The sequence below is a fragment of the Heptranchias perlo genome, chromosome 3 (genome assembly GCF_035084215.1).
Source record: "Heptranchias perlo isolate sHepPer1 chromosome 3, sHepPer1.hap1, whole genome shotgun sequence".
Lineage (NCBI taxonomy): Eukaryota > Metazoa > Chordata > Chondrichthyes > Hexanchiformes > Hexanchidae > Heptranchias > Heptranchias perlo.
In genome coordinates, this window is record NC_090327.1 from 47,627,312 (window position 1) to 47,900,908 (window position 273,597).

At 42.8% G+C, this 273,597-nt stretch overlaps 2 protein-coding genes across 6 annotated transcripts; one reads left to right on the top strand and one right to left on the bottom strand.

The window, feature by feature from the left end:
- Positions 1-12,033: 12,033 nt before the first annotated feature.
- Positions 12,034-41,746, top strand: rmdn1 (regulator of microtubule dynamics 1). 2 transcript variants are annotated; one of them, XM_067979525.1, is made up of 10 exons: positions 12,034-12,181; positions 16,088-16,205; positions 27,659-27,746; positions 29,317-29,476; positions 29,560-29,649; positions 32,437-32,492; positions 33,092-33,179; positions 35,286-35,316; positions 36,419-36,552; positions 41,486-41,746. In XM_067979525.1, the coding sequence occupies exons 1-10, from the start codon at positions 12,062-12,064 to the stop codon at positions 41,534-41,536; spliced, it is 936 nt and encodes a 311-aa protein (XP_067835626.1). In that variant the 5' UTR covers positions 12,034-12,061; the 3' UTR covers positions 41,537-41,746. The 2 variants fall into 2 exon arrangements, with proteins under 2 accessions (XP_067835626.1, XP_067835627.1); XM_067979526.1 differs by lacking the exon at positions 29,560-29,649.
- On the bottom strand, positions 28,916-206,353 carry LOC137313417 (NEDD4-like E3 ubiquitin-protein ligase WWP1). Of its 4 annotated transcripts, none has more exons than XM_067979523.1 (24): positions 206,272-206,353; positions 140,945-141,023; positions 126,266-126,404; positions 125,207-125,331; positions 124,354-124,491; positions 124,164-124,230; positions 104,290-104,468; positions 98,065-98,488; positions 93,822-93,917; positions 93,560-93,734; positions 92,925-92,979; positions 92,209-92,293; positions 86,933-87,061; positions 84,106-84,178; positions 83,847-83,918; positions 79,732-79,820; positions 78,994-79,153; positions 75,877-76,010; positions 70,726-70,866; positions 66,307-66,427; positions 61,135-61,239; positions 49,511-49,607; positions 45,112-45,184; positions 28,916-29,219 (listed from the first exon to the last, which is right to left on the bottom strand). In XM_067979523.1, the coding sequence occupies exons 2-24, from the start codon at positions 141,000-141,002 to the stop codon at positions 29,201-29,203; spliced, it is 2,754 nt and encodes a 917-aa protein (XP_067835624.1). In that variant the 5' UTR covers positions 141,003-141,023; positions 206,272-206,353; the 3' UTR covers positions 28,916-29,200. The 4 variants fall into 4 exon arrangements, with proteins under 4 accessions (XP_067835624.1, XP_067835623.1, XP_067835622.1 ...); XM_067979522.1 differs by lacking the exon at positions 28,916-29,219 and adding an exon at positions 42,447-43,814 and having other exon boundaries at positions 124,164-124,227; XM_067979521.1 differs by lacking the exon at positions 28,916-29,219 and adding an exon at positions 42,447-43,814.
- Positions 206,354-273,597: the final 67,244 nt, after the last annotated feature.

Genomic DNA, 273,597 nt, shown 5'->3' on the forward strand with positions numbered 1-273,597 from the left:
TAATTTTATTTATTTAGTTTATTTTTCCTTGGTTCAGTCCTTCCCGCCTGCTTTCACCAGACATTAATTGGAAGCCCTGGGAAAGCTGCCCAGGTAATGTTAAAATCATTTTAAATGTCCAATACATGAAATATAAAGTACCTTAAGTACCTCAATGAGGTACATTTGCCCCTTTAATTATTGGCCCACCGGATTTAAGTGGGGCCGGGAGTTCCTGGTGACTGCTATACACACGCTCACAGATTTACCTGAGTCTCATTCAAAAATGGGCGGGTTCCAGCCGGGATGTCTGCCCGCTCCCAAAAACATCAATTTTGTTTGCTCCCCTGTCCCCAACCCACCCATTTTTCCCTTTTAAAATCCTGCCCCAGCACTCAGCAATGAGTGCTCTCGGACTGGCTTGGTTATGAGACTGACCATTAGGTGTCTGTTGATTATAGATGTCAGCATTGGATGCTGTCAGGCAGATTTTTGATTATAGCCTCGGAATCAGCATTGGATGCTCTCTCACTTATGACTGGATGTCTGTTGGTTTGAGTCAGACCACTAAATGTTTGTAGATTATAGCTGTTAGCACTGTGTGTTCTCAGACTGATTGTTGGGTGTTAGTAGGTTAAAATGTAGTTTACAAGTTTTGATAGAGTAAATAAGGAGAAACTGTTTCCAGTGGAAGATGGCGTGATAATTAGCAAAAGAACCAAAAAAAAGAGTTGAGGAGAATTTTTTTTTTCCGTAGCGAGTTATTGTGATCTGGAATGCACTGCCTGAAAGGATGGTGGAAGCAGATTCAATAATAGCTTTCAAAAGGGAATTGTATAAATTTTTGAAAGGGAAAAGTTTGCAGGGTTATGGGGAAAGGGCAGGAGGAGAGTGGGACTAATTGAATAGCTCTCTTAAGGAGCCAGCACAGGCACGTTGGGCGGAATGAGCTCCATCTGTGCTGTATCATTCTATGATTCTATATGTATCAGGAAGATTCCAGATCATCTATACCCGGATTGACTCCTCATATCGACAGCAGTGCATTTGGCGGATTTGCCTGCAACATTACATGTTGGGTCCGCATAAGTAATCCAAGATCCTCCTAGGACAAAACAGATATGTTATAGGAGGGTCAATACTGAATGGTCTCACACTGATCTCTGGATTCCTGCAGGTTACAGGAGTCAGGACTGAGTGTCTGTAGATTTTGTAAGAGTCAGAAATGAAGACTGACAGACTGATCCCTTGATGTTTGTAAGTCAGTAATGCCAAAAACCTTTATGTTTATGAGCTTCTTGGGCGTGTACTGTGAAGCTTGTGGGCCATATATAAAATTTAAATCAATGAATACTATTAATTGGCATATACCAATATGGTTGACTCTCAGCTGCCCTTTGAAGTGACCTAGAAACCATTCAGTTGTAACAAGCAGGGCACCTAGGGATGGGCAATAAATGCTGGCCTTGCAACAAGGACACACATTTTTTTTATTTGTTCATGGGATGTGGGCATCGCTGGCGAGGCCAGCATTTATTGCCCATCCCTAATTGCCCTTGAGAAGGTGGTGGTGGGCCGCCTACTTGAACCGCTGCAGTCCGTCTGGTGAAGGTTGTCCCACAGTACTGTTAGGAAGGGAATTCCAGGATTTTGACCCAGCGACGATGAAGGAACGGCGATATATTTCCAAGTTGGGATGGTGTGTGACTTGGAGGGGGACGTGCAGGTGGTGTTGTTCCCATGTGCCTGCTGCCCTTGTCCTTCTAGGTGGTAGAGGTTGCGGGTTTGGGAGGTGCTGTCGAAGTTGCTGCAGTGCATCCTGTGGATGGTACACACTGCAGCCACTGTGCGCCGATGGTGAAGGGAGTGAATGTTTAGGGTGGTGGATGGGGTGCCAATCAAGCGGGCTGCTTTGTCCTGGATGGTGTTGAGCTTCTTGAGTGTTGTTGGAGCTGCACTCATCCAGGCAAGTGGAGAGTATTCCATCACACTCCTGACTTGTGCCTTGTAGATGGTGGAAAGGCTTTGGGGAGTCAGGAGGTGAGTTACATCCCAAAAATGAATTTTAAAAATGTTAACAGACCTTTGTATTCTGATTTAGATTCATGCATTAGTAAGACAAGAGTGCTAAAATTAGCTCTTTGCAAACCTCCAAATTTCAAACAGGACGAATAATCAAGTAAGAAATATGAGTAATTTTCTGATATGCGCCCCCAGATTTCCAATGTGCACTCCTAGCATGGGATGTTCCCTGCTAGGGGTGCAAAGTCGGAAATTACCCACATAAGCGCAAATAGAACTGAATTGTCTTGGCTTTGTGGGCTGAATTACCAGGTTTGTGTGCCATATATGCTCCACTGGCCATAGTTTGGAGAGCTTTGCTGTAGTTTATAAAACTCAGCATTAGATGATATGAGATGACACCGGGTGCCTGTAGATTCATAAAATTGAAGTTTCTATGAAGAATACCAACCCTATTGTTTCCCACAGGTCTATTGTTCTGGGCTCAATCACATTTCCTGGAATACTGTTACAGGTGTTTGTCAGACTATGTGCAAAGAATATTTAGGTGTCAGCCTTGGCTCACTGGTAGCTAGTTTCACTTCTGAGTCAAAAGGACATGGGCTCTGATCTTCTATCTCTCTGAGTCAAAAGGACATGGGTTCTGATCTTCTATTTAGTTGCTTAAGTTTTAAGGTAACTTTGTCTAGCTTACAGCCCAACCCCACCGTTGCTGTTACCTACTGGTCCAACTAGTTTTTCAGCTTTATTCTGTTACAGTATGGTTCCTGACCAGAAATTCACTCTCCTGGGCTGAAGTCCATTTCTCTGCTGCTTTTGGATCTTATCGTGATCTTCAACTTCGCCACCCTTTTTCTGCTCCACAATCAATTCTGCAAACGTCCTGGCTCTTCATTACCACAGAAATACCTCCAGCAGTCCATCCTCCGATACTGTACCTTTCATATAGCTTCTGGACTCACTCGCCCTCCACACCTCTCTCTGAACCTGGCCATCAGTTCATCGATGCTGCAAGCTGACTCCATCCTATCTATGTCAACTTTATCCTCCACATGACCTCTGACTTTAACCTTGGACTCCCTCCTATTCTTTCCCCTCTATTCCCCATTTATTACCAGTACATATCTATCCCAATATTGCTATGTAACCACGCCAATGTAACTTGAGTTTCCCTGTGTCCATTCACTTGCACATTTTGGCTGCCACTTTGGACCCGAGCCCATCACTTCTATTTCCCTTTCTCCCTTTTTTTTTCTTCTTTTCTCTTTACCCCTCCTAGTCCCTCTCTCCCGTCATGCTTCCTTTCATTTCTCCCCTCTCGGGTACTCTGCACCCCCAAATCCCTACCCCAACCCTTCAGTACTCCTTGACCTTCCTACTCTCCTGCCGCCGTCCCAGGCTTGACTCTATGCCTCTCTTGGTAACTTCTGAAGGGCCTATCGAGGCACTCATTGCTGTCTCCTTACGGGCAGCAACCTCAACTGCCCCATCCTACTCTCTCACCGACCTTCCCGCCCAATGCATCCACTGGGGGCTAATCTTGCCAATCTCCTTCCCGTCCCATTTACCCCTCCCAGCGCTGACCCTGTGGACTCTGCAAGCGGATCAGCTATGACTGCCCTTCTCCGCATCTCCCTCCAGAATGTCTGTTCCTTGTGAACGAGGCCCTTGCCATCCATAAGCATGTTGTGGATGATTGCATCGATATCATGGCTTTGATGGAAACTTGGCTGATGAGCGATGACACCTTCCCCCTTACTGAAGCCTCCCCACCTGGCAATACCTTCACCACTTGCCCCGCCCAGACCGCTGCGGTGACCGTGTGGCCCTTATCACCAGATCACACCCAGGTCTGTCCCCCTACTCCTCTGACACCTTCTCCTCCTTTGAGCACCTCACCTTGTTCCAACTCCTTGACTCTCCTTTATTCTCATTCTCTACCGTCCACCCAAGTACCTCAACAAGTTTCTCACCGAGATATCTTCACTGCTTTCCTCCCTCAGCCTCTGCACCGAGCGATTTCTCATCCTCGGTTATTTCAACCTCCATCTCAAATCATCATACCCTCTCTCCTCTAAGTTCAATGCCCTCCTATCAGCCGTTAACCTCGCCCTCCATATAAACTCCCCCACCCATATTCACGGCCACTCCCTCAACCTTGCCATCTCTTGCGGCCTCTCTACTCCCATCATGTCAATAACAGATAAGGCCATCTCTGATCACTTCTTCTGTGTCAGCCCCTGGAAAGAAAACTATTCCCCCAAGTCACTTACAATGGCACTTTCAAATTCCCAACTGTCTATCATTTGGCCCTCCATTCACCATGACATTTCTGCAGCTACCGATTTGATCAATCATCCCCTCACATCCATTTTTGATGCCCTTGTCCTCGCTAAAACCATTACTCTCTCTCACCCTGCTCATTGCCCCTGGAACGGCCCTCATCTCCACTCCCTTAAGTCCAAGGGAAGCAGACTTGAATGTTTATGGTGGACAACTGGTTTAGCCATCCATTGCCAGATTTGGCTGGACCACATAAAGCACTTAGGGGTCCTGCTCTCCTCTGCTAAAACTGCTCACTATTCCGGGATCCCCCTGGAATGCAAAGATAAGCCCCGGCTTCTCTTCACTACAAACCATCTTCTTAAACCCCTCTCCCCTGCTTCTTCCACCCTCACGTCCAACAAGAAGTGTGAGGAGTTTATGGACTTCTTTCTCACTAAGATTGAGACCATCCGTTCAGCTGCCTCTTCCGCTTCCCTCCCTTCCCCAGCCCACCAAGCGCAACTCCAGGTTTCCACCCCGCCACAGTACTAAAACGGCCCTTATCAAAGTCACAAATGACACCCTATGTGACTGACCATGGTAAACTATCCCTCCTCATCCTTCTTGACCTGTCTGCAGCCTTTGACATGGTTGATCACACCATCCCCCTCTAACATCTCTCCTCTGTTGTCCACTGGGTGGGACTGCGCTCGCCTGGTTCCATTCCTATCTATCCAGCCGTAACCAGAGAATCACCTGCAATGGCTTCTCTTCTCACTCCTGCACCGTTACCTCTGGACTCCCCCAAGGATCTATCCTTGGCCCCCTCCTATTTCTCATCGACATGCTGTCCCTTGGCGACATCATCTGAAAACACAACGTCAGGTTCCACATGTACACTGATGACACCAAACTGTATCTCATCACCATGGGCTCGATTTTAGCACCCGCTATCGAGGGGGGGCTCTGAAAATCGGGGATTCCCGGGGCGGGTCGGGAGCCCGGCTCCAACCCGCCCACTTCCGGGTTCCCCACAGACGCGCTGACATGCGCGAGCAGCCCCCGCATGTGGGACTCCCGCAGGCAATTAAAGCCGGCGGGGTGCCACTTAAAGTATTTATTTAGGTATTTCAGGTCGTTTACAGACCTGATTAACGAGATATTTTACATGGGGTGGGATTTTACAAACAACTGGGACTGTTTCCCGTACTGGGGGAAACACTCCCAGTTCAAATGGACGTGTTGCAGCCATCAGCCTGTGGCAGCTGCAAAGGTCCATTTGACAGGTTGGGGGGGGGGGAGACCCTCACTCATTGCAGGAGGCCACTCTGTCACTTTGGACAAAGTTTGGCCTCCACCACCCTCCTCCTAACAAGAAAATTCACCAACTTGCACACTTACCCCGGTGTCCAGACACATGTACCTACCTTGCGGACCCCCTCAGATGTACATCTTCTGGATGGGGGCTGCCGTAGCTGCAGTCGTGACCTCCTCGGAGGGCGAACAGCATCACCGGCCACGCCGTCGACCTCTGACACGTGGAGCTCCACAACACAGTGCTGTGACACATCCACCTGCATGGCAGGAGGGAGGGCAACCGCAGAGAGAGATGCGTCGCAGAGGGCACTACCCTCGCCACAGGGTCCACAGACCGAGGCTCAGCTTCCTGGACCTCTTTGAGCAGCAGCGCACACGGAGGCTCAGAGTCACTCGACATGTAGTCGTGGACATCTGCAGCCTCCTTGATGCCGAGCTGCTCCCGGCTGGCCCGAGCATCATCTTCTTACCTGTCGCTGTCAAAGTCACCACTGCCCTCAACAACTTCTCCTCCACATCCTTCCAGGGTGCAACCGGGGACATCGCCGATGTCTCTCAGTCATCTGCACAAAACAGCCCTGCAAATACACCTACACCCACTCTGCAGTGACACAATGGGTGGCATCAGGTGTGGGTCTTCATTGTGGTCCTCAGGAAAGGGCATTATTGCACAAACCAGACAGGATTCGCAAAGACGTGGCAGTAGTGGTGCCAATATAATATGTGATGTGAGTTGGTCAGAAATTAAATATAAGTAAAAACCATGACAAACCCTCAAACACCCTTGTGCATCCCCTTCATGCTCACGACACGTTTGCCTTACGCTTCCTACTGCACATATGTGATGCATGCCCTGTGGCTGCAGCACAGGTAGTGGCAGGTTGGGTGAGGCTGACTGTGAAAGAAATGCACGAGAGGGTGAGTATGAGATAGAGCCATGAGATTGTATGAGGATTGGGTTGAGTGGTAGTGGCGGGATGAGTACTGGTGAGGTGAGTAAGTGCAGGTAAGACGAGGATGAGCTTTGAGTGGGTGTGAGGACTGATGTGACAGAGTAGTGTTGGCAGTGCAGAAGGAGATGTGGGGTGGGGGTGGTGATGTGTCAGACGGAGTGCAGGGGAATGAGTAAGTGTACTCACTTCAGCTGACCTACTTAGGTCATTGCAGCACCTCCTGCACTGTATGCAGGTGGGCGATATGTTGGTGGTGCAGGTGACCTCCTCTGCCACCTTGAGCCAGGCCTTCTTGGTGGCAGAGGCAGGCCGCTTCCTCCCGCCCGCCGGGGGGAAGATCTCTGTCCTCTTCCCCCCTCCTCACCCCATCCAATGGTACCTGGAGTGAGGCATCATTAAACCTGGGAGCAGCCTTCCCCCTGGGCTGCTCCATGCTGTAATTTTTCCTATTTCTTGCAGCACAGTCAGTGGAGGACTGCCCCTTTAAATAGAGCTCCTCCAGCTGACAGACCTTACTGTGCATGCGCAGTCAGCCCGACGCGCAGCTCATAAGAACATAAGAACATAAGAACATAAGAAATTGGAGCAGGAGTAGGCCAATCGGCCCCTCGAGCCTGCTCCGCCATTCAATAAGATCATGGCTGATCTGATCCCAACCACAAATCTAAAGAACACAAGAAGTCGGAGCAGGACCCGGCCACATAGCCCCTGGGCCCTCTCCGCCACCCACAGGGCATTGACCGATCCGAACTCAGCTTCATGTCCAAGCTCAGCAGCGGGGAACCCGGAATACCAGGTAAGTGGATCCAATCAGCCTGCGATTGCGCGCGGGGCAGACTAATTTCACTGGGCGCATTACCCACGCGCCCAATAGACCCCCCGCCACGAACCCGCCGCCTGGGTAATATCGAGTCCCATCTCTCTCAACCCCTCCATTGCTCTGATTTATTACGTTGCTTGTCCAACAACCAGTACTGGATGAGCAGAAATTTCTTCCAACTAAATACTGGGAAGACTGAAGCCATTGCCTTCAGTCCCCACCACAAACTCCATTCCCTACCCACCGACTCCATCCTTCTACCTGGCCACTGTCTGAGGCTGAACCAGAACATTCATAGCCGTGATATCCTATTTGATCCTGAGATGAGCCTTCGACCACATATCCGCTCCATCACCAAGACTGCCTACTTCCACCTCCATAACATCTACCGTCTCTGCCCCTGCCTCAGCTCATCAGCTGCTGAAACCCTCATCCATGCCTTTGTTACCTCTAGGCTTGACTATTCCAATGCTCTCCTGGCCGGCCTCCCATCTGCCACCCTCCATAAACTTAAGCGCATCCAAAACTCTGCTGCCCGTTTCCTAACTCGCACCAAGTCTCATTCATCCATCACCTCTGTGCTCGTTGACCTACATTGGGTCCCAGTCCGGCAACACCTCAATTTGAAATTCTCATCCTTGTTTTCAAATCCCTCCATGGCTTCTCCCTTCCCTATCTGTGTAACCTCCTCCAGCCCGACAACCCTCCAAGATCTCTGCGTTCCTCCAATTCTGGCCTCTTGCGCATCCCCGTTTTTAATCGCTCCACCATTTGGCGGCCATGCCTTCAGCTGCCTAGGACCTAAGCTCTGGAATTCCTTCCATAATCCCTTGGTATTTTATGAAGAAGAGCAGGGAATTCCCTTGGTTTTGGTGAATGTTTTTCCATCAACCAACACCACCATAAACAAATGATCTTGTCATTTATCCCATTGCTGTTTTTGGAACCTTGCTTTGTGCAAATTAACTGCTTCGTTTCCCTACATTACAACCCAGACTACACTTTCAAAACAATTCATTGGTTGTGAAGCACTTTGGGATGTACTGGGGTCATGAAAAGTGCTATATAAATGCAAGTTCTTTTCTTCCTTCCTTTTTCTTTTCTTCTTTCCTGTTCTAAACATTCTCTTCACAACCCTTTACCTGTTGTCCTTCTGCCTAGGCATATCTAACAGTATTGTTCTGGGTTATTTTTTCATTAAGTATCTTGTATAGCTTTATACAGTTCTTTCTGAGATATGTCTTTTCAAGGATGTAGTGCTCTAGTTTATCTAATCATTCCCTTTAGCTCATTCTTCTAACACTAGTGATCAGCTTTATTGCTCTGCTCTGCACTGCCTTGACAGCCCCTTATGTTGTGGCAACCAGAATTGTACAAAGTGCTCTATGTGCAATCAAACCATAGTGTTAACATAAGAACACAACAACATAAGAGATAGGAGCAGGAGTAGGCCATTTGGCCCTTCGAGCCTGCTCCGCCATTCAATGAGATCATGGCTGATCTGATTCTGGCCTCAACTCCACTTTCCCATATCCTTTGACTCCCTTGCTAATCAAAAATTTGTCTAACTCAGCCTTGAATACATTCAATGACTCAGTCTTCACTGCTCTTTAGGGCAAAGAATTCCAAAGGTTCACAACCCTCTGAGAGAAGAAATTTCTCCTCATCTCTGTCTTAAATGGGCGACCCCTTATTCTGAGATTATGTTCCCTAGTTCTAGATTCCCCTATGAGGGAAAACATCCTCTCAGCATTTACCCTCAAGTAAAACCCCCTCAGAATCTTATATGTTTCAATAAGATCTCTTCTCATTCTTCTAAATCTAGTGAGTATCGACCCAACCTGCTCAATCTTTCCTCATAAGAAAACGCTGCCATACCCGGAATCAACCTGTGAACCTTCTCTGAACTGCCTCCAATGCAAGTATATCCTTCCTTAAATAAGGGGACCAAAACTGTACGCAGTACTCTAGGTGTGGTCTCACCAGCACCCTGTACAGTTGTAGCGAGACTTCCCTGCTTTTGTAAACCATCCCCCTTGAAATAAAGGCCAATATTCCATTTGCCTTCCCAATTACCTGCTGCACCAGTATGTTGACTTTTTGTGTTTCATGTAGGAGGACACCCAAATCCCTCAGTATCGCAGCATTCTGTAGTCTTTCTCCATTTATATAATATTTTGCTTTTTTATTCTTCCTACCAAAGTGGATGACTTCACATTTTCCCATATTATACTCCACCTGCCAAATTTTTGCCCACTCGCTTAACCTATCTATATCCCTTTGCAGACACTTTGTGTCCTCCTCACAACTTACTTTTCCACCTACCTTTGTATCATCAGCAAATTTGGCCACTTTACACTTGCTTCCTTCATCCAAGTCATTGATATAGATTGTAAATAGTTTAGGCCCCAGCACTGATCCCTGCGGCACCCCACTAGTTACAGATTGCCATCCTGAAAATGACCCCTTTATCCTGACTCTCTGTTTTCTGTTCATTAGCCAGTCCTCCATCCATGCTAATTCATTACCCCAAACACCGTGAGCTCTTATCTTGTGCAGTAACCTTTTATGTGGCACCTTATCGAATGCCTTTTGGAAATCCTAATACACTACATCTACTGGTTCCCCTTTATCCATCCTGCCCATTACTTCCTCAAAGAACTCTAATAAATTTGTCAAACACGATTTCCCTTTCATAAAACCATGTTGATTCGCCTTGATTTTATTTTGAGCCTCTAAATGTCCTGCTACTACTTCCTTAATAATCGATTCTAGCATCTTCCCAATGACAGAAGTTAGGCTAACTGGTCTATAGTTAACCTGCTTTCTGTCTCCCTCCTTTCTTGAATAGGGGCGTTACATTTGCAGTTTTCCAATCCGCCAGGACCTTTACAGAATCTAGTGAATTTTGGAAGATTACAACCAATGCATCCACTATCTCTGTAGCCACTTCTTTTAAGACCCTCGGATGCAAGCCATCGTGTCCAGGGGACTTGTCAGCCTGCAGACCCATTAGTTTGCCTAGTACTTTTTCTCTAGTGATAGTGATTGTTTTTAGATCCTCCCTCCCCTTTGCCCCTTGATTATCTACTATTATTGGTATATTATTAGTGTCTTCTACTGTGAAGACAGATACAAAATATCGTTCAAGCCTCTGCTATTTCCTTGTTTTGCATTATTATTTCCCCAGTCTCATCCTCTAAGGGACCTATACTTACTTTAGTTACTCTCTTCCTTTTTATATACTTGTAAAAGCTCTTACTGTCAGTTTTTATATTTCTTGCTAGTTTACTCTCATAATCTATTTTCTCCCTCTTTATCATTTTTTTTAGTCCTCCTTTGCTGGTTTCTAAAGTGTTATATAGCTTTAATGTGACTTGTGGAGATTTGAATTCAATTTATTTGGCAATATAATCCAGCATCCAGTTCACTTTGTTTATTGCCACCTCACACTGCTTAGACAGTGTGAGTGATAAATCAACCAACGTCCCTATTTCCCCCTTGGCAAGTTCTATCCCACTTATAAAGTACATCTGCTTATTATTTTTATTTGCTACCTTGCATTTGTCTACAACTGAACTTCATTTACCACTGATCAGCTCGGGTACATTCCCTATCCAGCTCTCTTTGTAGGATTTTGGCTGCCTCCTTTGAGTCCATAGTCGTATTTACATTGATGCCATCTGCAAATTTAACTATTTTGCACCAAGAAGGTGAATGCATATCAGCAGTAGCAGGGGCTCCGTTAGCAAATGTAAACCCATCTCTTATCCTTGGTACCCACTTACCTTCATTTATCAAAAAGCTTTTGGAGGTCTAGTTACCATAAGTTGTTATCTTCTTAAAAAAAGTGTATGAGGTTGGTCAGGCAAGATCTACCTTGCTGAAGTTTTGTCGGCTGTGATTTACTAGGCTGTTTTCATATAAATAATCTTCCACTTTGGTTCTGATTATTGATTCTATTGGTTTTCAATTATTGAGGTTAGGGCCTGTAGTTGCCAGGCATTATAGGCGGATGAGGTTTGGTAGGAATCAGCATTGGGATCCCATCAGTTTGATTGTTGGAAGTCTGTAAGCTAAAGGAGACACGCTATCATATTAATTAATGAATATCTGTTGGTTATAAGACATCCCTGGCCAGCCTCAAAGTGATCACTGGTTTCAATGGATTATGGAAGTCTGTACTGAGAGTTCTTGGACTAATCACTGGGTTTCTGAGTTAAGGGAGTCGGCACTGGGTGCTCTCAAATGAATCCCTGGGTGTCTGTGGGTTAACTCAGTCATCACTGGATGCTCTCTGCCATTCCTGAGTGTCTGAGGATGAATTCACCCAGGGGTGCTTTCAGACTAACCCCACGGTGTCTGAGGATTAATTCAGTTGGTACTGGGTGCTGTCTAACTGCTCCCAGGGTGTCTGTGCGTTAATGCAGTCTGCACTGGGTGTCTGCGTGTTATTTTAATCTGTATTGCGTGCTCGCAGACTGATCTCTGGGTGCCTGGTGGTTAATGCAGATTGATCCCTCGGTCTCTGTGGGTTAACTCCGTCTGCTCTGGGTGCTGTCAGTCTGATCCCTGGGTTTAAGTCAGCACTGGGTGTTATTACATTGACCACTAGGTGTCTCCAGCGGGTGGGCTGACTGCTCGGATGGGGTTTAAATGCGCCCTCTGCGGGCGGGCGGTGGCGCTGTAGAGGGGGACGGTAAGGATGGCGGCTGCTGGCAGGGCCGCTCTTACTCGGTTCGTGTTAAAAGCTGCGATGATCGGGCGAAGCTGGAGCTGCAGAGCGAGGCCCTTCAGTTGTTCTGGGCCCGGGGTAGCGGTGGAGGTAGGTGCGGGGCCGGGGAGTGTTGGACCGGGGGTTTAACCGTCTCCCGTTCCGCTGGAACCTCCCGAAGCGGGAGTGAGTGCGCAGGCGCGGACCAGCCTGGGCCGTGGGTCCAATTTGCTCCATTCTCCAGATCTCACCGAGTTCCTCAGTTCCTGGACTGTCGGTGTTGTTGAAAAGGACATTTCAGGCTCAAGTTTAACCTTTGGTTTATTCATGGTGATATGTCTAGGGTTGCCAACTCTGGTTGGACCTATTCCTGGAGATTTCATCACATGATCATAAGATTACCTGCCTCCAAACCCCACTGCGCTCCCGCCGCGGGCCCCCGCTCCCCCCTTCCCGCCGCGGGCCCCCGCTCCCCCCTTCCCGCCGCGGGCCCCCGCTCCCCCCTTCCCGCCGCGGGCCCCCGCTCCCCCCTTCCCGCCACGGGCCCCCACGCTCCCTCCCCCTGGCCCCCGGCCCCCCGCTCCCCCGCCGCGGGCCCCCGGCCCTCCCCACGCTCCCGCCAAGGGCCCACGGCCCCTCCGCCGCCCCCCCCCCCTCCTAGTGCTCCCTACACTGCTTACAATGCTGCCTATCTTTGTGTCATCAGCAAACTTGGATATGTGGCTCTCTATCCCGTCATCTAAGTAGTTAATAAATACAGTGAATAGTTGAGACCCCATATAGATCCCTGTGGAACACCACTAGTCACATCCTGCCTATTTGAGTGCCTGCCCATTAGCCCTACTCTCTGTCTCCTGTCGCTCAGCTAATTACCTAACAAGGTCAATAATTTGCCCTCAATTCCATGAGCTTCAACTTTAGCTAACAGTCTCTTATGAGGAACTATTGAATGCCTTCTGGAAGTCCATATAAGCAACATCCACAGACATTCCCCCGCCCACTACTTTAGTTACTTCCTCAAAAAATTTAATCAGGTACGTTAGGCATGATCTACCCTTTACAAATCCATGCTGGCTCTCTCTGATCAGCTGAAAAATGTCAAGGTGTTTAGTCACTCTATCCTTGATTATAGACTCTGGTAATTTCCCGACAACAGATGTTAGGCTAACTGGTTTATAATTCCCTGATTTCCCTCTCCCGCCTTCCTTAAACGGCGGAGTGACATGTGCAATCTAAAGGAACAATTCCTGAATTGAGAAAACTTTAGAAGATTATAGTTAGGGCTTTGCAATGTTCTCACCTACTTCCTTTAAACCCTGGGATGGCAACCATCTGGTCCTGGGGAATTGTCACTCTTTGGTGCCATTATTTTCTTCATTACTGTTAATTTGCTTATGTTAATTATGATGAGCCCCCGTCCCTGATTCAAAATTAGTTTATATTGGGGTGTCGGGCATGCTAGCCTCTTCCTCTACTGTAAATATTGATTTACTCATTATTAAATCTAATATGGCCTGCCCCCTTGTTGGTCCTAGGACGTATTGTTGCAGAAAGCTGTCCTGAACACACTCAAAAAAAAAAAAATTCGCTACCTTTCTGATATGATCTCATCTTATCCCAATCTATATGAAAGTTAAAATCCCCCATTTAAACTACTCTACCTTTGTCACATGCTTGTCTGATCTCTGCATTTATACATTCTGCCACTTCACAGCTGCTACCGGGGGCCTATACACAACTTGCACTACAGTGTTAAAAATCCTTTTCTATTTCTTAATTCCACCCATAAAGTCTCCACTGCCTGCTTACCTCTCGTTATATCCTCTCTTCTCATTGAAGTAATTTCATCCTTAATCACTAAGGCTACTCCTTCCCCTGTACTAGTTTCCCTATCCTTCCTGTAAACCTTAAAACCTGGTATATTCAGTTCCCAGTCCTGACCGTCTTGCAGCCATGTCTCAGTAATGGCTATCATGTCGTACCCTCTGAGTTGAATTTGTGCCTGCAGTTCATTCAATTTGTTCCTTGTACTCCGTGCGTTTGTATAAAGAACGCTTATTTGGGTCACACACCCTAACCTGTCCTTTTGCTCTAATATTGTTTTTCTCACACTTTCCTTATTTTTCTCTCCTAATTTGATTATTTTATATCTTTTTTAGTTTTTCCTTTACCTGTAGTGCCTAAAGCAGAATTTCTGACTATCACTCTACTCTCTTCCTTTTCATTTGTTTTAGAATTATTATTTATAACTTTTCCACCTGAGGCATCCCCCATTTCCCATTTACTAGTTTAAAGTCCTGTGACCGCCCTATTTATCCTTTTTGCTAGGACCCTGGTCCCAGCCCCGTTCAGATGGAGCCCGTCCCAATGGTACAGTTCCTTCCTGTCCCAGTAGTGGTGCCAGTGTCCCTTGAAATGGCACCCCTCTTTCCCACACCACTCCTTCAGCCACCTGTTCTAATCTGCTTGTCCCTAAGCCAGTTTGCACATGGCTCAGGTAATAATCCAGAGATTATGACCCTTGAGGTCCTGTTTTTTAATTTAGCTCCTAGCACTCTCTGAACAGGACCTCTTGCCTACACTTTCCTATGTTGTTGGTCCCAACATGGACTAAAACAGCTGGATCCTCCCACTCCCTCTCCAATATCCTTTCAAGCCAGTTCGAGATGTCCCTCACCCTGGCACCAGGTAGGTAACATACCATGTGGAACTTTCGATCCTGCTAACAAAGGATGCTACCTGTCCCCCTAATTATTGAATCCTCTACAACTACCACATCACGCTTCTCCTCCTCCTCCCATTGAACAGCTTCCTGATCCAGGATGCGATGGTCAGCATTCTGGTTGTCCGTCCGACAGTCTTTATCCTTATCCTCACAGTTAGCAAGTACATTGTACCTGTTGGATAGGATCTGTTTCTGCAGATCCTCATTCTCTATCTCATTTGGGTTCTCCTTACTCTGTGCGTTATCAGTCACACCAACCCCGTTCCGATCCTGTACCTCTCTACGAGGTGTGACCGAGGTCTGGAGCAAACTGTCCAGATACTCCGCCCCCTCCCTTATGTGTTGGCATGTCTGCAACTCGCACTCCAGCTCAATGACTCTAATCTGGAGAGATTCGAGGCGGAGACGTCTACTGCAGATGCCTTCGCTCAGGACATTCTTGCTGTCCACAAACTCCGGACAAGATAGCATGGAGCTGAGCAATGATGGTGTTAGGAGAGATGACTGAAGGGACAGTTGAGAAGAAGGGTTTTGAGGAGATGTTTAAAGGCAGGGAGAGAAGGTGCAAGACAAAGAAGCTTAAAACAGATTAGCTGTGGCGGAACAGTAATGCTGGATGTCATCAGCACATATATACATATTGACATTTTACCTGTCAGATAATGTCTGATGTTTAAACTACTATAAAATATATTACTATAAAAATAATTACTGTAGATAGTAATAAATTTGACAAAAGACACACAAATCTTTGGTTGAAGAGAAATTTCCTTTACTATCATGCGACTTATGACGTGGAAGAAAAAGACATACATTATTGCCGTTTGGTACCTTTTAAAATGCTGGAAGGGACAGATCACATGCCCAATGTTAAGGATGTAAATGAAACAAGCTCACATGGAAGGAGAAGGAAGTACCATGTAAGTTAATGTTGCAACATGACTGCCAACTCAATTCAGTACTTACTGTAAGCAACTGGTGTTCTGGGTTGTTGGATTTGCTCTTGCAATTGCTGACACACCAAGTTTTTCATCCTTGGCAATACCATTGAGAGGAAATGCTAAGTAGAAACCAGATGTTTTCCCCAGTCTCTGGTCTTTCAGATGCTTTCAATAGCCAGCCAATAGATTATGCATTAGCTGTGGCCTGGGAGCAGGTTTTCTTGACCAGGGGAAACGTGTGTCCTAATGAGACTTAGGACAGAAAATAACATTTTAAAATGATATTTGCTGTTTACTGCAACTTTGGGATTTCCTTGTGTGAAACCATAACCGTTTCTTCTCCATGCCTAGGTTCTGGGAGGTGCTATTAATTTAGGAAGAGGACTTACTCTGACATTAGTGACCTTTCTGGGTTATGAGGCTTACAGAAACATTCCAGGATCTTTAATAGTTCATGCTATTCAAAAAGGTAAATTCAGTACAGACCTGGAGGTTTGCATTACAATTTTGTTGATGAAATGACTGCACTTTTGCAAATTAGAGAATTGTACTAGTGATGACGCAACTTAAAGACTGTTATTCTTCACTTATGGGTGGTCTGTTCTTGCGTGACTGGCATTCTGAGCATTTTATGATGTATCATATAAGGCCCATCTTGCTGAAAATGATGACCATATTTTATCATATACATTCTTAACCCCACAAAAATCACAGGTTAGCCTCAGATTTATCCCCTCTATGTTCAGACCTCTCAGACTATGGGGTAGATTTAAACCCCCAAGAAGGAGTGGGTTGGGGTCAGGTTGGGAGTAAAAATACTCCGTTTTCAGAGCGGGATTGCCTGGCGGCTCCAACATGCCTACTTCTGAGTTCAACCCAGGCAGGTTTGGCTGCATGTGGAGAGCAGACATCAGGAAGTCCTGCCCCTACTTAAAGCTGGCGGGCCCATACTTAAAAGGGCAATGTACCTCACTGAGATAGATGAGGTACTTAATAATAAAGAAGGGCTGGATCCATGCGATGAGTGCCTTTATTGCAGTGCTTCTGGGCCAGGAGGAGCAGGAGTGTTTCACCCAGGCCCAACAAGCTCACCAGGCCTAGAGAACCCCTGTGACCGGCCATCCGCCGCCCCCCCCCCCCCCCCCCGGCGATGATGGAATGCCACCACCCCCCCCCCCCCCCACCCCGGATTGGGGACCCCCACCTACCTCCGACCCTCCGACTGTTCACTGGAACTCCAGCGACCTCTGCTCTTTTTCCTGGGCCTCCCGATCTCTTCCAGGCTGAACACCGCCCCCCCCCCCCCCCTCCAGCCCGATCTCCTCCCCGGCCCATGATCCCTCCCTCCCTCCCTCCCGCCATTCCTCCCTCCCTCCCGCCATTCCTCCCTCCCTCCCTCCATTCCTCCCTCCATTCCTCCCTCCATTCCTCCCTCCATTCCTCCCTCCATTCCTCCCTCCATTCCTCCCTCCATTCCTCCCTCCCTCCCTCCCTCCCTCCCTCCCTCCCTCCCTCCCTCCATTCCTCCCTCCATTCCTCCCTCCATTCCTCCCTCCATTCCTCCCTCCATTCCTCCCTCCATTCCTCCCTCCATTCCTCCCTCCATTCCTCCCTCCATTCCTCCCTCCATTCCTCCCTCCATTCCTCCCTCCATTCCTCCCTCCATTCCTCCCTCCATTCCTCCCTCCATTCCTCCCTCCATTCCTCCCTCCATTCCTCCCTCCATTCCTCCCTCCATTCCTCCCTCCATTCCTCCCTCCATTCCTCCCTCCATTCCTCCCTCCATTCCTCCCTCCATTCCTCCCTCCATTCCTCCCTCCATTCCTCCCTCCATTCCTCCCTCCATTCCTCCCTCCATTCCTCCCTCCATTCCTCCCTCCATTCCTCCCTCCATTCCTCCCTCCATTCCTCCCTCCATTCCTCCCTCCATTCCTCCCTCCATTCCTCCCTCCATTCCTCCCTCCATTCCTCCCTCCATTCCTCCCTCCCTCCCTTCCCTGCCTGCGGCCTGCTGTAGCAGGCCTTCCTGCCCAACAGCCAGCCAGCCTGACAATCAGGCTGGCTGCTGGGCATGAAACCCGGAAGTGCAATTGATTGGCCTCGTTAAGGTTGCGATTACGACCCGCCCATTTACCTTCCGGGTTTCGCACCCGGAAATCTGCACCCCCGCCCCGCCGGCTCCCTTCCTGGCTTGCAGTTAATATTCACCCCTAATATCTCGAGGTCCTGATTTTATACGCAATACTGGTTCTACTACTGCTACCAGAACAGTCATACAAGGAATACAACTGATGAAACGGATGAAGTGCAATGATTCATCAGGAATCACTTCTCAAACCTAGATTCAAATGCATGTGCAAACTTAACTCAAACTGATAGACTGAAAGCCCCCCCAAGCCCCCTCTCTGTACCTGATGTACACGTCTGAAGTGAAATGTGGTTGGCAGTCTCACCTAGTTCCTTGTAAGCACAGGTCCACAGCATAAACTGCCTGTGGTTCACCACAAGTTAGCAGTCCTAATTATAGGAGCTGTATGGGTGTGTGGTAGTGAAAACGGAAAGATTTGCACTGATGCAGTGAGTAGGGGATGCTCTTCGCAGAGGAAACTTTACCCTGCATCTGGCTCATGGTGTATCTGACCTCGGAGGGTTTGAAGTTCCATTCCCCAACCCTGATATTCGCTCCTTGAGCAGCACAGAAATTTAACTAAAATCTCTGTGGGCAATTAGTACTATTTATTTATATTATTGTTTTTGATATACTGTCCTAATAACATTTATAAGGAGTTTTAATTCCCGCATTATTTTGGCACAGGAAGGAAGGGAGAAGATTTGATTTTAACTATTTACAGACTGCGAGTTAAGCAGTTTTTGATCTGTGAGAGGTGCTTGCAGCCATGATAATTTACATTTCAGTCAATTAAAATGACTTTGTATATGATAAAAGGAGGTCTTGATCTTAAATTATTTTCATTGTAATTACACATAAACACTCAAATATTTTGTGAGCCAGTTCGTACAGTGTGTTCCTTCACTCTGAAAACTGCTGGGACTCAACGACCTAATTCTACTCAGTCCACTGTTGTTATTTCTCTTCAAGTTCCCTAAATGCAGGGATAACCAAAATCAATGGAATTTCCATTTATGCGAAGAAGGGGACGATAGTATTGATTTCACTGATGAAAAGTAAATTTCAATTGGGGCTTGGTGCTGGACTATTTTAGGTTTTTTTATAGCAATTTTAGAACTAAAATCAGGAAATTGTTCTTCACACAAGAAAATGATCATTGTGTATGTCCAGATAAAGTTGTGGTATCAAAAACCCTGGAATAATTTAAGGAACAATTATATGGTACAATGGGGGGATCGTTTGATCTCTTGTTGGAGAAACTAAGAATAGTCTTCCTCATCTATAATTACCTCATGATCTTGTTTGTTTTCATGTCCTTTGTTATTGAAGTTGAACTGTTTTCGAGGGCCTCTTGATTGATACCTAGCTTAAAGGCTTTAGTTACCACTGTAGCTTAGAGAGCTGGGGCTTTTTACTCTAGAAAAAGTGTAGACTTCGATGAGATTTGATTGTGACCGTTAAAATAACTAAAGGATTAGATTTGGTCGATTTGTATAGGCTATCTGAGTTAGGTAGGTTAGCAAGGAGCAGGGGACATGAGTATAAGTTATGTAGGTATAGAACTAGATTATTTCTTTTCACAGAGTCGTCTATCTATGGAACAAGTTGCCGGCCCTGCAGTGAGTGCAGATTCGCTGTAATCATTCAAAAGGGAGCTGGACGAGTTCCTGAGAGTGGTCAACATAACTACGTATAGAAGGTAGGTTGGTACTGGGAGTTGTATCTCCAAGTGATGCAATGTGGTTGATTTTTAATTGCCCTCTGAAATGGCCTAGCAAGCCACTCAGTTGTAAAATCTCGCTTAAAAAAAGTCATCATAAGAATAAAACCGGACGGACCACCAAGCACCGGACCACTAGGCACCGGACACAACAAAGGCAAACCAAGCCCAGTCGACCCTGCAAAGTCCTCCTCACTAACGTCTGGGGACTTGTGCCAAAATTGGGAGAGCTGTCCCACAAACTGACATAGCCATACTCACAGAATCATACCTTTCAGCCAATGTCCCAGACTCTTCCATCACCATTCCTGGGTATGTCCTGTCCCACCTGCAGGACAGACCCACCAGAGGTGGCGGTACAGTGATATACAGTCAGGAGGGAGTGGCCCTGGGAGTCCTCAACATTGACTCCGGACCCCATGAAATCTCATGGCATCAGGTCAAACATGGGCAAGGAAACCTCCTGCTGATTACCACCTACTGCCCTCCCTCAGCTGATGAATCAGTCCTCCTCCATGTTGAGCACCACTTGGAGGAAGCACTGAGGGTAGCAAGGGCACAGAATGTACTCTGGGTGGGGGACTTCAATGTCCACCACCAAGAGTGGCTCAGTAGCACTACTACTGGCCGAGTCCTGAAGGACATAGCTGCCAGACTGGGCCTGCGGCAGTTGGTGAGCGAACCAAAACGAGGGAAAAACCTACTAGACGTCGTCTTCACCAATCTACCTGTCGCAGATGCATCTGTCCATGACAGTATTGGTAGTGGAGACGAAGTCCCGTCTTCGCACTGAGGACACCATCCAACGTGTTGTGTGGCACTACCACCGAACTAAATGGGATAGATTCAGAACAGATCTAGCGGCTCAAAACTGGGCATCCATGAGGCGCTGTGGGCCATCAGCAGCAGCAGAATTGTACTCTGGCACAATCTGTAACCTCATGGCCCGGCATATTCCTCACTCTACCATTACCAACAAGCCAGGGGATCAACCCTGGTTCAATGAGGAGTGTAGAAAAGCATGCCAGGAGCAGCACCAGGCATACCTAAAAATGAGGTGCCAACCTGGTGAAGCTACAACTCAGGACTACATGCATTCTAAACAGCGGAAGCAACATGCTACAGACAGCTAAGCGATTCCACAACCAATGGATTAGATCAAAGCTCTGCAGTCCTGCCACATCCAGTCGTGAATGGTGGTGGACAGTTAAACAATTAACATCCCCATCCTCAATGATGGCGGAGTCCAGCACGTGAGTGCAAAAGTCAAGGCTAAAGTGTTTGCAACCATCTTCAGCCAGAAGTGCCGAGTGGATGATCCATCTAGGCCTCCTCCTGATATCCGCACCATCACAGAAGCCAGTCTTCAGCCAGTTTGATTCAATCCACGTGATATCAAGAAACGGCTGAGTGCACTGGATACAGCAAGGGCTATGGGCCCTGACAACATCCCGGCTGTAGTGCTGAAGACTTGTGCTCCAGAACTAGCCATGCCTCTAGCCAAACTGTTCCAGTACAGCTACAACACTGGCATCTACCCGACAATGTGGAAAATTGCCCAGGTATGTCTTGTCCACAAAAAGCAGGACAAATCCAATCTGGCCAATTACCGCCCCGTCAGCAAAGTGATGGAAGGTGTCGTCGACAGTGCTATCAAGCGGCACTTACTCACCAATAACCTGCTCACCGATGTTAAGTTTGGGTTCCGCCAGGACCACTCAGCTCCAGACCTCATTACAGCCTTGGTCCAAACATGGACAAAAGAGCTGAATTCCAGAGGTGAGGTGAGAGTGACTACCGTTGACATCAAGTCAGCATTTGACCGAGTGTGGCACCAAGGAGCCCTAGTAAAATTGAAGTCAATGGGAATCAGGGGGAAAACTCTCCAGTGGCTGGAGTCATACCTGGCACAAAGGAAGATGGTAGTGGTTGTTGGAGGCCAATCATCTCAGCCCCAGGACATTGCTGCAGGAGTTCCTCAGGGCAGTGTCCTGGGCCCAACCATCTTCAGCTGCTTCATCAATGGCCTTCCCTCCATCATAAGGTCAGAAATGGGGATGTTCGCTGATGATTGCACAGTGTTCAGTTGCATTCGCAACCCCTCAGACAATGAAGCAGTCAGTGCCCGCATGCAGCAAGACCTGGACAACATCCAGCCTTGGGCTGAGAAGTGGCAAGTAACATTCGCGCCAGATAAGTGCCAGGCAATGACCATCTCCAACAAGAGAGAGTCTAACCACCTCCCCTTGACATTCAACGGCATTATCATCACCAAATCCCCCAACATCAACATTCTGGGGGTCACCATTGACCAGAAACTTAACTGGACCAGCCACATAAATACTGTGGCTGCAAGAGCAGGTCAGAGGCTGGGTATTCTGCGGCGAGTGACTCACCTCCTGACTCCCCAAAGCCTTTCCACCATCTGCAAGGCACAAGTCAGGAGTGTGATGGAATACTTACCACTTGGCTGGATGAGTGCAGCTCCAACAACACTCAAGAAGCTCGACACCATCCAGGACAAAGCAGCCCGCTTGATTGGCACCCCATCCACCACCCTAAACATTCACTCCCTCCACCACCAGCGCACTGTGGCTGCAGTTTGTACCATCCACAGGATGCACAGCAGCAACTCGCTAAGGCTTCTTCGACAGCACCTCCCAAACCCGTGACCTCTACCACCTAAAAGGACAAGGGCAGCAGGCACATGGGAACAACACCACCTGCACGTTCCCCTCCAAGTCACACACCATCCCGACTTGGAAGTATATCGCCGTTTTTTCATTGTCGCTGGGTCAAAATCCTGGAACTCCCTTCCTAACAGCACTGTGGGAGAATCTTCACCTCACGGACTGCAGCAGTTCAAGAAGGCGGCTCACCATCTCGAGGGCAATTAGGGATGGGCAATAAATGCCGGCCTTGCCAGCGACACCCACATCCCATGAACGAATTTTTAAAAAAGTGATCGTGGTGTCCTGGAGCATGTTTGATTGCCTTTATGGGATTTCTCCTTTTTTCCTAAATTAGCCCATGGTTTTTCTCTTATTTGGTCTCTCCCAGGAGATTGCATAGGTGGGAGTGAGGGAGGGTATGACTGGGGTGTATAGATTGCACCATGGCAATATAGGACAGGCTCGAAGGAGCAGCTGGTCTATCCTGCCTTTTGTTTTAATGGCCCGGATTTTGTGCTGAGTGGCGTCCGCTGCTTGTTAGATTTGAACTTACCCACAAACTATCCACCTGCTTTTGGGTGCCCATTTGCTGTAATGGGGAGCTGAAAAAAGTGCAGCGCCCTCTCCCGAGCATCTGTGAACTGTGTGAACAGGGCAAGGAACTGTGTATCCCCTTAACTAATCAGATTGAAGCATTTTAATTAGTAGCGCAGGCACAGAACCAGGAAGTGTCAGTTGGAATAGTAAATTAAATGTAAAATCATTTACAGAAAGTTAAATAGAGGGTAAGAAATATTGAATTAAAAGACAGATAAAAGAGACAAAGAAAAAGTAAAAAAAATATTAAAATTTGATTTAAAAAAAAAATGTCCAATCACAATTAAAATGTGTAGGAATGAGACTCCACACTTGTAAAAGTAAATTTTCAGTGCGAGGCAGGTTGTTTGTCGATCATTAAGACTTGCCACACTGTTAAAATTTTGGTTAGATCGCTTGGGTGACTGTGACGGTGGATTGGTGGGGAATGGGCCTCAAACCTTATCAACAGGTTCCTACCGGTTATGGAGAGAGAGCGCCCCCACCCACATACCAAGTTTCTGTTTGGCCTTGGCGACCCGCTGCTCCCAGTTCTTGGTGCAGGCCTGGGGCCCCCTATCCAGATCCCCAGCACTTTCAGGTAGTCGGACCTGACTGTGTAGGGGACAAAGGATCGGGTCTCCCACCTGCCAAAGAAAGTGGCCTCACTCTTTCTTCGGTTCACTCTGGCCCCTGAGGCCAGCTTGAAACGGTCGCAGATATCCATCAGTCTGCGTACCGATCGCTGATCAGACCAAAAGACGGTGACGTTGTCCATGTACAGGGAAGCCTTAACCTGAGCCTCCGCTGCCTGTCACCCCCGATATCTGCGTCCTTCCTGATGGACGCGGCAAAAGGCTCGATACAACATATGAACAAGACCTGACTGCAGATGTCTGTGTAGAGCAGTCTGATCCAATCATGGATTCCCTCCCCAAACCCCATTTTGGAAAGCACTTGTCTTCCACATTGTCAGGAGGTCCCAGATAGAATGCGTCCAAAGGGACACCATGTACAAGCCCCTAGACAAAGGGAGGAAGGGTGTCCCCAATGCCGCTCTGATCTTGATGGCCACCTTTGTGTGTGGCTGTCACAGGATCATAGCATATAGTAGGTGCAGCATAGGAGGAGGCCATGTGTAGAGCCCCAGTGTGCAAACACCAAGTGTCACTACGTGCTGAGTTTCGACTTGTCCACCACACTGAGAAGACTGGGTCTGGCCACGCTGGCTGAGCAGACGCAGGACGTCAGTCCAGCGGGACCATACCCCACCACCTGTCCCCAATGGAGAAGTTCCTGAGGAAGAACCCCTTCGACCACAAGGCTGTCAGACAGTGGTCGGCACGGAACGTTCTGAGAGTCCTGCAGGGAAAGAAGAGAGTGGATCCAATCAGGCAGTTCCCCTACCAGACGGTCAATGCCATTTGGCAGAACGTCTCGTCGACAGAACTGACCAACAGGCACCAGGATGTAGCCTGGATGGTGATCTCAGCACCACAGCAAGCTGCCCTCGAGGCTGCAGTGGGAATGAGACCCTCATCCACCTCCTGATGGACTGCCCCTTCACGCAGAAGGTGTGGAGAGAGATGCGTTGGTATCTGTCCCGGTTCATCCCCAACAGTTCAGTAACACAGGACACTGTGCTCTACGGACTGTTCCCTGGGACACCCACCGAGACAGATATCACCTGCTGCTGGAAGACCACCAACTCGGTGAAGGAGGCCCTTTGGTCCGCCCGAAACCTGCTGGTCTTCCAGCTGAAGGAGCTGTCCACGACCGAGTGTTGCCAACTGGCACACTCCAAGGTCCACGAGTATGTGCTGCGGGACACACTGAAGCAAGGTGTGGCCTACACAAAGGCTCTATGGGGAAAGGCCACTGTGTAAGGCCATCCCACCTTGTAGTGTACAGGATGTATTAGAAGATATGTACTGTGTTTTGAATTATAATAACGGGATCATAGTGTGTACGATCTGCATTGCATTGGCTTAAACTGTATTGCTTGGAATTGTGACCTTTTACATTGAACTGTGTGTATCTTTAAATTTTATGAAATAAAGTATATTTTGAAATACAAAAAAAGTTAAAATTTTGGTTAGGCTAAAAAAAACTGGATGTACCTATTTCTGATGAAAATAATTAGTTTCCAGTTGGCAGGAGAGCAACTTTGCGCCGTTGCATTCATTTCAACGGTGAGTCAGCTGGTAGAGGAACTGCCGGATTTCCGTGTTTAACTGCACGTATGAGGTCGCCAGAAGTTCCTCTACCATTTGCACTGAAGTAACGGTGAGCACTGTTCGGCTCGTTGTTATTTTTAGAGCAAATTCCGGGCCAATGTGTTTTCATTTTCAGATTAAAAACAGACACTTGACTGGCATTGCAATACCATCATCTATTGGTTGGAAATGGAACTACATGGACTAAAATCTGTTTTTAGACTGAATGGAGAATATAAATTAGAGCTGTTGGAAATATTTAGGTAGTGAGAAACTTCACTAAATAATTAGTTAGTTGTACCCCCTTTCTAAGCAAATATGAGGGGGAGGCAGGAGTTCATATTCTTCTTTAATAGTTGTGATGCAATTCCAGATTTGTTTGACTATTTTACCACAAAAATGAGAAGCAATTCGGTAGCTTGTCCCTGTAATTGATAAATACTTTGCACCCAATGTGTTGGATGTTTTTTGATCTCTTTCTGACTGAAAAGTCAGGAAATAACGCATAATGTCAGACACCTAAAAATCAGTCTAGCTTTTGCAATAGAAGCAGCAGCTAAGACAGAGAGGCTCCAGAAAAGGCAGGATCAGAAAGGCAGGATGCAGAGGATATACTCTGTTTGTGTCGAGCAAGTCAACCCACTGAAGTTGGGTAGCATAGCATATACGTTTTCATATTATTATGCGGAGATAAGTTGTATTGATTGAACTAAGTGAATCTGATCATAACTATGGCTCTGTCTGTTGACTTTACTGTGCAGCTTAATATTTTTCACCAAACCCCACCTCTCCAGTATTAACTTAGTCCACCTTCAGAGAGATTGAAGAAATGCATTTATCCAGTTTGGGTAATGGGGTTCTGTTGTTACATCCCTGGGTCCCTTCTATCATACAAGTAGATTTAGGGGAGTGTGAGTCAATTCTCATTAAAGTGAGATGCTCAGACCACTTGCTGGAGTGACTGACACTATTAGCCCAAGAAGGTATCAGCACAGGCCCCAATCCATAACAAGCTTCAATTTCTGCTGATGAGAATGGGGTAAACACCACCTCTCATAATATAAACCCCATTCTGTCTTGTCTGTTGAACTCTGGCTTCTTGTGCATCCCACACTTCCTTCGGCCCACCATTGGTGGTTGCGCCTTCTACTCCTAAGCTCTGGAGTTCCCTCCCTAAACTTTTCTACCTCTCCACCTGACTTCTCCTCCTTTAAGACGCTTTTCAAAACCTACCTCTTTGACCAAGCTTTTGGTTGCCTGTCCTAATATCTCCTTCTTTGGCTGGGTGTCAATTTTTGTCTGATTATGCTCCTTTGAAGCACCTTGGGACATTTTATGATGTTAACAGTGCTTTATAAATGTAAATTGTTGAATATAATTAATAGAAGTATGGATGGAACATTCTCTGTACATTAGGGTTTATTTTTACAATTATATTTTTAATTGCTACCTTATTCCAGTGTTGTGTTTTTATTTTTACTTTTTCTCCCTACATCCATCATGCCCAAGAGCATCCTATCAATACTCTCTTTAATATACCATCCTGTCTTTTATCTGAAATTATTTTATGGAACACGTACTTGACGAGATTATCGTCAGCTTTAGAAAATGGACCTTCGGGGAATTGAGAGCTTTGCTGTCTTGTGGTAAGATGGCAGCAATGTGACTTCATCAGCAATGAAGTCTGGGTTTATTTTTGTTTGTGGTTATATTGGTGAGCGCCAGCTATGTGGAACCTTTCAATAACTTTGGTGTTCATGTAAGAACATTTTATCCATATCAGAAAAAGTACAGGTATTGACTGTGAGTGGTACAAAAGGCCTGGCTATCCTCAATTCTGGAAAATTTGTAATACACAAGAAGTAATGGAACCATCCTAAATTAAATTGTTTTTTTTGGTAAAAAGTGACATTAACAGTTGTTTTGGAGAGCATTAAAATTGTTTTTCTAAGTTTCAAAATGAGTGTATTCACAAAAAATATACCTTTTTGAGGGGACGAGCATGTCTTAGAACTTGCAGTCTGGCGTTAAGATATTGCCAGACCTGTGACACAGAAGGAAATTATATTTTGAGTCCTTTAATCCAGCAGAGTGTGTTTCGATTGGGAAAACATTTCAGCTAGTTAACCCGAATCCAGAGAAATGACAATTGCCTTTCTCCTTAGTGTGCGTGCCATCTCCAAATACACAATTAAAAGTTGTTAGAGCTTAGTAAACATCTAATTTCAAGATACTTTCAAACTTTAAATAAAGAAGTCCAGAAGTATTTTTTTTAAATGTCAACAATTTGTATAGTGCTGCTCACATTAATAAAAGTCTAAGAGTACATAACATTTCCTTTATTATCATGTGACTTACAGTACGTAACACCATTCTATAACCCAGCTACACACACTCAATATCCTTAAAATGCCTTAAATACTTTACTAACCTATGGTATTGCTTCACTGTTTGATGTGTATCTCAGTCTTTGTGTTTTGATATTAAATTGCATGATACTACTGGAAAAATCTGCAGTTTTTAATTGTTACACACATGTGTATGACAATGTTTTATGTGGTTTTAGTTCATTATTCAGATTTGCTCTAATTTCTTTTGCATTTCCAGTGGAAGAAATTATAGACCAGGCTGACTATCTCTATGGCACTGGAGAGGTGGCTAAGCTTTATGACCTTCTTATCCAACACAAGAACAGGTATTATTATACACAAATTATACTGGAAATATTTAGAAGTGTTGTCAATCATGTAGATCATCTGGCACTCATTATTGGCCCTTGTGCATGTTTTTTTTGTACTGAGAATTGTGACCCTTGGAATGCCATGAATTCTCCCAAAACATAAATAGGAGTTGACGGATCACTTACTGTACATTCAGGCAGGAGCAAATGTAGTGTGCTTTTACAGTGTTTTTAGTAGCCCAAGGTTTGTTCAGCACGAATGAAACTTTAGTGCTCAAATGCGAACGTTGACCTCCAACCAAGTTAAATGCATACATTTGAGTTGATTATTGCCAGTGGGTTATTGGGGGAGGGAGTCTTTTGTGTTGACCTCTTTAGTGCAGAAGAGTGAATGCTTTTGAAGCATTAATTGAAAAAGTACTTTTTCACACTTGGAGTTGATGACTCTTGGTACAGATAGGGTACCAAGTACAATTCATACTGATTTACTTGAAGCTTTCAGAAAGGATAGGGATCAATTCATGATTCTGTAGGGATATGAAGAAAAATTAAAAATAGTCAGATCTGGTTCTGAAATGGGACCTGGCTTGTGCTAAATTGCTTATTCAAATTTATACATTCTTATGTTTTTAAGTCTAGTGTTAACTGTGCATTTATTGTGGATTTCGTATACTATTGGAAGCTGTTTGCACAGAATTATTCAAAGTGTAGCATTTATTCTGCAGTTACAAAAAAAAAACAGAAAGCACTTCAGAGCTGACAGTCTTTGTAAATGCCTGCTCGAGTTTTATTTGTAATGCGTTCGCCGAGATGCAGCTCGTTCTTTGTAGGTGTAGTTGTATCTCCACTGAGTTGTGCTGAACTGTGGAAGTCATTTGAATGTTCTTTTCAATGTTAAACCTTTCAGGGAGGATGCAATTGTTCTAAACCAGTTGTATTATACAGATTAGTATATGAAGTAATCATTTATTGATGTGAAAGATAAAAGATGATTTTACAGTAGCTGCTTTTAATTGGATAAACATAAGAATGTTCAAATTATTTAGAGAATAAGCCACTATTGATATCATTGTAAAAGGCATGATACTGTTTTCTCCTTCAGTTAAGACACTTTTTTTTCCCATGAAGACAGCTGTTTTATGCACGAGTTTAAAAGACAGCAAAGATTTACTGCAGACATCTCATGAAGATTGGAGCTTTTTATTAACTTTCAAAAAGAATAACCAGATACATTAAAACAGTTCAGTGCACTAATGCATTGTCATGTTGGATTTCTGCTGCACGTTCTTGATGATGAACACACCATGGTACGGGATCGGGATGTCAGGCAATGGCTAAGTGTTTCTTTAGGCAAAAAGAGTACAAGTTGTCGACCAACTCAGCTTGAGCCCATGCATCTCTGTAGTGTAGTCTGTTAAAGTATCACATTAGCATTGGCCTTAGAATGGTTGATTTGTTTGCCCACTTAGTCAGAAAATGGTGCTTGACCTAAAGATATAGGAAAATAAATATTGGAAGAAAGAAGTTTGTTTGAATGCAAAATTGAAGTTTACAATAGACAAGTTGCATCCTGTGTTTTATCTAGTACAAATGGTGAGCTTCTGTGGCGCCTAGCTCGTGCATCACGTGACTTGGCTCAACTGGAGAGCACCTCCACGGAGAAGAAGAAGCAGCTGACATATGAATCGTTGGAGTTTGCTGAAAAAGCACTGGAGAAAAACGAATTGAGCTTTGCAGCTCATAAGGTAATGCATATCATTTTGTCATGTCCTTTTTAAAATTTTCTGCCATATTTTGAGATCTTAATGTTTTTTTAAATCTTGTACAGTGGTACGCTATATGCATCAGTGATGTTGGAGACTACGAGGGCATCAAGGCTAAAATTTCAAATGCTTATGTCATTAAAGAGCATTTTCAGGTAAAGTAGCAGCCAATAAATATGAAATTTCCCAGTTGCACAATGTAACTGCATTTATTTTTTTTTGTGTGAAAAGTAGTCCTGCTTCTATTAATGGTAAGATTGAGAAGCCTAATTTAGAGAATTTGGAGGAGGGATTATGAATAAGTATAGTGAACCCACAAAGCAGTTTAAAATAGTAAGTGCAGGATGTGTCTTAGAGCAGTTAGGGGCATGGTTAAAAAGAATAATAAAGGAAATGAAAAAAAATAGAAAGGAAATGGTTATTGAGGGATCTGAATGAGTCAGGATTGCAGTGTTTATAGTGCAAATACATAAAACATTAGAATTCGGGAAATTAGAGGCACTAAGTGGAGTGATAAAATATATTCTTGATGGAAACTTGACTTCAGCTGAGATAGGACTGGGAGCTGATAATGAAGCAGGACAGGTAACAAACCTGAAGAGAAGAACATGTGGGAAATAATGACCATAACCTGATTTGGATCTTGAATATGGATAATGAAAAATAATATCCAACATAAAGGTGTTGGACTGTAAATTAGATCATTTCAGTGGGATGAAAGGGGAGCTAGCCCAAATTAATTGGTTGGAAAAAATAGCAGATCGAACAATGGACCGGCAATATTTAAGTATCAAAATGGATACGTTACAGGTATTCTAACTAGGAGTAAATGAAGTACAGCAAAGGTAGAGATTCTATGAATAAATGATAAATTCAAGGAAAAATTAGTTTTGGAAAAGAGGCATGTATTAATTGTGTGGTGAATAATACAGAATAAATTAGAGAAATATAAACAATTTAGAAGGGAATAAAAAAGGGAGTTTAGGGAGGCTTAAGAGGGAGTATGAAAAAGACTAGGGGTCAATATAAAGGAAAATAGAAAAGGCTTTTATAAATATAAGTAAATGGACACTCTCCAGTCTGCCACCTTCAATAGAACCCTAAAATACAATTTCTAGGATCCCCTCTATTTCTTCTCCTATTTTCCTCAGGATCCTTGAATGGTCTTGGCACTTTGTGCTTCTTTATCTTAACTAACATTTCTAATACTTTCCTTTCATTTATCATAAAATCTCTCATCTTGTTTTTTTAACCTGTTCAGGATTTACCTCCTTCCCCAAAGCCTTCTCTTTTGTAAACACTGAAGTAAAGTACTTGTTAAGTGGCCTCACCAATTTCCATTCATCCTCTACTAATTTGCTATCCCCTTCTTTTGGGTGGGGTGAGATCTCATCTCATCTCACATTTAACAATTCTGCTTGATGGTTTTGTACAGTTATTTCCCAGACTGCAATTTTTTTTTGCTTTTTGTTTTTCATTAATTAGTAGTGGATCTTCTGTGAAACAGTAAACTGGATGATGCACCGTTTTATAATGACGTGCATGTAATACACAATGTATTAATCTGCAGCTGAGGGGAAGCTGGTTTCAAGCTGTACCGATCCTTTAGGGCTATAAAGTCTAATTACTGTAATTAAACACAGCCTGAGGTCAGTTATAGTTCGATTACTTTTTGCAGACTGGAAGGTGCTTGTAAATTTCTGGCTCCAGATCAGCATGAAATGATTGCCATTCCTTCTCTTTATATATCTTTGAAATGTGATGTCAGAAGTCTTTTAAATAGATAGATGACTTAAATGTCCTGCTCGTACACTGGATAAATATCAAATGCAACAGGTCCAAATGTATTATCTGTTTCTAGAATGGGTATAAAATTTGTCTGTAGGGGTGATTTCCTCTGTGCATTAGTTGTAACAAAATTGTAAATGGTTTCTCTATAAATACGATTTTGTTATAAATAGCACCCAGAGGAAATCTCTCCCTTTCTCTGCCCATCCCACTTAGACAAAGGTTAAAAAATAATTTTAATTTCGAATAGGGCATATTTACTGGTAGTGATTTCAAATGTGGACTGATTGGCTTAATGGGACCATGACAGGAGCAGTTGTAGAGTAGTCCATGTTGGAGTTCGATTTGTTTGCCATTCCACAGACACCACAGAAAAGATCAAAAGTACTACAATTGGACAGTTTGTAAATGCAGCCTCTCTTGATCTCAAGACCAAACAAAAAAAATACATTGTATGCAAATGAAGGTGGACTGCTGCACACTATTAGCTCAGTATTTACACAGCCAGTGAGGAGACTAGATTGACATCTTCAGTCATATTATCGAATTCCTCCGTCTCAATGTTATTCTTGGGTGGCTTTTACATGGGGTATGTGGGTGGACCTGTTGCTGATATGTGCTGAGGGACATGCAGTACACACTAAGGGTAAGGCTTGAATGGTAGTTAAGAGCCCCCAGGTCAAATGGTTGTGCCATGTGGCTGTGTGTCTTGGAGATTGGATGGGGAAGGGATAAGACTTAGGTTTTCCTTTCACGTACTCTATGAGCAGAGAGTAGGCTGGCAGTTAATGAACTCTGCACTGTCTTCGCTCCCCACTTATTCTCCAAGGGAACTCTCTTTGCCTGATGTCAAAATCAAAACAGCAAAATGTTAAATGTACATGCTAGCTGTACATCATGAGTTTGAAACCTTGGCTGTTCTTTTGCATAACTATTTGAAGCCATACAAAAATAGCATTACAACCAAAAAAATCACTGTGAAAGACCATGTTAAATTGAGAGGCAGCTGTATATTAAAAATTAAGGCAACTTCCTCCCTGATGCCTTTCTGAAATTCAGCCATACAGATGGAAAAGCTCGTACAAACTGAGGAATGAAGAAAATTTATAAGATGATAGAGAAATTATTTGAAGAACTTTTCTTCTGTCTTTCAGAAAGCCATTGAGCTTAATCCCAAAGATGCAACATCAATTCATTTAATGGGATTATGGTAGGAACTTTATCATGTGTGGCAAATCATTAGTTCTATTTATTGAGTTTGCTTCTGTTGTTCTAACTAGCCCAGTAATACCAAGACAGTGATGACTACTGCAATTACATGTTCTACATGATATTGTTGGTGTAAAAATAAAAAGCAATTAATATTCATTATTGGTATTTGGTCTATCTGACATTTTTGCTCTTAAACATAATAGTACAACAAAATGTTGGTTTTTAAGAACACATGACTAAATTAAATGGTTTCACCTCCGGCTTTATTTGTAGTTACATTCGGTACACTCTCCAGTTAGAGATTAATAGATAAGCCTTCTGAACTAATGGATACCTCTGCTATTAAGGACAATCTGTGCCGCGTTCTGCAGTTTGGCGTGTGTGTGTGTGTTGAGAGGGGAGTAGTCAAAGCTGCTAATATTCTAACCCTGTGAATGGTGCAGACTGCTAAATCTATATCACAGTTGTTACATTTATTGGCATAATGCTGAATAACCAGCAAAATTAGGATTGTCTCTAACCCATTAGTTAGATGGTGTTAAACTCCCACTCATGCAGCTGAGTGTTTAATCCATTCATATTTATTTCTTTTTCTAGGTGTTTCACATTTGCAGAAATGCCCTGGGTCCAACAGAAAATAGCTGCTATGTTCTTTACCACACCGCCAAGCTCCACTTATGAAGAGGTCTTGTAAACCCAATAACTCAGTGCTGTCTTTTTGTAGATCAATTGCAAAAAAATGATTATGATGGTCTTTTACAACTTGCTGTCTTTTGACAATAGCTTCTATTTCCTTCCCATTTATGGTCTTCCTGGGCCACAAACGCAGTTGTTCCCAGGCCTGACTTAAGGGCATTAGGAGATGTGCAAGTGATCTGGTGACATCCTCCAGTGTTCTTTCTTCACAATGACATAGCTGAGATCAGGATTTCAGAAATGAGAAAGCACTGTGGACAAGACCCCCCCCCCCCCCCCACTCTATGTCACTGTGCATTGTGCTGTTTCTTGTAATAGCCTCGACTGGTTCATTAAGGCCAATATTTACATCCATCAAAGGGAAAATCATTCAGATAGCACTCTTTTTCAAGAGTCTTATACTCCTTAAAACCGTATTGATTATGTTGTGCCCTCTCAATTCCATCCCATCCACTGCTGTATAAAAGCCCTGCCCACAGATCAATCCTCAGTTCTTTTATCTTCAGTGTTATAGTTGCAGTTCTTCCAGTAAAAAAAAGTTCTTAAAGCTTTGTCATCTTGTTTTCCATTATCTTCAATATACTCCCTTGAGCCTATGTTATTCTGTGGCTTTAAATTTATTACAAACACGTCTGGTTAGTTTTGTCATTTTAAATCATTGAGCTTCAGCCTTTAGTGCTTTAGGTACTTTAATAACATTATAATCTCCTGAATTTTTTGCTTAAAATTGCCTCCAACTTCAAGCTACTGCAATGTTTTCCACCACCATGTTTGAGATCAAATGCAGATTTTATTGCATATATGTTTGAAAGCTTTGGGTAAATGTAGACAATTATTTCTTTTCTTGGTTGAATAGGATGCAGTTAAGTCCCATTAGCAGGCAGTAATGGTGGATGGGTTGTGGAACATTTTCTCAATGAAGCTACAGGTTGACTATAAGAAAAATGAATACTTGATCCATTCTCCTATAGGCATTTCATTGGGGAAATGTCCAGAGTCACCATAGACTTCACCTGTAATGTGGTCAAGGTGGAGTAATTGTCATACCTTAGATTTATCATCTGAGAATACTCTTTGGCATATTGGTCATGAAGGCAGGCCTTCACATTAAATATGCTGGTTACACCTCTCCCATTTTTTGGTATACCATGATATAATTCTAAAGTTTGTAGAGAATAAAGGAATTCAGAGAATATAAAATTAATGCTCTTCATTATGGATGTCCTCATTCAACGAGTTTATTTGTATACATTCCTCACTCTTTCTAATTTGGAGTTTTTGGATGTTAATTTTTAGCAAATTTTTCGCTTCATCTAACCATAACCTACACTGTAGAACAGCCTCTGTGGAAAAGAACAATGGGTGAATATTGTAGGTTTCAAGGATTATTTTTAATATCCCCAACTGGATCATGGCCCTAATTAAAGGACAAGCTACATTCAAAGAATAAATGTAACTATAGAAAAAATTATCATAATTATGTTGTGCCATCTCAATTCCATCCCATCCACTACAGTATAAAAGCCCTGCCCACAGATCAATCTTCAGTTCTTTTATCTTCTGGTGTCAGCAGCAGTGTTATAGTTGCAGTTCTCCCAGTAGAAAAAGTTCTTAAAGCTTTGTCATCTTGTTTTCCGTTCTCTTCAATGTACTCCCTCTGAGCCTACGCTATTCTGTGGCTTTAAATTTATTTCAGGTGGGGTTAGGGTTAGTAGGCACAATATTGTAGATGCAGTAGTGGTGTGCTAAAGCAAAAATGTTTATATTTCATGCTACAAAATATCAGCACTTGATGAGTAGTGTCTGGCTCAAAAATGGTCAGCTGTTGCACTTAGGAAGGGAAGGTATTAATGGGTTCTTCAACACATCTTTCCTGACCCATTCGAGGCTTAGCCAAGTAGCTGAATCACTTGTGTTTATAATTGTTTAAATGGTTCTAAAGAAGAGCTCTGTTGTTTCGATAAAAGTGAATGCTAGTTTGATGAATACAGGACTTTCAGCCTTGATCAGAAACACTGAAACCATTATTAACTTTTCATATCCTGCACTTCAATATTACAGTTGATATTAGAATTTGAAAATATTTTTGTTTCAGGCTCTCCAATATTTTAACAAAGCCGAGGAAGGTAAGAGATTAATAAATGTATTTCATTCAATTCGTTGTTGAAATATTAAATACTGCACATTATTTCAAAGGAATTCAACTCATCACTTTTTCAGCACATACTGGGATTTAAGTTTTAGGTCCAGTAAAAGTAGTACGTGGAGGATAATGTTGAAAGAATGAGAAGAACGAGTCAAGGCAGGCTTCATATTTTCATGTTCTTTTCTACATACTAATAGATTTTTTCTTAGTATTTTGTATATAGTGTTTAAATCTCTTGAGCAATTTAGTTGCAGACAAACTAAATACCCTCAATCAGCAATGTTTAGTAAATATGTGAGGATTGCTTCAAGTATTGGCCTTACAAATCTCATTGAAAACAACCTCATAAAAACGAGGCTAAAGATAGAATCAAATCCTCCCATTGGTGCAATTATTACTGTTCCTGCTAGGCAAAAAAATATACACTTGACTATCTGTTTAGTTTGTCATTATTTGGTGATTAAATTTTGTCAGAATGAGAAACAATTCCTTCTACTGTAGCTGAGATAGTGAATTAGTCTAAAGTGAGCTACATTTGTCACTTTTTGTAGTTCCAGATGATTGTTAAAATGAACAGATGTAAATGTTGCATTACCTACAGTGAAATAAGTTTCAAAACCAATTCTCCAGTTAATACACAAATTATTCAATACAATGTCAGATGAAAACAATAGTTGGAAAGGATCATTATGCAAATTGTCTGTCTTAAATAGTTGGAAAGGATGAGTACTTTTACGTATGACTCAAATGACTAGCTTTGGCAGAGTCTTTCACATTATCTATCTTGTAGAAAGTCTTCTGGCCATTTGTGAGTGACCCCGGACAGTGAATGTTGGCAGTCAGCTTAGGAACAGTTGAACCTGATCTTGTCCACAAGTGTAATTTTCAGAGGTGGTCAGTGAGTGGAGATCAGGAGCAAGAACCATGAATGTTTTTTCTTTCCTTCCTCCAAACCAAGACACTCTGGCTGGGATAAATTGCACTGTTCTCATTTCTGGTTTGTTTGTGCATTGAAGCAGAGAGCCACAAATCACTGTTTGATATGTAGCACATGCAAGTTTACTGTGTCTTTTATTTTGCAGCTGATCCGAATTTCTACAGTAAAAACTTATTAATGATGGGTAAAACCTTCATGAAATTAAAAAATGAGAAGCTGGCCCTGCTGTGGCTAACCAAAGCAAGAGACTACCCAGCACGTAATGAAGAAGACAAGCAGGTACAATTGTCCCGTTTCATTCAAGCAACAAGTTGCTGTAGTATAAATTTTACTTCACTTCCTGATATTTTAAGATTGATGTGCTTCACATTTCTTAACAAAACTTGATATTTTTTGTTGTTAGTGATAATGGGCACTATCAATTCAGCTTGATCCCAGACTAGCTGAAGGGAGTGGCTACAGTAAGCATCTGCCTATCGCTATCTCATGGTAATTTAAGAAACTGGTTCGAGGCTGCAGATCGGCGGAGGCTGAGGCATTATCCAGCTGGATTTGATAGAATTGCAGTGTTAGTACAAACCACTCCACTAAGGGATACCATTCATTTAAGCATGCTATACAGAAATAACCAAAAAAGAAGTGTTGCACTGTATTTACCCAGATTTCTATGTAAACATGAATAACAGACCCTCTGAATTCCAGAACCCAACACCGTTACTGCTAAATAAGGAAGTACATGCAACTATGTTCAATGAAAAAAATGATGCAAGCCCTATGTTTTCTTTCTCCATACCTCATAGCCCTGAAATTTGTGATGTTGGCATTCTTGAGGTTATAGCTTGCCTGTAGAGGGTGCACACGTGCCAGCAGTAGGGAGGGCTAAACTCTCCCACTAACTGTATTAGGTTCCAAAGCCTGGAAAATAGTGCCGGGAGTGGAGAAAAGTTGGTAAGGAATGTGCAAAAATGGCAGCATCTTCTACATCCAAATAATCTACTGCAGGGATAAAAATGAGAACTAAATATCTAAATCCACCAAAACCAGCAGAACTTTTCAATGTGCTTTCGGAACAGAATGGCTGCTTTAAGAATCCAATTTCAGCAGGCCTGGTCACAGACTTCAGAACTCACCCATTTTATATGGGTGCGGGGAGCACCAGGGGTAGAGCTCACCCAAACGAGGTAAATTTTACCATGTGACATCAACATAACCCTTCCTTCGCAAGGAGGCTGATGCTGGCTGAGAGAACAGCCTCTCTTTGTCACACTTTTTATCCTGCCATAGATTGCAGCATACGGCAACCTGGGCACACTGTTGTGTGACTGAAATTCCGACCTGTGCTCGCCCATGAGGCCCCATGCTGCTAATGGAGCTTTTGCAAGTTCAGGGCTTGTAAGTTTTTTTTTCTTTTGCCGTTGCTCAACCACAAAAGGGGTTAGTATTTCAAAAGGAAATACTTGTTTTGTTACAAAATGGATATATTTTTGGAATGCTTGCCCTCAAACATTGAATAGGATGAAAGGTTGACACATGGGGCTCGATATTAGGAGGGTGGGGGGTCGACTGGGCGCGTGGGTAACGTGCCCAGTGAATTCGGGGTGCTCCGCACGCGATCGCAGCCTAAACGAAGGCACTTACCTTGGCTTCCGGGTTTCGCACCGGAAAGCTGCGCAGCGGGCGGACCCGCATCATAGGTTGTCAGCTGGAGGAGCCCTATTTAAAGGGGCAGTCCTTCACTGACTGGTGCTGCAGAAAGGAGCCAAAATTACAGCATGGAGCAGCCCAGGAGGAAGGCTGCTCCCAGGTTTAATGATGCCTCACTCCAGGTCCTACTGGATGGGGTGAGAAAGAGGGGGAGGACAGAGATCTTCTCCCCGGCAGCCAGGAGGAAGTGGCCTGCCTCTGCCACCAAGAAGGCCTGACTCGAGGTGGCAGAGGAGGTCACCAGCCCCACCAACATGTCACGCACCTGCATACAATGCAGGAGGCACTTCAATGATCTAAGTAGGTCAGCCGAAGTGAGTACACTTACTCATTCCCCTGCACTCCATCTACCACATCACCGCCCCCACCCCACATCTCCTTCTGCACTGCCAACAGTACTCTATCACATCACTCCTCATACCCACTCAAAGCTCATCCTCATCTTACCTGCACTTACTCACCTCGCCAGTACTCATCCCACCACTACCACTCAACTCAATCCTCATACAATCTCATGGCTCTATCTCATACTCACCCTCTCGTGCATCTCTTTCACGGTCAGCCTCACCCAACCTGCCACTACCTGTGCTGCAGCCACAGGGCATGCATCACATATGTGTAGTCGGAAGCGGAAGGCAAACGTGTCGTGAGCATGAAGAGGATGCACAAGGGTGTTTGAGGGTTTGTTATGGTTTTTACTTGCATTTGATTTCTGATCAACTCACATCACATATTCTATTGTCACCACTACTGCCATGTCTTTGTGAATCTTGTCTGGTTTGTGCAATAATGCCCTTTCCTGAAGATCACCATGAAGACCCGCACCTGATGCCACCCATTGTGTCACTGCAGAGTGGGTGTAGGTGTATTTGCAGGGCTCTTTTGTGCAAATGACTGAGAGACGTTGGCGATGTGCCCGGTGGCACCCTGGAAGGATGCAGAGGAGAAGTTGTTGAGGGCAGTGGTGACTTTGACAGCGACAGGTAAGAAGATGGTGCTCGGGCCAGCCGGGAGCAGCTCGGCATCAAGGAGGCTGCAGATGTCCACGACTACATGTCGAGTGACTCTGAGCCTCCGTCTGCACTGCTGCTTAGAGGTCCAGGAAGCTGAGCCTCTGTCTGTGGATCCTGTGGCGAGGGTAGTGCCTTCGGCGACGCATCTCTCTCTGCCGTTGCCCTCCCTCCTGTTGTGCAGGTGGATGTGTCACAGCACTGTGTTGTGGAGCGCCATGTGTCTGAGGTGGACGGCGTGGCCGGTGATGCTGTTCGTCCTCCGAGGAGGTCATGACTGCAGCTTTGGCGGCCCCCATCCAGAAGATGTACGTTTGAGGGGGTCCGCAAGGTAGGTAAATGTGTCTGCATACTGGGGTTGAGGTTCCAGGTTGGTGAATTTTATTGTTAGGAGGAGGAGGATGGTGGAGGCCAAACTTTGTCCAAAGTGACAGAGTGGCCTCCTGCAAAGAGTGAGGGTCTCCCCCTCACCTACCTGTCAAATGGACCTTTGCAGCTGCCACAGGCTGGTGGCTGCAACACGTCCATTTGAACTGGGAGTGTTTCCCCCAGTACGGGAAACACGATCAGATGAGATGAAAATCCCATCCCTCCTAAAATATCCTACAAATCAGGTCTGCTAACGACCTGAACTATCACATTAATTGCCTTAAGTGGGATCCCACCAGCTTTAATTGCCGGTGGGAGTCCCGCATGCAGGGGCTGCGCGCGCATCTAAGCGCGTCACTGGGGAACCCAGAAGTGGGCGGGTTGGAGCTGGGCTCCGGACCCGCCCCGGGAATCCCCGATTTTCGGATCCACCCCGCCACGAATCCGCCGGCTCGGACGTCCAAAAATCGAGCCCATTAAGTATTTCCACTTCCTCACTAAATTAAATTAAAATTTGTTAATTTTCAGATAGAACAAAAAACAAAGGCAGACTTTGGAGCAGTCTTATAATGGCTAATAAAATGTTAAGAACCGTAAATTAAAAACAAAAACTCCAAAGTAGAGCAAAGAGTGGATTTAAGGTTCAGCTACTGATGAAAGTATGTAGATTTGGTACATTTCAAACTTAAAGCACAACCTCTTTAATCATTCATTAAAAAAATTAACTTGCCAGAGGGTAGCTCTATCCTCGCTCTAGATCCAATCTCCAGCATGGTTGATTCTCTGAGGGATCAGATAATAAAGTATAGTTGCACCAAGGATACTGCAGATGTGGCATATTCTGTTATCAGTAGTACTTAGTGCATCACTTGAATGATAATGCAGTGTCTAGACTTGCGCAAGAAGGTACTTGGATAATGTACCTGAGTTCAGTAGTTGCCCATTCAAGTATACCCTAGCAAGAGTTGCTGTCTCCCAAGGAGGGAGAAGAAAAACAGCTGTATCTCAACCACGGGATTAAGATTCATTGGTATAAGGAACACCCATTTGGTTCTAGAAAATCCAAATCTGCAGCCAGATTTGAAACTATGTGAAGGATGACAACAGCCAGTGATGTATCCTTATTTAATCCAACCAACTAATTTTACTAGTGGGTGGGGTACATTATGGAAATTGCCCCATACCCTGGCCTGAGACGGTGGTTTCTGGGAATATGACCTACCAGGGTAAAACAGATCCAAACTGTACTTCTAACGTATGGTCTTAATTTGGTACTGTGTATTCAAATACTCCCAAGGCCACAAATAATTCTAAGCTTTTCTGTACGACAGCAGCACTTGATTGCAGCTCTATATCTTAGAATCCTGAAGTGAACGATTAGAAGTGCTGCATCTATACTTTGTATTCTAGCCGTGTTTATCGTGTGTGTGTGTGTGTGTGTGTGTATATATATATATATATATATATATATAGATACACAAACACACACAATTATATATACACATACACACACACTTCAAAATAAGGGGTTCTGTAAAACTTGCATTTAGGTGCTGTGAAATCTGCCCTCTTTATATTACAGGCAGATTTTACATTACTAGTTGTTTAAAATGCCATGCTTCACTATTACTTTCTGGCTGCTGAATCTTCCCTGATGCTTGAAGAACTGTGCAGGCCAGCAGACTGCATTTTCAGCTTCCCTGTGGCTAGAAAGTACGGTGGCCTCCTGGGGTAGCAGTGAAAACCGCCTCTTAGATCGGTCGGAGGCAGTAGGCAGCGGAAGTGGCAAATTTTTCGCAGAACCTTATAGACCTTCTGAACCAGCAGCCTGTTGCTTTTCCTGATTGTATAATTATTATGGTAAAGTGGAATGCAAATTTATTTGCACAAGAAAGATGCAAAGTAAATATTCTTTCTATAAAGTGTTCTAAATAGCATCTAATTAGTCAACTTAATTTTGTAAAGTTCTTTCTGATATGCTCTACTGAAATATTACTTTTGAGTATGAAGCTTATCTTTAATTTATAGCAAATATCCTAACTATCCCTGTATTAAAGTGGTGCATGATCAACTGATAGGTTTTTTTTGTAGCAATTATGGACAGTCATATCTTTTTTTCCTATTTTTAGGTTCAAAAAGAAGCTACTGAATTACTGAAGTCGATCAGTGGACGGGGTTGAGCACCTGGCTCAAACCAATCTAGTGCAGGAAAACAGCCCACTTCCAATGAATCGTGTTACAGGGTTAATTTTGAAAAATAAGTTTATTGATTTCTTGGATCAATCAATTAAATGGATTTTTATTAAATGTTGGTAATCACAGAGGAATTCTACATGATGAAATTGTACAGGCCTGACACAGCATTAACCAAATATATATATATTGATGTATCTTGTGTGCTGTTGTACATTTGTAAAACACAAGTTGTGCAGTAGAAAACTCAACTAGCAAAAAAGGCAGTGAATCAGAATTGTAGAGCTATTCAGCTCTAGCATGTTGCCCCAATAGAAAAAATTTGCTAGGCTCAGTGCCATTGGTAACCTGACACTGTCCATCTGGCATTGTTCAAAAAAATCACATCACCCATTGCCTTGTGTGCAGAGATGTACTTTCAATGCTCAGGTTTCCAAAAAGAACAATTCCACACACAAAAAAATTCCAAAACTTCACATAAAATGAATCACCAGCAAGCCCAGTGACTGCCAATCCATTCCATCTTTATCAGTGGTTTTTCATTCTTCAGTACATTGTGTGGTCTAGAACCACACTTACGCAACAACTGGACAGAAAGGCTTCCATATAGGAAAAATAATCTTACAATAAAAGATAAATATATATCAAAATGGAAAATCAGGAACAATGTTGGCTATGACTGTTTATTAAGTGATTTCTCTATCTGCAATTACCAGCCAAGTTTGAAGGGGGAGTTTATCTTGAGTACCTGACAGAAGATAAATAAAAGTTTCAGTGGTAATCCTGACCCACCACCTATTTGGGTAATTATACCAACTGATCATTTCTGCATACAAGTATTTTTTGTGATTACAATAAAAAAAACTTGCAATGGGAAAAACTGACCAAACTCCAGCATTTACAAAACTTTTACAAATTAAAAACTTTAATGGAATTTACAATGTTTAAATTTAAAGCATTACAAATGTTACATTTCAAATGTCCACATTTCCCCATTCACTGCAAGGAAGCACGGTGTGTTAGAAGTTGCAGTTCCATATAATTCACAATTATTTTTAAATAGATTTTTGTTACATGTAATTAAGTAAATGCCCTCAATACTGGTGAAACTATTTTAAAATCAACTTTTTATTGTTTTTGAAACTTCTGCATTTAAGAAAAAATAAATCACTTGATATTTCTAGGAGGATGAAGGCCCATATTAGAAATTATATTTCAAAGCCAGAAAAAGAAAAGAAATCAAATCTATGCATAGAATGTCATTTACACAAAAGCCATTAAGAAAAACAGTATGTATAACATTGCAATGAGAAAACTAATTACACAACATTCCGTACAATGTGCAAAACTTATATATTTGATTTATATTTTTTATTCCTGATTGATAAATGTAACTCTTCTAAAAGGCTGAACATAAAAAGCAGCACAGAGGTAATATTTTGCATAATTACACTGTGAAAATTGTCCACATTAGCTTCTTGTATATAAAATTACATTAGTATGGGGTACTGCCCAGTACCTCTACTTTTGTTTTTTTTCAGTCTGCTATACACAAGACATACATAAACAGCAATAACACAACAAGGAAGTAAAAGAAAACCTCATGTCAGCATTTACACATTCTATGATCTCAACAAGCCAGCAGCATTAATTCTAGATATTTGACAGTGTTTGGCATAAGCCTTAAATACTTTAGTGACAGCCATGCAAGAAATAACCCTGGCAGAGTTGTTACATCAGTGGAAACTGATCCACAGGGCACATGTTTTCCTCTGGAAGATGCAACTTACTCTAAGGGGGCCGAACAGCACACCTACCAGATCTTCAAGTAAGCTCTATAAAACTAGAGCCAATGATATTCCAGCTGTTTCTGTTTTTTAAAAAAAAATTCTATGTTTCAGAAAGCAGCCAAACTTTTCCCCCGAGACACTCATTTTAAGGGAAAACGCAGGTATGTAAAATACTATGTATGGTTCAAGACATAATTTGCATAATGATTCTGGAAGAAAAGCAGGTCAGTTCTATAGAATTCCAGAAGTAAATTACCTCTCTAGGCAAATAGCTTATATACAACGGTAGACATCTGTGCAACTGTAGGTGGCTGGACATGAAACAAGACGAGTACATTGTGACACATCTGTTAGTGTCAAAAATATGTGCTGCATCTATTCCTGCCCAAATCCTTCAGTTTCTTCGATTGCAAAAAGCAGTTTCTCTTTTAATTGTTCATAGCTTTTGTAAGGTGGCAAGTCCAAGCGATTAAAACTGTTGAAAAACACACATACATCAATGAATATTTGGCTCAATTTAAACACCACCGTGTAGATGTTATGAGTAAATTTTAAAATCAGTGAAACTACAGATTTACCACAGAACCTGCTACAAAATTCCTGTTCTCTCAGGGTACTGGATGGCCCAGCATGGTTCTATATCTCCAGGACCACTGTTTACATTTCACATGCAACTGATACAATGAAAGTCGTCTTTCTTCTGGCTTAAGCAGTTCCCAGAGAAGCTGCAAAGATGTGTAAAATAGAAATCATACTAGTGGAGAGAGGCTTAGCTCTTCTGAGATTGGGGCTAAGAATCAGTGCAGAACAGATGGAGCTTTACCTTTGCTGTGCTGTATCTGACCTGAGTGTGTCTGACATAGAACAAAAGCAAAATATAAAGGGGTAGAGTTTCCGTCAGTTATATCAGGGCAATCCGGGCAGAATCGGCCAAACCAGCGCAAAAGATTGAGGAATTTTAAATGTAGGTGAATTATGCCCAAAACCATTTACGCTTATGTTTTCCGTGATCTTTTATATTGGTTCAAGATTCAATTCACAGAATCAGGCCCCACCCATAAAACTGGCCATACCTCCAGGTCAAAACTGCGCTGGTTCGGGAAGGCTCTTCAAATTGCACTCATTTTCTTAGGCGCATAGGCACTAGTAGGCACGTTTTAAAATGTTTTTCATATCAAAAAGTATTAAATTTACTAAGAAACTGACTAATGTAACCAATGAAACTATTAAATGGTTCAGTATATTTCATGAAATTTTAAATCATCCACAACTTGATTTCAGACAGCATAAGAAGGGTTTGAAATAGATGGTGGAAAGGTAGTGCTGGATACCATTGGCTGGCTGATCCTTTGCCTCTGGATTATGTCACAGAGGGACAGCAGGTAGATGAGGAGCCATGGGAACTTTGGGAGACTCTGGAGGTGATGGTTCGGGAGTGAGAAGAAAAACTATTGTCTGAAATGCGCTGGTTGCATTGATGACTGTACAGAGGGGAGGAAAGTTAGAAATAGGTGGTAGTTGGATAGAGGATATATGGGTCTTGGTCAGACTTACTGTAACATTACTGATAGCTTGCAGCTCCCAATCTGGGACATAGAGACAAAGGTTAAAAAAAGACAATTCCAGGGTAATTGGCGTTTCCCTGGACTAGCAGGCAGTCTAAATATTTAATGCTTTATGAGGACATCACATCAAAGCATAGTACAGATTTAAAACAATGGATATTCCTCCCACAAATAAAGACGGTAATTAATGTTCCGATCATTACTCACCAAGTATGACTTCTTGGTAGCCACGTTTCTTTACCAACCTTTTCAATGCAAAACTTCTGAGGACCATTACTCCCTGTTTGAAACATCAATAATCACTGGCTAATCAACCACACTGCTTCATCAAGACTGCCATGCAAGGTTAAACATTTCCTTTCTAGTCTTACAACAAAAAGGTTTTTGTACAAACTACAACAGAGAGTAACATAAGTGACCAAGTAAGTTCAGTTTATATATTTTAAGTAGAGTGCACAAATATTTCACAAGTACAGCACTTCCACATAGGTTATCTTGCCAAGTGGTTCTGCAAAAATAGCAGGCACTTCCTTTATTAATGATGAGTTTTCTATTAATTTTTTTATTCATTCTCGAGATGTGGGGATTGCTGGCAATGCTGGCATTAATTGCCCATCCTTGGTTGCCCTTGAGAAGGTGGTGGTGGGACAACTTTCTAAGCCACTTCAGAGGACAGTTAAGAGTCAACCACATTGCGCGCTAGATGCTTCAACCCCATGCCCGCCAAGACCAGAAGTGCTCACCAGTCACTACTGGTTACTCAGGGCTTTGATTCCCCACTTTACCCTGCTGCTCACCACACCCAGTCATTACTTCTCCCTCCCAATCTCCACTTCGTCCCTACCCCGGATCCATAGTCTTATCTTCACCAGTTTGCCAGAATGGAGTTGGGGGCTGGCAGTACCATTTGCCTTGACCATACAAAACTATTTGCTTCCAAATATCAGGTTCATTACTGGGAGGCACAGACTGAAGGGAAGGAAAACTGGGGAACAAATTATCCTTGGTCACTCTTATACACCTAATGGCTGATTATAGAGCAGCAAAGGTATAGGAACTGAACACACAGGCAACCTAATTAGGTGGAGATCATGTGTAATGCCAAAAAAAAGGAGAAAATAACAAATGTAAATAAATAAAAAAATAAACACTCTCAGGGTAGCAGAGGAGCATAACAATGTGCTAGGATATCAGAGTTCCCCACAATTAAAGCATCCGGTCTTAGTCGTGGCATCATAGAATGGTTAAAGCACAGAAGGAGGCCATTCGGCCCTTGCCGGCTCTTTGTAAGAGCAATCTAGTTAGTTCCATTCCCTCCGCTCTTTCCACGTAGCCCTGCAAATTTTTTCCCTTCAAGTATTTATCCAATTCCTTTTTGAAAGCCATAATTGAATCTGCTTCCACCACCCTTTCAGGCAGCACATTCCAGATTATAACTACATGCTGCGTAAAAAAGATTTTCCTCCTGTCGCCTTTGGTTCTTTTGCCAATCACCTTAAATCTGTGTGCTCTGGTTCTAGACCCTTCTGCCAATGGGAACAGTTTCTCTTTATTTACTTTATCTAAACCCTTCATGATTTTGAACACTTATAGAATCATAGAAAGGTTACAGCATGGAAGGAGACCATTCGGTCCATCGAGTCCACGCCAGCTCTATGCAAGAACATTCCAGCTAGTCCCACTCCCCAGCCCTATCCCCATAGCCTTGCAAATTTTTTCCTTTCAAGTACTTATCCAGTTCCCCATTGAAAGCCATGATTGCATCTGCCTCAAATCTATCAAATCTCCTCTCAAACCTCTCTGCTCAATCCACATAACTGAAGTCCCTCATCCCTGGAACCATTCTAGTAAATCTTTTCTGCACCTTCTCTAAGGCCTTCATATCCTTCCTAAAGTGCGGTGCCCAGAATTGGACACAATATTCCAGTTGTGGCCGAACCAGTGTTTTATAAAGGTTCATCATGACTTCCTTGCGTTTGTACTCTATGCCTTTATTTATAAAGCCCAGGAACCCATATGTTTTTTTAAAACCGCTTTCTCAACCTGTCCTGCCACCTTCAAAGATTTGTGCACATATACTCCCAGGTCTCTCTGTTGCTGCACCGCCCCCCCCCCCCCCCCCACCACCGCTTTAGAAATGTACCATTTAGTTTATATTGCTTCTCCTCGTTCTTCCTACCAAAATGTATCACTTTGCACTTTTCTGCGTTAAATTTAATCTGCCACGTGTCCACCCATTCCATCAACCTGTCCTCTTGAAGTCTATCACTATCCTTCTCACTGTTTATTACCCTTCCAAGTTTTGTATCATCTGCAAATTTTGAAATTGTGCCCTGTACACCCAAGTCCAAGTCATTAATATATATCAAAAAAAGCAGTGGTCCTAGTACCGACCCCTGGGGAACACCACTGTATACTTCCCTCCAGTCTGAAAAACAACCGTTCACCACTACTCCGTTTCCTGTTACTTTGCCAATTCTGTATCCAGGCTGCTACTGCCCCTTTTATTCCATGGGCTTCAATTTTGCTGACAAGTCTATTATGTGGCACTTTATCAAACGCCTTTTGAAAGTCCATATACACAACTCAACTGCATTGCCCTCATCAACCCTTCCTATTACCTCAACAAAAAACTCAATCAAATTAGTTAAACACGATTTGCCTTTAACAAATCCGTGCTGGCTTTCCTTTTTTAATCCACACTTGTCCAAGTGACTATTCATTTTCTCTCGGATTATTGTTTCTAAAAGCTTCCCCACCACTGAGGTTAAACTGACTGGCCTGCAGTTGCTGGGTTTATCCTTACTCCCTTTTTTGAACAAGGGTGTAACATTTGCAATTCTCCAGTCCTCTGGCACCAGCCCAATATCTAAGGAGAATTGGAAGATTATGGCCAGCACCTCTGCAATTTCATAAGAACATAAGAACATAAGAAATAGGAGCAGGAGTAGGCCAATCGGCCCCTCGAGCCTGCTCCACCATTCAATAAGATCATGGCTGATCTGATCCTAACCTCAAATCAAAATTCATGTCCAATTTCCTGCCCGCTCCCCGTAACCCCTAATTCCCTTTACTTCTAGGAAACTGTCTATTTCTGTTTTAAATTTATTTAATGATGTAGCTTCCACAGCTTCCTGGGGCAGCAAATTCCACAGACCTACTACCCTCTGAGTGAAGAAGTTTCTCCTCATCTCAGTTTTGAAAGAGCAGCCCCTTATTCTAAGATTATGCCCCCTAGTTCTAGTTTCACCCATCCTTGGGAACATCCTTACCACATCCACCCGATCAAGCCCTATATGTTTCAATAAGATCGCCTCTCATTCTTCTGAACTCCAATGAGTAGAGTCCCAATCTACTCAACCTCTCCTCATATGTCCGCCCCCTCATCCCCGGGATTAACCGAGTGAACCTTCTTTGTACTGACTCGAGAGCAAGTATGTCTTTTCTTAAGTATGGAGACCAAAACTGTATGCAGTATTCCAGGTGCGGTCTCACCAATACCTTATATAACTGCAGCAATACCTCCCTGTTTTTATATTCTATCCCCCGAGCAATAAAAGCCAATATTCCGTTGGCCTTCTTGATCACCTGCTGCACCTGCATACTAACCTTTTGATTTTCTTGCACTAGGACCCCCAGATCCCTTTGTACTGCAGTACTTTCCAGTTTCTCGCCATTAAGATAATAACTTGCTCTCTGATTTTTCCTGCCAAAGTGCATAACCTCACATTTTCCAATATTGTATTGCATCTGCCAAATCTCCGCCCACTCACCCAGCCTGTCTAAATCCCCTGTAGGTTTTTTATGTCCTCCTCACTCTCTACTTTCCCTCCCATCTTTGTATCATCTGCAAACTTTGATAAGTTACACTCGGTCCCCTCCTCCAAATCGTTAATATAGATTGTAAAGAGTTGGGGACCCAGCACCGACCCCTGCGGAACACCACTGGCTACTGGTTGCCAGTCCGAGAATGAACCATTTATCCCAACGTATTTCCACCCGTACTTCCCTCAGCATCTCATCCGGACCAGGTGACCCATCTACTTTAAGTACAGCCAGCCTTTCTAGAACCTCCTCTTTATCAATTTTTAGCCCATCCAGTATCTCAACTACCTCCTCTTTTACTGTGACTTTGGCAGCATCTTCTTCCTTGATAAATACAGATGCAAAGTACCCATTTAGTACCTCAGCCTTGCCCTCTGCCTCCATGTGTAGATCTCCTTTTTGGTCCCTAATCGGCTCCACCCCATCTCTTACTACCCATTAGCTTGTATGCTGCAAGAAATCTATCAGTTAGCCTGTATGCTAGAGGGAAGAAAAAATTTGCAGTTTTAAACATTAAATTAATACAAAATGTATAATGTACATTGCCCTTATGCTGTCGTGTAAATGGAAATTACAAGTTAAAAGTTTACATATAAAAAGTTGAAAGCATTTGTAATAATGTTCTAAGTCAAGTATTAAATTGTTTTGACTTGAATACACATCTGCATTATTTGTCTGTACCCACTTAATTCAGAGCTTTGGAAACTAGTTTAGACACTGAAGTGACATGGCTGCAGCCCAGGCACAGAAGCTACAATAATAGCTGAGCAGTGATACTTACCCAGAAGCTCAGCAAATCCTCCCAATGGTAAACGGCAGGTACCGGTGACAAACTGCATCAATCGTAAACGCACCTCATTGTCCATCTCCTTCACAAACTGGAAAAAAAAATTAAAATTCACTTGTGAGGCAGTACGATTCAAGCCTATAAAATCCTTTTTGGATGTTTGCGGTATAGTGGAATCTCAATATTCATAATAATGGAGGGGTTAACCCCCACTTCCCCCCACCAAATAAACTGCAGAATGAAATTGTAAATCAAGATGGGACAAACACAAAGCTGAAAGTTTAGTTCCAGAACACAAATTAATGAAAGCTTTGCATTAGTTGATCATGAGTACACTTAAGAGATCAAATTATATTTTTATCTGGGCTTTTAAATGGTTTACTGCACTTGTAAAAGTTATTTAAGTAAAATTGTCCAGCAAGTTTGTTAAAAGCTTTCATTGTAGGTGAGCTTACTGACTCCTGCTGATATCCCAAACCAGTACCCAGCAGACAACTACTCTCTCGATTTAGCCACAATACAGTCAAAAAATGTTTTTGAGGATGATTTGATTTGCAGATAATTCAGGTGTACTTTGGAATAATTGAATCAAAGATTTCTCAGAACATTTCAAGTAACGAAGGGTTTTTCAAATCTATATTAAAAAAATTGAATCCATCCATCTTTTGCTGAAGCCCCATTTTTGGGATTAGATTGGCCCATGGAAGTCATGTGGCGATTAACATCATATAGTTAGGACAGGCCAACAAGCTAGCACAACCTGACTGCAAGCTCCACTCCCAAAAGCCAGAAAAAGATGTGGGGGTGGGTCGATGGAGGAGGAAGAAAGACGAAAGATACCCTTGAGTGGGAGAATTGAGGAGGGTGAACGTGTTTTTTTTAAAATTACCCTTTAAAGTAACAATGTCTGTTGGCCAGAAAGAAGAAAGTGTGGTCACAACAGCAACTGGGTACAGGGTCAGATGTGTGAGGGAGGTGGGGGGGAAGGATGTGGTGCCATGGGCCCAGGCTGGAGACTTCAGGCAACATTGAGGCTTGTGGCCAGTCTGGCCAGGCCTCGGCATGTTGCTCACAGGGTGGTGAACGCAGAAGTAGCTGGAGTTACCATGGGTACTCGGCGGCTGGTCTCCCACAAAAAAAGTGCTTCCAGGATGAGCTGGGGGGCCTGATTTAAATCAGCAAAGCAAGAGAGAAAAGGACTCAATAGTTGGCTGGGGGAAGGGAGGAGAAAGATGCTGTTCGGGGGGTAGGACAAGAGACGGAGACAGTGTACCTTGCAGGAAGAATATAATCATAATTTTTACTTTTTTTCTCCTTTATCAGAATCACCGTATTTCTCAGTGAGAGAACGCTGGGGTCATGGCACACAGCTAGGCAGAGAACCAGGGTTAGGAGCATGGGTCAAAGGTGGAAGGAGGCTTCAGCCCAAATCTGGAACCAGATGAGACCTTGGAGCTGAGCAGCCTGGCCTAGAGACAGTGTGACCTGAGCAGAGGGAATGAGGGAGGAGTGTGGTCACAAGAACAGCAGAAGATGTTCCAGCCTGACCAATGGACACTACTTTTTATCTGCAAGTAACACTGTGGGACATCACCAGCTTAGAAAACAAGGGCAAAAGAACACATCATCCATGTAAAAAGGATAATGTAATCCTGGAATCCAGGAAAAAGTATTAGTTATTTCACATTGGTCTTTACTCAAGAAAAGGAAAGCAATATTGATTTGTGTCAGACATCAGATTTTCAGGAACAAGAGGAGCTACACATTATGCAAAAAACAAAGAATATATATATGGTTATAAAAGGGTTAAATGCTCTTAAAGTAGACAAGTACCTAGTTCAGATAACTTGTACCCATGATTCTTAAAGAAGATGGGGATTGAAAGCTTTGACTGGGCTCTCTTGTTAGTTCACTAAATTAATGAGACATTCCTGAGGATTGGAAAGTGAATTATATAACCTCACTATTCAAAAAAGGGTCAAGAGCCATAGCTGGAAATTATAGACCAGCAAATTTAATCTGTTATGGAAAGTCTTTGAAATGATTTTACGAGACCAAGAAGGTGAACATTTGGAAAAGCACAACTTGTTAAAGGACAATCAGCACTGATTCTGGAAAGGGAGGTCATGCTTAACTAATCTGTTACAGTTTTTCAAAGATACAACCAAGATAATGAATAGAGGAAATGCTGTTATTATATACTTGGATTTTCAGAAAGATTTTGACAAAGATTCTCATTGGTGATTATTGGCTAAGATATGGAAGTCAGAGAACAGGAGATGAAGTGTGGTGCTGGATAAAAAAAAGGTTTAAAATCAAGAAACAGGGGAGACAAAAATGGGACTTTTTAGGTTGGAAAGAAGTTGTCAGTGATGTACCCCAAACGTTAATCTTGGGAGTTGGAGGATAATGGGCCTTTGAGTCACATTATTGAATTCTGGGAAAAGCCAATGGGTTAATACTGGAATTGTAGGAAGCCAAGATCGTTGAGAACCTAGGAAAAAAGGACTTCTGCAGCAGACTAGTAGCATATGTTTCCAATGGCCTGGAGCCATGAAAGCTATTAACATGGTCACTCTAGATGAGTCAGAGGTGTTTGAAAACCTGGCTGTAAATAAACAAATAGAGCTTTTAAGGAGCCAATGTCATGGTTTATGTCATGATGTGGAGATGCCGGTGATGGACTGGGGTTGACAATTGTAAACAATTTTACAACACCAAGTTATAGTCCAGCAATTTTATTTTAAATTCACAAGCTTTCGGAGGCTTCCCCCTTCGTCAGGTGATTTCATTTCGAGGATTTCATTTCACATCGTTCACCTGACGAAGGGGGAAGCCTCCGAAAGCTTGTGAATTTAAAATAAAATTGCTGGACTATAACTTGGTGTTGTAAAATTGTTTACAATGGTTTATGTCCTTTGAGTTGTAGTTGATTGAGAAACGGGTCAGAGGTGAGAGCAGACCAGGAAGTCCTAGCTCTCGTCAAAACTAGTGAAAATTTGATTATCATAATTCGGACACATGCTTATCAAAATTGACTGACACATTAGAAGCAACTTACATGACCTAGTTAACCCCTTTTAACTGGGCATTGAGATTTGATCCCAGAAGAGGGTTTGTTTCAGTGAGATTAAAGATATAAAAATCTATGCTTTCTCCCTCCTCAAGCAGTCAAGCAATTCAGGAGTCAGATGTCGACAGTCAAGCAGGCAAGCCAGAGGAAAGGTAGAAGGATGAGATCACAGGGGGGTAAAACGGAAAGTTCAAGACCAGAAGGTTTTATGAAGTGCAAGAAGTTAGACAACTTCTTAAAAAAAAACCTCCAGCAGTTGAGTTGAAATTGTAAGGTTAATAGAGGTTCCATGTTTAAACAACAGAAGTAAACCTTGTAAAGTATATCACCGAAGTATTTAATCTCATGCCTCTGAGGACAGTGCGAGGTGTACTTGCAAGTTAGCGAAGGCAGGATGAGAAAACAAATACCAGATGGCGACATACCGCAAGCTTTCAGAATAAGATCAATAGACAAGACCAGTAAGTCAATCTACTGGAGATATGTAATCATAACTTCTCACAGACTTCAAATGTGAACTGCGGATTTAATTTTGTTAAGCTGCAAGGTAAGTTCAAATCAAACTTTGCTACACTGTAAGCAACAGAACCCAGTTACAGCTGAGTTAATACAATATGCTTAATGTGGCTAAATGCCTGTAATGAGTAATGCCCGGTTAATTAGTAACCTGTACCCAAGTATCGATTGTAACCTCAATAATTAGCCTGATAAAAATATTAGTTGTGTTAACTTAGATAAGATTAAAAAAAAACTGCAATTGCTGGAAATCTCAAATAAAAATAGAATATGCTGGAAATACACAGCAAGTCAAGTAAGTAAGTGTATCCTTCTTATCAAACATGATAACCTGTCTTTTCTCTCACCAAGTGCTGACCTGCTGTGTTAATTTAAGATGTCTGATCAAAATAGTTCTTTCAGCTGTGACTGGCTTCACCTTTGAGGACTCCAGAAAGAAGGTGTTAACTTATTCCATTCAAGTTGCACTGAAATTCTCTGTGGATTGGCTCGAAGTGTAGCTATTAAATTACTCTAGACTGGGTATGTAAGGTGGTTAAGGGGCAAGCTAAACAGGGGAAGGGGGGAGATGGGCAAGCAGGACTTTGTGCCAGATAGGATACTGGCAGTTTATGAAGGGCGGAGAATGGGGGGCCAATAGGGAGACCATTGGGGTGATCAAGTCTGGAAGTGATGAAGGCACATATGAGTGTTCAGTGGTCAATGGGGTAGAGGCACAGGCAGGTGATATTAGAGGTGATGTTTGTGATGGAGAGAATATGGGGTGAGAAACACTGCTTGGGGTTAAACAGGATGCCAAGGTTGAAAACAGTCTGGTTCCGCTTGAGAGAGTGGCAACTGAGCAGAGTTTGTGGTGGGGGCTAAAGACAATTACTTCAGTCTTCCCAATGTTTAATTGGAGGAAGTTAAGACTCATCCAAGACTGGATGTTGGACAAGCAATCTGGCAGCACAGATGCAGTGAAGGAGCCTAGAGGGGTGGTGGAGGGGTAGAGTTAGGTGTCATTAGCATACATGTGGAAGCTGACTCCACATCTGTAGATGACGTCGTCATGGGACAGCACGCAAATGAGAAACAGAATCAATGGGAGTCTCTGGAGGTGACTGTGTGGGGGTGGCTAGAGAGGCAATTTGTAGGGATGCTCTAGCTATAATCGAATATGTATAAGTGGAACCACGCAAGGGCACTCCCATGGAGCTGGATAATGGAAGAGAGTCATTGAAGGTGAATGGTGTGGTTGAACATGTCAAAGGCTGCAGTCACACTCATTATGCTTTTGCAGTTATTATATCAAAGTACTTTCCCATGAAGATATTGTTATTTTGAATTTCCATATCTAGTCTTACATGCATAATTATAACAAAATGCAATTAACTGATGCTCTGCTTTTGCTGTGACTAATGGTGCAATTGCAATCTTCACCACTAGGTGCCACCATTACTTAGATATAGTTTGTAAGGAATCTTACAACACCAGGTTATAGTCCAACAATTTTATTTTAAAATCACAAGCTTTCGGAGATTATCCCCTTCGTCAGGTGAGTGAGTGAATAAGAGAAAGGGTCTCTTTCTCTCTGTCTGTTTAATTTGACACAATGTGTATTCAGCATACTGGGACCTACTGTTTTCCGTGGCTAACCTGTCTGAACACCAACGACACCTTTTGATTGGTGTGATGGTGTCCCAGCCTAATATAAGATATGCGATTTGAGAACCTCTTATTCACTCACTCACCTGACAAAGGGGATAATCTCCAAAAGCTTGTGATTTTAAAATAAAATTGTTGGACTATAACCTGGTGTTGTAAGATTCCTTACATTTGTCCACCCCAGTCCATCACCGGCATCTCCATATCACAGATATAGTTTGTGGAATCGAATAGCAAAGAGATTATAAGCATGGTGGGGATAGAGTTTCCACTTTGGGTGCAATCGGAAAATTGTGCCCAAATGCACTTGAAATTGCGCTGGTTAGATTATGCTTCAAGTTTCCGCTAAAGTTAGTTTGCATAATCACAAAGGTAAAGTCCTCATTAAAAGCAAAATACTGCGGATACTGGAAATCTGAAATAAAAACAGAAAATGCTGGAAATACTCAGCAAGTCAGGCAGCATCTGTGGAGAAAGAAACAGAATAATGTTTCAGGACTGGAAGATGTTAAAGTTTTTAAGCATGTACAGAGCCAGGGAAAGGTGGGGGGGGGGGAAAGGAGGGGAGGGGAGGAAAGAACAAAAGGGAAGGTCTGTGATAGAAGTGGCAGGAGTGATTAAATGACAAAAGGGATGATGGTACAAGGCAAGGAGGGAGGTAATGGGACAAGAAACAAAAGATGGGTCTAGAGGAGCTGTAAATGGCAACAGCAGAACCATTACTAGCACCTGCTGTCCATAAAAATGGGAGCAGTAGTTATGACCTGAAGTTACTGAAATCAATGTTGAGTCCAGAAGGTTGTAAAGTGCCAAACTGAAAGATGAGGTGCTGTTCCTCGAGCTTACATTGAGCTTAATTGTACCAGCGTAAGAGGCAGAGGACAGAGAGGTCAGTGTGGGAGTGGAACAGGGAATTAAAAAGGCAAGCAACCGGCAGGTCAGGGTCACGCTTGCGGACTGAGCGGAGGTGGCACAGCAAAGCGATCACCTAATCTGCATTTGGTCTCCTCAATGTAGAAGACACCACACAGAGAGCAACAAATACAGTATACTAAATTGAAAGAAGTAGAAGTAAATCGCTGTTTCACCTGGAAGGAGTGTTTGAGGCTCTGGACGGTGGGAAGGGAGAGGGTGAAAGGGCAGGTTTTGTATCTCCTGAACTCGCACAGAAAGGTGCCGTGGAGAGGAGAGTGGATGTTGGAGATGATGGAAGAGTGGACCAGGGTGTCGCGGAGGGAGCGGGCCCGGAATGCTGAAAGGGGAGGGGAAAACGTGTTTGGTGATGGCATCATGCTGGAGGTGGCGGAAATGGCTGAGGATGATACGTTGAATGTGGAGGCTGAGTGGGTAGAAGGTGAAGATAAGGGAGATCCTATCGTGGTTCTGGGAGGGAGGGGTAGGGGTGAGGGCAGAAGTGCAGGAAATGAGACGGTAATGGTCGAGGGCCCTGTCAATTACAGTGGAGGGGAACCCTCGGTTGAGGAAAAAGGAAGACATATCGGAAACACTGGTATGGAAGGTGGCATCATCAGAACAGATGTGACGGAGACGGAGAAACTGGGAGAATGGAATGGAGTCCTTCTGTGAAGCGGAGTGGGAGGAAGTGTAATCAAGGTAGCTGTGGGAGACGGTGGGCTTATAGTAGATATTGGTTCACAGCCTATCCCTATAAATGGAGATAGAGAAGTCAAGAAAGGGAAGGGAAGAGGTGGAGATAGACCATGTGAAGGCAAGGGAAGGGTGGAAATTGGAAGCAAAGTTGATGAAATTTTCCAGTTCGGGGCAAGAGCAGGAAATGGCATTGATACAGTCATCAGTCATCAATGTAGTGGAAAAAGAGGTGAGGGAGGGGACCTGACTACGACTGGAACAAAGAATGTTCCACGTATCCCACAAAAAAGCAGGTTACAGCTAGGACCCATATCGGTTCCCATAGTGACACCTTTCATTTGGAGGATGTGCATGGAATCAAAGGAAAAGTTGTTCGACATAAGAACAAGTTCAGCCAGGCAGAGGAGGGTGGTGATGGATGGGGACTGGTTGGGCCTCCGTTCAGTGAAGAAGTGGAGGGCTGGAAGGCCGTCCTGGTGGGGGATGGAGGTGTAGAGGGACTGGATGTCCATGGTGAAAAGGAGACGGTTAGGGCCGGGGAACTGGAAACTGTTGAAGTGGCAGAGGGCCTCGAAAGAGTCATAGACATAGGTCGGAAGAGGAAAGAAAATAGAGTTGAGATAGGAAGAAATAAGTTACGCGGGCAAGAACAGGCTGAGACGACAGGTCTACCAGGGCAGTTCTGTTTGTGGATCTTGGGAAGGCAGAAGCGGGCTATGCAGGACTATGAGGTTGGAGGCCCTGGGGGGAAGAACTCCAGAGATGAGGTCAGTGACGGTCTGGAAAACAATGGCTTGATGTTCGGCGGTGGGGATATGGTTCAGGGGTAGTTAGGAGAAGGTGTCGGAGAGTTGGCATTCAGCCTCTTCAAGGTAGAGGTCTGATTGCCAAACAACAGCGGCACCCTTGTTAGCAGGTTCAATGACAACGTCAGGGTAAGACCTGAGAGAACGGAGTGCTGCAAGTTCAGGGGGAGGTAGGTTAGAGTGAGTGAGGGGAGTAGAGAAATTGAGATGGCCGATGTCACGCCAGCAGTTCGCAATGAAAAGATCAAGACAGGGTAAGAGGCCAGAGGGAGGGGTCCAGCTGGATCGAGAATTCTGAAGACGGGAGAAAGGATCCGCTGTGCGGGGGGAAGGCTCCTGGCCAAAGAAGTGGGCACTGAGGCGAAGGTGACGGAAGAAGAGCTCAGCATCGTGACTAGCGCAATTGGGTAGCATAATAGAATGTTTCTTTTCTTTCCATTAAAAAGTATTCCTTAATGTATTTATGAGCGGTCACCTGGTGCAGTTTTGCTAATACGGCTGAAAATGGGTTTATCACCAAAAATAACCATTTTTAATAAGGGTGTCTAATCCTCCACCTGTGAGTAACCGGATTTAAAATTACTGAAAACTATACTGAACCATTTAATAGTTTCATTGGTGTACACTAGTCAGTTTCTTGGTAAATTAAATATTTTTTGATCTGAAGAAACTTAAAACGTGTCTACTGGTGCCTGTGCGCCAAAGAAAATGAATGCAATTTGAAGAGCTTTCCCGAACCAGTGCAATCGACGGAATCTCGAATTTTGACCTGGGGGCATGGCACGTTTTGTGGGCGGGGCATGATTCGGGTGAATTGAATCTTGAAGTGGCGTAAAAGATTGCGGAAAACACGAGCATAAGTGGTTTTGGTTGTAACTCACGTTTTACGTTCCCTGATCTTTTGCGCTGGTTCGGCCGATTCCACTGGAACCTGGTGCAAAACTAGCAGAAACAAGTGGGAACTTCCCCCTCAGTGTCTTTACTGTTCAGAATTCCATAAGAGTTATACATGCATGAGAGATGCAGTAGCCTCATATCAACACAAAAATTCACACACCCATAAATATTGAGGGGGCTAATATACTGCACTTTGTACAGAACATTTTTAAAAATTCATTCATGGGATGTGGGCGTCGCTGGCGAGGCCGGCATTTATTTTCCATCCCGAATTGCCCTTGAGAAGGTGGTGGTGAGCCGCCTTCTTGAATCGCTGCAGTCCGTGTGGTGAAGGTTCTCCCACAGTGCTGTTAGGAAGGGAGTCGCAGGATTTTCACCCAGCGACGATAAAGGAACAGCGATATATTTCCAAGTCGGGATGGTGCGTGACTTGGAGGGGGAACGTGCAGGTGGTGTTGTTCCCATATACCCCCTGCCCTTGTCCTTCTAGATGGCAGAGGTCGTGGGCTTGGGAAGTGCTGTCAAAGAAGCCTTGGCGAGTTGTTGCAGTGCATCCTGTGGATGGTACACACTGCAGCCACAGTGCGCCGGTGGTGAAGGGAGTGAATGTTTAGTGTGGTGGATGGGGTGCCAATCAAGCGGGCTGCTTTGGCCTGGATGGTGTTGAGCTTCTTGAGTGTTGTTGGAGCTGCACTCATCCAGGCAAGTGGACAGTATTCCATCACACTCCTGACTTGTGCCTTGTAGATGGTGGAAAAGCTTTCGGGAGTCAGGAGGTGAGTCACTCGCCACAGAATACCCAGACTCTGACATGCACTTGTAGCCACAGTATTTATGTGGCTAGTCGAGTTAAGTTTCTGGTCAATGGTGACCCCCAGAATGTTGATGGTGGGGGATTCGGCGATGGTAATGCTGTTGAATGTCAAGGGGAGGTGGTTAGACTCTCTCTTGTTGGAGGTAGTCATTGCTGGCACTTGTCTGGCGCGAATGTTACTTGTCACTTATCAGCCCAAGGCAATATATTAATGCTGTCCTTTAGTGATAAGAAAATCAGTCTCTTTGCTCCAGATTTTCATTTATGACCCCAGTTTTGGGAAAAGTGAGGTTGGAGAATGAGGCCAATCAAATAGGTTACTCCACAAGATAGAAGTTTGCAACCATAAAAGGTAATCTCGTCACCTTAAAAAGAACAGAACAGAAGCCTGTGATGAAAGAAAAAGAACTTGGTATCATGGTTCATAACTCTCTAAAGGTTCATGACCAATGCAGAAAAACTAAAGCAAATAGGGTACTGGGCTGCATTCATAGGACTGTCCATTACAAAACAAAACTTACCATTTTGTCCTTGTACAAAACCTCAGTTAGGCCACATTTAGAATACTGTGTACAGTTCTGGTGCCCTCATGTGGTGGGTGATATTGAGGCTTTGGAAAAGTTTCAGGAGGCCCATAGGAATAATTTGAAGTTTAAAACACCATAGCTATGCAGATGGGCTTAAGGAGCTGGGTCTATATACTTGAGAAGTATAGACTGAGGGGCGATTTGATTGCGGTCTATAAAATAATGAAATGTCTAGATTGTGTGCACGCTGACAAATTATTCTTTTACGTATAAATTATGCAAGAGAATAGGTTTGATGTTAGGCAGTTCTTCTTCTCCCTGAGAATAGCAGGCCTGTGGACCTGGTTGCTGGCTTGTGTGGTAGGTGTTGATACACTGTGTACATTCAAGAGAGAGCTGGACCGGAAATCGCATCATACAAGGGGTTGGAACCAATTAATATGTCATGGTCAATGTAGTCTCTTGGAATTGATTCAGTTGCCTAGAGGAATTTTCCAGATTTTCTTTTCCTAATTGGCCATGCGTTTTTGATGTGGTTTAATGTCTTGCCCAGGAGAATACATGGCACCTAGGGGGTAGGGAGTTTCTTGATCTGATGCATAAGGCATCTCAACTGTGTGTGACAGGCTAGATGGACCAACTGGTCTTTTCCTGTCCGACATTTTTGTATGGTCGTATGTTAAATTACGTTAACAACAGCGTAATTATTTGATTAGGAAAACGGTCACTGGTCTCAGTTCCACTGGTTCAGAGGAGGATGGACTAAACCCAGAATCTGGACTGTAACCTTTCTATATTTGAATAGCACACTTTGCTACAAAATATAACTGGCTTTAAATTCACTCAGACATAAAATGCTCTTTTATAAATGTGATGAATGACTTTAAAAAGTAGTATAATCATCACCAAGAAGTCAAATGTATGTCAAAGTAGTAATATGCTCCAAATCATTTGTCCCTCCCAAGTGTACCATTGTTTAAAATCTTCAATTTAAATGTATGTTTATTCCTTTCTCAGGTTTATTCTCTCTCTTTACTCGCTCTCTCCTCTTCTGTCAAACAGCAAGGTGGGCAGCTTATTACCAGATCACTATACAGCATAGGTTCAAGAGCCACCTATTGGAGACTTCCAAAGTGATTGTTCTTTCTCCCCTATAGGGAGACCACCAAGCATCGATTTAGCATTGCAGCTGAGATCAGGAAATCAGTGAAGTGGGGGGGACTGAACCTGTGTTCCAGTACTTTGTAGTGCTGTGTGTGGTATTTTTTTCAAAACTATTTTTGGATGGCTATGGCAGCATATGACAAATCTAGTTTATCCTACTATCTCAGTCACAGTGACAGAAGGAACAGTGAATCCTAATCCCTGTACAGTATGGTCCCATGGAAATCCACATCAGATTGTCAAAAGAGGGAAACCGACACACAGTTCGTAATATTCCAAGATGTTGGATCTGACTGAGTTCCAGCAAATAATCCAACAATTCACAGTTTTTGTATGAGGATAGGGATTTTGAAGCTCTCCAATTAGAAATTCAGGTAACACTTCAAAAGCCCTACCAATGACAGAAAAGTGAAAATCTGTATATTAGCAATTTCACCACCAAGGAAATGTGGCATGCCATCCTCATTAACCACATACAAACAATTCATTTCATTTAGAGTTATTGCACAGCTAGCTAGTTCAAAACAGACGTCTATCATTTTGAAGAATTCTGTGATCCTTACCTGCCAGAACCACATGATTTGTTTGCTGTTTCTGGTGTAATGGCGGTAGACTGTATTCCTCTGCCAGTCAGTAAGATCTACTTCTTGCATGCCACAGAGCATAACCTGTAGAGATGGACAGTAAGGCTTTACTTCACAACTATATGCAGCACTGCGATAACAAGCAATCCTCAGTGTTACTTAATTCATTTAGAACTAGGATTAGATATTATGTTAGATTACAAACACAGCAAAACTTCAGGGTAATCAAGGACTGTAAACCTATTGGCAAATTAGCTATGATAGTCAGAGGGAGTCACATCGATGATCTCAATAGAAAAAAGGGGCATAAGTAATATTAAGATAGAAACAGAATCCATATGGATTGAGATAAAGGGTAAGAAGGGATCGATCACATTAATAGGTATATTCTACAGACCTCCTAATAGTGGAAGGGAAGTGGAGGATGAAATATGTAGGCAAATCGATGAATGAGTAAAAAACATTGAATAATAATCATGGGAGGTTTCAACTACCCCCAAATAAACTGGCAAGAAGAGGTAGGGAAAGGGAATGGGCATTTTACAGCGTGTACAGGACTCCTTTCTTACCCAGTATGTGAGAAGCCCAACAAGAGTGGAATCACTGCTGGATCTAGTAATGGGAAATGAACCAAAGCAGATAAGAGAAGTAAGCATAGGGGAACATCTAGGCAATAGCGATCACACATAATAAGGTTTAAAATAATGACTGAGAAAGACATAAGTAAGACGGAGACCAAAGTAATAGATTGGAAAAAAGCTAATTTTGAGGGGATGAAAATGGAACTAGGGAAGGTAAATTGGAAACAAATTTTGACAGACCAAGAGATAGAACAGCAGTGGAAAATATTTAGAACAGTGATCAAGAGAGTTCAGGAGAAATATATTCCTCTAAAAAGCAAGAAAAAACTAGCCAATAATGAAACACCATGGATGAATAAAGAGATAAGGGTAAAATTAAAACTAAAGAAAAAGGCAGACAATAAAGGAGAGGATGACAAAAGGGAACAGAGGTTAGGAAAGAAGGCAAAAAAAACAATTAAGAAAGCAAAGAGGAACTACGAAATTAAATTATCAAGGAATATAGAAAAATATAAAGTATTCTACAGACACATAAATAACAAAAGTAAATTCAGGTTAGGGATAGGGCCAGTAAGGAATGGACAAGATTAACCCACAGGTAATGACAGCAAATGGCAGAAATATTGAGTAGTTACTTTGCCTCAGTATTTACCAGGGTGACTAATAAGGTGGGCATGCCATTAGAACAAGAGATCAAAAAAGATATAAAGACATTAAGATAGAAAGAGGGGAGATAATTGATTAACTAATCAAACTTAGAGAGGATAAAACCTCTGGTCAGGATGGATTGCATTCCCGCATATTAAAAGAAGTTAGGGAAGAGATAGCAGAGGCACTATTACATATATATATATATATATATATATATATATATGAAAATTCATTAGAAAAGGGAATAGTGCCAGAATACTGGCAAACAGCTAATGTTATTCCTATATTTAAAAGGGGAGAAACAACAAGTCCAGGGAACTATAGACCAGTTAGCTTAACATCAGTTTGGATTTTCAAAAGGCCTTTGATAAGGCGTAGCATTGCATTGTAGACTCATGACTAAGATCAGAGCATGTGGGGTCAGGGGACAGGTAGCAGAATGGATAGCAAGCTGGTTACAAAGCAGAAAACAGAGTAGGGGTTAAGGGTAGCTACTCAGACTGGTAAAGGTGGGAAGTGGTGTTCCAGAGGGATCGGTGCTGGGACCACTGTTGTTCACAATTTACATTAACAATTTGGACTCAAGAATCAAAAGTGCAATTTCAAAATTTGCAGATGACACTAAATTGGGGGGGGTGTAGTTAACACAAAGGAAGAATGCGTCAAAATGCAAGAAGACATCAATAAACTTGCAGAATGGGTGCGTAATTGGCAAATTAATTTCAATATAGATAAGTGTGATATGGTGCAATTTTGGTAGGAAGAATAAGGAGGCCACATACTGTTTGGATAATAAGAGTCTAAATGGGATAGAGGAGCAAAGGGATCTCGGGGTACAGATACAGAAGTCACTAAAAGTAGCGACGCAGGTTAATAAGGCCATAAAAAGGGCAAACCAAGCACTGGAGTTCATTTCTAGAGGGATAGAATTGAAAAACAGAGAAGTTATGTTAAACTTGTATAGAACCTTGGTTAGATCACACTTGGAGTACTGTGCAGAGTTCTGGTCTCCTTATTAGAAAAAGGATATAGAGGCATTGGAGAAGGTGCAAAAAAGATTCACAAGGATGATACCAGAACTGAGAGGATATATTTATCAGGAAAGGCTGAACAAACCAGGGCTCTTTTCTCTAGAAAAGAGAAGGCTGAGGGGTGACCCAACAGAGTTCTTTAAGATAATGAAAGGGTTTGGTAGGGTAAACGTAGAGAAAATGTTTCCACTTGTGGGGGAGTCCAAAATTAGAGGTCATAAATATAAGATCATCACCAATAAATCTAATAGGGAATTCAGGAGTAACTTCTTTAACCAAAGAGTGGTAAGAATGTGGAACGCACTACCACAAGGAGTAGTTGAGGCAAATAGCATAGATGCATTTAAAGGGAAGCTAGATACGCACATAAGGGAGAAAGGAATAGAAGGGTATGCCGATAGGGTTAGTGACGTAGGGAGGGAGGAAGCTCGTGTGGAGCATAAATGCTGGCATAGATCAGTTGGGCCGAATGGCCTGTTGCTGTGCTGTAGATTCGATGTAACTCAATGATTACTCATGGGGATTCCCAATCTCAACTGGCTGAGTAGAGTGTGTTGCGAACAGAGGTGAGGAGCTTCCCTACAGGGAAGGAAAGCAGGGGAAAAAAAACTGGTAGTAAAGTCAATTTCACACCCACTGGTGATTAGGACACTTACATATCAAAGAATCATATTTCACATATTTCATTGAAACATATAAAATTCTTAGAGGGCTTGACAGGCTGTTTTCCCGGCTGGAGAGTCTAGAACCAGGGGGCATAGTCTCAAGATAAGAGGTCGGACATTTAGGACTGGAGATGAGGAGGAATTTCTTCACTCAGAGAGTGGTGAATCTTTGGAATTCTCTACCCCAGAGGGCTGTGGATGCTCAGTCATCGAGTATATTCAGGGCTAAGATCAATAGATTTTTTGACTCTAAGGGAATCAAGGGATAGAAACATAGAAAATAGGAGCAGGAATAGTCCATTCGGCCTGTCGAGCTTGCTGCTCCGCCATTCAATATGATCATGGCTGATCCTCTATCTCAACATCTATACCTGCTCTCTCCCCATACCCCTTGATGCCTTTTGTGTCTAGAAATCTATCTAGCTCCTTCTTAAATATATTCAGTGACTTGGCCTCCACAGCCTTCTGTGGTAGAGAATTCCACAGGTTCACCACCCTCTGAGGGAAGAAATTTCTCCTCGTCTCAGTCCTAAATATCCTACCCCATATCCTGAGACTGTGACCCCTCGTTCTGGACCCCCCAGCCAGGGGAAACATCCTCCCTGCATCTAGTCTGTCTAGCCCTGTCAGAATTTTATACGTTTCAATAATATCCCCTCTCATTCTTCCAAACTCGAGTGAATACAGGCAGAGTCGACCCAATCTCCCCTCATACGACAGTCCTGGCATCCCAGGAATCAGTCTGGTGAACCTTCGCTGCACTCCCTCTATGGCAAGTATATCCTTTCTTAGGTAAGGAGACCAAAAATGCACACAATACTCCAGGTGTGGCCTCACCAAGGCCCTGTATAACTGTAATAAGACATCCTTGCTCCTGTACTCAAATCCTTTTGCAATGAAGGCCAACATACCAATTGCCTTCCTAACTGCTTGCTGCACCTGCACATTTGCTTTCAGTGACTGGTGTACAAGGACACCCAGGTCCCTTTGTACATCAACATTTCCCAATTTATCACCATTTAAATAATACTGTGCCTTTCTGTTTTTCCTTCCGAAGTGGATAACGTCACATTTATCTACGTTATACTGCATCTGCCAATGATCAATATCTGTGGATAAGGGGATCGGGCGGGAAAGTGGAGTTGAGGTCGAAGATCAGCCTTGATCTTATTAAATAGCGGAGCAGGAATGAGGGGCTGTATGGCCTACTCCTGCTCCTATTTCTTATGTTCTTACATGTAAGACATGTTCCGCAAAGAGTGAAGAATCAGATGGGGCAGTGATAATCAATTACCATATTATTTTGAAAATATTTAATTCTCGAATTCCAAGACACTAAACCATACCTGTGTAATTTTACACTAGATCACAGCGTTTCCTGGGTTGCAACACCTTATGCTATTACACCTTTACCTTTAATATACAACGTACTTTCCCACTCCATGCATAGATAATGAGTTCTACTATTATCAAACTAATGGACTTATGGGTTCAAGTGCTATAACAGTACATGACCTAGTCCTGATTTAAAGTTAGTCTTTAATTCATTCCTACCTATTTTCCTACATTTAGATAACCATGTCACTTTTTTATTTTAGCTCCTAATAATGTAATATATTTGCTTCCCAATTTTATTTCCTGTTTCTGTTTAGTTGTGTTTTTACATTTTGCAATTGTTTTAATAAACCTGCTAAGAAACTTTATGTTAACCAGAGGGAGTTACATATATGATTCTGGACTAATGGGGAGAAAGGCACTGAAGTGAGAGAAGATGCTCTCATACAAAAGGTGGAAGTAAAAAAAGTTTTTTTTTAAAAAACAAGCACACTTGAGCCAGTCTTATACCCCTTCCAGATGGCAATCACAGAGAAGTACTGAAAAAGGTAGGTAACCTGCCTGCCCCTCTGTCTGGTATTCCAGAGGGGCAGATAATAAAAGCTAGGAGTTATAAAAATACCAGCTTTATATTTTGCGTACAATAGTGCATTCAACTTAATTGCTAGAATTCGTCCTCCAAATTGTACTTGATTTAAAATATTGAAATTTTACGCATGTATTGATGATAAATTAAAGCAAGTAATTAACCCCAACAAAATAATCGGCCCAGCAGGCAATGTGTGTGTGACAGAATTGCTAGCTATTTGGAAAGTTCTATTAGTTCAATCAACTAAGTTAGTTCATATAGTTTTATTGTTTGGAGAAATTCAATCGAAACAATCTCACCTCTAGCTCTTTTTCATCAAAATACTGGAGCCATTGTAGAGGTACTACCTCATTGAAGCCGTCTAAAAAAGCTCTGGTCTGTTCTTCCACCCCACGAGTAAATCGCCATTCTGCCATGAGACTGCAAGAGCAGAGGTCATGGTTTAAAGTAACTATGCAAAAAGAATACTGTTTAAACAATTACTGTAAAGTACAAAATACAGTAAAACTATATTTGCTGGATACTACAACAAAGGGCTATGCCACTACTATCAAATGAATAAGCATGTGAATTCTGATTGTATTAATTGCAGTAACTGAATAGCAATATCTGGCAGAGATTGTGAAAAGAACAGAAAAGCCAATTAAGGTAAGAAATAAAGGGGCTGGATGTAGTCAGATACTCAGTCAGATCCATATTTAACTTCTGCTCATCTCCCATTGACAGAGTTCTGATGAAAGGTCATTGATCGGAAATGTAAACTCTATTTCTCGCTCTACAGATGCTGCCTGACATGTTGAGTGTTTCCAGCATTTTCTGTTTTTATATCATGAACAGATTACTTTCTCTGTTACTGAGCTTGGCTGTATATGTGTGGTACTATGCTGCACATCTGAAGATAATTAAATAATACTATTTGATCTTTGATGGCTTTGCACATGGGAGATTCACATCAAGTGTAGTCTTCAGGAACAGCATGTTTAGAGGGCAAGGGGTAAATGAACCAACGTTAGCAGTCATAATTCAGTCGCCATTTTAAAATCATTTTTCCCATTTTAAAAACCTTATTTTTATATACTTTGATTTTATGATTATTTATAGTTAAATAGGAAAGCACATAGCAATTTGGGAAGCAGAGAAGTGGAATTAGAAGTAGAAGCAGAGCATAGGAATTTCAGGGCAGTAGTGGCTGAGGATCCGGGAGATGCAAAACTGAAGTGCTAAGTTCTGCTACTGGTGGAAGTATATAATTAAAATGTGACAAGTTTACGTGAACAGCTTTATTATAAACATGGAAATAGGAATTTATAATGGAAAAATTGACAGGAGCTGCATGCAGACATAAGGGGCTCTATTTTACCACCCGCTATCGGGTGCGTTTCCCGCGGGGGGGGGGGCTCCGAAAATCGGAGAATCCTGGCGCGGTACCGGAGCCCGCCCCGAACCCGCGCACTTCCGGGTTCCCCGCTGACGTGCCGGCGTGCGCGCAGCCCCCGCTGGTGGGAATCCCGCAGGCAATTAAAGCCAGCGGGATGCCACTTGACAATATTTATTTAGGTATTTCAGATCATTGACTGACCTGATTAAGGGACTATGTGGGATTTTAGAGCAAACTGGGACTGTTTCCCACACTGGGGGAAACACTCCCAGCTCGAATGGACGTGTTGCAGCCGTCAGCCTGTGGCAGCTGCAAAGGTCCATTTGACAGGTGTGGGGGGGGGGGGGGGGGGGGGAGACCCTCACCCATTGCAGGAGGCCACTCCGTCACTTGGGGCAAAGTTTGGCCTCCACCACCCCCCTCCTGACAGTCAAAGGCACCAACCTGCACACGTACCCCGGGGTCCGGAGACATGTACCTACCTTGCGGACCCCCTCGGATGTGCATCTTGCGGATGGGGGCCGCCGTAGCTGCAGTCATGACCTCCTCGGAGGGCGAACAGCATCACCAGCCTCACCAGCCTCGCCGTCCACCTCTGACACGTGGAGCTCCACAACAGAGTGCTGTGACACATCCACCTGCACAGCAGGAGGGAGGGCTACCGCAGAGAGAGATGCATCGCAGAGGGCACTACCCTCGCCACAGGGTCCACAGACCAAGGCTCAGCCTCCTGGACCTCTCTGAGCAGCAGTGCACACAGAGTCACTCGACATGTAGCCATGGACATCTGCAGCCTCTTTCATGCCGAGCTGCTCCTGGCTGGCCCGAGCACCATCTTCTTACCTGTCGCTGTCAAAGTCACCACTGCCCTCCACAACTTCTCCTCCGCATCCTTCCAGGGTGCGACCGGGGACATCGCCGATGTCTCTCAGTCGTCTGCGCAGAAGAGCCCTGCAAATACACCTACACCCACTCTGCAGTGACACAATGGGTGGCATCAGTGGTGGGTCCTCATTGTGATACCCAGGAGTGGGCATTATTGCACAAACCAGACAGGATTCGCGAAGACATGGCAGTAGTGGTGCCAATATAATGTGTGATGTGAGTTGTTCTGAAATTCAATATAAGTAACACCCATGACAAACCCTCAAACACCCTTGTGCATCCCCTTCATGCTCACGACACGTTTGCCTTACGCTGCCTACTGCACATATGTGATGCATGCCCTGTGGCTACAGCACAGGTTGTGGCAGGTTGAGTGAGGCTGGCCGTGAGAGAGATGCACGAGAGGGTGAGTATGGGATAGAGCCATGAGATTGTATGAGGATTGGGTTGCATGGTAGTGGCGGGATGCTCAGTTTGGGTTCCGCCAGGACCACTCGGCTCCAGACCTCATTACAGCCTTGGTCCAAACATGGACAAAAGAGCTGAATTCCAGAGGTGAGGTGAGAGTGACTGCCCTTGACACCAAGGCAGCATTTGACCGAGTGTGGCACCAAGGAGCCCTAGTAAAATTGAAGTCAATGAGAATCAGGGGGAAAACTCTCCAGTGGCTGGAGTCATACCTAGCACAAAGGAAGATGGTAGTGGTTGTTGGAGGCCAATCATCTCAGCCCCAGGGCATTGCTGCAGGAGTTCCTCAGGGCAGTGTCCTGGGCCCAACCATCTTCAGCTGCTTCATCAATGACCTTCCCTCCATCATAAGGTCAGAAATGGGGATGTTCGCTGATGACTGCACAGTGTTCAGTTCCATTCGCAACCCCTCAGATAATGAAGCAGTCCGAGCCTGCATGCAGCAAGACCTGGACAACATCCAGGCTTGGGCTGATAAGTGGCAAGTAACATTCGCGCCAGATAAGTGCCAGGCAATGACCATCTCCAACAAGAGAGAGTCTAACCACCTCCCCTTGACATTCAACGGCATTACCATCGCCGAATCCCCCACCATCAACATCCTGGGAGTCACCATTGACCAGAAACTTAACTGGACCAGCCATATAAATACTGTGGCTACGAGAGCAGGTCAGAGGCTGGGTATTCTGCGGCGAGTGACTCACCTCCTGACTCCCCAAAGCCTTTCCACCATCTACAAGGCACAAGTCAGGAGTGTGATGGAATACTCTCCACTTGCCTGGATGAGTGCAGCTCCAACAACACTCAAGAAGCTCGACACCATCCAAGATAAAGCAGCCCGCTTGATTGGCACCCCATCCACCACCCTAAACATTCACTCCCTTCACCACCGGCGCACTGTGGCTGCAGTGTGCACCATCCACAGGATGCACTGCAGCAACTCGCCAAGGCTTCTTCGACAGCACCTCCCAAACCCGCGACCTCTACCACCTAGAAGGACAAGGGCAGCAGGCGCATGGGAACAACACCACCTGCACGTTCCCCTCCAAGTCACACACCATCCCGACTTGGAAATATATCGCCGTTCCTTCATTGTCGCTGGGTCAAAATCCTGGAACTCCCTTCCTAACAGCACTGTGGGAGAACCGTCACCACACGGACTGCAGCGGTTCAAGAAGGCGGCTCACCACCACCTTCTCGAGGGCAATTAGGGATGGGCAATAAATGCCGGCCTTGCCAGCGACGCCCACATCCCGTGAACGAATAATTAAAAAAAAGTACTGGCGAGGTGAGTAGGTGCGGGTAAGATGAGGATGAGGTTTGAGTGGGTATGAGGGGTGATGTGAGAGTAGTGTTGGCAGTGCCGAAGGAGATGTGGGGTGGGGGCAGTGCTGTGGCAGACGGAGTGTAGGGGAAAGACTACGTGTACTCACTGTGGCTGACCTACTGAGGTCATTGGAGCGCCTCCTGCACTGTATGCAGGTGGGCGATATGTTGGTGGCGCAGGTGACCCCCTCTGCCACCTCGAGCCAGGCCTTCCTGGTGGCAGAGGCGGGCCGCTTCCTCCCGCCCGCCGGGTGGAAGATCTCTGTCCTCCCCCTCCTCCTCACCCCATGTATTGATTCCTGGGTTGAGGCATCACTAAACTGGGAGCAGCCTTCCCCCTGGGCTGCTCCATGCAGTCATCTTTGCTATTGGTTGCAGCATCTGTCAGTGGAGGACTGCCCCTTTAAATAGAGCGCCTCCAGCTGACAGATCTTACTGCGCATGCGCAGCCTGCCCGACGCGCAGATCAGCAGCGGAGAACCCGGAGGAGCAGGTAAGTGGATCCAATTTGTGGTTTGCCTGCTACAATCGCGCGGGAAACCCACTAATTTCACCGGGCGCGATAGCCCACCCGCCGAGAACCCGCAGCCCTGCTAACATCGGGCCCAAGATTTTTAACATGTTATAGATGGATGCCTTCTGTGTTAAAAAATAATTTTACCCAATGTATTCTTCTTTATTTTCCTCTGTTACTAAGATGTTTGATCCTCCTTGTTTCAGTTCATGGGAGGTAACTTTTCCTAAAATTTCCATGTCAACAGCAAAATACATTTCTAGGCCACATTCTTCGATGTTGTTATCCCTGTAAGAAATAATTTAGTAGGATTATGAAAAATCACAGCACGTATTTGCCAATCAACAATTAGCTACTATCATAAATTCAACCCAGTAAGATTCTGTTGGCTATCCTCCTTCAGTGGGTAAGTGCCCTACATCATACAGATCAGGACGGTTGAGATTGAATGCTTAAATCTGTGCTGAGTCAGCTGATTTCAGTGGTGGAGGAGCTACAATTGGCCTAAAACAAGAAATTAAACAGGCTTGTAACATATGCAGTTGGTGTACCCAACAGTCCTTCACTTGTATTGGAGGGGGGAGAAAAAGTTCATGAAAGCACCAAGGTGAAAATACAAAATATATTTCTAGGGGGTGTAGGAGTCAGAGAATGTTCCATTTCAAAATCTTCATTTTGATACTTTTTTGGTGTATATGTTATACATGAACCTGGTAAGTATTAAAAAAATTCTTCTTTGTTTTGCTCTGCTACTGTCATATAATGAACATATGCATCTGTAAAAAGACATTTGCTGAATTTTATTAAAAGCTATTCTCTAGTAGCCACTTGATATTTTAAAATGTCTTCGTCCCAGTAGCTGCAAATAAATCTTTACTGGGAGAACATTTTTTAATTAATTTTATTGACCATGGGATCATTCTAGACAGGGCTCCTGGTGGGAAATTTAGAAATGTGCACCATTACTGATTCGAGTCTGCCACGGATACCTTCTTGGGTTCAGTGGCGTCAGATGCTACCATTAGTGCTCTGAACGTCTTTTTTTTATGGCCGTTGACTCACACTGCCCTATATCTACTTTTACAAAAGTGTAATCCAAGGGTGTAACAATAGTACCCCCTTGTGATCTAAACCGGATATTCATGTCTTTCACACGTGCGCTTCTTCAAACTCTTTAGGCGGACCAAGCAAACACTTGGGCAACACATTTTTCACACTAAAGCGAACATACAGAAGAGCATTTATGATCAGATTCACTTAACTCATGATTGAGAGTAGGCTGATAGGACGGTCATTGGCAAGCCTCCTTTCGGTGCTTGCAAAGCAGTGGCAGATCACCAATTTCATTTTAATGAGACACAGCTATAAAAATGTCTGAGACCTCCAGTGAACTTCAAATTCGTTCAGCCAAAGCCTGCCCAACGAAAGGGGTCACATGAAAAATGGGACCATTGCTCTTCTCTCTCTCTCTCTCTCTCCATTTATATATATATAAATAAATATGATCTGGACTAGGATATAGGGTGTACAAATCAAAATTTGCAGATGACCCAAAATAGGGAACATGGTTAATAGTGAAGAAGACGAAGTAAATTCAGGAAAACAGATAGGTTAGTAAATTGGGCAGATAGCTATCAAATGAAGTTTAATGCACAGAAATGTGAGGTGATATTTTGGGGGGGGAAGAATATATAGTAAAATTTAAAAAGGAATAGAGGAGTGGAGAGATTCAGATACACAAACCTTAAAGGCAGCAGGACAAATTGATCAAGCTATAAAACAAGCAGGGATTTTAGGTTTTATAAGTAGGGATATAGAGTACAAAAGTAAAGAAGTAATGCTATACTTGCAAAGAGATGGTAGCCATGTTCAGTGAGCTTCATGCTTATACATTTAACAGCTTACTAGGGTCAGGGATTGTTCCCATGGTTTGGAGGGAGGCTCATTTTGTCCCAAATCATCAATTGAACCATCGTAGGAATAGTGTGTCAGGTTTTGGTCACCTTACTTTAAGAAGGATGTGAAGGCCATGAAGAGGGTTCAGAAGAGATTCACTAAGATGATTCCAATGATGAGGCCTTTAGTATAAGAGGTACTTAGAGAAATTGGGAGTCACGTCACTAGAAGGAAGAAGGTTAAGAGGAGATTTGACAGAGGTATTCAAAATTATGAGAGGTTTTGACAAGATAAATCAGGAAAATCTACTTCCATTGGTCGTGAGTTAGTAACTAGAGGGCATAAATTTAAGGCAATCACCAAAAGAAAAGGAGAGATTGCGGAAATTTTTTTATGCAGAGGATTGTTAGGTCATGGAAAGCTCTACCAAAAGTGGTGAAAGCAAATCAATATGGCTTCTAAAAAGGAAATGGAATATATGAAAAAGAAAAATTTAAAAGGGTATAGGGAAAGGGCAGGAGAATAGGACTAAGTGGATAACTCTTTCAGAAAGCAAAGGTGTGAGGTGCCAATTGGCCTCCTTCTGTACTGTAAAATTCTATGATTCTATTCTGCTTATATAAAATAATTAAATTGCAAAAATAACATGAACCGAGAACATTACTCTGAAGTGAATTAAGATTAATAGAGCTTGCGGACATAAATTTATATTAGTAAATTGCAAATTTAAAAACAAATCTTAGGAAAAATTTATTTACTCAAAAGATTGCACACATTTAGAATTATATACTCGGTAAAGTAGTGGAATCAAAGACATTGAGGAAGTTCAAGATGCAGTTGGATGCTCGGCTCGTTGAGTTAAAATGCTAGAGGTACAAGCTCAATGGGCCAAATGGCTTTTTCCTGTCTTTTACTTTCTCTTGGATTTTTAAAACTTTATTTGGTTTATTTTTATTGATTATGGATTTGATTACTGTCAACATAGATGCAGATATAATTCTGGAAAGCATAAGAAATCTCAAAACAGTTCAGGTTGCAGGTTCTGATGACATTACCTGAGGGTGATCAAAGAGATGGTAGCCATGTTCAGTGAACCCCATGCTTTTGCATTTAACAGCTTACTAGGGTCTGGGATTGTTCCCATGGATTGCAGGGAGGCTCATTTTGTCCCAGTATTCAAAAAGGACAAGTCAGAAGTGGGAAATTATAGGCCATTAGCTTGACTTCAGTTACAGGCAAATTGCTAGAAGGGATTATTAGAGTATGGCCACCTGGACAGAGATGGGGTTATTAGAGACTTCTGGAAAAGAAAGTAATTTCTTACCAACATCATTGAAATTTTGAGGAAGTTACACATTGGTGGATGAAGGCAGCCTGCTTGACATCTTATACTTGGATTTTCAAAAACCTTTTGATAAAGGTGCCATACAAGACGCTACTTCATAAGATAGAGTCCAGTGGGATTCGAGGACAGACCTTGAGTTGGATAAGAAATTAGCTACATTCTCATAGGCAGATAGTGGTTATTAATGGTAGTGTTTCTGCTTGAAGATCAATTATTAGTGAAGTCCCACTAGGCTCGGTATTAGGACCATTGCTCGTCACAATCGTTATTAATGATGTGGATGAAAGCGTTGGGGGAAACTGTTCGTAAACTTGCAGATTATGCAAAGATTTGTGTGAGTGTTGAGCTGGAAAGAGACCTAGATGTTATAGAATATGAATCCCTAAAGGTTCACTACCAGTGCCGTGAGGCTATAGCAAAAGCAAATAGAGTACTTGAATGTATTGTTAGGTAGATCCAATATAAAACAAAAAACACTATATTGTCCTCGTGTAAGGCCTCCTCTAACTACCGTGTTCAGTTCTGGTCCCGTCACATGGTGGGAGATAGAGGGGCTTCGGAAAAAGTTCAGAGGAGGGCTAGTACATAGATACCTAGCTGAAAAACCCTTTCTTTACACAAAGGGTCATCAACCTTTGGAACAAGTTGCCAGCATATTTAGTGAGTGTGGATTTGCTGCAAGCATTCAAAAGGTAGCTGATGAGTTTTTGACCATGGCAGATATTGCAGTATATAAAAAGTAGATGGGTTATTGAGCGATGAGTCTCAGGGCCTCCTGGAATTCATTTTGATCGCCTTCAGGATCGGAGAGGAACTGCGCAGAGTTATTTTTTTCCTAAGTTGGTCTCGGGTTTTCTTCAATCTGTTTAATTTAACCTTTCCTAGGAGATCACACAGCTGCTGGTGGATGGGGCATGATCCTCAATTGCACCATGACTGTATGAGACAGGATCGATGGATCAGCTGTTTTCTTCATATACAGAAAAAATTACTGGACTAACGAAGTACGCTCGATCATAGAAATACATAGAAGTTACAACATGGAAACAGGCCATTTGGCTCAAGCCAGTCCGCATCAGTGTTTACCCGCCACGCAAGCAAATCGTCCTAATCACATTTATCCGCCCGGTTACCATATCCCTTTATTCCCATTTCCTTCATCCACCTTTCCAATCCAATATTTACAAATGTTAATTTAGCTCTCTCTTTTGGGTTTAGTAACTCTTAAATAGTTCTAAAGATAATTCCATTAGCACTCAATATTTCAACAAAAAAATCACTAATACAAAAAAAACAAAAAGTCAAAAATAATTTTAATTGTAAATTATTTTAAGATACTGATTGCAAGACATTTAATGAAATAAAGATACAACCAAAAATACAAAAAAAGTGAAACCCTTTGGAGGTTTAAAATATATACAGATACACATAAACTATCTGTAAGTCATTGAGATCTCTAGTTTAGTGCCAATTATGTACAGTATAGGAATTGGGTTAAAACTGTCAAAAATCATTTCAGTGAAGACCTTTAATATTGAAAGATATTCATCCTATTAGTCTGAGCTGATTTCAAATCCTGGTGCAAAAGAGAAAGCAAACCTCCCACAACACTTCCAGTTTTATTTAATTGGAGTAGGTTACCCAGAATCATACGACCAGAAATCGCTCAGAGCGGCAAAATCATGAAGCAATCCGTGCCTGCAGGCAGTGAGACCAGGACAATATCCAGGCTTGGGCTGATAAGTGGCAAGTAACATTCGCGTCAGACAAGTGCCAGACAATTACCATCTCCAACAAGGGAGAGTCTAACCACCTCCCCTTGACATTCAACGACATTACCATCGCCAAATCTCCCACCATCAACTTCCTTGGAGTCACCATTGGCCAGAAACTTAACTGGACCAGCCACATAAATACTGTTGCTACAAGAGCAGGTCAGAGGCTGGGTATTCTGCGGCAAGTGACTCACCTCCTTACTCCCCAAAGCCTTTCCACCATCAACAAGGCACAAAATGTATTACAGTAAAATTACAATAATCCTACTTTGAAATACATACCTAATCCAGATAAGGGAATTGTAGAATTCAGGGTCTATAGATTCCAAATCCTTAATTGTGAGCTTCTTGTTCAGCATACGCTTGTAGAATGGTAGTGAGAATCCAGTGTCAATAAATTTTCCATGGAAAAGAGCCTACAAAAAATACAATTTTTCTTCAAGTAGCTTGATAAAGATCAAAAGTCTGACATATTATTCTGGAACAATTAAAATGCAGAATTGCAAATGATCATGCTAATCTGACTAGGTCAAGAAAATATCAGTCTAATGAATCAATAATTTCTTGATTAATTTCTCACTCCTTTTTTGAATATTGGGATAATATTTGTCAACAAGCCCTCAGGTGCAGATCCTATATTTCACTCCTCAGAGTATTAACCAAAGCTTTTGTCTGTTTCCTTGCTCATTTTCTTGAGGATTCTAAAATGGATCTCATCTGGTGTGGGGGAGGGGGGGGGGTTCAGATCCTGCACAGGCATTTAATTCCTGAGTTTCCCAATAACAAATGCTATAGTGATTCCTGCAAGCATTACAGTGGAACCAAAATGACACTCTCTGGAATCTGTCCAGAGTTTTCCTTCATTTATAAAGAATCCATTTAACATGCTCCCCTTTTCCTGATCCTCTACCCAACCTTTCCCACAAGGAACCTGTCAATAAGATTCATTTTTTTTTCGCAGATCAATTTCAACAGAAAATAGAAGCATCTAAACAAAACACCTTTTCTTCACAGTTGAAAGAAACTTGTAGGATTTTGGTTTTGATTATCTGTAAAATCTGTTTGCCAAGTATAAACTACAAATATATACAAATATGGTCAAACTTCAATTATCTGCCATGATGGAGGGTGGGGGTGGCGGGGGATTCAACCCTTGATTGATAACAGAAATTAACAGATAATAGAGAGCACTCAAATTATTGTTCACTGCTGCTTGCTCTACCTTTCTCCACCCAGCAGCACTCTTCTCTACAACTCCTGTTGGCAAGGTCAGTTAACACTACAGGGTAATCAATCAGCTGATCTGGCAGTTCCCAGCTTCCTCCATTTACTCACTCATGATGCTGCCACAGACAGGAAAGAGCCAACTAAAAATACTCCCTTGGTGTCAAGTACTGCGCCCCCCACCCCCCACCCCCCCCCCCCCTCCAACTACTACAGAAGTGAGTGCTAAAGCAAATGTTCCCTCACCTTCAGGGATTCTGTCAGTAGCTTCCACAACTGTGTTCATAGTGGAGCTACTGACTTTAAAATCAAAAGAAAGCCTGCCTGTTTAAATATGCTCGTGAAAAGTCGTCAGCACTTCTAAGATCAGTGCTGTGGACACTGCCAAAGAAATCCCTACAAGTGACAGCATAGAGCTTTACAGTGCTTACCTCTAGCTTGGGAGGAGGTGGGAGGAAGACAATTATTAGCATTAGGAAAGCATTTTAAAGAAAGATTTTGCATTAATACATCGCTTTTCCAAAGTATTTTGCAGCCAGTGAAATACTTTTGAAGCCGATTTGCGTGCAGCAAGGTCCCACAAACAGCAATGAGTTAAATGCCCCAATAATCTGTTTTAATAATGTTGGTTGAGGCAGAAATGTTGGCCAGGACACTGGGAGAACTCCCCTGCTCTTATTCGAATCGTGCCATAGGATCTTTTATGTCCACCTGACAGGGCAGATGGAGCCTCAGTTTAATGTCCCATCTGAAAGATGGCACCTCCAACAATGCAGTACACCTTCAATACTGCACTGAAGTGTCATCTTAGATTATGTGCTCAAATCTCTGGCATGGGGCTTAAACCCACGACCGTATGCAGTTCTGGCTCTCTCAGCTCTGTTGGCTGGATTCATGAGCAGGCGCATAGGGGAGCTATCAGCTGGACAATCATCTACTGTGGCTTCAGCTCATCATATGTGGAAGGAACATTTTCAAACAACAAAAAAACCTGCTGCTAGCTCCAACTCCCACTACAAAACTTCTCAAATAACCAAAGATGCCAATAAGGGGGTCTCAGATAATTGAAGGTCTGCTGTAAAAGAAATCTATCAATATTTAGCGTAAGTCAGCCTATTTTTATTAATTTAAATGATATATGTAAGAACTTCATGGGAATAAAATAGTAACAAATGCAGATATCAAGAAGCTCATTATTAGATATAAACAAATTACAAAGCCAAATAGGGAGAGTCAAGAATTTATTAATTGCAGTCTGGTACCCAATTTTGTGTATTGAATCAAGTTGCATTCGTTTTTACATCTTTTAAAAAATCTTATTTTTGTAAGTTACTTTTCACTGGAAGCAGTACAACAGTGCAGCATGTTGGAGCACCATATAATTGTGGAATACACACAAATCGACAAGTGGCAAGTTGCTGATTTTACCAGCATAACATGTGGTGGAACCAACCATTGTTCAGGCAAATCCCACAAAGAAGAAAGGAGGGAGAATTACTTGTGGGCTACCTTTATGCCCTCCCAGTGACTAGTTTCATAATGGTGCTGTTGAAACCTGGTCAACCCGCTGCCCTCTTAAATGGTTCATCTCTGGGAACACCTATTTGGGAAAGTGGAGAAAATAACTGAAGAGTGAATGTTCCCACTTCCTGAGCTATTAGGTTTTATATACCACATTCCAAGCAAATTGTTGCACAGGCATCCTACTATCATGCCTCTGTCGATACCACTCGAGTTAACCACTAGGTGATGTGCAAAACTGTTATTTATAGACTGGCCTTCAGGTTTTCTAAAAACATGACATGCCTCTGTTGACCAATTTCTGCAGATGGCCAACCTGAGATTAGAAACTCACTGCATAGGGAATCACATTCTACATTCTATCAGTGTGCAGTACAGCTTGCTAATATACCAATTTGTCAAACTAAATGGGCTACGATATCATTTCCTCATATAGTTTATTGGGAAAAAAGGTAAAGATTTGGATTCAGATTTTATTCATTTAATGGCAAAAAGTGCAGTATGAATTACAGTATTTAAAAACAGTATCTCATTTTAGATTTATTCCCATAGCAAAAAGAAAATTCCCAAAGATCTGAAGCAAGTGCATTACTCATAAACCCTTTTGAACATTACACTTTAACAGTTCAACTGATTAAGGAATTTTGTACTCACCATTGCAATAAATCGTCCAATGAAACAAAAATATGACAGGTGATCTGGATTTATTGTGGATGCTGGATTTATCTGCAAACAATAATTGCTCTTGCCAGCGTACTCAAAAAGACAGTACATTGGATTTAACACCTCGTGGGATAGCAGAAAGAACCATTCTCTGTATGAAGAAAATTAAACACCACTTTTAAAATGTAATATCTATCACTTGACAATTTAAAAAAACATATATTTTATTAATATTCCAATCCCATGTTTGCTGCTCATATGGAATCCCCCACTCCACAAGACTTCAGGGTGATAGATTGAACAATTCTCAAGTTGCAAGTTCAATAACAACCTGTTTCCTCTTTAAACATGTTTGGTGTATCTATTGCAATTAGAGCTACAACATAAACAAAACTACACGTTCATTCAAAATAAATGCTTTTGGTGATACCATTAAGTAAACTGGGAACGATTTGAACTAACCTCATGACATGAAAAAGCCAAATTTTTATAGTTTTTAGACTGGATGGGCAGATCATAAACCTGAGGTACTACTTTTAAAAAAAATCAACCATTTTTCATACAAGTAATAAATTAATTTTATTCTAAGTTTAGTACAAATATATATTCTAAATATAAGTTGGCATATTAGGATCTTCACATCATCTAAGGATTCTTACTAATTATTGCATTTTGCCAAATCTTACTGGAATTAGATTTTATTTGCAAATCATTGTGATAGTGTTTTACCTGGCCAATCCACCGTAATCCAGTCCCTCTTCTCCTCTAAATATTACATATAATCGCCTTCGAAGGTCATAAGGTTTTAAGGCCATGATCTGTTTAAAAAAAACATTAATTTTTATGAAGGTTCTCTTTTGCACACATCAGGAAAAGTAAGAATAGACAGCTTAAAATAGTACACTTGTATAGGGAACAACTGGTCAAGTTTAGTATAATAGAAATACTAGATCAGAAATTCCACAGCTCTTCCAGTGCACCCCATTGTAACTTTGGCAGGTCTGTGTTGGCAGGGCAAGAAAATAGGCTGGGACTTGGTTATGCCGGTAGAGTCAGCACAGGAGATCCCCGGCAGCATGCGATCCTAATATAATAGCCAGGATTGCTGCACTAGGATTTTTGGGGCCATAATTAATAACTGTAGATACCCATTGTTGATGGACATAGCAGATTTACAATTTAAATTCTTCTTAAATATATTGGATAGTTAACACCTTTGTAATTGATTATATAATACAAAACACCAGCCCTTCATGAATTACAGGCCTGTATTTTACAGTTATATCATACAAATCATTATACCTCTTCTGATGTCAACCGATACTATTTTAACTGTTGTTACATTAAATGGCTCACTTAAATGCAATCAAACCTGACAAGCCAGGAAACTCTCACTTTTTGCATCCAAACATGGCTATAAAATGCAAACATGACTAGTGTAACAATGTAAAAATACAGTGCCCTCATTTGCCATTTTATTAAGAAGTCTGCATCTCTCATTGTAAGCTGCTAAAAGTACAATTGCAATAATTTTATTACCAACATAGGAAAAAGGCCAAAAGACGATCTAGTTTGCTTTATACCATCCTGGTAGATACAGTCCTGGCATGATACACTGATAATGGAGTTGTTGACTAATCATAGCAATCAATCTCCATCAATTAGTTTACAACAGACCCAGACAAGACCCAGGGAAAAGCCCAGTGGTGGAGAGCTTTGGGAATCGCAACCTATTGTGGCATACTTTATTATACAGAGTTCTCAGAACAGTAACCTTTACGCACCAAAATACTACCACAGAAATTGCAGGATTCCACGGTTCTCTATGTTTGCAGTGATATGTTATATACATATACACACACATTCAGAGGGTATTCAAATATAAACTAGAAAAATTGTTGCGGTCAAGGCACACCAAACAGTACTTGATACTCTCCTAATAGAAAATTATAGAAAACAAGTTCCCTTAAAACAGTTTAGAAATCTCTCCACTCACAAAATCATCACCTTGCAGCTGTCCCATTGTCATCTTTATGACATTCTCCAATAGGACCTGCAGAGCAGGAATATTCAACACACCAACAACTTACACATTGCCATATGCATCAAATGTTGCAGTGTGTTCTACTGAAGAAGACAGATAAATTTGGCTGCATCAATGTTGCTAAATTTTCCCATTTATGTAATTATTGAACAGTAGGCACACATTCTTATATCAAAATAAGATAACAGGCATTCCAAAATGATGTTTGACTAAAGTATCGGTAGTCAGCTGTAATACCAATTTATGTGCTCTGGATGCAGACTTCTCTGACTTATTCCATTTCCATTGTATAAATAAACCAGATATAAATCCAATGTAAACAGATGTCAAATTTTCTAACATTCATAAATCATTCATTGAGGATGCTATCAGGCCTCTGGCTGAATTATAGCCTTCTAATTTCAACCAAACATCAATAATTTCAAATGCATACCTCATTAAATTGAAAGTATACATTGTCTGCAAAATTCACAAAAAGTACCTTCCTATGATGATTACCAACAGTTAACCAGCTTCAGTCTTTTTCATATCAGCAACTCTTAACCAGTAATGTCATACTAACATTCAATACTGTACTAGTTTCTATATACAATCTAACAAACCCCTTGTAAATTATTTAGTTTTCAAATTTTCTCTGTATTCATTTCCATAAAGCTCTTAATTATGATTGGGTTGCAGACAGACAAACAGTCGCTATTGAAGCTTTGCACCTCCTACTGGTGGAACCAGTGTTTGATGTAGTATGGTGCGAGAAACCTCTCCAATCAGGTTTCTGCCCCTGCCTCAGTCTTGAAACGGCCCTTATCAAAGTCACAAATGACGTCCTACGTGACTGTGACGGCGGTGCACTATCCCGCCTCATCTTCTCGACCTGTCTGCAACCTTTGACGTGGTTGACCACATCATCCTCCTCCAGGTTGTCCAGTTGGGTGGGACTTCCCTCGTCTGGTTCCATTCCTATCGCAGCCAGTGTATCACCTGCAATGGCTTCTCTTCCCGCTCCCACACTGTAACCTTTGGAGACCCCCAAGGATCTACCCTTGGCTCCCTCCTATTTCTCACACCTACATGCTGTCCCTTGGCGACATCATCTGAAAACACGACGTCAGATTCCATATGTACGCTGATGACACCCAGCTCTACTTCACCATAGCCCTCCACTGCCTCTGATTTGTCATGCTGCTCGTCAGATAGCAGAATTTTTCTCCAATTAAATATTGGGAAGACCGAAGAGATTGTCTTTGGTCCCCGCCACAAACTCCGTTTCCTAACCATTGACTCCATCCCCCTCCTGGGCCACTGTCTGAGGCTGAAAGAAACTTCCGACCCTATATCCTCTCCACCACCAAGATCACCTACTTCCACCTCCATAATATCACCCGTCTCCGCCCCTGCCTCAGCCTATTGGCTGCTGAAACCCTCATCCATGCCTTGTTACCTCCAGACTCCACTATTCAAATGCTCTAATGGCCAGCCTCCCACCTTTCACCCTATGTAAACTTCAGCTCATCCAAAACTCTGCTGCCTGTATCCTACCGCGCACCAAGTCCTGTTCACCCATCTGCCCTGTGCTCACTGATCTACATTAGCTCCTGGTCTGACAATGCCTCAAATTTAAAATTGTCATCCTTGTATTTAAATCCTTCCATGGGCTCGCCCCTCCCCATCTCTGTAACCTCCTTGAGCCCTACAACCCTCCAAGATCTCTGTGCTCCTTCAATTCTGGCCTCTTGCGCATCCCCAATTTCTGTCTCCCCACCAATGGCATCCGTGCCTTCAGCTGCCTAGGCCCTAAGTTCTGGAATTCCTCCCTAAACCTTTCCACCTCTCTACCTCCTTTAAGACACTCCTTGAAACCTACCTCTTGTCCTAACATCTCTACGTGGCTCGATGTCAAATTTTGTTTGAAAGCATGTGAAGCATCTTGAGACACTTTACTACATTAAAGGCACTATATAAATGCAAATTATTGTTATTGTTGTCCAAGCTGTGATCAAGAGGATGGTGGCAATGCACTCAAATGTGAGTTGTGCTGTTCACCATGCTGCTCATAAGGAGCTAATGGTATTTGGCGTCTGCCCAAAGAGGCGCAAAGCCACGTTTGGTACCAGTCTAATGGCCAACTAATGACTATCCTCTGTGGTAGGGTGGCAGAGAGAGATAAGTGGGTCTCCTTTGCTCCAAGATAGTACATCTGGCAATAGAAAAGAATGGAATTGAATCAAAACTCCATGGCAGATTTGGTCATTTGACATCCAAGCCAAGCAGGTTAGCAGTATTCCAGGATACTTTCGGTGATTGATCAGTCAGTATGGCTCATTAATGGCTCCTGGAGGGGTAGACCTGTTACTAGAGGCCGAGATTTTTCTCATTAGAGTAGACAAAGTTGGACAGCATGCCTTGGATCTTTCCATCCTCTCCCTAAACTGTTTCGATTTAGGCAAGTGAGATGTGCCCCAACACGGAGTGTGTGTGCACCCCCATATTGGGCAAACAGATACCGTGTGGAATGTTCAGTCACTTGGTTTTTGCCTCTCCAAGGTAGTGGAACAAGAGGATTTTTGGTGCACAGTAAGCAAATTAACTGAAGGACTTGGGCAAGTACATATGGATCTGACGGCCTTATCTCACCCTGGATACATAGACATAAATCTATATACCCTTAAGGGATTTTGTGTAAAATTGGTTGCATGCTTATAAACAGTGTACTCCATTTACTTTCATAACCTGTGATAATCTTAAACTTTTGTTTCAAATAAGTAAGCTATTTCAATTTCTACCACCAGAAAAAGCTACTTACTTGTTGAAAGGAGTCTTCAAATAAAGTCTGCCTAGAAACAGTGATCTTTACATGACTGGGCAACGCATTAGACTGAAAGAACAAAGTCAATCATATCAACCAACAGTACCTTGGTAAATATTTCAAACTGACACCTTAATCTTTCAGATGCAAAAATTTACATTAACTCCATTTTTGAATAGTCTAACTATAAAATATTGTTGTAAAGGTTTAGGATTAAGAACAAGTTAGAAGTGAAGGGAAAAAAATATTAGTTTACCTGACACAAATACCGGAAATGTGCTAACTTCCACCGAAAGCTACGTTCGTATGCAATTTGTGGGCCCTTTGCACTGTGAAAATAAGTTACATTTTACATTTAAGAAATAGCAGGAATTAAGTTGGTGATGGTGGAATTTTGCAACATTTTTTGAGATGCTTTTAAAAAAACAAAATACTTTTGTGTGGATTTTATATAGAGAAGCACTTATAAAGAACACTGAACCCTAAGAAAGAAGATACTACCCTCAGCCTGCAAGTAGCTCCAAGGAATCCTGTGCTTCATGGGCTGGTCACTTTAGATGATTTCAGCTAATACACCAAGGTGCAGAAACAAACCCTAATATTACACTAAACATGCTATTTATAGCGAGAAAATATATTTTACTAAAAATTTGAAAAGAAGTGTTTTTAGTTTTTAAAAATTACTTGTGCTCTTGGGCTTCCTATTTTCTTGCTTGAATTTAAGTTTTACTTTTACATTTTTAATTTTATCCCCATTTTCTCTCATGCTCCTTTCCTGAAGGCACTAGGGTGCAGTTTTGGGGCCTGTAGGCACCCTCTAGTAACTTGTCCAAATGGCCATTCTTTATGTGAAAGCCTAGACAGTAAGCAAGTTATTTGATTATAGGGGACACAAAAGATTAACTGTTTTATACCTAGAATCGCAATTGGAATAATTCTCTTCTAGTCAGCAACAAAAAGATGGTCTACCTCGTAAGGTTTTCATTCTTCGAATCAGCACTTGCCACATACTGCTGAAGTGGACTGATATTGGGTTTAAGATTAAATTATGTAAGGAACACATTCTCTTTGAAGATATTTTGTGATGTGGTGACATCACAATATCGGAAGTGCTCCCATGTGACTAACCCTGTTCCCAAGCAGAACAGGACCGATGGGCCAAATGGCCTCCTTCTGTGCCGTAACTTTCGATGATTCTAGGACCATTCCTTTCCTAGAAAATCATTTTGATTTTGCCTGAGTCTGAAAAGGAGAGGTAATATGACAAGGAAAGGCCTTGCAAGAAATTCAGACTCCAGCCATTAGATGGATCTGCCACAAGGTATTGTCAAAATGTAATGTTTGGTGAAAGCATATGAATTATTCTAGGTAGCTGCTTTGCATATGCCGTCAATTGAAACTGGTTTCAGAGCTGCCCACAAAGCATGGTCCTTCAACTCCATAGGTTCCTCCCAGATAGAAGCAATGGAGAATAACCTTCATTAGCCACTTGGCAAGCTATTGTTTAAAGACAGGCTTATGAAATACCATAGGGCCATAAAAAATGATTTGCTGATGTGATTGAGGGAGGGACTAACCATGATCTCAATAATATGCTCCATGGGTGTCTACACAAATGTACCTCTCCAACTCCAACTTGTGAGATGTAGGATAGATGGAAGGGATCACAATTTCGTAACCCAAACGAAATTGATACTACTAGTGGCAGAAAACCCAAATGTAATCAGAATGCCAGATCAGGAAAGCTGATCAACAACCAGTGGCTAGATCTCACTAACCTACTGTGAGGAACGAAAGCCACCAACAGTGGAGTTTTCTATGATAAGTATTTTAGATCACAGGGACCAAGAAGTTTGAAAGGAGGATTCTTCAATTTATGCAAGGCCAAACTCAAGTCCCAAGGAAGTCTGCCTGAAATAAAGATGTTCTCCTGCTGAAACTGATTCAGGGGTATCATAAAAGACCAAAACAGCATCTATGGAGCAGTTTCAGCCGCAATTTAAAAAAAAGTTTCATATATTCTAGAATAAATGAGACAGAAGATTAATACCCCTGCAGGAACACTACTGTACATTTTTTATTCCATTTCAGGCTAAAAGCCAAATTGGTTAATAATATTTGGGCAGCTAATAGTAAATGCACTATGGCCAGTATAGTGGCTTGGTCCAGTAGATATTCTCTCTTAACAGCCAAGCTTTCAAACTGAAATTGAAAGAGTGTGGACATAGGATCTGAACTGATAGTTGAGAGGCCTCTCATGCGTAGTAGTGAAATCAGGCAGGCAATGTTTAAAACCAGGATGTCCAAAAACCCCAATGTGCAAAGCTGACAAGAGTTCACCAGAATAACCTTCATTCCCTCTGGTCTGATCATGTATAATACCCTGCATATTAGGGAGAAATGACAGAAAACATATACATGGACATTTGTTTCAGGAAAAGACCAAACAGCACCCACAGTGAATTGCCAGTCTTCGAACAGGAATGCAAGAGTGAGTGACTGGGTAACCCAACTCCAGAATAGGATTTGGAGCACTACCAGCCAACAGTTGGACAGGGAAGAGGGTCAGAGATCAAATGATCAACTTCCAGCCCTGCTATAGGACAAAAGAAAATGTTCAAAGTCAGTTTGTAAGATCTGCTGAGAGGGGCGGTAAGGGCCTACTTAAGATGAATGTTGACCAAGCTCAGAGTAAATCTTGGCCCGCATCAGTGAAAGGGTTGACCAAAATAAAATGTTACTTCGCCCACTAACAGGGACAGTGTGGCATTTTAAATTTTTAAAATTATTTTCTTTGTTATGATTGAAAATTAAGTTAAAGAAAGTTGAGATTTGCTGTAATGGTTACTCTCTACATTCATTTGCTGACTGTAAAATAAAGCAGTAACACCTCTAAGAAATTATATTCAGCAGTGTATTTAAATATTAAATTGATTTAAGAAAAATAAATTTGGAAAAATCTAATTTATTTTGCTTAACACGCAAGGGTAAGAAAAAAAAGACTGTTAAAATGATAATTGGAGCATGGCTGCAATACACAAAGCTATTTAATTCCTTCCAGTTTGTTCAAGAACACAACTTACACTGATGATTTGCCCGTGCGAGGATCTTGAAAGGTGGTTGTTCGTGTGTTGTGATCAACAAAGTATCGGACACCTTCCCTCGTATATCGAATTTCCCAGCCTTCTGGAAGTGGATCTTCATTCTGCAAGCTGCACAGATGATGAAGCATGGAAATATGGAATTAAAATGACAATCCGAAAAGGTGTAGAATGGACAAGGTGGAAGTCTGCAATCATTCACAATATAAAATAAAAACACAAGCCAAACTGCACTTTATAAAAAAAACACAAAAGTGCAGTGAAAGACGTAGAAAACTGTTTTTTTTTTAAATATCATTTTGTAAATTGTATATGAAGCTGAAATTTCTTGGACAGCTCCTTTGGCCCACCTAAAGAAATCATAGGAAATCTAGAATGTGAAACACTCTAGAAACACTTATGTTGGACATAAGAATGAAGCTTCTGATCATTGATATGCAGTGCAGCAGGCTGGAAGGAATTCGGCATAGTTTTGCTATTACAGTTCTGTCTGAGTTTAATTTTAATCAAGAGCTAGCTTAAAAATCCTTAAAATAATTTCATTTAGAATTTTTGCTGAAGTTACTTACATTACCACTGATTTCAATAAAATTGTGAAATTATTTAGCTTTAGTAGTTATCCAGTGCCATCATTCATACCAACCAGCTATTTATCATAATAAGCTATTTCACAAGATAAACTTTAATTCCATTTTAGTTCATCCATCCAAAAAAGAAAAACCTACATTCCCTCCTCACATCACTTAATAAGTTCTTGAATGGCTAAGATTTTCACTACTCTTTCTAGAAGTCAATTCCAAATGTTGATCAGCCGTGTGAAGAAATTCTTGCTGGCATCAATACCAAATTTCTCTTCATAACTTTGAACATATGTCCCCATGATCCACAGTCATCATTTACTTTGAAATAACACTCTAAATTTCCCTTTTCTATACCATTTAATATCTAGGTCTCATTCAGGCATGTTCTTTTGAGGATGAAGAATTCCAGTTTCCATAATCTATTCTCATTAACTTAGCCTTCCGATCCTGAGCAGCCTCATGGTTTTAACTATACTACCTCCAGGGTTTGAAAGTTTCCCTTATGACTAGGTGAACAAAATTGAACAGTACTCAAGCTGTGGCTTGATCAGAACAATACAGTTTTAGCATAACCTCCTCTGATTTGTACCGATTGCCAATATAGTTCAGCATTTTGTTTACTTTATTATTTGCTGCTCCACTATACCTCAACATGCCAGCATGCCCAGATTTCTTTCAACCTCAACTTGAGCTATTTCTCCCTGTTCATATGTAATTATGTTGTCCATTTTTTCTTTTAATATGTAATACCCTACACCTGTATTAAATTTCATCTGCCAATAGTTCTGCCCATTTACAAATTTTACTGGAACTCTTTTTTGCAGGTCCCTTGTTTCTATACACCCATTTTCATCCTTCCACTAGTTTGGTATCATCTGCAAACTTATCCACTTTTCATCAAGTTTCTTGAGTCTCCTTCCCCACAGCACCCACTTATTAGTAGTCAATGCTTCCTTTCCACTATCAGCCACTTTCTTAAACCCATCTCCCCAGCCGCCTCCAACAAAAAGTATGAGCAACTCATGGGCTTCTTTGTCATTAAAATTGAGACCATCCATTCAGCTGCCTCTGATGCTTCCAGCCCTTTCCCTTGCTCATTAAGTGAAACCTCCCCTCAGGTTCATCCCTGCCCTAGCCCTGAACTCACAGCTTTCTCTAATTTTTCTCCAATCTTCACTCTTGCCCTCTCTGAGCTCACCTGTATCCATGAGACCCACCTCCTGTTCCTGGTGACCCCATTCCCAATAAACTGCTGACCAACTGGCCCCTATGCTGGCTGACATCGTAAATGGTTCCCACTCTTCAGGCACTGTCTCTCTCCCTTTCAAAACTGCAATCACCACCCTCTTCCTCCTCAGATAAACATCTTAGACCCCTCTGCCCTTGCAAATTACAATCCCACCTCCTACCTCCCTTTCCTCTCCAAAATTCTCCCAAATCTGTACCATCTTTCCTGCAACTCCATGTTTGAATTTATCCAATTATAGGAACAGGAGCAGGCCATTCAGCCCCTCGAGCCTGTTCCGCCATTCAATGAGATCATGACTGTTCTGTAACCTAACTCCATCCACCCGCCTTGGCTCCATATCCCTTAATACTCTTGGCTAGCAAAAATCTGTCTATTTCAGATTTAAAATTATTAATTGAGCTAGCATCTATTGCTTTTTGTGAGAGAGTGTTCCACACTTCTACCACCCTTTGCATGAAGAAGTGTTTCCTAACTTCTCTCCTGAGTGGCCTGGCTCTGATTTTAAAGTTATTAACGACTTTATTAACGACTTAGATGAAGGTATAGAAAGTCTCATATCTAAGTTTGCCAATGACACAAAGATTGGTGGCATTGTAAGCAGTGTAGATGAAAACATAAAATTACAAAGCGATATTGATAGATTAGGTGAATGGGCAAAACTGTGGCAAATGGAATTCAATGTAGGCAAATGTGAGGTCATCCACTTTGGATCAAAAAAGGATAGAACAGGGTACTTTCTAAATGGTAGAATCATAGAATGATAGAAGTTTATAACATGGAAACAGGCCCTTCGGCCCAACATGTCCATGTCGCCCAGTTTATACCACTAAGCTAGTCCCAATTGCCTGCACTTGGCCCATATCCCTCTCTTCCCATCTTATCCATGTAACTGTCCAAATGCTTTTTAAAAGACAAAATTGTACCCGCCTCTACTACTGCCTCTGGCAGCTCGTTCCAGACACTCACCACCCTTTGAGTGAAAAAATTGCCCCTCTGGACCCTTTTGTATCTCTCCCCTCTCACCTTAAATCTATGCCCCCTCGTTATAGACTCCCCTACCTTTGGGAAAAGATTTTGACTATCTACCTTATCTATGCCCCTCATTATTTTATAGACTTCTATGAGATCACCCCTTAACCTCCTACTCTCCAGGGAAAAAAGTCTCAGTCTATCCAACCTCTCCCTATAAGTCAAACCATCAAGTCCCGGTAGCATCCTAGTAAATCTTTTCTGCACTCTTTCTAGTTTAATAATATCCTTTCTATAATAGGGTGACCAGAACTGTACACAGTATTCCAAGTGTGGCCTTACTAATGTCTTGTACAACTTCAACAAGACATCCCAACTCCTGTATTCAATGTTCTGACCAATGAAACCAAGCATGCCGAATGCCTTCTTCACCACCCTATCTACCTGTGACTCCACTTTCAAGGAGCTATGAACCTGTACTCCCAGATCTCTTTGTTCTATAACTCTCCCCAACGCCCTACCATTAACGGAGTAGGTCCTGGCCCGAAGTTAAAAACAGTGGATGTCCAAAGGGACTTAGGGGTTCAGGTACATAGATCAGTGTCATGAACAGGTGCAGAAAATAATCAAGGCGGCTAATGGAATGCATGGCCTTTATATCTAGAGGACTACAGTACAAGGGGGCAGAAGTTATGCTGCAGCTATGCAAAACCCTGGTTACACCGCACCTGGAGTACTGTGAGCAGTTCTGGGCACCGCACCTTCGGAAGAAAATATTGGCCTCGGAGGGAGTGCAGTGTAGGTTTACTAGAATGATACCATGATACCCGGACTTCAAGGGTTAAGTTACGAGGAGAGATTACACAAATTGGGGTTGTATTCTCTAGAGTTTCGAAGGTTAAGGGGTGATCTGATCGAAGTTTATAAGATATTAAGGGGAACAGATAGGGTGGATAGAGCGAAACTATTTCCGCTGGTTGGGGATTTTAGGAGTAGGGGGCACAGTCTAAAAATTAGAGCCAGACCTTTCAGGAGTGAGATTAGAAAACATTTCTACACACAAAGGGTGGTAGAAGTTTGGAACTCTCTTCCGCAAATGGCAATTGATACTAACTCAATTGCTAAATTTAAATCTGAGATAGATAGCTTTTTGGCAACCAAAGGTATTAAGGGATATGGGCCAAAGGCAGGTATATGGAGTTAGATCACAGATCAGCCATGATCTTATCAAATGGCGGAGCAGGCACGAGGGGCTGAATGGCCTACTCCTGTTCCTATGTTCCTAGACTCCCTCACCAGCAGAAAAAGTTTCTCTCTACCTGCCCTATCAATTCCTTTCAAAATCCCAAAAACCTCAATCAAATCACCTCTTAAGCTTCTATATTCCAGGGAATACAAGCCTAGTTTATGTGACCTCGCCTCTTAATCTAACCCTTGGAGCCTTGATAACATTCTGGTGAATCTGCGCTGCACTCCTTCCAAGGTCAACAGTACTCCAGATGTGGTCTAACCGGAGCTTTGTATAGCTTTAGAAAAACTTCCCCCCCTTTATATTCTAGCCCTCTAGTTATAAAATTCCATAAACCTTTCAAATTGGTGTTCCTGTCCCACAAAGTGATACACAGAAGCAAAAGGAAAGAAAGAGAGAAGCAAGAAACATAAAGTGAGAGGTCACGCCCTCCTAATATCTCCTTCTTTGGCTTGGCATCTATTTATTTCTGATTCCATTGCTGTTGTTTCTTTCAGCCAATTTCTTTTCCATTTCCAGATTTCATCTTGAATTCCCACATAGCTTATATATAAAACTTTCATGAAAAAAGTTGCCAAAGACTTGTTGGAAGTCTAAATACTTCATGTGATAAGGTTTGCCATCGTCTATTTGATATGCCACCTCCTCAAAAATATCAATGAGGTTGGTCTGATAGAATCTCTCCCAAAGCTATGTCGACTGCTATTTATTAGGTTATCATACAGATTATCCTCAATTTGCTTCTAATAATGGTTTCCATTATTTATTTGTCATTGTTAACACAAATGAATCTGTGGTTTTCTAGATTTTGGTTTATTTCAGTGATTAGCATTGCTTATCACAATACAACAGTGAATTCACTTATCCACCCCCACAAATCATCTCTGAATGAACACCATGAGAAATCAGCTAGTTATCTACTGTTTTTGTCAACATAAGTTGGTTTTGTGTGATATAATAAGTCAGAAATTGACAAGCCACTGTAATTATTGGACATTCCGTACCATTTTAGATATTCACTCTAATAACACTTTAAAGTAAGAACACAACACATGCCTACTCCTCTTGAAAAATTCAGATGATGTGCCAAAAACCTCCATGCAGGCATACAGGGAATTATATAGCAATTTATTGAGTGCATTATTGCTTCAATTGGGCTATAGGGATCCACATATTTACTTGGCACTGGGTTTCCTTACTGAACACTTACCCTTGTGTTCTTGGATCCTCCCACTGTGTGGTCTTTGTATTATGATTCACAAAGTAAACTCTATCATTTGCATCTACCCTCCTTTCTGTTGCAGAGAGAAGACAAAGAATGGGTTAGATATTTTTTCATTTCTCACTTCAACATATCCTCCTTCAAGGTACACTGAGGTAGGGTGGGGGGAAAATGGTCCCAAAGTTGCATTCTGTACAATTTGACCAATTCTGTTGCTCTTAAATCTCTCCCTCTTCCACTAAACCAAGTATCACAATGGAGAACTTGTGAAATTTATCACGTGGTAACCAGATTAAAATCTTAAAAATGCATGGTTTAAGTCTGCTTTTCATGAACTCATCAACCTAAAGTTTACCAGGTGGCTATAAAATGTTTATGCGCATGCACTTCTTGTCAAATAATTTTGCATTAGTGTGTGAAAAGAGTGAGGTACATTAGTCAAGTCTGTCAAAACTGACTAGCAATTTTGTTATTTATCCAGTTAAACTTCAACATGGTATAAATACATCTTTATACCCAATATAAATGCACCATTACTAATTTTAGTGAAGTGCCATGTATAGTGTTTTTTTAAGCAAAGAAAGTGAGACAAATCATAGTTTCTCCAATTTAGGAGCAGTACTGATGCCCTGAATAATTTATTCAATGTATAGTATTTCTTAAACAGTGAGGCACGACGTCTACAAAAATGATGACAAACGTACCCCAGCCAGGTGGTAAAGGGCCAAGAGGATCATTTTCTGCTGACAACATCGAGGCCTGTTGAAAATAATATTGATTTTAGTACTTTGCTATCAAACAATGTACATTACAATGCGTAAGATGAAGCATCAGCATCACTAACCTCCTCCTGTTCAAGTGCCCCCTGTTTTTCAGCCTAGGTCAATGTTGCTCTGTAACCATCTACCATGATTGGCACAAAGGAAACCCACATTGAGTCACCCTCTAATTTTCTCTGCAGGGAAGCATGTTGCTTGTAATCACCTGGCTGTGTTGCAGAATTCATTGCCAGGGCAACAGCAGGTGTGAATCTGACTTCCACTAGTAAGCAGCACAGTGTACAAGACACTCTTTTGACAACTCCATTACATGTTGTAAATTTAAGCTTCTAACCGTAAAAAAAACTTGCTGCCAGTATTACTTATATTCTTTGGCACTGTAGGAAGGGAAGCAAACAATTCTGGCTATAGGACAGGAACAGTTATTAACCGAGAATATAGTTACCATAGACAATACTATAGAATATCAATTACTAGCAGGAAATATTTGTGTAAATGAATTTTTTTTTGCTGGCATGCTGTGTAGACTAAAGTGGGAAACAAAATGAAGCAATAACTACCGAATAGAGGTATCGTTGGTTGAATTGCTGCATAGCTCCCTGTAGCTGATTCCGTTGAGACTGCCATTGTTCAAAATTCCTGACTGATTCCATTGTTGGCCGTTGCCATGTTGTTGTCCTGGTGTTATGATCTACATAGTACACCCTGCCTCTATCATCCACCCGTCTTTCCCAACTAGGAGACAAAGCACGGTTTAAGAATATAACTCAGAACCTTTCACAAACAAGGACATATAAACAATTCAATTCCAATATCACTCACCCTGGTGGCAAAGGCTGTGGTCTCTCCCATGTTGTAGTTCTTGTGTTGTGATCAACATAATATGTTCTACCATGAGGATCCTTCCTCTGCTCCCACCTTCAGAAAGTGGAATTAATTTAAGAGTAGTTTTTATTCAAATAGTTTACAAAATCACAAACAGCACACAACTAGGAGATAAAAAGGGCAATGGAATGTGCGTCTTAGTGAACAGTAACAGGACTAAATGGATAGCTCTTTCAGACAGCTAAGCACAATAGATCAAATGGGCCCTTATATGCTATAAAATTCCATAACTGCAATTTGTACATTATATTTTTTATAAGGGGCAAAGAAGGGAGGAATTTTTGAAGTGTGTTCAGAAGAACTTTCTTGACCAGTACGTTTCCAGCCCGATGAGGAAAGAGGCATTGCTGAATTTGGTTTTGGGGAATGAGGCGGGCCAAGTGTCAGTGGGGGAACATTTAGAGAACAGCGATCACAGTATAAGGTTTAGAATAGCTATGGAAAAGGACATGGAGCACTCTCGAGTAAAAATACCCAATTGGAGGAGGGCCAATTTCAGTGGGTGAGAATAGATCTGGCCCGGGTAAATTGGAATCAAAGACTGGCAGGCAAAACTGTAATTGTACATTGAGCGGCCTTTAAGGAAGTGATGGTTCGGTACAGTCCAGGTACATTCCCATGAGGGGGAAAGCAGGGCAACTAAAGCCAGAGCTCCCTGGATGACAAAAGAGATAGAGAGCAAGGTGAAGCAGAAAAAAGTATGACAGACGTTAGGTTAATAACACAAGTGAAAACCAGACTGAATACAGAAAGTTCAGAGGGGGAGTGAAAAAGGAAATAAGAGGGGCAAAGAGAGATTATGAGAATAGACCAGAGGCCACAAGAAATGGAATCCAAAAGTCTTCTACAGGCATGTAAACAGTAAACGGGTAGTACGGGGAGGGGTGGGGCCAATTAGGGACCAAAAAGGAAATCTACTTATGAAGGCAGAGGCATGGCCGAGGTACTAAATTAATACTTTGCATCTGTCTTTTACCAAGGAAGAAGATGCTGAGATACTCGATGGGCTAAAAATTGATAAAGAGGAGGTACCGGAAAGGCTTGCTGTACTTAAAGTAGATAAGTCACCCGGTCCAGATGGGATGCATCTTAGGTTGCTGAGGGAAGTAAGGGTGGAAATTGCAGAGGTACTGGCCATAATCTTCCAAACATCCTTAGATACAAGGGTGGTGCCAGAGGACTGGAGAATTACGAATGTTACACACTTGTTCAAAAAAAGGTGTAAGGATAAACCCAGCAACTACAGGCCAGTCAGTTTAACCTCGGCGGTGGGTAAACTTTTAGAAACGGTAATCCGTGACAGAATAAGCATCACTTGGACAGTTGTGGATTGATTAGGGAAAGACAGCACAGATTTGTTAAAGGCAAATTGTGTTTAATTAACTTGGTGGAGTTTTATGCTGAGGTAACAGAGAGGGTACATGAGGGCAATGCAGTTGATGTGGTGTACATGGACTTTCAAAAGGCATTTGATAAAGTGCCACATAATTGGCTTGTCAACAAGGTTGAAGCCCATGGAATAAAAGGGGCAGTAGCAGCATGGATACAGAATTGGCAAAGTAACAGGAGACAGAGTAATGGTGAACGGTTGTTTTTCGGACTGGAGGGAGGTGTACAGTAGTGTTCCCCAGGGGTCGGTACTAGGACCCTGCTTTTCTTGATATATATTAATGACTTGGACTTGGGTGTACAGGCCACAATTTCAAAATTTGCAGATGACACAAAACTTGGAAATGTAGTGAACGTTGAGGAGGATAGTGATAGACTTCAAGAGCATATAGACAGGCTGGTGGCATGGACAGACACGTGGCAGATGAAATTTCACGCAGAAAAATGTGAGGTGATACATTTCGGTTGGAAGAATGAGGAGAAGCCATATAAACTAAAGAGCACAATTCTAAAAGGGGTACAGGAACAGAGAGATCAGGATGGTATATGTGCACAAATCGTTGAAGGTGGCAGAGCAGGTTGAGAAAGTGGTTAAAAAGGCATAGGGGATCCTGGCATTAGAGGCAATAGAGGCATTGAGTAGAAAAGCAAGGAAGTCATGATGAACCTTTATAAAACACTGGTTCGGCCACAACTGGAGTATTGTGTCCAGTTCTGGGCACTGGACTTTAGAAAAGATGCGAAGGCCTTAGAGAGGGTGCAGAAGAGATTTAATAGAATGCTTCCAGGGATGAGGGACTTTAGTTACGTGGATAGACTGGAGAAGCTGGGGTTGTTCTCCTTGGAATAGAGATGATTACGAGGAGATTTGATAGACGTATTCAAAATCATGAAGGGTCTAGACAGAGTAGATAGAAAGAAACCGTTCCCATTGCCAGAAGGGTCAAGAACCAGAGGACATAGATTTAAGGTGATTGGCAAAAGAACCAAAGCTGATATGAGGAAAAACTTTTTTTTACACAGCAAGTGGTTAGGATCTGGAATGCACTGCCAGAGGAGTTGGTTGAGGCAGATTCAATCGTGGCTTTCAAAAGGTAACTGGAGAAGTAATTGAAAGGAAAAAATTTGTAGGGCTCTGGGGATAGGGTGGGAGAGTGGGACTAGCTAGATTGCTCTTGCATAGAGCCGGCACGAATTCGATGGGCCAAATGGCCTCCTTCCGTGCTGTAACCTTTCTATGATTCTATATCTTCTCCCATCTCCCCGTTTTTAGGTCTCTTGCACTATTATTTTTCAGTCATTTAGCAGGTGACTTACTCCCAAGACTCTGCCAGTACTGATGTTCATTAAAGGGGCAAAAATAAAGCAGCTTATGTGGATTGTCCTTCAATTTCCTCCCTTTGTTTCTGGGAAAAAAAAAGCCTTCACTCAGTAATTCCCCAGTGACAAGCTTAAGATCAAGGATTTGGGCCCAAACTCACATCTTCCTTCAAAAATGTACCCCATCAACTTCATTGGAACAATTACAAAATGTATGTTACTTTAGATAACTTACCAGCTTTGTGTTCTTTAAAGCAGCAGTGCTGCAACAATACTGTTTCAGATTTCTACAAACCGTCATAAATTTACAATTCTCAATATTCATCTTTGATTTAACAGCAAACATTACTGGTACAAATTAAGTTTACAACAACAATTTACACTTATACAGTGCCTTTAACATAGTAAAATATTCCAAGGTGCATCATGGGGAGATGGAGGGAAATGGATACTGAGCAGAAGAGTTAGGGAAGGTGACCCATATATAAATTCTATATACTTATTTTAAAAATACAAAGGTCTACCAAAATTCAGCAGAACTTTCAATCCAGATTATCAAACCATACACATTACTAGTCTTCAACGTTGTACAAATTAAGATAAGTATACTGTGGCGATATTGGTACTGAATCAAAAACAAATTGGGAGCAGGTAAAAGTTTTTTATATGTAAGATATATGCATATTTATGGATATTGTTTTAAATAAACTATACCCAAACCTCAGATTATTGGTTAAATATAATCCTAAATCGAGTGAACCACACACCAAGCAGTTTCCAGGTTCACTTCCTGGTTCTTGCTGAGTTTGCCAAATTCAATCAAGTGGCAGTTCGAGTAGCACAACCGGCTACACGGGGAAACAAACACACAGAGGCAGGGTTCCTATATTTAATTGCTATCCAGTGAGCCCTACAGGAACTATACCTGTAGATACAAAATGTGCATGCTGAATACTCATTCTCCAGACTAACACATAAATACCATTCCAACCACCCTAGCACAAATCACCACCTTGAGAGGTGTTGTAAAAGGGGGGGGGGTGGTGGTGGAATCAGAGAAAATATAAAATACAAGAGCCCTTGTCACAGTACGCAAGCATCGGTTAGGAGTAAAGACACTCTGAACCAAGGATTACGGAGAAACTACACCTATTACAAATTGTAAAAATTTTGTACAAGTTTTAAAAAGTTCATGTATTCTGAGTTCAAACTATTTACGGCTCTGTGAATCTAATTCTGTTTTATAATTTCCTCCATCATAAATTTTATTTATTTTGGAAAATATGATCCACACATTTTGAAAGCAATGGATAATTCAGAAGTGTCAACTAGCTCATGTTACTGTTTAATAAAACTAATTTTAAGACAAAAGTATTAAATTTGGATAAGTTTGTTCCATTAGGCTCCAATCCTGTGACTATACTTCTAATGCTAATAGTCAAACAAAGTTAGTCAGTGTTCATGTACGTACCCAGCTGGCAATGGTTCTGTGCTAATGCTGTTTGGCTGCTGTCCAACAGCTCCAGCAGATGTATTTGAAGTTGAATGTCTAGGTTTTCCACTGTCTGCCCCTGTATTGCTTCTGGCAGCAGAGTCCGTAGCTGTGGCTGCTGAAGGAGCATCAGCAGTTGCACCAGTAGATGTGCTTGTTGCTGAAGTTGTGCTATTGGCTGCAGCAGCTGTAGTTGTTTCTGTTGAACTTGCTGCAGACATGGAAGGTAAAGTAGTACTAGTAGTAATAATAGTAGTAGTAGTGCAAACCATGGGGGTGGAAGTCTCTGTAGATTCTGTTATAACTCCACTGGCAGATGTCATAGTCACAGTTATCGTTGGTGAGGATGACGATGACGTTGATGGTGGTGGTGGTGGTGATGGTGGTGTTGGTTCTCCATTTACTAGAACAGAAATAAGTAAAATGTTTACAAATTAGACCACTACCTATGCATAATCCTGAATTAACTGTGTGCATTAAAGTTGGACTTTTCAATTTGTGTTTTGGAATCTGCCATAACCACCAATATTTGCGTTGTTTCTGCAAAGTGTTAAAAATGTTAACATTCATATATTTAAAAAAATGCATCTTGCCCACTCCTCCTATTTGTCAATTCCTGTGTCACAACATGTCACACTTGGGTAGCGATGCCTGCGTATAATATCTAGAATTACTTTTGATTGGATATTTCTGTACTTACCATTACTTCTTTCTATACACACAACTAATTACCTTTCAGGCATCCCAAAACTAGACGCTGCAGCTCCAAGGTTCATCTTCCTCATTTATTTTTCTAGATGACAGTTCAGGAAGGTACAAGGAGGTTCTATTTTTAAATTTTTCAAACTTCAATTTTTAACTTTTAAAACATACATTTTTGGGCATCTCCGACTGCTCCCCCCCATCTTCTGCCCCAGGTATCCTATCTCCTGCCACCAGGCCAGATGTACCCCTCTCCCAGGTCTGCAGCATTCCATCCCATTTCATCTCATAAGAACATAAGAAACGTAAGAAATAGGAGCAGGTGTAGGCCACACGGCCTGTCGAGCCTGCTCCGCCATTCAATAAGATCATGGCTGATCTACCTCAACTCCACTTTTCCGCTCTATCCCCATTCCCTCTCTCTCGCTGGTAGCCAAGCTGCTTTCTCCCTACCCCTCAGCCATTGCCCAATCTTCGCCAGTTTCATATGCACTTTACTTTTCAAACTTCACGCTGCATGGTCATAATCTTCGATGAGTTGACAAGCACTTCAGTTTTCAAAGCATTGTGAATGCTTCTAATATATTTGCCATAAATTATAAGCTCTTAAAGGGAAGAGTGACAATGTGAAAGAGCACAGGGATTAGGCAACAATGACGATGCACCGGATGTGGTCTGTGACCTTCAGTAACTCCCTTTACAAGCTCCAGCACAACACCCACAAACTCCCACCAAATCAAAAGGAGAAAAAATTTTAGACAAAAACACGAGAGAGTGAAGCAAGGAAGAGAAAGCAACCTGACGACGGCAAAGATGGGGAAGGGAGGCACCCATACCTTCCAACTTATCGCCACAGGAAATCCACAAGTTAAATATTTGCTGGGGTATGTATAAAAAGGCAATGCACAGAGAGATGTGGGTTGGTTGTACATTTGTATGAAATGAAACCCAGTAAAGATCTAATTGTTGTCGCCTCCCAAGTCCATACCTATTTTCCACAATTCCATATCTGAATCTTTCCAACCAGATATCCATCCCTGCTACAGCACCAAAATGGCCCTAATCAAAGTCACAAATTACATCCTCTGTAACTGCATGACTCCTCATCTCTTCAACTTCTCCGCAGTCTTTAACACGGTTGACCCCACCATCCTACTTCAACGCCTCTCCTCTGTTGTCTAGCTTAGTGGGATTGCCCTTGCTTGGTTCCACTGTTACCTATCTGATTGTTGCCACAGCATCTCCTGCGATGGCTTCCTTTCCCACACTGCACTATTACCTCAGGAGTCCCCCAAGGATCTGTCTTTGCTCCCCTCCTCTTCATCGTGCTTCCCCTTAGCGACATAATCCGATGACATAGCATCAGGTTGCATATGTACACTGACAATACAAAGCTCTACCTTTCCACCACCTCTCTTGACCCTGTCACTGCCTGTGTCGTTAGGGTTAGAGTGACTGAGCATTTGGACAAAGATGAGCTGATCAGAGAGAGCCAGCTTGAATTTGTAATGGGTAAGTCACTTCTAACAAACCTATTTGAATTTTTTGAGGAGTTAACTAATGTGGTGGATAAGGGAGTGTCCATGGATATTATTTATGTGGACTTCCAGAAGGCATTCGATAAGGTTCCACATAAGAGACTGTTAACAAAAATGAGAGTGCATGGAATTAGAGGCGACCTATTAGCTTGGATAGGGAATTGGCTAGGAGGTGAGAGATAAAGAGTAGGGATAATTGGTATGTACTCAAATTGGCAGGATGTGACTAGTGGTGTCCCCCAAGGATCTGTACTGGGGTCACAATGATCCACTATATTTATAAATGACTTGGATGAAGGAATAGAAAACCATGTATCTAAGTTTGCTGACGACACTAAGTTAGGTGGCACAGTAAATAGTGTAGTTAGGAGCAGAAAGTTACAATGGGACACTGATAGATTAAGTGAGTGGGCAAAACTGTGACAGATAAGAGTTCAATGTGGGAAAGTGTGAGGTCATCCGCTTTGGACCTAAGAAAGATAGATGAGAGTATTTTCTAAATGATGAGAAGCTAGGAACTGTGAATGAGCAGACAGATTTAGGGGTCCATGCACAGAAATCACTAAAAGCTAGTGGACAGGTACAAAAAATAATTTAAAAGGCTAATGGGAATGTTGGCCTTTATCTCAAGAAAGCTGGAATACAAAGGGGTGGAAATTATGTTACAGCTGTACCGAGCTCTGATGAGACCCCATCTGGAGTACTGTATTCAGTTTTGGGCACCTGTCCATCCAAAGGAGTTCCTGTATATCATTAACTGTGTCTTCAGCATCTGCGTTCAGTTCTGGGCACCGCACCTCAGGAAGGATATATTTGCCTTGGAGGGGGTGTGGCAGAGATTCACCAGGATGATACCGGGGCTAAAAGGATTAAATTATGAGGATATGTTGCATAGGCTAGGCTTGTACCGCCTTGAATATAGAAGATTAAATGGTGATCTAATTGAAGTTTTTAAGATGATCAAAGGATTTGATAGGGTAGATAGAGAGAAACTATTTCCCCTGGTGGGGGAATCCAGAACAAGGGGGCGTAACCTTAAAATTAGCACTAGGCCATTCAGGGTTGATGTCAGAAAACACTTCTTCACACAAATGGTAGTGGAAATCTAGAACTCCTCGCCCCCAAAAAGCTGTTGAGACTATGTCAATTGAAAATATCAAAACTGAGATTAATAGATTTTTGTTAGACAGGGTTACAGAACCAAGGCGGGTAGATGGGTTAATATACTGATCAGCCATGATCTAATTGAATGGCGGAACAGGCTCGAGGGGCTGAATGGCCTACTCATGTTCCTATGTTCTTTCCTACGTTGTCAGACTGCGTATCTGATATCCAGTCTTGGTTGAGCCGCAATTCCCTCCAGTTAAACCCGGATAAGGCTGAAGCCATTTGTCTTCGTCTCCTGCAACAAACTCTGTATCCTTGCCACTGATTCCATTCCCCTGCCTGACCATCGTATCAGACTGTAAGCAGTCTCAGCGTCCTAATGAACCCTGAGCTGAACTGCTGACCCCCCATCTGCTCTCTGTCACAAAGACCGTCTACTTTCACCTCCATAACAAATGCCTGCCTCCGCCCATCTGCCGCTGATACCCTCATCTACGCCTTTTGTCACCTCCAGACTCAACTATTCCAATGCTCTCCTGACCAGCCTCCCATTCTCCACCCACTGTAAACTTCAGCTCATTCAAAACTCTGCATTTCCTATCGCGCACCAGGCCCCCCTCACCTATCACCCCTGCCCTTGCTGACATAGATGAGTTTGCAGTTCCCAGCTTGCTGTTCCCCTACACTTCAACTTAAAATTCCCATCCTCATGTTTAAATCCCTTCATGGTCTCGCCCCTCCCTAAGATATCAGCCTTATTTCAGAGGTAGCACTCTCGCCTGCTCTTCTTTCAATCGTGCCATGAGATCTTTTACGTCCACCTGAGAGGACACACAAGACCTCGGTTTAACATTTCATTCGAAATACCGCACTTCTGACAGTGCAACATTCCCTTAGTACTGCACGGGAGCGTCAGCCGAGATTACGTATTCAAGTTTCTGGCGTGGAACTTGAACCCCTAACCTTCAGATTTGTATGAGAGGCGGTGGTGCTACCAACTGAGCCAAAGCTGACAAATATCGTTTGCTATGTCCAAGGATCGAAACTGGACCCAATAGGGTCAATTTTAACTCCCTTCACCTGTGGGATTGGGGTCGTAGCACCCCGAAGAGCCCAGACTACATTACTGCCTGCTGCCATTTTACCAAGGGCATCTGCCCGTTTCAGGCGAGAGTCTAATTCTATTATGCAAATAGGACCCTGACATAATTTTGCACGGGGCGTTGAACAACCTAACCAGTGGTCCTTAAAGGGACCGATGAAGGCTGCTCCAAAACCAATTAAGTTTCTAGTTTTTGAAAGATTATTAGTTGGGTCAGGATGTATAATGAATGCTTCTCCTGGCACCACCCCTCCCACCCCCTTCCACCACCTTGCAAATAAAACTACCAACTCAGCTCAGCGGAGATGCTGCCAGATTTTTTGACCGCCTCTATTAGCGAGCTGACTATGAGCACGCACAGCTCACTGAACAAGTGTAAATGGGGCCTGGCCCTCATGCCAATCACACCCCCTGCTACCTGCTCAGGGTTAAAATCGGCCCTGATACTCCAAGTGCAAATGTACCAAATCCTCCTACACTCTTAAGTATAGTGCTCGATGGTCCTAGTATTAAGAACCTAAAATCCATTTGCCTTCCTAAAAGCTACCTCACACTGCTTGTGCATCCTTAATGACTTATCAACTATTACCCTCATGTTTCTTTCTTGATCCATTACTTTTATAGCCTGCATGGTATAAACTGCCCCAGAGTTTCCCAACCCTAAATATATTACAATGCTCTTTTCCACATTGAAGGGCATTTGTTACACATGGGCCCATTCCCTGAGCTTATCTAAATCAGCCTGCAATCTATTGATTTGGACTGAATTACTAACTCCTGTGCACAATTTGTCATATGCAAATTTATGAAGTTACATTAATGTTCTCATCCAACTCGTGAATGAAAATTATGAATTGCAATGGTCCCTACGTGGGGCCTTGTGTACTAGGGGGAGTTATTTTGAATTTACAAGGAAGTTATCAAATTAAATAAATAATTACTTATATTTGGGGTCTTTCAATGGAGTTATCCTCCAAATAATATCGATCACCTCTTCTACATCTGGATCTGGTTGTGTTTTGGTTCCACAGTGTGTTTAGCATTCTGGATTTTAAACTTAAATTATGTGAACATAAAACACTTCAACTTGACCAAATGCTCACTTAAATGCATTGGGATCAAACTATTATGCGTCTTGCTGCATGCAAGAAGTAAGTTGAATGAAGAATTAAGGGTTGACACATAATCCACACTGGAGTAATAACATAAAACAAAGATTTCATAAATTAAATAGAGATTTTATAAATTACATACTTTATTAAGTTACAGTCATTCAGAGCATGCTAGATCTGCTAAGTATCAGCCTTGACACAGTGGTAACACTCTCTACTCAGTCAGAAGTTTGTGGGTGCATGTCCCACTCCAGAGACTTGAGCATAAAATCTAGGTTGACACTCCAGTGCAATAGTGAGGGAGTGCTGCACTGTCAAAGGTGCCATCTTTCAGCTATGACATTAAACCATCTGCCCTCTCAGGTGGATGTAAAAGATCCCATGCCACTATTTCAAAGAAGAGTTGGGGAGTTCTCCCTGGTGTCCTGGCCAATATTTATCCCTCAACTAACATCACTATAACAGATTATCTTTATCACATTGCTGTCTGTGGGACCTTGCTGTGGGCAGATTAGCTGCTGCATTTCCTACATTACAACAGTGATGACACTTCAAAAGTACTTAATTGGCTGGAAAGCGCTTTGGGGCGTCATAAATGAAAGTTTCTCTCTAGACACTCATGAAACCACCTACAAATTCTTACCAGTACTGCTGGCAGCTTGAGTAGCAGAGCTTTTTGGCACCGTTGTACTTTTAGGCCTGGCAGCTACATGACAGGGAGAACGACTGCTCTCTCCATTCATTACCGGAGAACTGGCTGCGGACTGCCGTGAAGAACTTGTTGATGGACTATCCGCACAGTTGGAAGTTTCTGTGTTGGATCTTTAAAAAAAAATATTTCAAGTTAACAAACTAGAAGCAGCCACAAATCTCACTGTTGCTCAATAAAACTCCTATTCAAATTATGCTTCAGACATCATTCTTCTTCAGTGAAGAGTAAAATCTCTTCCATTGTATACACTCGACTTTTATCTCCTCTGCCAATTTTCTCCCTTCCTGAAGATGTTACTCTGTGTACAGTTCCATTATATGTGATATCCACCCAAGGGAAGTGACCACAGCCAAGTCCAATCCTGTCCTCACCCAACATCCACACACATGCACTTCCAGCAGGGTGACTCAATACCGACCAACATTGGGAACTATTGCCAATTTTCCCCTTCCTGACACAGGAACCTGTAACCAATTATAGTGCCACCATGGCTGTGGTCAGCTAACTCAGCACATCCAGAGTGTGGATCATTCCTGCGACCTTCCTTGGTCTGCATGGATCACCAACTAGAGCCAGAGGCACCTCTATACATTCATTCAATATTCTCATATTGCCTGGAGAAATAGAATACATTATCCACGAACAGATATTGCATGGTGTTGCTCACTGTGAGCTGGTGGATACACTATTTTTTTTTAAGAACAGTAGCAGTGATTATGCCACGTAAAAGATAATGTCACGACCAACTGATTTACAGTGCCTGAATGTCAAATTCCATTTTTATTCAATCATATTTTTAGGATTTGTCCAGGTGCTTTGGGCATTGAATTACACAATTCTTGGAGAGAGCCTTTGGCTTAGTGGTAACATTCCAGCCTCTGTGCCAGAAGGTGCAGGGTTCGAACCCCGCTCCAGACCGCCCTGGCATCCAGCAGGATACTCATGTCCGGTTGGTTGTGGGAGCCAACCACCCTATCAGTTGGTATAAAGATGGTTACAGCCATAGAAGAAACATTCACGTCGCAGCCTGTCAGACTGTTAATCAGCCTATCACACTATTCTGCAAGGGAAGCACGTGAAGATATGAAAACAATCATGTAAATGTATTCCTTTATTTTTGTATTTTATTTTTATTCCATACCAATTTTAAAGCAGAGAATACACGGTAAGTAAAATGCACCAATTTGAGGTAGATAACTGGTATTTAGCAGTTCTGGGGAAGGGGAATAGGGCTTTGGTAGCACTGGGCACTGGTTCTGGGATTTGGCAGACTGGGATGGGGGTCTTGCATTTTGACAACATAGAACACAAAACAAAAGCTACAACAGGTGTGTAATAAGTCAATCGCTCACACACACACACACACACACCACCTCTGATATTTTTTAAAAAGTCAATATAAAATTTTGCCCTAATAAAACTTTTGAAATCTGTTCTCTAAATTATCTTCAAATAATTCTGAAAAACAACATGGCAGAAATTGCTAGAAGCTAACGAAAAATATTATAACAGCTCAACTACCGAATGATACCAATTCATCCCAGGACTTCAACTGCACAATCTGAATTCAGTTAACTAGGTTACAGGTCTTGGCAAAAATGTCAAATCCATGCCCAAGCTTTTGGGAGAGGCTAAAGCCTTCAATGAAAAACTGTAATGAAGTTATTAAAATATATGAAAGATGATTCATAAATTTAAATCAGGTTATTGTGAAATTATAATTTTTTGAATTTTTTAATGTTCCTTAAAACCTTATTTTGGACATTTGCAATTTCAGGGAAATGGCAGAATTTTTTTTTGCAACAAGCTTTTTGAAGGATTCGATGCTTTCATCAACAAACCATATTGGCAAAATATTTATATATGGTTTTCCTTTATAAAATGTAGACATGTTTAAAATAGGGTTTTCCCTTTATGAATGTTTATATAGGCAGTTTCGATTGCAAATGTTGACATATATATTGACATAAAAATCTTTACAGGAAGTAATGCTTGTGGTCAACCTTTTATAAAATATTATGCTGCATCATAAAATAAAAACGATAATGGATGGTTGTAAAGACATATGTGGTTCCTCATTTGTTTTAAAGAAGGTAAAAGAACAGTTGCTAATGTTCAAATTTAAAATATAATACCATAAATTCTCAATTAAAGGATCTGTATATAAAATCTACAGTCCTCTCCCTCCTTAGTCCCTCCAAGCTCAGTCCCACCATTTCTATTTCAAAAAACACCCACAGCCCACCTGGCGCTAGTCATGTCTGCCTTCCTCACTCACCTGTGCTTAGTTTTGCTCCAAAAGTCATCTGTCCTTAACCCATCTTATTGGGAAACTGGCAATCTGCTCTTAAAGCATAGGTTAGGGGCTTAAGCCGAGTAATAGCATGTTTAAAAGCAGAATGCCAGTTTCCTGGTGAAGACAGAACTGGCATGGGATAAGCTGAGATCCAATGATTTTTGAAGTGTGACTGAGAGCAGAGAGCTAAAATAGGGAGACAGGACTGGCAGTGGGCGGGCTGCAGATGATTTTTGGAATTGGAGTAAGACTAAACAAGAAAGGGAGACGGGTTTCCTTTGAGGCTTCTATGGGTGATAGGGTGGATCAGATGCGGGCAAGGAAGTGAAGCTTCTTGGTGAAGATAGGACTGGCACAGGGCAAGCTGCAAGTAGTTTTTGCAGTGGGACTGAGCATGGTTGGGTGAGGGAGGGAGGGAGGCTTTCCTCAGACTGTTGCAGGTGATAGGGTGGGTTAGGAGCAGGACTGGCCAGTGGTTGGCAAGGGAGCAAGGATATGTGGACGGTGATAGGCCTGAGGCTTTCATTTCAGACTGCTGTGGGTGATAGGATGGGTCAGCAAACTGGTCTTATAGGTACAATAGGTATGTGGGATAGGGTGCATATGATAGGGAAGGCTTAGATAAAGGAGACATCCTAGAAGCAATGTGGAAAATTAGAAGTGGGGGGAAATAGGGGGCTACAATGGGGTAGAAGCGAGTGAATAATCTGCAGGGGGTGACGGATATGTATGTGGGATTGAGGCACTGAGAATCACATGAGGTATTGGGGTGAGGGTTAGGTGGACTCAATTTTCCGTGGCATGTCATTGGAGGGGTAGGGAGGGTTAAAGTTCTTGGGTTAAACTGGGATATGCTGGGTGAAGGGCGTGGAGACAGTAGTGGGGGCAGCAGATACGGATGTGGGGAAAGGGGAGGTGATAAAAGATGGGAAGGAAGCTATGGTAGGTAATCATAGGGTAGGTGAGGTTAGGTAGCGTCTCGTTTCACACCCTTAGGGAGAATAACTGAGAAATTGGGACGGAAGACTCCGTCAGGTGATCAGGAAGCATCAGGGGAGCAAGGAATTCACCAGATAGTTCAAAGGGGTAGGGAAAGAATAAGTGGGTGGGAAGGGCTACTGGCAACGTGAAAGAGTACCAGACATGGTGGGTTCAAGGGAGAACAGGGAAGCAAGGCGATGCAAAGCAAGCAGCTGAGGGTTACAGGCAGAACTTCCCTTGCATCCAACTCTGGAAAATATGCTCTGCAGCCTTTAAGTGCTCCCTTTCACATCACTTATAAGAAAAGAAAAGCAGAGAAAGAAGCAGAAAGTACAGAGATAGAATCTAAAAAGAGTTATGAAGAGTGATGCAGAAGTGTAAGAAAGGGAAGTAGAAGAGATAAAAACAGCATCAGGAAGATGACAGAGATAAGTAAGAAAGAAACCATACAGGAAATCTGCTATTAATTTTTAAGTTTGTTCTTCCCGTTCTGCTCCCCAATTTATTAATTTATTGATCCATTGTTTCCCGCTGCTTTATTAATTTTAAAATTCATTCTCCGATTTGCATCATGCTCCTCAATTTATTGATTCACTGGTGCCTGCTGCCGTATTAATTTAACAATTTTCTCCCCATTTTTGCTTACGGCCCGCTTCCCAACTTTGTTTGTATTAAAACTTTTTTCTATGTGTGATTGCTTCATTTTCCATGTTCATTTGTTGTGTTCCTTATTTGATCTTAATGTATGCAAATATTGTTCTTTGAAATAGATAGGTGGTACTGTAGAACATTTGCTTCCTGATTTGCAGTATAAATAGAAGTGTGACAGTTTTTCAATAGTGTATTATTGTGGTGTGCTTATTACTGGTATGACAAGGGCTGATTGTTGGTGTGTGTTTTGGATAAGCTGTGCTGTAATAATCATCAGTAACCTTTCATTTTTGCAAGTGAGTGGTTTAGTTTTCTTATTGCAATTGCATAGTACCTAACAAAACCAATAACACATTTTACTATAATTTAAGGTCTCCAGTTTATTCTGTTAATTTTTAATCTCCAGGTCACTGTTTTAAGGATTGCTGTCATCACATTCTTTGGGAACAGCGAGAGAAGGCTTTACAGATATTGGGCCAGAACTTGCGCAGAACGGATTGGCAACGATCACTGCAGCTCCTGCAAAGTAAATTTACAAATGTACTTACTGCGGGCTCTGAGGCGTCGACTTGTGTGATTTTGAACTTTTAAAGAATTGTGCGCTATCAACTCAGCCCCTGAACAGAGTAAGTTGATGTGCATGGAAATGTCTGTGAGGATAGAAGACATGCCCACAAAATCTGTCAGACTTCATTCATGGTAAAAAAAAAATATTTTTTTTTAAAGAAGAAATAATTGAATTAAATTAGAGACAGAAGGGAAAAGTAAAAAATGTTTTTTTTAAATCCTTAAAATGTTTCTTTTAAATGACCAAAAACTATTAAAATAAGGAGTAATATGAGACTCCACATTAAAAAAATTTAATTTTTAGTTGTTTTAAAGTCAATAAGACTAACCACGCTTTAAAAACTTAGTTTGGACCTGGTACTTTTAAGCGTACCTTTTGGTGGCGTAATTAGTTACTTTCCAGCTGGGCAGATGAACAAATTTGTGATTTTTTAAATGATTTCAATGATTGTAGCATGCGATGGCCCTTTAATTCGCAGCTGTCAAATCGCCGGCGAACCAACAAGTTCATGACTTCTGCGTTTTAGTGCACATGTGCAAACGCAGGAACTTGCTCCTTCGATTCTCCATTTAAATACGGAGAGCGCTGTTGAGCTCCTCTGTTATTTCGGGAGCAATTTTTGGCCCCTTGACTCCCTGCTTGCAATGCAGCTGTTTACATCTAACTCAGGGCTGTATATATTTATTGCTTTGTTGGATTTTTGTTCTGTTCAAAAGAAAATATTCAGTAAAAATAGTTGTCACCAAAAGCAAATGACTGGTCCTGAGCATTCTTTAAAAAGGCCAAGTATGCAAAATGCAATCCTTATTGGCAGGCATACTTCATGAGAATTCTCCCTGCTTAACAAGAGTGCAGAATTACTGCAATCATTTCCCCTTGAATGATTTCTTCAGCACACTTACAGAGAAACTCTTCAACTAAAAGATTGTTAAAAGTTAAGGATGTAGAACAACATGGGTGCTAAGTACTTTACACTAATAATATTTTACACCATAGTTGTTTTCACTTTTAACCTACAGCCATGAATAAACATGATCATTTATGTACATACCAGCCTAAAAAAAATACTGCCAGTAATGCAATTTTGCAACAGCTGCCAGACTATGACCAATTTAACGGTCTAGGTTTTGCTGTCAAAGTAACGGTGAGGCTAATGGCACACGCCGTTATTTATGCACAAACGGTACAGCAATTTCAGGCAAGGGGCAGATGTGCGAAAACCATTGAAATAAATTGCTTGGCGTAATGTTGCTGCATTTGTGTGATAGATACGAACTAAACTTGCCACAGAAAGTTAAGTCTTGTTCATTCCGGTCTAAATACCCTTTTAACGACAAGAGTTAATTACCGCCAATCAACCTCTCTGGCACTGAAAATTAACTATTACACGTGTGGCGTCTCATTCCTTCAGGTTTTAATTGTTGGAGATTTTAAAAATGTAAAAAAAAATTAAAATTTTACTTTTCCTTTCTGTCTCTTCTTTTCTCTCTCTCTTAATCCAATCTTTCTTTCCCTCTCTTTATTTGTTTCGGTAACTGATTTGACATTGAATTCACCCACACTAATTTACACTTTTTTTCTCAGTCCTTGCGCTTTAATTTCACAATCCTTCAATCTGATTGGTTAAAGAGATACACAGTTGCTTGCCCTGTTCACTGAGGTCCCAGGTACCCGGTTTTCCTCGCTGCGACGTTATCAGCTCGCACTTTCAGCAACTTGCCACACAAAGAATTTAAAAACCTAAATGTGTAAGGGCAAGTCTAACTAACGGCAGACATCGTTAGACGCCCTGCCACAGCAAAATTTGGTCCAACAACGATAATCCTATACACAGTCTCAGCAACTTGAAAAACCATCATAGTGCATCCCTAAGATCATCTTCACCAATTCTGAAGTCTTGAGCGCAAAATGTCAGGGAAACTGAAATGCTTCAACCTTTTGCTCTTATTAATCAAAAAAGTTCTTATTAAGGAGATTTTTTACGTATAATTTTCAAAAATTTTGTAGTAAAAATTAGAACATTTCTCCCAGTGTATATTTGACAGGTAATGGCAGTGATTTCGGTCTATGCATCACTGTGCAACAACATAAAGCCTTTCCATCATCACTGCAGCTGCAATGTACAACAGCTAACAATACGTAGCATTCTATTGTTACAATAGGCATTCCAAATTTAAATGGCACATTTGATCATGCAACAGGCTACATCAAGTTTTTTTTGTTGCTCGATCCATGTACAAATTAAAATAAAGCTAATTGCACTTCACCTGACGAAGGAGAAAGCCTCCGAAAGCTTGTGATTATCAAATAAAACTGATAGACTATAACCTGGTGTTGTAAGATTCCTTACATTTGTCCACCCCAGTCCATCACCGGCATCTCCACATCACCTCTGTCCACAGCACAGGCTTTGCCAGTGTTCTAAATTACAGGGAGTGGTCCAGTTACAATGTTACTAAAATAATTTTTTCAAACTAGGGTACACAGATCCTTGGGAACCCTGAGATCACAAAACTTCTAATTTTTTTCTGTATATGTTGACTTACTAGCACATCATTTCCGTTGCTGCGTGATATCCGCAATGATAAGACTGTTTTCCTATGGGTAGCTGACACTGTCTTTTGGAAGTTAGAGGGAGTCTCTAGTGTTAGTATTTGCAAGGGGTCATACGTTTGAAAACCACTGTTTTTAAAATGAAACAAAAAAAGTGTCCCTCTTGCTGCTAGCACTGGAAAAAAATACTGAAGTTTAAGTAAAGGCCAATTACTGAGCTGTATTCTGTAGACTGTCCTTCTTATATGCTAGTTCTCAGCCTTGTTGCCATTCCCATGAAACTCATTCCACGATCTGCCTTGCTCTCACACCTGTTCCAGGTTGACGAAGAGTTGATTTCAAGCAACTGGAGGCAGAGTTTACCTAAATTCTTAACGAAGAGTGAAGCTACAGTTTACCTAAATTCTTAACGAAGAGTGAAGTTACAGTGTAAATTTCAATAAGCAACTCTCCTTTAACCTAAAGAAATAAATGATTAAATGGGAGCAGAAAAAGATTATCCGTGAGAAATAACTAAACAATGTCAGACGCAGAGTAATAAAGAAGCAAAGACAGACAGACACAAATCAACTGAAAGATGTTGAGGAAGATCAACGGCTCAATAAAAATTAACAGGAGGAAATAAAATAGATACACTTAAAAGGGAAATACAGAATTTTTTTAAAAATGGAGAAAAGCAACAGGCAAATAAATATGTTAAAGATACAAATAAAAAAATAAAAAGGAAACAAATCTATTACCCCAGTAACAAATCAATTTTTTTTTTAAAAAGGAGAAAGGAAGGGGAGAGAAATATTTGGCAGAAAACAAAATTATGAAAAATAAATAAAAAGACACATTGCTTATTGATAGTAGAAACTACCTCCTACCCCAAACACAAGCATCCGCTCAAATTTCTGACCTCCCACTCTGGTCTGCCACCCATGATGACATGGACACCTCTGGTGATTTTCTCTGCAACGGTTTCACTTCCACCTCGACATCTCATTTCCCCCTCAGATTATGGACAGTCTCCCACCTTCACTGCTCACCTGGTATAACAGCCACCTCTGTAGTCGTAAATCCACTGGCTGGAAGACCAAACACACAGGCTTTCAACTACCATATTTAGCTGAATTCAGAGTGGGAGGTCAGAAATTTGAGCGGATGCTTGTGTTTGGGGTAGGAGGTAGTTTCTACTATCAATAACCTAACTAGATCAGCCAAAGTGAGTAGTTATTGATTCTCCTACGTTCCGTCTTCCATATCACCGCCCCCACCCACCAACTCATTCTGCACTGCCAATACTACTCTATCACATCACTCCTCACACCCACTTAAGGCTCATCCTCAACTTACCTGCACTTCCTGAGCACTTCCTCACCTCCCCATTTGTGACCCCACCACTACCACTCAACCCAATCCTCATCCAATGTCATGGCTCTGTCTCATACTCACCGTCTGATGCATTTATTTCACGGTCAGCCTCACCCAAACCAATGCATTCATCGGTTGGCCACTTCCCCATCACTCACTCAAACGTCTGTTCTTTCTCCCCATCTAGGAGAAGAGAGTGCAAAATGCACAGGAGAGGGCGAGGACTGGAGGGGGGCCACAACAAATCGTCGTCCTCACAGAGACGGAGCAGGACGCGCTGGAGCCCAGCTGAACCCTCGAGTGCCTGTCTGTCCGGGACGCTGAGACCGGCACCTGACAAACGTCTGGTGACACAACTTTAACATTCGTAACACACAATACAAATTGATGTTAACATGCCTTGCCATCTTCAGCACAGTATGCTCATCGCAACATAACACATCTGTGATGATGCTTAATATTGCCTTCTGTTCTCTTACAGGGCCTTCAGCGATCGCTGTGATGGCAGAGAGCGATTCCTTAGAGGATCTGCTGGCCTCTGAAGGTACACCATCACATCTTAGCGAGCCATTCACCAGTGTAGATACTCACACCTTGGTGGGTCCTAGTCCTCAGTTAGTTGTGTTGGCACCTGGTGAGCTACCACACACGTGGGCACGAGCAGACACCGGTGGCAGGGGCAGCTGCGGAGAGTCCGCATCATTGGGAGCACGACTTTCCAGGCTCTGCTCAGCTGGACGCAGATGCGGAACCCTGGGGGCCATTTTTAAAATGAGAATGATCGAGGGACAGCAGCACATTTGTGAGGTACTGGAACAGGTGCCACGTGCACTCTCCACAATAGCGCGGAGGATGGAGGAGTCCAACTCCTGCATGAGTGGAATGGTGGCACAGGTACGGAAGGGAATCTCTGAGATAGTGCCATAGGGACCTGAGCAACTCTCAGATACTGTCTCGGGTAAGTGCAGGAATGTCTGCGATGGAGAGGTAAGCCTCCATTGAGCTTCAAGCACGGCTCACAACTGAGTCCATTCAGGCCCTGACAATGGCCGTTTGGACTCAGGATGAACAATATTCTGTCGCCTTAGACGGGCAGACAGATACACCAGCACTGGCCTTACAAAGCATCACACATGTACTCCAAACTGTTGTCCAGCAGAGTGGTAGGAGTGATGTGGCCCTGGCCCAGAGAAGGGATGATGGCAAAAAGGGACATGGAAGTGGGGAAACTACTCAAAGCGCTCCCATGTCTCACCCATTGCCCCCCTCTCAACCAGTACCCGCAATGCTGCCTCCTCTCCAGGTGGCCGAGTCTGCCCCTGCACAGGTGCAGGTGGAACAGTCTTTGGAGGGGCCCTCACGGGCTCCAAAACCCAGAGGGCGTAGGCCGAAAGCATCTAAGCAGTCAGGGCATGAACATGAGCAATCTGCTCCTACATCTGCTGCAGCCACAGGGGATGCACCACGTAGAAGTAGCCGCCAGAGAAAGGTGAAGGTTTTATAAGCACGAAGGGTATGCAGAAGGGTGTTTGAAAGATGCTCATGTTTCTCATTTATATTTGCTTTTTGTTAAAATCACATTAAATATTACAATTGTCACCGCTACTGCCACGTCTTGGCCATTCTGGACTGACTTTTGTGATACGCCCTTTCATGAGGTTCACCATGAACGGCGACACTTGATGCCACCCATTGGGTCACTTTATAGTGGGTGTATGTGTAGTTGCAGGACTGTTTTGTGCAGGGAGGGGTGGGCGGCCTGGTGTGGGCAGCCTGGTGTGGGCGCTGCTCTTTCCAGGTGGTCTGAGGACTGGACTTTTCACACTTTCTGATGTTAGGAGAACCGTTCACATATCAGTGACTCCCTGGCCTCATGAGCAGCCAGGTGAGCCGCTGCTCTGCCCATGAGTTCCTCCTGCTCCTTCTCCGCCTCCTCTTCAATGTGGATGGCAGATGTGGATGGGGCCTCCTCAAGCGGTACCCCTCTCTGTTGTGCCATGTTGTGCAGGGCACAACACACCAGTATAACATGTCTCACTCTGTCTGGTGCGCATTGAAGTGCTCCCCCAGAACGATCAAGGCACCTAAATCGCATCTTGAGCAGCCCTATAGCATGCTCAATTGTATACCTGGTTGTTGTGTGGTTGTCGCTATAGCAATGCTATTGCTTGATGATGGGGTTCCTCAGCGATGTCATAAGCCCCGCGTGCAGGGGGTACTCCTAGTCCCTGAGGAACCAGCCCTTAAGGGTATTCGGTGCATGGAAGAGGGGCGAGATGTTGGATTCCCTCAGGATGAAGGAATCGTGGCAGCTGCCAGGGAATCTGACGCAAACATGAAGGAATCTTTTGTGGTGGTCACAAATGAGCTGAGTGTTGATGGAGTGATGCCCCTTCCTGTTGATGAACAGTCCTAGCTCGTGTGGAGGTGCTCGGATTGCTGCATGGGTGCAATCGATTGCACCCTGCACCAGTGGGAATCCAGCCACACAGCGGAATCCCACGGCCCTCTCTGTCTGGCTGAGGTCGTCCATAGGGAAGTCCATGGGGCCCTGCGAAATAAGCCAGTGACCTGCCTTATGCACTTGTGTGCAGACGACTGAGAGATCCTGGCGACGTCCCCAGTGGCACCCTGGAATGATCCGGAGGCGAAGAAGTTGAGGGCAACGATGACTTTGACAGCGACAGGGGTAAGGAGATGCTGCTCAGCCCAGCCGGGAGCAGCACGGCATGAAGGAGGCTGCAGATGTCTGCGACTACCTGGCGACTCACTCTGAGCCTCCGTTTGCATTGCTCCTCAGAGGTCCAGGAAGCTGAGCCTCGGTCTGTAGCCCCTGTGGTGAGGGTAGAGCCTCCTGCGACGTCGCTCTCTCTGTTGTTGCCCTCTGTGCTCTTGTGCAGGTGCCTGTGGCGCAGCACTGCGTTGTGGATCTCCAAGTGGCGGAGGTGGACGCCATGCCTGGTGAGGCTGGGGATGTTGCTCATCCTCGGCTGTAGTGGTGAATGCAGCCATGGCACCCCCCACCCCCTATCCTGATGGTATGAGTTTGAGGGGGTCCGAAAAGTAGTTAATTATGTGTGAACAGAAGAATTGTGAGTGGAACGTAAGAATTTTAAGTGAAAACACAAAGATCTTGCAGTCAAAAGTTTGTCTGAACGAACTGAGTGTCCTGCTGCAAGAACTCACCTTTTCTCCCCACCTGTCAAACAAGCATTTGAAAGTGCAACTGGCTGTTGGCTGAAAAATGACTCCTAAAACATGGAGTGTTTCCCACAGCACGGGAAACACGCTGAGGATGCTTCAAAATCGGACCCCTGCCTCAATGTGGAGAAAATTAAGAACTTCAAGTACTTAAACTATCTAAACAACTGTGTAAAGTATCACCCTGCCGACTTTAATTGCCGGGGGAACTTCTGCATTTGGGAGGTGCGCGCGCACCCAGATGAGTCAGTGGGGAACCCGGAAGTCTGCAGGTTGGAGCCGGGTTCTGAACCCGATCGGGATTTCCCCAATTTTCAGAGCCCCTCCCGCCCCCAACTTCCCTACGAAATTGAGCCCCTAATCTCCAACCTTTCCTTTCTCTCTAAGTCCTGGAACGTGTCATTGTCCAGCAACTAAAATCCCGCCGCTCCTTATTGGTTTTTACCCCTCCCACAGCACTAAGATTACAATAGTCAAAGTTACTAACAATATCGTGTGAGACTGCAATCATGGCTCTCTGTCTCTATTCAACCTCCTCAACCTTTTGGCCGTCTCCAACACTGTCGGCCATTCCATTTCAGCTCAGACATTGGCATAACACGTGAATTGGACAGTGAGTTAGAGGAATCGGCATGTGGTGAAACATCGAGCATGTTGCTAGGCATAATAGAAAGGGGCTTTGAAAGAGTCACTCATCTTCTGCAGTCTGCTCTCCCGCAGATAGTGGAAGTTCTGAGACTCAGCCCGACGGGAGTGGCAGTGACTCGATGGGAGTGACATGTGCCAGCCTCTCCCAGAATGTCAGTATGGCTACTCTTTCGCCACCCCTCTGCCACACCCACCATAGTGCCAGCAAGTCAGCTGAGCCAGATTGCCCTGGCAGCACCCGAGGTGCAGCAGTCTGAAAACAATATGACAGTGCTCACAGTAACTTAAAGTTAATCAACAAGTTTTTCATGGTCTTCATGTAGTTTTTCTTATTCTGGTAACTTCCAAAGCCATGATTTGGCACACTGAATTCCTGGCCCCCTCCTTCACATTCCACAACATTGTATCAAGTGTATACTGAAACTGCAGCGACAGTGAAATAAAACCCTTTTCTAATTGATTACACTTGTCCAGACATCAAAGCCCCTATTTTTCTATATAGTCATAATATTGCCATGCTGAGTTCAGGTGATTTCAGGCATTTAGCAGTGTGAAAAAGCAGAAGAAACAGCAAAATTGTTTAATAGAAATTATTTCATTTAAAACTAATATACACAATTCTCACTGAAAGAAACACAATGGCATCACTCCTGTATGGCACCAGGTTTCACTGGCATCTCTGAAACTCAGCACAACCCAAGTTAATCGCATCGGGGTCTTAACTGCATAGTAGGACTCTGACTTCTGAATGTTTATGAGGCTCTCGCCCTCCTGTCTGCGGAGAACACCTCCGATGCCTCCTGAAACCCAGGAGAGTCGCACGAACACGGAGGTAAGGACACTGCCACAGTTTTAACCCCTGCACACTCCGTTCACGTTGGGTGTAGGGGGTTAATATCTGGGTTTATAAATTTGGTGTCCACTGTTTTGTCCTCCTTGATGCAAAGTGCTTCCTGCAGATGAAAATTACAGAAATGTAAGTACATAGTAGTTGTTGTAGAAAGCACAGCAACTATCTTCTGAATCATCAAGATATTAACTTTGATTGGGCGTTCCCCACCAAAGAAAGGTCATACACAGGGCTTCTGTATAGATAAGGGCAGTGCTGTGGACCTACACCTAAGCATTGTGCACTGTGAACTTTTGTGAGCTATATCCTTCACAGGCCAATTCAGAAATTGAGAGGTCTGCCTGTGTAGATTCTCAAACTAGGGTTTTTTCAGCATAGCAAATGTGCTGACACAGAACATATCTGTACAATATTTGGTAGGGTACGGTAGCATAGTGGTTATGTTACTTGACTGGTAATCCAGAGGCATGGACTAACAAGCCGGAGTCGTGAGTTCAAATCCTGCCATGGCAGCTGGGGAATTTAAATTCAATTAATTAAATAAAATCTGGAATTAAAATACTAGTATCAGTAATGGTGGCCACAAAACTACCGGATTGTCGTAAAAACCCATCTGGTCCACTAATGTCCTTAGGGAAGGAAACCTGCCGTCCTTACTCGGTCTGGCCTATATGTGACTCCAGACCTACAGCAATGATTCTGAAATGGCCTAGCAAGCCACACAGTTGTGAAATCCCGCTTAAAAAAAGTCCTAACAAGAATATAACCGGACACGACAAAGGCAAACCAAGCCCAGTCGACCCTGCAAAGTCTTCCTCACTAACATCTGGGGACTTGTGCCAAATTGGGAGAGCTGTCCCACAGACTAGTCAAGCAACAACCTGACATAGCCATACTCACAGAATCATACCTTTCAGCCAACATCCCTGACTCTTCCATCACAATCCCTGGGTATGTCCTGTCCCACGGGCAGGACAGACCCACCAGAGATGGCGGTATAGTGATATACAGTCAGGAGGGAGTGGCCCTGGGAGTCCTCAACATTGACTCCGGACCCCATGAAATCTCATGGCATGAGGTCAAACTTGGGCAAGGAAACCTCCTGCCGATTACCACCTACCGCCCTCCCTCAGCTGATGAATCAGTCCTCCTCCATGTTGAACATCACTTGGAGGAAGCACTGAGGGTAGCAAGGGCACAGAATAAACTCTGGGTGGGGGACTTCAATGTCCATCACCAAGAGTGGCTCGGTAGCACCACTACTGGCCGAGTCCTGAAGGACATAGCTGCCAGACTGGGCTTGCGGCAGGTGATGAGCGAACCAACTCGAGGGAAAAACGTACTTGACCTCGTCCTCACCAATCTACCTGTCGCAGATGCATCTGTCCATGACAGTATTGGTAGGAGTGACCACCGCACAGTCCTCGTGGAGATGAAGTCCCGTCTTCGCACTGAGGATACCATCCAACGTGTTGTGTGGCACTACCACCGTGCTAAATGGGATAGATTCAGAACAGATCTAGCAACTCAAAACTGGGCATCCATGAGGCGCTGTGGGCCATCAGCAGCAGCAAAATTGTATTCCAGCACAATCTGTAACCTCATGGCCCGGCATATTCCTCACTCTACCTTACCAACAAGCCAGGGGATCAACCCTGGTTCAATTAGGCACCAGGCGTACCTAAAAATGAGGTGCAACCTGGTGAAGCCACAACTCAGGACTACATGCATTCTAAACAGCGGAAGCAACATGCTATAGACAGAGCTAAGCGATTCCACAACCAACGGATCAGGTCAAAGCTCTGCAGTCCTGCCACATCCAGTTGTGAATGGTGGTGGACAATTAAACAACTAACAGGAGGAGGAGGCTCTGCAAACATCCCCATCCTCAATGATGGCGGAGTCCAGCACGTGAGTGCAAAAGACAAGGCTGAAGTGTTTGCAACCATCTTCAGCCAGAAGTGCCGAGTGGATGATCCATTTCGGCCTCCTCCCGATATCCCCACCATCACAGAAGCCAGTCTTCAGCCAATTCAATTCACTCCACGTGATATCAAGAAACGGCTGAGTGCACTGGATACAGCAAAGGCAATGGGCCCCGACAACATCCCAGCTGTAGTGCTGAAGACTTGTGCTCCAGAACTAGCTGCGCTTCTAGCCAAGCTGTTCCAGTACAACTACAACACTGGCATCTACCAGACAATGTGGAAAATTGCCCAGGTATGTCCTGTCCACAAAAAGCAGGACAAATCTGATCCGGCCAATTACCGCCCCATCAGTCTACTCTCAATCATCAGCAAAGTGATGGAAGGTGTCATCGACAGGGCTATCAAGCGGCACTTACTCACCAATAACCTGCTCACCGATCCTCAGTTTGGGTTCCGCCAGGACCACTTGGCTCCAGACCACATTACAGCCTTGGTCCAAACATGGACAAAAGAGCTGAATTCCAGAGGTGAGGTGAGAGTGACTGCCCTTGACATCAAGGCAGCATTTGACAGAGTGTGGCATCAAGGAGCCCTAGTAAAATTGAAGTCAATGGGAATCAGGGGGAAAACTCTCCAGTGGCAGGAGTCATACCTAGCACAAAGGAAGATGGTAGTGGTTATTGGAGGTCAATCTTCTCAGCCCCAGGACATTGCTGCAGGAGTTCCTCAGGGCAGTGTCCTTGGCCCAACCATCTTCAGCTGCTTTATCAATGACCTTCCCTCCATCATAAGGTCAGAAATGGGGATGTTCGCTGATGATTGCACAGTGTTCAGTTCCATGCGCAGCCCCTCAGATAATGAAGCAGTCCGAGCCCACATGCAGCAAGACCTGGACAACATCCAGGCTTGGGCTCATAAGTGGCAAGTAACATTCGCACCAGGCAAGTGCCAGTCAATGATCATCTCCAACAAGAGAGAGTCTAACCACCTCCCCTTGACATTCAACGACATTACCATCACCGAATCCCCCACAATCAACATCCTGGGGGTCACCATTGACCAGAAACTTAACTGGACCAGCCACATAAATACTGTGGCTACAATAGTAGGTCAGAGGCTGGGGATTCTGCGGCGAGTGACTCACCTCCTGACTCCCTAAAGCCTTTCCACCATCTACAAGGCACAAGTCAGGAGTGTGATGGAATACTCTCCACTTGCCTGGATGAGTGCAGCTCCAACAACACTCAAGAAGCTGACACTATCCAGGACAAGGCAACCCGCTTGATTGGCACTCCATCCACCACCCTAAACATTCACTCCCTTCACCACCGGCGCACAGTGGCTGCTGTGTATACCATCCACAGGATGCACTGCAGCAACTCGCCAAGGCTTCTTCGACAGCACCTCCCAAACCCATGACCTCTACCACCTAGAAGGACAAAAGCAGCAGGTACATGGGAACAACACCACCTGCACGTTCCCCTCCAAGTCACACACCATCCAGACTTGGAAATATATCGCCGTTCCTTCATCGTCGCTGTGTCAAAATCCTGGAACTCCCTACCTAACAGCACTGTGGGAGAGCCTTCACCACATGGACTGCAGCGGTTCAAGGCGGCGGCTCACCACCACCTTCTCAAGGGCAATTAGAGATGGGCAATAAATGCTGGCCTTGCCAGTGACGCCCACATCCCATGAATGAATAAAAAAAATATTAATTTCTGGGGGTGGAAGGAACAGAGAGTGCCAGCAAGGAGGTGACGGCAGCTTATGACTTTAATATCGCTAATTAAAGGCAGTCTAATAGGTTGACCTGAATATTAGATTCTTAGTTGAGAGGCTCCAAAAAACAACTTGCATGTATATAGCACATTTACCATAATAAAACTCCTCAAGGCACTTTACATAAGACAGTGTGGACACCAGGAAGATTCAAAAGGTTATGAGAGGCACTAAACGTAGAGTCAAAAAGATAGGTTTTGAGGAAGTTTTAAAAGGGGTAGAGAGAAGTAGCCATGTGATGAGGTTTGGGAAGAGAGCCCCTGAAAATTGGCTCTGTCACTAAAAGGCACTCTCAAAGAGAGTGGGAAAGGGGCTGCCAGGCCTGAGTCAGAGGACTGCGGAGCATTGCCTGGGATCTAGGGTTAAAGGAGCTTGTAGAACTATGGAGGGGCAAGGCTATGGAAGGATTTATAAAAGATTTTGAATTTAGTGCACTAGGGGACAGGGAGCCATCAGACATTTACAAGGGCAAGAACAACCAGCCAGTGGGAGGACCAAATGCAAGTTGTGGAGTTTTGGATGAGCTGAAGCTTGTTTAGTACAGCACTGGGAAGGCAGGCAAGGAAAGAACTGAAGAAGTTTAATCTTGAGGTAACTGCACTTCGGTTTCAAGAAGTGGCCCCGCAGGGAAAGTGGCTAAGAACTAGAGTCTTCCCCGCTAAGACAAAGGGAGAAAAATCTTCAAGGTCCATTTCCACAACTCTCCAGGGATCAGACTGCCCTGCCTTTCTCATCAAGGGGAATATGAGGAAAAGAAAATCGTTAAAAATTACAAAGTATAATTTTTTTCCCTAAAGGAAGCCTTAGTTGTGCTGAGTGTAATCAAAATGAGTTTTAAAAAACAAACAAACTGCAAGCTGGATTCAAAGGTAAGCAAACAGTCTTTCTGAATCATGCTGTTAGTACACACTGTAAGAAATATGATTTCTAGACCAAGTCATAGTCACGCAACCCATCCTGCAAAGCGAGGCCGTGGGCAGACCTTGCGTCTATGAGAATACAAAGGGAACCAGCATCCCACAGAAAATGATATGCCTGACATCAGGAAAAGCGATTGAGAATATTGCAAAGACAATAAAACTGTGAACAGACACGTTGAAGACCAAACTGTCAGAAACGGATAACAAAACATCCCAAGGCAGAATCAAAGGCTCAGGGCCTGGACACAGACTAATCCTGTTATGTTAATTGCAGGAGCTTTGTTTCAGTTAATTAAGTAACTTTCGTCATTGGCACATACAGGGTGAGACATCTTAAAAGTCTGCATCTGAACAATCAAAATACACAGAAAGATAAGGATATATCCTTCCCCCATAAGATAGATAGAATGGACAACAGTTAACACCATAGAATCGATATTGGAAAGGTGTCTGGGCATCCTGGGGGATGTTCGGGACAGATAACATCATGAGACTAATGTCATTAAGCTACTAGAAGCAACTATGCTTCAGAAAGAAATATAAACTGGGACACTGTCCCACTAAAAGTTAGAAGCAGCTTCTGGGGCGACAGAGGTCCACACACCCTACGATACCAGGCCTGATCAATCTGAAATTTCCTAGGGACAGGTTGTACCATCCTTGTTTATTTGATATATCTGTATTAGAAAGTTGTTATGTAAATACTTGTTGTTCTTGTGTCTATAATAAAGCTTGCATGTTCGGTCACACTCGAGTCCGAATCATTGTCGTAGTTATTATTAAGAAGGATTAACAAATATTGGTAGCATTAATAATAGCATATTTCCAACACACACCAAGGGGGTAATTTTGACTTTGAGTGATAATGCAAAATGGGCGCTTTCGATTCAGCCACCCATTATACATCTCTCTCGGTTTTTATTGGAGAGATGTATAACAGGAGGCTGAATCGATATCGCCCATTTTACACTATCACCCAACGTCAAAATTAGCCCCCCATGACTTCTATGTCCAGAGAGCACACACATTCCTAAATGCCCAATTGCAGAACTGTACTATTAATGGAGGTAAGTGAATTTGAATGTTGAGGTTACACTGGAATTAAGATATCCTCAGGTTCTTATCCAGCATTACGAATGTCTACACATTACAACTTGTAAACCAGAACTTCACAATTCTAGACAGGTTAAATCACAAAGCTGACCAGCACTCATATCCACTATTAAAACAGGCTACCGATGGAGAGTGGTCAATATAATTCTCCACCAAGCAACTGCCTTAAATATGATCATTTCAAGCAGTTCAAGCAGATTTAAAAATCACGTGTGAAATCAAATTTGTAAAACTGCACCCCTGAACTACCAAGGTCATTAGCTCTCATTGCATAACCTGCATACTGAGCAAATGATAACATTCCATCTCTTGCCTACACATTAAGCAATTTTACCCTATATTTTTCCATCCTCCCATAGTTCTCCAACCATATTTTGTCTATCCAGTTACTAAACAATTCTTGCAACAATTTAGTTTGACTTTAGGCAGTGGTGTTATTGCAAAATTCTAGTTTAATCTTGTTTACATTTTGACTATTTTTACATGAAATAGATAAACTCTTACCCACACACCTGCTCACAATTTAACTAAGTGAATAAATCATTTTTTAAAAATCATTTTAAAAAAATCTATTTCTCGCTTCGAGCCATGATATTGAAAGTTAACAGTAATCTTGAAGGCATTTCTTTCTAAATTTTTAAAGCTACCAGTCACAAACATTTGAGAAAAGTTATGTTTTTTAGAAAGTTGTGTAGTATGGATTGGCTTTCCTGTATATGGCACAAGATTCTAATCACTTGGTCCAAATAGCCATGGTTGTTTTCTGTGCATTTTCACAGTGACATCAGCCATTTCTTGTTTTCTGTTCAGTTACATTAAACAGTGCGTATATTTTATCCAGATTTCCTGACAGATGTTTCTGCAGTGATTTATTTTTACTGCCCTAAATCACATTTAAAAAGGTCATGTCTCATTCAGGAATTTATATGGCTACATTTCAAGCAAAGTCTTTACACACCTTGTTCTAGCCCTTGTAGAAGTTTCACCTCCATTTACGTGGATGGCGTCTCCATTCTGCTGAACTTCTGTGCAAAAGAATTTCAGTTAAATGGATATACTTTCAATAGACTCTAGAAAATTATTTTAAAATACAATTATACAATATGTTTATTCTAATCGCCATCAGGCTACATATGACATTTACTCACTGGTCGCTGATGCAGTGCCATTAGGTACAGATTCCTGATCCACTGTCATACCATCGAGGAAAACAATCAGCTCACCAGTTTGTACGACCCCATTCTTATTTTCCAATGTGAGCTTCAATGCTTCTTTAACATTCTCCACTATTGAAAAACAAAGTGGGGATATTACAATAACATTTTGGATGTTTATAAACCCACAGCAACAATAACTTCTGTAATCAGAATTCTAAAATGTTTTATTTCTTGTTGTAGAAAACTATGATGTTATAATGCACGATTCAAAATGTATCAGCTAAATTTTTTAAAGAACACTATCAATAGCTGATCATGTTAACAATAGCTTTCAGTTAAAAATAATCAAAATCAAAATCAAAACAATGACAAGGGGCATATTACTAATAATAACAACTTGCATCTATATAGTGCCTTTAACATATAAAAACACCACAAGGCACTTTAAAGAGAAGCAAGGAAGAAAAAGGACATTGAGCCAAAGAAGGATATATTAGAAGGAGTGACCAAAAGCTAAAGTCAGAGGGGTGGGTTTTAAGAAGGGCCTTAAAGGAGGAAAGGGAAGTGGAGAGGCAGAGGGGTTTGGGAAGGAATTCCTGAACAGGGGGCCTAGGCAGCTCAAAACACAGCCGCCAATGAAGGGTGAGGAAGGAGAATGCAGAAGGGGCCAGAGTCGGAGGAACAGAGTTGGAAGGAGGAGGAACTGTAGCTGATGCTGGACTGCTTACATTACAAGACTGCCTCCTACAATACTTTTGCTGCAGTAGGCAACCCTGCAAAGTAAATGGGTCTCAGTGGTGCAAGAGTAAGGAACTACAGTGCTTAAATTAATTCTAAAACTTACATTTTCTGTTGTGCAATTCCAAAGCTTCGCTGATGTCTAAAGTGGCTTTCCCTAGTAAAGCATCAGATTTTAATGTGTGATGGCTCCAGACTTTAAACTCCAATTTGGTGTGTGGTGTTACATTCCTGCATACAGAAAAAAGATGTTTTGTAACTTATATGTTTGTGTGACACAATTAAGTGAAATAATAGAAGTAATATACTCAATCATATCTTGGTTATTCTAAAAGATTATATGCATGCAATACGGCTGCATTAAACATTTTAAGATAACAAAATAAAAACTCCCGTAGTACCTAAAGGGCATTCTGTTGTTTGAAATTTTCTACGAAGATGTAGCTGGTGAAGACTACTTAACGGGACAGTTCAATACCTTTTGATCATTACAAACAAGTGAGGTTAAAAGTGAACTTATTTTGATACTTGATAACCCAGAGATTAAAATTCTTCTATTCAATGGCATTCCATTTATTGCAGAAAACAAAAAAAAGCATGCTGAAAACTAGGAAATCTGCATTAGAGCATAATGCTCGGAGTGAGTAAGGGGCATTCGGCCCATGAAGCTCACTCTATTGATTGGCCATATATGATTATCCTGTCATGGACTTCTTCCACCCTGTCTCGAGCCTGTACTGTGGTTTCCTGGGTTGGGTAGTTGAGGATTGGGTCAGCCCAGTTGAAGCTGTAATCTCTGCTGTTTTTAACAAAGCTGCTCAGGGAAACACCAGGATGCTCCCTGTCAGTGAAGTTACGAAGCAGCTTAGCAGCGAGAGAGAGAGACTCAACTCAATGCCAGCAAAAAAAAATTCCTCCTGGATTTTCTTTTCATTTAAGCATAATTTTTGTATTGTGCCTACGCACAATTCCAAAAAAACTCAATTTCACCGATTGTATATTAGCTTACTTAATGGTACTAAAATCCCTCCAAGACGGAGCAATTCATTGTGTAATTTTTGCACTGTACGATATGTTAGGAACATATCCTCAAGAAGGTATACATTAACATTTGTTATACATTGCAAAGAATGTCACAGAAGGTAAATTTTATAATTGTGCTTACATTATTAAGTGCTCATCCCATTTTGGATTGGAAGAACTATTTGATTTTGCAGATTTCTTTAGTTCTCCATCTGCTGATAATTCCACATAGATTCCAGTTCCAAACCAATTCTTTCTTCTTTTTAGTTTTGCAGAAGCAACTATTAAGTAAAATTGTGGTACAAATTTAAGTAAATGCATACGGTAAATCTTATAACCCCAGTAGATGGAATAGAATTTGTATTACACAAGTCCTACTTAAGACTGTATCATACTGATCTGTATTACCAAATATTCAGCAATGAAATGGTCTTTTTCTTAAAAAAACTTCATACTACAGTTAAAATCCAGTACAAAAAACTGTTCCCCATTTCATCTTAAAATATATATTTTTGCAAAGCCACTATTTTCTCCCCATTTACATTAATATCTTCTATTACAATTTATGTTTTAAAAATGTTAGATATACATGCTTCAAAATGAATAAGACTTTTCTAATAGCAATAAATGTAAATATTTAGAGAGAGATCATCAGTATTCCATTATGTCAGTTGAAAAGAATCTGGATTAGCATTCTTCTGTTTAAACATATTACAAAAGTTCTGATGATCTTGCATTGCGTGAGAAAACCAAATAAGTATATCATAGTGGCAACATAGTATGGTGCAGCATAGAAGGCGGCCATGCGGCCCATCATGCCTGTGCTGGCTCTTTGAAAGAGCTGTCCAATTTAATCTCAATCCCGTGCTCTTTCCCCATAGCCCTGTAAATTTTTTCCCCTTCAACTATTTATCCAATTCCCTTTTGAAAGTTACTACTGAACCTGTTTTCACCACCCTTTCAGGCAGTGCATTCCGGATCATAACAACTCGCTGTGTTAAAAAAAATGTTTTCTCACGTCGTCTCTGGTTCTTTTGCCAATCACCTTAAATCTGTGTGCTCTGGTCACCAACCCTTCTGCCACTGGAAACAGTTTTCCTTATTTACTCCATCAATACCGTTCACGATTTTGAACACCTCTAATAAATCTCCTCTTAACCTTCTCTGCTCTAAGGAAAACAACCCCAGCTTCTCCAGTCTCTCCACAAAACTGAAGTCCCTCATCCCTGGTACCATTCTATTAAATCTCTTCTGCAAACTCTCTAAAGCCTTGATATCCTTCCTAAAGTGCGGTGCCCAGAATTGAACACAATATTCCAGCTGAGGCCTAACCAGCGTTTTATATAGGTTTAGCATAACTTCCTTTCTTTTGTACTCTCTGGGCCCAATATTAGGAGGGAGGCAGGTTATTAGCGGGGGGTCGACTGGGCAACCTGCCCAGTAAAATCGGTGGGTTCCGCACGCGATCGTAAGTAAATTGAAGCCACTTACCTTGGCTTCCAGGTTTCGCGCTGGAAGCTGCGCAGCGGGCGGACTGCACACCCGCATCATAGGCTGTCAGCTGGAGGAGTCCTCCACTAACTGATGCTGCAGAAAGGAGCCAAAATGACAGCATGGAGCAGCCCAGGGGGAAGGCTGCTCCCAGGCTTAATGATGCCTCACTCCAGGTCTTACTGGATGGGGTGAGGAGCAGGGGGAGGACAGAGATCTTCTCTTCGGTGGACGGGAGGAAGTGGCCTGCCTCTGCCACCACGAAGGCCTGGCTTGACGTGGCTGAGGAGGTCACCAGCACCACCAACAGATCACGCACCTGCATACAGTGCAGGAGACGCTTCAATGACCTAACTAGGTCAGCCGAAGTGAGTACACTTACTCATTTCCCTACACTCCATCTGCCACATCACCGCACCCACCCCACATCTCCTTCTGCATTGCCAACACTACTCTATCACATCACTCCTCACACCCACTGAACCCTCATCCTCATCTTACCTGCACTTACTCACCTCACCAGTGCTCATCCCGCCACTACCACTCAACCCAATCCTCATACAATCTCATGGCTTTGTCTCATACTCACCCTCTCATGCATCTCTTTCATGGTCAGCCTCATCCCACCTGCCACTACCTCTGCTGCAGCCACAGGGCATGCATCACGTATGTGTAGTAGGAAGCGTAAGGCAAACATGTCGTGAGCATGAAGGGGATGTACAAGGGTGTTTGAGGGTTTGTCATGGTTTTTACTTATATTTGATTTCTGATCAACTCACATTACATATTATATTGTCACCACTACTGCCACGTCTTGGCCATTCTTGACCGGCTTGTGCAATAACACCCTTTAATGAGGTTCTCCATGAACACCCTTGATACCACCCACTGGGTCACCTTACAGTGGGTGTATGTATAGTTGCACAACTACTTTGTGCAGGTGCCTGTTGCGCAGCACTGTGCTGTGTAGCTCCACGTGGCGGAGGTGGACGGCATGCCTGGCAAGGCTGGTGATGTTGCTCGTCCTCTAATGGAGTGATGAATGCAGCAATGGACCACCCCCCCCACCCCGATCCTGATGGTGTGAGTGTGAGGGGGTCCACAAAGTAGGTAAATGTGTTTGGACAGCAGAGTTTAGGGTATGATTTAATAATTTGGAGTGTGGAGATAACGGTGTGGCAGGCAAAACTTTGTCTGAGGTGACAGAGTGGCCTGCTGCAATGAATGAGAGTTTACCCCGCACCTGTTAAATGGACCTTTACAGCTGCCACTGGCTGCTGGCTGCAACACGTCTGTTTAAACAGGGAGTGTTTCCCCCAGCATGCGAAACACGCTCTGGCTCGTCCAAAATCCGAATCCTCCTAAAATCTCCAACTAATGAGGTCTGTCAACGACCTCAAGTACCCAGATAATGATCTTAAGTGGGATCCCACCAGCTTTGATTGCCGGTGGGAGTCCCGCATGCGGGGGCTGCACGCGCACCAATTCGCATTATTGGGGTACCTGGAAGTGGGCGGGTTGGAGCCGGGCTCCGGACCCGCTCCGGAAATCCCCAATGTTAAGAGCACACTCCGCCACAAACGCACCCGCTCAGCCATCCGAAAATTGACCCCTATGTCTCTGTTAATAAAGCCAAGGATCCAATATGCTTTTTTAACAGCCTTCTCAACTTGTCCTGCCACCTGCAAAGATTTGTGTACATACACCCCCAGGTCTCTCTGTTCCTGCACTCCCTTTAAAATTATAAGAACACAAGAAAAAGCCATTTGGCTGACTGAAGCTCGTCCCTCTAGTCCCCTAAATCTCTCATTATGGTATTCAACTGTATTTTGAACACCACTAATGTTTTTGCTTCTAGTATCCTAACTGGCAGATTATTCCAATCATTTATCACTCAGTCTAAAACCGATTTTTACTGATTTTTTTTGTTGTTTACGTCCTCTTGTCCTACTTTCTTAGCTTACTTTGAAGTAATATTCTGGGTTTACCTTATCATTCAATATTTTATGCACTTTCTTTCCAGACTGTAGAATTTGAGTTTCTCCTCTTTCTTCATAGTTCAACCTCTTTACACTTAGAATCACTCTTGCTGCTCTTCTCTGTACCTTAGTGCATGTACAGAGACTACTATGTTCAGTTCCAGGCACCACACTACAAAACAAGTGTGGTCTGACCTATGCATTGTTAAACCTTAGCACAACTTCAATAGATTTGTATTCTGCTATTCTGGGTATGTAACCTAGCATTCTATTAGCTTTTTTAATTGCTTCGCCACATTGTATAGAAATTGAAAGTGATAAGCCTACTATTATAGTCAGACCCCTTTTCAATTCTCCTGCATTCATTTAAGGGATAATTTTGCAACGCAAGGCTCCTGGCAAAAGCATGGGTCAGGGATTAAACAACGGGACTAAGTGCAGCCTGTGCCCCATCTAGGGACGCTTCACACTAGGAGCGGGAACTTGTAAAATGAACCCCTTAATTCCATTTATTGTGTAATCATGACCGATCTTAAAATATTTTGCCACCTATTAGTCACCCATGGGATCAGCCTAATTGGTTACAATACACAGGTGGCCAATGCATAAAAATAGTGTCTGAAAAGCCAACCAAATTTTAATGAAATGCCAATCATGTTAACATTATTTTGCTCTATTAAAAAAGCAAGCATTAAGATAATCCTGTTAACATTAAAAGGCACAATGTTAAAATTAAAATGTAATTTTAATTTACTTAAAATGTAAAACATTCTTTAACAGTAAATATTATTATAATAGAATTAACATTAAAAGGACATCATAACTTGAATATTTCCAAAAGAAAAATAACTCTAGCACTGACTGATTTAGGTTTCTGGCTGCAAGCATACATAGATCAATTTGCTAGTGAACAGAGTTGAAAATTTCAAAATATTCCAACATTTCCATTTCACCCTTCTCAGTCATGAATTATTTCATTAACTGAATCACATTGCTTTAGTCTGCATAGGCAGCAGGTATCTGTCTGTTCACTAATTCACAACAGGTACCCATCCACTAATAGCACTGACAGCCTTCCTCCAATTCGTTGTTACTGCACTCTGCATCAACAGACCATGGACAAATCTATTGACATAGTGTGAATGACTGATAGCACTCTGGAAGTTTTGCTCACCAATTCCAAAACTTGTGATTGTCATCTGTTAAATCATGAAAGCACTTGATCATTGTCTCTAATTTGACGCAATCTCATGCTTGCTTAATACAATAGATGGCATTAGAGACAGTAATGCACTTCAGCACTTCTGAAGCACTGTTACTTGTGTCAATGTTGGAAAGCCATGACATCAATAGCAATTTTCTTTATAATCCCTTTGCCCAATAGCTGGAGTTTAGATTTATGCTAGCGTCTATTACAGTTGAATTTCCAAACTTTTGTTATCCTCAATAGTACATTCCTATCAATATTTGGGGATTACATAGAATATACAGCACAGAAATAGGCCTTTCGGCTCTACAGGTCTATGATGTGGAGATGCCGGTGATGGACTGGGGTTGACAATTGTAAACAATTTTACAACACCAAGTTATAGTCCAACAATTTTTATTTGAAATCTACAAGCTTTCGGAGGCTTCCTCCTTCCTCAGGTAAATGACATTTACCTGAGGAAGGAGGAAGCCTCCGAAAGCTTGTAGATTTCAAATAAAAATTGTTGGACTATAACTTGGTGTTGTAAAATTGTCTACAGGTCTATGCCGGTGTTTATGCTCTAGACGAGCCTACTCACTCTCTACTTCATCTAACCCTATCAGCATATCCTTCTATTCCTTTCTCCCTCATGTGTTTATCTACCTTCCTCTAAAAATCATCTATGCTAGGTACCTCAACTAAACCTTGTGGTAGCGAGTTCCACATTCTAACCACTCTCTGCGTGAAGAAGTTTCTCTTCTTCCCTATTGGATTTATTAGTGACTATTTTATATTTATCACCTCTTGTTCTGGTCTCCCCCCGCAAGTGGAAACATCTTGTCTGCATCTACCCTATTAAACCCTTTCATAATCTTGCAGACCTATCAGGTCACCCCTCAGTCTTCTCTTTTCTAGAGTAAAGAGCCCCAGCCTGCTTAATCCTTCCTGACAGGAATAACCTCTCAGTTCTTTGTTTAAAAATAAGGGATCTCCCATTTAAGACGGAGATGAGGAGAAATTTTCTCTCCCAGGGGGTCGTGAGTCTGTGGAACTCCCTTCCCCAGAGAGCGGTGGAGGCAGGGTCATTGAATATTTTTAAGGCTGAGTTAGCTAGATTCCTGATTAACAAGGGAGTCAAAGGTTATAGTAGGTAGACGGGAAAGTAGGGTTGAGGTCACAATCAGATCAGCCATGATCTTATCAAATGGTAGAGCAGGCTCGAGGAACCGAATGGCCTACTCCTGCTCTTAATTCATATGTTCATATGTTCTGATATCATCCTAGTAAATCTTTTTTCAACCTTCTTCAGTGCCTCTATATCCTTTTCATAATATGGAGACCAGAACTGTTCACAGTACTCCAATTGTGGTCTAACCAAGGATCTATACAAGTTTAAAATCACTTCTCTGCTTTTCATTTCTATCCCTCTAGAGATAAACCCCAATGCTTGGTTTGCTTTTTTTAATGGCCTTATTAACCTATGTGGCTACTTTTAGTGATTTGTGTATCTGTACCCCCAGATCTCTCTGCCCCTCTGCCCCATTTTGATTCTTATTATCCAAGCAGTATGTGGCCCCCTTATTCTTCCTACCAAAATGTATCACCTCACACTTATCAATATTGAAATTCATTTGCCAATTACACGCCCATTCTGCAAGTTTATTAATGTCTTCCTGTATTTTGTCGCAGTCCTCTTCGGTATTAACTATACCCCACAACTTGATGTCGTCTGCAAATTTTGAAACTGTATTTCCGATTCCAGAGTCCAAATTGTTTATGTAAATGGTGAACAACAGTGGGCTCAGCACTGATCCTTGTGGAACACCACTTCCCACCTTTTGCCAGTCTGAGTAACTACCTTTAACCCCTAGTCTCTGTTTTCTGTTTTGTAGCCAGCTTGCTATCCATTCTGCTACTTGTCCCCTGACTCCACATACTCTGATCTTAGTCAGGAGTCTACTATGCGGTACCTTATCGAAGGCCTTTTGAAAATCCAAATATAGGCCTTTTGAAAATCCAAATATATTACATCTACTGTATTACCCATGTCTACACTTTCTGTTACTTCTTCAAAGAATTTAGTAAGGTTGGTCAAGCATGACCTTCCCTTTTGAAATCCGTGCTGGCTATGCTTCATTATATTTTCAGCTTCTAGATGTTTCTCTATTATATCTTTGAGTAAGGATTCCATTATCTTTCCTACAACCGACATTAAGCTAATCGATCTATAGTTCTCTGGACTGGTACTATCTCCCTTTTTAAATATAGGAATCACATTAGCCGTCTGCCAGACCTCTGGTATATATATATATATATGCAATAGTGCTTTTGCTATGTCTTCCCTAACTTCTTTTAATATGCGGGGATGCAATCCATCCAGACCAGGGGTTTTATCCTTTCTAAGTTTGATTAGTTTATCAATTATCTCCCTCCTTTCTATCTTAAATGTCTATACCTTTTTTGATTTCTTCTTCTAAAGTCATGCCCACCATGTTAGTTTCCCTGGTAATACAGAGGCAAAGTAATTATTTAATATTTCTGCCATTTTGCTGTCATTACCTGTGAGTTTATCATGTGTATCCCTTAGTGGCCCTATCCCTATCCTAATTTTTCTTTTGTTATTTATGTGTCTGTAGAATACTTTATTGTTTCTTTTTATATTCCTTGATAATTTAATTTCATAGTTTCTCTTTGCCTTCCTAATTTTTTTTTAACTTCTTTCTTTTTAACTTCTTTAACCTTTTCATATTCCCTTTTGTCATCCTCTCCTTTGTTACCTATGTAGTATATGCCTTTTACTTTAGTTTCAATTTTTCCCTTATTTCTTTATTCATCCATGGTACATTATTACTGGCTGCTTTGACTTGCTTTTTATTTCTCCTGGACTCTATTGATCACCATTTTAAATGTTTCCCACTGCTGTTTCTTTTTTTTTTGTTTATCAGTAATTTTTTCCAGTTTATTTTCCCTAGTTCCATTCTCATCCCCTGAAAATCAGCTTTCTTCCAATTTATTACTTTGGTCTTTATCTTACATATGTCCTTCTTGTGATCGCTATTGGGTAGATGTTCCCCTACGCTTACTTCTCTTATCTGTTCTGGTTCATTTCCCGTTACTAGATCCCGCAATGCTTCCTCTCGTTGGGCTTTTTACATGCTGAGTAAGAAAAGAGTCCTGCACATACTGTAAAAACCCCATTCCATGTACCCCTTTACCTACCTCTTCTTGTCAGTTTATTTGCAGATAGTTAAAATCTCCCATGATTATTATTCTCTGTCCTTAACTCATTTCACAAACATGCTTACGTATTTCTTCCTCCACTTCCTTTCCACTATTAGGTGATCTGACGTATTCCCCATTAGTGTGATCGATCCCTGCTGATCTTTTATTTCAATCCATATGGATTCTGTTTCTAGCCTTCTGTTAGTTTCCCTTTTTTACACTGCCATTACGTTATCTTTAACTAGTACAGCTACTCCATCCCTCCCTTCTTCCTTCCTTACCATGTTATCGCCTGCAATATTTAATTGCCAGTCCTGTTCTTTATGTAGCCATGTTTCAGTTATTCCTACTTCATCTGGTTCCTCACTACGGATTATTGGCTTCAGTTCCCCAGTTTTATTTTGGACGCTGTGTACATTGCTGTACGAGCAGTTTAATTCATCTTTAATAGTTGTTTCTTTTACTTTATTTTTAACAGTCCTTTTATACTTCTGTTTTATAACTGTATTTGTTCCTTGTTTATGTTATCTTTATTCCTTACCCTTATCTGACCTTTACCCTCACCTCTTGGTTCTTATATCTTCAAGTTTTGTTATTGCTACCAGATCCCTCCCCGCATCTGGCTAGTTTAAAGCCTTATGCACTGCTCTCTTTATCCTTTCCGCTGGTCCCATTCCAGTTCAGATGGAGCCAGTCCCAGCATTACAACTCCTTCCCTGTCCCGGTACTCGTGTGGGTGTCCCATGAAATGGAACCCATCCTTCCCACACCACTCTTTCAGCCACGCATTCACCTTCCTGATCTGCCTATCCTTATGCCAGTTAGCACGTGGCTCAGGTAGTACTCCTGAGATTACAACCCGTGAGGTCCAGCTTTTCAAATTAGTTGTAGGGGATATCAACTTTAGTTTGGACACTTCTTCAAGATATTGCTATGGGGGCGCAGGGAGGGGGGTGTTTTGGTCTTTCTCCTATGACAGGAAAGCCCCAATGTAGGTTAAACTTGTAGCATACAAGGCATGAATCAAAACAGTGCCCTGGAGACCTACCTAGTTCTGGTACCGAATTTAAAAAATCGACTACAGAGGGCTGAATTACTCCAATTTTACTCCAAGTGCATAGTTTATTTCATGAAATATAATGGGAAGCATGCCTACAATTTCCTAATATGCACTCCTAGCGAGTGAGGCTCCATGCCAGGTGCATGTATTCGTAACATTTATCCCATGGTGTCCAATATCTAAATAGAATACTGCAAGCTCCTGCTTCATCTTTGAAAAAACACACACACAAACACACAATTTTTGTTCCCTCTACATCCACACTATTCTCCTTGATCAGGAATGAGGATATCGCCCAAGAGACCTCTGAGTAGTGCTCTTTGTTAAAAATGCGATGAGTAAACATTAATCAAGATACAAAAGGTATCTTTCCCTCCTTCATTCCCAAACAATACTGGACCAGGAAGAGGATATTGGCTTCTTAGGAAAAGGAGCCAAGTCTGGACTTCAAACTTTGATTGGTTAAAGCACAGGAGCAAAGACAAAGGGTCCATTATCCAACTCCATTACCCACTATGATATTAGGGAAATAAGAAACCTTAAGTTACAAAACAAAGTGGTATCATCCTAAAACACAGTACAGCTGTAACTGAAGTAGCAGCCTGGTCTTCAAGGACAAAGCTTAGAGAAGCAAAGTGGACACACAGAGTTGTGAGCTTGTTTCCGAAAAGTATGTGGGAGACTGTGGACAAAGGTAATAGATCATGAATTTGGGTAGAAAAAAAAATGAGCAGTGGTTTTAGGTCACAGGCGTAATGTATCAGAATTTGCAAATATGCATAGAAGGCTCCCAACATTCCTGTTTAAAAAGAGTATCTGATCACTTCAGTTTGATGGTGATCTGACTAAAATTTTCCAACATTATACAGGGAATACAGGTTATTGTTCACAAACAAACTAATATCGTACAGCACTATAAATCACTTTTAATGCACAGGAAAACCACAATTTAAGAAAGTTGCACATCAGTAAACTCAGCCCAGCTTTATGTTTTAGTAGGATAACATAGTGCAAATCAGCTTAAGATAAATGTGTCCCCTCCAGGCTCCCAAATCAAAAAAGAAAATATTACACTCACAGCTTTTCCCCTCATCCCCTCGCAAAGCACTGCCTCCAACTTCCCCCTCTTTCTGCACCCCTCCCATCCATTTTCTTCCCTTTTCATCCCCTCATTCATTTTCTTGTTACATTCCCTTTCAGCGGCATCCATTTTTGCATTAACATCTATTTCCCCCTTCTCTCTCCCTCCATTGCCATCCATTTGCTTCCTTCCCTCACTCCTTTATGCTGCTGTTAATGGAAGTTATTTTGGCCACTGCATATTGTAGACGGGAACTACTGTTATGACCAAAATTCCTGCCTACCGTATGCAGCACGCAGAATCAGTTCCATTCATAGCCTGACTCTCGTAGGAGCAACACTTGAGGGGATAGGAGCTCCATCTGTGCCGATTGTCATCAGTAAATGCTGACAAGTGAACCAGGCCCCCCAAAACACTGGCAATATCATACTGAGAACAATATTCAATAGAAGACACTTAGCTAACAAAAGAAATTAAGGTTAGTATTAGATCCAAAGAGGAGTCATATGAAATTGCCAGAAAAAGTAACAAGCCTAAGGATTGGGAGCAGCTTAGAATTCAGCAAAAAAGGACCAAGAGATTGATTAAGAGGGGAAAAACAGAGTATGAGAATAAACTAGCAGGGAACATAAAAACGGACTGTAAAAGCTTCTAAAAATATGTAAAAAGAAAAAGATTAGTGAAGACAAATGTAGGTCCCTTACAGTCAGAGACGGGTGAATTTATAATGGGGAACAAGGAAATGGCAGAGCAATTAAACAAATACTTTGGTTCTGTCTTCATGGAAGAGGACACAAATAACTTCCCAGAAATGCTAGGGAACCAAGGGTCTAGTGAGAAGGAGGAATTAAAGGAAATTAGTATTAGTAAAAAAAGTGCTGGAGAAATTAATGGGACTGAAAGCCGATAAATCCCCAGGGCCTGATAATCTGCATCCCAGAGTACTAAAAGAGGTAGCCATGGAAATAGTGGGTGCATTAGTTGTCATCTTCCAGAATTCTATAGATTATGGAACAGTTCCTGCAGATTGGAGGGTGGAAAATATAACCACACTATTTAAAAAAGGGAGAGAGAAAACAGGAAACTATAGACCGGTTAGCCTAACATCAGCAGTGGGAAAATGCTAGAGTCTATTATAAAGGATGTATTTGGATTTTCAGAAGGCCTTTGATAAAGTTCCACATAAGAGGTTAGTGTGCAAAATTAAAGCACATGGGATTGGGGGTAATATACTGGCATGGATTGAAAATTGGTTAGCAGACAGGAAACCGAAAGTAGGAATAAATGGGTCTTTATCGGGGTGGCAGGCGGTGACTAGTGGGATACCACAGGGATCAGTGCTTGGGCCCCAGCTATTCACAATATATATCAATGATTTGGATGAGGGAAACAAATGTAATATTTCCAAGTTTGCTGATGACACAAAACTAGGTGGGATTGTGAGTTGTAAGGAGGATGCAAAGAGGCTTCAAGGTGATTTGGACAAGTTGAGTGAGTGGGCAAATACATGGCAGATGCAGTATAATGTGGATAAATGTGAAGTTATCCACTTCGGAAGGAAAAATAGAAAGGAAGAGTATTATTTAAATGGTGATACATTGGGAAATGTTGATGTACAAAGGGACCTGGGTGTCCTAGTACACCAGTCACTGAAAGCAAACATGCAGGTGCAGCAAGCAGTTAGGAAGGCAAATGGTATATTGACATTCATTGCAAGAGGATTTGAGTACAGGAGCAAGGATGTCTTACTGCAGTTATACAGGGCCTTTGTGAGGCCACACCTGGAGTATTGTGTGCAGTTTTGGTCTGCTTACCTAAGAAAGGATATACTTGCCATAGAGGGAGTGCAGCGAAGGTTCACCAGACTGATTCCTATGATGGCAGGACTGTCGTACGAGGAGAGATTGGGTCGACTAGGCCTGTATTCACTAGTGTTTAGAAGAATGAGAGGGGATCTCTTTGAAATGTATAAAATTCTGACAGGGCTAGACAGACTGAATGTATCCTGGGACTGTTTCCCCTGGCTGGGGGGTCTAGAACGAGGGGTCACAGTCTCAGGATACGGGGTAGGACATTTAGGTCCGAGATGAGGAGCAATTTCTTCACTCAGAGGGTGGTGAACCTGTGGAATTCTCTACCACAGAAGGCTGTGGAGGCCAAGCCACTGAATATATTTAAGAAGGAGATAGATAAGATTTTTAGACACAAAAGGCATCAAGGGGTATGGGGAGAGAGCAGGAATATGGTATTGAGCTAGAGAATCAGCCATGATCATATTGAATGGCGGAGCAGGTTTGAAGCGCCGAATGGCCTATGCTTCTATGTTTGCAATATTAAGGGAAAAACACACACACTTCCGTAAAAGCTGCTAGCACTTTTATTCAGATTTTGATTACATAGCACACTTAAGTCTTCTTTAATCACAGAGTAGGCTAAAACAATTTTTAATTAGTGCAAAATCTGTCAAATTCATAGTCATTTACTACGGCAGTGCTTCAATTTTGTTTTACAGAAATCGTGGGAGCTACTCACTATCAACAGATCAGCATGTCATTTTAAGTATAGCAATGCAAAGCCAAAAGCTTAGAAGTGATCATGTTTAGACTCGTTTACAAAACAAAAACTATTCTATGATAGCATCGCAGAGACTAAAGTGCTTCTAGCTTTTGATATGGTAGATATCCAAGCAATGTTTATAATTGCTTTAATAACTAACACAAGATCAATTCTTTTTAGAGGGCGGGTAGTTAAAAAACATAACCTTCAGTGCATATTTACTCTCTTATTTTATGATTGTAATTAAGATAAAGTCTAGTAAGCCAGGAGAATGGGTAGCGCAGTGGGTGAGCACACATTCTTTTCATCCCTGAAACTCGGTTCAAATTCATGCCATCACGGGATGAAACGACCTGCTGTAAGAATGTTAAGCAAAATGAGAATGGGCAGTCTTAACCCAATTCCTAATGGGCAATGGCTATGTTTTGCTGTGGGATCACAGTTTAGTACAATTCGTAAGGGAACTAGAACATTTACGATAGTGAAGTAGGAATGCTCTTAAATTGGAATTAAGGCACATCACTAATGCAGAGAGCAGATTATTCTATGGCATTTGGCTGTGCTATACCTAACTTTGGAATGCTTGATGTTGAACTTAGAGCACAGAAGTTGCAGAGAAAATGTTCAAATCCCAGCAATGACATCCTCACTTTAATAAGCACACAAAAAAAAATCACCAATTTAAAAAACAAGGAAAATAAAAGGGGAAATCCCTGAAATTCACACCCATGCACAAGTCATTTACCAACATTTAAAGGATATAAAACATGCACTAAAGTGTGATTGTCCCATTGACCTTTTCCTGACATGAAAAACATCAAAAATAAATTTTTTAAAAGTTTATTCAAAGCTGACAGTAGTCTCATTACTTCTGTTCAATCGAATCCAGGCTGAATGCTTTGAAATAATACTGCCCATCAATTCCAAGTTGGGTATAGCATAATCCTGCAATAATTTTATAGTTAAGTATTACAGTAGTACCAACATGTGAGAGTATTCATTTACATAATTAAAAGTTTTGTGTATAGTAGGCATCTGCCATGTCATACGTCTGTTGAGCAAAACTTAGCAACTGGCTAAATTGAGGAGTGGGTAAGTAGGAAAAAAAAACTGAGCAAGCAAATCAGCTTTTTCCCCCCAAATTAAGCAGCACGTACCACAAAACAGATCAAAACTGCTCAAATAATATCTTCAGTTTTTATCTGCTACATTTCTTCTTCACTCAAGTGAGAATATATGGCTGAATATAACGTAACAAATAAAAAATTACATATTCTGAAAAATATTTTGCTAATATTGTCATTGATTAATTAATTAATGATAAAAAATCCTACAAAATGTTTCCCCCAAATAGGTGTGCCTTTCTGAGTGGAACTTGAGCTTGGAGATGAAAATTTCACCTGAGCCTGTTGATAAATTACATGTGTACACGTGAGTGATGCATCAGGCTTTTCAGACTGTTACTGTGGAACTACAATATCCACGGGATGCCAGGACAACCCATGTAATATGACAACCAGGTAGAAAGGAACAAAGAGTTCCAGCTGTGTGGGAAAATTCTAGAGAGAGAGATATATATATATATATATATATATATAATATATGTATGTATATAGAGAGAGAGGTAGAGAGAGAGGAGGGGAGAGCGAGAAAGAAAAAATAAGAGAGAAAGAGAAAAGAGAGATTTATTGCAGTGGGACTATAGAAACTATCAAAACTGCACAACAGGTCCCAGACTAAGCATGAATGTTGCCATGGGAGATCTATTAGGCTATATTTAAAAGTACATCTCACACTTCATTACAGATGCAAAGTACTTAAAATACTTTTTTTAAAAAAGGAAGCCAAACATTTCATGCCAAGTTTTTTTTCTCTGACCTTGTCCCAGATATTTAGAAACAGTTACAATTTTCCTCTTACTGACCCTAGGAAATTACAACAAATCACTATTACTTTATTTACCTATTTAGACCACTTCCCACAGGGAGTAAGTACATGGAACAGTGGTTTTCAAGGAACATGCCAGCTTAGCAATTAAACATTACAACTGTGCCCTAGATTCAAGACCATATGTGACCAGTGCCACAGTAGAAACTCTAGTATCAAACACTGTTACTAATCTAATTTTCTCAGGTTAAAACTTTAATTCACCAACACTTATGGGACTGTTTTTTTTTCCTTTTATAAAAAGTTCTTATGTAGTTTCAAGCAAAGTATCTTGGAAAGAAGAAAAAATAACATACCAGTTACTTTCAACTGTGATCTTCCATTGTGATTGTTACTTGAACAGGCTGTGGCCATGTCACAGGCTGCAATGTTAGCCTACAAAGAAGGAAAATTAAACATTACAAGTGGTCAAATATCCACATATTTATCTAAATTATCAATATGTATGGAGTCAATTATTGCCTTCCTCAGAGCATTTTTCCTTTCAGCCCACTCTCAAAAGCAACTTCTAATTTAAAACTGTTTATATAATGTTCATAAAGCATTAACCTCTTCCGCTCCCCCCGCCCCCACCGAAGTATTATCTGTGCACTTGTGAAATAACTGTAACCAGTTCCTGAGTCATGATGTAGTTATTTTGTTACAAGCCAACATTTTTGCTGAACCCAATATGTTGCATATAACCAGACCACAATCAAAGTACAAACTGACTGCAGATCAGTTGCTTCAAATAACCAGAAATTCACTATGTTTAACACTGCTTTACAATGATGGATTCTAAGTAGGTTAAATAAATTTGTTTCTGAAAGATTACTGGTAATATGGCTTATCCATTACAAATGTGTTACCGAATTCAGGGATCTAGATTGCTCAAGTTTAACTCTTAGCTTAGAGTAACTAAAGAGAAAGTTCAGGCCGCAGAAAAAATTGCATTAAATACACATTTTTCCAATATTTAATCCCTAGCAGCAATTCACTTTTAGAATTTTATTTGCACATATATTACCATTTGAGAGAGATTATTGACAGATTTTTATACTGGATAATGTCTGAATGGCACCCCCCCCAACACCCCACCCCCCACCCTCCCCCCAGAGTCTACTCCTCCTAATTCGAAGTTGCTTAAATCAAATGCTACTGCTTACATATTTAAAACTGGATAATTATTTTTTTTTTAAATGGAAGCTACTGTATTCCCCTGGATGACCATGAAATAAATCCTCCTAATCTGTAATGTGGCTTATAAGTGAAAGATTGAATCCCTGTTGCTGTCTGCCATTACACACCCACTAGCCAAAAAACTCTGAAGACATTTAAGTTTACCACATAGAAATATAATTTATTGCTATAATGCTACACATGGAGCTCTATTTTAGCACCCGCTATCGGGTGCGTTCCTGGCAGGGGGGATCCGAAAATCGGAGAATCCCGGCGCGGTACCGGAGCCCACCCCGAACCCGCGCACTTCCGGGTTCCCCGCTGACGCGCCGGCGTGCGCGCGCAGCCCCCGCTGGTGGGAATCCCGCAGGCAATTAAAGCCAGCGGGGTTCCACTTGAAGGTATTTATTTAGGTATTTCAGGTCATTAACTGACCTGATTAAGGGATTATGTGGGATTTTAGAGCAAACTGGGACTGTTTCCCACACTGGGGGAAACACTCCCAGGTCAAATGGACGTGTTGCAGCTGTCAGCCTGTGGCAGCTGCAAAGGTCCATTTGACAGGTGGGGGGGGGGGGGGGGGGGGGAGACCCTCACCCATTGCAGGAGGCCATTCTGTCACTTGGGACAAAGTTTGGCCTCCACCACCCTCCTCCTGACAGTCAAAGTCACCAACCTGCACACTTACCCCGGGGTCCAGAGACATGTACCTACCTTGCGGACCCCCTCAGATGCACATCTTCCGGATGGGGGCCGCCGTAGCTGCAGTCATGATCTCCTTGGAGGGCGAACAGCATCACCAGCCTCACCATCCACCTCTGACACGTGGAGCTCCACAACAGATTGCTGTGACACATCCACCTGTACAGCAGGAGGGAGGGCTACCGCAGAGAGAGATGCCTCGCAGAGGGCACTACCCTTGCCACAGGGTCCACAGACCAAGGCTCGGCTTCCTGGACCTCTCTGAGCAGCAGTGCACATGGAGGCTCAGAGTCACTCAACATGTAGTCGTGGACATCTGCAGCCTCTTTCATGCCGAGCTGCTCCTGGCTGGCCCGAGCACCATCTTCTTACCTGTCGCTGTCAAAGTCACCACTGCCCTCAACAACTTCTCCTCCGCATCCGTCCAGGGTGCAAGCGGGGACATCGCCGATGTCTCTTAGTCGTCTGCGCAAAAGAGCCCTGCAAATACACCTACACCCACTCTGCAGTGACACAATGGGTGGCATCAGTTGTGGCTCCTCATAGTGATCCTCAGGAGCGGGCACTATTGCACAAACCAGACAGGATTCGCGAAGACATGGCAGTAGTGGTGCCAATATAATATGTAATGTGAGTTGGTCAGAAATTCAATATAAGTAACACCCATGACAAACCCTCAAACACCCTTGTGCATCCCCTTCATGCTCACGACACGTTTGCCTTACGCTGCCTACTGCACATATGTGATGCATGCCCTGTGGCTGCAGCACAGGTAGTGGCAGGTTGAGTGAGGCTGGCCGTGAAAGAGATGCACAAGAGGGTGAGTATGAGATAGAGCCATGAGATTGTATGAGGATTGGGTTGCGTGGTAGTGGCGGGGTGAGTACTGGCGAGGTGAGTAGGTGCGGGTAAGATGAGGATGGGGTTTGAGTGGGTATGAGGGGTGATGTGACAGAGTTATGTTGGCAGTGCTGAAGGAGATGTGGGGTGGGGGCAGTGATGTGGCAGATGGAGTGTAGGGGAATGAGTAAGTGTACTCACTTTGGCTGACCTACTGAGGTCATTGGAGCGCCTCCTGCACTGTGTGCAGGTGGGCGATATGTTGGTGGCGCTGGTGACCTCCTCTGCCACCTCGAGCCAGGCCTTCCTGGTGGCAGAGGCAGGCCGCTTCCTCCCGCACGCCGGGAGGAAGATCTCTGTCCTCCCCCTCCTCCTCACCCCATGTATTGATACCTGGAGTGAGGCATCATTAAACTGGGAGCAGCCTTCCCCCTTGCCTGCGCCATGCTGTAATTTTTGCTATTTGTTGCAGCATCTGTCAGTGGAGGACTGCCCCTTTAAATAGAGCGCCTCCAGCTGACAGATCTTACTGCACATGCGCAGCCTGCCCGACGCGCAGATCAGTAGTGGGGAACCCGGAGGAGCAGGTAAGTGGCTCAAATTAGTGGATTGGATGCTACGATCGCGCGGGAAACTGACTAATTTCACCGGGCGCGTTACCCACGCGCCCGATAGCCCCCCCTCCCCCCCCCCCGAGAACCGGCAGCCCTGCTAACATCGGGCCCATTGTGTATCACTGTAGAATGTGTTCCACGGCAGTAACTCATATCTCTTAACATAGGTTACAGCATGGAAAGGGGCCATTCAACCCATCGAGTCCATGCCGGCTCTATGCAAGAGTAATCCAGCTAGTCCCACTCCCCCGCCCTATCTATCCCCTTAGCCTTGCAATTTTTTCTTTTCAGGTACTTATCCAGTTCCCTTTTGAAGACCATGATTGAATCTGCCACCACCACCCCCTCGGGCAGTGCATTCCAGATCCTAACACTGTGTAAAAAAGTTTTTCCTCATGTCACCTTTGGTTCTTTTGCCAATCACCTTAAATCTATGTCCTCTGGTTCTTGACCCTTCCGCCAATGGGAAAAGTTTCTCTCCATCTACTCTGTCTAGACCCTTCATGATTTTGAATACCTCTATCAAATTTCCTCACAACCGTCTCTGTTCCAAGGAGAACAACCCCAGCTTCTCCAGTCTAGCCACGTAACTAAAGCCCCTCATCCCTGGAATCATTCTAGTAAATCTCTTCTGCACCCTCTCTAAGGCCTTCACATCTTTCCTAAAGTGCTGTGCCCAAAACTGGACGCAATACTCCAGTTGTGGCCAAACCAGTGTTTTATAAAGGTTCATCAGGACTTCTATACTTTTGTACTCTATGCCTCTATTTATAAAGCCCAGGATCCCGTATGCTTTTTTAACCACTTTCTCAACCTGCCCTGCCATCTTCAATGATTTGTAGACGTATACCCCCAGATCTCTCTGCTCCTGTACCCCTTTTAAGAGTTGTGCCCTCTAGTTTATATTGCCTCTCCTTGTTCTTCCTACTGAAATGTATCACTTCACATTTTTCTGCATTAAATTTCATCCATGCCACCAGCCTGTCTATATCCTCTTGAAGTCTATCACTATCCTCGTCACTGTTTACTACACTTCCGAGTTTTGTGCCATCTGCAAATTTTGAAATTGTGGCCTGTACACCCAAGTCCAAATCATTAATATATATCAAGAAAAATAGTGGACCCAGCACTGACCCCAGGGGAACACCATTGTACACCTCCCTTCAGTCCGAAAAACAACCGTTCACCACTACTCTCTGTTTCCTGTCCCTTAGCCAATTCTGTATCCATGTTAACATAGGTAAGCTCTGAGAGCTTTATAATATAATGCAGAATCTAACAACACGGAATTTTCTTTTCCCAATGTTAAATCAGAAGTTATTTTTGAAACCTCCATATATAGATATATCTAATAGGCACACACACATATATATATATATAAATACACGCACACAAATTACATTCATATTTTTATTTTTGCTCTGTATTTCTGCCAAAAGCAAGCAACCCAATGTCTCTCAAGCAGTCAGTGCCTGCTACAGGATTATGTCAATGATGCTCAAACAGACTTTCAGTTCATAACCAAATCTACTTTTAAGTCCCTAAGGATTATACTAACATTTGAGTACATTACAAGGACTGAGAGTGGGCCATAATGTTTCAAATTTACTTTATTTACTGCATAAAGATGTTTACGGAAGCTTCTTGCTAAGTTTATAATGCACGAAATATGTACTTAAAGTACTGTTTGTTTCACACTTTGGTATTTATAGAAGAGCCAACAGAAAACACGGGTACAGCTTTTCCACGGATCCTGTGGAAACTGACAATCATCGTCCCTGCAGAATTCACAAACAGCTGTGAAAAGAATGTTAAAAACAAAGACAAGACCCACTGCAATAAATTACTGACTGCATTTACAACAGCTCCTGGTACACTGAAACTGCCCACATCCCCAATCACACTATGTCTGCCTGTAAAATTTAACAACTGTCAATCAACCAGTTTTGCTCCATTCAGTGTTATAAGTTAAAGGTGTTGGTGGCCTTTTGGACCAGTTTGCAAATTATCAGAGGATTTTTAAAAATTTGTTCTCGGGATATGGGCAACGCTAGTGAGGCCGCATTTACTGCTCAGCCCTAATTGCCCTGAGAAGGTGGTGGGTCTCCTCCTTGAACCACTGAGTCCCTGTAGTAATGGTGCTCCTAAAATGGCATTAGGTAGGTCATTCTGAGTTACTGGCCCAGCAACAATGACGGAACAGGGATATATGTACAAATCAAAATAGTGTGTGACTTGGAGGGGAACTTGTAGGTGATGGTGTTCCTATGACATGGTTGCTCTTGTCCTCAATGGTAGAGGTCACAGAGAGGGAGATGCTGTCGAGGTAACCTTGATTAGTTGCTGCAGTGCATCCTGTAGATCGTACATATTGCAGCCACAGTACTCCAGTGATGGGGGAAGGGGGCTGGATATCGAGTTCAGTGGGAGGAGTGCTGATCAATTAAACTATGAGATCCAGGATCTCATCGAGCTTCTTGAGCGTTGTAGCTGCACCCCTCCGGTCAAGTGGTGTACTCCATAAGACATGCTATTTTGTAATGATAGGAGGGTTATACCATCTAATGCACAATGTATCATGATTTGGTTGATCTCTTGTAGCATTGCTCACAACAAAAACAATTCTCTCTTCCTGTAACGGTCTCTAAATCATTCTCACATTTTTATTCTGTCCATTGTTCTTTTTCTCTTCTACCCTTCTCTCTGTCTGTATGGCTGTCCCATATTTTTAATATGTTGTGGCACTCTATCCAATTTTTTAATTGTTCCTTTCTCACTCTTTCTGAAAGTGTCTCCTCTCGTTTTTGTATGTCTCCAATATCTCTACACATTTCCTTACTAATGCGCTGATTATCTAGTCTCTAGTCTTATCTTTTTAAAAGGTGGAGCTTTGAGATGGAAGGCAACATACACTATGTTGGAAGCGAGGGTGGTGAGGTTTTTAAGAAAGGTGTTGCAATATTACTGTTTGGGAGTGAAATTTGACCAAGAATCAGCCAAGAGGGATGGCTGAGGAGATGTTTGCAGCCAGGAGGAAGCAAGGGTTTGAGGTTGGAGCATGGAAGGGAGCAAGTGTAGGAAGCCACACTGTTACAGGGGTCTGGGAACCCTTAGTGGAATTGTAGACTGGAAGTTGCTGGGCTGTGGCTGTGGCAGAACTCCATGTAGCAACCAGTGAATGAGATTCTTAACGTAAAGAGTGCAAATTTCACACAACAACAACTTGCATTTATTTTGTGGCTTTAAACATCCCAAGGTGCTTAACAGGAGCATTATCAGCCAAAATTTGGACACAATGCTGTTGACAGAATAGGTGGCCTAAAACAATCAATGTGTTTAGGAGCAGGGTGAGCTGTGAGGCCTGGGAGCACAGTGTGGGGGGTGGTGTGTGAAGAAGTACTCGAGGGGTGGGGTCACAGGAGGTCAGTGGTCTGAGACCGGTCAGGGAGGAGTTGGGGTGCTTGGATGTGCAAGTATTTGGGGTAGGCGAACTGAAGGAGCACTTGGTGAGGGAAAAGTGGGAAGCACTGAACAGGAAGATATGAACTAGAAGCACGTGAAGTAATCTAGAAGCGTGTGGGGGGGGGGGGGGGGCGGCGCGGAAAGAGTGGAAGATTGGTGCTAGGATCACTGTGGAGGGAAATCGGGGCTGGGAAGCATTAGAGTGTGGGGTTGGGAACAGTCCAGCACACAAGACAGCAAGACCAAAGAACACAGAGCACAGACACCAGGAGAAAAACAGAGGTGCTGTGCTGGAACATGGCAGACTTGTTGGTGAAAAGTGTTGGGCAGTAGATAAGGAACGGTGCAGAGAAGGCACAGCTGAAGAGGCCGTGAAAATGTTTAACCAGGTAGCAGATGGGCAAAATTAAAGTGCGGCTATTGTATCTCGAGAAGGGCCAGGGCAGGCACATCCGATTCTGGTGGAGTAAAATATTTTAACCACCTTTGCTTGTGGCGCACTCATACGTGTCCAACCTTAACAAATAAATAGCACCAAAAACTATCCAATTCAGCATTTTTTGGGCTGAGCCCCACCAAAATACTGTCAAGCCTCTCACAGAATCATAGAAAGGGTACTGCATGGAAGGAGGCCATTTGGCCCATCGAGTCCGTGCCAGCTCTATGCAAGAGCAATCCAGCTAGTCCCACTCCCCCACCCTTTCCCCGTAGCCCTCTCAATGCTCCTCCTGTTTTTTTTAGTATTTGTTCTTGGGATTTGGGCAACACTGTCGGAGCAATATTTCATGCCCATCCTTAGTTGCCCTGAGGACATTAAAAGGCAACCACATAGTGTTATTTGCAATTACATCACGGAAATCAATTGGCACTGAGCTCCTCGATGGCAGAGTTGTTAAATCCACTGTGTTGTGGCACTGAGTCACAGACCATGTTTAATTTTGACTGATTACACTTCTGTGAAGTGCTTTGGGATATTTTTCTATGTTAAAGTCACTATAGTGAAACCTGCATAAATGGACACTCCCAAAGAATGAACAACTCCCAAAGAATGGACAACTGCAAAAAACGGACACTAATTGAGAGACCCAAATTTTATTATTTTACATTGTAAAATATACGAGACAGTCTGAAAACACGGACACTCGCAAATTACGAACAGCCTCCAATGCGCCATGCCATTTTACACCTTAAAACTCGGGACACAGCCTGATGTCACACTTAAAAATATTCAAAGTACGTACTGTATCTGAGTATAAAGATCGTGATGGCCAATGGATTGTTACTGGATTCCTTTTGTCCATGTCGGTATCACGGTTTGAATCACTCCTGCAGCCGCTGTCCCTGCTTCCAAAAGCAACCTTGTTGATAAAGCACATCAGAAGATGCGCATGCCCCCGATCCCATGCGGACCCAGAAGACGCGCGCACAGCCCACCCCATGCAGTGCGGTTGTCCGTCATCCGAGACGGTCATTAGGAACAGGTTCCACTGTACAGATATTGTACTTGCAACATCATTTTTGTTGTAATATCTGCTTCCAAACTTAAGTTCTTAGCATTGTTGCAGCTGATTAGGTACTGATCATAATCTCAGCTGGTTCTTCACGATTGTTGGGGAAATTTTTACAGTACATACCCAATGACCATTTTGAAAATAAGGACACCTGCAAAAAAAGGACAGCTGTGCCAGTCCCTTAGGTGTCCATAATTTACAGATTTTCTGTATATAAATCTGTATATAAATAGTTGTTACGCAGTTAATTTGTTACGCAGTTAATTTGTTACGCAGTTAATTTGTTACGCAGTTAATTTACCTCACCCAGACCTTTGATGCAGGCACATTTGATCTCAATCTCTCCAGGTGAGCAAGGAGAGGAAAAAGGAGAGGAAAAAATACATCAGACAAGTTTACTGTTAGCTATCTGGAATCTTGCTTTAAGTGTACAATATGAGGTAAGAATCAAGCCTTGCTGGGATGCCATTTTTCATCACAACTTCTAATATATATTACAGCAATTAGTTCCCCATATATTATTTTTCTTTTTCAATGGTTTTGATACCTTTTGAGATGTTTGTTCAGTTAATGATACATACACAGGATCCTTCCGTTTATGAAACACAAAAAGAAAAAAAATGTTGTCTACTATTTGATCATGAGCTAGAAACGAATTGGGTGCATCATGTACATGTCTCAAGAAAAGAAAACTTAAAAAGTAGAATTCTTCACCCTTTTTTGGAATGGGCCTTTCGGCCCCATCAATAAGCAGCAATGCAGCAAATGCGCTGCCATTGTCTCCCATTGTCAAACTATCCCTTCCTCAAGCAGTCCAATATATCCGGACACATTTTGGCTCATTCCTAATGTAGAATATTTTATGGATCTGGATACATTAGTGATCGCTTCCATAACCCACCCAGCAGATTCTGCTGAAAAATTTGGAATCTAAATCAGATTTCCTTTTAATGAGTCAGCTGGTCCTCCAGATTACTGAACTAATACCTCCATACAGCATATTATATTTTACATATCCATAATGAGTTTTATTATAATACACTATGTTTTAATTCTAGTTTTGATTTCTTGAGATTTTTCAGCTTCTCCCAATCTAATTAAATGGGCAGAGGGGAGTTAAAATCTCTCAGTTTAGATCAAGTCAAAACCAGCAAATACCGCAGTAGGTAGGAGTCCCTGCACATCATCAAAAGGTATTTTATAACCTTCTGATGGGAAGAGAGTGGAAAAAAATTTTGGATTTCAGGTTAGCAGTGTGGGGCAAAATAAATTACCATTCCAGAATAAATAATTTCTGGATTCAAATAATGCATTACAATACACTTCAATGCTGGAAAACTCACCAAAAATAATTATCAAAAATCACAATTGCACTTTTTTGTACTTTAGATTTACCTGTATAATACAAATGATGGAATATAAGTGATATTTGCAGTTTAGGTCATAACAAGCTCATGTCTGCTACACTCCTATTGTAACTACATATTGTCGTATGTCTCTGCAGCAGAAGCAAACAGAACGTGATCCCAAAACTTATGTTGAAAAGCCTATAGATGGGTCATCAACCTCTTCCACATTTTCTAGGCTCGTCTACAGGTTCAATCCTACTACTACAGGGATATAATCCACTTGTCTGCAAAATCTCTCTTGCCTTCCCTGGCCCCGTTTTATCCTGAGGGGTCTAATACAAGGGTTAGCAATCATTTTATTCCATGTGTTTGGAAATTGACCTAGATTGCGTTGGAATATGATTGCGTAACTACTAGGTGACTGAGGTTACTGATAGGGTTGGATGGGAAAGATAATGGAATCCATTATTAAGGAAGTGGTAACAGGGCACTTAGAACATCATAATATGATTAGGCAGAGTCCACATGGTTTTATGAAAGTGAAATCGTGTTTTTTGAGGATGTAACTAGCAGGGTACATAAAGGGGAACCAGTGGATGTAGTATACTTAGATTTTCAAAAGGCATTTGATAAGGTGCCACATAAAAGGTTGTTACGCAAGATAAGGGCTCATGGAGTTGGGGGTAACATATTAGTATGGATAGAGGATTGGTTAACGGACAGAAAAGAGAGTAGGGATAAACAGGTCATTTTCAGGTTGGCAGGCTGTAAGTAATGGGGTGCCGCAAGGATCGGTGCTAGGGCCTCGGCTATTTACAATTTATATTAATGAAGGGACCGAGTAGAATGTATCCAAGTTTGCTGATGATACAAAGCTAGATGGGAAAGTAAGCTGTGAGGACACAAAGACTGCAAAGGGATATGGACAGGTTAAGTGAGTGGGCAAGAAGGTGCAGATGGAGTATAATGTGGAGAAATGTGAGGTTATTCACTTTGGTAGGAAGAATAGAAAAACGGAATATTTTTTAAATGGTGAGAAACTATCAAATGTTGGTGTTCAGAGGGATTTGGGTTTTCTTGCACAAGAAACACAAAAAGTTAGCATGCATGTACAGCAAGCAATTAGGAAGGCAAATAGCATGTTGGCCTTTATTGCAAGGGGATTGGAGTACAAGAGTAAGGAAGTCTTACTACAATTATACAATTGTAAACAATTTTACAACACCAAGTTATAGTCCAGCAATTTTATTTTAAATTCACAAGCTTTCGGAGGCTTCCTCCTTCCTCAGGTGAACGAAATGAAATCCTCGAAATCTCCACATTATTACAATTATACAGGGCTTTGATGAGACCTCACTGGAGTACTGTGTTAGTTTTGGTCTCCTTATCTAAGGAAGGATATACTTGCCTTGGAGGCGGTGCAACAAAGGTTCACTAGATTGATTCCTGGGATGAAAGGGTTGTCCTATGAGGAAAGATTTGTTAGAATGGGCCTATACTCTCTGGAGTTTAGAAAAATGAGAGGTGATCTCATTGAAATATATAAGTTTCTGAGGGGGCTTGGCAGGGTAGATGCTGAGAGATTGTTTCTCCTGGCTGGAGAGTCTAGAACTTGGTGACATAGTTGCAGGATAAGGGGTCGGCCATTTAAGACTGAGATGAGGAGGAATTTCTTCACACAGAGGGGTGTGAATTTTTAGAATTCTCTACCCCAGAGGGCTGTGGATGTTGAGTTGTTGAATATGTTCAAGATTCAGATAGATAAGACTTTTGGACTCTAGGGGAATCAAGGGATATGTGGATCGGGCAGGAAAGTGGAGTTGAGGTTGAAGATCAGCCATGATCTTACTGAATGGCAGAGCAGGCTCGAGGGGTCATATGACCTACTTCTGCTCCTATTTCTTATGTTCTTAAGATGGTGACAACATTTCACATCAGCTTAATGACTTTATGTGGACTTAACTGTGCTGTGCTTTTTTTGTGTTGATTATTGCGTTTTGAATTGAATTTTTTTAAAATAAAGTTTTGATAGCCTTCCATGTATACAAACTAGAAAAAGACCATTTGATAATAAAAAGCAACTAACTCTCTCCCTACAAGTCAAAGATTGAAAACCAATAAGATGAAAAATAAACAATTTCATTTTTTTCTCCTAAACTGTTGAGATGAAACAATGGACTAGTGTCACAAATTATACATTGAAGAAACGGTCAGTGTATTAAGGGCAAGTTGTTCACAGCCTGGAATTTTCCAAGATAATAAAACACTCAAATTTCATGAAGTAAAGAAAAAACATTTATATAGTGCCTTTCACGCCTCATGATGTCCCAAAGCGCCTCACAGTCAACAAAGTACTTTTGAAGTGTAGTTACTGTTGTGATTTAGAGAAACACAGCAGCTAATTTGCACACAGCAAAATCTCACAAACATTTATTCAGCACCTTTAATGTAGTAAAACGTGCCAAGGCGCTTCACAGGAGCGTTATCAAACAAAATTTGACACTGAGCCACGTAAGGAGATATTAGGATAGGTGACCTAGAGGTAGGTTTTAAGGAGTGTCTTAAAAGGATGAGAGAGAGGTAAAGAGGCAGAGAGTTTTAGGGAGGGAATTCCAGAGCTTAGGGCCTAGGCAGCTGAAGGCACAGTTGCCAATGGTGGAGTGATTAAAATCATGGATGTGCAAGAGGCCAGAATTTGTTTTAGTGATGTTGGATGAAGGATAAATGCTGAACAGGACACCAAGAGAACTCCCCTACTCTTCTTCGAATGGTGCCATGGGAACTTTTACATCCACCTAAGAGGACTTGGGTTTAACTTCTCATCCAAAAGACAGCGCCTCAGACAGCGCAATACTCCTTCTCTTTCAGTACTACACTGAAGTGTCAGCCTAGATTATGTGCTCAAGTCTCTGGAGCAGGGCCCACAACCTTCTGACTCAGAGGCGAGTGTGCTACCATTGAACCAAGGCTGACACCTTAAAGCAGCATTATCATGGTTGAAGCTTTCCAAATTTTCCATTTAAATAATCTTACAACCAGTAGCTACACACCAGTTATGTAAACACTAATATGTAACGAAGTAATTCTTTGTGGTGAGAACTGCAGTAGCACATTTGAATGGAATCATAACAAATTCCAGTTAATATTCATATAAGAAATATTACAGTCACATATAGTTGTGTAATATCCTCTTCAAACTTTCCTTCAACTTCCACTTGGAAGTGATTACAGTTACTGTAACATCTCAAACTATGTGATTTTGGATATTGCCAAACAAATTATTAGTAAGCAAACAGAACAAAAAGGATAGATTTGCTGAGTCAGAACAGAAATTATGGTTAACTTGAAATGGATAATTTACAACCGCATGATGTAGATTTACCTTTCATTACTCCACAGGATCCCTTAAGCAGCTACTTAACAAACTAAATATTTTTAACGTGTAGTAATTCATATTCACCATAGTGTTCTTACTGCTTAAACAAGGTGAGGTTTTATAAAAGAATTCTTAACTAACAGTTCAAAAAATATTTTTGCACTCAATTAAAATCCAAGAAGATATCTAGCTTCTTGGTTTCCAGCTTTTAATTCTGAAATTACATAAAATGATGATTTTTAAACAATTTAAATCCAAGTGAATATCTAGAGCGTTAAGGGAAATTCAGTGCTACAGGAAAAAACTTGGCACACTTACTCAATTATTTTAAAACTTGTCAACTCATCAAAGAAATGTTTAAAAATTGAAAATGAAATATCTGTGAAGATACCAAATCAAAAAAAGTGTATTTTTTTAAACTTGCAGCTTTAAAAAGCTGCCAAAGTTCTTTTGTAGCAGTCCGATATAAAAAGTGATGACACTGTACCTGTGATACACTGCATGGTGGGAAAGATCATGTGATACTACCCAACAGTCTGTTAAGAGATAGGTGGATGAGTTTTTAATCCAGTTCATTAAACGAACAATGAATAGTTTGCAGCGCATAAGTGCTCATCCGCCATGTATGGTCTTCTATTTGAATATAATGAATTTTCTATAAATGTAAATTGAAGTGTTATCTCCACATGATGTGTAAGTAATTACACAAAACTACATAGAAATGGCAACAAAGGAACAGCCCATTTGGCCCAACCAATCTCTATCTTTATCAAATCATCCTGTAATCTCCTCTGCCTTAATAAAAACAGCCCCATTTTTTCCAAGTCTTTCTTCGCATTTGTATTTTCTCACACCAGGCAGTATCTTAATAAATCTGCGCTGTACCCTCTCTATTGCCTCAACATCCTTCTTATAGTGTGGTGCCCAAAAGAAGTTGCTGAACAGTGATGAAATATGAAAATAGTAAGATCTGCAAGACTGATGTAATGTAAGCCAGTACAGCTTTTAGTATTTAAGTACTGGCTGTACCATAGCACACTCATGGAATAATACAGTATATTGCAGAGTGGCAGAAACCATATTCTCCCCGAAGTTCCTTTCCCAAAATGATGAGCTGAGATAGGGTATTTCAAATGAGAAGAGCTCAGTGGTGGACAGCAAAAGGTGCCAGTCTCTGTTGCTCCTGCTTATGTCTTTCTGGATGCATCAACAGTGGCATTGCCAAAGGCCTGGGAATTAGTTGCCTGCCTACTTAGGGAATGATCATCACATTGGGGATGGGGTGGATTGTAAGCAGCCAAAACACATTAACTGCAACTTTAGTATTAACAAAACAAACCATGGAAATCACTATATTCTAGTTTACAGTGGATTGACAATTCGTACTGACAAAACAATATTAATGAAATATCATAGAAGTAGAATTTCCACAATCTTTTTGGTGATTGATGGCCCTTGTAGCTGATAAAGTTTACATGTGGATGTTTTAGGATTTAACAAAATTATTCTGGTGAAAATCTAACAATGTAACAACAATACAACACTTACTGTATTGCTAAAAATACTAAGTTAAATTATATTTAAATAATTCTGTATTATTTTGGTACAGAAACATTATAAATTCCTCAGAGTTTCTCTGTGAATCAGAGTCCTTGGATTCAATTATAAAACAAAGCGAAAGCACAATTTATGAATACAACTTTTTGGTTCTTCGAAGTCCCTGTATCAGCAGGATTTATCAACCTTCCTACTGGACTCCAGAATTTAGGTCAAGAATTTAATACCATTGTAAATATTTGGCTCTGCGAATCCTGTAAAACAAAATTGCACAAACCCAGGTCTCGGGAAGCTACTGTAACAATCTACTACTCTTGTTACACAATAATCAATTTATGTTGCAACAAAATCCAACTCAATATTATCCTTCTCCATTCTCTTCAATAAGACCTAATACTTTATAATAATCTTAAGATACTGGGAAGAGAAGAAAAAGGGTAGACTGGTAAAAGGACAAATAGTTATGAATCAAACATGGCCTATAGCATCAAGTTACAGACGTAACACAAAGAGTAGACAAGGGTAATGCAGTGGATGTGATATATTTGGATTTTCAAAAGGCCTTCCATAAGGTACCGCATTGTAGACTCATGGCTAAGGTCAGAGCATATGGAATCAGAAGACAGGTAGCAGAATGGATAGCAAGTTGGCTCCAAAACAGAAAAGAGAGTAGGGGTTAAGGGTAGCTACTCAGATTAGCAAAAGGTGGGAAGTGATGTACTCCAGGGATCGGTGCTGGGACCACTGTTGTCCACAATTTACATTAACGATTTGGATTTGGGAATTGGAAGTACAATTTCAAAATTTGCAGACATCATCAAATTGGGGGGTGTAGTTGATAAAAAGGAAGAATGTGTCAACATTCAAGAGGACATTAATAAACTTGCAGAATGGGCGTGTAATTGGCAAATGTATTTCAATATAGATAAGTATGAGGTGGTGCATTTTGGTAAGAAGAATAAGGAGGCCACATACTGCTTGGATAATAACAGTCTAAACGGGATAGAGGAGCAAAGGGACCTAGGGGTACAAAGTAGTGACGCAGGTTAATAAGGCCAAAAAAAGGCAAATCAAGCACTAGGGTTCATTTCTAGAGGGACAGAATTGAAAAGCAAAGAAGTTATGTTAAACTTGTATCGAACTTTGGTTAGACCACACTTGGAGTGCTATGCACAGTTCTGGCTCCATATTATAGAAGGGATGTAGAGGCATTGGAGAGGATGCAAAAATGATTCACAAGGATGGTACCAGAACTGAGAGGATATCCTTATCAGGATAGACTGAATAGACTGGGGCTCTTTTCTCTAGAAAAGAGAAGGCTGAGGGGTGACCTAATAGAGGTCTTTAAGACAATAATGGGGTTTGATAAGTGGAAACATTTTCTCTACATCCACCCTGTGAGGGAGTCCAAAACTAGAGGTCATAAATATAAAATAGTGGCTAATAAATCCTATAGGGAATTCAGGAGAAACTTCTTTATCCAAATAATGGTAAGAATGTGGAACATGCTACCACAAGGAGTAGTTGAGGCCAAATAGCATAGATGCATTTAAGGGGAAACTAGATAAGCACATGGGAGAGAATGGAATAGAAGGGTATCCTGATAGGGTTAGATGAAGAAGGGAGGGAGGAGGCTCATGTGAAGCATGAATGCCAGTATAGACCAGTTGGACCGAATAGCCTAATTCTGTGCTGTCATTTCGATGCAATTCGATGTAAGCTCCAACCACAACAGTATCGCTTTCCTGTTGATTTATGTGGTCTATTTCCACACCAAGATTAATTTTTTCAACATTTAAAATCACAACACAAACTTAAGCCTGTACATAACTAACACATTCAGCTAAAAAAAAAACTATCTATATACTATGATTTCTGAATTAGTTATTTCTGTAAGCTCTCCATAATGTCAAGTGTTGTGTGGTTTATAAGTACATAACGAACACATTCAGCTAAAAAACCATCTATATACTATAAATGATTTCTGAAGTAGTTATTTCTGTAAGCTCTCCATAATGTCAAATGTTGCCTAGTTTATAAGCACACATGTGGTACTACCACCATGCAAAATGGGATAGATTAAGAACAGATCTACCAACTCAGAAGTGGGCATCCATGAGGCGCTGTGGGCCATCAGCAGCAGAATTGTATATCACCACAATCTGCAACCTCATGGCCTGGTATATCCCTCTTTCCTCCATCAGCATCAAGCCAGATGACCAACCCTGGTTCAATGAGGAGTGCATGCCAGGAGCAGCACCAGGCACACCTGAAAATAAAATGCCAACCTGATAAATTTACAACTCAAGACCACATGCACGCCAAACTGTGGAAGCAGTATGCTATAGACACAGCTAAGCAATGCTCAAAGATCAGCTCAAAGCTCTGCAGTACTACCACATCCAATCGCAAATGGTGGTGGATAATTAAGTAACTAACGGGAGAAGGGGGCTCCATGAATATCCCCATCCTTAATTATGGCGAAGCCCAGCATGTGAGTGCAAAAAAACATGGCTGACATGTTTGCAACCATCTTCAATTAGAACTGCTAAGTAGATGATCCTTCTCGGTCTCATTGGCAAAGTCGACGGGTCCAGACAATATATCTGCTGTAGCGCTGATAACCTGTGCTCCAGAACCAGCCGTGCCTTAGCTAAGCTGTTCTAGTACAGCTACAACTCTGACATCTAACCGATGCGGAAAATTGCCTAGATACGTCCTGTCCACAAAAAGCAGAACAAATTCAACCCAGTCAATTACTGCCTCTTCAGCCTACTCCCAATCATCAGCCAAGTGATGGAAGGAGTCGGTAACAGAGTTATCAAGCAGTACTAACTCACCTATATCCTGTTCACCGATGCTCAGTTTGGATCCACCAGAACCACTCTGCTCCAGACCTCATAACAGCCTTGGTACATGCATGAACACAAGAGCTGAATTCTAGAGTGAGGTGAGAATGATTGCCCTTGACATCAAGACAGCATTTGACTGACTGTGGCACCAAGGAGCCCTAGTAAAACTGAAGTCAATGAGGAACAGTGGTGGGAGTCATACCTGGCACAACAGAAGATGGTCGTGTTCACTGGAGGCCAATTATCTTAGCCCCAGGACTTCACTGCAGGAGTTCCTCAGGGCAGTGCCCTAGGCCCAATTATCTTCAGCTGCTTCATCAATGACCTTCCCTCCATTATAAGGTCAGAAGTGGAGTTATTTGCTGATGATTGCAGTGTTCAGCTCCATTCACAATTTCTCAGATAATGAAGCAGTCCATGCCCACATGCAGCAAGACTTGGACAACATCCAGACTAGGGCTGATAAGTGGCAAGTAACATTCGCACTTAGCAAGTGTCAGGAATGACCATCTCCACTGACCAGAAACTGAACTGGACCAGCCATATAAATGTTGTAGCTACTAGAGCAGTTAAGAGTATGGGCATTGTGCAGCCTGTGGCTCACCTCCTGACTCCTCAAAGTCTCTCTATCACCTAAAGGACACGAGTCAGGAGTGTGATAGAATACTCTCCACTTGCCTGGATGAGTGCAGCTGTAATAATACTCAAGACGTTCGACACTATCCAGGACAAAGCAGTCTGTTTGATCGCCACACTGTGGCTGCAGTGTGTACTACCTACAGGATGCAGTGCAGGAACTCGCCAAGGTTTCTTTGACAGTGCCTCCCAAATCTGCGACCTCCACCGGTGTGAAGGACAGGGGCAGCAGGTACATCATCACCTCCAAGTTCCCCTCCAAGTCACACACCATCCTGACATATTTCACCATTCCTTCATTGTCACTGGGTCAAAATCCAGGAACTCCCTACCTAACAGCATTGTGGAAGCACCTTCACCACACGGACTGCAGCAGTTCAAGAAGGTGACCCACCACCACCTTCTCAAGGGCAAATAGGAATGGGCAATAAATGCCAACCTTGCCAGTGACGCCCACATCCCGAGAATGAATTTTTAAAAAAGTGATTTGATAAGCTTCAGCAAGCCACAATGCCAACACTTAATTTGATAAGTTTATTTCTTCAGCTATTCCCTGGTAACTTAATTTTAGGAGTAACCTTTCAGTACAAGGACACGTTCCGCTTCTGTAAGCTATGGGGTAGAATTGCCAATATACTAATTCTGTTACTAATAATTTATAAGTACAAGAACTTACTATAAGCATAACCAGTTTGCAGTAATAAAAAGTGTACAGATATCAGGCCTGCCAGAAATGTAGAGTGACAGGCTCACAAACATTCCTTTAACAAAATAAGCTCTGTAAAGGATTCTAGAATGGGAGCAGCTATACTATTAAAAATACTACTTAAAAACTATGTGAATTCTGAGGAGCAATTACAATGCCTGTAAGTAAAATTTTACTTAAGCAGATAAGCTTCTAAGTAGAATGAGATTTTCTGCACATACTATCATCAGCTTGACTCAATAGGTAGCACTTTCGCCTCAAATGTCAGATGGCTATGCCTTTAAGCTCCACTGCAAAGTCTGAGCATCTAATCTAAGCTGACCCTCAAGCGCAGTACTGAGGGAATGCTGCAATGTTTAAAGAGTCATCCTTTGGATAAGATGTTAAACTGAGGCCCAACCGCCTGCTCTGGTTGAGGCGGTTACTCAAGATTCCAGGGCACTATTTTAAGATGATCAGGGATCATCTGATGTCCTGGCCAATGGTTTTTCCCTTAACTAACACTACAAAAAAACTTTAACTGGTCATTGATGTCACTGTTGTTTGTGTCTTATGGCTGTGTCAATAAACTTCAAAGTAACATTTCATGTGAAGTATTTTGAGAGATAGAATATATAAAGAACACAATAAATAGGAGCAGGATGGGGCCATACGGTCCCTTGGGCCTGCTCCGCCATTCAATCAGATCATGGCTGTTCTTCAACCTCAACTCCACTTTCCTGCCCGTTCCCCATCCCATATCCCTTGATTCCCCTGGAGTCCAAAAATCTATCTATTTCAGCCTTGAACATACTCAATGACTCAGCATTCACAGCCAAAGAGTCACAACTTTCTGAGCAGGGAAATTCCTCCTCATCTCAGTCTTAAATGGCCATCCCCTTATCCTGCAACTAAGCCCTCTAGTTCTGGTAAACAGAATTCTTTTTTTAAAACAACAGACTCACAGAGCCATTATACAACAGATGTTAGTCTGACATTGGTACGTGTTTAGACCGAAAAGGATTCAGCAACATGAGCTACACTGTGGGCTCTGAATTCTCTAGCCAGGAAAAACTGAGTTCTCTATAAGCATGCTTGCATAGATGCTCAGAGTTCTGCTCATTGGTATTTGGCACTAGTTGAGATAGACTGTAAAGCCCAAAGCAGTGCAAGACTACCTTTTTGCTTACATTTTATTTGGGCAATATACTGAAGAGTTTGCCACAACCACATTACCAGTGCAAACCATTGAGTAGCTTGACCGGCCTATAAGAGATGCTGCTTATTCGTAGTAGTAAAGCATACTACATCACCAGCCTGTCCTCCACAAATAAAACATACTGAAAGCAAAAAAACATATCTATTATGCTTAATTTAGTTTTTATTTTAGAGTTATTTCAATGTTTCCCCAGAGTATCTTCAGAAATAACTAACTCTTACTACCACACAGAATTTCTTTATTGCCTGATGCAATTATAACAAATAAAATTTTCCCTGCAAGATTTAGGGTCAGATAAAAAGTAAGAAATAAAAAAAACTTTATAGTGTCCCAACCAGGTATGTGCAATGCAGAGCAGCAATCAACAAAGCCAATAGGATGTTGAACTATAACAGCAGAATACAAGTCAGAAAGTCGTGATCAAACTGTACTGTGCTCTGGTTTGACTACCATCATCTTCAGTACTGTGTCCAGCTGTGGTCACCAAAAAACTAGAGAGACATTCAAGTGCTAGAACGTGTGCAAAGAAGAGCCACAAGGCTGATACCCAGTGTTAAGAATCTGTATGAGTTATGAGAAAGGGCCGGAGAAACTTGAACTTTTCATACTGGAAAGGTTATGTCTTGATGGGTGATCAAACAGTCAAGGGAATGGAAAATGTAAATCCAAAATATTAATTTAAATCGTGGGGTTAAAACAACAGGTTCAAACCGGTAAAAAGGTAAATTTATATCAATAAATTCTTCACACAAAGAATGATCAACACTTGGAATGGACATTCAGACAGAGTAGTAGACACAAAAACCTTGGAATCTTTTAACACAGGATACAATAGGGGATTTTAAGATCATTCTGAATGGATAAATAGTGCATGGATATCAAAATGGTACAGCACTATGCTAAGCATATAAAACTCACAATTAAACAGGGCTACCTACTCAAACAGAATGGATCATCCCTTCATTTCATCAGGGAGCCACATCACCACAGTTTGGGTTGAAAAGCTGGCAGGAGTCATTTCATTAGTTCTGTGCAAAGACATTTTGACATTTCAGATGTGTAGCCTTCATCAGAATAAGACTTGAAACATCATCAAAAGCAAAATACTGCAGATGCTGGAAATCTGAAATAAAAACAGAAAATGCTGGAGAAGCTCAGCAAGTCAGGCAGCATCTGTGGAGAAAGAAACAGACGTAACGTTTCAGGTCGAAGACCTTTCGTCAGAACTGGAAGATGTTAAAAGAGCAAAAGTTTTTAAGCAAGTACAGAGCCAGGGAAGCGGGGAGGGGAGGGGGGAGGAGTTCTGACGATGTCACCTTCCACATCAGTGCTTCCAATACGTCTTTCTTTTTCCTCAGCCAAGGATTCCCCTCCACTGTAGTTGACAGGGCCCTCGACCGTGTCCGTCCTATTTCCCACACTTCTGCTCTCACCTCTTCCCTCCCAGAACCATGATAGGGTCCCCCCTGTCCTCACCTTCCACTCCACCAGCCTCCACATTGAACATATCGTCCTCTGCCATCTCCAGTGCGATGCCACCACCAAACACATCTTCCCTTCCCCTCCCCTTTCAGCATTCCGAAGGGATCACTCCCTCCACGACACCCCGGTCCACTCTTCCATCATTCCCAACACCTGCTCTCCTCCCCACAGCATCTTCCCATGAGAGCGCAGGAGATGCAACACCTGCCCCTTCACCTCCTCCCTTCCCACGAGAGCGCAGGAGATGCAACACCTGCCCCTTCACCTCCTCCCTTCCCACCATCCAGAGCCCCAAATACGCCTTTCAGGTGAAACAGCAGTTTATTTGTACTTCTTTCAATTTAGTGTACTATATTCGCTGCACACAATGCATTCTCCCCTACACTGGGGAGACCAAACACAGAACTGGGTGATCGCTTTGCTGAACACCTCCACTCTGTCCGCAAGTGTGACCCTGACCTGCCGGTCGCTTGCCAATTTAATTCCCCGTCCCACTCCCACACTGACCTCTCTGTCCTCTGCCTCTTACACTGTTCCAATGAAGCTCAACGTAAGCTCGGGGAACAGCACTTCATCTTTCATTTAGGCACTTTACAACCTTCCGGACTCATTTCAATAACTTCAGATCATAACCACTGCTCCCATTTTTTTTTCGGACAGCCAGTGCTGGTAATGGTTCTGCTGCTGCCATTTACAGCCACTCCTGACCAATCTTTTGTTTCTTAACCTGTCCCATTACCACCTTCCTTGCCTTGCACCATCGTCCCTTTTGTCATTTAATCTCTCTTGCCCTCTACCCTATCACAGACCTTCCCGTTTGTTCTTTCCTCCCCTCCCTTTTCCTGGCTCTGTACTTGCTTAAAAATTTTGGGCGCTAAATTTGTCCAGTGGGACGTGTGGCGGATGCCATCTTGGTATAGGAGTTAGCACATGCGCAAATACCGAATGCCGGGAGCATGTAAAGTAAGGAGAAAATGGATACAATCAATGTGCAACGCTGATTTAAAGTGATAGACACCACTTTGGCACTTAATGCTCAACTCAACGTCTTAACCACGACCATCTGAACATGTCTTAGAGTGCCCGGAGGACCCCCCACCAGCCCTATTTAAAAGGACCATGCAGGATTTACAGGTTAGTGGCTGGATTATTGCTTCTGGCTGCAGATACATTTGTAACCGTTTTTGGAGGTCTCCTATACTTGAATACTAGGACACAGGGACATAGCCTAACATTTAGAGCCAGGATGTGCAGGAGTGAAGTTAGGAAACGCTTCTACATGCAAAGGGTGGGAGAAGTTTGGAACGCTCTTCTGCAAACGGCAGTTGATGCTAACACAATTGTGAATTCTAATTGATAGATCTCTGCAAACCAAGGGTATGAAGGGATATGGGACTAAGGCGGGTATATGGAGTTAGGTCACAGGTCCACATCAGTGGATGCGGCTAATGGTGCAGTTGGTAGGAGACGCCGCTTGACAGTTGACCTCACTCACCTTGACCACTCGTGTCAAAGCAATGAGCTTCTTCCTGTATTGCATCCAGGTTCGTGGTGATGTGTGCCTGGCACTGACTTCGTCCCCTGCTGCCTCTTGCCGCCGCCCCCCCGTGGATATAGGATGTCCCCTCCTTCTATCCACCTCTTGCACCAAAGCTCCAAAGCCTCTAGTGCATCTGCAGAGAACCTTGGTGTATGCACTCTCGCAGGCCTGGTACCAACTCAGATCGGCAGATTGATGAGGATGTGGGATTTAGTAGTGCGCAACCTTTATTCAATGTTTTAACATAACTCATCGGTGTGCGAACATAGGGACAGGACCTGCATCTGTGTTTTACGTGTGCAATGTCTGATCGCCGTTCAGACTCTGTGCTGTCGGCAGACTGTTATTTTTGGCAAACAACAGGCTACCTTTTTAAGAGATTTGAAGAGACATCCTCCCTTTAAGAGATTGGGGCTTCCCTCTGCTGGTGGAAAGCACAAATTGCATTGAATCGACGTGCAAGGCCTGGATTTCAACGCAGATTGACGGTGAGTACTGAGGCTGGACAAGTTCTCGTTCTGCCTGCACAGGGGTCATTGGGCACGGGTTAATAGCGGATCACGCTTCCTACGCCCAATCAAATTTTCCCCCTTTAACATCTTCCAGTTCTGACGAAAGGTCTTCGACCTGAAATGTTAACTGTTTCTTTCTCCTTAGATGCTGCCTCACTTGCTGAGCTTCTCCAGCATTTTCTGTTTTTATACTTGAAACATTATAACATGTCTTTTCTCTTCACAGATGCTGACTGACCAATCCATTGTGGAGTTCCAGCTTTTTTGTTTTCTATTTCAGATTTCCAAAATTTGTATTTTTTTCCTTTTTATCTGATCAGTGATTGTATTTTGGGGGAAATTCTATGAACAATTTAGCATAGAACCACAACTATGCATTACAAAAGGCACGTTCCTTTAGGAAGGGAGATAAAATATAGGAAAATTTATATAACACTTGTGGCAAACATACTGGTGATTTATGCTTCCATTGAAGCACTTCAGGAACTTTATTTCTCCAAACGGAATTGGTTTCGTTTTTCACACATTACTTGCTCAAAGTGCACTTGTGTTTCATTGTAAATCAAACGGTAGATACATGCAGTACTACTAGAAGATTTCAGGTCCGATCCCCTGTCCATGCGGAATTAGCAACGTCTACAGTGGTACAACTGGCTTCAGCGCTTCTGGACTAAGATAGGGAAGGAAAAAATAATAATTCAGCCAAGGTTTCTGCTCCTGATTGGTATCCAGTCACTCCTGATGGAAAGTATGCACGTATGGAGTTCAGGTGAGGAAAGAATTGGACACATTTATGATGCCGTCCATAGTCAAAACGGGCAGCTGGCACTCACTGTCTGGACTTGGGTTAAACATGGGGTCACTTTGGTGAACTAATGGAGGGTTGCTGATGCCTTTGGAAATGTACTCCCACAAAAGTCAGTCTTGACAAGAGAGAAATAAAAGATGACAAAAAAAAACTAGAGAAAAAATGTTTATATAATTCCCTGTTTTTTTACTGACTTTATGCCATCTAATTTTGTTGAAACCTTGGTCACTGGCCTGATCATTTTCAAAGCCACTGCCAATTATGAAGAAGCAAGTTTTTTTTCTGAAACAAACTAAAACATCTGGAGAAAATTACAAAAGCACAGAGAGAAAAAGAAATAAAACAAAACTGAAAAAAAAAGTTTATTCAAAAATTTAGAACAATTTTTTAAAATTGGGAATGCCTCCAGAAGAGAAAAAAGGCACATGAAAACAAGCCATTTTTAAAAAAAATCTGTCATTAAAAAAATTGCTATCAAAATAAGTGGTACAGTTACAAGAATTTTCTGGTCATCTTCCAAAAAACGATCATAGATTTCCATGCTTACTGGAATAAAGAAGAATTCTGTAAATGCTCCTCTTAAAGTGCACTTGAGTAGCTCCATAAGTGCTATAGCATAATAGGGAATTGTAGAAATCTAGCATATCCTGGGAAGAACCTGTTTATTCTCATAAATGAGACTGAGCATTTAATCAACTAAAAACATAACCATGTGATCCATCCAAAAATGTAACTATAAAATTCACAGTTCTAGCAATTCCTTCACCATGGTAATCATTACTGATGTTATTTCTAGAATTCCAATCAGAAGCTTAATTTCTATTTCAGCATGTAGGTGTGTTATACTGCCGACTGCACCCTACACTTAGCTCAGTTACAACAGAGATTTGTGCATGTATATTTGGATGCTTGCACGGAGCACCACTTCTGAGGTGGTTAATGTTGAATGTTACGAGACTGCACATCGGCTTTTCTCATAGTATTCAGAAAAGTCAAGTAAGTTAACAAAGTTTCCAGGAGCACTTTTAAAGTGTAGCTCTGCACCAAGTTGGAGCTATACTGTGCCTAGTGCAACGTCCAAACGCCACAGGACTAGCTACTACAAATCTCACAACTCATGCTTTAGTGTGCTCAAGAGTTACACTGCTAACCTGACTCCATTTATATAGCTCCCCTCTGTCAATGTGCACCTAAAACCACTTAGCATCAGCAAAAAGTGGTAGTATTACTGTAGTTTAAGTGACAAATATATTACAATGCTGAATGTGGCCAATCTAAATGAATCCCAACTGCTTACCATTTAATTATATTAAAATAGAGGTTAAGTAAGTACAAGATTTTTTGTTATAATTATGCAATCATCAGCAAACCATCTTACTGTGGCAATCACAGCCAAACCCAATCCTGTCCACATCCAGTGATATTTTTGGCTCAAATTGTATGATTATGTGCATATATGCATGAAAACTGTAAATTAGTGGCCTTGATTACTAAAAATTAGTTTAACAACTTAGTTCCTTTAATCTTTTGCTTTTTTCTTAAGCCCAAGGTACAAAGGAAGATGGTAAGAACTTCCCTTCCTGGCACCCATGTTAGCTGACAATGTAATTGGTTCCCTCTCCTCAGGCACTGTCCCCTGCTCTTTCAAAACTGTCATCATCACCCCATTCTTCAGAAAACCTATTCTCAACCCCTCAATCCTTGTAAACTACTGCCCATATCCAACCTCCCTTTATTCTCCAAAGTCCTTGAACACTTTGTCACTGCCTAAATTTGTACCCATCTCTCTTGCATTTCCCAATTTGAATCTCTTCAGTCAAGTGTCCACCCCCAAACAGCACTGAAATGGCCCTAACCAAAGTCACAAACAATGTTTGTAGTGACTTTGACCATGGTGCAGTACCCTTCCTCGACCTCTCTGCAGCTTTTGATCCAGTTAACCACAACATCCTCCCACACATCTCCTTTGTCCAGCCTGTGAGACTGCCCTCGCTTAACTCCGCTCATCTATCCAATCATTGTCAGAACATTTCCAGCAATGGCTTCTCTTCCACCCCTGCACCATTACTGCCAGTTCCCCAAGGAACTATGTTTGGCCCACTCCTGTTCCTCATCTACATGCTGTCCCTGGCAACACCATTCCACATGTATACTGATGACACCCAGCTCTACCTCTGCACTATCTCTCTCAACATCTTCACTATATCTGTGCTATCAGACTGCTTGTCTGACATCCAGTGTACCTCGAAAATGTGCTGCTGTCCCTTGATCATTCTCCTTTAAAAGGAGAATGATCAAGGGACAGCAGCACATTTTCGAGGTACAGGAACAGGTGCCACGCACACTCTCCACAATAGTCCAGAGGATGGAGGAGTCCAACTCCTGCATTAGTGGAATGGTGGGTAAGTGCGAGAATGTCTGCGATGGAGAGAAGGCTAGCCTCCATTGAGCTTCAAGGACGGCTCACAAACGAGACCATTCAGGTCCTGACAACGGCCGTTTGGACTCAGGGTGAACAACATTCTGCCACCTTAAAGAGGCAGATAGAAACTTTACAACTGGACTTCCAAGGTATCATACACGTTCTCCAAACTGTTCTCTAGCAGGGTGGTAGGAGAGATGTGGGCCTGGCCCAGGAGAGGGATGATGGCGAAAGGGGACATGGAAGTAGGGACGCCACTCAAAGCGCTCCCCGTCTCACCCGTTGCCCCCCTCTCAACCAGAACCCGCAATACCCTCCTCTCCGGTGCAGAGTCTGCCTCTGCACAGGTGCAGACGGAGCAGTCTTTGGAGCTGCCCTCACAGGCTCCAAACCCAGAAGGCGTAAGCCGAAAGCATCTAAGCAATCAGGGCATGAACATCAGCAAACTGCCACTGCCTCCGCTGCAGCCACAGGGGATGCATCACGTAGAAGCGGTAGGAAGAGAAAGGCTTAGGATTTGTGAGCACGAAGGGTATGCACAAGGGTGTCTGACAGACTGTCATGTTTTTCATTTATGTTTGGTTTGTTATAATCACATTAAATGTGATCATTCTCACCACTACTGCCACGTCTTGCCCATTCTTGACTGGCTTTTGTGATAGCGCCCTTTCAAGTGCTTCACCATGAACAACGACACTTGATGCCACTCAGTGGGTCACTTTACAGCAAATATATATGTAGTTGCAAGACTGTTTTATGCAGGGGAGGGGGCAAGGGGGGGGGGGGGGGGGGGAAAGAGTGCTGGTGTTGGCACTGGTCTTTCCAGGTGGTGTGAGGACTGGATTCTTCTCATTTTCTGATGTTAGGAGAATCACTCACATATCAGTGACTCCCTGGCCTCACGAGCAGCCAGGTGAGCTGCTGCTCTGCCCATGGGTTCCTCCTCCTCCTCCTCAATGTGGATGGCAGATGTGGATGGGGCCTCCTCAAGCAGTACCCCTCTCTGTTATGCCATGTTGTGCAGAACACAACACAATACTATAATGCGACCCACTCTCTCTGGTGCGTATTGAAGCGTTCCCCCAGAATGATCGAGGTACCGAAATCGCATGTTCAATTATAGACCTGGTGGCGATGTGGCTGTTGTTGTATCGATGCTGTTGCTCGGTGATGGGGTTCCTCAGAGGGGCCAGGAGCCAGGTGTGCAGGGGATGTTCCTTGTCCCCGAGGAGCCAGCCCTTAAGGGTGTTCGGTGCGTGGAAGAGCCCCGGGATGTTGGATTCCCTCAGAATGAAGGAATCGTGGCAGCTGCCAGGGAATCTGGCGTACACGTGAAGGAATCTTTTGCAGTGGTCACAAACGAGCTGAGCATTGATGGAATGATACCCCTTTCTGTTGATGAACAGTTCTGGCTTGTGTGGAGGTGCTTGTTTGCAATATGGGTGCAATCGATTGCACCCTGCACTGGTGGGAAGCCAGCCACAGAGTGGAATCCCGCTGCCCTCTTCGTCTGGCTGAGGTCATCCATGGGGAAGCTGACATATTGCGAGGCCCTGCGAAACAAGCCATCGGTGACCTGCCTTATGCACTTGTGTGCAGACGACAGAGACCCTGGCGATGTCCCCGATGGCACCCTGGAATGATCCGGAGGCGAAGAAGTTGAGGGCAGTTATGACTTTAACAGCGACAGGTAATGAGATGCCGCCAGGCCCAGCCAAGAACAGCTCGGCATGAAGGAGGCTGCAGATGTCTGTGACCACATGGCAATTCACACTCAGCCTCCGTTTGCATTACTCCTCAGAGAGGTCCAGGAAGCTGAGCCTCGGTCTCTGGAGCCTGTGGCGAGAGTAGGGCCTCCTGTGACAGTGCTCTCTCTGTTGTTGCCCTCCATGCTCTTGTGCAGGTGCCTGTGGTACAGCACTGTGTTGTGGAGCTGCAAGTGGCAGAAGTGCACGCCGTGCCTGGTGAGGATGGTCACGTTGCTCGTCCTCGGATGTAGTGGTGAATGCAGCCATCGCGCCCCCCCATCCTGATGGGGTCAGTTTGAAGGGGTCCAGAAAGTTGGTAAATATGCATAAACAGAACAATTCTGAGTATAAACCAAGAATTTTCAGTCTAAACACAAAGATCTCGGAGAGAACTAAGTGCCCTGCTGCAATAACTCACCTTTTATCCCTATCTGTCAAACAGGCATTTAAATGTCTAACTGGCTGCTAGCTGAAACACATCTCCTACAACATGGAGTGTTTCCCACAGCACAGGAAACATGCTGAGGCTGAATGAAAAGCGTTCCCCTGCCTCAATCGCCACAAAATTAAGTACTTCAACAAGATCAACAATCTTAATAATTGGTTTAAATATTGTCCCGCTGGCTTTAATTGCCGGCAGGAGTTCTGGATTCCTGAAGCATGCGCGTGCACACAGGTGCGTCTGTGTGCAACCCTGAAGTCAGCAGGTTGGAGCCGGCTTCCGTACCCACTCGGGATTTTCCCGATTTTTGCCGCTCCCCCCGCCCCTAACATACCCCCAATTCCATTTTTAAATCGGCCCCAATACGTCGAGGAACCAACTAGGGAACAGGTTATTTTAGATCCAGTATTATGTAATCAGACAGGGTTAATTAGTAATCTTATAGCAAAGGATCCTCTGGGGCAGAGTGATCATAATAGGATAGAATTTCATGTTGAGTTTGAGAGTGATGTAGTTAAGAAACTAGGGTCTTAAATTTAAACAAAGCCTTTTACGTAGGTATGAGGGGCGAGTTGCCTAAGGGAGATTGGGAAATTAGATTAAAAGATATGACAGTAGATAAACAATGGCGAACATTTAAAGAAATAATTCATAATTCTCAATGAATATACATTGAGGAATAAAAACTACATGGGAAAAGTAATCCAACCGTGGCTAACTAGAGAAGTTAAGGATAGTATTAGATTAAAAGAGGCTTACAATGTTGCCAAAAAAAAGTAGTAAGCCTGAGGATTGGGAGGGTTTTAGAAATCAGCAAAGGATGACCAAGAAATTGATAGAGGGAGAAAATCCAATATGAGAGTAAACTAGCAAGAAATATAAAAACAGGTTGTAAGAGCTTCTACATGTAAAAAGGAAGAGATTAGTGAAAGTAAATGTGGGTCCCTTAGAGGCTGAGACAGGAGAAATTATAATGGGGAATAAGGAAATGGCAGAGACATTAAACAAATATTTTGTATCTGTCTTCACAGTAGAAGACACAAAAAACATACCTGAAATAGTGGGGAACCAAGGGTCTAATGAGAGTGAGGAACTTAAAGTAATTAAGATTAGTAAAGAAAAAGTACTGAAGAAATTAATGGGACTTAAAGCTGACAAATGCCCTAACCTGATGGCCTACATCCTAGGGTTTTAAAAGAAGTGGCTGCAGAGGTAGTGGATGCATTGGTTTTGATCTTCCAGAATTCCCTAGATTCTAGAATGGTCCCCATGGAATGGAAGGTAGCAAAGGTAATCCCACAATTCAAGAAAGGAGGGAGAGAGAAAACAGGGAACTATAGACCACAGTTAGCCTGACATCAGTAGTAGGGAAAATGCTAGAATCTATTATTAAGGACGTAGTAACAGGGCACGTAGAAAATCATAACATGATTAGGCAGTCAACACGGTTTTATGAAAGGGAAATCATATTTGACAAATCTATTAGAGTTTTTTGAGGGTGTAACTAGCAGGGTAGATAAGAGGGAACCAATGGATATAGTATATTTGGATTTTCAAAAGGCATTCGATAAGGTGCTACACAAGAGATGGATTCCTGGAATGAGAGGGTTGTCCTATGAGGTTGAGTAGAATGGGCCTATATTCTCAGCAGTTTAGAAGAATGAGAGGTGGTCTCATTGAAACATATAAAATTCTTAAGAGGGCTTGACAGGGACGGGGTAGATGCTGAGAGGCTGTTTCCCCTGGGTGGAGAGTCTAGAACTAGGTGTCATAGTCTCAAGATAAGGGGTCGGCCATTTAGGGCCAAGATGAGAAAAAATGTCTTCACTCGGAGGATTGTGAATCTTTGAAATTCTCTACCCCAGTGGGCTATGGATGCTCAGTTGTTGAGTATATTTAAGACTGAGATCGATAGGTTTTTGGACACTAAGGGAATCAAGAGATATGGGGATAGGGTGGGAAAGTGGAGTTGTGGTAGAAGATCAGCCATGATCTTAATGAATGGCGGAGCAGGCTCGAGGGTCTTATGGCCTACTCCTACTCCTATTTCTTAGATTCTTATGTATCATTATAACAAATAAATGACCAGTTAATCTGTTTTGGTGGAGGTGGTTAATGGGTGAACGTGGGCCACGCTACCCGGAGAACTCCCTCCTCCTCTTCCAAAAATATCGTTTGCGGGGCCTAGGCTTAACATCTCATCCAAAAACAGCACCTCCGACAACGCAGCACTCCCTCAGTGCTGCATTGAATCATCAGCCTGGATTAAGTGCTCAAGTTCTAGAGCGGGGCTTTAAGTCACAACCTTTTGACTCAGAGGCAAGAATGCTACCACTGAACCAAGCTGACAGACATTTATGCATTTACAGTATTTGTTGGAGGTGGCATGCAAACGTCTGTACCCAAAGCATACATTGGCATCTCTCATCAGTTCACTAGATGGGTTCATCTCCAATTATCAACAGTCCACTGTTAAACATTCTTGTGTCAATGTAACAGATCAGTGTTAATTTCAAACCTTGACTAATAGAAAAGTTACCTAATCCTCTGGATTATAGCTGCACAAGACAGACAACCAGAAAAAAAATCTTTGCTGATTCGACTAACAAATGGCTTTTGGCTGCTACTCACACTTCTAAACAGTCTGATGATCCTCAGGCTTTTGATAAATATACCTTTCATTCAAAAATGCCACTCATTACTAAATACTTCTGGTTGCTTTAATAGAAATTGGTGGAAAAACCATTAGCAACAACTATTTGCATTTATATAGCAACTTTAACATCGTAAAACGTCCCAAGGCGCTTCACAAGCTGAAAGTGCAACTTGTACTTTATTCCCCTGTGACACACAAAGTAGCAAGTGTTTCAGTTTAATGAGCACTCACTCACTAGCAGCACAAATTCAGAAGGGAAGCTCATGCATTTAAGTGGAGAGGAAGACCTCATGGCACATTTCCAGAACTGACAGCAACTTAGAAAGTCTGGCTTGATGCCCGGTTCCGTTTGGCTAGGAAGAGCACCACAGTCAGCCAAAAGTCTACCAATACCAACATTTAATACTTGTTCTCACGAGCAGAGATCAGCAAAAATTTCAATTCTCAACTGAAGCTCATTTTTTGAACATTTGCAATATAATTAAAAATGAGTGCATTGCTAGTGTTTAAAATTCAATCAGTTTATCTTTGGTTATGCAGGAATAGAATTCTACAGTGAACATTTTAAAGCACAAAGTAGGTAGCTGAAAACATGTAGACTGGCAAGGAATGTGGTTCAAGAAAACGCTACAAACTCCCGAGAGATTGAAAACAAAATAAACAGAAAAAAGCTGTTATAAAATTAAACCAAAAAGTTTCTCTAATTACTCCTATGAACAGTTTGCAGAGTAAAAAGGAGAAAAATAAAGATAAGCAAAAACAATTTTTAAAAAGTGACAAGGCAGAGTGCGATGAAGAAAATAATTTAATATGGCTAAACTCTGACAGAGGTGGCAAGTACGCAACTACTAGCATCAACTCCATGGATCACTCCTAAAAAATATTAATTTATTTCACTCCTTTATGTTCACAGTAGATTTCACAACGAAAGTAGGCAGCTTCTTCAAATTTTCCCAGACATAAAAAAAATCAGTTAATTCAACTCCACCCAAAAAAACACATAGCCACATACCCCAGAACTAATACTTAAATAATAATCCAATGGAAAATATTACAAACCCATGTAAGTAGTTAATAACTCGTGGCTACGTGGTGACACAAGTGAAACTCAATTCCTGGAATATTGTTCCATGAATCTGAAGTAAATATTTTTGTTCCATGAATCTGAAGTAATTTTTTTTTTTAAAAACAGCCTATGGGATCACCTTCTTGCTTTATTAAGTTCCCAAAAAAAGTGTTGAACCTTGACGTTGTACTTTTGGTGCTACTACATATTTATTCATACAAACACAAGAAGGTGAAAGGATGTTCCCCCTGTTTATGTACAGAACCTGCTCGGACCATTTTCACCTTTTTTCAAAAAAAGAATCGTGGTTCGTTATCTACCTTCTAATTTTCAGGCACTACTCCCATTTCTAATGATTCCGTACATATTTCTTACAGAAGAGATTTACTAGAACGATTCCAGGGATGAGAGACTTTAGTTACGTGGATAGACTGGAGAAGCTGGGGTTGTTCTTATGACATGAATTTAGATTTGAGGTTAGGATCAGATCAGCCATGATCTTATTAAATGGCGGAGCAGGCTCGAAGGGCCGATTGGCCTACTCCTGCTCCTATTTCTTATGTTCTCCTTGGAACGGAGACAGTTACTAGGAGATTTGGTAGAGGTATTCAAAATCATGAAGGGTCTAGACAGAGTAGATAGAGAGAAACTGTTTCCATTGGCAGGAGGGTCAAGAATCAGAGGACATAGATTTAATGATTGGCAAAAGAACCAAAGGTGACATGAGGAAAAACTTTTTTACACAGCGAATGGTTAGGATCTGAAATGCACTGCCCGAGGGGGTGGTGGAGGCAGATTCAATCATGGCCTTCAAAAGGGAACTGGATAAGTACCTAAAAGGAAAAAAAATTGCAGGGCTACAGGGAAAGGGCAGGGGAGTGAGACTAGCTGGATTGCTCTTGCATAGAGCTGGCGCGGACTCGATAGGCCGAATGGCCTCCTTCCGCGCTGTAACCTTTCAATGATTCTATGATATTGTGGCAAAGTTGAGACCAATTTGATAGCTACTTCTTTAAGCGCCTTTGTATGTAATCCATTTGAGACTGCCGCATTTTCTTTCTTTAACTTCGAGAAAGCAACCCATGACCACTGCCTCAGGCAACTAGCAATGAGTAATGAATGCAGCCTTGCCAGTGCTGCCGATATCCCATCAATGCTACACCATTTTCTGATCTATTCACAGGCTGTGCCAATGCCATTCTAAATTGGCTGCTACGAGTTACACAGCAGAAATCAGCTCTCGTTTTTCCCCAATATAAAAGAACTACCTTATTTCCAATAGATACATAGATGAGGTTCATAAACTTACTGTTCAAGGAGCTGCAGGCGAAAGCAGTATAATTACCTACCTTAAGGGGCAGAAGATTACACAGCAGCTGGTGGATGGGGAGTTTTGGGGGTCATATTGTTTAGATGAAACACAGATGAATGGGTTTGACTCAAATGGATAAATCTGTGGGATAGTACTGGCTGGACAGGCAGCAGGATACATACCAGTGTTCAATGGTGGCAAGCTAAACAGCGTTAGCTGGTTAAATTCCATCAGTACCCTTGCATTCACTGGCAGCAGGGGGTCCTAAGCTTTGACTATTACCATCCCACATCTGAGCTCTATGGACTTACAAAAGTGCATTGTCCCCATACAGGTAAAGAGTGTGCTTTTCTTGTTAGGTAAAGAGAAACTCTGTGCATTTCTCGGTACCGTGGTTTGGAAATTCTTAAGTATTGTGATGTATTTCCACACAAGCAAGACACTATGCTGACCAAAAAAATATATATTAATTGATCCAGATCCTGCTGGGGACTATCAACCTCCTTTACACTAGTCTTCTGGTCACACTTCTTGGCCTCAACTACTAACACAAGAAGTACTATTATCATACATGAACAGTGTAAATAACAGAATAAACCCCTGCAGAACTCCACTAGTCACTGCTGCCTTCTCACTCCACAACAGAGCCTTTTCTATCACTACCATCTTCTGCTTTCTACAGCCAAGCCAATCTCAGTCAAAATATCTAATTCACCATTAATTGCAAAAATTTAAAATCTTCTTTAAAAGTCTCACAGGAGAAACTTTATCAAATGTTTATGTTAATTAAAACTTTTTAAAAGTAGCTGGAAGAATACCTGATTGAGAAAGGGATTGAGGGAATAAAGTCTATTCATAAATGATCAAATATTCTTTGTAACACTGTGGCTCCAGTCCTGTTGGGCAATGAGTATGTCATCCGTGAAATGAAATGATTTTGGACCAAGTCACATGGTCATATTCTGCTAATGTCCATTTCTCTACTAACAAAATTGTGAACAGATTTCACAGAGATCAGAAATTTTACCTGCAATCATTCAAATCCCTCTAGATTAAACATGAATTGGAAAGACTCATGTCAGTACATACTATCAGAGAAAGCAGGTTCATCAAGTTGATTGGCATTTCCTAGTGTTGACAGGAAAAGCCACCAGTTGTTTCAATGCACATAACTTGTGTAACTCTTGTACGTAAAAGAAAGCCAATTACATGTTCTGCTTACGTATATATGTAGATCTAGTTCTTGATGTTCAATTTGGCAATTATGAGGATCTTGCAATATGGTCAGAAACAGCAACTAGGGGCATCTGTGAGATTCTTACGGTGGTATTTTATCTTTTTAAATCAAGCTGTTATTGGTAATACATTGAGGAAAAATGTGTAATTCTATTTCAAAATTGAACCTTCTATCCAAGTAGGAGATTTATTACACTTCATGATCCTAATAATTTTTATTTATGTTTTCTTCCTAAAATAAGGTGACCATAAAAAACTCAATATATGGAAGGAAGAACAGCCTCAAATGCTGAAATATTTCTATACTGACTGAAAAATAAAATCTATTGTTTCAGATAATTTTGTGCCAACGCTTAATGGGTACTATTTGCATCCGCAATTTTAAACACATGCCATCAAAGGGGGATACAGAATGAGGGCCAAGTATCCCTCTCAGGCAAGTGGAACAGAGTGACAATCACCCTGGCCTGTTCTTGTGAACTACATAGTAGTCAGTTACAACAGCAGAAGCCTGGGACTACCTCGCCTCCCTGCCACATTGGATGTTGGATATTTTAATAAATTCAATATAGAGAATGGACTTCCAAACAGATTAGTGGAGACAAAAATCTTGGATTCAGAAAGGAACTCGAGGGTCTTTTTGCATGGATAAACTAAGATGGGTCAAATGACCTTCTTCATCTGTATTTATCTTGTGCCATCGTGTAAGGTGACTGGAAAAATGGTAAATGGGGGTATATCTTGCCAAAAAAAACTTGAATCAAATGCTACTGTTATTTGGTAATATCTTTACAAACATTTTAAAACTAAATTCATTTTGTCGTTTGTATGTCACAAAAAAACCTCTGAGCATCTTCATTCTCTATATTCTAAAGAGGTTTTTTTTATTCATTCATGGGATGTGGGCATCGCTGGCGAGGTCGGCATTTATTGCCTGTCCCTAATTGCCCTGGAGAAGGTGGTGGTGGTGAGCCGCCTTCTTGAACCGCTGCAGTCCGTGTGGTGAAGGTTCTCCCACAGTGCTGATAGGAAGGGAGATCCAGGATTTTGACCCAGCGACAATGAAGGAACGGCGATATATTTCCAAGTCGGGATGGTGTGTGACTTGGAGGGGAACGTGCAGGTGGTGTTGTTCCCATGTGCCTGTTGCTCTTGTCCTTCTAGGTGGTAGAGGTCACGGGTTTGGGAGGTGCTGTCGAAGAAGCCTTGGCGAGTTGTTGCAGTGCATCCTGTGGATGGTTCACACTGCAGCCACTGTGCGCCGGTGGTGAAGGGAGTGAATGTTTAGGGTGGTGGATGGGGTGCCAATCAAGTGGGCTGCTTTGTCCTGGATGATGTCGAGCTTCTTGAGTGTTGTTGGAGCTGCACTTATCCAGGCAAGTGAAGAGTGTCCCATCACACTCCTGACTTATGCCTTATAGATGGTGGAAAGGCTTTGTGGAGTCAGGAGGGGAGTCACTCGCCGCAGAATATCCAGCCTCTGACCTGCTCTTGTAGCCACAGTATTTATATGACTGGTCCAGTTAAGTTTCTGGTCAATGGTGACCCCCAGGATGTTGATGGTGGGGAATTTGGCGATGGTTATGCCGTTGAATGCCAAGGGGAGGTGGTTAGACTCTCCCTTGTTGGAGATGGTCATTGCCTGGCACTTGTCTAGTGCGAATGTTACTTGCCACATATCAGCCCAAGGCTGGATGTTGTCCAGGTCGTGCTGCATGCAGGCTCAGACTCTTTCATTATCTGAGGGGTTGTGAATGGAACTGAATGCTGTGCAATCATCAGCGAACATCCCCATTTCTGACCTTATGATGGAGGGAAGGTCATTGATGAAGCAGCTGAAGATGGTTGGGCCTAGGACACTGCCCTGAGGAATTCTTGCAGCAATGCCCTGGGGCTGAGATGACTGGCCTCCAACAACCACTACCATCTTCCTTTGTGCTAGGTATGACTCCAGCCACTGGAGAGTTTTCCCCCTGATTCCCATTGACTTCAATTTTACTAGGGCTCCTTGGTGCCACACTCTGTCAAATGCTGCCTTGATGTCAAGGGCGGTCACTCTCACCTCACCTCTGGAATTCAGCTCTTTTGTCCATGTTTGGACCAAGACTGTAATGAAGTCTGGAGCTGAGTGGTCCTGGCGGAACCCAAAGTGAGCATCAGTGAGCAAGTTATTGGTGAGTAAGTGCCGCTTGATAGCACTGTCGACGACACCTTCCATCACTTTGCTGATGATTGAGAGTAGGCTGATGGGGCGGTAATTGGCCGGATCAGATTTGTCCTGCTTTTTGTGGACAGGACATACCTGGGCAATTTTCCACATTGTCAAGTAGATGCCAGTGTTGTAGCTGTACTGGAACAGCTTGGCTAGAGGCACGGCTAGTTCTGGAGCCCATATTTCCTACGATACTTCCATATACAATGCAGTTTGTTCTGTCCTACAACTTTTCGGTATTTCAGATGCTCAATAAAGCTAAGACTTTGATTGGTGAAGTCAGGGTAAAAATATAAAGGATCCTTTTATATTTGCCAATTAATTTAACCCATAGCCAAGGAATAACTGTTTGTCGGGTCATTATCTATCAGGAAAACAAACTCTCTACAAAGGAAGGTGTAGTGCTACAAGATGTTACAGTTTTTTGTTATTTCAATGTGCATAATCCTGATCCCATTATCAAGAAAAATCCTCCACATTTTAATTTTTGTTCAATTTTATTGTTGGCAGTTCACGTGGTCCTTACATTTACATTATCCTTACCTAATGAATATTTGTGAAATTTCAGTTTGATTGCTCTACAAAACCTTTTCTAATTTTATTGAAGGAAAAAAAAATTACCTGTTTTTCATATTAATTTATAACCACTAGAGAAAATTGTCGGATCGGAGGACTTAGAACTCTTGAATCCCAAGAAAGCTATTTCATGAGTGGTACAGAAAAAGTAGCAGCCAAACAATAAAAATGCAATAATGGCCTTAATATTTCTCAAGCACGTAATGAACCATTAACGGTATAAGTCTCAAAGTTTGTTACTCCAGCTATAAGAAAATTGCTCAAAGTTAAATTCAAAAACTCAATTTAATGACGAGACTCATTAAATGCTGTTAACTTCTGTTATGGAGAATTTGCAGATTTCCAGTGGAGGAAGAGAAATCCCCAATTATGCAAAAGAGGCAAGAATCATGGCAATGTATCACTGAGAGCGACCTGGGTGGAAGTCTTGAAGAAGCAGCAAACCTGAAGGAGTGTAAATGTAAGGCAGCATAGGGCATACAGTACACGAACATGAAGACAATGCAGCAGTTATTAAGCATATATACAGAAATGCAACAGTGACAGAGAAATATTAGTAGAGATGCAAATAACAAAAGTGAAAGTAGCAGGATTATGCAAAGTTCATTATACGTTCCACACTCGATTACTCTTCAATGTGCTTCTGGCTAGCCTTCCATCCTACCAACATACAAAATTGACAGGCAGGAAAAGACCAGCTGGTCCACCAAGCTTGCCCCACACCATTATGGCCAGACCATCATGGCTAAACACTTCTTCCCTCACCTGACCTCTTCTTTCCCTCCCCCCCCCCCCCCCCCCCCAACACCCACCCATGTAATCTTCTGGGAGAGGCAAAAAAACGAAGAAACCCAGGGCCAATAAGGGAAAAAACACTCTGTAAAATTCCTCTCCCACCCCCTCAGGCAATCAAAACCGGTCCAACTGATCACATGGACCAAGTGTTACCTATAAAGACACTTAACTTCTATATGCTGCGATCTCTGCCACAGTCAGGAGCCAGTCCAGCTCCATCTTAAAAGGTACGCAGAGAGTCAGCACCCACCACACCAGCCAGCAATGTATCCCAGAGGCTCATAATTCTCTAGGAAAAGAAGAACCATCCAGTCTATTCCTACACTTCCATTGTTTAAACTCGTGTCCCCTGGTCCTCCCCAACCTGTGAAACTGGGATAATCTATCAATAGGGACACTATCCAGCCCTTGAATTATTTTATAGACCTCTACCAGGTCACCTCTAAGTCTATGCTGCTCTTAAGTAAATAGCCTACCTGAGTAACTGAGGTGCTTTAAGCTAGGAATCATTCTTGTAGCTCTCCTCTGGACCTTTTCCAAGGCCGCTGTATCACCCAGCACGTGGGGGGACCAAAACTGAGCACGGTACTCTAGATGCGGTTTGACCAGCAACCTGTACAGTGTCAACATAGTATCCTTTGATTTATACTGAAGGGTTGTATTAATAGAACCCAATACCTTATTAGCTTTAGCTACAGTTTCTCTATATTAGACATGAACCTTTAGCGATCTGTGCACAATAACACCAAGGTCATTTTGTCGCTCAACCTTTTTAGCATTGTTCCCTGCAAATGATGTGCATTCTGTGTTGGCCCTACCTAAATTAAACACCATCTGCCAATGTGTGGCTCACTCCCCTAGCACATCTAAATCTTTTTGGATTTGGTTGCACTCCTCTACCATCTTAACCCTTGCACAGATTTTGGTGTCATCTGCAAACTTAATTACCATATACCCAACACCACTGTCTAGGTTATTAATAAAGACCGTCAAGAGTAGCAGGCCTAGGATCGGTCCCGGGGGACACCACTAGTAACATGTCTCCAAGCTGAACTACATCCGTTAGCTACAACTTTTTGACTGTAGGATTGCAGCCAATTCCTATTCCAGCTTGTCAAATTTCTACTGCTACTACAAGATTCTATCTTATGAAGTAATCTAGTGTGAGGTACTTTATCAAAGGCTTTCTGAAAGTCCAGGCTGATAATGTCTAGCGGATTACCCTCATCCACTACCCTAGTGACTTGCTCGAAAAACTCTACGAAATTTGTTTGGCACGACCTATTTTTTCGGAAGCCATGTTGTGTATTTATAATGGCCCCTTCCCTTTCCCAGTGATCATAAAGTGCATTTCTTATGATCCCTTCTAGCATCTTCCCAATAATTGATGTCAGGCTGATAGGCCTGTAGTCCCCTGGCTCTGATTTGTCCCCTTTCTTGAAAATAGGAACTATATGAGCTAGCTTCCAGTCTAAGGGAACTATCCCTGACACTACTGAACTATTAAAGATATGGGCAAGGGACTCACAGGACACCTGTCCCATCCCTTTGATCAACCTTGGATGAATATTACCCAGACCTGGAGCCCTATCAATTTTGAGCTTTCCTAACCTACCCAAGATGACATTACTATCTATTTTAATATCAATAATGCTATTCAATACTAAGCACCCCTCATCTGGAACATAAGCATCATCTACAAGTGTATAGACTGATACAAAATTGTCATTTAGCAACTCTGTCATAACCTGAGAATCAGTTTGAATCTGCCCTACAGTATCCTTTAGTGACCCTATACGGTCCTTTATGGTCTTCTGACTTAGGACATAGCTAAAAAAGTTTTTGCTATTACTGCCACAATTACGTACCATCTTCTTTTACAGAGATCTCTTGGCTAATCTTATGGCTGCATAATAATCCTGCATAACATCTCAGTTCATTCAAAATTCTGCTACCATCCCACACCCATGCCCTGCTCACTCATCACCTCTGGCCTATATTGACATCAAATTTAAAATTCGCATCCTTGTGTTTAAATCTCTCAAAGGCCTCACCACTCCTTGGGCCCGATATTAGGAGGGAGGCGGGTTGGCAGCAGGGGGTCGACTGGGCGTGTGGGTAACGTGCCCAGTGAAATCGGTGGGTTTGGCATGCGATCGTAAGTAAATTGAAGTCACTTACGTTGGCTTCCGGGATTCGTGCTGGAAAGCTGCGCAGCGGGTGGACTGCGCACCTGCATCATAGGCTGTCAGCTGGAGAAGCCTTATTTAAAGGGGCAGTCCTCCACTGACTGATGCTGCAGAAAATAGGCAAAATTACAGCATGGAGCAGCCCTGGGGGAAGGCTGCTCCCAGGTTTAATGATGCCTCACTCCAGGTCTTACTGGATGGGGTGAGGAGGAGGAGGAGGAGGAGGAGGGAGATCTTCCACTTGGCGGACGGGAGGAAGTGGCCTGCCTCTCGTACCACAAAGGCCTGGCTCGAGGTGGCTGAGGAAGTCACCAGCACCACCAACAGATCACGCACCTGCATACAGTGCAGGAGGCACTTCAATGACCTAACCAGGTCAGCCGAAGTAAGTACTCGTACTCATTCCCCTACACTCCATCTGCCACATCACCACCCCCACCCCACATCCCCTTCTGCACTACCAACACTACTCTATCACATCACTCCTCACACCCACTGAAGCCTCATCCTCATATTACCTGCACTTCCTTACCTCCCCAGTACTCATCCCACCACTACCACTCAACCCAATCCTCGTACAATCTCATGGCTCTGTCTCATACTCACCCTCTCATGCATCTCCTTCGCGGTCAGCCTCACCCAACCTGCCACTACCTGTGCTGCAGCCACAGGGCATGCATCACGTATGTGTAGTAGGAAGCGTAAGGCAAACATGTCGTGAGCATGAAGGGGATGCACAAGGGTGTTTGAGGGTTTGTCATGGTTTTTACTTATGTTTGATTTCTGATCAACTTACATTACATATTATATTGTCACCACTACTGCCACGTCTTGGCCATTCTTGACTGGCTTGTGCAATAAGGCCCTTTCAGGAGGTTCTCCATGAACACCCTTGATGCCACCCATTGGGTCACCCTACAGTGGGTGTATGTGTAGTTGCACAACTACTTTGTGCAGGTGCCTGTTGCGCAGCACTGTGTTGTGTAACTCCACGTGGCGGAGGTGGACGGCATGCCTGGCAAGGCTGGTGATGTTGCTCGTCCTCCAATAGTGATGAATGCAGCTATGGAAACCCCCCCACCCCCAAACGGTGTGAGTGTGAGGGGGTCCACAAAGTAGGTAAATGTGTTTGGACAGCAGAATTTAGTGTATGATGTAATAATTTTGAGTGTGGAGACAACGGTGTGGCAGGCAAAACTTTGTCTGAGGTGACAGAGTGCCCTGCTGCAACAAATGAGGTATTCCCCCCAACTGTCAAGGAATCCTCTGCATCTCCGATTGGCTGCTGACTGAAACATGTCTGCAACAACAGGGAGTTAGTCCAAAATCACATCCCTGCTAAAATCCCAATGAGGTCTATCACCGACCTCAAGTACCTCCCTAGCTATCTAAACTGTCATTCCGCCGGCTTTAATTGCCGGTGGGAGTCCCACATGCGGGGGCTGCGGGTGCACCGATTCGCATCATTGGGGAACCTGGAAGTGGGCGAGATGGAGCCGGGCTCTGGACCCGCTCCAGGATTCCCCAATTTTAGGACCCCCCCCGCCACGAACGCACCCGCTCGGCCAACCTAAAACTGACCCACTTATCTCTGTAACCTCCCCCAGTCCTACATACCCCACTCCGGACTCTCAATTCCTCTCACTCCAGCCTCTTGCACACCTCGACTCCCTTTGTCCTCACTCCTGGCAACTATGCCATCAGCTGCCTAGATCCCACTCTGGAATTCCTGCCCTAAACTCATCAACTTCTCCACCTTCCTCTCTTCCTTGAAGGCTCTTCTGAAAACTACCTCTGACCAAGCTTTTGCTCATCTCTCCTATATCTTTTTCTTTGGCTTGGCTCCATTTTCACTTATGCCTCTGTGAAACGCCTTGGGAGGTTTTTCTACCTTATATAAATGCAAGTTATTGTTATTCAGTAGGAAAAGGCACTGCACTGAAAAATTGGTGGGGTGTGTAGAACTACAGATATATAATCTACTTATCACATTTGCAGGGTATGTACATTAACATCCCCATAAACACTAACTGTATATGGATATAAAACTGCTCGTAATAACACAGTACCTAAGTGAATAAGTGTGTTTATGTGTTCAAAATATGCTACTTGTTCTTTTCCAACAGCACCCAAAAAGTATTTATGTCTACCTTTCACTAACATTAGCAGAGAGAGGAAAATATGAACCTGAGTTTGCACTCATGGGTATTACACAACATAAAGCATTTCCTTCACACATCACTATGTAGTACTTCTGCTGATGGGATCATCTCAGAACTTGTTCAATTCCACAGCAACATCTGGTAAGGCATTTTGTAGCAAATGATCAAAATAAGAGTTCTCTGACAGTTTATAGCTGGCTTACTGAATAGTGTTGTGGAAAGAGCTCCTGGGTCTGCTAGGTTTAGAAACCCTGCAGGTGGTAAGCTCCGCTGAAAGATCAACTGGCAGGAAATCACATCCCTGGCTGCCTCCTCTTAATTTTGCAACAACCACCTACTAAAGTATCTGACACTGAGAATGACCTTAGATTGCAATGCAGAAATGGGACAAATTTAATTCAACTAAAAATTGTAAACTAAGAACAGTGTATTAGACGATCCTCCCATGGCACTGTACACCGGCAGTTGAGACCAAGTGTTGTCTTCAGATCACGCAGGGTAAGCGGGTAGAGTGATAGCTGGATCAAGGCAGAGGAAAGGGAAAGAGACATGGGAGCCGTGAGGAAGAAGCAGAGGGAAGAAAGGAGAAGAAGAAGGGGAGAGGAAAAAAGAAGAGGCGGAGGAAGGAAACAGAGGTTGACAGAGTTGGGAAGTGAGGTAGGGAAAGGGGAAAACTACTTTGGGGAGCGGAATTGGAAGAGTCTGTCTTTGGGAGGGCAATGGCAAAATTAACTCAGTAGGAGCAGGTTGGAAAAGAACCTTAGCAGGATCAGGAGGGAGAAAGAGAGAGGCTGCAAAAGTACCTTATTGACGGGGTTGGAAAAGTAGTTCAATGGAAAGGGGGGGGGGGGGGGGGGAGGAATATGATTTTTCAATGAATAAGGAAGCCCCAGAGTTTCTACCATTGCAGAGATCCTAATTTTATTACTTCTAATAGGCCCCAATTTTTCAATTTTTTTGAAATAAAAGTCTCCAATTTTTCAGAGTGAAGAGGTTCCGATATTTCAAATTTAAATAGCCCCAAATCCCAATTGTAGCTGCAGCCACACGAAGCGATGCCAAACATAAGCAAGGCACTACACTCAATGGGACTGGGAGGGAGAAAGAGAGAAACAGTTTTGTGTCACTCACATGCACCACCCTTACTGTCCAACTGCTGATGTGCTCTGGTGGGTATGGATTGAAGTTGAGATTTGAATCCATGTTTGAATCCCTCCAATCAGTACTGAAACGACTCGTTTCAAAGTCACAAATGACATCCTATGTGACTATGACCATGGTAAACTATCCCTCCTCATTCTTCTCAACCTGTCTGCAGCCTTTGACACGGTTGATCACACCATCCACCTCAAACGCCTCTCCTCCGTCATCCAGTTGGGTGGGACTGAGTTTGCCTGGTTCCATTGTTATCTATCCAGTCGTAGCCAGAGAATCACCTGCAATGGCTTCTCCAGAGTGAATTGATGACACCCCAATTCTACCTCACCACCACCTCCCTTTTCTCCTCCACTGACTGATTTGTCACACTGCTTGTCCAACTGGATAAGCAAAAATTTCCGCCAACTAAATATTGGGAAGACCGAAGCCATTGTCTTCGGTCCCCGCCACAAATTCCATTCCCTAGCAACTGAGTCCATCCCTCTCCCTGGCCACTATATGAGGCTGAACCAGACCGTTCGCAACCTTGGCATGCGATCTGATCCTGATGGATCCACATATCCACTCACTCCATCACCAAGACCGCCTACTTCCACCTCCGTGACATCACCCGTCTCCGCCCCTGCCTCAGCTCACCTGGTGCTGAAACCCTGTTCCATGCATTGTTACCTCTAGACTTGACTATTCCAATGCTTTCCTGGCCGGCCTCCTATCTTCCACCCTCCATAAACTTGAACTCATCCAAAACTCTGCTGCCCGTATCCTAACTCGCACCAAGTCCCGTTCACCCATCACCCCTGTGCTTGCTGACCTACATTGGCTCCCGGTCCGGCAACACCTCAATTTTAAAATTCTCAACTTTGTTTTCAAATCCCTCCATCGCCTCACTCCTCCCTATCTCTGTAACCTACTCCAGCCCTACAACCCTCCAAGATCTCTGCGCTCCTCCAATACTTGCCTCTTGTGCAGCCCCAATTTTAACCTCTCCACCACTGGCGACCATGCCTTCAGATGCCTACGCCCTAAGCTCTGGAATTCCCTCCCTAAACCTCTCTCTTCTCCATTAAGATGCTCCTTAAAATCTACCTCTTTGTCCTAATATCTCCTCGTGTCTCAGTGTCAAATTTTGTTTGATAATACTCCTGTGAAGCGCCTTGGGACGTTTTACTATGTTAAAGGCGCTATACAAATGCAAGTTGTTGTTGTTGTTGTTGTTGATAGTACCCCAGAACAGGCTGGACTTGGCAGCAGCGTAGAAAAGACAAACTGCGCACATTTTAATCACCCAATACCATATGTTACTGCTATAACTGCAGCAAAATATCCAAAATTACAATCAGTATTTGGTTACAACAATGGAATGAAAGGTATCATTAGGATGTAATTTATTCAGTATAGAGTTATGGTAATCTCATTGCAGCGATTACTTTGCACTCAACTGTTTCTGAAATTCTAAGGCTAGGCCTAGAATCCAAAGCTAACTCATTGATTTGTTGTAAACAATTCAGAGACATGAGATTTTTCACATCTCTCGTGCTGGCATTTTCGAGTTGCAGGTTGTGTTTACATAGTAATTACCGTCAATTATTGTGTAACTCAATGGATTAGATATTTAATCCACTGAGTCTATTTATAGATGTGTGTTAAGACACTACAAAAATAGAAATTGCACAAAAGTACAGCAACTAGTACCAAGGAAAGGAAATACAAAGCATCAGGATTATGCTCGTGTGGAGCATAAACACCAGGATAGGCCAATGGCCTGTTTCTGCGCTGCAAATTCTATAATTCTGCAAGGCTGGAAAAAGAATCCACTTCCATCAACTCCAGGATGGATTAAAAACTTGACACATCAAATAATACATTTTTAATTTTAAAAGTTTACATACTACAGTCATCAATCCATATTAAACATACACAACAACTTACAATTGGAAACTTGATTCTTGAAGCACAATGTTAAACATAAAATTATACTTTATGTTTAACAGATAAGATGCAGCGGCTTACCAAGTCTTTTGAGTTATCAACTAATCTTCTTGGTAGGTGCAAAGATCTTGAATTGCAGAAATCTTTCGAATTCACAATAGTCCCACACCAATCCCAAAAGATGTCTACAGCACCCATAAAGAATATAGGCTAGAAAAATGATAAGCACTTTAATTTCCCTTTTTCTCCTAGAAAGAAGGCCTACTTGCGTACACCAGTGTTAGCTATTTGATTTAGCCTGCCACTTTTAGAGTTGGATTTCCCTCATGCCACAGGAATTTGATATCATTCACTCTCATGATTTTCCAACAAAGCCAGCGATGTTTCCAAGGCTACATGAGCACAAAACTATGTTTGGGGGGGGGGACGCTTTAATAAACTACACTCCAAAGGTAGTTGCTGAAAGAAAAACAAGTTAAATCTAGTCCAAGCTATTAAAATGGAATGTTTGCGAAATTGAATCCAAGGTTAGACCACTGGTTTTAAGAAGGAAGGAAGGAAGGACTTACATTCAGGAGCTGCCTTTTATGTCCTTGGGCTGTTCCAAGGTTGAAACTCAGTCACTGTTGTTTTGTACGTATACACGGCAGCCGATTTGCACACAAACGGCGAATGAGATAAAGAGACTTCTTTGTCACTAAGAATGAGACTATCAATTCAGCTACCTCTGCCGTTTACCTCCTTTTCCCTAGCCCACCAAGCCAAACTTCCCCTAAAGTGCCCCTCTGCTCTAGCGCAGAACTCACATCTTTCTCTAGTTTCTCCCCATCTCCCCTTACGCCCTCTCCGAGCTCATCTTGATCATGAAACCCACCTCCTGCTCCCTTGACTCCATTCCCATCAAACTGCTGACCACCCAACTTCCCTTCCTGGCCCCCATGTTAGCTGATATTATTAACAGTTCCCTCTCCTCAGGTACTGTCCCCCTCCTAACCCTAACCCAAATCTGCCGTTATCACCACCACCCTCAAAAACCCACCCTTGACCCCTCTGTCCTTGCAAACTAGCACTCCATCTCCAAAGTCCTTGAACGTGTTGTTGCCTCCCAAATCGTGCCCATCTTTCCTGTAACACCATGTTTGAATCCCTCCAATCAGGTTTTCACCCCTGCCACAGTACTGAAAAGGCCCTTACCAAAGTCACAAATGGCATCCTATGTGACTGTTCCAGCGGTAACCTATCCATCCTCATCCTTCTCGACCTGTCTGCAGCCTTTGACACAGTTGACCACACTACCCTCCTCCAACGCCTCCCCTCTGTTGTCCAGCTGGATGGGACTGCGCTCGCCTGGTTCCATTCTTATCTATCCAGTCGTAGCCAGAAAATCACCTGCAATGGCTTCTCTTCCTGCTCCCGCACTGTTACCTCTGGAGGCCCCCAAGGATCGATCCTTGGCCCCCTCCTTTTTCTCATCTACATGCTACCCCTCAGCGACATCATCTGAAAACACATCAGGTTCCACACGTACGCTGATGACACCCAGCTCTACCTCACCCTCGACCCCTCCACTATCTCTGATTTGTCATACTGCTTGTCCGACATCCAGTACTGGATGAGAAGAAATTTCCTCCAGCTAAATATTGGGAAGACCGAAGCCATTGTCTTCGGTCTCCGCCACAAACTCTGTTCGCTGGCCCCCGACTCCATCCCTCTCCCTAGTCACTGTGAGGCTGAACCAGGCCATTCATAACCTTGGCGTGCGATTTGACCCAGAGATGAGCTTCCGTCCAAATATCCACTCCATAACCAAGACTGCCTACTTCCTCCTCTGCCTTACCTCAGCTCATCTGGTGCTGAAACCCTCATCCGTGCCTTTGTTACCTCTAGACTTGACTATTCCAATGCTCTCCTAGCCAGCCTCCTATCTTCCATCCTCCATAAACTTGAGCTCATTCAAAACTCTGCTGCCCGTATCCTAACTCGCACCAAGTCCTGTTCACCCATCTCCCCTGTGCTCGCTGACCTACAATGGCTCCCAGTCCAGGAACGCCTCGATTTTAAAATTCTCATCCTTGTTTTCAAATTCCTTCATGGCCTTGCCCCTCCCTATCTCTGTAACCTCCTCCAGCCCTATAACCCTCCAAGATCTCTGCACTCCTCCAATTTTGATGGTATTAGACAGGAACTTTCAGAAGTTGATTGGGAGAGTCTGTTGGCAGGCAAAGGGACGTCTAGTAAGTGGGAGGCTTTCAAAAGTGTGTTAACCAGGGTTCAGGGTAAGCACATTCCTTATAAAGTGAAGGGCAAGGCTGGTAGAAGTAGGGAACCTTGGATGACTCGGGAGATTGAGGCCCTAGTCAAAAAGAAGAAGGAGGCATATGACATGCGTAGGCAGCTGGGATCAAGTGGATCCCTTGAAGAGTATAGAGATTGCCGGAGTAGAGTTAAGAGAGAAATCAGGAGGGCAAAAAGGGGACATGAGATTGCTTTGGCAGATAAGGCAAAGGAGAATCCAAAGAGCTTCTACAAGTACATAAAGGGCAAAAAAGTAACTAGGGAGAGAGTAGGGCCTCTTAAGGATCAACAAGGTCATCTATGTGCGGAACCACAAGAGATGGGTGAGATCCTGAATGAATATTTCACATCGGTATTTACGGTTGAGAACTTGGGGAAATAAATAGTGATGTCTTGAGGAGTGTACATATTACAGAGAGGGAGGTGCTGGAAGTCTTAACGCGCATCAAGGTAGATAAATCTCCGGGACCTGATTAAATGTATCCCAGGACGTTACGGGAGGTTAGGGAGGAAATTGCGGGTCCCCTAGCAGAGATATTTGAATCATCCACCGCTACAGGTGAGGTGCCTGAAGATTGGAGGGTAGCAAATGTTGTGCCTTTGTTTAAGAAGAGCGGCAGGGAAAAGCCTGGGAACTACAGACCGGTGAGCCTGACATCTGTAGTGGGTAAGTTGTTAGAGGGTATTCTGAGGGATAGGATCTACAGGCATTTGGAGAGGCAGGGACTGATTAGGAACAGTCAGCATGGTTTTGTGAGAGGAAAATCATGTCTCACGAATTTGATTGAGTTTTTTGAAGGGGTAACCAAGAAGATAGATGAGGGCTGTGCAGTAGACGTGGTCTACATGGACTTCAGCAAAGCCTTTGACAAGGTACCGCATGGTAGGTTGTTACATAAGGTTAAATCTCATGGGATCCAAGGTGAGGTAGCCAATTGGATACAAAATTGGCTTGACGACAGAAGACAGAGGGTGGTTGTCGAGGGTTGTTTTTCAAACTGGAGGCCTGTGTCCAGCGGTGTGCCTCAGGGATCGGTGCTGGGTCCACTGTTATTTGTTATTTATATTAATGATTTGGATGAGAATTTAGGAGGCATGGTTAGTAAGTTTGCAGATGACACCAAGATTGGTGGCATTGTGGACAGTGAAGAAGGTTATCTCGGATTGCAGCGGGACCTTGATAAATTGGGCCAGTGGGCCGATGAATGGCAGATGGAGTTTAATTTAGATAAATGTGAGGTGATGCATTTTGGTAGATCGAATCGGGCCAGGACCTACTCCGTTAATGGTAGGGCGTTGGGGAGAGTTATAGAACAAAGAGATCTAGGAGTACAGGTTCATAGCTCCTTGAAAGTGGAGTCACAGGTGGATAGGGTGGTGAAAAAGGCATTCGGCATGCTTGGTTTCATTGGTCAGAACATTGAATACAGGAGTTGGGATGTCTTGTTGAAGTTGTTCAGGACATTAGTACGGCCACACTTGGAATACTGTGTACAGTTCTGGTCACCCTATTATAGAAAGGATATTATTAAACTAGAAAGAGTGCAGAAAAGATTTACTAGGATGCTACCGGGACTTGATGGTTTGACTTATAGGGAAAGGTTGGATAGACTGGGACTTTTTTCCCTGGAGAGTAGGAGGTTAAGGGGTGATCTTATAGAAGTCTATAAAATAATGAGGGGCATAGATAAGGTAGATAGTCAAAATCTTTTCCCAAAGGTAGGGGAGTCTATAACGAGGGGACATAGATTTAAGGTGAAAGGGTCCAGAGGGGCAATTTTTTCACTCAAAGGGTGGTGAGTGTCTGGAACGAGCTGCCAGAGGCAGTAGTGGAGGCGGGTACAATTTTGTCTTTTAAAAAGCATTTGGACAGTTACATGGGTAAGATGGGTATAGAGGGATATGGGCCAAGTGCAGGCAATTGGGACTAGCTTAGTGGTATAAACTGGGCGACATGGACATGTTGGGCCGAAGGGCCTGTTTCCATGTTGTAACTTCTATGATTCTATGATTCTATAATTCTTGCCTCTTACGCATTCCCAATTTTAATCGCTCCACCATTGGCGGCTGGGCCTTCAGCTGCCTAGGCCCCAAGCTTGGAATTTCCTCCCTAAACCTCTCCACCTCTCTACCACTCTCTCCATTTTTAAGATACTCCTTAAAAACTACCTCTATGACTAAGCTTTTGGTCACCTGTCCTAATATCTCCTTATGCGGCTCGGTGTCAAATTTTGTTTGATAATCGTTCCTGTGATGCGCCTTGGGGCGTTTTACTGCGTTAACGGTGCTGTATAAATGCAAGTTGTTGTTGTTGGTTGAGAGATAAATGTTGACTATGACATGAGCACTTCGGGCTCTTCTTTAAATAATGCTGTGGGCTCTTCTACATCCATTTGAACAGGCAGACAGAGCCTCGGTTTAAAGTCTAATCTGAAAGACAGCAACTCTGACAATGTAGCACTCCCTAGTACTGCACTGGTGTGCCAATCCATATTGGCCAGAATCTTTTGCTTCTACTCTCATCAGCCCTCAATTTTGTGCCCATTCGCTTTAATCATCTGAAAATCACACACTGGTAAGTGCAGAAGCAGAATCCCCACCCCCAACCCCCTGCTATTATATGTACACATTAACCAATTTAATTTTTTACAAAGTTGTTGTACAAAAAGTAACAATAAATAACCCTGCAAAAGAATGAGAACTGTAACCCACTCAGGATTGTTACATACAGTATTACTAAAACTGTCAGTCACCAAGAGTAACACAACAATATTTTATTTGAGTAGATACAAAACATCCAGAAACAAGCTGGTTGACACCACTTTCTCATCAGACTTGACCATGCTATTTACCATGTCGCAGCAGATTTGAGAAATGGTGGTGCCCTGCCTCAGGTAGTCACTACCTACCCTGGTCAAACAAATTCCATGAGCACATCCCTCTGTTTGCATGACCTGTCCCTACTCCAGATGAACTGAAAAATCTCTTTTTTATCCACACTACCGAACGCTAATTATTCCCAGTTACTATCATCCAGAACTGCATTTATCCAGTGTTTTATCAACAGACACCTTAGTAATGGTCACCAGAAAGGCCAAGAGCAAAAGATCCTCCATGTTGCAACATACCTAAAATACAAATCAGAGATAAAACTGGATTTTTTTTTCACCCAATTCCTCCAGAACATCTTCTCAAAAGGAAAGTATCTTGGGGCAGGTCCATAGGATGTGAAGTAAATCAGCATTCTCAGTCTCACACCTCCAATAGTGAAAATGCTACAAGTTCACGAGGGTAAAATATACACTCTCCGGTATTTTAGTTTTATTAGTCCACTCAAACACACTGTCTACAGTTCACTGTTGTCACTAGGATTACAATGTAATTGTAGGACTATGATATTGTCATACTGTGATGACTAGAACAATGAAAATACAATTACAGATTATATCCTTCCAAACTTAGCTTGTATCTGGCAAGAACATTTGGATTTATACAACACAAGGATAAAGTATTTGTGGTTACAAGTCTGTCACTGGTAGTGTGAGATTATTTTGAGGCCATCAATTCAGATCATAGAAGTACATTGCACATTAGAGCATTTTGTTTGTGTGTGAATTTTCTATAAGATATTGTTATTAATACAGTAAATAAACTAGTGATAATGCAGTAAACATTATGTGAAACACTCTTCTAAATTGCAGGGCAAAGTACATCTCTTGAAGCCATTTAATTCATGTAATCGGGACGACAGGGTCCAGACCAGACAGTAACGCAATAAATGTTTGTGCAACAAAATGTAGCTCACAAGTCTCACTATTTAAAAGAAATTCCAATTCAGTTTCCATTAGCTAACTCCCTGGTCCCAGACCTGGCCTGTTAAGCACATGTAATTTGCAGATAGGGGAAAAACTTTGCACAGTTTTTAACCTATTGCATGTCTCACTGAAATGAATAGAAACATGAATTTGACAGATGGGGATGCCAATTTTCCTGCAGTGTTTATTCCTAAATTCTTTAATTTTTAGCTTCATATGAAGCATTCAACAACTATTTCCCAAATGGATCATGAACAGTTCTTAAATCAGAATTTGCTTCCATCATTTGCAAGTTTCACAATTTCCTACTGCGTCATGTCCTGTACAAATGTTATTCAAACAATACCCTGTACAATAATGCATACAATGTATAATAGAAATATTGAAAATACAGATGATTTTTCACACAAACCTGAATAAAATTAAAATGATACATAAGGATTAGCACACTGTTCTTTTATCTCAAAGTTAGGATCAAAAACAAATCAAACAAGTGGGATGAAAATCTCTTTCTGCTTGCTGAAAGGATAAAATGAATTTGCAAAGTATCAATCCTGTTCCCAGAGGGTGCAAGTTCACAGCACAAAACTGCCATTAGTTCCTTGGGACTAAATGGCTATCTGAATCAGAGGCCATAAGGATATTAACGCCTGGAATTTACTTGAGGCTTCTCATGTTCAATTGCTGTAACTTTGGCGGAACCTCCATTTATACATGTAAATGGGTATTCCATGGAAGTTACAGCAGCAGAGCAGGAGAATCCACAAAAAATTCCCGGAGGTTATTAGGTAATAATTAGAACTCCACAACATATATTCAATATAAAATTAAATATATCATTCTGTCCTTGTACAAGACCTTGGTTAGGCTTCATTTAGAATACTGTGTCCATTTCTGGTCCCCTGACATGATGGGTGATAGTGAAGCTTTGGAAAAGGTTCAGAGGAGGGTCGCAAGATTGATTCCCAAGTTAAAACACCTTAGCTAATGAGATAGGCTTAAAAAGCTGGGTCTATATTTTTTTAGATAATCAAAGACTCGGACGATTTGATTGAGGTCTATAAAATAATGAAGGGACTAGATTGTGATCACATTAACAAATTATTTCAATCAGATAGGTTGGGGACTACCAAGGGTCACATTTATAAGTTATGTAACAGTAGAAGTAGGTTAGATGTTAGGCGGTTCTTCTTTTTCCAGAGAATAGTAAACCTACGGAAAAAGTTTCTTGCTCCTGCAGAGGGTGCTGATTCGCGTTAGACCTTCAAAAGCAGAGATGATGTCATACAAAAGGTAGGTGCTAAGTAATACTAGCCAAGGTGAATGTGGTTTCCTGGACTAGTTTCAATCGCCTAGGTGGGTCGAACAGGAATTTTCCATGTTTTTCGCCTCTCCCAAATTACATGGCTCCTGGTGGGTAGGGAGTATCTAAATTGTGATGCATACAGCATTATTACTGAATGTGACAGGCTAGATGGACTGTATCGATGGGCTAACATTTTCATATGTTCGTAACATAGCTATGCTCGATTGCAGTACCGGGAGAGTGCTGCATTGTTGGAGGTCTGACATTAAGTCGAATCTCTATCTTCCTGTGCAGCTGGGCATAAAAGATTCCATAATATTATTCAAAGAGCAGGCAGTTCTCCAGGTGTCCTAGCCAATATTCCTCCCTCAACCAACACCACCAGAAAAGATTAATTGGTTATTTATCTCATTTGTTTTTGTGAGATCTTGCTGTGTCCAATTGGCTGTCACATTTGCCTATGTAACAGTGAGTGCATGAGAAGTGTTTTGAGACTTCCCATGAATGTAATATGGTGTTATAAAAATACAAGATCTTCCTTTACTCCAGAAGCAGCCCAGTAACCCTATGCTTTTAGAAGCTGAATTTCTCCCACTCGTCCACTATAACTTTGGCAGAAGATCTGCGGAAACTCCACAAAAACACCAGCTTTTCTGACAAAGATACAACGGACGACTGAGAGAACACGTGCAGAAATTCACCTCCTTAACGTTTAGTTACCTCCTTAATGTATTCTTGGGATTTTTTACCGGTAGTTATTTTCCTATACTGCGTGTTTGCTCAAAGAGGACCCTGATGTTGTGAACAGTCTGGTTCAATCTGAGACAGTGGCCGGGGAGGAAGGTGGAATGGCAAGGCAAGGGTACAGAGTTTATGGGGGAGGCGCAAAGACAATGGCTTTGGTCTTCCCAATATTTTACTGCAGGAAATTGTGGCACAGCCAGAACTTAATTTGGACAACACGGAGACAGTGGAGAGGTTGAGAGGCAGAACTTGGTGTCATTAGTGTACATCTGGAATCAGACGACATGTCATCAGATGATGTCGCTGGGAGGCAACATGTCGATGAGGAAGCCAAGATAGATTCTTGGGGGACTCCAGATGTAACAGTGGAGGGGCGGGAAATGAAATCATGGTTAGAGATTCTCTGGCTGTGACTGGATGGCTATGAGTGGAAGCAAGCGAGAGCAGTCCCATTCAGCTGGGCAGCGGAGGAGAGGCACTGGAGGAAGATGGTGTGGTTGACCGTGTCAACGGCTGCAGAGAGGTTGAGAAAGATAAGGAGGGATAGTGCATCATGGTCAGTTACAGAGGGCAGCATTTATGAATTTGATTAGGGCCATTTCAAAGTTGTAGCAGGGGCACAAACCTGATGTAAGTATTCAAACACTGAATAGTAGTAAAGACGGGCACAGATTTGGGAGGCAACAGCATGTTCAAGGACTTTGGAGAAAAAGGCAGGTTGGAAATGGGGCAGGAGTTTGCAAGGTTAGAGGGATCAAGGGTGGATTTTTTGAGGGGTGATAACCTCAGTTTCGAATGGGAGGGGGACATACCTGAGGAGAGGGAACTATTTACAATGTCAGCTAGCATGGGGGTGAAGAAGAGAAGTTGGTTGTTATCTAGTTTTAAGAATGGGGTCAAGAGAGCAGGAGGTGGGTCTCATGGATAAGATTAACTCAAAGAGGGCATGGGGAGATAGGAGAGAAGCTAGAGGAAAATGGAGGCCCAGAGCTAGGGCAGGAGGGACTTTGGGAGAAATTTGGCTTGGTGGGCAAGGGGAAAGGGGGAATGCAGCTGAACAGATGGTCTCAATCTTTGTGACAAAGAAGTCCATAAGCTCCTCACAGTTGTTGGAGATGAGGGTGGAGGGGGCAGGGGACAGGTGTTTAAGGAAACAGTTGGTCGTGGAGAAAAGAAGTTGGGCGTTATCTTTGCATTTCAGGATGATCTTGGTGTAGTTAGCAGTTTTGGCAGAGGAAAGCAAGGCCCAATAGTACTTGATGTAGTCCAGCCAGATCAGGCAATGGATGGCTAAACCAGTTGTGCGCCCTCTTGGACTTGAGGGAACGAAGATGGGGACCATATCAGTGGAATAACCAGTGTGGGAGAGAGTATGAGTTTTACTGGGTACAATGGCAAAGACAGAGGTGAGGGAGTGACTGAAGTGACAGCTGCAGAAGTATCACGGCATGTTTATACTGCCTCTCGTCATTTTTCCTTCCAAAATGCATCACTTTACACTTCTCTGCATCTGCATTTCACCAGTCTCTCTATGGCCTCCTGAAGTCTGCTACTATCCTCCTCACTGTTTACTACATTTCCAAGCTTTGCATCATCTGCAAACTTTGAAATTATGCTCCCTATACCCAAGTCCAGAGCATTAATATACATAAAAAAGAGCAGTGATCCTGATACCGACCCCTGGGGAACACCGCTGTATACTCCCCTCGAGTCCTAAAACCAACCGTTCGCTACTACGCTCTGTTTTCTGTCTCACAGCCAATTTCCTATCCATGCTGCCACTGCCCCTTTAATCCCATGAGCTTCAAATTTTGCTAACAAGTCTATTATGTGGCACTTTACACAGCACATTATCACAATCTTAGGACATCGCAAAATGCTTTACAACCATGGAATTACTTTCCAAGTACAGTATCTATTATATAGGTAAATAAGGCAGCTAATTTTACCCACAGCAAGGTCCCACAAACAGCAAACGAATGAGCAGATAATCTGTTTTGGTGGTTTTGGCTGAAGGGAGAGTGTGGGTCAGGCACCAGGGGAACTCTCTGCTCTTCTTTGAATTGCACCATGGAATCTTTTATAGAGCTTATTTTAACTGGTCAACCAAAACGGCACCTCTGACAACGCAGTATTCTCTCAGTACCGCAGTGAAGCATCAGCCTAGATTCGGTCCTTAAGTCCGTAGTGGTATTTGAAAACACAACCTTCTGACTCACAGGCAACTGCGCCAAGATGACACTTAATATATTAACTCTGGGTTAATACTTGCTAAGAGACATTCAGACAATAGTAAGACCTGGTTGATGGGGTGTGGGGGGAGGGGGCGAATGGGGAGAAGAACACACAGTTATTACTACAGTGTCTCAGCCTGTCCTGGTTGATTAAACACAGGAAAATGGCCAGGAAGCCAAACAGATTTCACCACTTCTCCAAGATAAAAATGCAAGAATTTAATAAGTGAATATCTAACTAACTTCATTGCTCCACTATTTCAATACATTAAAACTAGTGTGTCAATAGATTAGAATTAATCTGGGTTTAATTATGTGTTCTGCCTTTACCACAATCTGCAGCAGTGAGATATTCAATTTATCTCATTTGTCAGTTGCAGTTTAACTTTGCCACTTATACCCTGTTTATACTGTCAACTGCAAACCAAAGCATTTCCAATTTCCAGTGCACTCTGGTTTACAATTGGCTGTATAAACTCTACAGCCTATCTCTGCAATAGATTCTACCAGATGGAATTGAGGGAAAAGTACGGACTTGGTTAGGAAGTTGGCTGAGCGAAAGGCAACAGAGAGTAGGGATAATGGGTAGGTACTCACATTGGCAGGATGTGACGAGTGGAGTCCCGCAGGGATCTGTCTTGGGGCCTCAATTATTCACAATATTTATTAATGATTTAGATGAAGGCATAGAAAGTCTCATATCTAAGTTTGCTGATGACACAAAGATTGGTGGCATTGTAAGCAGTGTAGATGAAAACATAAAATTACAAAGCGATATTGATAGATTAGGTGAATGGGCAAAACTGTGGCAAATGGAATTCAATGTAGACAAATGTGAGGTCATCCACTTTGGATCAAAAAAGAATAGAACAGGGTACTTTCTAAATGGTAAAAAGTTAAATACAGTGGATGTCCAAAGGGACCTGGGAGTTCAGGTACATAGATCATTGAAGTGTCATGAACAGGTGCAGAAAATAATCAAGAAGGCTAATGGAATGCTGGCCTTTATATCTAGAGGACTGGAGTACAAGGGGGCAGAAGTTATGCTGCAGCTATACAAAACCCTGGTTAGACCGCACCTGGAGTACTGTGAGCAGTTCTGGGCACCGCACCTTCGGAAGGACATATTGGCCTTGGAGGGAGTGCAGCGTAGGTTTACTAGAATGATACCCGGACTTCAAGGGTTAAGTTACGAGGAGAGATTACACAAATTGGGGTTGCATTCTCTGGAGTTTCGAAGGTTATGGGGTGATCTGATCGAAGTTTATAAGATATTAAGGGGAACGGATAGGGTGGATAGAGAGAAACTATTTCCGCTGGTTGGGGATTCTAGGAGTAGGGGGCACAGTCTAAAAATTAGAGCCAGACCTTTCAGGAGCGAGATTAGAAGACATTTCTCCACACAAATGGTGGTAGAAGTTTGGAACTCTCTTCCGCAAAAGGCAATTGATACTAGCACAATTGCTAAATTTAAATCTGAGATAGATAGCTTTTTGGCAATCAAAGGTATTAAGGGATATGGGCCAAAGGCGGGTATATGGAGTTAGATCACAGATCAGCCATGATCTTATCAGCACGATGGCCTACTCCTGTTCCTATGTACAATCGTTGGTGGTTGCAGAATTTGCTTCAGGAGCATCAAGTAAAAAGGTAAATTCACCTGCTCTTCTACTTAATACAACATACATGCAAGGATATATAAGTCACTAAATAAAATGTTGGGAGAAGTTTAATTGTGATAATGCACTGTACAAATGCAAGTACTGTTTATTTATTTATATTAAAGGAGCAGAAATTGTCTTCTATGAGATGTACGGAACAGTTCACTGCTCCCATTATACATAGTGCAAATGAACATCTGAATCTAAGACGAACATAGGCATTGTGTGGGAGTAAAAAACTGTTCTTTAGTTCCTAAGTAAAGATATTTGGTGACGAATGTCGCTTTTGCAATGGCCATTAAAATCAACAATCTGGTTTTACTTAGATTTAGTGATCAGTTACCATCTTGCCCATTTGCAGAAACTTGCTCCCATTATTATTTTTAGCACTAATCTTTCAGCTACACCATTCCTTCTACTATCAAGGTCATTTCTAAAGATACAGAAACGTTAACATTACTGTTGAATCAATATAAACAATATCAAAAGCAATTGGACATGCAACAGAAGTTGTGCAGGAACAGATAGACCTGGGGGTATATGTGCAAAGATCTTTGAAGGTGCAGGATAGGTTGAGAAAGCGGTTAAAAAGCATTCGGGATCCTGGGCTTTATAAATAGAGGCATAGAGTACAAAAGCAAGGAAGTTATGATGAACCTTTATAAAACACTAGTTCGGCCACAACTGGAGTATTGTGTCCAATTCGGGGCACCGCACTTTAGGAAGGATGTGAAGGCCTTAGAGAGGGTGCAGAAAAGATTTACTAGAATGGTTCCAGGGATGAGGGATTTCAGTTACATGGATAGACTGGAGAAGCTAGGGTTGTTCTCCTTAGAGCAGAGAAGGTTAACAGGAGATTTGATAGAAGTGTCCAAAATCATGAAGGGTTTAGATAAAGTAAATAAAGAGAAACTGTTCCCATTGGCGGAAGGGTCGAGAACCAGAGGACACAGATTTAAGGTGATTGTCAAAAGAACCAAAGGTGACATGAGGAAAAACTTTTTTACGCAGCGAGTAGTCATGATCTGGAATGCACTGCCTCAAAGGATGGTGGAAGCAGATTCAATCGTGGCTTTCAAAAAGGAATTGGATAAGTACTTGAAGGGAAAGAGCGGGGGAATAGGGCTAACAGGATTGTTCTTACAAAGAGCCGGCACGGGCTCAGTGGCCTCCTCTTGTGCTGTAACCAGTCTATGATTCTAACTGAAATTCACAGTGATTTTTAAAAAAATGAATATTTAAATACATACATGAGTTAAATATTAACACGCCATCTGTACCTTCTTACAGAGCAAAAACAAATCTCAGACATATATATGCAGAAAATTTTAAAATATGCTTACATCAGAAAATATATCCTTTCAAGTATCTGGCCTTTACTTTTTTTAAGCCAAACAAAAATATATTCTGTGCCAAAAAACAGTTTTTCTAACTGACAAACTGATGTTTGAATAGAGCTATTCGTGCACCAGTTTTAGCACATGGTATGGCTGACCCAACAATAATTGCCTTTACTCATTGGCCCTTGCCAAATAAATAACATCTCCAAGCAATCAAATTCTATGCAACGCCTGTCTTGCTAATTTGAATATGTTGCTGCAATGGGTGAACAAAATGTAAAATTGTCGTCAGTTTAACTGAAGGAAATAAATTCCAAACATCCCACTTCAGGCCAGTTTCTAATACTAACATTTTTTAAAAATGTCTCTGGATTCTTTTTACATCAGTGTCAATTACACCATTTTATAAGTGTCTGTGAGTGTGCTCTCAAAAACACTGTAATGAGTGTCATCACTTCTCTGATTTCTCTAAGCAGCACTGCAAAATTATGCAATAATACTGCATGGGAAATATTAGAATTCAACTATTGTTCTCACACATATATTGTGAACAGTTTTCCAACTGAACACAAGTCATACTTCATAACATACACACAACATAACGCTTAAAGTTTAAAGATGCGTGTATGGTATTAGCATAATAATTTTTTTTTATTTTTGTAATTTATGTTTTTCTCCCTACATCTCCCAAGGCTGTAGACAATTTCTGGCCAAGATGATAGCAAAGTGATTTGCTCCCACACCACTCATGAGGAGGAGCATGAGACCAGACCAAGTGACTCAGCCTCCAATTTTCTCTCCCCGGCCTCTGCTTTACAAACCGTACCCTGTCCCTTTAGGGCCGCTGTTCTCTCTCCAGCTCCACGTTCCCCCTCCCAAACAAGTAAAAGATAATTTTCAGAAAATTAAACAAGCGTTCTGATGATAGGTTTACACCAAACATTAACCTATATTTTCTCTTTACAGATGCCAAAACGCCTGAATATTTCCAGCATTTCATTTGTTTTGATTCAGATTTTCAGTATTTGAGCTTTTTTTTTCTAAAGAACATCTATGCTTGTCAACGTGATTAAGGAAGTTAATATGCCCACTCTCAGCGTTTTTCTAAAAATCACGATTTCCCCTCCTTGCCTTCATAAAACTTCTTCTGTGGCCCTCCAATGCCACGAGGACAGGTACACTACTCCCTGGTCTCTGCCCATGTCATTCTTTCCCAACTCTGGTTTACTGACAGTAAACATTAACAAAATCTATGATATGATATCAGAATATTTTGTAAATAAGTCCAGAACCAAGACACATTACATCTTCAAATTAGGGTTGTTTGTCAGTTACTTTCAATTCACAGAGCAAGGATGCATAAGTCATACCGAATAGTAGGACTGAGTCAATCAACTTTTCTTTCTGCTGCTGACCCTTGGTTGAGAGCTCTGTGGTTTGCATAATTTTAAAATCATCTCCTTATTCTTCACAGCCTGTTGCTGCAATCAGGGGAGTAAACTAAAAAGTCATTGTACTGTACTTATATTCCTTGATAACTCATGGTAAGCCCTTGCATATATCAACTCTTTTGTAAAATCAAGCTAAGCAGCTATCAAATCACTATGACTTTTTTGCGTGTTTTCTCGTTATTTAATTTTACCCTTTTCCAATTTGGAGGCAGATGAGGAAAGTATGATCGCAAAGGTAGTTTATGTATATTGACAACAAATAAGGTGCATCAACTCTGACGTGCAGTAATTGAACAAGCTGCAATCTCAGTCACTACGGTCAAAAGAGGAGCGCATACAGTCCTATATCACAAAGATACTAGCTATCAAGATGAGGTGATTTAGCAGATGTCTGCCACTTAAAATAATTGTCCAGGCGGTCACAGCAAAATAAGCATCTAATGAGTTTTGTACTGAAAAACGGACACAGAAAGACAAATACAGGCACCAGGCTTGAGACAGGTCAGAAAAAGCTCTCAAAATAGATATTTAGCATGAGCGTTGAATCACAGAAAGTTACAGCACAGAAGGAGGCCATTTGGCCCATCGTGTCAATGCCGGCCGAAAAAGAGCTAGCCATCTTAATCCCAATTTCCAGCACTTGGTCCGTAGCCGTGTAGATTTCAGCACTTCAAGTGCACATCCAAGTACTTTTTAAATGAGTTGAGGGTTTCTGCCTCGACCACCCTCTCAGGCAGTGAGTTCCAGACCCCTACCATCCTCCGGTTGAAAAAAATTCTCCTCAGCTCCCCTCTAATTCTTCCACCAATTACTTTAAATCTATGATCCCAGGTCACTGACCCCTCTGCTGAGGGAAATACGTCCTCCCTATCCACTCTATCTAGGCCCATAATAATTTTATACACCTCAATTAAATCACCCCTCAGTCTCCTCTGTTCCAATGAAAACAAGCCCAGCCTATAAAATCTTTCCTCACAGCTAAAATTCTCCAGTCATGGCAACATACTCGTAAATCTCCTCTGCACCCTCTCTATAGTGCAATCACATCGTTCCTGTAATGTGGTGACCAGAACAGTATGCAGTACTCAAGCTGTGGCCTAACTAGTGTTTTATACAGTTCCAGCATAACCTCCCTGCTCTTATATTTTATGCCTCGGCTAATAAAGGAAACCATATGCCTTCTTAACCACCTTATCTACCTGTCTTGCTACCTTCAGGGATCTGTGGACATGCACTCCAAGGTCCCTCTGTTCCTCTACACCTCTCAGTATCCTCTCATTTATTGTGTATTCCCTTGCCTTGTTTGCCCTCCCCAAATACATTACCTCACATTTCTCTGGTTGAATTCTATTTGCCACTTTTCTGCCCACCTGACCAGTCCATTGATATCTTCCTGCAGTCTACAGCTTTCCTCCTCACTATCAACCACATGGTCAATTTTTGTATCATCTGTAAACTTCTTAATCATGTCACCTATATTTAAGCCCAAATCATTTATACCACAAAAAACAAGAGACCTAGTACTGAGCCCTGCAGAACCCCACTGGAAACATCCTTCCAGTCACAAAAACACCCGTCGACCATTACCCTTTGCTTCCTGCCAATGAGCCAATTTTGGATCCAACTTGCCACTTTCCCTTGGATCCCATGGGCTTGTACTTTTTTGACCAGTCTGCCATGTGGGACCTTCAAAAGCCTTGCTAAAATCCACGTACACTACATCAAATGCACTACCCTAATCGACCCTCCTTGTTACCTCCTCAAAAAATTCAATAAAGTTAGTCAGACATAACCTTCCCATAACAAATCCATGCTGACTGTCCTTGATTACTCCGTGCCTTTCTAAGTGACTGTTTATCCTGTCTCTCAGAATTGATTCCAATAATTTGCCCACTACTGATGTTAGACTGACTGGCCTGTAATTACTCGGTTTATCCCTCACTCCCTTTTTAAACAATGGTACGACGTTAGCAGTCCTCCAATGTTCCGGCACCATGCCTGTATCCAGTGAGGATTGGAAAATGATGCTCAGAACCTCCGCTATTTCCTCCCTTGCTTCTTTTAACAGCCTGGGATACATTTCATCTGGCCCTGCTGATTTATGTACTTTCAAAAGGTGCTAATCCCCTTAATACTTCCCCTCTCACTATGTTTATCCCATCCAATATGTCACACTCCTCCTCCTTAACTACAATGTCTGCATTGTCCCTCTCTTTTGTGAAGACAGACGCAAAGTATTCATTAAGAACCATACCAACATCTTCCACCGCCACACATAGGTTACCTTTTTGGTCCCTAATAGGCCCTACTCTTTCCTCTTGCTCTTAATGTATTTATAAAACATCTTTGGGTTTTCCTTGATTTTATTTGCCAATATTTTTTCATGCCCTCTCTTTGTTTTCCTAATTTCCTTTTTTATTTCACCCCTGCACTTTCTATATTCCTCTCGGTTTTCTGCAATATTGAGTTCTATGTGTCTGACGTAAGCTTTCCTTTTCTGCCTTATCTTACCCTGTATGCTCCTTGACATCCAGGGGGCTCTAGAATTGGCAGTATACAATTGGTATGCCTTCTTAACCACCTTATCTACCTGTCCTGCTACCTTCAGGAATCTGTGAACATGCGCTCCAAAGTCCCTCTGTTCCTCTACACCTCTCAGTATCCTCCCATTTATTGTGTAGTCCCTTGACTTGTTTGCCCCTCCCCAAACGCATTACCTCACACTTCTCTGGATTGAATTCAATTTGCCACTTTTCTGCCCACCTGACCAGTCCGCTGATATCTTCCTGCAGTCCACAGCTTTCCTCCTTACTATCAACCACATGGCCAATTTTTGTATCATCTGCAAGCTTCTTAATCATGCCACTTACATTTAAGTCTAAATCATATATATATATATATATATATATAAATACACACACACACCACAAAAAGCAAGGGATCTAGTACTGAACCCTGTGGAACCCCACTGGAAACAGCCTTCCAGTCACAAAATCTCACAAATGAATTGATTTCATGAGCATAATCTTCAACAACTATAATTTAAGGATGCTGTTTTATCTTCAAAGAATATTTGGACTTTTAATTTTGAATGCTCACAAATAATTTCTGTGTAATCACAACTCAAAAACAAAACCAAAACTATCAGTAAATTAATACACTATTAAACAAATTTAAGAAAAATGGGGGAAATGCTGCCGACATACTCCCTCCTATAGTGATTATGTTTAAAATCCGTATGTTGCTATATTTTCCTTGATTTTACGGAAGCAAACTGTTTTTAAAAGGGATTTAATCTGTAAACTTCAGTAAAGATCCTGAATTGCGTCAGTTGTCGTATAGGCACGGGCAGGCAGAGCAGGGCAACGACTATAATTTTTCTTCTCATATGGGAAGATTAAAAATCGATCAATACACAGTAACTACAAAATCGTAAACAGCACCTCAGCTGTATTCTTACAGACAGCATTGGGCCTACAAAAGCCCCAGAAAAGAGATGCTGCAATGCTTTACTTCTGTCAGCGGAGGCAGAAGAATCCAGTAATTCTCGGACCTGGGACCTTACATACCTGAGGGACGCGAGGGGGGGGGGGGGGGGGGGGAGGCAGAGAAACAGCTGACAGAAGTCCAGAAAACATTTTAAAACATCCTAAGAAAATGCTTTCATTAAACATCTACGAACAGTAAAACTTGCAAACTGCGTTCGCTCTCAAATTATTTCAGATCCACTGGATTGTAACCTACAAATAAGCAAGTCGAGTAAGGTTTTGATCAAAAATACTCAACTACAAGTGAAAGACGTGCTGCTGCTTCGTCATGGTCATGGACACTTACGATTACCAGTAGAGCAGTATGCAGTTATAACTGCAGTGGTCCTCTCTGGCAAACAACCCCCCCCCCCCCCCAGTCCGGGTGCAGAGACTAGACAGCGATCAGCTCTATCTAGCCCTGGGTACAAATCCAGTCAGACTCAGTCTCCTTTTATCTCCGAGTGCTGGACGTGCTAAATTCAATCCCTGCGATGCATTTATTAACGAACAACACCAGTTCCAGAGAGAAATGTCATGTAATTTGACACGAAGCAATAAGTTTTATTAATAACATTGATCCATATTTTTCCCCATCCGGAATGAGTCTGAGCCCTGAACTGAACTCGGCTCAAAGCCGGATCGGGAACGCTGCCACAGCCCGGTCCCCGTTGCCCCACGGCCCAGGAGCAAGAGGGCACATGTTTGGGCCAATGCCGTCTTCGGATCGGGGGGGGGGGGTCTACAGACTCGGGAGTTCGGGCCCTCCGGCTGCCCTCGGCCGTTCACCGGGCCTCCGTCACTGGGTCAGATCGGCCCGCGGACCCGGCAATTTATAATCAGCGCAACTTTCCCGGCCGGGGGCCCGGGGCCGGCTGCCGATCGCAGCCTCCTCTTCACACCGACAGCCCGGGAGCTGCGGTAATAACCGTGCCCGAGTCTCACTCTCCCAGTGACAGATCCAGCGAGCGGCCCCCTCTCTCCCCCTCCTCAGATACAAACAACGGCCGCCGTCACCCTGCTCGCCAGGCCTGCGCTTCTCACCGATTTAAAGGCCTCCTCCTCCTCCTCCTCCTCCTCCTCCCAGGCGCTGCCGCTCCGGCTCCCTACTCCTTGTTTCTCCGCTCCTCCGCGCAGCCCCGCTCTCCGATTCCCATCTCCGGCACCGATACCGACACAGACCGCGTAACCGACACCGCGTGCGCGCACCCCACCTCCTGCTCGTGGTCGCGCTCGCACCGGTGTCAACGCGCGTCGTTAAGAATCCCGGGAACACGCATGCGAGCTAAGGGTGTGTGCCTGGCCGCTGGGGTTCCTGTGAAGAATGGAGGAGGAGGAGGTCTTGTGACGTGTTGTTACAATGGCGAGAGATAAACGCACCCAGTGGCGTCCTCCAGCTAGCAGCCTTGTTTAGTTGTAAGGGTGAGATATCTGAAGACAAAAAAAACTCTTTGCAGGGGATGATGCACCAGCAGAATTGCTGCCTTTTGCCAAGTTGAAAACCAGACAGAATAGGTAGGAGCAGATCATTCACTGGATAACGGTTATCAAGTCTGGACTAACTGTTCCAACAACCACCACCCTCAGTCCTCAACAAAAGCAAAATACTGCGGATGTTGGAAATCTGAAGTAAAAACAGAAAAGTGCTGGAAATACTCAGCAGGTTAGGCAGCATCTGTGAAGAGTTGAGTATTTCCAGCATTTTCTGTTTTTTTTATCTTCAGTCCTCAAACAATGTATAGAAGCTGCAGTCGGGATGGTGATGCCACCAGCTGTCCGTCAAATCAAAGGATCCTGCCAGTTCCCTCAGTTTCTCCACTGACATCAGATGCTGCCAGCGACTGGTGTGGTCTCAAGTCTTGAGGGCACAATAGAAACCTTCCTCGAGGATCATGCAGCCACCAGTATCAATGGAGTTGAGATAGATGAACACCTAGTCAAAGAGGTGCACTTGTTCCGTGATGGGATGTACACACTGAACAGGTGAAATGGTACATCCCCGTGACAGAGCAAGATGGAGCAACTGGCTTGGCACTGGCTTCTTGACGCCCAGAATCTCCCATTGAAAATGTGGGGTTAACATGATAGCTACCTCATCAGAATTTGGGGTCAGGTGATTCATCTAAAGCCACCCCCCCCCCCTTTCCAGGAACACTTGAACTTCATCTCCTGGAGTGATGTGGGTTTCTTGCAGGAAGCACACCACATACTTCCCTTTTAGGGCCGAGAAGTTCAGAAACGTGTGGTAGACCCTCCTGTTGCCACAACTATTGAGGTAGGCTATGGTTGCCTTCATTCTAAGAGCTTAAGTTCTACCACCATCAACACCACTAGTAACGAAGGGAGTGGATGCATTTTCTAACCTCCACTTCCTCAGCAGTGAGGAACGTTTGCAAATGGCAAAGCTCAGCTGGGTTAGTGTTCTTGTCTGCGCAGGCAGTCTTGTTGACCACATGGACAGAACAAATTAACATCGCGAGGTTCTGCCATTCATCCAAAGCCAGCTGCATCTTGTTTCTGTGGTAATGTTGTTTGTCACAAATTTGCAAATGTCCTACATGGGATTGAGGGGAGATGTGAAAAAGGGCACCAGGTAGTCAACCACATTTCTGGAGACAGACTCTGTGTCACACTTGGCACTCTTGACTGACGCACCATCTTCCTCCATTATATTAACCACCCACTTTGCAGAATGCTTCAAAAGAACCAGTTATTGCAGCTATCCTTGCCTCCACCTCAGTCTCATACCAGGATATAAAGCCAAGGATTCTTCTGTTAACCCTGAGCAGCGGTTGAGGGGTCTCCTTTCCACAGGGGGCTGGGTCACTAGCCTCCATGGTAGATCAAAGCACGGTCTCTGACTCCTCTCGTCCAAAACCCAGGATAACCGGACCGAATCCTTTTCGATCACTCTCTCCCAACTTCACCAGAGGGGCAAAACTGCAGATCCTGGGAGATAACCAGTGCATCTGAGGCAGACTCTGGTGGTGAAAGTTCAGTTGCCTTGGTACCCAGGATGTTGTACCCCATCTCAGGCTTTTCTCCCTCATACTCAGGAATTGGGACCTCTTCCCTCAAAGGAGGTGTTGGGGAGGGGAGGGGGATGCTTGGTGGAATTGCCTCTTTTTCTCTTTAGAGAGGTCAGTGGTGCACAATTGGGGCCGATCGAACGAGGTGGGGGAGGAGTTGGTTTTGGTTTCAGGTAGAGATCTGTACTCTTCTTCCACAGGAGTACCTCTCTTTGTCATACATCCCTTTGGCTGTCCTCTGCTTCTGGAGAGTGGTGCCTCCTCTTCTTCCGTACAAGGCGTAGAGAGGCATAGACCTCTATTTCTCTGAAGGCCCAATCCCCAACTAGCATCACTTCCTGACTTCCTCTCGCTGGCACTTCTGGTGTCGCAGCTGACAGCAATGTGGGCTCAATGGCGCTGAATCATTGATTCTATGCACATTTTATAGACATAAACAGGCTCCTAAGCGTCCAATATGGCAAGTGACATACGCGCACGCATTTGGTGCTGGAAGTGCACCATTCGCTGTACTGGTAAAAGCTGAAGTATAGGCGATCAAGGCCCCTGTCTGAAACGGGTGTTAGGATTTGCATATGCAAATAGGTGACCTATCACCCGTTTCAGGACCCCTTCCCAAAATTTGGCTTCCTTGGCCGCAGTCGGCACAGGCTGGTTGCGCTCAGGATAACTAAGTCTACATGCAGCCTAACCAGCAGTCCTTTAAAGGAACCGCTGGAGGCCGCCACCAAATAGCTAAGTTTTAAAAAAGTATTTAGCTGAATAGGGAGCCGAATGCTCCTCCCAACTCCATAGCAGTCCCAAAGACTGTTGCAGGTGGCTGCTCGGCCTCCACATAATCACCTTCCCAGGACCAACCTGAAGGCCGCTACCAGTGACACAGCGCCCCGAAATTTAAATCTGCTTTGCCGGCGAGCAGCCTGGGGACACACGATAGGCGTCCCAAGCTTGCCAGTCTAATTTAGATGAGGCCTGAGGCCCAATATCAAGTGTGCCTCGGGCCTACACGTTCCACTGCCCTGTGCCCAGTTTGAGGCAGCAGGCCGGTAAGATCCAGTTTCACCCGCTATGTACTTAGTTTTTTTTTGCCTTTTCTGTCCTGAGGGCATTCCACCCCCTCCTCAGCAGAAGCAGTATTTCCATTGATGATGGAACAAACGTGGTGATAGATGAGGGAGGGGAAATGGTACTCATCTCGGCTACCCTGGAAGTTTTGGCCGTCTGGGTGGTGAGGTAATTTTTACAACTGTGCTCACCTTTTTGCAGGGATGACACTACAAGCCCTCGGAGATCCATAAAACGATGTAGGCAGTCCTAACTGGGCAGACATGGAAGCCACTTTTCATAACCTTCCCCGCCAGCTGCATAAAAACCTGGCAACAGAAGGAGTAGACAAAAGCTTGCTTCTCTACAGCCAAGCAAGATCGGAGTGATGTTGGACTTTTCCCCAGAGGCGAGGGAGGAGGAGTTCACCCAACAGGAAGGGTGGCACGTTAAAGAGGACAATCCTCTCTGCCGTGGCCTTTAAAGGGATGAAAAGGAGACTATGTCCTCCAACCATCAGTCCCTGATCTAGTGTCAAAAAGACTACCAACTTGGTGCGCAGGAAAAACATGCCATTCCTACACATTTTTATGTCTGCAACCATGGCTAAAGGATCAACAACTTTGGTCATGATTTTGAAACAAGCCTCTATGGTCATATTGGGGTAGATGTAGCACTTCACTCCATGCTTCTGAGTCAGCAGTCTTAGTGGGTCAGAGATAGTAGAAACCTTTGCCTACTCTCTCCTTGGATCATGTTGCCACCATGATATGAAGTGCTACGCTAAGATCAGGCAACTTAAATTAATAATTATGAGAGGACAGCCATAGGTCTTAAAAATTTTTATGTCTCCCCATATACAAAGGTCTTAACAGATACATAATCAAAACTGACTGATAGACCTCTCTAATTAGCAGACCATGGTGTATTAATATAGCTGAAAATATGGTCACAAGATCTTAATGTGACTGACTAATAGTTAACCATAGACCTCTTCTATTAATCTGTGGGGAGGTTACAAGATCTTCATTTAATCAACTAGATAAATCGACTCTTTCAAAGGTTATAAGGGATTCCAAAAGGACAGAATAGCACAAATGAGGGGTGGAGCTCTGTTTAAGATGATTTAATTGTTCTAGTGAGAGAATGATGAGGGAGATTTTCTTGGGTCTGCGCTCAGGTTTACTGGAGCGACGAGTTCCAGCAAATATCGGAAAGTTGGGCAGGTCAGAGCACATGCCTGCAAAGGAACTCGCCTGATTTTTCTTCCCTTAATTTAAATGAAAAGAAAATTGGGCAGTTTTCTTTAAAATGTATGCACTTCAACTTGTCCAATTTTTTGATACTAAGCAGGGATAGTTACAACAAAGATGAAAAATTGAGTACTTTTAAAACTATTTTCATGCATAAAATCATAAAATAAGGTCAAAAGAAGGGTACATGGTAAAACACAGCCAAAATGGCTAAACGGTGATGTCTGAAGACAAGTTAAACTAAAGTGGAAATACTTAGCGGGTACAAGGCAAAGAACCTTTGACAAATTGCTGCTTAAAAGGCTGCTAAGTAAGGCTTGTATCTTGTGGGACTGGCAAGCAGGTCTTAGGTTGGATAGTGAATTGGTTGCATTCGTTTAGGCAGAGGATAGTTTTTTAATGGGGAACCGTGTTAGGATTGTTGCTCTTTATCCTTATTAATGATCTGGATGAAGGCATTGGAGGAACAGTCTACAAGTTTGCTGATAACATGAAGATATGTATTGAAGTTAGGGTCTTAGACAAAATAAATAGTCTGCAGGCGAATCTGGAGACACTGGGGAATGGACCCATGATAGATGTCTTTCAATGTAGACAAGTGCAGCATGATGCATTTGGGCTGTAGTTCCAGGCATGTGCACACCATGCAGGATTGCCTGCTTAAGGCTTCTGAGCAGGAGAAGGACTGGGGGTTGTAGTTCATGAAACGTTGAAAATCCATAACCAGTGATACAGGGCTATTGCAAAGATGGATAGGTTGTATAGCTAGGACAATTAAATATAAAACTAGAAGTACAATTCTTACCTAGTACAATGCCTTGGTTCAGCTGCATCTAGAATACTATGCCCAGTTTTGATCCCTTCACATGGAGGGGGCTATCAAGACCTCAGAAAAGGTCTAGAGGAGGGCCACTCAATTGATACTTAGTTAGTGGGTCCTTAGTTATCAGGATAGGTTGAGGGAACTGGTGCTTTTTACTTTGGCAAAAAATGTAGACTTTGAGGGGATATGATTGAGGTGTTTAAAATAATAAAGGGATTTTGTCCAATGGACAGCTTATTTGCGTTGGATAGGCAAGGGAAAACTAGGCGGCATCAGTACAAGTTATAAAAGCATAGATTTAGGTTAGGTGCCAAGAAGTACTTCTTTTTGCAGATTCTGACCTCTGGAATGAGTTGCCAGTACATGTATTAGGTGTAGATTCGTTGCCATCCCTCAAAAGGATGCAGGACGAGGTCTTGAAAGTGGAAGACAATTTGCATTATAGAAGGTAGATAAGTTAACTGGGACTAACAAGATAAGTCACCATGATTTCCTGAATCTCGCTTGTTTGTCTTTGGGGTCCGAAAGCAATTTCCAATAGGCTTTTCCCAGGAGATTACATGATGTGGGTGGAGGTGGGGTGGGGAATTGATGGTGCGTGTAGGTTGTACCATGATAAGATGGGACAGGCTTGATGGACCAGTTGTTCTTCTATCCCTTTTCGTAGGAAAAGTTTATATCGACTTTGGTATTATGTCTTCAGGCCCAATGAAATGTCATTGTTCAGAATTTGAAAATGTATATTTTGTTTCTATTCGAAAGTAGAGTAGACACGAAATTTATGAATTACATTTTGACCACATATAATGCAGATACATCCCAATGTTTTCCTCTGTACGTCCATTTTAATTAATCCATAAATATGTTTTTCAAACACCTATACAGATTTATTAAAACCAGCACACAGAGAAAAATATTGGGGACAATGTTTTAAACCTAACCAGGCATCACAAGTAATGCACTTTATAAAGATTGTGCACAGGATTTATAATGAACAACACCTTGCATTTATATAGTGCATTTAACGTAGGAAACATCTCAAGGCACTTCACAAAAGCGTAATTGAACAAATATTTTGAGACCGAGCCAAAGAAAGAGATATTAGAAATGGTGACCAAAAAAGAGGTAGGTTTTAAGGAGGGTCTTAAATGAGGAGAGAGAGGCAGGGAGGTTAAGGGAGGGAATTTCAGAGCTTAGGGCCTAGATGGCTGAAAGCACTGCTGCCAATGGTGGTGCGAAGGGAATGGGGTTGCATAAGTGGCCAGAGTTGGAAGAACGCAATGTTCTTGGAGGCTGTAGGACTGGAGGAGGTCACAGAGGTAGGGCGGGTGAGGCCATGGTGGGATTTGAACAAGGATCAGAATTTTAACATCGATGCGTTTGTGGACCGGAGCCATTGCAGGAGAGTGAGCACGGGGCTGATGGGTGAGCAAGACTTGGTGCAGGTTAGGATACAGGTAGACGAGTTTTGGATAAGCTCAAGCTTATGGACGGTGAAAGATAGGAGGCCAGGGGTAACAAAAGCATAGATGAGGGTTTCAGCAATAGGTAAGCTGAGGTAGAGACGGGCGATATTGCAGAGGTGGAAGTAGGCGGTCTTTGTGATGGAAAGGATATGGGGTCCGTAAACACAGCTCAGGGTCAAATAGGACCCCGAGGTTGTGAATAGTCTGGTTCAGCTTGCGACAGTGGCCAGGGATGGGGATGGAAGGGGTGGCGAGGGATCGGAGTTTGTGGCGGGGGCCGAAGACAATGGCTTCAATCTTCCCATTGTTTGATTGGAAGAAATAGCGGCTCATCCAGGACTGTAAGTCGGACAAGAAGTCTGACAACACAGAGGCAGTGGAGGGGTCGAGAGAGGTGGTGGTGAGGTATCACCAGTGTACATGTGGAACCTGACGTCTTGTCTTCGGATGATGTCACCGAGGGGCAGCATGTAGATGAGATATAGGAGCCTTGGTAGATTCCAGAGGTAACTGTGCGGGAGCAGGAAGAGAAGCCATTTCAGGAGACTATCTGGCTATGACTGGATATGTAAGAATGGAACCCAGCGAGGGCAGTCCTACTCAGCTGGACAACGGAGGAGAGGTGTTAGAAGAGGATGGTGTGATTAACCATGTCAAAGGTTGCAGACAGGTCGAGAAGGATGAGGAGAAATAGTGCACCGGGGTCACAGTCACGGAGGATGTCATTTGTGACTTTGATTAGGCTGTTTCAGTGCTTGGCAGGGGCGAGAACCTGATTGGAGAGGATCAAACTTGGGATTGCAGGAAAGATAGGCACGGATTTGGGAGGCAACAACACGTTCAAGGACTTTGGAGAGGAAAGGGAGGTTGGAGATGCGGCAGTAGTTTCCAAGGACAAGGGGGTCAATCGTGGATTTTTTGAGGAAAGCTAAGTAAAGCAAAAGAATAAATGTCAGTGGAGACTTGGATTTCAATGTAGATCTTACAAACAAACTACTTTATTCTGCAAGAAATATTAACTCACAATTTTTAAATGATGGTTCTAACATACAGCTCTTGTATTTAATTTTTTTGCTAATTTCTGAGATGAATTGAGAGATTTCTGGGCCAGCCATGACATTGCTCACCTTGATGAATACAGAAATCAGTAAAAAATGTAATGCTGGGGGATGGAATATTTTCTCGCATTTGCAGTGTCAGCGTCAGCATTAACAGGTCAAAAATAATACAAGCCAGCTGCAGAGATAAGCTTCTACTTTGTCCCAAAAATGTACCTTAACCCAGTCTCAGGAGGGCACTTTCATTGCATCAGTGTGACTTTTTTCATATTCTGCACCAATCTTTCATCTGGCCACTTTGAGTGAAACTGGCAACTTAGTGTCAATTGGTGCTGAATTATGGGCTGTTTTGTGTTGTTAACTCATGCCAGCAGATCCTGAGCTAGACTGCTTCAAACTCATTTCACTTATGACCTTAGTAGCCATCACTGACTTTAATCCCATGTCTATGCTGGATTCACAGCCAGGTTCCAGATTCTTCTGCCTTACTGTATGCACCACCCCTGAAGTGCTTTTATGGAAATTTAGGTCATAGACTTGACATTATTCAGAGTGCTGAGCATTTATTTTCTAAATGGTTGCATCAGGATTTAAATGTTAAGAATACTATAGAATGGAATTGAATGGAAATTTATTTGATCTCTTGAAATTCTATCCTTATGTGAATTATGCATTTATTTAGAATTAACTGTAATCTTCCTGGATAAAAAATGCAGAAATGCTCCATTATAAAAAGAAAGGCTTGCATTTATACAACACCTCATCGTATCTCTCGGAAACATTCAAAGCATTACTTTGAAATGCAGTGATTGTTATTGTATAAGGATACACAGAAAAATCCCAGAAACGGTAATGAGGTGCTTATGTGCTTTTATTGGGATTGATTGAGGGAGAAATGTTGGCAGAAATCCCTCCTGTTCTTCAAATAATGGCATAGATTCTTTAACATCCACCAGAACCACAGTTTTGGTTTAACGTATCAAAGGACAACATCTCTAACAATGCAGCACTCTCTCAGTACTGTACTGAAGTTTCGGCCTAAATTAAGTCCTGCGTGAGGGTTGAAACAACAACCTACAGTTCAAAGACAAAAAAAGTTACCAACTGAACCATGCTGATACTTGATCCAAATAAGATCATAATAGTTTATACCACAGAAGAAGGCAATTTGGTTTCTCAGGCCCATGCCAGCTATTTGCTAGAGCAATCTAAAACTAATTCCACTTCTCCGCTGTCTGCCTCTGCTCTAAATATTTATCAATTTTCTCTTAAATGTTGCAGTGGCCTCTGCCTCAACCATTCCCTGTGGCAAAGCAATCCATGCTCCAACAAATCACTGCGTAAAAAAAATTCTCATACTCTCTCTTTTTGTGACAATTTTAAATTGATGACCTCTTCTCACTGATTCCCCAACCAAAAGAAATAACTTCCCTTCTCTATCAAAATTCTTCATAATTTCAAAAACCTTCTATTAAATTTCATGTTAGCTCTTTTCTGCTCCAATGGAAATAGTCCCAGTATTTCAAGTCTCTCTTCATAATTATAGATTTCCTTCCCTGGCATCATCCTGGTGAATCTACATTGTATGTTCGAGGAGCTGTAATGTCCTCTGAATTATTCTGATCTGACAGTAATTTTATTTTGTTTGGAGTTTAAACCATAAACTAAATTGTCCATTAATAACTTTGAGAAGAAAGTACAACAATTGACAGACACATGCAGGAACCAGTCACAAAACACTGAATTCAATATTTGCAGAGTTCTTAGATACTTACAAATCAGTGCTGCCAGTCTCAGGACTCTTCCCCTTACCAACAGTATTGTTTGATCAGTATCCTCTCTACTCTCTCTATGCTTGTAAACAATTTTACAACACCAAGTTATAGTCCAGCAATTTTATTTTAAATTCACAAGCTTTCGGAGGCTTCCTCCTTCGTCAGGTGAAAACAGCCCCTCGAACATACAATGTAGATTCACCAGGATGATGCCAGGGAAGGAAATCTATAATTATGAAGAGAGACTTGAAATACTGGGACTATTTCCATTGGAGCAGAAAAGAGCTAACATGAAATTTAATAGAAGGTTTTTGAAATTATGAAGAATTTTGATAGAGAAGGGAAGTTATTTCTTTTGGTTGGGGAATCAGTGAGAAGAGGTCATCAATTTAAAATTGTCACAAAAAGAGAGAGTATGAGAATTTTTTTTACGCAGTGATTTGTTGGAGCATGGATTGCTTTGACATTTCACCTGACGAAGGAGGAAGCCTCCGAAAGCTTTTGAATTTAAAATAAAATTGCTGGACTATAACTTGGTGTTGTAAAATTGTTTACAATTGTCAACCCCAGTCCATCACCGGCATCCCCACATCATGACTACTCTCCATGCTGACAGACACCAGGAATCCACCAATATACCACTCTGCTGTTCTACCAGACCTCAGGTTCCCTCTCCACACTTCTGTCAAACTCCAGATTTCCCCTCCACAGTGATGCCAGACCAAAGGACTGCTCTATACTGCTAACTCCAGGACTCCCAGATCTGCTAAACTCCAGGACCACCCCCCAGCTCAGGATTGCTCTCAGTACTACCTTAGCCCAGGATTACCCCTGAATGCAGCTAAATCCCACCCTTTCCCCACTATTACTGTATATCCTTCACTTTAAGATGGTAAAGGACAAAAATTAAATACTTAAGTAAAGGAATAAATAGAAACATAGGAACAGGAGTAGCCCATTCAGCTCCTCGAGCCTATTCTGCCATTCAATTAGATCATGGCTGATCTGTATCTTAACTCCATTTTCCGCCTTGGTTCCATATCCCTTAATACCCTTACCTAACAAAAACCTGTCAATCTCAATTTTGAAATTTTCAATTGACCTAGCCTTAACAGCTTTTTGGGGGAGAGAGTTCCAGATTTCCACTACCCTTTGTGTGAAGAAGTGCTTCCTGATATCACTCCTGAATGGCCTAGCTCCAATTTTAAGGATACTCATCTTTGTTCTGGACTCCCCACCAGAGGAAATAGTTTCTCTATATCTATCCTATCAAATCCTTTGATCATTTGAAAACTCAATTAGATCACCCCTTAATCTTCTATACTCAAGGGAATTTCAGCCTAGTCAATGCAATCTGTCCTCATAATTTAACCCTTTTAGAGTCAGTATCATTCTGGTGAATCTGTGCTGCACCCCCTCCATGGCCATTATATCCTTCCCGAGGTGCGGAGCCCAGAACTGAACTCAGTACTCCAGATGTGGTCTAACCAGAGCTTTATACAACTGTAGTATAATTTCCACCCCTTTGTATTCCAGTCCCCTTAAGATAAAGGCTAACTTTCCATTAGCCTTTTAAATTATTTTTTGTACCTGTTTACTAGCTTTTAGTGATTTCTGTACATGGATCCCCAAATCTCTCTGCTCCTCCACAGTTCCTAGCTTCTCACCATTTAAAAAATACTCTAAACTATCTTTCTTAGGTCCAAAGTGGATGAGCTCACACTTCCCCATACTGAACTCCATCTGCCACAGTTTTGCCCATTCACTTTATCAGTGTCTCTTTGCAACTTTCTGCTCCCATCTACAGTACTTACTGTGCCACCTAACTTGTCATCAGCAAACTTGGATATACGGCTTTCTATTCCTTCATCTAAGTCATTGATAAATACAGTGACAACCTGAGGCCCCAGTACAGATCCTTGGGAACACCACTAGTGTCATCCTGCCAATTGGAGTACATACCCAATATCCCTACTCTCTGTCTCCTACCTCCTAACCAATTCCCGACCAAAATAAAGGGTTTTTATTTACAGAATAACAGGCTGAGTCATTAAATTCAATCCTAAAACATCAGTAAAAATTACAGAATAATGTAATAAAAATGGAATACATATCATTATACATACATATCATTAACACCCCTATTGTTATAAAACAGCATAGCCTGACTCAACATGAACAAAGCCACAGGAGTTCTGCCAGTTTAAATTAAACTTCAGAGCTCTTAATGGGCTGCAGTTCATATTTAAAGGCATGAAGCCACTTGAAAGTAAGTGATCACATATGGGAAAAATATATAAAGCCTCAAAATAGATTTGTAATAGTTGGCAGCCTTTGTAAAGGCTGTATGGGGGTAGTGGAAGTAAGGGGAACAATGTCTGGCAAAACAAAGTGAAGGCAAATCCAATTTGGAGGCATGGCAAGAAGTGTGTGGAGAAGTGACTTGAGTGGTGCAACACTTGAAACCCTGTTTGGTGCCAAAATGAGTGCTCTACTGCTTGAGATAGATGTAAGAAGTCCCCTGTTTGGCACTTCAGGACACCCTCTCAAGAGGATGACTGTGCGCCATGCCTAGCGGGAGATGACGGGCAGGCTCAATGCTGTGTGTACTATTTGCAGGACATGAGAACAGATGTGGGAGAAGAAAACACACTTTAAGGAATCTGGCAAGATGACCAAACAATATCATGTATCAGATAGATGGCCCAAGATTGTATGCCACAGTGCTCTATTGACCTGTTTCACATTTACTACTTATCCATGATAAGCCCTCACACGGTCTTACAGATAGTTGAATTCTAATGTTTATTCCTTTTCTGTTTGTAAGCCTGGACAACCAGACCACCAGTGACCCAGAATAAGACAACAAAGCTCAGTGTCCCTCTCACTGAAGTTCGGAAACTCTAGCACAGCGACACAAATGCAAAAAGATGAGGTTAGTGAGCTTGAAGAAGTGTGTGGCAGAGTGCACTGGTGAGGAGGAGCAGGAACATGTTGGGTGCATGGCCATATGGCTGACATCAATAACCCTCTGTACTTTTTGAATTGCAACAGTGCAATAAAATTGGGCAGCTGTGTCAATCTTCTCTTGTTTTTTTAGTAGGAAAGGAAATGAAAGAGCTGGCCATGCTGAATGATGTACCAGTATATTGACTTTGTGCTTGAAATTGTTGGCACATTTATCATTTCAATTATTTAAGATGTCACCAACAATAAAACTTAAGATAAGAAAATAATGAACACTATCAAGTGATATTTTACAAAATACTTTCTTTCATTGCCTGCTTAAAATCTCATGAAAATTAGATTTCAAACCATAATTTAGAACTTTTGAAATTGAATGTGTTGCAGGGAATCAGATTACACTTTTTAAATAGCTATTCTATAAAGATTTCGAGCCCGATATTCGGAGGGAATGGGTTGGCAGTGGGGGGGGGGGGGGGGGGTTCGACTGTGCACGTGGGTAACACGGGCGCACTGCGCACCCATATCACAGGCTGTTAGCAGGAGGAGCCCTATTTAAATGGGCAGTCCTCCAATGCTCTTCCTGCAGCAAAGAACCATTTTTGGAGCATGGAGCAGGCCAGAGGCAAGGCTGCTCCAAGGTTCTCTGACTCCTCACTGCAGGTGCTGCTAGATTGGGTGAAGAGTAGGAGGGTTTTTTTTTCATGGGAAGAGGTGGCCTCCCTCTGCCACCAAATGTGTGCCGCACCTGGGTCCAGTGTTGGAAACGCTTTAATGACCTAACCAGGTCAGCCAAAGTGAGTATACTTACGCATTCTCCCACACTCTGTCTTCCACATCACTTCCACCACCACACAACTCCTTCTGCACTGCCACCACAATGCTCTCGCATCACTACTCACATCCACTTAACCATCACCCTCACCTTGCCCGCACTTACTCACCGCCCAGTTCCCATTCGAACACTACCACACAACCCAATCCTCATACAATCTCATGGCTATGTCTCAAACACACCCTCCCATGCATCTCCCTCATGCTCACCCCCACCCACACCAATGCATGCAGCGGGTCACTATGCAACCATCACTCAATCACGCCTCTCTGTGTTTTGCCTTGTTAGGAGAAGAGATGCCAGAATGCCCGGGAGAGGACCGGAGGGGGCCCGCCACACCAGGTGGTCCTAATGGATGCAGAGTAGCAGGCATTGGAACTAAGCCGGACGCTGGAGTGCCTGTCCGTGGCGGACGCCGAGACTGGGAGCGCATAAGTAGCTGGTGACAGAATTCTAACACTCATCATTCATGAACGTGAATGATCTTAGCATCACTTGGCATCTGCAGCACCTCAAGATCTGTCCACATGCTTAATATTGCTTTCTGTTCTCTTGCAGAGCCATCTGCGACCGCCGTGACTGCGGAGGGCGATTCCACAAACGACCTGCCGGCCTCTGAGGGTGCATCGTCACATCTGAGCCAGCCATCCATCCACCAGCGCAGATACACACACCTCAGTGGGTCCCCGTCCTCACTTAGTTGAGTTTGCACATGTGTGCACGAGCAGATCCTGGTGGCAGGGGCAGCTGTGGAAAGTCCGCATCGGTGGGAGTATTCTTCTCCAGGCTCTGCTCAGCTGGATCCAGATGCTGCACCCTGGGGACCAGCCATGAAAAGGAGAGTCATCGAGAGCCAGCAGCACATTGCTGAGGTACTGGAACAGTTGCCACGCGCACTCTCCACAATCGCACAGAGGATGGAGGAGTCCAACTCCTGCACGAGTGGAATACTGTCACAGGGACGTGAAGGCATCTCTGAGATAGTGTCGTGGGCAAGTGCGGGAATGTCTGCGATGGAGGAAAGGCTAGCCTCCATCGAGCTTCAAGCACGGCTCAACAATGAGTCCATTCAGGCCCTGATAATAGCCGTTCGGATTCAGGGTGATCAACATTCTGCCGCCTTAAACAGGCTGACAGATACCTTACAACTGGCCTTCCAAGGCGTCACACAATTCCTCCAAACTGTCGTCCAGCAGAGTGGAAGGAGTAATGTGGGCCTGAGCCAGGAGAGGGATGATGGTGAAAGGGGACATGGAAATGGGGATGCCACTCGAAGCGCTCCCACGTCTCACCCGTTGCCCCCCTCTCAACCAGTACCCGCAATGCTGCCTCCTCTCCAGGTGGCCGATAATATCCTCCCAATCAGTTCTGCAAACAACATGAACTATCAAAATAATTGCCTTAAGTGGGATCCCGCCGGCTTTAATTGCCGGTGGGAGTCCTGCATGCGGGGGCTGCGCGCGCATCTAAGCGCGTCATTGGGGAACCCAGAAGTGGGCGGGTTGGAGCCGGGCTCCGGACCCGCCCCAGGAATCCCGAATTTTCGGAGCCCCCCCCCCCCCGCCACGAATGCACCCACTCGGCCATCCTAAAATCGACCCCTTCATCTTTTAAGTCGTACTGAGAATACTTATTATACAGCTTGTACTGGATTTGATATTAAGAACTGCCTTATGATTATAAAAAGCATTTCAAGAGGTCAGCCTGAGGAGGTTATCGGCCATTCCGAAATGAATAGAGGTTAATGCATACATCTCTCTGAATTGAAGGCAGTAATTCAATTTAAAGGTTTGAGTGACAGAGCAGAGCTTGACTAGCTTGTGATCACTACCGATGTCAAAGATTAGATTTATGTTTTAAATTTTCAGAGATATTGCTGTTACTGTATTTGCATCCTCAGCCTATATCATTCTATTCCAAGTTTGCATGGAGAAGCCTAACAGGGCGGGATACCTGACGTTAGAGCATCCACGCCAATAAGCGACATGATGCTTGCCAAAAGGTCCAAAAAAATTTTTCATCTGATTATTATTATTATCCTGTATAAATTGGGAGAGTACTTTGACCAAGGAGTGTTCTGCATAAACTTTTCTTCTCCTTTAATTTTATTTCAGAGTGGGAAATAAATCTTTATGGATTACCTCTACACTGTAGATTCTGCATGTGGAAATATATCTAACAAATTTTTTAACATCACAATCTTGAGTAAAATAATCTTTTTTTTTTCTTAGTGGTCAAAAATATACAGAGGTATAGTAATGTTAATGGAGAAGTCAAAAAATGACCTTGTAACTTTTTTTGAGAAGGGGATCGAGCGTAACAAAAGATAAATTTTTTGTTGAAATTCCTTGTTTTAAAAAAATTATAAATCACTGGAGCTAAGATTGAATACGCACGGAACAGACACAGAACTGGTCAAGCGGTACATTTCTAAGTGTCAAATTGTGTGAAGTTGTTATGCTGTATAAGCTTGTTGATTTAACTATTCTCTGAAAGTTGTGGCAATAGTTCAAAATCTTCCACTTATTAAGCTGACTGATGCCAAGTCTGACCTGGAATTCAATACTCACATTTTGATCTTTTCCCCCTCCCCCATCCAGCCTGTGTAATTTTGCATGAGTTTCTCACAATCAGCCTTTAAAAAATTGTTTCTTCCTGTTAATTTCTGTGAACCTACTTTAGGATCAGCACTGCTCAGAGTAGCAGTACAAATGAGCAAGTATTCAATTGCTATCAGTTCAGTAGAAATGAGCAAGTATTCAGTTGCTATGCATTTTGCAAGTTGTTTGTGCACGTGTATGTTCTTCATAAAATTAATGTACAGTGGAAAAATGCAGCCTTTAGTGTTTTTCAAAAAAAAAATAGTAGATCTTCAGTTACATTGCACAGTTCCGTAGTCTGGGACCCGGAGTACTGTTTCTAATGATTACCATGGTCCCACAGCTTAAAGACAACAACGGCTTGCTAATCGCTGCAATACAGCAAATGTCCTGCAACATATCACCTAACAAGGTAAAAAACATGTTACTAATACTGAAAGATATTTATAATACTATTTGCCTACCACTTCTCAAAACCTGCTTGAAAGGCAAGTAAGGTTGTTCTTCCCTCCCCAAAACCTTTATTCTCAGCTATTCAGATTATACAGTACAAGATATGTTTTTTTTGCTTTGCCTCTCGGTGAATTTACAGCATTTGCTTAAGGTGCAAGTACTTCTATTTATTTGAATGTTGTTCTCTTCTCCCTCTCCCAAAACTTTTTTTTCAGTTATTTACATGATTACAAATGATGTTGGAGCTAATTATCCTGAGATTAGTGCCTTGGGAATATTTATTTACTGGACGCTGGGCATGGGAAATAGGGTTGAAGACCCATGATACTGGGTCTCCAGACCCTTGATGTTGTCCTGGGATTTTTGGGGCTACCCCTGAGAAATTGGGTAGATTGCCTGCTCCTGCAATAGGTGCAGGCCTGGCCAGTCGTTCAAATGAAGTGGGATCGGGTATTCTGGCGTTGCTACCTCATTTTCCTGTTCCCTTGCCAACTGGGCACCCACTTAGAGGGGCACCTAGAAGCTGCAGGCTTCAAAGCCTTGTACCCAGCTCCTTTCCAATTGAAAAATGCCAGACAGTGGCCCTGCAGGCAAGCCCTTTTTCCTTTTCAGGGATATCAGGCCTGGGATCAGTTAGACGCATTCTGGCATCTGTTTTTGGACAGCAGTCAGAATGCCTCATCCACAGAAGCCATTGCCATTGTTGCAGATCTTTTAACAAGGCCAAACCCCCTTCTCTATTTCCAGACACTAAGCTAAACCAGAGGGTGTGCCTGCACCAGGGGCATGGCCTGTCAAATTTGAACGTACTGAGGTCTTAGTCCAGTGGGGGAGGGGGGAAAGCAGGAAAATTGGCCCCACAGATTTTACTGAAGCTTCCATTAACATGAGGAGGGGGGGACGCAATATTAATTAAAGAATCAATTACTGCCATAAGGAGGGATGATACATTAGCAGGTTCCTCTAATGAGGCCATATGGGTGGAGCTTAAAAACAAAAAGGGGGCAAGTACTTTGATGGGAATGTACTATAGGCCCCCAAACAGTCAGGGGGAGATAGAGGAACAGATATGTAGGCAAATCTCAGAAAATTGTGCAAATAATAGGGTAATAATAGTGGGGGATTTCAACTTCCCCAATATTAACTGGGATACTCAGAGTGTAAAAGGCTTAGAGGGTACAAAATTCTTAACGTGCATCCAGGAGAGCTTTTTGAGCCAGCATGTAGAAAGTCCTACAAGAGAGGGGGCGGTACTGGACCTAATTCTAGGGAATGTGGCCGGCCAAGTGGAAGAAGTGCTAGTAGGTGAGCACTTTGGTGACAGTGACCATAATTCGGTGAGATTTAAGGTGGTCATGGAAAAGGACAGGGAGGGGCCGGAAATAAAGGTTCTAAATTGGGGGAAGGCCGATTTTAATAGGATAAGGCAGGATCTGGCCAAAATGGACTGGGATCAGCTGCTTGTAGGAAAATCCACATCGGAGCAATGGGAGTCTTTCAGAAGGGAGATTAAGACCATACAATGGCAACATGTTCCCGTAAAGGTCAAGGGTGGTTCCAAGAACTCCAGGGAACCTTGGATGTCAGGGGATATACGAGAATGGATTAGGAAAAAAAGGAGGGCTATTGGCAGATACAAAAGGCTAAAGACGGAGGAAGCCCTAGAGGAGTACAAAAAGTGCAGGGGGATACTTAAAAAAGAAATTAGGAGATCAAGGAGGGGCCATGAAATAACACTGGCGAGCAAAATAAAGGAAAATCCTAAGATGTTTTATAAGTATATTAAGGGTAAGAGGATGACTAGGGAAAAAATAGGGCCCATTAGGGACAAAAATGGCAATGTGTGTGTGGAGCCGGCAGATGTAGGAGGGGTTCTAAATGAATTTTTTGCATCTGTTTTCACTATGGAGAAGGACGATGTAGACATAGAAATACGGCAGGGGGACTGTGATATACTCGAACATATTAACATCGAGCGGGAGGAGGTATTGGCGGTTTTAGCAGGCCTAAAAATGGATAAATCCCCAGGTCCGGACGAAATGTATCCCAGGCGACTGTGTGAGGCAAAGGAGGAGATTGCGGGGGCTCTAACACATATATTCAGAACCTCTCTGGCCACAGGGGATGTGCCAGAGGACTGGAGAACCGCTAATGTAGTACCATTATTCAAGAAGGGGAGTAGGGAAAAACCGGGGAACTACAGGCCAGTGAGCCTAACATCAGTGGTAGGAAAATTATTGGAAAAAATTCTGAAGGACAAAATTAGTCTCCACTTGGAGAAGCAAGGATTAATCAGGGATAGTCAACATGGCTTTGTCAAGGGAAGATCATGTCTGACTAATTTGATTGAATTTTTTGAGGGGGTGACTAGGCATGTGGATGAGGGTAACGCAGTGGATGTGGTATACATGGATTTCAGTAAGGCCTTCGATAAAGTCCCGCACAGGAGACTGGTCAAGAAGGTACGAACCCATGGAATCCAGGGTGCCTTGGCACTTTGGATACAAAACTGGCTTAGTGGCAGAAGGCAGAGGGTGATGGTCGAAGGTTGTTTTTGTGACTGGAAGCCTGTGGCCAGTGGGGTACCACAGGGATCGGTGCTGGGTCCCTTGCTGTTTGTGGTCTACATTAACGACTTGGATATGAATGTAAAAGGTATGATCAGTAAGTTCGCTGATGATACAAAAATTGGTAGGGTGGTAAATAGCGAGGAGGATAGCCTCAGTCTGCAGGACGATATAGATGGGTTGGTCAGATGGGCGGAACAGTGGCAAATGGAATTTAACCCGGAAAAGTGCGAGGTGATGCACTTTGGAGGGACTAACAAGGCAAGGGAATACACAATGAATGGGAGGACCCTAGGCAAGACAGAGGGTCAGAGGGATCTTGGTGTGCAAGTTCACAGATCCCTGAAGGCGGCGGAACAGGTAGATAAGGTGGTAAAGAAGGCATATGGGATACTTGCCTTTATTAGCCGAGGCATAGAATATAAGAGCAAGGAGGTTATGATGGAGCTGTATAAAACACTGGTTAGGCCACAGCTGGAGTACTGTGTGCAGTTCTGGTCGCCACACTACAGGAAGGATGTGATCGCTTTGGAGAGGGTGCAGAGGAGATTCACCAGGATGTTACCAGGGCTGGAGCGCTTCAGCTATGAAGAGAGACTGGGAAGATTGGGTTTGTTTTCCTTGGAGCAGAGGAGGCTGAGGGGGGACATGATTGAGGTGTACAAAATTATGAGGGGCACAGGTAGGATGGATACTAAGGAGCTTTTTCCCTTCGTTGAGGGTTCTATAACAAGGGGGCATAGATTCAAGGTAAAAGGCGGGAGGTTTAGAGGGGATTTGAGAAAGAACCTTTTCACCCAGAGGGTGGTTGGAGTCTGGAACTCACTGCCTGAAAGGGTTGTGGAGGCAGGAACCCTCACAACATTCAAGAAGCATTTGGATGAGCACTTGAAATGCCACAGCATACAAGGCTACGGACCAAATGCTGGAATATGGGATTAGATTAGACAGGGCTTGATGGCCGGCGCGGACACGATGGGCCGAAGGGCCTCTATCCGTGCTGTATAACTCTATGACTCTCTGACTCTATGACAATGCATCAGAAAGATTTTTCCCATCATCAAGTCTTTTTTTTTTATTCGTTCATGGGATGTGGGCGTCGCTGGCTAGGCCAGCATTTATTGCCCATCCCTAATTGCCCTTGAGAAGGTGGTGATGAGCCGCCTTTTTGAACCACTGCAGTCCGTGTGGTGAAGGTTCTCCCACAGTGCTGTTAGGAAGGGAGTTCCAGGATTTTGACCCAGCGACGATGAAGGAACAGCGATATATTTCCAAGTCAGGATGGTGTGTGACTTGGAGGGGAACGTGCAGGTGGTGTTGTTCCCATGTGCCTGCTGCTCTTGTCCTTCTAGGTGGTAGAGGTCACGGGTTTGGGAGGTGCTGTCGAAGAAGCCTTGGCGAGTTGTTGCAATGCATCCTGTGGATTGTACACACTACAGCCACAGTGCGCCGGTAGTGAAGAGAGTGAATGTTTAGGGTGGTGGATGGGGTGCCAATCATGCGGGCTGCTTTGTCCTGGATGGTGTCGAGCTTCTTGAGTGTTGTTGGAGCTGCACTCATCCAGGCAAGTGGAGAGTATTCCATCACACTCCTGACTTGTGCCTTGTAGATGGTGGAAAGGCTTTGGGGAGTTAGGAGGTGAGTCAGTCACCGCAGAATACCCATCCTCTGACCTGCTCTTGTATCCACAGTATTTATATGGCTGGTCCGGTTAAGTTTCTGGTCAATGGTGACCCCCAGGATGTTGATGGTGGGGGATTCGGCGATGGTAATGCCGATGAATGTCAAGGGGAGGTGGTTAGACTCTCTCTTGTTGGAGATGGTCATTGCCTGGCACTTGTCTGCGCAAATGTTACTTGCTACTCATGAGCCCAAGCCTGGATGTTGTCCAGGTCCTGCTGCCTGCCGGCTCGGACTGCTTCATTATTTGAGGGGTTGCGAATGGAACTGAACACTGTGCAATCATCAGCGAACATCCCCATTTCTGACCTTATGATGGAGGGAAGGTCATTGATGAAGCAGCTGAAGATGGTTGGGCCTGGGACACTGCCCTGAGGAACTCCTGCAGCAATGTCCTGGGGCTGAGATGATTGGCCTCCAACAACCACTACCATCTTCCTTTGTGCTAGGTATGACTTCAGCCACTGGAGAGTTTTCCCCCTGATTCCCATTGACTTCAATTTTACTAGGGCTCCTTGGTTCCACACTCGGTCAAATGCTGCCTTGATGTCAAGGGCAGTCACTCTCACCTCACCTCTGGAATTCAGCTCTTTTGTCCATGTTTGGACCAAGGCTGTAATGAGGTCTGGAGCCGAGTGGTCCTGGCGGAACCCAAACTGAGCATTGGTGAGCAGGTTATTGGTGAGTAAGTGCCGCTTGATAGCACTGTCGACGACACCTTCCATCACTTTGCTGATGATTGAGAGTAGACTGATGAGGCGGTAATTGGCTGGATTGGATTTGTCCTGCTTTTTGTGGACAGGACATACCTGGGCAATTTTCCACATTGTCGGGTAGATGCCAGTGTTGTAGCTGTACTGGAACAGCTTGGCTAGAGGCGCAGCTAGTTCTGGAGCACAAGACTTCAGCACTACAGCTGGGATGTTGTCGGGGCCCGTAGCCTTTGCTGTATCCAGTGCACTCAGCCGTTTCTTGATATCACGTGGAGTGAATTGAATTGGCTGAAGACGTGCTTCTGTGATGGTGGGGATATCGGGAGGGAGCCGAAATGGATCACCCACTCGCCACTTCTGGCTGAAGATGGTTGCAAACACTTCAGCCTTGTCTTTTGCACTCACTTGCTAGACTCCGCCATCATTGAGGATGGGGATGTTTACAGAGCCTCCTCCTCCTGTTAGTTGTTTAATTGTCCACCACCATTCACGACTGGATGTGGCAGGACTGCAGAGCTTTGATCTGATCCGTTGGTTGTGGAATCGCTTAGCTCTGTCTATAGCATGTTGCTTACAGTGTTTAGCATGCATGTAGTCCTGAGTTGTAGCTTCACCAGGTTTTTAGGTACGCCTGGTGCTGCTCCTGGCATGCTCTTCTACACTCCTCATTGAACCAGGGTTGATCCCCTGGCTTGTTGGTAATGGTAGAGTGAGGAATATGCCGGGCCATGAGGTTACAGATTGTGCTGGAATACAATTTTGCTGCTGCTGATGGCCCACCGCACCTCATGGATGCCCAGATTTTGCGCTGCTAGATCTGTTCTGAATCTATCCCATTTAGCACGGTGGTAGTGCCGCACAACACGTTGGATGGTATCCTCAGTGCGAAGACGGGACTTCGTCTCCACGAGGACTGTGCGGTGGTCACTCCTATCAATACTGTCACGGACAGATGCATTTGCGACAGGTAGATTGGTGAGGATGAGGTCAAGTAGGTTTTTCCTGGTGTTGGTTCGCTCACCGCCTGCCGCAGGCCCAATCTCGCAGCTGTGTCCTTCAGGACTCGGCCAGCTCGGTCAGTCGTGGTTGCTACCAAGCCACTCTTGGTGATTGACATTGAAGTCCCCCACCCATAGTACATTCTTAGCTCTGTCTATAGCATGCTATAGACAGCCCTTGCTACCCTCAGTGCTTCCTCCAAGTGGTGTTCAACATGGAGGAGGACTGATTCATCAGTTGAGGGAGGGCAGTAGGTGGTAATCAGCAGGAGGTTTCCTTGCCCATGTTTGACCTGGTGCCATGAGATTTCATGGGGTCCAGAGTCAATGTTGAAGACTCCCAGGGCCACTCCTTCCTGACTGTATATCACTGTACCGCCACCTCTGGTTGGTCTGTCCTGCCGATGGACAGGACATACCCAGGGATGGTGATGGAAGAGTCTGGGACTTTGGCTGAAAGGTATGATTCTGTGAGTATGGCTATGTCAGGCTGTTGCTTGACTAGTCTGGGGGACAGCTCTCCCAATTTTGGCATAGGTCCCCAGATGTTCGTGAGGAGGACTTTGCAGGGTCGACTGGGCTTGGTTTGCCTTTGTCGTGTCCGGTGCCTGGTGGTCCGTCCGGTTTTTTTCTTATGACTTTTTTTAAGCGAGATTTTACAACTGAGTGGCTTGCTAGGCCATTTCAGAGGGCAATTAAGAATCAACCACATTGCTGTTGGTCTGCAGTCACATAAAGGCCAGACCGGGTAAGGTCATTAATGAACCAGATGGGTTTTAACGACAAACTGGTAGTTTCATGGCCACCATTACTGATACTAGTATTTTAATTCCAGATTTTATTTAATTAATTGAATTTAAATTCCCCAGCTGCCATGGTGGGATTTGAACTCATGACTCCGGATTATTAGTCCAGGCCACATTTATAAGATGTGCAGTGTGAAGGACAATTATACACAAACTATGGACATCTGATAGGTGCAAGGCTTTAATGTTGTGGATTGTCTGTAGCTTCTGCAACCTGGAGCCAATAGCCTCATTATTCTTATTCCACTGTGTAAATCCAGTTCTTTCCAACACCATTAACACAGTTACAAGCTGTCAAAGCATTGTCTTATATACTGTTAGCACATTCAGTCTGTTCCTGCAGTTCTGCATTTACTTTCTGCCTCTAAAGTGGTAGATATATCTGTTACCAATACTTATTAATACATATTCCCATGAATAGCACTCTGTAACTGCAGCAAATGTAGGTTGAAGGTCCATCTGATTAAATTTTGATCGAAATTCGAGCTAGCTTCATGACAAGTTATTAAAGTAGTACTTTTCAGATGAAGTGGTGGCACTACAACATGCAATACCACAGAGCTGGGAGATGTAGGTTTAACACCTCTCTCACACTGCTCAATCCCAATCTCAGCTATGCTATGTGTGGAGGCTAGGCGCCAAACAGGGTCAAAGCATCTTCCCATCAAAGATGAGGGATACTCAGCTGGGTATTACTACAAAATTCTTTTTGTTCATGTGTGGCGCTGGCTAAGAATGGTGCTGGTGGTGGTTTGTAGATTGTAGGAGGAAGGGGAAATTAATGGAGTTCCATAGTTTTGAGATCTTGGGGAAAGAATGAATGAGGTGAGGAGACAGTGCAGTCGGTCTTCATTTCAGCACAGTGAGAATGCAGGGAGGATGAGGATCACATGGAATGACTTATTTGCAGCTTAGAAGGAACAAAAGAGGAAAGTTGAGAGAGGCACTAGCCATAGTACTATAGATTAATAGGGAAAGCCAGAAAGGATATGACAGAAACTGAAGTTGGTGGCTAGAGTTGGAAGCGGGATCTTCAATCATCTACATCTGGAGGTTGTGTTCTTACTAAGTCAGCAGTGTATTTCATTAGCAATCAGTCAGTTATTCCTTTCTCCTTGGTGCTCCATGCATCATCTGGTGGTCTTTCTGAGAACTGGCGAAACCTCTTCCCATCTTGTTAAGTGCAGCACCAAGCAGAGTCGAGGAATTGGCCATAAAGGGAATGACGGAAAAATTGACTGAATGGGGCCTCTCCTGACAGAATGGGCTAGAAATTGGGCTCTACATTGTTTCGGCACTACATGGCCTCCCGAAGTGCCAAGGTGGCATCTTGACTCCGCGGCACATTTCCAGCGTGACTTGCGCCGGATGCCATCTTGGTATAGGTATTAGCGCGTGCGCAAATAACGAATGCCGGCAGCATGTAAAGTAAGGAGAAAATAGATACAATCAGTGTGCAACGCTGATTTAAAGCGATAGACAGCATTTTGGGACTTAACGCTCAACTCAACGCACAGTCTTAACCACGACCATCTGAACATGTCTTAGAGTGCCATGAGGACCCCCCCCCACCAGCGCTATTTAAAGGGACCATGCAGGATTTACAAGTTAGTGGCTGGATTATTGCTTCTGACTGCTGATGCATTTGTAACTGTTTTTGGAGGTCTCCTATACTTGAATACTAGGACGCAGGGACAAAGCCTAACATTTAGTGTCTGAATGTGCAGGAGTGAAGTTAGGAAACACTTCTACGCACAAAGGGTGGGAGAAGTTTGGAACGCTCTTTTGCAAGTGGCAGCTGATGCTAGTTCAATTGTGAATTCTAAATCTGAGATTGATGGATTTCTGTTAACCAAGGGTATTAAGGGATTTGGGGCTATGGCAGGTATATGGAGTTAGGTCACAGATCAACCATGATCTCATTGAATGGCGGAACAGGCTCAAGGGGCTAAATGCCGCTGCCACTTGCTGCCTCTTGATATGCGCCACCTTCTCCTGCAGGAAAGTGCGACGTGTGTCTGGGTGATGTGCCTATCATGGTTGAATAGCTGCCAGTGCGTGTGTGTGGCCTGTGAGTTGTGGGTGGGCGGCTTGCAACAGTGGTAATGTGTAAGGGTGATAGGAAGCGTCTGATTGGAAGAGTTGAGCACTGATGGAAAGAGTTTGTTGGTATGTGGGTGATGGAGGATGTAGTGTGTGGAGCAGTGGTGCAGTTGGTAGGAGATGCCACTTGACAGTTGACCTCAATCATCTTAACCATTCGTGTCAAAGCATTGAACTACTTCCTGCATTGCATCCATGTTTGTGGTGCTGTGCGCCTGGTATTGACTTTGTCCCTGCTGCCTCCCACTGCCTTTTGACCATATGTCTGGAGGGCTTCTTGCCTCCCTGCGGATATAGGATGCCCTCCTTCTGTCCACCTCTTGCATCAAGGCCTCTAGTGCATCAGCAGAGAACCTTGGTGCACACACTCTTGCAGACCTGGTACAAACTCAGATCGGCAGATTGGTGAGGTCTGGCATGCAGGTTGGAGGATGTGGGATTTAGTAGTTTGCAACTTTTATTCAATATTTTAACATAAATCATCAGTTTGTAAACATAGGGACGGGACCTGCACCTGTTTTTTATGTGTGCGAAGTCTGATCTCCATTCAGACTCTGTGCAGACAGCGGACTTATTTTTCGCAAATAACAGGTACCGGCTACCTATAAGAGATTTTAAGAGACATCCTCCCTTTAAGAGATTGGGGCTCCCCATGCTGATGGAAATATAAGAACATAAGAAATAGGAGCAAGAGCAGACCATCCGGCCCCTCGAGCCTGCTCCGCCATTCAACAAGATCATGGCTGATCTTCTACCTCAACGCCATTTTCCTGCACCATCCCCATATCCCTTGATGCCTTTGATATCTAGAAATCTATCAATCTCTGTTTTGAATGTATTCAATGACTGAGCCTCCACAGCCTTCTGGGGTAAAGAATTCCAAAGATTCACCACCCTTTGAGTGAAGAAATTTCTCCTCATCTCAGTCCTAAATGGCCTACCCCTTATTCTGAGACTGTGACCCCTGGTTCTAGACTCCTTAGCCAGGAGAAACATCCTCCTTACCCTGTCGAGCCCTGTAAGAATTTTGTATGTTTCAATGCGATCACCTCTCATTCTTCTAAACTCTAGAGAATACAGGCCTAGTCTACTCAATCTCTCCTCTTACGACAATCCTACCACCCCAGGAATCAGTCCGGTGAACCTTTGTTGCACTCCCTCTATGGCAAGTATATCCTTTCTTAGGTAAGGAGACCAAAATTGTACATAATACTCCAGGTGCAGTCTCACCAAGGCCCTATATAATTGCAGTAAGACATCTTTACTCCTGTACTCAAATCCTCTTGTAATAAAGGTCAACATACCATTTGCCTTCCTAATTGTTTGCTGCACCTGCATGTTAGCTTTCAATGACTCATGTACAAGGACAAGCAGGTCCCTTTGAACATCAACATTTCCCAATCTCTCCCCATTTAAAAAATACTCTGCCTTTCTGTTTTTTCTACCAAGGTGGATAACTTCACATTTTTCCACATTATATTCCACGTGCCACGTTCTTGCCCATTGAAAGTGCGCATTTACCTCAATCATTGTGTAAGGCCTAGATTTCAACGCCGCTTCAAGGTAAGTACTGAGGCCAGTTGAATGTCTCGAGCTGCCTGCGCAGGGGCCATCGGGCATGGGTTAATAGCGGATAGCGCTATCCGCACCCAATAATAGACCTTATCCAATTTTTTTTCCCTATAGTGTTACTTATATGCTAAGGTTATTATACTATATTATATTATTATATTATATTTAAACATTCTACCTCTGGAAGACTGTTGGATCCCTGAATTAACAAATACAAAACCAAGTATACATTTCACTGAAGATGTAATGGAAGAGGACAAAACCTTATTTTGGAATGAGATGATTGAGGGATACCTGAAACCTCTCAAAGAAGATAAAGTCCAAATGGTGCAGGCCAAATACAATCTCTTGTCTATGAGGAACAAGGCTGTTTTCACATTCATCATGATTAATTTGATATGGTTAGTAGGAACTTTTATCCTACAGCTGACCACTTCTATATTCCAAAGATTCTCAACAATGGAGAGTATGCATTTGGACTGTACATTGCGATAGAACCACTTGAATTCACATTTCTAATCTCCTTCACAATTATTATTCTTATTCAATTTTTCACATTGCTGTACCACATGTTTCCTCTTGTGGGGGAATTCAAAACTAGGGGCCATAAATATAAGACAGTCACTAATAAATACAATAAGGAATTTAGGAGAAACTTCTTTACCCAGAGAGTGGTTAGAATGTGGAACTTGCTACCACATGGAGTAGTTGAGGCGAATAGCATAGATGCATTCAAAGGGAAGCTAGATAAGTACATGAGGGAGAATGGAATAGAAGGGTATGCTTTTTTTTTATTCGTTCACGGGATGTGGGCGTCGCTGGCAAGGCCGGCATTTATTGCCCATCCCTAATTGCCCTCGAGAAGGTGGTGGTGAACCGCCTTCTTGAACCGCTGCAGTCCGTGTGGTGACGGTTCTCCCACTGTGCTGTTAGGAAGGGAGTTCCAGGATTTTGACCCAGCGACAATGAAGGAACGGCGATATATTTCCAAGTCGGGATGGTGTGTGACTTGGAGGGGAACGTGCAGGTGGTGTTGTTCCCATGCGCCTGCTGCCCTTGTCCTTCTAGGTGGTAGAGGTCGCGGGTTTGGGAGGTGCTGTAGAAGAAGCCTTGGCGAGTTGCTGCAGTGCATCCTGTGGATGGTGCACACTGCAGCCACAGTGCGCCGGTGGTGAAGGGAGTGAATGTTTAGGGTGGTGGATGGGGTGCCAATCAAGCGGGCTGCTTTATCTTGGATGGTGTCGAGCTTCTTGAGTGTTGTTGGAGCTGCACTCATCCAGGCAAGTGGAGAGTATTCCATCACACTCCTGACTTGTGCCTTGTAGATGGTGGAAAGGCTTTGGGGAGTCAGGAGGTGAGTCACTCGCCGCAGAATACCCAGCCTCTGACCTGCTCTCGTAGCCACAGTATTTATATGGCTGGTCCAGTTAAGTTTCTGGTCAATGGTGACCCCCAGGATGTTGATGGTGGGGGATTCGGCGATGGTAATGCCGTTGAATGTCAAGGGGAGGTGGTTAGACTCTCTCTTGTTGGAGATGGTCATTGCCTGGCACTTATCTGGCGCGAATGTTACTTGCCACTTATGAGCCCAAGCCTGGATGTTGTCCAGGTCTTGCTGCATGCAGGCTCGGACTGCTTCATTATCTGAGGGGTTGCGAATGGAACTGAACACTGTGCAGTCATCAGCGAACATCCCCATTTCTGACCTTATGATGGAGGGAAGGTCATTGATGAAGCAGCTGAAGATGGTTGGGCCTAGGACACTGCCCTGAGGAACTCCTGCAGCAATGTCCTGGGGCTGAGATGATTGACCTCCAATAACCACTACCATCTTCCTTTGTGCTAGGTATGACTCCAGCCACTGGAGAGTTTTCCCCCTGATTCCCATTGACTTCAATTTTACTAGGGCTCCTTGGTGCCACACTCGGTCAAATGCTGCCTTGATGTCAAGGGCAGTCGCTCTCACCTCACCTCTGGAATTCAGCTCTTTTGTCCATGTTTGGACCAAGGCTGTAATGAGGTCTGGAGCCGAGTGGTCCTGGCGGAACCCAAACTGAGCATCGGTGAGCAGGTTATTGGTGAGTAAGTGCCGCTTGATAGCACTGTCAACGACACCTTCCATCACTTTGCTGATGATTGAGAGTAGACTGATGGGGCGGTAATTGGCCGGATTGGATTTGTCCTGCTTTTTGTGGACAGGACATACCTGGGCAATTTTCCACATTGTCGGGTGGATGCCAGTGTTGTAGCTGTACTGGAACAGCTTGGCTAGAGGCGCAGCTAGTTCTGGAGCACAAGTCTTCAGTACTACAGCTGGGATGTTGTCGGGGCCCATAGCCTTTGCTGTATCCAGTGCACTCAGCCGTTTCTTGATATCACGTGGAGTGAATCGAATTGGCCGAAGACTGGCTTCCGTGATGGTGGGGATATCGGGAGGAGGCTGAGATGGATTATCCACTCGGCACTTCTGGCTGAAGATGGTTGCAAACGCTTCAGCCTTGTCTTTTGCACTCACGTGCTGGACTCTGCCATCATTGAGAATGGGGATGTTTGCAGAGCCTCCTCCTCCCGTTAGTTGTTTAATTGTCCACCACCATTCACGACTGGATGTGGCAGGACTGCAGAGCTTTGATCTGATCCGTTGGTTGTGGAATTGCTTAGCTCTGTCTATAGCATGTTGCTTCCGCTGTTTAGCATGCATGTAGTCCTGAGTTGTAGCTTCACCAGGTTGGCACCTCATTTTTAGGTACGCCTGGTGCTGCTCCTGGCATGCTCTTCTACACTCCTCATTGAACCAGGGTTGATCCCCTGGCTTGTTGGTAATGGTAGAGTGAGGAATATGCCGGGCCATGAGGTTACAGATTGTGCTGGAATACAATTCTGCTGCTGCTGATGGCCCACAGCGCCTCATGGATGCCCAGTTTTGAGCTGCTAGATCTGTTCTGAATCTATCCCATTTAGCACGGTGGTAGTGCCACACAACACGTTGGATGGTGTCCTCAGTGCGAAGACGGGATTTCATCTCCACGAGGACTGTGCGGTGGTCACTCCTACCAATACTGTCATGGACAGATGCATTTGCGACAGGTAGATTGGTGAGGACGAGGTCAAGTAAGTTTTTCCCTCGTGTTGGTTCGCTCACCACCTGCCGCAGGCCCAGTCTAGCAGCTATGTCCTTCAGGACTCGGCCAGCTCGGTCAGTAGTGGTGCTACCGAGCCACTCTTGGTGATGGACATTGAAGTCCCCCACCCAGAGTACATTTTGTGCCCTTGCTACCCTCAGTGCATCCTCCAAGTGGTGCTCAACATGGAGGAGGACTGATTCATCAGCTGAGGGAGGACGGTAGGTGGTAATCAGCAGGAGGTTTCCTTGCCCGTGTTTGATAGGGTTAGATGAAGTAGGGTGGGAGGAGGCTCATGTGGAGCATAAACTCCGACATAGACCAGATGGGCTGAATGGCCAATATCTATGCTACAATTTCTATGTAAACATAAGAGTTTTAGGAGAGAGAGCAGGAGAAACATTCTTTTCACAAAGGTTTGTGAGGCTGTGGAATGTAATACTGGAGTTGATTGAAGCAGAGGCTAAAGTGGGGGATAAAGAGATATTGGAACAGGGTAGCCACATGGGATTAGGACTATTGCTCACATGGAGCATAAACACCAACACAGGCTGGTTTCTCTCAGACTGGAACTGGTGCATTGTACAGAGAAACCTTAAATAAACGGAAGATTTAAAAGTACAAAATAATTTATCAAGAAAGAAAAATACTGTTGAAACTCATCCAGCATTGGCAAATATATTAAAATGTAACTTTTGGCTGGGATTCAAGTTCACAACCTTTTAGTGGAGCTACAGGGCCACACCCTAAAGAGCCTGCTGTTTAGGTAAGATTGCAGTTAAAGGATCATAGGTCCAATGTTATGTTTTCCACTGCAGCCTGAGACCAAATTTAATGTAAGTTGTTGTCTTTTTTGTAGCCATTGTAATTTTAAAACAAAATAGATGCCGCTACTGGTAGTTTATGTTTTGGGATGGGACAAAACTGAAATACACTTCTACAAGTTGAAAGTCAACACAAATGGATATATTGTGCCAACTTTAAAAGACCAAAGGTGATGTAGACCTTGCGCTATGCCATGGATTGTTAGTTTTGAATTGAAAAGGAAATCATGCTGTTTCAAGACTCCTGTGCCAGAACTTTACATCATATTGAGCCTGTTTTTTTTAACAAAATACTTTTTGTAAACTTTAAATTGATAAAATTAGGCACAATGAATCTTCAACTTTTCATTAACATGGATGACAATGTCAGTCTAAAAACTGTCTAGTTTATCCAATCATTTACATAGTCCCAAAAACAGGCTGAGACTAATTCCTGGGCCTATATATTTTAAGTTACACTGCGGTAAATTTTAACTTTGACCGCCAGTTGGTAAATTGGTGGTAGCAGATCAGCTGCCCGTTATACACCCTGTCCAATGTTCCGAGGAAAATCAAGCAGGATATATAAAGGAAGCTGATCCACTGCTTGGTGGTGAAAGTTAAGGTCTATCCCATTGTGTTTTAGAATTATTTAATTTGCACAAAGTACTGCAATTTCATCACCCCAACCTTCACTGGCTCCTGTGCCTCAGTGAATCGACTTTAAGATTTTCATCCTTTAGAAAGGCATGGATTAATCAAGGACGATCAGCATGGGTTTGTTAAAGGAATGTCGTGTCTGACTAACTTGATTGAAATTCTTGAGGAGGTAACAAGGAGGGTTGAAGAGGATAGCGTGTTTGATGTAGTCCACATGGATTTTAGCAAGACTTTTTACAAGGTCCCAAATGGCAGACTGGTCAGGAAAGTAAAATCCATGGGATCCAAGGGAAAGTGGCAAGTTGGATCCAAAATTGGCTCAGTGGCAGGAAGCAAAGGGTAATGATCGACGGGTGTTTTTGTGACTGGAATGCTGTTTCCAGTGAGGCTCTGCAGGGCTCAGTACTAGGTCCCTTGCTTTTTGTGGTATATATCAATGATTTAGACTTAAATGTAGGGGGCATGATTAAGAAGTTTGCAGATGATACAAAAAATGGCTGTGTGGTTGATAGTAAGGAGGAAAGCTGTAGACTGCAGGAAAATATCAATGGACTAGTCAGGTGGGCAGAAAAGTGGCAAATGAAATTCAATCCGGAGAAGTGTGAGGTAATGCATTTGGGGAGGGCAAACGAGGCAAGGAAATACGCAATAAATGGAAGGATACTGAGAGGTGTAGAGGAACAGAGAGACCTTGGAGAGCATATCCATAGATCCCTGAAGGTAGAAGGACAGGTAGATAAGGTGGTTAAGAAGGCATACAAGATACTTTCCTTTACTGGCCGACGCATAGAATAATAGAGCAGGGAGGTTATCCTCGAACTGTATAAAACACTAGTTAGGCCACAACTAGAGTACTGCATACAGTTCTGGTCACCACATTGCAGGAAAGATATCATTGCACTAGAGAGGGTACAGAGGAGATTTACGAGGATGCTGCCAAGACTGGAAAATTTTAGCCATGAGGAAAGATTGGATAGGCTGGGGTTGTTTTCTTTGGAACAAACGAAGCTGAGGGGTGATTTAATTGAGGTGTATAAAATTATGGGGGGCCTAGATAGAGTGGATAAGAAGGACCTGTTTCCCTTAGCAGAGAGGTCAATAACCAGGGGGCATAGATTTAAAGTGATTGATAGAAGGATTAGAGAGGAGCTGAGGAGAAATGTTTTCACCCAGAGGGTGGTGGGGGTCTAGAACTCGCTCCCCTGAAAGGGTGGTAGAGGCAGAAACCCTCATCACATTTAAAAAGTTCTTGGATATGCATTTGAAGTGCCGAAACCTACAAGGCTACGGGCCAAGAGCTGGAAAGTGGGATTAGGCTGGATAGCTGTTTATCGGCAGGCACAGACACGATGGACCAAATGGCCTCCATCTGTGCCGTAAATTTCTATTATTCTATGATCCTCACTTTCAAATTTCTTCATGGCTTTGCTCCACCCCACGCAGCCATAGATTCTCACACACACCCTCCAGTCTCTGATGCTGGGCTATTCCTTGTCCCCATGCCCTCTGCTCCATCATTGATAGCAATTGCTTAGCCCGTCTTCAGAAACTCCCTCCATAGATCCCACGACCTTGCTGCCTCCTTATCTGAATTGAAAAACCTTCTCGTTTTCTTTTCATTCATATCTTTGGCGAACCACCCTAATCTTCTCCATCCTCATTTTTCCCTCCTGCTATCCACTGTTTTTTGGTCCTTAATGTCTGAGTAAGACCTAGCGCTTTGAGATGTCTTTCTGCACATGGGAAGTGCTATAGAAATGCAAATTGTTAGTTTTAGCAATGGTTGGATGCTTTATGGTCCAATATCAGAGCAGTCAACATCAGAGAAATGTTAGAAATGAGGTCTATGATCAAAAGGAGCGAGACAGATTGGAACCCCATTTAACCAGATAGAGTTGTCCTTATTTTTAGGAGTGAGATATTTTTAAGCCGAATCGAGAGTCTGACTCCAAATGAATGAATTTTGGGGCACGATAGAAGTCTGGTTTATGTGTGTATGTTTGTGCACCTTCGTCTCGGAGTTCAGCACGAAAAATAGATGGGCAGTGATACAGAGAGAATGAATTAGTGAGTGGTGTCATGGTACAAGAAGCATCAAGGAAATGAGATACAGGAGAAAAACTATGAAACTGGGAAAACAGTTGGGAGAGATGAGTCAGCAATAAGTGGGGAGAAACATCATTAATGAAACATCATTAATTAACAAAATATTGGCAGAAATAAATAAGGGAAGGGAAAATGAGATGGAAATGAAGAGAATTATGGAGAAAGCTTCACTATGAATGCAAAGTGTAAGAAGCATGTGAACATTATTTTTAATTAGTTTCAGTACTGATATGCAATAACCATAAATATTGATTTTCAGTTTTTATTTTTTTCCTGCATTCATGTCTAAAAATTTAGTGAAATTAATTGTGGGCAAGTGCTCTATAGGATCAAAGATCAAAGAAAATTTTCATAATTGAGTTTAATCAGCAAAACAATTTTGGAAGGATCAAATAAAATACTTTTAATTAAATAATAAATACTAACAACTGTCTATCCAAAGGAGTTTATGTATATCATTAAATGTGTCTTCAGCATCTGCATTCAGTTCTGGGCACTGCATCTCAGGAAAGATATATTAGCCTTGGAGGAGAATTTGGTGAGAAGGGGAATTAGGTGTAGAGGTGGAAGGACAGTGAACAGAGAAGGGGAGCTCTGAGAGACCCGGAATAAAAGGGTTGGTTAATCGGAGTAAGTAAACAGTAAGTAAAATAATAATCGAGTATCTAAAGCGAGTTTAGTAAAAAAAAAAGATTTCTAAATATAATGGACAGGCAGCTGAGACCCATTGCCTGCAATTCCTGCACCATATGGGAACTTCAAGATGCTTCATGGGCCACATGTGCAGGAAATGCCTCGAGTTGCTCGAGCTCAAACTGAGCAAATTTGCAGGAAAATTACTGAGAAGTGCAAGAACTATAGAGTACTGATAATGAGGGACTTTAACTATCCTAATCTAGACTGGGATAGTAATAGTGTAAAGTGCAAAGAGGGGGAGGAATTTCTGAAGTGTATTCAGGAGAGCTTTCTTGATCAGTATGTTTCTGGCCCAACGAGGAAGGAGGCATTACTGGATCTAGTTCTGGGGAATGAAGTGGGTCAAGTGGAACAAGTGTCAGTGGGGGAACATTTAGGGAACAGTGATCATAGTATCATAAGGTTTAGAATAGTTATGGAAAAGGACAAGGAGCAATCTAGTTAATCGGAGGAGGGACAATTTCAGTGGGTTGAGAACAGATCTGGCACGGGTAAATTGGAATCAAAGATTGGCAGGCAAAACTGTAATCGAACAATGGGTACAGTCTAGGTACATTCCCATGAGGGGGAAAGGTAGGGCAACCATAGCCAGAGCTCCCTGGATGATGAAGGAGATAGAGAGTAAGATGAAGCAGAAAAAGGGGACATATGACAAATGACAGGTTGAAAATACAAGTGACAACCAGGCTGAATATAGAAAGTACAGAGGAGAAGTGAAAAAGGAAATAAGAGGGGCAAAGAGAGAGTATGAGACTAGATTGGCGGCTAACATAAAAGGGAATCCAAAAGTCTTCTTAAGCATATAAATAGTGAATGGGTAGTAAGAAGAGGGGTGGGGCCGATTAGGGACCAAAAAGGAGATCTACGCATGGAGGCAGAGAGCATGGCTGAGGTACTAAATGAGTACTTTGCATCTGTCTTTACCAAGGAGGAAGATGCTGCCAAAGTTACAGTAAAAGAGGAAGTAGTTGAGATACTGGGTGGGCTAAAATTGATAAAGAGGAGGTAGTAAAAAGGCTGGCTGTACTTAAAGTAGATAAGTCACCCAGTCCGGATGGGATGCATCCTAGGTTGCTGCAGGAAGTAAGGGTGGAAATTGCAAAGGTGCTGGCCATAATCTTCCAATCCTCCTTAGATAGGGGGGTGGTGCCAGAGGACTTGAGAATTGTAAATATTACACCCTTGTTCAAAAAAGGTGTAAGGATAAACCCAGCAACTACAGGCCAGTCAGTTTAACCTCGGTAGTGGGGAAGCTTTTAGAAATGATAATCCGGGATAAAATTAATAGTCACTTGGACAAGTGTGGATTAATAAAGGGGAGCCAGCACTGATTTGTTAAAGGCAAATCGTGTTTAACTAACTTGATTGAGTTTTTTGATGAGGTAACAGAAAGGGTTGATGAGGGCAATGCGGTTGATGTGTATATGGACTTTCAAAAGACGTTTGATAAAGTGCCACATAATAGGCTTGTCAGCAAAATTGTAGCCCATAGAATAAAAGGGGCAGTGACAGCATGGATACGAAATTGGCTAAGTGACAGGAAACAGAGTGTAGTGGTGAACAGTTGTTTTTTGGACTGGAGGATGGTATACTGTGGTGATCCCCAGGGGTCGGTACAAGGACCACTGGTTTTTTTGATATATATTAATGTCTTGGACTTGGGTGTACAGGGCACAATTTCAAAATTTGCAGATGACAGAAAACTTGGAAGTGTAGTAAACAGTAAGGAGGATGGTAATGGACTTCAAGAAGACATAAACAGCCTGGAGGAATGGGCGGACACATGACAGATGAAATTTAACACAGAGAAGTGCGAAGTGATACATTTTGGCAGGGAGAATGAGGAGAGGCAATATAAACTAAATGGTACAATTCCAAAAGGGGAGCAGGAACAGAGAGACTTGGGGGTATATGTGCACAGGTCGTTGAAGGTGGCAGGACAGGTTGAGAAAGCAGTTAAAAAAGTATACGGGATCCTGGGCTTTATAAATAGAGGCATAGAGTACAAAAGCAAAGAAGTTATGTTGAACCTTTATAAAACATTGGTTCGGCCACAAATGGAGCACGGTGTCCAGTTCTGGGCACCACACTTTCGGAAGGATGTGAAGGCCTTAGAGAGGGTGCAGAATAGATTTACTAGAATGATTCCAGGGATGAGGGATTTCAGTTACGTGGATAGACTGGAGAAGCTGGGGTTGTTCTCCTTCGAGCAAAGAAGGTTAAGAGATTTGAAAGAAGTGTTCAAAATCATGAAGGGTTTAGATAAAGTAAATAAAGAGAAACTGTTCCCATTGGCAGAAGGGTCGAGAACCAGAGGACACAGCTTTAAGGTGATTGGCAAAAGAACCAAAGGCGACATGAGGAAAAACCTTTTTACGCAGCAAGTAGTTATGATCTGGAATGGGCTGCCTGAAAGGATGGTGGAAGCAGATTCAATCGTGGCTTTCAAAAAGGAATTGGATAAATACTTGAAGGGAATAAATTTTCAGGGCTAAGGGGAAAGAGTGGGGTAATGAGAATAACATGATTGCTTTTGCAAAGAGCCAGCACGGGCTCGATGGGCCGACTGGCCTCCTTCTGTGCTGTAACCATTCAACGATTCTTTGATTCTAAGGGGTGATCTAAGTGAGGTTTATAAGATGATCAAAGGACTTGATAGGGTAGATAGCGAAAAACTATTTCCTCTGGTGGGGGAATCCAGAACAAAGTTAAAATTATCGCTAGGCCATTCAGGGGTGATGTCAGAAACCACTTCTTTACACAAAGGGTAGTGGAAATCTGGAACTCTCTCCCCCAAAAAGCTGTTGAGGCTTAGTCAATTGGAAATTTCAAAACTGAGATTAATAGATTTTTGTTAGGCAAGTGTATTAAGCGTTACGGAACTAAGGTGGATAGATGGAGTTAAGATACAGATCAGTCATGATCTAATTGAATGGCGGAACAGGCTCGTGGGGCTGAATTGCCTACTCCTGTTCTTACATTCCTATTTCCTCTCCATGGATTGTCATTCAGCGATCTGGGTCAAAATCCTGGAACTCCCTTCCTAACAGCACTGTGGGAGAACCGTCATCACACGGACTGCAGCGGTTCAAGGAGGCGGCTCACCACCACCTTCTCGAGGGCAATTAGGGATGGGCAATAAATGCTGGCCTCGTCAGCAACGCCCACATCCCATGAACGAATAAAAAAAAAGTATATGATACAGGTAACTGAAAGAGCAACCAATGTTGATGCTGCCTGTCAGTATGGAGAGAAGGTGAAGTGTTCCTTGCACTAGGCCTGCATCATTTAAAAAAACGAGTCCAAAGCCTTAAAGAACAGGACCCCGATATTTTTCAGGGCCTGCAGGATTGTCATAACCATTTCCTGCAGACATACAGTATGCTGGGGGCACCAGAGGTAGAATTGGTGTGATTCTGCTGGCTGGTGTCATTCTGCCAGTGCTACCTCTTCCGCTAATGTCACCCACAAAGCGGGTGGATACATGTGTACTCTTGATGACAAGGCAAAATCTGAAACATGTAATTGAGCAATTATTTCAATTCTATACACTTGGGTAGGTTGATAGATCAGAATTGTACTCTGCTATGGTTACAGTAGTGGCTTATGTGCCGAGTATCTTGAGATATTGATCAAACTTTTCCTGTGCATTGCAACCTCTTCCCTCTGTTTTCAGCCCAATACTTGTCCCTTCCATAAGCTGACGCGCAGCCAAAATGTGACAGAAAGTGTTCCTTGCACTAAACTGAAAAGGTGGCTGTATAATCACACCAGAATTACATTGGGCCAACGTGGACCTATCAGGGTTTTATCAGGTTCAACCGTAATTTTGTAATTCAGCTTTCGGGGTAATTATTGGGTCTGAGCCACAAAATACAGAACATTACATTTTATCGACACAGTAATTTCCATGTGGAGACCTCGCGCTGCTGGTAAGGGAGCCTTGCCTGCTGGCCACGCAAATTGGAATTCTGGCATGCACGGCACACCATTTTCAACCATTTTGATCAGAAAATATTTGTAAGGAGTCTTACAACACCAGGTTATTGTCCAACAGCTTTATTTGAAATCACAAGCTTTCAGAACTTTCCTTCTTCGTCAGGTTTCTGCAACTTAAAGGTTTAGTTCTTTCTTTCCTTTTCTTAGCATGTTCTCACTTCAGTGTGTATACAAAATGCTACACAAAACACAGGCTGTAAACAGAGGGAAGAGGTTGCAATGCACAGGAAAAGTTTGATCCTTATCTCAGGACACTCGGCACGTAAGCTAATGTTGTAACCATAGCAGAGTACAACTCTGATCTATCAACCTTCCCAAGTGTATAGAATGGAAATAATTGCACAATTACATATTTCCGACTTTGCCTTATCAACAAGAGTAGATTCAACCTTGTAATTTTTCTACATTCCTTGTTTGAAATTGGTTTCTATGATTTATAATACTTCCATTATTGATTATTGAAACAATGGGGTCAGTTTTAACCTAATCTGCCAGACGGAAACCAGATGGGTTCAGGCTAAACCCTGTTTTACAAGATAATGGAGCTTAAAATCGGGTGGGGTGTAAAATGGGCATCCGACCCAAACCCACCCTGTTCCCACTGGGCGGGTTAAATTAAAATTACCCCCTGTATTTCTACCTCATAATCACGCAACTTTTTAAATAGCAGGACCCCAATTTTTTGTCATAATCACTTCCTGCAGACATATTGGGCCCGATATTAGGAGGGAGGCGGGTTGGCCACTGTGAGTTCTGTAGGGACTGAACTCGGTGCTGTCACTTTGAGATGCACCAAAACAATCCCTTTGCAGCAACTCTGCCTGGTTCTGGCCACCACCTATAAACATATGGAGCTCATGTCAGTGGCATTGGTGTATCTGCCGTGTTGGATCCTACATCTCAGTCTGCCTCTTTGAGGTTTCCCCATTGCTGGCCTATACAAACTGCAGTGGAAATTACATTCAACCAAATGCACAGGGAGAAAAATGCAGTACAAAATGATTTGCAATACTTTTGAGTTTGGTTGTCATGTTTGATGGTATCTCTTGTCCACTGAATGCGCACACTGGTGTGATTCCAGTTGTCATCTTACATACTGTTCAAACCCACTGAGCCACCTATGTAGCTGCTCTTAATTAGTGGTTTAATTGGTGTTTTAGTCATTACAGCTATGTTTAATTCTATGAACAAAATTCAAACCCACTGTAATTGTATCAAAAGGAAAATGCAAATTTGCTGTAATTACATGACTGCTGAAATAATGTAATAGTGTAAAGGGAGCATTAAATATTTTCTTGTCTTTTTTTGCAACAGAACCTTTCATAGATCATCCTAAATAACAAGTAGAGCTCCAAATTCCACTCTTCCATCACCAATCTCCTCAGACCTCCCTGATTTCTACAGACGCAAACCCAGTGGTAAAATTGCTGCATGAGGTTAAATAGAGGGTACCTTAGACAAAAAATTGCGAAAAGGAGTAATGAAAAAAAAAGGTTGAAATGCATTGATTGCAATGCGCAGTGTGCAGAAAATAAATTGGGGGAATTGGTAATTAATTATCTAGACTTAATAATATTAACACAAACCTGGCTACAAACTAGACAAGAATCGAAACTAAACATCTTGGGATATACTATATCTTGGAGGGATAGAAAAGAAAGGAGACAGAGTGGCAATATTGGTAAGAGAGAGAATATGTGCTGTAGAGAGGGTTAATGTAGACAAGAAAGGAGTTCAGAAAGAGTCAATATGGTTGGAAATAAAAACAGGCTTGTTACATTAGTAGTAGTGTATTACAGACCTCCAAATTGTAGGAAGGAAATGGAAGAGGAAATCTGCATTCAGATCAGAGAGATGAATAGGAATAACAAAATTATTATTGTGGGTGTCTTTAATTATTTACTTATCGTTTGTACAGAGAGGGAGTAAATGGCAAAAAGGGAATGGAATTCCTAAAATATGTACAGGGCTCCTTCCTCAAGCAGTGTGTTAGGGCGGAGGCATTGCTAGGTCTGGTTACAACTATGAAATAGATCAAGTGGATGAGGTAAATGTGGGTGAGCACAACATGATAATGTTTAAGATATTCAGTACAAAAACACCAGATTGGATTACATCAGATTTTAGAAAGATGATGACTGAGCTATCTGAGATGTGATGGAAGGAATATTTGGCACACAGGGCTGTAGAACAACAGCGGGATATTTTTAAAGAAGAGTTTGCAAAGGTACAGAATAAATACATTTCATTAAAAAAGAAAACGACGAGTAGTTTCAGGATGCCATGGACAAATAAAGAGGTTAAAAACTAATTAAAATTGAAGAAGAGGACTATAAGAATGAAAAAAACTGAAGGAGAATATGTAAAAATAAGAAACAAGGTTAAGAGTGGGCAAGGGAAGCTAAGAGGGAATATGAGGAAAGAAATTCTAAAACATCAAAAGGAACAGCAAAGTACTTTACAGGTATATCAGTGAGGAGAGGATAGTTAAGTGAGGTTGGACCCCTGAGAGGAGAGGATTGCCAATTAGTAGATGATGTTTGAAAATAATGGAGGTATTCAATAAGTACTCCACATCAGTCTTTACTAACGAGAAGGATATCGGCGTGGAGGTGAATCCTGAAGTGGTTGAGTACAAGATGAGGTGTTAGGATAGATAACAGAAAAATTTCAATAAGATTCGTTGGGCTAATGAAAGACAAAGCGCCAGAGCTCAATGGGATACATCATAGGATCCCGAGAGAGGAAATTGCTGAGCCTCTGGAAATTATATTTTAGGACTCTTGTTGATTGTGGATGTGTGCAGGCGGACTGGAGACTGGCCATTGTAGTACTCCTCTTTAAAAAGGCTAATCCAAATAATGACAACCCAGTTAAGTTGAACATTTGTGGTAGGGAAAATTTTAGAGTTTTTAATTATGGGTGAAATTACCTCATTTCTAGATAAAGAGAAAATAGTTAAAGGCAGCCAGCACAGACTTCAAAAGGGATGATGGTGCTTGAAAAACTTCATTAAATTATTTTGAGGAGGTAACAAATATGGTACAGGAGGGAAGTGCATTGGATATAGTTAACGTGAACTTTAGCAAAGCCTTTGACAGGATACCCCATGGGAGATTTTTAGAGAAGATTAAGGGGTATTGAATTAGGGGAAGGCTAGCAAACTGGATTAATAATTAGTTTGAAGAGAGAAAATAGAGAGTAAGAATTAAGAGCAGTTTTTAAGGATGGTTGGAAGTGGGTAGTGATGTCCAACGGTATTCAGTCTGGAGCCACTTCTGTTCACTGTGTGTATTAATGATTTGGATATAGGCCTAGAGGGAGTGGTGCCAAAATTTTCAGATAATGCCAAAATAGGAAATATAGTTAATTTTTTGCAAGACCAAAGGAAGCTACAAAGGGATATTAATAAGTAATGGGAAAATAAAAGGTGGCAGATGGAATTCAATGTCAGTAAGTGTGACATGATAGATTTTGGTAAAAAAAAAAGCAGTAATTATACTTTGAATGGAAGTAGGCTCAATGCTGTGTAAAAACAGAAGGATGTGAGGAGATTAAAGGCAGAACCTCAGGTTGATATGGCTGTTAAAAAAAAAGCTATTGGAAATCTAGGTTTTATTACAAGAGGTATAGAATATAAAAGCCAAGAAGTATCATGAGCCTATATAAAATCTTACTATGTCATGTGTCAGCCGTGGCTCAGTGGTAGCACTCTCGCCTCTGAGTTAGAAGGTTGTGGGTTCAAGTCCCACTCCAGAGACTTGATCACAAAGATGTAGGCTGACACTCCAGTGCAGTACTGAGGGAGTCTAAACTGAGGACATAAAACATCCCATGGCACTATTCAAAGAAGAGCAGCAGAATTCTCCCTGCTGTCCTGACCAATATTTAGCTCTCAAACAGCATCACTAAAACAGATTATCTGATCATTATCACTTTGCTGTGTCCAAATTGGCTGCTGTGTGTCCTACATTACAACAGGGACTACGATTCAAAAGTACTCTATTGGCTGTAAAGTGTTTTGGGATGTCCTATGGTCATGAAAGGTGCTATATAAATGCAAGTCGTTATTTCTTTTTAATATGACCTCAGTTAGGCTACTATGTACAGTATTGGGCTCCACACTTTAAGAATGATATTGAGGCTTTACAGAGGGTAGTACGCAGATTCACTAGGATGTTGCCTAATATAAGGAAATACAAATACAAAGAAAGACATGAAAAATTGAGGCTTTTTTCATTAGTATAATGCATATTACGAGGTGATATGATAGAAGAGTTTAAAATTATGAAAGGATGCAACAGGGTAGATAGGAGCAAACTGTTTCCATTAGTTGAAAGGTATAGAATGAGGAGCCATAGATATAAGATTAAATGTAAGAGATTTAGGACAGACAGCAAGAGAAACTTCTTCACACAGAGAGTTGAGGCTGTGGAATTCACTTCCAGGGTTACTGGCTGAGGCAGAAACTATGTCAACATTCAAGATTAGATTGGATAGGTAAATGAAGGAAAAGAGGATAAAGGCATATGGGAACAGGGTGAGTAAATGTGATTAGGATTATTTGCTCGCGTGGAGAGTAAATGCCGACACAGACTGGTTGGGCCAAATGGCCTCTTTTTGTATTGTAACTTCTATGTATTTCTGTGTGCTAGTACAACTGTAGGGTATTGATTTAAACACTAGAAGGGGACCTAGGAGTTTTCTACTGGAACAAAAGACCATGCAGTGATTGTATCACTTGTAACAACCAAGGACTTTTCCTACAAGCAAATAATCAGTGTTTATAAAGATGAGCATCAAAACATCAATCTTGTTGTTCCACACTGGTCAACAGTTAGCAGTACTGCTTAGCTTCAGACTAAGGGAATTATTTTGAAAAGCTATTTGCCTAGGGTGAGTTTTTGCTTCTCCCTTTAAAATCAGATAAAGCAAAATCATGTTAGCAACTATGATTGAGCTAGACCCATTTTTATCATTAAGTATTCTTATGATTTTCCAAGTTGTTGACTTTATTGTGTTTTTTTAATAAACTTGATCTCACAATTCACAATTGTGTCTGCATTTTCTGTGTTCCATACTAGTTCCTTTGTCTTGTCTGTGCAACTTTATATTCAATAAATAACGACAATTGATTTAAGCCTATCTATATCTTTTCAATGCCTTGCTAAAGATCTTATGAATGGTAAGCTATACAATTATTCATTTGCTGTTTGTTTTTGCCTCATGGAAACTTTCATCAGCTATGACTCCTTCAACTAGATTGATCCTGCCCATAGTGCTTTCCTTCACTGTGCCTTCTCTGACTAGATTTCTTAACCACAGATAAGCAACATTGCCTTGTCCTGCTTCTTACTGATTATCCTTTTGAGGAAATTTGTTGACTCTTTGGATTAAAATGAAATATATAGTGAAGAAGCAAACTGTAAGGATTTGACATTGGGTACTTAACTCCATTTCCCCCTTGAAAATGGTATTACATCACTTTCTGCTGTTTTAATTATTTTTTTTTGTCAATTAAAAGAATCCTCCTCCCCACCCTTCAGCTGAAGTAACAAAGTTGTGATGAAAATTCCAGGAAAGTGAAATGCTATGGTGGTAACTGAATGAATCAGTGAGCATTAGACCAATTTACTGAGTAACAGCAATTAAATAAGGATTATTATTTATGTATTGCCATGGAAACCATACACTCCACAATTCACAAGTCTGAACTCAGTCATTGTAGTTGTGTAGCTAATAATCTTAGTAAATATGTCAAAAAGTCAAGTTCTAGAGGCACCAGTTAATAGAAGGACAGAAAAAGATTCACTGTATTAACTTGAAAAATAAATCAAATTTGTCTCTGTCAAAGCTATTGAGAGTGCCTAATTATTAAACATGACATACCTACAGTTAAGAACTATCATTATCAAATGACTGAGTTAATATGTTCTCCCTGGTAACAATGAAGATGTGCTCCAAGTTTTGTAAAGATGTTAAATTTTGAGATGATTCCAGTGCTGTTTTCTGCCCTCTCCTTGTTCAGACCGAAATCGAAATGTTTCTCAGCCAGCAACAATACTAAGCAGAGCTCATTTAGAAATATGTGGATCAGCAAAGCACAATTTAATAAACTAATCCAACATATTGTTAGCTAGTGAAGGTTTGTGAAAGGAGGCAGAATGCCAAAGAGTAAGTTCTTTTTCTACTTTTAAATGTTATTTTTTTCAATTTTACTTTATCTGGTATAGCCAATTCAATGATCCCAGCAAAAATTCTTCTAAACTCTAGTGAATATAGGCCTAGTTGACCCAATCTCTCCTCATAAGTCAGTCCTGCCATCCCAGGAGTCAGTCTGGTAAACCTTCATTGCACTCCCTCCATGGCAAGGACATCGTTCCTCAGATAAGGAGACCAAAACTGCACACAATACTCCAGATGTGGTCTCACCAAGGCCCTGTATAACTGCAGTAAGACATCCCTGCTCCTGTACTCAAATCCTCTTGCAATGAAGGCCAACATACCATTCGCCTTCCTAACTGCTTGCTGCACCTGAATGCTCACTTTCAGCGACTGGTGTACAAGGACACCCAGGTCTCGTTGCACCTCCCCTTTTCCTAATCTATCACCATTCAGATAATAATCTGCCTTTCTGTTTTTACAACCAAAGCGAATAACCTCACATTTATCCACGTTATACTGCATCTGCCATGTTCTTGCCCACTCTCCCAACTTGTCTAAATCACATTGGGGCCTCTTTGCATCCACCTCACAGCTCACATTCCACCCCAACTTTGTTTCGGCTGCAAACTTGGAAATGTTACATTTAGTACCCTCATCCAAATCATTGATATATATTGTGAATAGCTGGGGCTCAAGCACTGATCCCTGCGGTACCCCACTAGTCACTGCCTGCCAGCCGGAAAAAGACCCATTTATTCCTACTCTCTGTTTCCTGTCTGTCAACCAATTCTCAATCCATACCAGTATATTCCCCCCCAATCCCTTGTGCTTTAATTTTGCACACACTTACCGACCCTTCTGCCACTGGAAACAGTCTCTCCTTGTTTATATATTTTTTTTTATTCATTCATGGGATGTGGGCATCGCAGGCAAGGCCAGCATTTATTGCCCATCCGTAATTGCCCTTGAAAAGGTGGTGGTGAGCCGCCTTCTTGAACCGCTGCAGTCCGTTTTACTACGTTAAAGGCGTTATATAAAATCAAGTTGTCGTTATTGAACAATTAAATCCTAAATCCACCAAAACAGCACAGATATCAACCCACAAGCCTCAAGGTCTGCAGAATTCAAACATGTCAAACTAGTGCAGCAAGAAGTCAGAATCAGCCAGAAATTTGCATTTTCAGATACTAATTTGCAATAGGATGCCCACCCTTAATATATAACACTTTTTCAGTTTTCTTTTTTAATCTTCATCCATATTTGAACAAGAGCATTTGGCAAGCGAACTTTCAGGCCGACCAAGTATGGTGAGCAACCTAGACACCCCACTAGTGGTGCAAGTTTTTAAAAATTAATTCTCGGGATGTGGGCAGTGCTAGCAAGGCCTGCATTTATTGCCCATTCCTAGTTGCTCTGATACAACTGAGTGGCTTGCTTGGCCCCTTCAGAAGGCCGTTAAGAGTCAACCACATTGGTGTGGGAATAGAATCACACGGCAGGTTTCCATCCCTAAAGGACATTAGTGAACCAGTTGGGTTTTTATGACAACCTGACAGCTGTATATTGATACCAGCTTTTTATTTCCAGATTTAAATTGGATTCAAATTCCCAAATTGCCAGGGTGGGATTTGAATTATGTGCTACTGGATTATTAGTCCAGGCCTCTGGATTAGTCCAGTAACATAACCATTACACTGCTGTATCGGCCATTGGCAGACTTATTAAAGAACCTTGCCCAGACTCCGTAAGAGTTGCTGGGGTCAGTAGTAAAGGCTTCTTCGACAGCGCCTCCCAAACCCGTGACCTCCATCACCTAGAAGGACAAGGGCAGCAGACAACATCACCACCTGCACATTCCCCTCCAAATCACACACCATCCTGACTTGGAAATATATCGCCGTTCCTTCATTGCTGGGTCAAAATCCTGGAACTCCCTACCTAACAGCACAGTGGGAGAACTTTTACTACCCAGACTGCAACGGTTCAAGAAGGCGGCTCGCCACCATCTTCTCAAGGGCAATTAGGAATGGGCAATAAATGCTGGCCTTGCCAGTGACACCCACATCCCATGAATGAATTTTTAAAAAGTGGAGGTTTCTGGTAGGCGCAATCCCAGTGTAAGAATTGAGATTACATGCCTATAGATTTTTGGTGCTTAAAAATTGCAGAAAGGACCACTGAGGAGCAGGAAACTAAAACTAAGAAAAGTAATCAAACCACTATTTTTTTCCAAAGCTACTGTGCATTAATCAGCAAGTACCATAAAACCAACCATATGAATTGTTCAAATAATTTCTTCACACTGTTTTCATCTGTCATTTTCCTTCTTCATTCAGGTCATGCATTTTTAACAGAACAAATACTTAAAAAGTGACACAATTCTGAAAAAAACACTAAAAGACATTAAGCCCCATTTGCGTGTCAAGTTAAAAGATTGCATGGAATTTTTTTGAAGAAGGAAAAGGAGCTGTCATATTGTCCTCCCCAACATTTATGCTTCAACCAACACCACTAAAACAGATTAACTGGTCATTTATCTCATTCGCAGTTTGTAGCAACTTTCAGTGCCCAAATTGGCTATTGAGTTCATATACAAAAGCAACAGTGACTACATCTCAAAACAATAATTATCTGTGAACCACTTTGGGATGTCCTGAGGACATGAAAGGTGCTATATAAAGGCACATTATTTCTTTTTTTCTTTAGACCTTTCCTTAAAATTCTTTATTGAATGTCACAACAACTTTCTCCCACATAGGCTTATCCTTCTGTTTGGATACTGGTATTGAGTTAAAAATTTCACTTGGGCCTTGGATGCTGGCAATTTCTGCGTACATGTGCACAAGAAAGAGGGAAAGAGAGAGGAGATGCACCATGGAAGTTGTAATTTTCACCTTGCACCTCTGGAACTACATTTTCAAGAGTACACCATGACAAACTGTGTCACTTAACAATCAGTCAGACAACTTACAGATACATCTGTTGGATGCTTGTCATGGGAAAAGATCAGAAGTAAAAGTATTGTACATTTTTCAGCATTTTCAACAGTTTAAACCATTAAATAAAAACTCTGAGCTAACACTATTGTTTTTTCTGTCACTCCGTTCCATAGGCCTTTACCACAAAATATTTTAGGTCAAAAGATTATGGAAAGAACTCTGAGATTTTGGACTCTTATTTTTGGAACAATTTAAATATTGTGTAAGTCAAGCACTGTACTACTGGTTTCTTGCTGCGTTTTTCTGCTCTGTGTAACTAATTTGCTTTTAAATAAATTCAACTATTAATTTTAGCCTGAACACAATTGTCTGATAGTATGATATTTTCTGCTTTTTGGAGCAGACAGGAGAACATGGTGGGCACCCATATAATCTTCGATGCATCATACTGTGGTAAAAGGGCAATTGATAGTCCTGAGGCATGCTATCCAATTTATAACATTTCAGTTCAGAAGAGGCACAGGTCATCTTATGGAAACTGCCTTTTTGTTTTGAAGACAAGTAAAGAGATTGGAAGATATCCTGATTTGTAGCAATTGTGATTATTCAGAAATGAGAGTGACTTGAAAGGCTTGTTAGAATCCTTAAGCTTCGTGTAATGTGTATGAATGTATAGACCACAACATAACAATATAGATTCCATCCCACAAACTGAATTAGTTATTGAAGTCATCAAAAGAATGATGACCAATGAAGTTCCAGGAATTGATAGGATGCCTGCAAAAATTTCTAAGTATGACTGCTTGGCTCTTACTGACTGGTTACAGAGACTCTTCAAAACCATCTGGAGAGATGGTACCATCCCACAAGACCTAAAGGATCCAACAATTAATACAAACAATAAGCAGAAGGGAGAGAAGAGCAACTGCAGTAATTATTATGGAATATTTCTTTTCTCAATAGGTTGGCAAATATTCACAAGAGAGCTACTCAATCACTTGCTTGAAAGTGTCATTGATTTAATCCACCCATAGGCACAACAGGACTACAGAGCAAATCGTAGCATTACTGACTTGGCTTTTGTTACTCAGGAGAAATGTTGAGGGAGTGCAGCATAATAATCTCTTTACAGTTTTCATTGACAAGACCCAACAGCTTACAGGACACGTGGAATACACTGTCCATGTTTGAGTGCCAAGATTGATTTCTTAGATTGTGTGTCAGCCCCATTATAGAATGTTTGATAGCAAGGATACTGATAGAGTGCTGTATTAGCCTTTTTTCAGGTAAGTCAAACCATGCTCTGAGCTTGCACCCAAGTTTTGTGGATGCTTCTTTATTGATAAGCTTAATGCTGCAACAAAAGGCTTAGACATGAGCGTTCACATATACATTTCCACATGTCTGGGTAACTGTTTAACCTGAGTAGACTATAAACCTTGACAAAAACCACAGAGGAGGAGATCATACATGAGCTTTTGTTTGCAGTTGATTGTGCTGTAGATGTCCACCCTCAGAAGAATCTGCAGTTAGGTAGTTATTACATTAGGTTAATGGTGAATTAATGCTCACTCTATCCACTAGATGGTGCAACCTCATGTATCTTCTTTCCACCATCCAGTAATGGGGAAGGCCAAACAAAGGGCACTAAATTGGGCCGTGTTGCGCCCGTTGCTTCAGTGCTACGCGGCCCCTCCAACATCTAAGATGGCGTCTTGGCTCCGCACGCACGTTTGTTTCCAGCATGACGTGCGCTGGACTCCATCTTGGTATAGGAGTTAGCGTGTGTGCAAATACTGAACATCGGAAGCATGTAAAATAAGGAGAAAATGTGTGCAATCAGTGTGCAATGCTGATTTAAAGTGGGGATAGACACCATTTTGGCACTTAATGCTCAACTCAATGCATAGTCTTAACCCCGACCACCTGAACGTGTCTTACAGTGCCTGGAGGACCCCCCATCACAGCTATTTAAAGGGACCATGCAGGTGTTGCTGGTTAGTTGCTGGATTATTGCTTCTGGCTGCTGGTGGAATAGGAAGTGTTTTTTGAAGCTTCCTGTTCTTACTGAGAGTTGCTACAGTACATTTGAGAGTGGTTTGGCAGGTACTGCCTTACGGTTGAACAACATTCCTGGCAACCATGGGTAGTCTGCTAGGGCTCCCACTGGGCATTGAGAACTCTAAGACACGTTCAGGTGGTCGGGGTTAAGACTGCATTGAGTGGAGCGTTAAGTGCCAAAATGATGTCTATCACTTTAAATCAGCGTTGTACACTGATTGCACGCATTTTCTCCCTACTTTACACGCTTCCGACATTCGGTGCATTGAGCATGACTGGCACTGTGCAGAGAGGCCACGCACAGCAGGTCAAACTGCGAAGAGAGGAAGGACGAGGAGGCTCAAGGCAATGAGCAGAAGGCCCTATCCAATGAGGGCCTTCCGGGACCAATTCTCTTACCTCAACACGACCAAGGAGGATTGCATCTGATGCCTGAATTTTTACGGCTCAGGATCATTTCAGGCCTCTGCTGGCGACGTGTGCAGTATGCAGTGCACTCCTGCTTAAGGGAGGTCACAGACGGGCTGTACCAGATGAAGAACAGGTTCATCACCTTCCCTCTTGACAGAGACAAGCAGAAGGAGCGAGCACAGGGGTTCGCTCGCATTGCTGGCTTCCCCATGGTGCAGAGTGCCATTGACTGCATGCATATTGCCCTGCATATCAACTCGTCCATCTTTGTCAACCGAAAGGGCTTGCACTCCCTTAATGTGCAGCTGGTGTGCAACCACATGCATCGAATCATGGAAGTCGATGTTCGCTACCCTGGGAGCAGTCACGACGCCTTCGTTATGCGGCAATCCAACATGTCAGCTATCTTTCACCTGGCTGGACAAGTCAAAGGCTGGCTACTGGGCGATAAGGGCTATCCTCTCACGCCGTGGCTCATGACTTTGATCAGGAACCCACGCACACGTACACAGCAGGCCTATAATGAGAGCCATGCTGCTACACGCAATGTTGTGGAGCACACCGTAGGCCTCCTCAAACAACACTTCCGCTGCCTGGACCGATCTGGAGGAGCCCTCCAGTACTCTGCCTAGCGGGTGGGCGGATTAGTGATGGTATGCTGCTTGCTGCAGAACCTTGCCATCATGAGGGACCAGCCTTTGTCACCAATGATTGGAGAAGACCCTGAGGCCGAGGTGGAGGAGGAGGAGGCTGAGGAGGAGGAGGGGGAGGAGCCAGAAGAGGAAGTGGAGGAAGACGCAAGGGTGCGACAGGGACCACACGCCTTATCTGCAAGGGCTCTGCGTGCTCGCTTGATTCGTGCCCGCTATCAATAATGTCAACTACATCCCCAACTCACCAACAGTCCTACACTCCCCACCTTTCCGCTCCCACAAGACAATCAAATCACCCTCCATCAGATTGCACATTGGTTTCCCCCTCAGCTCATCGCACAAATAAAAACCATAACCAAATGCAAATTCAAAGTCACATTTATAAATGAATAAATAAAATTATGGAAACAGAACAGAACTATTCACCCTTGTGCATTCCCTTAGTGCTTGTTGATCGTGTGCCTTTACCTATCCTAGTGCCCCTATGAGGTGCATCCCCAGTGGCTGGAGCATGTGTGGTGTGAAGCTGCTGGCCTTCAATGGAGGAGCGTGCAGATAGCCTTGGAGGACGACCTCGAGCAGTTTTGGGCAGGGAGGGACGGGCTTCAGACTGCACCATCTCAGCATGGGTTGCAGCAGTCTGGCCTGGCTGGCTGACGGACAACAACAGGGGCACTGGCGGAGTGGCAGGGGTGGGAGCAAGAATGCTGTTGTCCTGAGACAGGACAGCAGGTCCGACTTCCATGGCGCCACTGCCACTCTCCCGGGCGGCTCCTCAGCAATCCTGGTGATCAGCTGGAGAACGGATTGCTGGAGTGCTGTGACGCCCTGGAAGCCCCGTTCCACTGTGGTCCCCAGACCCACGATAGCAGCAGTCTGAGCTTCCATTGCAGCAGTCTGAGCTTCCATTGCAGCAGTCTGAGCAGCAACCGTAGCTTGCAGACCTTTGATGACATCGGTTTGTGCTGCAATGGAAGCTGTGACATCGGCCATCAGACGGTGTATCATGGTAGGTTTCACAGGTGTGCTGATGGAGGTGACTACCCTTGGAAAGGATGGGCTCCAAGCTCTGCGCAAAGCCCTGTGCCAAGTTGGAGCTGGACTCCTCCATGCCCCTTCTCATTGTGCGCAGGCTTTCCAGTGCCCCAAGTATTTGGTGGTGTACACCCATCAGCCGTCTTCTGTAGCCTGGCCGATCGAAGTCCTCATCTGACTCCTCTGCAGCAGAACTAGTGAGCAATCTTGCTCTCTGGCGAGCTGGCACCTGTGGTATCCGTTCCCCCCGTCCCGGTGTTGTGCACTTGTGCCCGATATCTCACCACATGCAGATCCCTCCTCTAAACTAGCCTCTAAAGGACGTGCAGTATCAGTTTATGAGCTGGTGGAAGCAAGTGTCAGATCCTCCTCCTCCTCCTCCTTGGACAGTGCCACCACGTTTTCTCTGCATTGACAAAGGGTAACAGGTTGAGTTGTGGAGTGGGGAGAGGAGCAAGTAAGACGATTGTGCCGACAACATCTGCAGCACGTGAATCAGAAAATATTATGGGAGGAGGGTGATGTGGGAAAGGAGAAGGAGCATTAGCTATGTAGAGACCCCCTTCATCGGGACCTCCAGCGAGGCACGTTGTGATGGCTGCAGCGACGGCCCGCTGTAAGAATTCTGGGAATTCCAACTTTTCCCTGAGGATGTAAAACTTTGGCCATTGACCAAAATCCTAAGATGAAAGGATAGGTGAGAGGACATCAGATGAATCAACAACACACACAGTGGAATGTGGGAGAATTACTGCTTCAGACATGTCTCTGCTTTAATGCAAAACCTACAGCAGGTGGTCAACACTCAGCACTAATTCGAGAGGCAGTCGGCCATTGAGAGAGGCAACTGCTCCAGACATGGTGGGGCCATGCCTTGGTTCTGATGCAAAACCAATTGACACCTAGGACGTGGGATGAAAAGGAAGCCTTGTGTGGCAAGTGCTCAACAAATCAGAATGAACAATGGCCCATCGAGAGAAGCAATTGCAACATGATGAGAGACCATCGAAAGCCATCAAAGATTCTTAAGGACTTTGTAAGAACTGTTTGAACAGACATGAAGTGCCTCATTTGAGTGACGAAGACCATTGTAAGAGAGGGGTATATAAGTGGAAGCTTGAAACCCCTCTCTCTCTTGTTTTGCTGTGTTGCTTTTGCTCTCTCTTGTTCTGCTCCTCTTGTTTTGCTCTCTTGCTCACCCGCGCTTTCCAGGGAGGAGAGCAGCTTCCAGCGAAACCAACGAACCCTACGTGAGAGAACCGGTCAGCCAGACCTGCAGGTGCAAAGGATTGGTGTGCCTCGACCATACGTGTGTGTGTGATAGGTGTCTCCAGGGTCCCCACCAACCTCTTAGTTTAGTAGGATAAAGTACTGTAGTGGGTGTGTGTAACTCAATGTACTGTGTAGGACCGTTTGTATCGTTATTTTCTTCGTGTTGACGGTATAATAAAACCAACATTCCAATTCAATTCAAATACCGAGTTTGTGTGTTCTCTGTGCTATTCGGCTATGTGATCCATCACCAGGTGCATTAGCATAAGTCCCATTTTCATGAACCCCCGATCCGTGAGGTATAAGTGTTCCTTGACTAGACCGGGGACCAGATATCTGCACCAATCAATACGCCCAATGATCCGAAACAGTATCTCATCTAGGGGGGTGAGGACGTGAAAATGTCCTTGTCCACCCTCAGGTCTCTCCTGCTGCCAGCTGTTATGTGCCACCTTCTCCTGCAAGACAGAGGACAAGTGTGTCAATGAGTATCCTGCAAGGTGTGTGGGTGATGTGCCTGTCGTGGTCGAATAGCTGCCAGTGTGTGTGACCTGTGAATGGTGGTTGTGTGGTACTATGTTTGGGTGAGATGCAGCATGCCAAGTGCAGCATTGCTTATGGATGGGCAGTGTTTGTTGGTGGGTGGTTGACAGGCAGTGTGATGCGTGGAACAGTGGAGCAATTGGTAGAATGTGCCACTTGACACTTGCATTCACTCACCTTGACCACTCGTGTCAAATCATTGAACTTTTTTCAGCACTGCACTCACGTGCCTGGTGCCACACTCCTGGCGTTCACTTCCTGCACCACAGCCTGCCAATGCCTATGGAGTTGCAGTCTGGAGGGTCTCCTGCCACCCTGTGGGTATATGTTGGCCCTCCTTCCATCCTCTCCATCCACCAGGGCCTCCAGTGCATCATCGGAGAAGCATGGGGCCCTCTCTCGTGTTGGTCCTGCTATCCTTGCCACCATCTTTCCCTCCTCCTAGTGAACTATGCATGTCTCATTTAAAATGTGCACCTGCTACTTACCATGATATCTCCGTGCAGCCAGTGCTACCCGGGCTGCTGAAAGGCTGCACGGAGACATCATGGTAAGTAGCAGGCAGCTCAAAATTGACGTGCTGCCTGCCTAGGGGCCATCAGGCACGGGGTAATAGCGCATCATGCTACCCAGGCCCGAAAATAGCTCTTAATGAATTTTTCCCCCAAAGTGTCATATTTTAGAAATCAGTAGTTTTTTCCAGTTTCATTTTACAAATTTCATATCTTCTGAAACAACTCAGGTTTATTGCACCATCACCACCTCAGCTAATTCGGTACTACTTTGGGAGTGAAATTATTCTATGCTAATGCAGGCTGCAAGTTTGCAATAATGTGTGGTAATCTGGTGCAAAAGCATTAAAGGAACATTAGCATATTTTTACCAATGCTCCTAAAATTCATGCCAGGACTGAACCAGTTTAATGCAGGTTGATTTTAATGCACAGACCCACCATTAATTTCCACTGCTAATAACTTGATAAGCACCAATTAAAGGCTAAATTTGTATGTGTTTGCATCTAGCACTAATCACATCTATTATAAAGGTGTTTAAGGCATTGGAGAAAGTTGGCAAAGAGCAGATCAGGATAGATTATAAAGAGCAACTCAACTGTTTTGGTTTACATAGCAGCATTCTTTTGAAGGTGGACTTTTTCCTGTAAGAAGGTAAAGATGCATTGAATTAATAAATATTCTGTGTTGTGTATTTTAGACAGCAGCACAGTTTTATGCCCTTATGCATAGCTTACCTGAATGTAGAGTATCTTGCCTACAGAATGAGATGTTAAACCCAGGCCCCGGCTTCCCTGTCAGGTGGACGTAGAACTCCCATGGCACTGTTTTGAAGAAGAGCAGTGGCGTTCTCCCTGGTGTCCTGGCCAATATTTATCTCTCAACCAACATCACTAAAACAAATGATCTGGTTATTATCTCATTGCTGTTTGCGGGCAAATTGGCTGCCGCATTTCCTACATTATAACAGTGGCTACACTTCAAAACAAAGTACTTCATTGGCTGTAAAGCGCTTTGGGATGTCCTTAGGTCCCAGAAAAGAGTAAACAGGACTTCCTGGATTTTGATTATCTGGTCCCTCCACTTCAAAAAGGAATCGTCAGTCAAATACAAACAGAGAACTGAACTTGAGACCAAGTGCTGCTTATGGATAAGTTACTTGCTGCCATCACCAAATTAAGCAGCAGGGGAGCCTAAGACTGGATGTTAACAGTTCATGGCTGGGCTTTTCTGCTTCTGTGCTCACCAACTTGTGATTTTCTTGTTCACTAAAATGAATAAGGGAAAAATCATGGACTGGAAAGCACATGAGCAGAAAACAATGACCCATATTTAAAGTCTGGTGAAATACAAGAGTCAAAATGTCTTCTTTCTATCTATCTATAGGCACTGAAATTATGTTGAGGGATAATAGTGTATGAACATTTTTCATGTAGACTGTGTGGATGGAATCCCCTCCCTAAACCCCTCCATTTCTCTTCCCTCTCCACCTTTTAAAACATTCTCAAAACCACCTTTTCCACCAAGCTTTCAGTCACCACCCATAATCTCTCCATCCATAGCTTGGTGTCCATTCCGTTATCTATTCCTTTTTTTTCCCCCTCTCCCTCTGTAAAGCACTTGAAACTTCCTACATTAAAGGTGTTATATAAATACAAGTTGTCTGAAATTATTTTGTCCACTATTTTAGTCGAGGTGTTAACCCATTTATTTTAAAGGACTAACCATCACTACTAAAACAGCAGACAAAGGGTTTTCAGGATCAAATGTTCATAGAGTATCCCACAGTGTAACTTCAAGGCCACAGATTTTCGAATCCATAGATTGTAACGTGAGCATATGCTACAAAATTTGAGTTGTTAAATTATATGAGTGGCTGAGGTTTTCCAAGACTGACATTTACCCTCATATAACCAAATGATAGTTATTCAGCAATTTTGCCTATGTAAGTATATGTAAGCATTCTATAATGGGGCTGACCCACAATCTAAGAAATCATTCTCGGCACTCAGTTCTGCAAAACCTAAGCCATTTGTGTTATATAATTTGTAAGATATTCTGAACTGTTATCAGTGATGTGGCAATTATTTGAACTGGAGTATGAATGATTTTAGACAATGCGAGATTTAATCTTTGTTTGGGACGATGACATCATGGGCTTAGTGCTGTGATGGGATGGTAAAGATCAATGTGGGATAATTAGGCCTGATTCTCCTCCCATTGGTGGGTTATCAACACATTGGTCCTAACATTTGCCAAAGTGAAATTGCTGCTAACATGCCACAATTTCCTCCCTCACCACAGGGTAGTGTGGAGAACAGAAAACTGCCCCTCATTGGCTTATCACCTCTGGGAAGGAGGGAAATACAGTTCTAGTGCAGCCGTTAAAAAGCTACAGCCAGTTAAAGGACAACATCACCTATCAGCAAGATGGCAGAAAGAGCAAAGCCTTGGGGGTGTCAGTAGCTGGAAGGACCCCCAGATTTTCCTATATGTCTGTGGAGGTACTGCTGGTAGAATTGCGGGTCAGGAGGGACTGTCTGATGGGCACTGAGGGCAGGAAACCCCATAAGAGAGTGGTGCAGGTTCTCTGGTGGGAGGTGTCAGAGGCAGTCAGTGCAACCTCCACCACCCCAAGAATTGCCACACAGTGTAGAAAGAGGGTCAATGACCTCACAAGGGTGGCCAAAGTAAGTCAGGCTCTGGTGCCATTACACATTGTCTACCACTCAGACAGCTTCACTCACCTCCTTGTCTATCATACTGTTTCTTTCTCAGCACCTGAGTATCAAAGAAACTCACTTCAGCAAAGGGCAACCTTTCCAAACTCGTGGTTACTTCTTTACTCAAAGCCACTCCCTCAACTCACTTTGCCTGCCGCAAGGGTTTCCGCTAGTCTATATGGACGCTTCATTTAGAGGGCCAAGGCATCTTCACCTCTCAGCATCAAAGTATCCATGACAGTCACAGACTTGTAACATTGTCTTCTCCCCCTCCAAAGAGGAAAATGGCGCACAACCAGCGCCACAGAAGGATAACCAGGGGAGGACCACTATCACTGAAAACCCTGAATTCACAAGAAAAGGCTTTAGACTTAATAGGCAAGTGGACAGGCGAGCCTGTAGGGGAGGAGAAGTTTGGAGGTGATATGGCAAGAGAATGTTGGTAAAGAATGGCAAGGCTCAACGTATATAGTTTCAGCTTTCTCAAAGTATTGCAATTCCCGTACACTCACCCATAATTTCTTCAACGGCAAGTGTCACGTAGTGCACTGCTAAATAAGCTCTTCTGTCTTTCATATCATAGGAGGTGCCTGGGAGGAAGAGGCCAGCCACTCTAATGGGCACTTCCAGATCCACAGTTTCTGTCATATCCACCAACTTTGTCTTGGCATCTTAACTGTGCTCACATCAGTACAGAGGCACCCACTCGTGAGGAATTAGTTAGACAGTCAGAAGAGTTGTCACTGAGCACGAGTGAGAATGAGGACCTGAGAGTGGAAGAGAAGGAGAATGCTGAGGAGCCTAGGGACCCAGATCCTAGGGGTCCAGTCTTCAAAAGAACTATGATTTTGGAGTATTGATCTCATGCGCAAGTAGTGGAGACAGTTTCAGTACCAACTGGAATTTTGCAAAATGAAGTTAAAAATTGTCTGCTTGAGTCCTGAACTGAGACCTAAATATTCGGGGTGAGTGAAGTGGACTCACTTTTCTTTCATCTGCCTTCTTATGTTCTTTATTAAGAAATACCATAGTATCAGAAAAAATCTAGGACATTTCATTATTTTGACATAAACAATGATATTAGTACATTCTATTCTCAGTTGAAATATAATCATGCTCATTAATTTTAACATCAACTGTAGCAGGAATGTGGGGTGTAGGTTGATCGTGCACAGAATGAAAACTGATTCATTATGCACACACCCACTAAGAGATTAATTTATTGAAACAAAAAGTTCCATTTTTATTCAATACAAAAACATGCTGCAAAGACCTGTCATCTGAAGTCATGTTAAAAGTTATTATGGAGTCATGGAAAGTACCACATTCAACACAAAGGACTTTCTTTTTACTTGAATAATAAATTATTGACAGCAGTATAAAGATCTTGAAACATACCAGTTAGGGTTATATCTATACAATGAAACTGAAAAAATACAAATTTATCACACTAAGGCTAAGGCAGTAACGTTAATTCAGAAAATAACTTAGTAAAAAGGGATTAAAACTGGACATGTACATCCTCTTTTCCATATAAACATAAAGTGTTTAGGGAGTATTAATGTTCCCTCGTTCTGCTTGTAACTTTTATGAAATGATCATACCTTTGAACCATTCCTAAGTGATACCATTTGCAAACAATGACAGTAAAGATTAAAGGGCACTGTCTTTATGAAGAAGTACTTTTTGTGAAAATGTTTGCAAATGTACATACAATGACACCTATTGTGCCGAAAAGCATAATTAAGTCACTTATAGAAGTTACAACATGGAAACAGGCCCTTCGGCCCAACATGTCCATGTCGCCCAGTTTATACCACTAAGCTAGTCCCAATTGCCTGCACTTGGCCCATATCCCTCGATACCCATCTTCCCCATGTAACTGTCCAAATGCTTTTTAAAAGACAAAATTGTACCCGCCTCTACTACTGCCTCTGGCAGCTCGTTCCAGACACTCACCACCCTTTGAGTGAAAAAATTGCCCCTCTGGATCCTTTTGTATCTCTCCCCTCTCACCTTAAATCTGTGCCCCCTCGTTATAGACTCCCCTACCTTCATGCAATGTCATCATGATGAAACCATTCATGTCTTTTATTCCTCACCAAATGTAAAGAGATTTGTTAAACATTTTTTCATAAAGACAGAGCCCCTTTAAATACAAAACAAAATCAAGTCCAACTCTAAAAATAAAGGACTTGTGTTTATTACACACAGTGCAATGAATATGGTGTTTAGAAAATGGGTCTAGAAATGACACTGTGCAATATTATTATACAAATGTTTATCCTGTTTGTCTGACACTGCTATTTTAATGGATGCATTAATGCCTTAATAATAAATGGGATAAAACCACCATTAAAATAACAAAGGAATGTCATATGAATGTATTAAGGGGTATATTTTCTACTGGTTGATTTCAAGTACAGATGCATAATACATTCAAACTACATTTACGTATGTGCTATTTTTAAAATAAACAAGTTAATGTCTGGCTAAAAATAGTGCACAGACCCAAGTAACACAAGCCAGAACAGTACATGAATTTTGCTGACTGGAAGGAATACACTGTTTACATACTAATATCGCATAGCATGGTTTCTCAGCTACTGAAGTATGAAGCTGTGGCATGTTGTAGAAACATTTCATGGGATTCCCAGCTGTTCCTTTTGAAGTTTTACAAGACTTGCAAACAAAAATATTGGATGTCACCTAGGTCCTGCTGATTTTCCTTAGGATTGCCAAACCCTCCTCAGTACAGAACAGATGGCAAGCAAAGCTGCAGAGGTGCAATTAATGCTGCCTAGCACATTTTCAGAAATAAACACCTTTTAATTAGCACAAGTCAATTGAAATTGGATTTACTAGTGATAAGTAGACAAGACCAACTAGACCTTAAATATTTAAATCTAAGCAAAATGAGGGCAGGGCATCGAGCAACATAGGTATGTACAAAGCCTGGTAACATTCACCCTCCCAATCCCAAGTTGCATAAAGAGATCAGTTAGTTTGTTGCTGAGAACAGGGCTCCAGTTGTGGTTACTTGGAAATGGGCCTTTTCAAAAAATGTTCTGTGATGCAGGATGGTCAGGATTGGGAACTAAATGTACCAGGTTATAAGGTCTACAGGAGAGATAGGGAAAATGGAAGAGGGGGAGGAGTAGCCTCAGTGATTAGAGATGAAATCATTTCAATGATAAAGGAGGATATAATGAGGGGTAAGCAGCTAACGGAGACCTTATGGGTTGAATTGAGAAATAGGAAAGGATCTAAGACTATAGTGGGAGTTGTGTATAGGACCCCTGGCAGCAGCTTTGAAGTGCTAGATTGCAGAGATTAGACAAGCGTGTGACAAAGGCATAGTGGTCTTAATGGGGGACTTTAACCTTCACATAGATTGGGAAAAGCAGACTAGCAACTGTCAGAAAGGTCGTGAATTTTTTTGAGTATGTCCGGAATAGTTTTGTACAGCAGTATGTCCTAAAGGCAACAAGGGGGCAAGCCATACTAGATTTAGTAATGAGTAATGAACCAGATTTAGTTAACAGCTTAACTGTGCGTGAACATCTATCCAATAGCGATCATAACATGATCAAGTTCAAGGTAGTGTTTGAAAGGGAAAAAAGTGAATCAGCTGCTAAGATTCTAGACTTGGGTAAGGCTGACTTCAACGGGATGAGACAGAGACTGTCCACAGTAAACTGGGCAAATCTGTTAATGGGTAAAACGACTGATTATCAGTGGGAAATGTTTAAAGAAACATTTAACGTGATACAGAATTGGTTTATAGTCCTGAGGAGCAAGAACTCTACTTGCCAAAAAAAACAGCCATGGACAACTAAAGCGGTAAAGGACAGTATAAGACATGAGGAAAGGGCATACAAAAAAGCAAAAAAAGCACAGATCCTGGCGAATGGGAAAGATACAAAGATCAACAAAGGGTCACAAAACAGATAGTAAGAGCTACAAAAAGAGAGTATGAAAAGAAACTTGCAAGGGATATCAAAACCAATACGGTGAACTTTTATGGTTATATTAGGAAAAAGAGGGTGGTCAGGAGCAGTGATGGCCCCTTAAAAACTGAAAGTGGGGATATTGTAATTGACCATAAGGAGATGGCGGACATGTTGCACGATTACTTTGCGTCAATATTTACAGTAGAAAAAGAGGATAGCATGCCGGAAATCCAAAAAAAACTAATATTGAATCGGGGACAGGAACTAAATAAAATTAACATAAGTAAAGCAACAGTAATGAAGACAATAATAGCACGAAAGAGTGACAAATCCCCAGGACCAGATGGTTTCCATCCCAGGGTCTTAAAGGAAGTAGGTGAGCACATTGCAGATGCCCTAACTATAATCTTTCAAAGTTCTCTAGATTCAGGAACTGTCCCTCCAGATTGGAAAATTGCACATATCACTCCACTTTTTAAGAAAGGAGAGAGAGGGAAACCAGGGAATTATAGACCAGATAGCTTAACATCTGTTGTGGGGAAAATGCTGCAGTCTATAATTAAGGATAGGGTGACTGAACATCTCGAGAATTTTCAGTTAATCAGGGAGAGCCAGCATGGATTTGTGAAAGGTAGGTCGTGCCTGATTGAATTTTTTGAAGAGGTGACTAAAGTAGTGGACAGGGGAATGTCAATGGATGTTATTTATATGGACTTCCAGAAGGCATTTGATAAAGTCCCACATAAGAGGCTGTTAGCTAAGATAGAAGCCCATGGAATCGAGGGAAAAGTACAGACTTGGTTAGGAAGTTGGCTGAGTGAAAGGCGACAGAGAGTAGGGATAATGGGAAGGTACTCACATTGGCAGGATGTGACTAGTGGAGTCCCGCAGGGATCTGTGTTGGGGCCTCAATTATTCACAATATTTATTAACGACTTAGATGAAGGCATAGAAAGTCTCATATCTAAGTTTGCCGATGACACAAAGATTGGTGGCATTGTAAGCAGTGTAGATGAAAACATAAAATTGATAGATTAGGTGAATGGGCAAAACTGTGGCAAATGGAATTCAATGTAGACAAATGTGAGGTCATCCACTTTGGATCAAAAAAGGATAGAACAGGGTACTTTCTAAATGGTAAAAAGTTAAAAACAGTGGATGTCCAAAGGGACTTAGGGGTTCAGGTACATAGATCATTGAGGTGTCCTGAACAGGTGCAGAAAATAATCAAGAAGGTTAATGGAATGCTGGCCTTTATATCTAGAGGACTAGAGTACAAGGGGGCAGAAGTTATACCGCGGCTATACAAAACCCTGGTTAGACCGCACCTGGAGTACTGTGAGCAGTTCTGGGCACCGCACCTTCGGAAGGACATATTGGCCTCGGAGGGAGTACAGCGTAGGTTTACTAGAATGATACCCGGATTTCAAGAGTTAAGTTACGAGGAGAGATTACACAAATTGGGGTTGTATTCTCTAGAGGTTGGAAGGTTAAGAGGTGATCTGATCGAAGTTTATAAGATATTAAGGGGAACAGATAGGGTGGATAGAGAGAAACTATTTCCACTGGTTGGGGATTCTAGGAGCAGGGGGCACAGTCTAAAAATTAGAGCCAGACCTTTCAGGAGTGAGATTAGAAAACATTTCTACACACAAAGGGTGGTAGAAGTTTGGAACTCTCTTCCGCAAAGGCGATTGATACTAGCTCAACTGCTAAATTTAAATCTGAGTTGGATAGCTTTTTGGCAACCAAAAGTATTAAGGGATATGGGCCAAAGGCAGGTGTGTGGAGTTGGATCACAGATCAGCCATGATCTTATCAAATGGTGGAGCAGACACGAGGGGTTGAATGGCCTACTCCTGTTCCTATGATGTCATTTTAAGGTCAGGAATGTCACTTAAGACCATGGATTCTCCAAAAGCGGAAAATCACCCAGGGTTATAACAGAGGCGAAACAAAACAATATCAATGCAAGTACTCAGTAACAGATCGGAGAATCTGAGGCAATTTTTGTGACTGACATTAATTTAATTCATCTAATTGGTTACCAATCAAAATCTCTTCATTTTGTTTATGTTATACTGCTGTACAGAAGCAACAAATCTCAATCCAGGCAGCACTTCAGAAACATGAGACTAGCTTTGGTCACTCAAACGTAAAAAAATTCAGCATTTATTTGGCTCTCCAATTTTTTTCCCACTTCTCTCCTGAAGATTTTGATTCATTTTCAGAAACAGATCCAGGAGTGGCAGCCACACTCCCAGCACGTCAGTCAAGTTGTCATTATTCATGTGTAAGAGCCCGGACAGAGAGTATTTGACTGAACACTATAGTTAAATTCATATGGCACTTTCTAGCAGGACTTAGTGGATTGTGATCAGGACTGGGAAATAGGGCTGATTTTGTATCTCCCTACCCCACGGGCACTAAGCTGATTTTACTATCCCTACAATTGGCTCGGCTGAGATCAGCCACCTCAGCACAGACCAGAGATCAAAGTTGGATCTCATTTAATAACCCCAAAGTTTGTTTAATTTATACAGGCTCAATCAAATTGTTGAATTCTTCAGATTTTGATCTGAAAAAGAGTAAATTTCATATTTACTTTGTCCATTTGTTGCAATAGATAGTTATATCCTTGATTTATCTATATGATTGCGAACTCATAATATTCATACTTTTAAAAAAAAAAGCCCAGAGTTTAACTCTGAGCGGGAATGGGGTTTGCAGAGGTCGAAGTGGGCAGCAATCCATCGAGCCCCCGAAGCATGAGACCTGGGCAATTTTCCTGCTTCTCCTAGTGCTCAAGGAATCCACGCAGAAATTCAAAAAAAAATTTACCTTGGCCTCTACAGACTACTCTGCTGCCTGCCACCAGGTTTTGCTGGTGGCTTTGGCGCTGTGCGAGCCTCCCAATTTCTGGAGTTAAAATTGCATTACGGCAACGATGACATCATCAACTTTAGCATGTTAAGTAGGTCCCCACCAGCCGGCGGCTGGCCCTCCTGCGCCTGAATTCTGCCTGGTTAAAATGGCGGGGGATGGGAATTTGTCAGGAATGCGGCACGATCCTTCACTGCCATTTTAACGACCCACCTGCTCCGTTCATGAAAGGCTGGCTGAGTTAAAACCAGGGCTTAAATCTTTACATAGTAAGTCACCTGTACTGCAGACAAATGCTGAGGTGACACAATGTGTTATTGAATATCTTGCAGTGCAAAGTTGTTTTATTGTTACATTTAGAGCCATGAGAGATTGACAGATATAGCTAGTATCTAGAGTTGTTTATATTACATTAGATATAGATCTACAAAATATTTCAATCACACTGAACTTTGGACTGGAATGGTTCAATGAATATTATTTGTTTAAATTGCTGGTATTTCATAACTGTTTAAACCAAGGAACAGTAAAAGCAGTTACTTCAGGCTCCACTTAGTGGTGAAATACACTTGGGTTCATGTAAAGAAAACTATTTCGCACATTTCTTCCCATGTGTAATAGTAGAAGGAAATCAGCTGATTGCTGTCCTCTAGATAAAGTAAATCTCTCTGAGATCACCATGAATGACTGATTCTTTGTTTAGTTTGGAGTATTTGGCACAAAACATATCTACATAGCTTTCTGCAGTTTAAAACGACCCCTAAAAATCTGTATTGGAGTAATTTAAATGACATCTAGTGAAATACTTTCAAAATGATTGAAATATCTGTAGCTTTGACAGAGATATTTGATGTTATTGACTGACCAGGCTCCAATTTAACAAAAAGGTATCCTTCTCATATTCTTCATTTTCATTAATTCAATGAGTATATCAATCTGAGTAGTAGAACTGACTGTCCACCTTCCTTGCTCAGAGATGATTAGGTCTTCATATACTCACAAGATTTTATCTTTGTGTAGTGAGGACTGTAACATATTCAAATAATTTAATTCCTGTAGTCCAGATTATAATTAATAATGTGAATAATAATTAAAGAAACTGGTAATGATTGCAACAAATGTAAAATAATAATGATTATTCAAAATTAAATAATACTAGACCATGTCTGTAGTCATTTAATTGAATATTTAGGTTATATTCCCCTATTCAATGCTAAATTTTTACTCAGCAGATACAGGATCACTTATATCACCTGCATTTTGCAGGTAATATTCCTGATTTCATTCAACATTATTATTAATAATTATTATTATGAACAAATACTTTATGAATCAGGCTTTTGGAGATTTTACCATTCTAAGAAAGTGGCTCTGATTTTCATGCATGTTTTTGGATAGGAACAACGCAGAGGTGCACTCAAAGTTAAAAGGCAGAATTTACCGCCTGGTCTCATTGTCATTCTGTTCGCTGCCATTTTGATTTGGATCTTCAGATAAGCAGCCAAGGCTCCAGCCAGAAATAGTAGGAAGCCTCATTATAAAATGCAAATCAAGGTCCTGTGATGTCACTAGGACCCCGATGCAATTTTCAAGTGCCAATGGGTGGAGTCCGGGCTGCATGTGCTCCGTCTAGTGGTACAGGACATAGAGTGGCCTAACCAGTGGACCTTAAAGGGATTGCACGAGGCCACTCCAAAAATGGGGCAGGTGGGTTTTAATGGCACTAATGCTTCTTCTGGCCCCACAAAAATTGACCCATCTTATGTCCGACCCTCTGCAGCCCACCCCTTCCATTAAATTAAGAGCGCATTGTGAACAGAGTGGATCGTGAACTGAGTGGGAACTTGAGAATTTGGTGACAGTGGGAATTAGGAGTAGAGGGGGAAGGAGGTGCTAATTTTTTTTAAAAAGCAAAAAAACCCAAAACAGACGAAAAGGTAATTATCTATAAATAAATATAGACTAAGATATGGCAGAGCAGGTTGTGTGTCTGGACTACAGTATGTGGGGGTTTGTGGACAGCGAGAATGTCCTGAGAGAAGACATGTGCAGTAGATGTCTCCACCTCAAATCTCTCCAGATCAGAGTCATTGAGCTTGAGTGCGAGTTGGAGACACTGACAAATAAGGGAGGGGGAGGCTTATCTGGACAGTTTGCTCCAGACCTCAGTCACACCTCGTAGAAACCTAACTGGACCAGCCATATAAATACTGTGGCTACAAGAGCAGGTCAGAGGCTGGGTATTCTGCAGCGAGTGAATCATCTCCTGATTCCCCAAAGTCTTTTCACCACCTACAAGGCACTAGTCAGGAGTGTGTTGGAATACTCTCCACTTGCCTGGGTGAGTGCAGCTCCAACAACACACAAGAAGCTCAACACCATCCAGGACAAAGCAGCCCGCTTGATTGGCACCCCATCCACCACCTTAAACATTCACTCCCTCCACCACTGGCGCACCGTGGCTGCATTGTGTACCATCTACAAGATGCAATGCAGCAACTGGCCAAGGCTTCTTCGACAGCACCTCCCAAACCCGTGACGTCTACCACCTAGAAGGTTAAGGGCAGCAGGTGCGTGGGAACAACACCACCTCCACGTTTCCCTTCAAATCATACACCATCCCGACTTGGAAATATATCGCCGTTCCTTCATCGTCGCTGGGTCAAAATCTTGGAACTCCCTATTTAACAGCACTGGGGGAGTACCTTCACCACATGGACTGCAGCAGTTCAAGAAAGTGGCTCACCACCAACTTCTCAAGGGCGATTAGGGATGGGCAATAAATGCTGGCCTTGCTAGCGATGCCCACATCCCATGAATGAATAAAAACAAAGAAGTACAGGATCAGAACAGGGTTGGTGTGACCGATAGTGTACAGAGTAAGGGGAACCCAGGTGAGATAGAGAACGAGGATCCACAGAAACGGATCCTATCCAACAGGTACAATGTACTTGCTAACTGTGAGAATAAGGATAAAGACTGTCAGACGGACAACCAGAATGCTAACCATCGCATCCTGGATCAGGAAGCTGTTCAAAGGGAGGAGGAGGAGGAGAAGCATGATGTGGTAGTTGTAGGGGATTCAATAATTAGGGGGACAGGTAGCATTCTTTGTTAGCAGGATCGAGAGTCCTACATGGTATGTTACCTACCTGGTGCCAGGGTGAGGGACACCTCGAATCGGCTTGAAAGTATATTGGAGAGGGAGGGGGGAGGATCCAGTCGTGTGGTGCATGTTGGGACCAACAATATAGGAAAGAGTAGCCAAGAGGTCCTGTTCAGAGAGAACCAGGAGCTAGGAGCTAAATTTAAAAACAGGACCTCAAGGGTTATAATCTCTGGATTATTACCTGAGCCACATGCAAATTGGCTTAGGGACAAGCAGATTAGGGAGGTGAACATGTTGCTGAAGGAGTGGTGTGGGAAAGAGGAGTTCCATTTCATAGGACACTGGCACCAGTACTGAGACAGGAAAGAACTGTACCATTGGGATGGGCTCCACCTGAACTGGGCTGGGACCAGGGTCCTAGCGGAAAGGATAAATAGGGCGGTCACAAGGACTTTAAACTAGTAAATGGGGGGGTGGGGGGGCCTCAGGTGGAAAAGGTAGTATAAATAATAATTCTAAAACAAACAAAAAGGAAGAGAGTAGAGCAATAGTCAGAAATTATGCTTTAGGCACTACAGGTAAAGTGTAAAGTAATTAAATCAGGAGAGAGAAGTAAGAAACGTGTGAGAACAACAACATTAGAGCAAAAGGTTAGGGTATGTGACCCAAATAAGGTTTCTTTATACAAACGCACGGAGTATAAGGAACAAATTGAATGAATCGCAGGCGCAAATTCAACTTAGAGGGTACGACATGGTAGCCATTATTAAGACATGGCTGCAAGACGGTCAGGACTGGGAACTGAATATACCAGGTTATAAGGTTTACAGGAAGGATAGGGAAACTGGTAGAGGGGGAGGAGTAACCTTAGTGATTGAAGATGAAATTACTTCAATGATAAGAAAGGATATAATGGGAGATAAGCAGGAAGTGGAGACTTTATGGGTAGAATTAAGACATAGAAAAGGATTTAAGACAGTTATGGG

Excerpts from the sequence above, each read along its gene's own strand:
- LOC137313417 (XM_067979521.1), bottom strand. The coding sequence starts at position 141,002 with ATGGCCACAGCCTGTTCAAGTAACAATCACAATGGAAGATCACAGTTG. Across the intron at positions 125,332-126,265 it reads TGGGATGAGCACTTAATAAT|GAATGTAACACCACACACCA; the intron begins GTAAGCACAATT and ends TTCTGTATGCAG. Across the intron at positions 92,980-93,559 it reads ACCAACGATACCTCTATTCG|GCCTCGATGTTGTCAGCAGA; the intron begins GTAGTTATTGCT and ends TATTTTCAACAG.
- rmdn1 (XM_067979525.1), top strand. The coding sequence starts at position 12,062 with ATGGCGGCTGCTGGCAGGGCCGCTCTTACTCGGTTCGTGTTAAAAGCT. Across the intron at positions 16,206-27,658 it reads AGTTCATGCTATTCAAAAAG|TGGAAGAAATTATAGACCAG; the intron begins GTAAATTCAGTA and ends TTGCATTTCCAG. Across the intron at positions 33,180-35,285 it reads CAAGCTCCACTTATGAAGAG|GCTCTCCAATATTTTAACAA; the intron begins GTCTTGTAAACC and ends TTTTTGTTTCAG.